The 288,358-nt window shown below is 40.3% G+C and overlaps 4 protein-coding genes and 1 long non-coding RNA gene across 14 annotated transcripts; 3 read left to right on the top strand and 2 right to left on the bottom strand.

Moving 5' to 3' along the window:
* The first annotated feature begins 94,948 nt into the window (after positions 1-94,948).
* ZFYVE9 (zinc finger FYVE-type containing 9) lies at positions 94,949-205,334 on the top strand. 4 transcript variants are annotated; one of them, XM_025288761.3, is made up of 18 exons: positions 94,949-95,053; positions 112,014-112,119; positions 116,831-118,926; positions 144,679-144,778; positions 147,192-147,368; positions 149,090-149,151; positions 154,152-154,272; positions 157,766-157,888; positions 159,331-159,486; positions 166,579-166,803; positions 167,856-167,938; positions 177,743-177,847; positions 191,621-191,771; positions 193,873-193,953; positions 196,569-196,731; positions 199,621-199,726; positions 203,383-203,559; positions 205,065-205,334. In XM_025288761.3, exons 2-18 carry the CDS (start codon positions 112,050-112,052, stop codon positions 205,224-205,226), a joined length of 4,158 nt encoding a protein of 1,385 aa, XP_025144546.3. In that variant the 5' UTR covers positions 94,949-95,053; positions 112,014-112,049; the 3' UTR covers positions 205,227-205,334. The 4 variants fall into 4 exon arrangements, with proteins under 4 accessions (XP_025144546.3, XP_025144545.3, XP_025144548.3 ...); XM_025288760.3 differs by having other exon boundaries at positions 148,982-149,151; XM_025288763.3 differs by lacking the exon at positions 112,014-112,119 and having other exon boundaries at positions 148,982-149,151.
* A 6,460-nt stretch (positions 205,335-211,794) lies between these two features.
* On the bottom strand, positions 211,795-224,892 carry CC2D1B (coiled-coil and C2 domain containing 1B). 2 transcript variants are annotated; one of them, XM_025288756.3, is made up of 24 exons: positions 224,755-224,892; positions 223,107-223,193; positions 221,264-221,408; positions 220,113-220,216; positions 219,611-219,769; positions 219,055-219,180; positions 218,700-218,859; positions 218,337-218,518; positions 218,105-218,180; positions 217,897-218,007; positions 217,688-217,818; positions 217,403-217,475; positions 217,067-217,203; positions 216,528-216,645; positions 216,273-216,445; positions 215,758-215,883; positions 215,165-215,223; positions 214,961-215,077; positions 214,513-214,586; positions 214,316-214,374; positions 214,072-214,123; positions 213,532-213,631; positions 213,284-213,374; positions 211,795-212,161 (listed from the first exon to the last, which is right to left on the bottom strand). In XM_025288756.3, exons 2-24 carry the CDS (start codon positions 223,170-223,172, stop codon positions 212,033-212,035), a joined length of 2,568 nt encoding a protein of 855 aa, XP_025144541.2. In that variant the 5' UTR covers positions 223,173-223,193; positions 224,755-224,892; the 3' UTR covers positions 211,795-212,032. The 2 variants fall into 2 exon arrangements, with proteins under 2 accessions (XP_025144541.2, XP_025144543.1); XM_025288758.3 differs by having other exon boundaries at positions 216,528-216,579.
* Positions 224,861-238,883, top strand: LOC112585672. 4 transcript variants are annotated; one of them, XR_003110201.3, is made up of 6 exons: positions 224,861-224,998; positions 230,215-230,409; positions 231,777-232,074; positions 235,651-235,844; positions 236,490-237,433; positions 238,824-238,883. It is a non-coding gene; the product is annotated as an uncharacterized LOC112585672 (long non-coding RNA). The 4 variants fall into 4 exon arrangements; XR_006551915.2 differs by lacking the exon at positions 238,824-238,883 and having other exon boundaries at positions 235,679-235,844; positions 236,490-236,629; XR_006551916.2 differs by lacking the exons at positions 231,777-232,074; positions 238,824-238,883 and having other exon boundaries at positions 235,679-235,844; positions 236,490-236,629.
* On the bottom strand, positions 228,064-265,518 carry ORC1 (origin recognition complex subunit 1). 3 transcript variants are annotated; one of them, XM_025288752.3, is made up of 19 exons: positions 265,386-265,518; positions 265,104-265,251; positions 260,317-260,391; positions 259,515-259,614; positions 258,599-258,726; positions 256,826-257,004; positions 255,353-255,671; positions 249,759-250,128; positions 248,515-248,616; positions 246,212-246,407; positions 240,892-240,989; positions 239,877-239,978; positions 237,773-237,944; positions 236,983-237,090; positions 236,567-236,716; positions 235,761-235,880; positions 231,237-231,406; positions 230,191-230,278; positions 228,064-228,401 (listed from the first exon to the last, which is right to left on the bottom strand). In XM_025288752.3, the coding sequence occupies exons 4-19, from the start codon at positions 259,607-259,609 to the stop codon at positions 228,207-228,209; spliced, it is 2,592 nt and encodes an 863-aa protein (XP_025144537.3). In that variant the 5' UTR covers positions 259,610-259,614; positions 260,317-260,391; positions 265,104-265,251; positions 265,386-265,518; the 3' UTR covers positions 228,064-228,206. The 3 variants fall into 3 exon arrangements, with proteins under 3 accessions (XP_025144537.3, XP_025144538.3, XP_025144536.3); XM_025288753.3 differs by lacking the exon at positions 265,386-265,518 and having other exon boundaries at positions 259,515-259,628; positions 265,104-265,352; XM_025288751.3 differs by lacking the exon at positions 265,386-265,518 and having other exon boundaries at positions 265,104-265,351.
* Positions 265,413-283,901, top strand: PRPF38A (pre-mRNA processing factor 38A). The gene is made up of 10 exons (XM_006042220.3): positions 265,413-265,725; positions 267,239-267,398; positions 268,908-269,029; positions 271,006-271,091; positions 278,954-279,064; positions 281,227-281,339; positions 281,921-281,947; positions 282,059-282,156; positions 282,565-282,613; positions 283,490-283,901. Exons 1-10 carry the CDS (start codon positions 265,596-265,598, stop codon positions 283,530-283,532), a joined length of 939 nt encoding a protein of 312 aa, XP_006042282.1. The 5' UTR covers positions 265,413-265,595; the 3' UTR covers positions 283,533-283,901.
* Positions 283,902-288,358: the final 4,457 nt, after the last annotated feature.

The raw sequence follows: 288,358 nt of genomic DNA, 5'->3' as shown, positions 1-288,358 counted from the left end.
CTCCTGGCTACCACTCTAACATTAAGCCCCACCCTTCTCCAGGTGGTTAAGGACTGCCACCTCAGTCAGTTCAGTTCAGTCGCTCAGTTGTGTCCAACTCTGCAACCCCATGGACTGCAGCACACCAGGCTTCCCTGTCCACCAACTCCCAGAGCTGACTGAAACTCATGTCCATTGAGTTGGTGATGCCATCCAATCATGGTTCTCTGCTAATCTGCATTCTTATCCTCGTTGCTATTAGGGAGCCCATCTCCTACCATCAGTCCTTACTTAAAGACCACATCTGCAACAAGATTCTCAGTGGTGCTGGCATTTTCCCTATCTAGTACATTCCTTGTGGTACCTGATAAACAGAGTGTCCTCCAGGCCTTTCCAAGAAGCATGATCTACTGGTGGTCTTTCTCAATGTTAAATAATAGACCCATTATTGCAGACCCACTTTACTGAGTCTTTTGATTTCTTTCACCACAGTTTACCATGGCAATTCTGGCATCTCTATTTATTTAATGTGGATGTAGCTATCACTTTTTTCAAGTTGGAAAGAGCCATCCCAGCAGTGTATATAACCATCTCTTAGGGGCCCTTGCTGTGTTAAATCCTGTGTCACAGCAGAGTGTCCTGATACTGACCAACTCTCCTTTCAGTTCAGTTCAGTAGCTCAATCGTGTCTAACTCTTTGGGACCCCAGGGACTGCAGCATGCCTGGACTCCCTGTCCATCAGCAACTCCCGGAGTTTACCCAAACTCATGTCCATTGAGTCGGTGATGCCATCCAACCATCTTATCCTCTGTTGTCCCCTTCTCCTCCTGCCCTCAATCTTTCCCAGCATCAGAGTCTTTTCAAATGAATCAGCTCTTCGCATCAGGTGGCCAAAGTATTGGAGTTTCAGCTTCAGCATCAGTCCTTCCAATGAATATTCAGGACTGATTTCCTTTAGGATGGACTGGTTGGATCTCCTTGAAGTCCATAGGACTCTCAAGAGTCTACTCCAACACCACTGTTCAAAAGCATCAATTCACTGGCACTCAGCTTTCTTTTTAGTCCAACTGTCACATCTATACATGACTACTGGAAAAACCATAGCCTTGACTAGACAGACCTTTGTTGGCAAAGTAATGTCTCTGCTTTCGAATATGCTATCTAGGTTGGTCATAACTTTCCTTCCAAGGAGTAAGCGTCTTTTAATTTCATGGCTGCAGTCACCATCTGCAGTGATTTTGGAGCCCAGAAAAATAAAGTCAGCCATTGTTTCCACTGTTTCCCCATCTATTTCCCATGAAGTGATGGGACCGGATGCCATGATCTTCGTTTTCTGAATGTTGAGCTTTAAGCCAACTTTTTCACTCTCCTCTTTCACTTTCATTAAGAGGCTTTTTAGTTCCTCTTCACTTTCTGCCATAGGGTGGTGTCATCTGCATATCTGAGGTTATTGATATTTCTCCCGACAATCTTGATTCCAGCTTGTGCTTCCTCCAGCCCAGTGTTTCTCATGATGTACTCTGCATATAAGTTAAATAAACAGGGTGACTATGTACAGCCTTGACATACTCCTTTTCCTATTTGGAACCAGTCTGTTGTTCCATGTCCAGTTCTAACTGTTGCTTCCTGACCTGCATACAGGTTTCTCAAGTGGCAGGTCAGGTGGTCTGGTATTCCCATCTCTTTCAGAATTTTCCAGTTTATTGTGATCCACACAGTCAAAGGCTTTGGCATAGTCAATAAAGCAGAAATAGATGTTTTTCTGGAATTCTCTTGCTTTTTTGATGATCCAGCAGATGTTGGCAATTTGATCTCTGGTTCCTCTGCCTTTTCTAAAACCAGATTAAATATCTGAAAGTTAATGGTTCATGTATTGCTGAAGCCTGGCTTGGAGAATTTTGAGCATTACTTTACTAGAGTATGAGATGAGTACAATTGTGTGGGAGTTTGAGCATTTTTTTGGCATTGCCTTTCTTTGGGATTAGAATGAAGACTGACCTTTTCCAGTCCCGTGGCCACTGCTGAGTTTTCCAAATTTACTGGCATATTGAGTGCAGCACTTTCACAGCATCATCAACTGGAATTCCATCACCTCCACTAGCTTTGTTCATAGTGATGCTTCCTAAGGCCCACTTGACTTCACATTCCAGGATATCTGGCTCTAGGTGAGTGATCACACCATCATGATTATCTGGGTCATGAAGATCTTTTTTGTACAGTTCTTCTGTGTATTCTTGCCACCTCTTCTTAATATCTTCTGCTTCTGTTAGGTCCATACCATTTCTGTCCTTTATTGAGCCCATCTTTGCATGAAATGTTCCCTTGGTATCTCTAATTTTTTTTGAAGAGGTCTCTAGTCTTTCGCATTCTATTATTTTCCTCTATTTCTTTGCATTGATCACTGAGGAAGGCTTTCTTATCTCTCCTTGCTATTCTTTGGAACTCTGCATTCAAATGGGTATATCTTTCCTTTTCTCCTTTGCTTTTCACTTCTCTTCTTTTCACAGCTATTTGTAAGGCCTCCTCAGACAGCCGTTTTGCTTTTTTGCATTTCTTTTTCTTGGGGATGGTCTTGATCCCTGTCTCCTGTACAATGTCACAAACCTCCATCCATAGTTCATCCAGTGCTCTGTCTATCAGGTCTAGGCCCTTAAATCTATTTCTCACTTCCACTGTATAATCATATGGGATTTGATTTAGGTCATACCTGAATGGTCTAGTGGTTTTCCCCACTTTCTTCAATATAAGTTTGAATTTGGCAATAAGGAGTTCATGATCTGAGCCACAGTCAGCTCCTGGTCTTGTTTTTGCTGACTGTATAGAGCTTCTCCGTCTTTATCCAGCCTTAAATTCCACCGCATATATCCAGTCCTCAGGCATACTTTCCTGGTAATTGCCATACATGTAAGTCAGGTCCTGTAGCTATCTGGGGATATAATCTTGCCTACTTGGGCTATTTGATCCTAGTTATGAGTCTGGGGTTGAGGAGAAATCAGAGTAGGTCCTAAGGAGTACTTACATTGTCTTCTAAGGTACCTACAAAGTTGGGAGACATGGGCCTTTATCTTCCTACCTAGGCCAGAGGATTCAGAGGAATCTGGGGATTCAGTCATCCCAGATGAATCTACCTAGATATCTTCACTCCAGATCTTAAGGTCCTACTTCTTTTCCATCAAAACTCAAGTCTTACATGGAGACTTTCTTACACTGAGAATATGGCCTTCTAAAATTCTCTTTCTTAAAATTCTCCCTGATAATTAACTCTGATCACTGACTGCAAGAGATGAGGGTCTCTTTAAAAGCTAACAGTGAGGTCCTTTGCTTTAAATTGTTGGTTAATAGATCTTAGGTCATTTTCTTTTATCAGTCTTTCATCAGACTCTTAGCAACAGTCACCCACTTCCACAATCCTTATAGTTGCTATTTCTCATATATTTGTTAAATGTCTTAGACATTGCTCCACTTAGACTGAGCAGCCCCTTCCTTCCACTTGTGCATGCTGTTGCTTCAGTTGTGTCCAACTCTTTGCAACCCCAAGGACTGTAGCCCGGCAGGCTCCTCTGTCCATGGGATTCTCTAGGCCAGAATACTGGAGTGGGTTGCCATGCCCTTCTCCTGCCATGCTCTCCTTGACCCAGGGGTGGAACCCGTGGCTCTTCCATCTCCTGCATTGGCAGGTGGGTTCTTTACCATTAGTGCCACCTGGGAAGCCCTCCTTCCTCCTATATTCCATCCCAATTGACTACAGATAAAAATCTTTGCTGGGAAAGATTGAAGACTGGAGAAGAAGGGAACGACAGAGGATGAGATGGTTGGATGTCATCAGTGACTTGATGGACATGAGTTTGAGTAAGCTCTGGGAACTGGTGATGGACAGGGAAGCCTGGCCTGCTGCAGTCCATGGGGTCACAAAGAGTCGGACACGACCAAGCGACTGAACGGAACTGATGCCAGGAAATCTGTACTCCGTCTACCACATTGCCGTCCAGTGCTTGTGTCATCCAACTTCAGAGTCAACGTCCATCCCTAGAATCTGCTTTCTAGGACTACTCTTGGCTCCAAATGTCTTAGGTTAGGCTCTGTAGAAGCAGAACATGAGGGATTTGCTTTTAGGAAAAGAGAGATAGAGCAGCCTAGGAGAGGGAAGAAAAACTAAAGAAGGATGTGGATTCAAAGACTAGTATTGTTCTAATTCCACAGAGAAACTCTGAAATAAGAACTGTGCCCCATTAGTCTTTTGAGGCAAAGGATTATGTCAGTCATTGACAGTTCTTCTCCCCACTTCCTTTACTGCCAAAAGAGATGGCTCCTCCTTGCTTGAGAACAAGTTCCAGAAAGGGGACAACCATGAGTTATTATCAGCTACCACTGGCAGGAGCTGGAGGATGGCTGCATCAACTGGTGAAAAAGGATTTGAGTTGGTACTAACAGCATCCCTCATAAAAAATATGTATTTTTCTTAAGCTATGGAGACCTGTATATATGTAGCACTCATATTATCTTCAAATAATAATAATACATCTTTACAATTCCTTATCTACAAGTCCAAAACCCCAACTAAATTCAAGACAGCTTGAGAGAAAAGTATATTTTTAATAAACTTGGTGCAAATGCTGCAGAAATATAAAACTGTTGGATTATAGGGTACTGCCTCAGATTCAGCTGGAGTGTTACTTGTAAGACATATGTCCTATATTACATTTCTTTATCCCAAAATACTAATTCTGAAAAAAAAATCTGGCTCTGAGCACTTTACATATGAAATTATGGACCTGTAGCTACCATTTGTCAAGGTATTAGCATTACATCTGTCAAAAGTAATCCTTAACAACCCTGAAATGGAAATTTCCCCATTTTTCAGATGAGGGATCAGAGGCACAGAAAGGTTAACTCACTCATTCAAGGTCACAAGCTAGCAAATGGAAAAGTCAGATCTGTGAGACTTTAAAGTCTGCTCCTTCCCAGTACACCATGGCAACTGCTAGTGACATCATTTCTAGCTTATGTAATATTAGCTGTCAGTAATCTGTGACTTTTGCAAAGAGCACTGTGAGTTCTAGCAATTCTACTACCTGAACATATTCTCTAGATTTGATGATTTTCTCCCCCCAGGGGCTCTGAGTGAATCCATGCACACTGCCATAGGTGGATTTCTATCATTGCTGTTTAACATTTATGGAGAGTTTTGTGCTTTAGCTTTGCACCAAAATGATAGTTTTCTATTTTACTTACTAGCATTTATTCCTCTGACAGAATAATTTGCACAGGATTAGACAAGGACTGCTTATAAATACATCATTGTTGTCATTGTTCAGTCGCTCAGTCATGTCCAATGACCCTTTGCGACCCCATGGACTGCAGGACGCCAGGCTTCCCTGTCCTTCACCATTTCCCAGAGCTTGCTCAAACTCATGTCCATTGAGTCAGTGATTCCAGCCAACCGTCTCATCCTCTGTCATCCTCTTCTCCTCCTGCCCTCAATCTTTCCCAACATCAGGGTCTTTACTAATGTGTTGGCTCTTGGCATCAGGTGGCCAAAGTATTGGAGCTTCAGCTTCAGAATCAGTCCTTCCAATGAATATTCAGGACTGATCTCCTTTAGGATGGACTGGTTTGATCTCTTTGCAGTCCAAGGGACTCTCAACAGTCTCAACACCACAGTTCAAAAGCATCAATTCTGCACTCAGCCTTCTTTATGGTACATCATGGTCAGGTGAAAGGAAAACTGGTTTGGGAGTCAGATATAAATTCAAATCTAGTTTTTGCTACTTCATTCATTCACTCGAGCTTCAGGCTTCTATTTTGACTGTCAGGCTTCTATTATGACTGAATACTATAAGGTGGATTTTTTTGCAAAATATGTACCAAGCAATATAAGAAATAAAAGTTCCTTTATGTAGATAACAAAAAATGTTTGTGAAAATGTAATTTTTTTTCTTTCACAAAATGAGTATAAGAACATTCATATCTTGTATATCCTTTGTGGACTGATCACCAAGTTCAGGTTATCTTGATGGTGACTGTATCCAGGGAGCCAGAATCTAGGCCAATGGTTAATTTCCCAATGCTCATTTTATATAATTAACTCTTACATTGATATTGGGCTATCTTTCCCACACACAGCTCCTGGAGCAAGTGGGACAGCAAATAGGACACAGAGATGGCTCTGTGTTGCATGGCTTCCTTAGTAAGGCTCTGTGCTATCTGCCGGAGGCAATTTTTTCCTACACCAGAGGCCACCCAGCCCTGACATTCATAAAGGGTACAAGAGTATTTTTACCTTGCCCCCTGTATTATTTTATCTTTTTTTTTTACATTCTTGGAGGATTGTTTATTTTTTTAATCTATGTATTTTTAACTAAAGGATAATTACCTTACAATGAATGTTGCATTGGTTTCTGCCATACATCAACATGAATCTGTCATAGTATTTTACTTTTTATCTTACTTTTTTTCCCCCCTCAGAGGCTTGAGGTATATTTTGGAAAATAATGAAAAATAATGAAACTCATTTGACAATTGGCTTGAGATTCATTTCCTTAACCTTATTGCCTGGGTGGTGCTAGTGGTAAAGAACCTGCCTGCCAATGCAGGAGACAGAAGAGACCCAGGCTCCATCCCTGAGTTGGGAAGATCCCCTTGGGAGTGCATGGCAGCCCACTCCAGTATTCTTGCCTGGAAAATCCCATAGACAGAGGAGCCTGGCAGGCCACAGTCCATAGGGTCACAAAGAGCCAGACACGACTAAAGTGACTTAGCACCCACACACAATAAAATACATAGGACCAAAACCCAAGGCAGGGACTTGTGGTTCAGTGATTAAGATTACATGCTCCTAATGCAGGGGGCCAGGGTTTGATTCCTGGTCATGAAATTAGATCCCACATGTTGCTCCTAAAAGACCCTGCATGCTACTAGGACTTTCCAGATGGTCTTAGTGGTAAAGAACCTGCCTGCCAATGAAGGAGACATAAGAGACTCGGGTTCGATTCCTGGGTCAGGAAGATCCCCTGGAGGAGGGCATGGAAATCTGCTCCAGTATTCTTGCCTGGAGAATCTAATGGACAGAGGAGCCTGGCGGGTTGCAGTCCATAGGGTCGCAAAGAGTTGGACACAACTGAAGCGACTTAGCACTCATGCACCCTGCTACTAAAGACCCCTTATGCCATAACTAAGACCCAGCACAGCCAAATAAATTCAAACAAAACACCCCTAAGGCATAAGAATGTAAAGTTTTCCACAGCTTTGGTTGTGTTCTGTTCCCCAAGACATCATCCAATCATGGTCTCTGATTTATTAAACTACATAATCACTTTTTATATCACAGATGAGCTTGTTCAATGAATTAGAAGAACTTAATTTTGGCTAATTTCAACTCAAGTTTGCATATACTGGTCTCTAAGTGTAGTGGGAATTCCTAATAATGTACTTTCACAGCCTTGAGCAATTTCACAAAAATAGCACTTGGAAAAACAGTATAAGTTAAGAAACTATGTTATGATTATTCTTCATGTTTTTCTTAGAATAATAACCTTGTTACAAACCCCAAGGCCAGACCCCATAAGGGATTATGATTGGGATCATGAATGCATGGACTTTGGAACACCAGGTCAGCGTCAGGTATGAACACTGCCTTTGCACTTGCTGATGGTTCCCGAGACTTTCCCAGAAGGGAATGGCCTGGGGTAAAAACAAGGAGAGCTGGACCATGTCAGTGTAGTGTCTTGGGAAAGAAAGATCAAAGAAAGTTTTGTAGTCTGCAATTAGAAATAAAAGCTGGACTCAGAGTGGACTCTGAACCACAGTCCAATAGAGACTGCGGGTACCCTGACCATTGCACCAGATTTTGTGTTCTGTTTTCATACTTGTCACTCACTCCTTTAGGGCAACATCCAAGTACTGTTTTAGAGGCAAAATGGTAAGTGGCACTAATACCTCATCTGCACACACACCCTCATCCACCCTGACTCGTTTTTCTCCTTCGTTCTATATAGAACACTTTTTAAGAGCTAGGCATTCTCCCCTTTTGGATGGCTGTGTTGGTTGGAGTCCTCCTGGAAGCAAGACCTAGATAAAATGTAATGAATCTATTGGGGGTAACATCTGTGGAAGATAAGCAGAGGAGCAGGAGTAGAAAGTGACTGAGGGGCAGACCTTTTACAATGTTTCTTTCCTCTCTGAGTCATTTTCCTTCCAAAATAAAATTCAGCCAATATCTGGATTTTAAATATACTAATCATGAACTCCAGCACTAAAGAGGCACATACTCACTATGTTTAAGTGAGTAAATCCCCTTTTCCAAGGCGGTTATTAGTGTGGGTCCTCAAAGAATCCAAGATGGGATTATCATACACAAGTTTTATTAGGGGAGATTCCTCTGTAAAAGAGAACAGGCAGAGAACTGGGACAGGCTGGGATTGCTGTCAGACTACCATATACATCTGACCCTAAGTGAAAGAGAGAAGAAAAGACACCCCCCAGACTTCCCTACAGTTAGAGGAAGGTTTGGCAAAGCTATATGGAATCCCCAAGCCAAAATCAGTGATCAGAGGAGTCCTACGTCTTCCAGATACAGATCTGCCTTAGTATTCTGCCATACTCAGTAATTAGGTCAGCCCTTGGAAGGCATAGACTCAGTACAAATGTGGCAATGGATTTCACAATTCAGCAACTGGAGTCTTGGTCAATTACCCTCCCTGGTTGAAATTCTCCAAGTCACATTCTCATGGCTACCACCTGAATAGGATCATTAAAATATTTTGTAATGCGTATATACAAGGGTAGCCATCGGCTTTACTTTTTAAAAATCATCATCTAGGGTGAAATTGGATAGCTTTACACCAATCATTCTATTTAATTCCAACAACAACTTTGAGATGGATACTAATATTATCTTTGTTTTATCAATGAGGAAAATATGGGTCAGCAAGATTGGAGAACTTGTCCAAGATCACACAATTTGTAAGTATCCCGGCTGGAATTTAAACACAAATAGATTTGTCTAACTCTAAAGCCAGTGTGACAGGCATTGTGTTTGGGTGTGAGTTAGTGAACAAGATAAAAGTCAACCTTCAGAGAGTTTACAGTGCCGATAATCCTTCTCTGCTCCTAGTCTTCATAGCTATAATTTATTGATTATTTCTCTGTGCTAGTCACTATGCTCAGTGCCCTACAGACATTAGCTTCCTTAGTCCTAACACACTTCCTATTGAATGAGGTTTAGAAAAATCATAGCTATAAACTATAGCTAATATTTATTGAGCTCTCACAATAACCTTACATAGTAGGTGCTCTTTTTATTTTCATTTTACAGATGAGAAAACTGAATTAAAGCACCATTGGTTTAACAGCTTTCCCAAGGTGGAGTGGTGGAGTCAAACCCAGGTACTCTGGTCTCAGAGCTTGTTTACTTAACTACTATGCTAAACAGCTCAATGACAGGAGAGCTGGATTTGCGTCTCTAGTCTGTTTGACTGACTCCAAATTATTTTCTGCCCAAATGATATATTGCTCTGCTACTTAATTGTTCCTCATTCAGTTATACTTTTTTTTTTTCTTTTGGATCATGCACTTTCTCAACACACTCACTGAGTACCTACTCATATGCTACATGCTGCGGCTGCTGCCTGTGTGCTCAGTTGTGTTGGACCCTTTGCAACCCCATGGACGGCCCCCCGCCAGGCTCCTCTGTCTATGGGATTCTCTAGGCAAGAATACTGGAGTGGGTTGCCATGTACTCCTCCAGGGGATCTTCCTGACCCAAGGATTGAACTCGAGTCTCCTGCATTGGCAGGAGGATTCTTTACCACTGAGCCACCAAGCCACCTGGGAAGCCCCCATAAGCTACATATATGTACTATATGTGACATACCCAAACAAAGAAGGATTATGGATCCATAAAAGAAAAAAGTAAGGAAGGGACTTCCCTAGTGATTCAGTGGCTAAGACTCCACACTCCAAATCCAGAGGTCCCGAGTTTGATCCCTGGTCAAGGAACTAGATCAGATCCTACATGCCACAACTAAGGATCCTGCATGATGCAGTGAAGATCCTATATGCTGCAACTGAGACCCAGCATAGCCAAGTAAATTAAACAAATAAATAAAATTTTGTTTTAAAAAAGAACAGAAGAGCTTATTATGATACAGCATAATCTCTGGGATATATTGTTAAGTGAAAAAAAAGCAAAGTACAGAAGAGTACTGTTGGCCCTCCCTAATCTTATAAGAAGGAAGGGAACTATGAAACAAATGGTCTGAACTCTCAAAAAATGTCACTGTGATGAGCGACCAAAAAAAAAAAAAATTAAGAGGTAAATATGAAAAGACAATAAAGAGACTTGACAAACAAATGCAACTTGTCATTCCCCAATAGGTTCCTGGATCTGGGGAGAGAAGAGTTATAAAGTGTTAAGTCCTGAACTATAAAGGGTCTGAGGTATTTCCCCACTTTCAGTTTTACACACACACACACACACACACACACACACACACAGAGGAACATGATACCTCTGGATCTGGATCAGAAATAGAACTGTTTTTACTGACATAACAATCTTAGCACCAGTTTTCTATGTCCAATTTTCCCATGGGGTGACAGAAAGAGAGCCTGATGTAATCTGTACATACAGTGCAGTTTGTACTATGTAAGAGAGACTCCAAATTTATGAATCCTAGAGCTTATCTAGCATGGCCTTCACAGCTGCCCATCCTTCCCTCCAGAAGTGAAGAGAGATCTTTGCTCTGGAGTGCAATAAATTCTATTTAGGGAGAGGTTGGAATGATCACTACCTTTCTGGACAGAAGGGGAGAGAGAAAACTTTAATTCTCCAGAAGTCTCTATCTCCAGGGTTGCTATTCAGTCATCCTTTAACCCAGGTTGCCAGAATTTGTTTTCTCAGCCCTAACCATGCAGAAATGTGAAAATATTTGTGGCGAGGTTGTTTCTTGACCTAAGGGACTTAGTGGGACAAGGAGTGAAATCTGCATTTGAACTATATATTAGACAAAAATTTGGAATGAATGTCAAATTTCCTGAAATTGATAATTGTATTATGATCTATTTTAAAATTTCCTTTTTCTTAGGAGTAAAGGGTCATGGTATGTGCAACTTCCACACAGTTAAAATATTTATTCAAAGCAATAAGTTAAAATGTTGATTATTAAACCTAGGAAGTTGAGTTCATGGATATTTATTTAAACTTTCTGTATGTATGAGTTTTTCCACAAAAAGGAGTTTGGGGGCAAAGACATAATTTCTATTCTCAAGGAGCTCACAGATTAAAGGACAGAATCAGTAAATGTAGGTAAATTTGATGGGTGAAAACCCAACCTTTCTTTCTATGCTTATGTTGCTATTTATCTTTCTTCCCAGCTGAATTTTTGTAAGGTATATGTAAGCAGAGACATCTTTCCTACACTAGTCTAATTAGTATTCAGTTAGGCTCTGAGCCTGTTCAATGTATTTCTGTGAATCTTTCCTATTAACAACACTTCAGTGCTTCACCATAACCTTATAGAGGCAATTAGCCTGGCATTACAAATCCTTTATGCAGCCTCATCAACGACTAAGTATTTCAAAATATTGTTCTCTCTCATGCTTCCATACTTTTATAATTCTTGCTTCCTCTTCTGAAATGCTCTTTCCCTTCTCTGATTGTCAGATGCATCCTACTATTATTCAGGACTTAGCTGAAATGCCACTTACTCTGTGTTTTCATAACACTTTGTATGTGACTCTCAGCGTATCATCACTATCATCATCATCATTATAGCATCCCCCATGCCTCTTTACACACACACACACAATTATGGATATTCTGAATCCTTAAACAACCCCCGAGGAAGGTATCATTATCCTCTTTGTATAGAAGAAGAGACTAGTTCAAAGATATAAAGGGGTTTGCTTAGTTGCATAGGTAGTAAGTTAATGAGCCTGCTTTCCAAACCTAGGTGTGTCTAATGCCAAAGCTATTACAATTGTTTTTTCCACATAATTTCCTCAGAGGAAACTACTTGTGATTTCTTTTTATTTCCCCAGGGCTTACAATGTAACTGGTGAGTAGCAGACACTCCATAATAGATCTTTGTGGAAAATTGTTGGTGCACACCATGTCAGATCCTACTTCCATAAGCTCTTAGTATTTTCCCACCTAAATACCCTACCTCCCTTCTACCTATTTAAATTCTATCCTTTGAAATGCCTACTCTGTGGATCCTCCAATTGTTGCAGCCTGCACGTAGCTCTTTCCCCTGTTTCAATAATGCCAGCCTACACATTTTTGCCCTGGATTACATTCTACGCTGCACTGGGCCTGTATTGTCTTATTCATGGCTAGCTTCTCAGGACAAGGACAGAATCTTCTCTTTGGAATGCCTCAGAGCACATAACACAGGTCTGATCACTAAGCTCTTTGCTTAGAAGGCTTCTTTCATCTACAGCCAAATAGCCTTTAGTAACATTGGGAGGTTACATTCAGTTCTACACATATTTGAAAGTGGCAGCTGAACTCCTACTCTCTGAATAAGATCCTTCCCTCATTAGACAGGAAACTGATTTTTGTGAAGGCACAATCTTATTATTAACATAGGATAAGGATTGAAAACTGAATTGAAAACTAACTATATCGGATTCACCATCATAAGTTCAAGTTCTACTTTAAGTTCCAGAACCCTTCAATTGCACTCTAGATTGTTCCACTGAAATCCCCAAGTTCTATTTTGTGAACTCCAAATTCTAACACTGGATGTCTAGGCCTACTCTGAGCATATCTGATTCTACTAATGCAAACCATACTCTACTGCTAAGTCGTTTCAGTCGTGTCCGACTCTGTGCGACCCCATAGACGGCAGCCCACCAGGCTCCCCCGTCCCTGGGATTCTCCAGGCAAGAGCACTGGAGTGGGTTGCCATACTCTATTATTATCCCATAAAATTAATCTATCGAATTATAGATTCTACTCTGGGAACCCAGTTTATATTTAGAATTCCTGGTTGTATTCTGTGAGTCCTATGTTCTCCCCCTGGGCAAACAGATTCCAGTATTAAATAAAGCCTAAGATTTTGCTTTTGGAATTATAGCATCTATTTTGGCAATACTAGATTCTATTCCCTAGATTCTAGATTAAAATATTCCAGTAACCCCAGAGTCTCTTGTCAAGGCCCAAGATTCTAACATTAGAATTCCATGTTCTATTCTTTGAATCACATATCCTACTTTTGGAATGTGATATTGTACTCTCTGAACTCAAGATCCTTTTAAAAATAGATTTATTTATGTATTTTTATTTTTTAGCTGTGGTGGGTCATCATTTGCTGCATGCAGGCTTTGTCTAGTTGCAGAGAGCAAGGGCTACTCTCTAGTTGCCGTGCATGGGCTTCTCATTGTGGTGGCTTCTCTTGTTGCAAAGCACAGGCTCTAGGTGCACGGGCTTCAGTAGTGTCCACACATGGCTCAGCAGGTGTGGTGTACGGGCTTATTTGTGCTATGACATGTGGAATCTTCCCAGACCAGGGATCCAACCTGTGTCCCTTGCATTACAAGGCAGATCTTTAACCTATGGACCACCAGGGAAGCCCTGAACTCAAGATCTTAATATTGGACTTTACATTCTACTACTTCAATTGAAGATTTCATTATTTGAATCTCAATTTCGAATCTTGGAACTCAAGGATCCACTAATTCTGGATTCTGCCTTTAAAACCCTAGGTCTTTGTCTCCCCAGAAAAATTCAAATGTTAAAACTCAAGGTTCTACTCTCAGAAACTAAAATTATACTACATAAACTTTACTTGCAGAATAGATTACATTATCAGGATTAAACCTGAAGGTTCAGAGCTGAGTCTGAAATTCTGGTTGTAAAATTTTGAACTCCAATTATTGAGATGAAATTGAGGTCTTCATTTGGAGCTCTAAATTCAGGATGAAATCATTTATGTTTTATTCAGTTTTTATTGCATGAGTCCCTTAGTCTACCATTGGACATAAAAATCACTCAAGATGTTGCTATTGGCATAGTTTCTATTAGTTAAACCTCAGGTTTTACTAATAGAATTTAAAGTTCTTCTAAACTCTAGAATCTAGAGGTACTTCTCATAGTACTTAAAAGCACGAGCTCTGGAGGCATACTTGCTTATGGTCAGATACCATCTATCTCTGTGCTTCCCAGGTGTGACCTTTGGAAAATTATTTAACCTCTCTATGCCTCAGTTTCCTCATTTGTAAAATAGGGAGGATAATAATAGTACTCACCTGACAGGTTTTTTGTGAGCATTTACATGTAATAATAACAACAGCAACAACAATTATAATACAGGTAAAGCACTTAGAACAATGCTTGGCACGTGTGTCTGTGTGCTGCTCAGTCGTGTCTGACTCTTTGAGACCCGATGACTGTAGCTCCCTAGGCTCCGCCGTCCATGGGACTTTCCAGGCAAGAATACTGGAGTGGGTTGCCATTTCCTCCTCCAGGGGATCTTCCCGACCCAGGGATGGAACCCACACCTCTTGTGTCTCCTGCATTGGCAGGCAGATTCTCTACCAACTGCACTACCCAGGAAGCCCAATAACGACAATGACAATGATCATACAGATAAAGGACTTAGAACAATGCTTGGCACATAGTAAGCACTTAATTAGCGTTAGCGATTAGCATTGTTACTATTGAAGTCTGATTCTAATACTAATCTAATATGCTAGATTTCAATTTTGGAATTTCATAATTCAATACTATACCTTAGGTTCCACCGTGACAACTCAAGATTCTCTATTGGAATGCAACATGTGCTCTCTGAACCCCGTATTCTGTGCTTGGATTTCAGGCTAAGCATTCAAACTTCAATACTGTATTATTGGAACTTAAAGTTCCAATCTCAAAGCCCAAGATTCTAATAATATTGTAAATTCCATATTCTATTCTTGTAACCCCACATTCAAGTTAGGAACCACTGGTTTCTTTCTCTGAAATTGAAATTTCGCTATTGGACCTCTAGATTTTACTCTCATAACTGGAGTTTTATTTTTTTCCAGAGATTTTACTATTAGAACTCCAGGCTCCAGATTCAAAGTCTGAGACTCGAGTACTGAATTCCTGTACCTACTATTGAAACTTCAGGTTCTATTCTCTGAACCTGGGCATTCTACAGTTAGAACTCAGCTGCTACTTGGAACCCCAAAATTCTACTACTGGAAGAATAGGGTTTATTCTCTGAACTTGAATCCTACAATTAGATTCCAAAATCACAATCAGAAATTCTACTTCTGGGGAATTCCCTGGTGGTCCAGTGGTTAGGACTCAACACATTCACATTTATGTCCTGGGTTCAACCCCTGGTCAGGGAACTAAAATTCTGCAAGCTGTGTGCAGTGCAGCTGGAAAGAAAAAGAGAAATTCTACTCTGGAATCTCAATAATAGCAACCTAGGATTCTATGCTGGAACACAGGTTCTAACTTGCAAATTTTATACTTTATTTTGGACCTTTCAGTTCTATCAAAGTCAGAGATTCTAATATTGAATTCCAGGTACCAAATCTGGAATTTCAGATTTTACTATTTTACTCCAGATTTCATTCTTATGACCCCAGATTTGACTCTTGGTTTTCTAGCTTCTCTCTAGAGGATGCCATGAAATGTTTCTTGAGAATTTTCTAGGCATTCTTACTTGACTCTACACTGTCCTGAACTGTAGTGTCAAATTAGAATTCCTGGGATAACAAGTCCCCTGATGAATAGAGTCCTCTGGCAATGGCTACCACAACAGAGAACCAGGTTAGCCTATGGCAAAATTAAGTTTAATGACACTTCCTATAGTTCATCTTCCTTCCCCTATCTGCCATCTCATCTTTGTGGCTCTTCTTCAGGTCCCCTGGCTTAAAACTCAACGTTCAAAAAACTAACATCACGGCATCCGGTCTCATCACTTCATGGCAAATAGATGGGGAAACAATGGAAACAGTGACAGACTATTTTCTTGGGCTCTAAAATCACTGCAGAGGGTGACTGCAGCCATAAAATTAAAAGATGCTTGCTCCTTGGAAGAAAGCTATGACAAACCTAGACAGCATATTAAAAAGCAGAGACATTGCCGACAAAGGTCCATCTCGTCAAAGCTATGGTTTTTCTGGTAGTCATGTATGGATGTGAGAATTTTACCATAAATAGAGCTGAGTGCTGAAAAATTGATGCTTTTGAACTTTTGTGTTGGAGAAGACTCTTGAGAGTCCCTTGGACTGCAAGGAGATCAAACCAGTCAATCCTAAAGGAAATCAACCCTGAATATTCATTGGAAGGACTGATTCTGAAGCTTAAGCTCCAATACTTTGGCCACCTGATGTGAAGAGCTGACTTATTAGAAAAGACCCTGATGCTGGGAAAGATTGAAAGCAGGAGGAGAAGGGGACCTCAGAGGATGAGATGGTTGGATGGCATCACTGACTTGATGGACATAAGTTTGAGCAAGCTCTGGGACTTGTTGATGGTCAGGAAAGACTGGCATGCTGCAGTCCATGGGGTCTCAAAGAGTCATCAGACACAACTGAGTAACTGACCTGAACTTCAGGTCCCCATTGCCCTGTGCACACTCACTTCATCCATCCAATCCACTTAGGTCAAGTGGTTTTGTAATACATTTGTATTTTAAACTTTTTACACTGAAGTGCAAATGAATTATTTAATACATTCCCCCAACCCTACCCTCCATTTAAATATTTAAAGTTTAAAATCTCAACCAAAGAGATGAAGCTCCTAAAGTAACACTACACACATTTTCAAAAAAGGAGGGAGGTAATTTGGAAGGAAAATCAGAGTCTCTGGTGGACCCTTGAAATCAACTTACCTAATTGATTGATTGGTCTTTTCAGGTGGTGCTAGAGGTAAAGAATCCTCCTGCCAATGTAGGAGACAAGTGGCAGCCCACTCCAGTATTCTTACCTGGAAAATTCCATGGACAGAGAAGCCTGGCGGGCTGCAGTCCATGGGGCCGCAAAGAGTCAGACACAGCTTAGCGACTGAACAATTGATTGATAATGAAAAGATTCTGGGATTTGCGAAAGCTCCCTTATTTCTCATTCAATTGTAAAGTGGGAATTAAAAAGTCATGTAGATAGTATACATTAAAAAAGTGCTTTATGAACATTACCCAAGTATTAGTTGCTGTTGTCCCTTTTGTAAACACTTCCTTGACTGCTTTGATCGTGACTACCGTGCCACCTGTTGGACATAGCTTGAATTACACCCCTGTTTTTCTAAGTGTCACTCTCGATTTTCTTCGGTACACTTGAAGATCCTTAAGATTAAAAAATATATATATTCCCTTGATTGGTTTCACTGAATTTATAATAAATGATTTAAGATTGATGAGTTAAAAAAAAAGATTAATGAGTTCCACAAATATCTACTGAACTTTTATCAAGTAGATAGGGCCAAGGACACAAAGAAGGAGAAGTCTTAATGCCTACCACCAAGGGAATGAGAGATATGCCAGTGTGTTAGGGAAGACATCACAAAGTAGGTGATCTCCTACCTACTCTGTGCCAGGGAACTGAACCATGGGAACTGAGAAGTGCTGATCCCATAAGAGCAGAACTAGCAAGCCCCTCAGAAGTTATGTCCAGTATCCTCACTGTGCAGATAAGGAAGCGGGCCCAGAGAGAAGCAGTGATTTGCCCAAGGGTCACAGTGTATTAAAAAGCAGAGACATCACTTTGCTGACAGTATAGTCCATATAGTCAAAGGTCCATCTAGTCAAAGCTATGGTTTTTCCAGTAGTTATATACGGATGTGAGAGTTGGACCATAAAGAAGGCTGAGCGCTGAAGAACCGATACTTTCAAACTGTGGTGTTGGGGAAGACTCTTGAGAGTCCCTTGACCACAAGAGATCAGATTAGTCAATCCTAAAGGGAAAAGACTCTGATGCTGGGAGGGATTGAGAGCAGGAGGAGAAGAGGACGACAGAAGATGAGATGGCTGGATGGCATCACTGACTCGATGGATGTGAGTCTGGGTGAACTCCAGGAGCTGGTGATGGACAGGGAGGCCTGGCATGCTGCGATTCATGGGGTCGCAAAGAGTCAGACACGACTGAGTGACTGAACTGAACTGAAAGGAAATCAACCTTGAATACTCATTGGAAGGACTGATGCTGAAGTTCCAATTCTTTGGCCACCTGATGCAAAGAGCTGACTCACTGAAAAAGACCCTGATGCTGGGTAATACTGAGGGCAAGAGGAGAAGGAGATGACAGAGGATGAGGTGGTTGGGTGGCATCATTGCCTTGATGGACATGAGTTTGAGCAAACTCAGGGAGATAATGAAGGACAGGGAAGTCTGGCACGCTGCAGTTCATGGAATTGCAAAGAGCTGGACAAGACTTAGCAACTGAACAACAACACATGGCAGTGAGGCAGACTTTAGGGACCCTGACTAACTGGGATTTGCTTCTCTTTAACTCATGACAGAATATCCTTTCCTAAAAGCACGCATTTAAGAGTAAAGATCACCTGGAGAAGTGAGGCAGATTTTAGGGACCCTGACTAACTGGGATTTGCTTCTCTTTAATTCATGACAGAATATCCTTTCCTAAAAGCATGCATTTAAGAGTACAGATCACCTGGAGAAGAAAGGGGACAGAGCGGGAGGAATAGGAGCCTTGACTCCTGGGGACAATCTGACCCTCTCTCCAGCTTTTCTAGGAGCTGGCTTTGTTCAGGGACTTAAGAGGTTGTTAGTGGGAAGACAATTGTTTCTGACAGGGAACTCCTAGGAGCAGAAATGAGATTTGCCCCCCTTCCCCTACTCAAAATTCCTTTACTCACATGGAATTCATTTGATATGGCATATTCCAGTATCATTGGGCCCATCAAAGAAATAGCAGAGTCCAGTTCTGTGGGAGCTATAGGCTGGGAGTCAGATGACCTGGTTCTACCTCAACTCTGACACTATCATTCTGGGTGGTGATACTTGCAAGCTCCTCCCTTTATCTGAATTTTAATTTTTAGTTTTCTCATCTGTGCAGTGGGATATTTGTACCCAACCACCTGTAAGGAGTCTTTCAATCTGCAATTATAGTTTTTTTTTAGTTGCTAAACATTTAATTTATTCATTTATTTTTATTGGAGTATAATTGCTTCACAATGTTGTGTTAGTTTCTGCTGTACAACAAAGCGAGTGGGCTATATGTATACATATATCCCCTCCATCTTGAGAACGACACCTTTCTAGGGCTTCAATTTTTCATGTTGCCCAATAGGAAGCTCCCTACTAACTGGCATCAAGGGGTTCTGATGGCCTGGTCTTGTGCTGAGTCAAACACAGTTTTCTACTTGACATAACTTCCTCTAACCATTGGAGAAGGCGATGGCACCCTACTCCAGTACTCTTGCCTGGAAAATCCCATAGACAGAGGAGTCTGGTAGGCTGCAGTCCATGGGGTCGCGAAGAGTCGGACACAACTGAGCACCTTCATTTTCACTTTTCACTTTCATGCATTGGAGAAGGAAATGGCAACCCACTCCAGTGTTCTTGCCTGGAGAATCCCAGGGACAGGGGAGCCTGGTGGGCTGCCGTCTATGGGGTCGCACAGAGTCGGACACGACTGAAGTGACTTAGCAGCAGCAGCCTCTAACCATAGCAGTTCCATGCTAGACTGATCTCTTTCATCTGGAAAAAGAAAAAGCCTTTTAGACAGGAGCTTTATCGTGCTAATCACCCTGCCACCAACTCTGGTTTCCTTACTGGGCATATTGAAAGTGAAAGTTGCTCAGTTGAGTCTGTCTCTCTGCGACCCCACAGACTACACAGTCCATGGAATTCTCCAGGCCGGAATACTGGAATGGGTAGCCTTTCTCTTCTCCAGGGGATCTTTCCAACCCAGGGATCGAACCTAGGTTTCCTGCATTGCAGGCGGATTCTTTACCAACCAAGTGAATATGAGATGATCATTATTATGCAGAGGGAAGGATGATATGGAAGCTGAATCTCTCTGAATCTCAGCTTCTTCATCTATAAAATTTTTAAAATATCTGTAAAACACCGACATCACGCGGTTTGTCGTGAGGCCTAAATAAGAGACTGTATTTGACAGTAACAGGCATATATTTCAAATGCATCCATCTTGTTTGGATTTCCGAGACTTCTGTTCCCAGTTTCAAATATTGTTTCTACAATTCCAGTGCCTCTCAGCAGCCAGTGATCTTTTAGACATAAGTTGGGTCATATCCCTCCCCTGGTTGAAAACCCTTCAAGGCTTCCCACTGTCTGTAAGATAAAATCCCAACTCCTTACCATGAGCTACACATCCTTTGTGATCTGACGTCTGCCTCTTTCTGGTCTCGCCCCTTGCCACTCACTCCTTACTCTGGCCACTCCAACCACACTGGCTAACTCAGGTTCCCAGGTCATCGTGCACGTGGCTTCCTGATGCTCCTTGGCCTGCAGGTCCCAACTTACATGCCACTTCCTCGGTAACAAGTTTCCTGGACCCTCCTGAATAATGGCTTCTCAAAGATCTTTTTGCCCAGGTTCTTCTCTCTCCTAACAATCTATTTTTTATTACAAATGACTAACTAGTAACAATCCTCTGAATACTTCTAGGCCTGTGCTGTGGTACTTTTGCACCATGGAAGACATCTCAATTGTGTGTCAGTATATTTGGGTTCCAGTCCTAAAATTTGTTTCATGAACATGAGCACCCTGTCTCTTTGAGCCTCATTTCCTCATCTATAAAATAGCTTTACTAATCCCCTACCCTACTCACCAATACAGGGCTATTAAGGGGCTCAAACAGGATGGTGCATGTACAAAGGCCTTGCAAATTGTAAAGGGCTGTATTTAAAAGTAAAGGTCTATTATTATTAATAATCCTCTCAAGAGAGACTCTGGGTAAATAAGATAATACTGAAGTAATATTCCAAGTGATTGAGGCCAAGGAGAGAGCTTTGGCCTGGAGGCCAAGTTTGAACCTGATCCTCTCCCATGGGGCCAGGTCTCTTGTTTAATCCCTTATTGAAGAGAGAAGCCTGAATATCTCCCCGGTCTCTTTAATGCCTCAGGGTGTAAGCAGAGAAAAGTCCAAAAATAAGACATGGCTGGTTTGCCTGCCCTGTTGCTGTCTGCCAGGATAGGGAGAAGCACCTGGCACGTCTCTTCTTGTGTCCTGATTCTTCTCGTGCCTCTTTCCCCTAGGGGAGGTACACAGCATTATTAGGACTCTGGAGAAAAAGGGCTTTTTTATTAGCTAAACTGATAGCCACTGTTTTATACACTGTTGCTGCCCATGGTCACTCTGGCATGTCATGGAAAATATATTTTCCTGGATACCCAGGGAGGTGGTGTCAAAGTGTAAAAGAACAGAACATGATTCAAAGGTTGACCATCCATTCATTCACTTGTCTGTAACCTTGGGCAGGTCCTGGGTCTCATACCCCTAACATGTAAAATGATAATAGATTATAGGATCATTGATGTCCTTTCTAGCCTGTGGTGTGCTGGATGAAGTCCAATTTATCTATTTTTTTCCTTTGACTGCTTGTACTTTTGGTGTTATATTTACGAAGTGTTAGTGACTCAGTTGTAGATGTAAATCTTTGTGATGAATCGGGGTGATGTCTTAAATATTCAAGGTCACAAAGATTTACATCTATGTTTGCTTCTAAGAGTTTTATAGTTTTAGGTTTTACATATGGGTCTTTATTCCATTTTGAGTTCATTTTGTATATGATGTGAGGTAGGGTCTGACTTCATTCCTTTGCATGTGGATATCCAGTTGTCTGAACACTATATGTTCAAAGGCTATTCTTTCCTTGTTGAGTGGTATAGCACAGTATAATTTAAAACATTCAAAACATTGAGAATTGTGTTTTGTTTCTTTGTAAAAAATTATTAAGAGTAATTTAAACAGTGCTTGCCTTCCTGCTTTATATCTTAAAATATGAGTGAGTAACTTTTCTATAAGTAGAACGTGGTCCTACTTCTAAGTTTGGATCCACTTTCAACATTGCATTCTTTGTACTTCCAACATTGTAAAGTATCTCTAAACTTTTTAAAGTGAAGTGTTTTGCCAGGGTTACTTTCTCTAAGACACCTTCTGTCTTTCCCTCACAACCACTTTCCTCTATGATCAATAAGCTTGCCTTCACTAAGTTTCTCTGGGGACACACACATCTAGTGCCTTGCAAATGAAAGATGTATCAGTATTTCCATGCTCAACTATTTCTTCTATAATTCTATGTTCAATTAAAGCTTTACTTTCAGTCTTATCATTTTTTGTTAACTTGCTTCATTTTTTTTTTGGTTAATTCCCTTTTTTGATTATTAATTTGTTTTTTTGATTATTGATTTCTGTAAATGTCATGTGGGTTTTGTCATTAGTAAAAGAAGAGGCAACCCAATACATACTTTATTGTCTGTGTAAGAACTGAATAACAATGGCTGTACAGTGATCAATTCCTGACACTTTGAAAGAAGTGATGTGATTGATCACAAGTCATAAAGTGCATCTGTTATTTATATAGTGATTTGTGAACCAAAGAGACAGCAGCCAAGTTTGTACTTAGTGCAATTACTTGCAGTTAATATACTGTGATAAATGAAATGTGAACTGTCTTGTTGGACTGATGTTATTTAACTAAACTGTGGGAACTAAAATTTGTACATTTCAGAACTTTGCAAAGCAAGTTGCCTGTATGGATTACTCTAACATAATGTTTATATAACTTTTCAAAATGGCCGCATTTAACAACTAACTCACAAAGTTTCTTAAAATTTAACAATTGGCTCTCATGAGCCAATAAAGCTGGATCCACCCTATCACTGTTTTCAGCTTATATATTCCTCAGCTCTATGAATCTAATCCTTCCTTTCCTCAGCCAAAACACATATTAACACATACATATGGTGTGGTATGGTTTAGTTGCTCAGTTTCTGACTTGTTGCAACCCCATGGACTGTAGCCTGCCAGGCTCCTCTGTCCATGGAATTCTCCAGGCAAGAATAATGCAGTGGGTTGCCATTTCCTTCTCCAGGGGATCTTCCCAATGCAGGGATGGAACCTGGTTCTCCTATACTGCAGGCAGATTCTTTACTGACCGAGCCACCAGGGAAGCCCAACACACGCATATAAATACACTTAAAACTAAGCAAAATGTCCTTTTTTTCCACCTCTGTATCCCTATAGTGTCTGGATCATAGTTAAAAATCAGTGTTTGTAGGACTGAGCTGAATTCATATGAGAACACACACACATGTTATTTGCTCATATGCACAACTGGGGTGTAGCTTGTGAGTAGCTACAAGCTACTTTTATCACACAATAAACCTTGTGAGTCATCAGGCTATAATGGATACTGACTATTTGGCTGGTGTACTCTGCTCCAAAATATTTTTTGTTTATTTGATTTTCTGACAGTGAGAGGATACATGTACATTGGAAAGAATAGGAAGGCGTATAAAGAAACTATTAATTCTCTTCTGGAGCTGACAGAGATGGGAAACAGTGTTTGAGGTTCCAAAGATGAGAAAAGACAAGGGAAGATAATTTACCTTGAGTGTTTACCATGTACTTGGCACTTTCTTGATGATGCTTTCAACAACATACCATACAAATGAGTAAAGCAAGACTCAGAATAAGTGGCTACCTTCAGTCAAATAGCCTGAAGTCAGTGGAACTGTGATTTAAACTCAGATTTGCCAACCCCAAAGTGCAGGTTCTTCCCACTATACTATACTATCTCTGTACATGGCCAGTAGTATGGAATAGGCTGGTGTGCTGAAGCAGCCCTGATTGAACTGGACACCCTGAGGTAAGGCCAGAGATTCAAAGGCCTAAATAACAATTTTCTTCTTCAGTCCAGTCCATGTTTACGTCATTAGAACCCAGGTATCCAGTCTCTAACCCAGGATCTTTTCATTGTACATACCTGCCATGTTGCCTCATATGTAACCTTATGAAAAAACCCATAATAAACATTCCCCAGTCTCAAATGTATCTCCATACTTTCTTTCTAGGACCAGAGAATGGCAGTGTGAGTCATCACAGGCAGAGGGTTAATAATTATGCGTATGGAAACACCCTCTTGTGTTGTTATTCAGTCAAATTTGACTCACAGGAAGATATTTCACTCACATTATAAATGCTTCCAGTGGTTTTCCCCTCCCTGGTGGCTGGTGCACATTCCCACTCTGTGTGTGGGAGGAGGTGTGGTGGTGCTGAAGCAACAGGAACATCGTAGTCAGATGGACCAGACTTGGAATCTTAGCTCTGCCACTTACAGTCACCTGGAACAAGTAACCTTTATTTTACTTTGTCAACATGTTGAAGCAGCAGTCATTATTTTTTTCTCTCAAGCCCGCTATTTCCCCACGGTTGTGGCCCAGTCTGATAGCCATAGACCGACCACCCAGTTGCCTAAGCCAGAAATCTGAGTCACCATTGACTTCTCCCTCTTTTTCACATGCCAATTCGATCATGAATTTGACCATTTTGCCTTGTGAGATCTCCGTTCTCCCTACTCTACCTTAATTCAGGTCACCATCGCTTTTGCCTAGATTATTGCAATAGACACTTATAAATGGCTTCTATGTCTCCAAATTTGTGTCCTCTACTCTACTTTCTTATTATTTACTTTAATATTTATTTTGGGGGTGTGCTGGGTCTTCATTGCTGCCCACAGGCTTTCTCCAGTTGCAGCAAGCAGGGGCTCCTCTCCAGTTGCAGCAAGCAGGGGCTACTCTCTAGTTGCGGGACAGGGGCTTCTCACTGCAGTGGCTTCTCTTGTTGCAGAGCATGGGCTCTAGGGTGTTCAAGCTCAGCAGCTGTGGTGCAGGCCCTTAGCTGCCCTGTGGCATGTGTCAACTTCCTGGACCAGGGATCAAGCCCGTCTCCTGCATTGGCCGGTGGATTCTTAACCACTGGACCACCAGGGAAGTCTCTAATCTATTTTCTATACAGTGGATAGAGTGATCTTCTTTAAAATCAGACCTACTAATCCCACTGACCAGCTTAAAAGCTCTAATGGCTTTCCCTCACCCATAAAGTTAAATGCAGAGTCTTTGATACTGATTATAAAGCCTTTCCTGACTTGACTTCTGCCCTGGCTGTCATTCCTTCCCAACCCTATCTACTCTGCCTCAGACAAAACTGTCTCCTAGTTCTTCGGACACATATTTTCTCTTGCCCCTAGCTTGTCGCACATTCCATTCCTGCTGCCTGGAGCACACTTTCCCTAACTACCCATTTCGTGCCCCTCCACCCAATTTACCTAGCTAAGTTCTAGCCATTTTTCATGTCTCCATTTAGGTACCATTTCTCCTAAAAAAATATTGCCCAACCCCTAAGTTTAATTAAGATGCCCTGATTTTTGCTCCTATATAACACACTGGGCTTACCGCCTAAAATTCTAATTGCCTATTTTCTCATCTGCCTCCACCAATAGTCTAAACTTAAGGGCAGAGATAATATCTTGTTTACCATAGAACATAGTATCTCATACATAGAAGTGTTCAATAAATATCTGATCAACTGAATGAATTAATGAATTGTTCTATGCTCTCACTGCCTAGACTCCTGGCTCTGTACCCTAGATTTTAGGATCTGTTTCTAGCCCTCTTTTCTGATTTAGGTGCCCTATTCTCTTCTTGTCCCCAGGTCACTCTTAAGACTTTCAATCCTGAATATTCTTGTCAACACCCTCTGCAGTTCCATTTAGGATATTCCAGGGGATTGGAATATCCAAGGAATTAGGATATTCCAAGGAATCCAGGGTAACTGGGCTGGTCAACCCTGACCACAACTCAACACTTGCCCAGAGAGACTCAGATAATAACAACAGTTACCATAAATGAGTGCCAACTATATGCCAATCCTTGCAAATATAGCAGACATTAGCCTCACTTTATTGATGAAAAAAATGGTCCTCTGTTCATTGTTGTTGTTGTTCAGTCACTAAGTTGTGTCTGACTCTTTTCCACCCGTGGACTGCAGCACGCCAGGCTTCCCTGTCCTTCACTATCTCCCAGAGTTTGCTCAAACTCATGTCCATTGAGTCAGTGATGCTAACTAACCATCTCATTCTCTGCCACCTCTTCTCCTTTTGCCTTCAATCTTTCCCAGCATCAGGGTCTTTTCCAATGAGTTGGCTTTTCACATTAGGTGGCCAAAGTATTGGACAGTCAGCTTCAACATCAATCTTTCCAATGAATATTCAGGGTTGATTTCCTTTAAGATTACTGGTTTGACTTCCTTGCAATCCAAGGGACTCTCAAGAGTCTTCTCCAGCACCACAATTCAAAAGCATCAATTCTTTGGTGCTCAGCCTTCTTTTGGTCCAACTCTCCAATCTGTACATGAATACAGAAAAAGCTTTGACTATATGGACCTTTGTTGGCAAAGTAATGTCTCTGTTTTTTAATATGCTCTCCAGGTTTGTCATAGCTTTCCTTTCAAGGAGCAAGTGTCTTTTAATTTTATGGCTGCAGTCACCATCCTCAGTGATTTTGGAGCCCAAGAAAATAAAACCTGTTACTGCTTCCACTTCTTCCCCATTTACTCAGGATTTGAACCCAGATCTGTCTTGTTCCAAAGCTTTTTGTACAACAGATCATTTAAACTGTTATTCTTTTATTGTAATCTCTTACTGTATCAGATTTGACAGAAAAATACATGTGTTGGTGGGCTTCCCTAGTGGCTCAGTGGTTAAGAATCTGCCTGCCAATGCAAGAGATGTGGGTTTGATCTCCGGGTTGGGAAGATCCCCTGGAGAAGGGAATGGCAACCCACTCCAGTATTCTTGCCTGGAGAATCCCATGGACAGAGGAGCCTGGCGGGCTACAGTCCATGGAGTTGCAAAGGGATGGACATGACTGAGTACAAATGCACATTGGGAGGAGAGACAGGCACCTGTAGTACTGAGGCACAACCCCTTGGTAGGGTAGTTTGGTGCTATCTTTTTTGCAAATTATTTTCTATTGATGTATAGTTGCTTTATATTGTTGTGATAGTTTCTGCTGGACAACAATGTGAATCAGCTAAATGTACACATACATCCTCTTTTTTGGATTCCCTTCCCATTTAGGTCACCACAGAGGATTGAGTTCCCTGTGTTATACAATAGACTCTCATTAATTTTCTATTTTATACACATTAGTGTATATATGTCAGCTACAATCTCCCAATTCATCCCACTTTCCCACCCCATCCCTGTACCCATATGTCCTTTCTCTTTTTTTCTGCTTTGTAAATAAGTTCACGTGTAACATTTGTCTAGATTCCACATGTAAGCAATATTATACAATATTTGTTTTTCTTTTTCTGATGTACTTCACTTTGTATGACAGTTTCCAGGTCCATCCACATCTCTGTAAATTGCACTTCACTTTGTATGACAGTTTCCAGGTCCATCCACATCTCTGTAAATTGTACAGTTTTCATGGTTGAGTAATAGGCACTATCTAATAAAACTACATGTGCATTTATCTCTTGAGCCAGAAATATCAATTCTTCTAAGAATTTCCCCTGAAGATACATTTACAACATTATAAAAACACAGATGAACAAAATTATTTGTTGTTACATTGTTTGTAATGCAAAATACTGGAAACAACATAAATACCTACATGTAGGAGAAAGTGTAGACTAAACTATGGAAGAATAAACTATAGACAGGGTTCTCAAACATTTTGGTAACAGGCCCCCTTTACTCCCTTATAAACTATGGAAGACTGCAGAAATCTTTTGTCTGTGTGGATACCTGTTAATATTTATCATCTTAGAAATTAAAACTGAGAAAATAATGTAAAGAATTACTCATTTATTTAAAATAACAGTGAACTCATTATATGTTAACATAAGCAACTTATTTTAATGAAAAAATAATTGTATTTTTCACAACAAAAATATATTATGAAAACTGGCATTATTTAAATTTTTGTAAATTCCACCCCTGCCCCCAACCAGAGTACCCATCCCCCCTGCAGTGGAAGCTCAGAGTCCTAACCACTAGACTGCCAGGGAATTCCCTTTAAATCTGTTTAAAGTCAGTCAATTAGAAGACAGCAGGATTATCATATCTACTTCTGCACTCAATCTCTTGGGATATGTTTAGTTGCTGTATGTGAAGAAAATCTGTCCTTAAAGGATACATAGTTAGAAAAGTGAGGAGTACATTAACATTCATTTCAGATAATAGTGGATATTTTCTTTGACACTACTTTAAAACTTGACAAGTGGTAATTTCTTTTATATAATATATTATATATATATATACACATACATATATATGTATGAAAAGTGAAAGTGTTAGTCGCTCAGTTGTGTCTGATTCTTTGGGAGCCCATGGACTGTAGCCTGCCAGGCTCCTCTGTCCCTGGAATTCTCCAGGCAAGAATACTAGAGTGGGTAGCCATTCCCTTCTCCAGGGGATCCTCCCAACCCAGCGATTGAACCTGAGTCCCCTGCATTGCAGGGAGATTTTTTATCATCTAGTCACCAGGGAAGCCCATTCATGTGAAGAAAAAATATTTATATATACATATATATTTTTTTTATTTGGTTGCATCAGGTCTTAGTTGTGGCATGCAGGATCTTATAGTTGTAGCATGTGGGATCTAGTTCCCTGACCAGGGATCAAACCTGGGCCCTCTGCATTGGGAGCCTGAAGTCTTAGCCACTGGACCACCAGCAAAGTCCTGACACTACAATATAGAATCTGAAACCATATCAATTAATTTTTTGCATGTGTTTCCATTAAAATCTTTTGGTCTATATTACACTTTAAAGGGATATTTTACCCACATATGTATTTGTAAAATCATGCATTGGTCATCTGAAAAAAAATACTAGTACGCTGAGTTATGTAGACCTTCCAAATGTTGACATATTTCACTACACAATTAAAACAAAAAACTCCACAACACTTGTTAATAATCACCCATCTCTTCAGAAAAGTTTGGGAAGCTGTCAAGTTTATGTCAGTAGAAAGCTTGAATTCTATCCTTGGCAACAAATACTGCTAGTTCCTTTCCTTGAAGTGACAAGCTGACTTCAGCCATTTTCTAGAAAATGACTGCCAAATTCCCAAGTCTGAATACCAGAGTTAATCTGTTCTTTAAAATAAAAATGAGGTTCAAGTAAAAGTGGAGTGTGTGTGTTTGTGAATTCTCTAGCTCTACTTATTGAGAGAGCCTAGAAGCAATGGCATCATAGTGGCAGTGAGCATACCTACCACCTAGATCTTAATTTCTAAATACCTTCCTTCACTAAATAGAACTAAGGCTTTTAGAGGAAATGGGTGTTTCCAGGGCTGGGACTAGGAAAGCACAAGGCCAGCCTGGGATATAGTGCCAGAAAGTAAAGTAAATGCTTAGAAGACGATGGAAAGATGATAAATGAACACAGAAGCCAACCAAATCTGAAACAATTTTTCCATCAAAAGAAATAATGAAGGTAATGACTATAAAATTCATAGAATAAAATAAAAATTGATGAGTTTATTCTGATATAAATCAACAAGTTGATTGATAAATGGGGGAAAAGCAAAAAGCTCGCCCATAGCGTAGGGAGGCAAAAAAAAAAGGCAAAAAAAAAAATGTATTGGGAATGATAATGATGGAATTAGAAATTTGGCAACAATAAAATCAATAACTATTTCAAGCAAAAGTTATCAACACATGTTAAAATTTGTAATCTCTCTAAAAGATATTAATTACAAAGAGCAAAATAGTTACTGACACTGGATAAACCTGACAGAAACCATCTTAATCAATCAAGTGATCATCATTAGTCATCAGTTCAGTTGCTCAGTTGTGTCTGATGACTCTTTGAGACCCCATGGACTGCAACACGCCAGGCTTCCCTGTCCATCACCAACTCCCAAGCTTGCTCAAACTCATGGCCATCAAGTTGGTGATGCCATCCAACCATCTCACCCTCTGAGGTTCCCTTCTCCTCCTGCCTTCAATCTTTCCCAGCATCAGGGTCTTTCCAGTGACTCAGTTCTTCGCATCAGGTGGCCAAAGTATTGGAGCTTCAGCTTCAACATCAGTCCTTCCAATGAATATTCAGGATTGATTTCCTTTAGGATTGACTGGTTTGATCTCCTTGCTCTCCAAGGGACTCTCAAGAGTCTTCTCCAACACCACAGTTCAAAAGCATCAATTCTTTGGCACTCAGCTTTCTTTATGGTCCAACTCTCACATCCATACATGACTACTGGAAAAACCATATCTTTAACTAAATGGACCTTTGTCAGCAAAGTAATGTCTGCTTTTTAATATGCTCTCTAGTTTGGTCATAGCTTTTCTTCCAAGGAGCAAGCGTCTTTTAATTTCATGGCTGCATCACTCTCTGCAGTGATTCTGGAGCCCAAGAAAATAAAGTCTGTCACTGCTTCCATTGTTTCCCCATCTATTTGCCATGAAGTGATGGGACCAGATGCCATGATCTTTGTTTTCTGGATGTTGAGCTTTAAGTCAGCGTTTTCACTCTTTCACTTTCATCAAGAGGCTCTTCAGTTCCTCTTCACTTTCTGCCATAAGGGTGGTGTCAGCTGCATATCTGAGGTTATTGATATTTCTCCCTGCAATCTTGATTCCAATTTGTGCTTCATCTACCCTAGCATTTCCCATGATGTACTCTGCATATAAGTTAAACAAGCGGGGTGACGATATAGTCTTGATGTACTCTTTTCCCAGTTTTGAACCAGTCTCTTGTTCCATGTCTGGTTCTCACTGTTGCTTCTTCACCTGCATATAGATTTCTTAGGAGGGTAAGGTAGTAAGTGAACAAAACTGCTATTACTACCAGTGATGGGATGTACAGTTAGCATATGACTTCTGATATGATGCATTGAGAAGGACACAACATCAATTCTGTAGTACTCCTGCCAAAAATGTATACTCTGAATCTAATCAAGAAGAAATAGCAAGCTAAAATTGAGGGATATTTTACAAAATAAATGGCATATATTCTGTAAAAATGTCAAGATCATAAAAAACAAAGACTGATAAATAGTTCCAGATGAAAGAATATTAAAAAAAAATGGACACTAATTATAATGTGTTATCCTGCACTGAATCCTGGGCCAGAAAAAAATATTTTATTTTTCTGTAAAGAATACTAGTGGGACAACTGGCAAAATTTGAATAGAGTCATAGATTAAGTTACAGTGCTGTATCAATATTTTCTGATTTTGATAATTGTATTGTGATATCTGTACTATTTTGGGGAAATACACTTTAAATATTTAGGAATAAATGGATCAGAAAATACTTATAATACTTTCTTTAAATATATTTATATCCATCTCTCTGTAGAGACAGAAGAAAGAGTGAAAAAGGAGCATGCATGCACAGAAGAAAGGTAGAATAAAGCAAATGTGGTTAGATACGGGAGTCCTGGATTGAGAGGATCCCCTGGAGGAAGGTATAGCAACCCACTCCAGTATTCTTGCCTGGACAATCCCATGCACAGAGAAGCCTGGCAGGCCACAGTTCATAGGGTTGCAAGAGTCAGACATGACTAAAGCAACTTAGCACCCACCCACAATAAAATGTATAGAACCAAAACCCAAGGTAGGGACCTGTGGTTCAGTGGTTAAGATTTCATGCTCCTAATGCATGGAGCCAGGGTTCGATTCCTGGTCAGGAAATTAGATCCCACATGCTGCCCCTAAAAGACCCCATATTCTACTAGGGCTTCCCAGGTGGCCTTAGTGGTAAAGAACCCACCTGCTAATGCAGGAGACATAAGAGACCCAGGTTCGATTCCTGGGTCGGGAAGACTCCCTGAAGGAGGGCATGGGAACCCACTCGAGTAATCTTGCCTGGAGTATCCCCATGGACAGAGGAGCCTGGCAGGGTACAGCCCATGGGGTCGCAAAGAGTCGGACAAGACTGAGCAACAAAGCACAGCACAGCACAAGGGTGAAAGATATACGGGTTGTTTTTTTTTTTGGTAGTATTTTTGCAACTTTTCTTTAAATATGAAATTATTTCAAAACAGAAAGTTAAAAAAAACTCACAAAAATACATTTTGTATTACTTCTTCTAAATATTATATGTTTCAGAAATATATAGAAAAATGATTGGCATCATCAATGGTCTTTTTTACTTAACACTTCACTTGATATTGAATCACAAGCAGTATTAAATGTCTTTTAAAACTCTTCAAAAATGCAATTAGTAGATGCACAATATTTGTATTGAGATTCTGTAATTCATTTAAGGTTTTCCTTACATTTTTGTGTCATAAACCTACAGTAAAATCTATAATAAACATCTTTTTGCATCTATCTTTCTTCACATATTTGATTACTTCCTTAATGTAGTTATTCGGAAAGTGGGAACTGCTTTCTTCCTTTTGAAATGACTCAAGTGACCTAACCAACTCCCAAATGTTCCCAATTTTTCTTTTTGTGTTGCTTTACTGACCTGACTTCTGGTTTCTTCTAGGGCTCTCCTGTTTGGTAACAAGTAAATTTGGTTTGAATAACAAGTGAATTTTGGTTTGAACCCTGGCTGTGATTGGTCAGAGGGGTTGGGGAGACCATAGGTAGCAACAGCCTGGGCTGCAGGGCAATCACCTGTTGAAGGAGAGTCTTACTCTTTAGTGGACCCTGGAAGTTAACAGGAAAGGCCTAAAAAGTAATTGAGTGGGTAGGCTGCATTAGTCTTGTGCACATCAGGCTAAACCACTGTTTAGTTCAGCTTAACATCCCCTAATGTACAAGCTGGATTTTAAAAAGACAGAGGAACCCGAGATTAAATTGCCAACATCCTTTGGATCATAGACAAAGCAAGGGAATTCCAGAAAAATATCTAGTTCTGCTTCATTGACTATGCTAAAGCCTGTGTTGGATCACAGCAAACTGGAAAATTCTGAAAGAGATGGGAATACCAGACCACCTTATCTGTCTTCTGAGAAATCTGTATACAGGACAAGAAGCAACAGTTAGAACCGGACATGGAACAATGGACTGGTTCAAAATTGGGAAAGGAGTATGTCAAGGCTGTATATTGTCACCCTGCTTATTTAACTTAAATGCAGAGTACATCATGCAAAATGCCAGGCTGGATGACTCACAAGCTGGAATCCAGATTGCCGGGAGAAATATCAACAACTTCAGATATGCAGATGATACCACTGTAATGGCAGAAAGTGAAGAGGAACTAAAGAGCCTCTTGATGGTGAGGAGAGTGAAAAAGCTGGCTTAAAACTCAACTTTAAAAAAACTAAGATTATGGCATCTGGTCCCATCACTTAATGGCAAATAGAAGGGCAAAAAGTAGAAACAGTAACAGATTTTATTTTCTTGGGCTCCAAAATCACTGCAGACAGTGACTGCAGCCATGAAATTAAAAGACGCTTGCTCGTTGGAAGAAAAAGTATGACAAACCTAGACAGCATATTAAAAAGCAGAGACATCACTTTGCAGTCCATATAGTCAAAGTTATGGTTTTTCCAGTAGTCATGTATGGATGTGAGAGTTAGCTGAAAGTGTCCAATTCTTTGGGACCCCATGGACTGTAGCCTGCCAGGCTCCTCTGCCCATGGAATTCTCCAGGCAAGAACACTGGAGTGGGTTGCCATTCCCTTCTCCAGGGGATCTTCCCAACCCAGGGACTGAACCTGGTCTCCTCCATTGCAGGCAGATTCTTTACCATATGAGCCACCAGGGAAGCTGGTGCCAAAGAATTGCTGCTTTTCAACTGTGGTAATGGAGAAGACGATTGAGAGTCCCTTGGACTGCAAGGAAATCCAACCAGTCCATTCTAAAGGATATCAGGCCTGGGTGTTCATTGGAAGGACTGATACTAAAGCTGAAACTCCAATACTTTGGCTACCTCATGCGAAGAGTTGACTCATTGGAAAAGACTCTGATGCTGGGAGGGATTGGAGGCAGGAGGAGAAGGGGACGACAGAGGATGAGATGGCTGGATGGCATCACCGACTCGATGGACAGGAGTTTGAGTAAACTCTGGGAGTTGGTGATGGACAGGGAGGCCTGGTGTGCTGCGATTCATGGGGTCACAAAGAGTCGGACATGACTGAATGTCTGAACTGAACTGATACAGTAATATTCCTGTACACAAATATAATACTAATTCCTCCTTCTTCCTTCCCTTCTTTCTTTGTATTCAGTGCATCTACAGAAGTGGAATTGGAGAGAAGGAGAGAAAATCAATGATTATGTAACAGATAGAGGGACTTCCCCAGTGTTTGAGTGGTTATGACTCCACGCTTCCAGTGCAGAGGGTGTGGGTTTGATCCTTGCTCAGGGAATGAAGATTCCTCATGCCACATGGTGAAAAAATTAAAGTTAAAAAAAAAAGAAGTATAATTTATCAGGCATAATGACCAGTTGTCCAGGATAGAGACACAAAAGTTAATGATGATTCCTATGCCATTCACCAAGCCAGAAAATGAATACCTTTGCTCTGAATTTTCTTTTCTCAGCCTATAATTGACAAATAAAAGGACTGAATTTTAAAGAACAAATTTTAAGGAGCAAGGAAAATTTTTTTGGGGGTGCTATACTTTAAACTCACTTGAAGAAACCATTCTTAGAAATATGCGCTTTCTATAGGATGAGTGAGTGAAGTCGCTCAGTCGTGTCCGACTCTTTGCGACCCCATGGACTATAGCCTACCAGGCTCCTCTGTCCATGGGATTTTCCAGGCAATAGTACTGGAGTGGACTGCCATTTCTTTCTCCAGTGGATCTTCCCGACCCAGGGATCGAACCCAGGTCTCCCACATTGTAGACAGACGCTTTACCGTCTGAGCCACCAGGGAAGTCCTTCTATAGGATATACGTGGTCTAAAAGTGAAAGTGTGTTTACCAGGCTGGGAATAAGGAGGTATATTACTGTCACTGGATAGGAGTGGAAATCAATAGAAAAATTGAGGGTAGGGTAACCAAATCAATTGACAGCAGGTCAATGTGGATTAAAATGAAAGAGATTTACAGTGGAGGATAACAGATGAAAGACATTTCAGAAGCAGAGAGCAGATTGGGTAGGAAGTATTGAAACCATGGAATAAAAGCGTAGATGAAAGGATCTAAAATGGACTACTATAATCAGAGAAATGGTAGTGATGATCAAGGCAGCCTCTTTGAGCAACATAATTTGAATATAAGGGGAGAAAGTGTGAAGCAAGAGGAAATTGGTCCTGGGAACAAATGAATCATCTTCACGTAGTAGCTACACCCTGTGCAGCATGATTATTCATAAACAAATGCAGATTTCCTGCTGGTGGTAGTGAACTAGGCTTGAAAAGCACAGTGCTAATGTTAGGTTGCCAAACTAATCTTAATTAAAGAGCCCATTTCTCTAGATTGAAAAGTTTTAGCAACTGTTGTAGCCTTACAGCATTTTCAGACTATTTAAGAAAGGACTGTTAGAGCATCAGCTGATACTTGAAGCAGGAATTTCAGGGTCTAATTCCAACTTTTCCTTACACTGGATGTATTTCACATGTAAAATGGTGATAGTGTAGTACTTAATTCATAGAACTGTTGTGAGAATGAATCATATTTTCCTTCTAAGCCCCAGTTTCTCTTGTTATAAAAAGGGGATAGTGACTTTTTTTGCAATGTGACTCAGAAGTAGGTGGCAAAGGCACATGCTGGAACAGCTTTCATTGATTGGAAGAGAGCTGTTAGGTTGTATTTTCTCTGAGGTGGCTGCTCAATTATTATTTGAAAGTTCCCAGAGACCTTATATAATTTTCTAATTAAGATTTATTATTATTAGGACATAACCTAAGGTAAGGTGAGATTGCCTTGTAATTCTTTTTTCATACAGAACAATATATTGGTTCTATGCTGATATCTGCCATGCAACAGAATGTCATAGGATCCAGTATACTGGCTCTATCAGCCTTCCGTGGACGGATGTTATATAAATTCAACAGTGAAATTTAGGGAGATTTTACCCAGTCCAAGAATGTTGCACCTTTTTTTCATACACCCAAGAAAGACTGCAAGGGTGTTTTGGAACCAACCATAGTAGGAACTAACATTTATTGAGTATCTTTCATGGGCCAGTTCCTTTACATAAATTCTGTCTAATCTTCACAACAACCAGCAAGATAGGCATCAGAAAACTAAGGTTCTGAAACATTATATAATTCGCCCAGGGTCATAAAGTTACCCATGACAGAACTGCAATGGGCTGTATCAGGACCTGTCTGCTATCAAAGTCCCTACTTGTTCCACTATACCACTTTATGACAAAATGATCTATTTGGAAAAATTGGGGACCAGAGGATTTAAAGAATTTCTCAGTTTCCCTATTTTCCCTCTGACAGTCTTTTCGTTGGTTTTGTTTTTGGTTCTGATGTTTGAACTCTAGAGTTTTGAGTGGGCTCGAATGTGGGGTGTCTGTAAACAGAACAATTCCACAGCCCCTCCACAATCCCGGCTATGTAACAATTTCCTTCCTGCAAAACCTCACCTGGGATTTGGCAGGGGTTGCGGGAGGAAGAGTAGAGATGGAGGCAGGGGAGTAGGTGAGTTAGAACAAATGGACAGTTCTTCTCTTACCTTTAAGTTACTTATGAATTTCCGGACAACTCATTGGTTAACTCTTCTCTTGCTCGGGATATTATTACTATTTTCTATTTTGGGGGAGGTTGGGGGTTATGGGTTTGGAATCTGAAGGAAATTCCTCAAATGATCTGCCACTAGACCCAAAATAAGTTAAGGTCAAAGACAATTCCTTCGTCTGTTTTGGGAGAGGACTGGGTGGGGGGTGGGGTGGTGGGAGGGAGGTTGATTCTGGGTCACTTCTTATATCCAGACACACTGAAGGGATTAGGAGAGATGCCCCTTGAATCACGAGAGATGAAAACAAGAAGACCGCCTCACATTCCCGCTCTCAGGTGAAGGTCCGAGTGCCAGGATTGTTCACGTACCTTCTGGAGAGAAGGAAAAGGTGCAAAGATGCTCAGGGCCTGAAGATTGGGAAGTGGGGAGGGGACCCATCAAGCTCGGTGGGGACCGAGGGGCTTCCGGCTCCCGGGAGGCGTCGTCGGGGCCGGGCAGGGGACCCGAGGGCGGCGCAGGGAGCACTCAGCCCCCGCCAACCCCAGGCCGCGCTCCCTCGCGTTCCCTACCGCTCGTGCCCTGGCGGCCGCCGCAGTCCCGGCGCCGTAGCCGGGCGTGGGGTCCAGGGGGCGCTGTGGCCCAGCGGCGCCGGCGGCAGGAGCGGCCACGGCGACGCTGGAGGCTTCGCGGAGGATCCCCGCCTGCAGCACCTCGGTCGTCCCGCCGCAGCCTTGCGCCCCCGGCCCGGCTCAGCGGCGCTCCTGCGGGATCCGCGTGGCTGCGGCGGCCCGGGAGCCCGATGCGGTCTGGCGGGCGCCGGGCCTCAGCAACAGCGGCGACCTCAGCCCCTGCAGGAGTGGGAGGCTTCGCGGCGGCGCCTGGGGCCGGGCCGGTGCCCTCCGGAGGACGCTGTCGGCTCAGGGACGACCCCCTCGGCCATGCTGAGGCGGCAGCGGCCGCTGCTCGAGGTGAGTGTGGCGCGGCGCGATCCGGAGCTCGTTGGCCTTCGGCCGCCCAGGAGGGCCCTGGCGGCAAGTCCTCGGGCCGGGCGGACGGGGCGTCCTGCCGCGGCGGCCGCCTCCCCACCCCGCACCTGGGGCGGGGGGTGGGGAGTGGCTCAGACCTTCCTCCTCGCGTCCCCCGAGAAGCTGGAAGCGCGTGGGGGGCGACTAGGCCCCGCGACGCCGGGAAGCCCTCACTCCGGCCTGGGCAGCGGGGCGGCCGGGTGTGTGAAGCCGGGGGCTGGCAGGGTCGCTGGCCACCTTTGGATTGGCCGCGGGTCTGGGAAAGCGTAGCCTCTTCAGGGCCCCGCACGTACATCCCGGAGGGAGGCAGAGGACGCCTGTTTGCGAACAGCCTGGGCTTTTCCGCGCCCGGTGCTGAGTCCCGCAGAGTCCCGGGGGGAGGGGGGGAGGGCAGGGTGAGAGAACCGGCGCCGAAAGTGCGGGGCCCCGAAAGCCCTTGGAACTCCTGGAGTGTCATTCCCCCACCTGACTGGGCTGAAAACAACCGCTTGCGTCTTATTTGAGGTGAAATTTCATGGGAGCTAATCTCTGCCTTCTTCTGTTGCATTTTGCTCCTAAGCGTGGTCTGCCTTGGAGAAAGCCCTATTCCAGCTTTGAGATGTTAAGTTTCCTAGATAAATACTCACAATTAGAAAAACATCGTGTGTATTTTTTTTTTAAACAAAGGTCTGGTCCCCCATCCCCACCCCTGCCATAAGAGAATGTAAATATTTTAATGCCTCAGTCCTGGTTACAAAATTGTCTCCCTAAATAGATCCATAGGATGAATGACAAGAGGATTTTAAAGTCATGCTAGCTATCTTAATAACATACCTGATAGAAATAGGACATATTCTAAATTTTAGTAGGTAAATGATTTGTCCTAGTATTAATGTAAAAAGAAAAGTTAGTGATCATGATTTGATACCTTAGTCAGATATTTGAGTATTTATAGTTAATGATAAACGTGGTTCGGATTATTCTTGTTTTCTATTATGCATGTGAAGGTTGTAGAATTAATTGCTTATAAAACTTATAATCCTGAAAAAAATATGCTTATTGTAGAAAATTCAGAAAGTACACAGAGGTGCGTGCCAACCCTCAGTAAATATTTAATAATGGGGGAAAATTCAGCCATAATCTGACAGAACATTTTGATGGTCATTTAAAGTTTAAAAATGGGCTTGTATTACTGGTGATTTTTAAGTGATAATTTCTGTGTTAGGTTCAGAGTTAACTGTTCCATTTTACTGTTGAACAGCCAGTCATTTGTATTAGACCTATAAAAATGTTTTACTAAATTACATTGCAGTCATAGTCGATTTCCTCAATTAAAACAGAATTTAACATAGGTAACTACCTAAAAGACCCCTAATTTACCTCCTGTGCAGTGTGTGAAGCTCCAGGTGGTAGGAGGTTTTGTGTGTGAAATGCTTTTGGGGGACCTATCCTATTAGATGCCATAGTCTAGTACTGTTTTTGAAAGATTTTTGCTTAAATATAACTGTAAAAAAATGGCCTTCATTAAAACATTTTGGGGAGTTAGATTAAGTTTAAACAAATCTAATTCAGTTCTTAATGTGTCTCTAAAGACTGCCAACATTAGAATCAGCTAAGAGTGCTTATTAAAATATGCAGATTGCTGGCCCCTTGAATCAGAATTTTTAGAGATGGTGATGATCCAAGAGCTTCATTTTTATCAAGCTAGTCAGTTCTTAGTCCTTCTAAAGTTTAAGTATCACTGGTAAAATTAATTAACCTTGTCAAGCTGAATGAAGGTATCTGTTTTCTAGCAAATCTATAAGTCTTAAGTGGCTGTACAGTCATTTCTCATAGCAACAGATCATTTATTATCTCATACATGATGTGGTATTATACTCTTAGAAAAATAATATTTTGAGGGACAGCTGATTCAATCAAACACATTTTTGAGAGCCTTTCTGGTAGCTGTGGCATTACAGTAGGATACCTGCCTACTCAAGAGGCGGGACGACCTCTTGGCTCTTAATCTTGGATTTCAATGTCATTGTCTGTAAAATACAGATAGTTATTATACTTATGCAAGGCTTTTAGGGTAAATACATTTGGAAAAGTTTTGTAATCTGTAAAGATCTTTATAAAATTTTAGCTACCAATATTAAGTGTGAGGTCCTGTCTTTGGTGTTCTAAGAACCAGGAAATGACCAAGGTCTCTGCGAGCAACTAGGTAATTGTGGAAGCAGGACATGTTTAATTAAATGTTGTAAGGCAGAACCAGACAAGTGTAATCGAGGGGAACATGCTGGATCTCTCATTAAAGCTTCTATGTTTAATCCAGTAGCTTGCCCTTTACAGATAGTAATAATTTTTATATATGTTCATTCCTTCTTCTGTTTCCTGATTCAGTGTTTTATTTTTTAAGGAAAAAATCGTATATGTTACTTGTGAGGAATAATTTTACATTAGCTCCTTTAGAAAGATGGTATGTGTGTGGGGGAGGCTCAAGAGGCAGGGAATATATATTACGTGATTCTTTGGTGTGTTTATGAGTGAGTGAGTGATAGTCGCTCAGTGGTGTCTGACTCTTTGCAACCCCATGGACTGTAGGCTGCCAGGCTCCTTTGCCCATGGAGTTCTCCAGGCAACAATATTCAAGTGGGTTGCCATTTCCTTCTTCAAAAAAAAAAAAGAAGATGTGAGTGGAGTTGATCCCATTTCTTCCTCTGTTACATTCCATTCAATAAACTTTTATTTGGCACTTTTTTTGTACTGGCCACAGACTAGTAGCACAGGCAGTGCTGCTGCTGCTGCTAAGTCGCTTCAGTCGTGTCCGACTCTGGACCCCATAGACAGCAGCCCACCAGGCTCTCCCGTCCCTGGGATTCTCCAGGCAAGATTATTTAAAAGATAACTGCTTGAATTTTAACTTAAATTCTCATGTTCCTAAATGGTGTGTTTTCTGGTTGTTAATTGCATGATGTGGTACAGAGCATGGAGTCAGATGTGAGTACGAATCCTTTCTGCAGTGTTACCTACACCCTAGAGCAATGTGACTTTTAGATCCTGAGTTTTTTCTTAGCTGCTGTTGGAGTAATAGTACCCCTTAGTAGTCAGGCATTCCATGAGATAAAAGTAATCAAAAGCAGTTAGTTCAGTGTCTGTCACATAGAAGGTGCTCAATAAATATTTAATTCCATTCCTTCTTTTGGGGAAAACAAGAACAAAACCAGGCATTGGAATTTCTGTGTGACTTAAAACTTGGTAGCTTTAATTTTTTAGAGAATGAGTTTACTTTTGGACTTTAAAAACACAGTTTTTTTTGATGGAAAACTATTTTGATCTTAACTATTACACGTATTTTCCATTTCATTTTTAGCTAACAAATTAACTATTCCCTGTGTTTAGCTAAAAATTAGCCATTCTCTGTGAAAATATATACATGTTACATTTTCAGAATTTTGTTGATTTTCAGTTATTCATTTTCAGAGTTTTGCATGATCTTTGGTTTTACTTGCATTATATAGAACAATATTCTTGGTATATAATAATCAGTGAGAGGTACATAGTTGCAGTTATTGAGTAGAAATAGTTCTTATACTTAGTTTTCAAAAAGCAGTGTCAGTTTATTGACGAATCTTCAAAACATAGACTTTTCCTTACATACTGCTGTAGATTAGAACTAGATTTTTATAACATGTCAGATATGGGGTCCAGTCTTTTCTTATAACCCATTAACCCTGGACAAGTTTCTTACCCCTTATAAGCCTCAATTTATTCTCCTATAAAATGAAGCTGATAATGCCCACCTTATAGGATTATAGCAAGGATTAAATGATGTAATGTGTAAGTCAGATCTGTAATTCAACCCCATGAATCCTGGTAAATCAGTGTTACCCTGGAAGTGGGAAATATACTTCTTGTTTACTTCTATTTGAAAGAGCTTAAAAGGTGATTATTTATAGAGTTAACTATAAGGAAATAAAATCAGTATAATCAATATGTAACTATTAGATATTGCTAAATTAGGGAGAAGCTAAAGTATCAGAGTTAGTATTTTAATTGTGTAGTTAGTGGAATGTCTTACACTTTATAATACTCTGTCTTATTTAATAAAATAATTTAAATGTGTGCGTGCATGTGTGTGTGTGCTCAGTCACTAAGTCGTGTCCATGTTTGTCACTAAGTTTGTGACCCCATGGACTGTAGCCCACCAAGCTCTTCTGTCCATGGGATATCCCAGGCAAGAATAATAGAGTGGGTTGCCATTTCCTTCTTCAGAGGATCTTCCTGACCCAAGGATTGAACCCGTGTCTCCTGCTTGGGCGGGTGGATTCTGAGCCACATTGTTGTTGCTGAGTTGTTTCCGACTCTGCTGTCCCATAAACTTCAGCATGCCAGGCTTCCCTGTCCATCACTGTTTCCTGGGGTTTGCTCAAACTCCTGTCCATTGAGTCAGTGATGCAATCCAGCCATCTCATGCTCTGTCATCCCCCTTTTCTCTTGCCCTCAATTTTTCCCAGCATCAGGGTCTTTTCCAGTGAGTCAGCTCTTGGCATCAGGTGGCCAGAGTATTGGAGCTTCAGCTTTAGCATCAGTCCTTCCAATGAATATTCAAAGTTGATTTCCTTTAGGATTGACTGGTTTGATCTCCTTGCTGTCCAAGGGACTTGCAGGAGTCTTCTCCAGCACTGCAGTTAGAAAGCATCAATTCTTTGGCGCTCAGTCTTCTTTATGGTCCAACTCTCACATCCATACATGACTACTGGAATACCATAGTTTTGACTATCTGGACCTTTGTCAGCAAAGTGATGTCTCTGCTTTTTAATATGATATCTAGGTTTGTGATAGCTTTTCTTCCAAGGAGCAAGTGTCTTTTAATTTCGTGGCTGTAGTCACTGTCTGCAGTCACTGTCTGCAGTGATTTTGAAGCCCAAGAAAATAAAATCTGTCACTGTTTGCATTTTCCCCTCTTCTATTTGCCATTAGAGTGGTATCATCTGCATATCTGAAGTTGTTGATATTTCTCCTGGCATTTTTGATTCCAGCTTGTGATTCATCCAATTCAGCATTTCACATGATGTACTCTGCATATGAGTTAAATAAACAGGATGACAATATACAGCCTTAATGTACTCTTTTCCCAGTTTTGAAACTGTCTGTTGTTCCATGTAAGGTTCTAATTCTATCACTGTTTCCATTGGAAGAAAAGCCATGACAAACCTAGACAGCATATTAAAAAGCAGAGACATTACTTCACTGACAAAGGTCCATCTAGTCAAAGCTATGGTTTTTCCAATAGTCATATATGGATGTGAGAGTTGGACCATAAAGAAAGCTGAATGCTGAAGAATTGATGCTTTTGAACTGTGGTGTTGGAGAAGACTCTTGAGAGTCCCTTGGACAGCAAGGAGATCCAACCAGTCCATCCTAAAGGAAATCAGTCCTGAATATTCATTGGAAGGACTGATGCTGAAGCTGAAGCTCCGATTCTTTGGCCACCTGATGCAAAGAACTGACTCATTGGAAAAGACCCTGATGTTGGGAAAGATTGAAGGCAGGAGGAGAAGGGGACAACAGAGGATGAGATGGTTGGATAGCATCACTGACTTGATGGACATGAGTTTGAGCAAGCTCCGGTAGTTGGTGATGGACAGGGAAGCCTGCCGTGCTGCAGTCCATGGGGTTGCAAAGAATCGGACATGACTGAGTGACTGAACTGAACTGAAGGTTCTAATTGTTGCTTCTTGACATGAAGACGGGTTTCTCAGGAGACAGGTCAAGTGGTCTGGTATTTGCATTGCTCCAAGAATATTCCACAGTTTGTTGTGATCCACACAGTGAAGGATCCACACTATGCTAAAGTCATAATCAATGAAGCAGAACTAGATGTCTTTCTGGAACTTCCTTGCTTTCTTTAGCAAGGAATTTGATCTCTGGTTAGCAATTTGATCTCTGGTTCCTCTGCCTTTTTTAAACCCAGCTTGTATATCTGGAAGCTCTCGGTTGACGTACTGATGAAGCTTAGCTTGAAGGATTTTGAGCGTAATTTTACTGGTATGTGAAATGAACACAATTATTCTGTAGTTTGAACATTCTTTGGCATTACCCTTCTTTGGGATTGGAATGAAACTGACCTTTTCCAGTCCTGTGAGTTTTCCAAATTTACTGCCATATTGAGTGCAGCATTTTAACAGCATCATCTTTTAGGATTTGAAATAGCTGGAATTCCATCACCTCCCCTAGCTTTGTTTGTAGTAGTTTTTCCTAAGGCCTACTTGACTTCGCATTCCAGGATGTCTGGCTCTAGGTGAGTGACCACACCCATCGTGGTTATACTGGTCATTAAGACTTTTTTGTATAGTTCTTCTATATATTCTTGCCACATCTTAATATCTTCTTCTTCTATTAGGTCCTTGCCACTTCTGTCCTTTATTGTGTCCTTCCTTGCATGAACTATTCCCATGATATTTCAAATTTTCTTGAAGAGATCTCTAGTCTTTCCCATTCTATTATTTTCCTCTATTTCTTTGCATTGTTCAGTTAAGACCTTCTTATCTCTCCTTATTATCCTCTGGAACTCTGCATTCAATTGGGTATGTCTTTCCCTTTCTCCCTTTCTTTTCACTTCTCTTCTTTACTCAGCATATTTGTAAAGCCTCTTCAGGCAATCACTTTGCCTTCTTGCATTTTTTTTTCCTTTGGGATTTTCGTGGTCATTGCCTCTTGTACAGTGTTACGAACTTCTGTCCATAGTTCTTCAGGTACTCTGTCTGCCAGATCTAATCCCTTGAATCTATTAGCCACCTTCACTGTATGTTCATAAGGGATTTGATTTAGGTATACCCGAGTGACCTTGTGGTTTTCCCTACTTTATTCAATTTAAACCTGAATTTTGCAATAAGGACTCATGATCTGAGCCACAATCAGCTCCAGGTTGTTTTTGCTGACCGTGTAGAGCTTCACCATCTTCGGCTGCAGAGGATATAATCAATCTGATTTCGGTATTGACTATGTAATGATGTCCATGTGTAGAGTTGTTTCTTGCATTCCCTATGACCAATGTGTTTTCTTGGCAAAACTCTGTTAGCCTTTGCCCTGCTTCATTTTGTACTCTAAGGCCAAATTTGCCTTGGTATCTCTTGACTTCCTGCTTTTGCATTCCAATCCCCTATGATGAAAAGGACACCTTTTTTTTTTTTTTTTTGGTGTTATTTCTAGAAGGTCTTGTAGGTCTTTGTAGAAGTTGTCAACTTCATCTTCTTCGGCATCAGTGTTTAGGACATGGACTTGGGTTACTGGAATGTTGAATGATCTGCCTTGGAAACAAACTGAGATCCTTCTGTTGTTTTGAGATTGCACCCAAGTACTGCCATTTCTGACTCTTTTGTTGACTATCAAGTCTACTCCATTTCTTCTAAGAAATTCTTGCCACAGCAGTAGACATAATGGTCATCTGAATTAAATTTTCCCATTCCCGTTCATTTTAGTTCACTGATTCCTAAGATGTCAGTGTTTACTCTTGCCATCTCCTGCTTGGTCACATCCAATTTACCTTGATTCATGGACCTAACATTCCAGGTTCCTATGCAGTATTGTTACTTACAGCATTGAACTTTACTTTCACCACCAGACACATCCACAACTGTGCGTTGTTTCTTCTTTGGCCCAGCCTCTTCTTTCTTTCTGGAGCTCATAGTAGTTGCTCTCTGCTCTTCCCAAGTAGCATATTGGACACCTTCCAACCTGGGGGAGCTCCTCTTCTGGTGTCATATCTTTTTGCCTTTTTATATTGTTTATGGGGTTCTTGGGGCAAGAATACTGGAGTGGTTTGCCATTTCCTTCTCCAGTGGACCATGTTTTGTCAGAACTCTTCTCTGTAACTCATCTGTCTTGAGTGGCTCTGCAAGGCATGGCTCATAGCTTCATTGAGTTACACAAGCCACTTCGCCACAATAAGGCTATGATCCATGCAGGGGTTTATGGATAATACCAGTTTAATTTATCCATTCGATTTGGGTTGTTTCAACTTTTTCACTATCATGAATTATGTTGCTTTGGATATTTCATGTGGTTTCATTTCTCTTGGGCATATACTTAGGAGTGAAATTGCCAGGGTCAAATGGTAACTGTTTAAACCTTTTTGAGGAACTGCACCATTTTACATTACCACAGGTTCTTCACATCCTCAAAACACTTGTTATCTGTCTTCTAAATTACTGTATAGCCATCCTAGTGGGTGTGAAGTGATAAGGCTTTTATTTGAGATTTGTAACTTTTATTTTCAGTCATTAGGTAAGTTGTTGAAGCTTTTACTTGCAGATAAATTGCCCGATTCTTCGATGAGAAGGGGTTTTTGGCTTGAGGATGAATGCCGTGAACTTTTTAGTTTCATGTTTAGTCAACAGTGAGCTGGTTAACCACATTGGGTGGTGATGAAGATAGTGGTATGGGGACTTCAACTAAAAGATTGAATTCTAAGAATTTTTGTCAATAAAATGCAGTTGTAAACCTTAGGTTTAGTTTTCTGTTAACTGCTAAAATATTTCTTAAAAGTTAAGAATACAGTTGCAAATTTACCTATTAACGTTTCTAAGCACTCAGTTCTGACAGGTTTTAAGGATTGTCATTACCTCCCCATGAGATGTAATTCTGTATAAATACAGATTAGTCAAAAATACAAATTATTTACAGCAAAGTTCTTTATACTTGTGTGTAGGATGGTCTCCTATTGTTTGTTCCCATTCAGGTTATTAAAACCTTTTCTGTGAGGTTTTGTTTGACACAGTTCAAAGTCAGCAGTAATGACTTGCTTATGTTTCTAAAGTTTTTTCAAACTAGTTAGGAAATTCTCCAGGGAACCATTGTTTGAGTAAACAGAATGCGTTTTGGGGCTTCATTCTACATACAGTGGATCACCTTCAGTATTTTCCCGTTTGATTATGATCACTGTTAGATCTTTTAATGCTAACTTTGAACTGAGTGAGCTGAAAGTTATACAAGATTGTATAATTGGTTTTTTCACAGTCTTATAGTTGTTTTGGATGCCATAATTTCTATATAGTTATAAAAAAAAAAAAACCAGTTCTGGAGTCTTTTGCTGGGATTAATGGAAAGGTAAACATTTCTGTTTGTAATATAGTTCTTTAACCTCTCATGGCAAGGTTTAGGAGCTTATCTGCTGGGATTCATTTTATTTAAATGAAGAAAGATAAATGATAAATGTTTTCATTATCATTTTAAACCTCAGCAGAGCCTATCTCAGAATTCCCTTTATTAAAATAAAGAGCAAGCAGTATCAAAATTTTGTGAAAATATTCCCTCAAGGTTTATGTAAATGTTAGTCTCCATTTCTCATTTTAAATTGAGAGAAACAATCTCTAAAAACACTGCCACTTTGAGAAAAAATTTTTAAACTTCAGAATTTCATCATTTAGACCTTCTTGTGATTCTGGTGATGTAATAGCTGTCCATAGTTTTTTTGTTTGTTTGTTTGTTTTTAAATTAGTAGCTAAAGTAAATTATTTTTGAAATTATTGTGAGGTCACTCAGAAATTTTTGCTGAGAGGTTAAAAAGAAAGATTGAAATTCTTTATTCTGGCACAGCCCTTCATGGTCTGCTTCCAGCCTGATCATTCCTCACTCTTATTTCTGCTTACCCCATTATCCAGTGCTCCCAGGTTAACAGAATTTTTCTTGATCTTTTTTGCCTTTTATTACTTATTTGTGTAATGTACAAAAGTTTTGTCAACAGTGTGCCATCTTTCTAATAGGTGTTTCATGTCTGTTATTTACAATTCTTTTTTTTTTTTTAGAATTCTTAAAATGATCCTGTAATATCCATGGTGTCATGGATGTTGTACAACTGAAGAAACTCAGGCTTAGAGAGTTTTATTGACTTTCCTAAGCCCACATCCATGATTCACACCATGTAACTGACTGCAAAGTCCAGTCTTTTTCATCAAGTGAACTTACCCATGTGTTCTGCATTTGTTTTATCCTAAGATTTTCCATACTGCTTTAGGAAGTATTCAAATTAGGAGAGCACAACTTTAGTTGATTGATTTTGGTGGATATTTGCCTTTGAAGTTGGCATTACTTTGCCAACAAAGGTCCGGCTAGTCAAGGCTATGGTTTTTCCTGTGGTCATGTATGGATGTGAGAGTTGGACTGTGAAGAAGGCTGAGCACCAAAGAATTGATGCTTTTGAACTGTGGTGTTGGAGAAGACTCTTGAGAGTCCCTTGGACTGCAAGGAGATCCAACCAGCCCATTCTGAAGGAGATCAGCCCTGGGATTTCTTTGGAGGGAATGATGCTGAAGCTGAAACTCCAGTACTTTGGCCACCTCATGTGAAGAGTTGACTCATTGGAAAAGACTCTGATGCTGGGAGGGATTGGGGGCAGGAGGAGAAGGGGCTGACAGAGGATGAGATGGCTGGATGGCATAATGGACTCGATGGACATGAGTCTGGGTGAACTCCAGGAGTTGGTGATGGACAGGGAGGCCTGGCGTGCTGCAATTCATGGGGTCGTTGCAAAGAGTCGGACACAACTGAGTGACTGAACTGAACTGGCACGTAGCTATTTGTATTCGTTTTTTAAAATGTATATATGCATGTATTTTGGGAATTTCAGCTTTCATACACTTATTTTTGAAGTAGATAAAGTGCCTGCCTGCATTGTGATTAGTAAATAAGTATAATAACTGACCTGTGGACCTCATTTTTCTGATCTGAAATTGAGTGCTGGCTAGATGTTAAGGCTCTTTCCACACTTAATAGTCTGTTCAATATTTCTAAAGAAGAGCTCAATGAAAAGATAGTTGGTATGTGAACAACTCTAGGCAATGGTGACTAGATGTCATTAATGAAGTAACAGAATGGGTGGCAGTGGTCTATTGGTAGTGGCTGAGGAAGATAGGAGAATCAAGATCAAGGGATTGTGATTTACAGAAATGTATTCCCTGAATGATTAAAGAGAATGTTCTGAATAAAAACACAGAAACTCTGGAAATTAGCTGGATGAATAGTTTATGGCTAAGGTCTCTTCCCTCTCTACCTATTATTCCCCTTCTTTTGCCCTTTTTTTTTTTGTTGTTGTTGTTTATTCTTTTTTGGCTGTGCCCTGCAGCTTGTGGGATCTTCGTTCCCCAACTAGGGATCAAACCCACACCCTTGGCAGTGAAAGCACTGAGTCTTAACCACAGGACTGCCAGGGAATTTCCTCTTCTGCCCTTTCTTGTGTGTTTATATTTGTGGAAAATGCATGTAAAACTGTTACGTGAAAATAACCAGGTCACCACTAGCACACTTGAAATAATTAAAGCTTTCATATTGCTCATAGAGTGGGAATTCAGTCATTAAAATGTGGACCCATTATTATGGATCTTAAGAGAATTTGTTTATAAAGTCAAGTGTTTTGCCTTCAAAAAGGATGAAATGCATTTTAGTGATAACTTTTATATAGCCTACCCACCCCGAAAGTATTAGATATGCTAATATTAACATGTAGGTGATGTTTTGGCTGGCTGGAGAATTGTTACCCAGCTAGAAAATGATCATGCTTTTCCTTGTTAGCTTCTGGAGTCTTTGAATCAGTGACTCTTGACTTAGCAAAGAAATAATCCTTGACCAGGAGCAAGGAAGTGTTCTTTAGTCAAATAAATTTGTTTTTGTTTTTTTCCCAGCATACTAGATCCCTCAGAGATTCGTAACTGCACATTAGTATTTTAAAAACTGAAGAGTAAAAGTAAAGAATTTGTTTCACTTTATTTAGCGGTCTCAGGCAATGGCACCCCACTTCAGTACTCTTGCCTGGAAAATCCCATGGATGGAGGAGCCTGGTAGGCTGCCTTCTGTGGGGTCACACAGAGTCGGACACGACCGAAGCGACTTAGCAGCAGTAGCAGTACCCAGACTAATTGACTGTGGAACCATTTTTTCCACATGATACTTAGTAGTACATCTTTTACTGATCTAGATCAACTTTTATCTGTTTTATAAAGCCTCACTCTTCACAATATCCATGGCGATTTCAACCCTCTGGTGATTCGCCCTGATTATTTCTGAAGGACTTCATTCTGTTGTTGGTTACTGCTGATTATTAGAAAATTTCTTTTATAATTAAGATCTGCTTTTCTTTAGTATCTATCCTTTTGTTGTTTTACCTCTGAAATTATACAGAATAAACATTTGCTCTCATTTTAATATCTGAAGATGACAAAATAATTTCTTGTCTTCCCTGGTATAGTGACTCAAAGCTCACACTGTCTAGGTTCATATTTTAGTTTCACTGCTTTTGCCTTGTGATCTTGCACAAGTCATCACCTCTGTTTCCTCATCCATAAAGAGGGAATAACAGTAATACTTTAGTAGGCTAAATGGGATGGTCCATATAAAGAGCTAATTACATAGTGTGTTGGTGTGGTCCCCTGGGAATCACTGAGATGGATGCCCATGAAGGGAAAGGGAGAGGAAACGGAACTGACCAAGGAGAGCCTCACTCTATGATGCAGATCTGGGGCAGTGGGGAGGGGGGCGGAATCTCAGTCAACTCAATAAGAAACTCAAAAGCAAAAACTTGTCATTAGAAGAAATGGCTAGGTTCTAGAACACCCACCACGTTTAGTCACTGGCTAGGAACTACCCAGCCTTCCCTGGTGGCTTAGTGGTAAAGAATCTGCTTGCCAATGCAGGAAATGTGAGTTCGATCCCTGGGTGGGGAAGATCCCCTGCAAAAGGAAATGGCAACCTACTCCAGTGCTCTTGCCTGGGAAATCCCATGGACTGGGAAGCCTAGCAGGATACAGTCCATGGGGTTGCAAAGAATCGGACTAAACAACGAAGAACTGCCCAAGAAGAGTTTGGCCTCCACTGGAAAGCTGAGATGAATTCTGATACGCTGCAGCTGGAGGCTCTTAGCTAATTGTACCCTTTGCATGTGAATGCAAGTTCTTTTTTGAAGGGAGAGGCAAGTGAATGCTATAGTCCTTTTTTTATGCTGTATGGATCTATGTCTCTAAACATTTTCTGAGAGCAACTCCTCCCTTTTCCATGGCCTTCTCTTTCTGATGGGAAAGTTAGAAGAAGTAGGCTTCCAACAGTGAGACAGGCTTCAGCCTTCATTTCTGTAGCTAGTCTTAGGGTCACAGTGGTTCTCATTGTCTCCTCCACTATCCAGTCTGAATTCTTGCCATCAGCTATCATTTCTGAAGGTCTTGGTGGTTTATTTAGTGATACGACCCAAACCTTTTTGAGGGGTCTGAAAACCATACTCTTGTAAGGGTGAAGTGGTTGTGTTTTTCCATTCACAGTCACAATTGGGCAGGGGAGTATCAAGTGGTACCCAGTAGATCATCTGAATTCCACACATACTCTCTGATCCCATTATGTAACAACAGCCCTACTTCTCCTGAGGATGAGGTTTAATTAGCTCTGCCATGGTAGTGATTCTTCTTGTCTCCTGGTCCCTGGACACACAGAGTCTCAAATGCTCAGGTATGATCCTTGATATATCTCCTGGCAAGTGTGCCCAGGACCTCTAATTCTGTAGAGCCCAGTGTTTGGGAATCCACTGGAGACTTCCAGTGGATCACTGGGTATGATGGTAAGTAGGGGATCATTTCAGCTTTTACCTTTTGGTTCTTGAACCCATGGGTTCTTAGACCCAGTTGGAAACATAGCTTTGAATCAGTACATATACTGCATCCCAGAGGATAGCACACCATTCTTGCCTCTGAGCTGGTACATTGGCTGTGTCCTTAGTAGGTCATTTCAATAATCTGTAAGCCTGGCTGCCTTTTTGTGGTGCTGTTATGTGATAAGACCACTTGATCCCATGGATATAGGCCCACTGCCATATTTCCTTCATGATGAAGAGGTTCCCTTGGTTGGATGCTCCCTTATGTGGGATTTCATGTTTGTGGGTCAAGTATTCTCTAAGCCCTTTTTTAGTCATGTGGCTGGAGCTGTATTGGCAGGAAACACAAACCCATACCTGGAATAAGTATCTTTTGAATACTCGTGAGGATCAGTTACTGGCCCTTTCAAGAGGAAGTAACGCAAGTGGTCAGCTTGTCATCTAGAGCCAGTTGGTCAGCTTGAGGTATAGTGCTGTACTGGGGGCTCATTGTTGGTCTCTGTTGCTCATAGGGTGAATATTCAGAGTTGGCAGTAGCCTGATTAAGCCTTGGTGAGTGGGAGTCCATGCCTCCTTCTTTGTGTCCATCTTCACTTCTGTTAGAGTGGCTTCTCTGTTCATGTCTCCATATGCCAGTTCTGGGGTGGCTAATGTCAGCTGTCTGAGTCATTTTGTCTACTTATTTGCTTCTTCTGCATTGGATGCTTTCTGGTGGACATTAACACCTGGAAAAGATTTTCCAGTGAACATGAAGTGTTCACTCCTGTATGTTAATTCATTTGTCTCCACTCACATCTTTTTGCATCTATTGTACCATCTTTTTCCTTAAAGACCCCTAACTAGGTACTCAATCCATTTGCATTGCCCATAAGTCTCTATATTCTCGTCTCAGGCCACTTTTCTTTCTGCACAAAGTGTATCAAAGCTCCATCTTAGGGAGACTTTCCCTTTCCACTGTCAAGGTCACCCCTAAGTGTAGCTGTAATGAAGCTGTTGGGTTTTTGTTTTTAAATTTTTATTTATTTATTTGGCTGCACGGGGTCTTATTTGTGGCATGTGATCTTTAGCTGTGGCATGTGGGATCTAACTGCCTGACCAGGAATCAAACCTGGGCCCCCTGCATTGGGAGCGTGAAGTCTTAGCCACTGGACCACCAGGGAAGTCCCTGAAGCCTTTTTTTTTTTCCCCCAGTGTGCATTCACATACTGACCTGACTTGTTGTAAGCTAAACTTTGGTTATGTCCTCCTTAAGTTGATTTCATGCTGCTGCTGCTTAGTCACTTCAGTCATGTCTGACTCTGTGCAACCCTCTGGACTGTAGCCCACCAGGCTTCTCTGTCCATGGAATTCTCCAGGTAAGAGTACTGGAGTGGGTTGCCATTCCCTCTTCCAGGGGATCTTCCTAACCCATGGATCGAACCGGGGTCTCCTGCATTGCAGTTAGATTCTTTACCACTGAGCCACCAGGGAAGCCCCAAGTTGGTTTCATAGGATCCCCAAACAGTTATAGATGTGAGCTGAGGAAGGGTGCTGGCACAGCTGTGGTAGATGTCAGGGAAGTCTTGCCCGCTTACTTATAGAGCTTACTTGTGCCCTGTGGTTCTATTTGGGTTTGAGTTTTGTTATACTATTTCTGTCTCGTAATGGATTGGTGCTGAGCTCACTTGACTTTATGACTTGGAGAGCTTCCTGTTGAACCCTGCTTATGGGCAGTTCTGGACATACGGTGCCCAACAGTCAAGTGTTCTATCTCTTCCAGAGCCCAGTAGCACACCAGGAACTGTTTTACTAATAGCATGACTTTTCTGCAGAACTCCAGGGGCCTGCATTGTAACTCTCCTACTGGGGCTTGCTATAAATGCTGTACTGCAACTTTTCCCACCATTTATACCTCCAGTGGCATAGGAACTGCTTGCTGTACAACCTGGATCTACTGCAGAGTTGTTTATGCCACTCAAAGCTGACAGCCTTTCATACTACTCAGTACATGGGCCAGAGCAGTGTATAGAATGTGTTATATCTAGAATCTGAAGAAATCTACCAGACCTTGTGCTTCTCTTTTTTTTTTTTTTTAAAGTAGTGGAGATACAAGGTGCAGCTGTTTGTCTTTTGCTTTGGGGAAGGAGGTGTTGGCATAACCTTAACCACTGGATTCCCAAAACTTCATTGAAATGGCAGACCCCTGAATATTTGTAGTTTTTCTCTCATCCCTTTGGATATATATCCTTTGACATGCTAGCCATCTCTTGTTCATTTTGCATGAACAACATCATGTCATTGATTTAAAAGGTTAGTGTTCTGAGTTCAGGTCTCTTCAGACTGTATTATGACAAGGTGTGACAGTTAATGAAGCCCTGAGGCAAAACTGAGTGTATACTGTTGTTCACTCCACATGAAAGGAACTGTTTCTAATTGGGATAGAAAAGAGTTCATTAGCCACATCAGTGGCTGCACGCCATGTTGTTGTTTGGTCACTAAGTTGTATCCAACTCTTTTGTGACCCCATGGGCTATTGTCTGCCAGGTTCCTCTGTCCATGGGCTTTCCCAGGTAAGAATACTGGAGTGGGTTGACATTTCCTTCTCCAGGGGATTTTCCCAACCCAGGGATGGAACCTCCGTCTCCTGCATTGGCAGGTGGATTCTTTACCACTGAACCATGAGGGAAGCCCATGTGCCATGTACCTGAGGCTTATATCTGCTGTAGCAAACATATTACCTCCAGCATGGTGGCTATGGGCTTCCCCAGTGGCTCAGTGGTACAGAATCCACCTGTAATGCAGGAGATGCAGGAGACCCAGGTTCGATCCCTGGGTCGGGAAGATTCCTTGGAGTAGGATGGCAACCCACTCCAGTATTCTTGCCTGGAAAATCCCATGGACAGAGGAACCTGGGGTGCTACAGTCCATGGGGTTGCAGAGAGCTGGACACAGCTGAGCACAGCAACATGATAGCCATGGCCATGAATACTACTTGGCTGAATGTGTGTTAGTCTCTAATTCTCTAGGATCCAGCTAGTTTCTACACAGAACAGACTGGTGAATTAAACGTATGGAACGGACCACTACCCCTGTGTCTTTGAGACCCTTAAGGGTGGCATTAATATCTGCCATTCCTCTTACCTCCACCCCAACACAATATTTTTTTGATTTACTCTTTTGGCCAAGAAGTGGGGAGACATTTTTAAGTCTCATTTGACTTTAAACTGCTAAGTATGGCAATCCCATTTATATATTCAGGGCCTGGGAAAATAATTGCTGGGTGGGTCAGTGGACAGTGGACCCACTGTAAAATAGACTTTGGCCAGGATTCTATTTATTACTTAGTTCCTAAATTCCTTCCCCTGTAGTAGAGCCATAATGATGTTCCAGGTTTCCAGATATCAACACTAACTTAGATTCTGTGGCATGTAGTTCTTCAAATGCCTAGGTATTTTCCTTTCCCCACCATACCTATATCAGTTCAGTTCAGTTCAGTTCAGTCGCTCAGTTGTGTCTGACTCTTTGCGACCCCATGAACCGCAGCACGCCAGGCCTCCCTGTCCATCACCAACTCCTGGAGTCCACCTAAACCCATGTCCATCGAGTCGGTGATGCCATCCAACCATCTCATCCTCTGTCGTCCCCTTCTCCTCTTGCCCTCAATCTTTCCCAGCATCAGGGTCTTTTTAAATGAGTCAGCTCTTCACATCAAGTGGCCAAAATATTGGCGTTTCAGCCTCAACATCAGTCCTTCCAATGAATACCCAGGACTGATCTCCTTTGGGATGGACTGGTTGGATCTCCTTGCAGTCCAAGCAACTCTCAAGAGTCTTACACCACAGTTCAAAAACATCAATCCTTCGGCGCTCAGCATTCTTTATAGTCCAACTCTCACATCCATACATGACCACTGGAAAAACCATAGCCTTGACTAGACGGATCTTTGTTGACAAAGTAATGTCTCTGCTTTTGAATATGCTGTCTAGGTTGGTCATAACTTTCCTTCCAAGGAGTAAGCGTCTTTTAATTTCATGGCTGCAGTCACCATCTGCAGTGATTTTGGAGCCCAGAAAAATAAAATCATTCATTGTTTCCACTGTTTCCCCATCTATTTCCCATGAAGTGATGGGACCAGATGCCATAATCTTAGTTTTCTGAATGTTGAGCTTTAAGCCAACTTTTTCACTCTCCACTTTCACTTTCATCAAGAGGCTCTTTAGTCCTTCTTACCTTTCTGCCATAAGGGTGGTATCATCTCCATATCTGAGGTTATTGATATTTTCCTGGCAATCGTGATTCCAGCTTGTGCTTCCTCCAGCCTAGCATTTCTCATGATGTACTCTGCATATAAATTAAATAAGCAGGGTGACAGTATACAGCCTTGACGTACTCCTTTTCCTATTTGGAACCAGTCTGTTGTTCCATGTCCAGTTCTAACTGTTGCTTCCTGACCTGCATATAGGTTTCTTAAGAGGCAGGTCAGGTGGTCTGGTATTCCCATCTCTTTTCAGACTTTTCCACAGTTTATTGTGATCCACACAGTCAAAGGCTTTGGCATAGTCAATAAAGCAGAAATAGATGTTTTTCTGGAACTCTCTTGCTTTTTCGATGTTCCAGCAGATGTTGGCAATTTGATCTCTGGTTCCTCTGCCTTTTCTAATTGAACATCTGGAAATTCACAATTCACATATTGCTGAAGCTCACCTGAATAAATAGTCCTAGATCCCTTTGGGGAAATATATATATATAATATTTGCTTCAGGGTCTTATTCCTGGGGACCCAGCCATCTTTTTAAATCCATGGGTCTGGATCAGAAAACTGACTCAGGTCCAGGAATTAGGCGAGGAATAGTAGCTATTTATTTAGGCAGGCACTCTCAGTTTTGTTCTTACCTGTTCTTGCTTGCTTTGATTGCGAATGTAGTAATAAGCAGAACTGTTGTTGATTGCCTATTTTGCTTTTATGACACCAAGTTCTTTAACTATCTCCACAGCTCCCTGTGGGTCAGGCTTTATTGGCTATCTCCTACCTTGCAAGTTATGATGATAGTGTGGTCCACTGACTTCTGGTTTTTAGTGCCACCACCTGGCTGCTGTTGCTTCCAAGCCCCATCATTGCCTTCATCAATGAACCAATTTCTATGACAGCCTCTGCTGTAGAGGAGAGCCCCTTCTTAGTTATGCTAATGCCTGTCTCACTGTGTATTCTAGTGGCCTTGGTGAGTGGTGTGTCTAATGGACCGTCTTATGTAACATAACTGTCTGGTGATTCTTCTGACCTCACATAATATATCCACTCCAGCATTTCCCCCTTTCTGGAGCCTTTTAACCCCATCATCCATTCTCTGCCATGTTAATTCAGGCATCTGAACTTTATTTGGTGTGGGCTATTTTTTCCAGGCTTTTAGGAGTCACTCTGGCAGTGAGTTGCTGCTGCTGCTGCTGCTAAGTCGCTTCAGTCTTGTCCGACTCTGTGCAACCCCATAGATGGCAGCCCACCAGGCTCCCCCGTCCCTGGGATTCTCCAGGCAAGAACTCTGGAGTGGGTTGCCATTTCCTTGTCCAATGCATGAAAGTGAAAAGTGAAAGTGAAGTTGCTCAGACGTGTCTGACTCTTAGCGACCCCATGGATTGCAGCCTACCAGGCTCCTCTGCCCATGGGATTTTCCAGCAAGAGTACTGGAGTGGGTTGCCATTGCCTTGAGTTACCACATGCTAAATCCTTGTTGCAGTGGTAATCCCCATATTCTGCGACAGTGGCCCTCCTCCTAACCAGACTTTATCTTATTCAGTCATGTTTGACCGCCTTGATTAAACACTCAAAATCCATCACCGTGGGTATCCCCATTGATCCACCTGGTATATGTTGGCTAATTCTTGGAGCACCTTTGGGGTGTTGTCTCTTTTCTCTCTTATCAAGCCCAAGATGTCCTTAACAGGATTCACATTAATTATTATCATGGCAACCAGGAATGGAGGTTGGCGGCAGATTTTCAGGGGAGCTCTGGTTGCCTTGCAGGAGAGAGACCTCTGAAGTGTGTTCCTGTAGAGGGGGAAGTGCCAAAGTTTGGAGGCAACCATCTTGTTTATCCCTTCACCATCTATCAGGCCTCCATGTTTTCCAAACCAGGACCCTGACCTTAAGCATAGCAGACTTGCCCTGACTGAGGATTCAGTCATCTTTGAAGGCTTGCAGCCTTTAATTATCTCTTTCTGCTCTTTCACTATAAATGATAAGGACTTCTTTGTGAGCTACCAGAGAGCCACACTTAATTTCCAATAGTCAGTTGCCCCTGCTAGCGAGTCAGTGCCACGTAACAGCCAGCCAGTTCCGTTGTTCTTATTTGTACTGTGCCCCTTACACTTTTCAGTCATCACAGTTATTACACCAGATGGAATATTCCTCTTTGGAAACATTTTCCCAAGAAAGTTTTATCATTAGTCGTTCCTTCAACAAATATGCCAGGCTTTGGAGATGCAGCTGTGGCCCAGTCAGGCATGATGCTTGCTCTTATGAATTGTCTGGTGGAATTCTTTCAGTGTAGTCTTTGAGTCCTATTTCATATAGCAGTGACCCTGGTGGCTCAGACGGTAAAGCGTCTGTCTACAATGCGGGAGACCTGGGTTCAATCCCTGGGTTAGGAAGATCCCTTGGAGAAGGAAATAGCAATCCACTCCAGTACTCTTGCCTGGAAAATCCCATGGACAGAGGAGCCTGGTAGGCTATACTCCACGGGGTCGCAAAGAGTCGGACACGACTGAGCGACTTCACGTTATGTTCTCGTTGAGTCCTATTTCATATAGTAGTGACAGAGTTGTAGAATACTTTATAAAATATCTCTGCATTTTAATCTAATTTTATAACTCTTATTGCAGTCTTGTGACCCAGGTGGGTTAGATATAGTATTGCTGTTATTCCCATTTGAAAACTTAAGGAAACTGAGACTTAGGGATATTTAGGTGATGTAGTAAATGGCTGAGTTAATATGCAGACCCAGATCGTCTGGCTCCAAGGATCCTGCACTTCTTCCATTATGCCACATTGTCTCACTGTTTCACATGAAACTGCAAGCCTAGATCACCAAGAGTGATATTCCGGAAAATAATCAGCCTAATAGCATTTAGCAAAGCAGAGAGCTCTGTCAGGCAGGGCGTGTGGGACGAGGAAAATCAGGAGACCCAAAAAGCTGTGTCTAGGGCACTGGACTGGACTTATTTCTAAATAACACATTGAGAAAGAATAATTTGGAGAGAGACTAAAACTTGAGAAACATTACACAGACATGGTCTCAGCAGCACCTACATGGACTCACAGCATAGTAACTGCCAGGGGCATTTTTTTTTTTTTTCTAGAACAAAGACTTGAACCAGACCGTGAATTCAAGAAGTTACCTAAACAACACCAGAGTCCTAAACAACAGCTCCATACAGAGCTATGTACAGCTGCAAATCAGAGTATAATCTTTATATGAGGAAGGGATTGTTTGTTTTTCATTGATTACCTCAGCTGCTTTCACACAGGTTCAGAGATAGCAGTCTCTTCAGTAAAGCCCAGAAATAAATCCACGCACATATGGACACCTTATCTTTGACAAAGGAGGCAAGAATATACAATGGATTAAAGACAATCTCTTTAACAAGTGGTGCTGGGAAATCTGGTCAACCACTTGTAAAAGAATGAAACTAGAACACTTTCTAACACCATACACAAAAATAAACTCAAAATGGATTAAAGACCTAAACGTAAGACCAGAAACTATAAAACTCCTAGAGGAGAATATAGGCAAAACACTCTCTGACATACATCACAGCAGGATCCTCTATGACCCAACTCCCAGAATATTGGAAATAAAAGCAAAAATAAACAAATGGGACCTAATTAACCTTAAAAGCTTCTGCACATCAAAGGAAACTATTAGCAAGGTGCAAAGACAGCCTTCAGAATGGGAGAGAATAATAGCAAATGAAGCAACTGACAAACAACTAATCTCGAGAATATACAAGCAACTCCTACAGCTCAACTCTAGAAAAATAAATGACCCAATCAAAAAATGGGCTAAAGAACTAAATAGACATTTCTCCAAAGAAGACATACAGATGGCTAACAAACACATGAAAAGATGCTCAACATCACTCATTATCAGAGAAATGCAAATCAAAACCACTATGAGGTACCATTTCACACCAGTCAGAATGGCTGCGATCCAAAAGTCTACAAGCAATAAATGCTGGAGAGGGTGTGGAGAAAAGGGAACCCTCTTACACTGTTGGTGGGAATGCAAACTAGTACAGACACTATGGAGAACAGTGTGGAGATTCCTTAAAAAACTGGAAATAGAACTGCCTTATGATCCAGCAATCCCACTGCTGGGCATACACACTGAGGAAACCAGAAGGGAAAGAGACACGTGTACCCAAGTGTTCATCGCAGCACTGTTTATAATAGCCGGGACATGGAAGCAACCTAGATGTCCATCAGCAGACGAATGGATAAGAAAGCTGTGGTACATATACATAATGGAGTATTACTCAGCCATTAAAAAGAATACATTTGAATCAGTTCTAATGAGGTGGATGAAACTGGAGCCTATTATACAGAGTGAAGTAAGCCAGAAAGAAAAACACCAATACAGTATACTAACGCATATATATGGAATTTAGAAAGATGGTAACAATAACCCTGTGTACGAGACAGCAAAAGAGACACTGATGTATAGAACAGTCTTATGGACTCTGTGGGAGAGGGAGAGGGTGGGAAGATTTGGGAGAATGGCATTGAAACATGTAAAATATCATGTATGAAACGAGTTGCCAGTCCAGGTTCGATGCACGATACTGGATGCTTGGGGCTGGTGCACTGGGACGACCCAGAGGGATGGAATGGGGAGGGAGGAGGGAGGAGGGCTCAGGATGGGGAACACATGTATACCTGTGGCGGATTCATTTTGATATTTGGCAAAACTAATACAATTATGTAAAGTTTAAAAAAAAACAAAAAACAAACAAAAAAAACATTTGAGTACTTCCTCTGTGTAAAAACGCTATTAGGCATTGTGGGAGTGATACCAACATAGGTATGATGCCATCCTTGCCCACAAGGAGCTTGTAACCTAGTAAGGAGATTTTGCATTCATTCAAACAATATGTGTTTATCCAGAGTTCATTATGTGTCAGGCCCTGTACCACATGTTAAGGAAACAAGAGTAGATAAGATAGAAACCATCCCTTTGGCTTTAGCTTTTACTTTCCATTGCCTGAAGAGTATTCCTTACCTCCTTCCCCTGAATCTAAGCACTCAGACATCTTTTTAAAGTAGAGAGCAGAACACGAAATTCTCTTAGCAGAATAGTAGTCAGCACTGCTATTCTTGTAACTTGGCCACAAATAGAGCCCGATAGCTTATGGGTCAGAGCTTAGGTGTCATGCTATGAAATATTTGCATCACATTTAGTGTCACATTAAGAAAAGTACAAAACATCCTGATAGAAAAAATGGATAAGAGATTTGAACAATCACAGAATAGAAAGTAAAAAAGATAAAACATATGTCAATCTTATCAGTAATCAGAGAAATGGTGATTAAATAGTAAAATAATATTTTTGCCTCTCTCATTGGCAAAAAAGTAAAAGTTGGTTAGAGCAAATTTAAATAATAATTACAAGAGAACTTTATTGAATAATTTCTCTGTGGCAGGCACAACAGTCTTTACAATAATCCTAGTGAGGTGGGTACTATTATTATTATTGTTTTATTGTTAAGGTACTTGAGGCACAAGGATAGAGAAACTTGTCCAAGGTCAGACATTCAGTACTTACTAAGCCCAAATTTGAATTAACTCCAGTGTTCTTGCCTGGAGAATCCTAGGGACGGCGGAGCCTGGCGGGCTGCCGTCTATGGGGTCGCACAGAGTCGGACACAACTGAAGTGACTTAGCGGCGGCAGCAGCAACTTATATCTAGAGCCTGTACTCTTTTTTTAAAATTTATTTTAATTGGAGGATAATTGTTTTACAATGTTGTATTGGCTTCTGCTGTACAACAGTGTGAATCAGCCATAAATATACATTTGAGCCCCTCCCTCTTTCTAGAGCCTGAATTCTTAATCACCAAAGTGGTGCCTTTGTCTGAATTGGTTACCATTATGCTGTATGCTCAGCCTCCAGAAGTGTCTGCCACATAAAAAAGCTCTTAACTATTTGTTGAATGAATTCTTAAAATGAAAATGTATTAGGCATATCATTTTGGAGGGTAGTTTATGAATAGCAAAGACACATGCTAATAACTCAATAATCCTATTTCTTAATGTATATCTTAAAAAAACATGTGTATAAGGAGGCACATACATGGTAGCATTCTTGATACTTGTTGAAAAAAGGAGAAAATGTAAATGCTCATCAGTGCTATAAATAACTAATAACATAACTAATGTATAGCTCTATATAATTATTAAACGTTTAAATAAGCTATGATATAGGAATATTTTAAAATTCTATATGCATAGATAAATAAATGAAGTATGATGTGGTAAGTTATCTAGGATATATTATGGAATGAGAAAAGCAAGTTACAGAACTTTTACTGCCAAAATAGATTCTAGACAATGAAAGAGTGAAACAAAAATAGCCATGAAAATAGCAGGGAAAACATATGTTAACATTTTTATAATATTGGAATGAGAAAGGCTTTTCTAAGCATGATGTGAAATGTAAAAACCATAAAGGAAACTGATGAATTTGATTACAAAAAAATGGATGACTTCCAAGTAGAAAAAAAAGAATAAGCATTAAACTGGAATAGAGATCCTAATAAAGTGGATGAACAAGAGCTTATTATACAGAGTGAAGTTAGTTAGAAAAAAACCAAATATCATATGTTAATGCATCTAGAAATATGGTACTGAGGAACCTATCTGCAGGGCAATATTGGAGATGCAAACAGAGAACAGACTTGTGAGTAAGCGAAGAAGAGGTGGGGATGAATTGACAGAATAGCATTGAAATATACACATTACCATGTGTAAAACTAGAGAGCCAGTAGAAATTTGCTGTGTGACATAGGAAGCTCAAATCTGGTGCTCTGTGACAACCTCTAGGGGTGAGATGGGGTAGGAGGTGTGAGGGAGGTTCAAGAAGGAGAGGACATATGTATACTTACGGCTGATTCGTGTTGCGATATAGCAGAAACCAACACAATGTTGTAAAGCAATTATCCTCCAATTGAAGATAAATTTAAATAAGAAAAACTCCAAACATTGTGTGTATCTGTGTATATAAATTGAAGAAGGCAGTGGCACCCCACTCCAGTACTCTTGCCTGGAAAATCCCAAGGATGGAGAAGCCTGGTGGCTTAATATATATATATTATATATATATATGTGTGTGTTTATATATAGGTTTCCCTGGTGGCTCAGATGGTAAGGAATCTACCAGTAATGTGGGAGACCCAGGTTTGGTCCCTGGGTCAGGAAGATCTGGAAGAGGAAATGCCTACCCACTCCAATATTCTTGCCTGGAGAATCCCATGGATAGAGGAGCCTGGAGGGCTATAGTCCATGGGGTTGCGAAAAGTCGGACATGACTGAGTGACTAACCCTATATATATATATATATATATATATATGCCTATATATAGACAAAAAGGCCAATAAGCATATGATAGATAAATAGATGTTCAGCTTTTACTCGTAATTAAAAATACAAATTAGAAGGATGTCCCTGGTAGTCCAGTTGTTGAGAGTCTGCTTTCTCTGATCTGGGAAAATTTCACATGCCACAGGGCAACTGAGCCTATAAGCTGCAACTGCTGAAACCCACATCCCTCGAGCCTGTGCTCTGCAACAAGAAAAGCCATCACAGTGAGAAGCCCATACTCGCACAACTAGAGAAAGCCCACAGGTAGCAAAAAAGACTCAGTGCAGCCAGAAATAAAAAATTAATAAAAAATACTAAGTGAACTATCAGGTCCCATTGCTTCTACCAATTGGTAAAGATGGATAATAATAATGATGAACTTATATAAAGAATTTTACATAGAAATAGAAATAAGCACAGCATGTTTGGTAATTTTGGCAACATTTATTAAAATTTAGTATGTGTAATACTTTTGTCTAAAATTCCACTTGTAGGGATTTATTGTATATTAAAGTGTAAATGTATGTGTACAAAGATATTCATTATATTGTATATAGTTATAAAAATATGGAGACAATCTAGATGTATGTTGAAAGGGATGAGAGTTAAATTTTAATACATGTAATGGAGTGTTGTTCAGCTATTTTAAGACTGTGGCAAACCTAAGTGTATACACATGCCCCATTTTACACCGCTTTGTGTAGTGCTGATTGATTATAATGCTACATTAAATAACCTTTGTGTGAATATACTCTAACAGTAGGCATGTGTATATTTTAAAAGTCCATTATAGTAACCCATTGATGTATATCTCTTTTTACTTGCTCTGCTCTCAGTACTCTTACGTGTAGTGGGAGCATTAAGTAATTCAGACATACTGTGGTCTAGTATTTAGATGTTATTAAACTAGAGTTTCTCTTTCTTTTATTAGCAAAAAGAATAAGGACAACTTATAGCTCATGAGAGCATTTTTATACTGCAAGTACTTCTAAATGCCAAAAAACAGAAGTGAAGGAGGAATGTTGTTTCCAAATATATTCATAACTAGTGGCTAAGACTCTGAGATATGAAACCAGGATGCCTGGGTTCAAATCCTGGCTTTGTTACTGTGTATGACTTTGTGCAAGTTATTTAGCTTCTTTTTGCCTCCATTTCCTCATTATTCATCCAACAGATATTTGAGTGCTTTCCATATGCCATACACTATTCTGGATGCCAATGATAAAGCAAGGAGGATTAAGACAAATTCTCTACCTTCTTGTGGTATATGTACATTCTGAAGGACTTACTTCTATACCTTACTATTTAGTGTTCATAAGAGGATTAAGGGTTTAATACCTCTAAATCACTTGCAATAATGTCTGGTACATAGTAAGTGGACAATAAATAATATTACTATTGTTCTTCCCTCCCAAATAAATAGGTACATGGAATGTAATTTATTAACTATTTAATGAAAATTTTTGTTAAATAAAATGACATTCAAGGATATATAAAACACTATTTCAGTATATCCTTAAATTTTCCACATGCTAGTTGCTCACATACATTTTTAGTCACTGAACTCTAGCCTGAGAGATCGTGCTGTCCACTACCAGCCACTGAACTTTACCATATACCATATACCATGTTGCAAAAGCTCTTAGCCCAAGAGTGTTCTCCTACTCTATTTTGAGTGTACTCAATGTTGAAGTACAAAATTTTCAGTAGTTCTTTTAAGGAATCTTGATGGAAATGCTACAAAATCAAGAGAGTAAAGATCAAAAAGCTATTAACATTGGTAAATTGAAGGTCATCATAAATATCAATGAAGCCTGGGATGATTGACTAATAATTGTATAGCATCTACTAGGAGAAATTATAGGCTATATTTATTGTGAATATACAAAATTTCAGCATATAATCTTTTTGTTGTTGTTCAGTGGCTCAGTTGTGTCCGACTTTGTGACCTCATGGACTACAGCATGCCAGGCTTCCCTGTCCTTCCCTATCTCCCGGATCTTGCTCAAACTCATGTCCTTTGAGTTGGTGATGCCATCCAGCCATCTCATCCTCTATCCTTCCCTTCTCTTCCTACCCTTCAGTCTTTCACAGCATCAGGGTCTTTTCTAATGAGTCAGCTCTTGGCATCAGGTGGCCAAAGTATTGGAGCTTCAGCTTCAGCATGAGTCCTTCCAGTGAGTATTCAGGGTTGATTTCCTTTAGGATTAACTGGTTTGATCTCCTTGCAGTCTAAGGGACTCTTAAGAGTCTTCTCAACACTACAGTTCAAGAGCATTGATTCTTCGGTGCTCAGCCTTCTTTATGATACAATTCTCACATCCATACAAGAGTACTGGAAAAACCGTAGGTTTGACTATATGGACCTTTGTCGGCAAAGTAATGCCTCTGCATTTTAATATGCTGTCTAGGTTTGTCATTGCTTTTCTTCCAAGAGCAAGCATCTTTTAATTTCATGGCTGCAGTCACCATTTGCAGTGATTTTGGAGCCCAAGAAAATAAAGTCTCTCACTGTTCCCATTGTTTCCCCATCTGTTTGCTGTGAAGTGATGGGACTTAATGCCATGATCTTAGTTTTTTCAGTATTGAGTTTTAAGCCAGCTTTTTCACTCTCCTCTTTCACCTTCATCAAGAGGCTCTTTAGTTCCTCTTTGCTTTCTGCCATAAGGGTGGTGTCATGTGCATATCTGAGGTTATTGATATTTCTCCTGGCAGTCTTGATTCCAGCTCATGCTTTATCCAGCCCAGCATTTTGCATGATGTACTCTGCATATAAGAGGCTTCCCTGGTGGCTCAGATGGTAAAGTGTCTGCCTACAATGCAGGAGACCTGGGTTTGATCCTTGGGTTGGGAAGATCCTCTGGAGAAGGAAATGGCAACCCACTCCAGTATTCTTGCCTGGAAAATCCCACGGATGGAGGAGTGTGGTAGGCTACAGTACATGGGGTTGCAGAGAGTCGGACACAACTGAGCAACTTCAGTTTCAGTTTCACTCTGCATATAAGTTAAATAAGCAGGGTGACAATATACAGCCTTGACGTACTCCTTTCCTGATTTTGAACCAGCCGTCATTCCTAGTGTGGTTCTAACTGTTGCTTCTTGACCTGCATACAGGTTTCTCAGGAGACAAGTAAGGTAGTCTGGTATTCCCATCTCTTTAAGAATTTTCCACAGTTTGTTGTGATCCACACAAAGGCTTCAACATAGTCAATGAAGCAGAAGTAGATGTTTTTCTGAAACTCACTTGCTGTTCCTATGATCCAACTGATGTTGACAATTTGATCTCTGGTTCTTCTGCCTTTTCTAAATCCAGCTTGACCATCTGGAAGTTCTCAGTTCACATACTGTTGAAGCCTAGCTTGGAGAATTTTGAGCATTACTTTGCTGACATGTGAGATGAGTACAATTTTGTGGTAGTTTGAACATTCTTTGGCATTGCCTTTCTTTGGGATTGGAATGAACACTGACCTTTTCCAGTCCTGTGGCTGCTGCTGAGTTTTCCAGATTTGCTGGCATATTGAATGCTGCACTTTCACAGCATCATCTTTTAGAATTTGGCATAGCTCAGCTGGAATTCCATCACCTCCACTATCTTTGTTCGTAGTGATGCTTCCTAAGGCCCACTTGAGTTCACTCTCCAAGATGTCTGGCTCTAGGTGAGTGATCACACCGTCATGGTTATCCAGATCATTAAGATCTTTTTTGTATAGTTCTGTGTATTCTTGCCACCTCTTCTTAACATCTTCTGCTTCTGTTAGGTCCATACTGTTTCTGTCCTTTATTGTGCCCATCTTTGCATGAAATGTTCCCTTGGTATCTCTAATTTTCTTGAAGAAATCTCTAGTCTTTCCTATTCTATTGTTTTCCTTTATTTCTTTGCATTGCTTACTTAGGAAGGCTTTCTTATGTCTCCTTGCTATTCTTTGGAACTCTACATTCAGATGGGTATATCTTTCCTTTTCTCCTTTGCCTTTTGCATCTCGTCTTTTCTCAGCTATTTGTAAGGCCTCCTCAGACAACCATTTTGCCTTTTTGCATTTCTTTTTCTTGGGATGGTTTTGATCACCACCTCCTGTACATTTTTACAAACCCCGTCCATAGTTCTTCATGTACTCTATCAGATCTAATCCCTTGAATCTATTTGTCACTTCCACTGTATAATTGTAAGGGATTTGATTTAGGTCATACCTGAATGGCCTGGTGAATCATACTTGGATCATAGAACAAATATTTATTTATTTATTGCCTTCTCTCTATTATGTTAAATCCTATCAGTTCTGTAGTGAACTACATAGTCATGGACCCTACCTTCATATAGCTGATATTTCACATTGTTACAGAAATAATTATAGGGTTATGAGAGAATAATGCAGGAGACTTAGTCTGAGGAGTCAAAGAAGATCTTCCTTGTGGAACTGAGATTTAATCAGAGACCTCAAGGTTAAGTGAGTTTTTATTAGCCAGGAGAGAGTTATAAGAAATGAGTGGGAAACAGTAATGCAAGGAGAAGGGATAACATCAAAAAGAACCAGAGGTGAAAAGGGCATAATACTCTTAAAGAATAGGAAGATGTCAATGTGGATGGAGAGAAGTAAATGGAAGGGGATGTGGCAAAAGAATAAGCTGCAGAGTTAGGCAAGGATTAAATTATGCCCACCTTATAAAGTCAGAGTAAGGAGTTTTGATATTATTGTAAGTGCAACAAGAAACAGTTGAAGAATTTCAAGTTGAAGAATCAACTTGATTAAATTTTAAATTGAGGTATAATTAATGTATAACTTTTTTAGTTTTAGTATACAGTATAGTGATTGGATATTTGTATGTAGTAGTGTGAAATGGGAGAAGGCAATGGCACCCCACTCCAGTACTCTTGCCTGGAAAATCCCGTGGACAGAGGAGCCTGGTAGGCTGCAGTCCATGGGGTCGCTAATAGTCGGAAACGACTGAGCGACTTCACTTTCACTTTTCACTTTCATGCATTGGACAAGGAAATGGCAACCCACTCCAGTGTTCTTGCCTGGAGAATCCCAGGGACAGGGGAGCCTGGTGGGCTGCCGTCTATGGGGTCGCACAGAGTCGCACATGAATGAAGCGGCTTAGCAGCAGCAGCAGCAGTGTGAAATGATCACCACAATAAGCCAAGTTAACATGTAACTGAAAAAAAATTTTTCTTTGGATTAAGCACTTTTAAGATCTGCTGTCTTAACAGCTTTCAAATATGCAGTATAGTAATATTAACTACAGTCACTACGGTGTACATTATGTCCCATGACATTTATTTTATAACTGGAAGTTTGTACCTTTTGATCCCTTCACCCATTTCACCACTCTCCATCCCCTCACCTCTGGCAACCACCAATTTTCTATGAGTTTGATGTTTTGTTTTTTTAAATTCTGCATATAAGTGAGATCATATAGTGTTTATCTTTCTCTGACTTATTTCACTTAGCAAAATGCTCTCAAGGTCCATCCATATTTTATGTCTGAATAATATGCCATTGTCTATACTACATTTTTAAAATCTGTTTATTCATTGGACACTTGGATTATTTCCCAGTAGTTCTATTTTTAATTTTTTGAGCAACCTCCATACTGTTTTCTGTGGTGGCTGCACCAATTTATGTCACCACCGGCGGTGCGCAGGGTTCACTTTTCTGCAAGTCCTTGCCAACAGTTATTATCTCTTGTCTTTTTGATAGTAGCCATTCTTACAGGTGTGAGGTGCTATCATTGTGGTTTTGATTTGTATTTCTTTGATAATTTGTCATGTTAAGCACCTTTCCACGTACTTGTTGGCTGTAAATATGTCATCTTTGGGAAAATGTCTATTCAGACCTCTGTCCATTTTTAAATCAGATTTTTAGTTTTTTGCTATTGAGTTGTATGAATTCTTTATTTATTTTGGATATTAAACCCCTATTAGATATATAGTTTATAGGTATTTTCTCCATTTTTTACAAGCATTTTCATTTTTTTATGATTCCCTTTGCTATGCAGAAACTTTGTGGTTTGATTTAGTCCCAATTGTTTATTTTTGGCTTCGTTCCACTGTTTTGGAGTCAGATCCAAAAAATCATCATCAAGGCAAATGTCAAGGAGTCTGCTATTTATGTTTTCTTGTAGGAATTTTATGATTTCAGGTTTTACTATTTAAGTCTTTAATCCATTTTGAGTTAATTTTAGTATATACTGTAAGAATAGTTATATTCTTTTGCATATAGCTGTCCAACTTTCCCTGTATTATTTATAAGAGAGATTATCCTTTCCCTGTTGTATATTCTTGCATCCTTTGTTATATTAATTGACTATATATTATATGCATTTATATATATATATGGATTTATTTCTGGGCACTATTTCTGTTCCATTGACCTATGTGTGTTTTTGTGCCAGTACCATACTGCTTTGATTACTATCAGATCAGATCAGTCGCTCAGTCGTGTCCGACTCTTTGCGACCCCATGAATCGTAGCACGCCAGGCCTTCCTGTGCATCACCGACTCCCGGAGTTCACCCAGACTCACGTCCATCGAGTCAGTGATGCCATCCAGCCATCTCATCCTCTGTCGTCCCCTTCTCCTCCTGCCCCCAATCCCTCCCAGCATCAGAGTCTTTTCCAATGAGTCAACTCTTCACATGAGGTGACCAAAGTACTGGAGTTTCAGCTTTAGCATCATTCCTTCCAAATAAATTCCAGGGCTGATCTCCTTCAGAATGGACTGGTTGGATCTCCTTGCAGTCCAAGGGACTCTCATGAGTCTTCTCCAACACCACAGTTCAAAAGCATCAATTCTTCCGAGCTCAGCCTTCTTCGCAGTCCAAATCTCACATCCATGCATGACCACAGGAAAAACCATAGCCTTGACTAGACAGACCTTTGTTGGCAAAGTAACGTCTCTGCTTTTGAATATGCTATCTAGGTTGGTCATAACTTTCCTTCCAAGGAGTAAACGTCTTTTAATTTCATGGTTGCAGTCACCATCTGTAGTGATTTTGGAGCCCAGAAAAATAAAGTCTGACACTGTTTCCACTGTTTCCCCATCTATTTCCCATGAAGTGGTGGGACCTGATGCCATGATCTTCGTTTTCTGAATGTTGAGCTTTAAGCCAACTTTTTCACTCTCCACTTTCACTTTCATCAAGAGGCTTTTGAGTTCCTCTTCACTTTCTGCCATAAGGGTGGTGTCCTCTGCATATCTGAGGTTATTGATATTTCTCCCAGCAATCTTGATTCCAGCTTGTGTTTCTTCCAGTCCAGCGTTTCTCATGATGTACTCTGCATATAAGTTAAATAAACAGGATGACAATATACAGCCTTGACGAACTCCTTTTCCTTTTTGGAACCAGTCTGTTGTTCCATGTCCAGTTCTAACTGTTGCTTCCTGACCTGCATACACATTTCTCAAGAGGCAGATCAGGTGTTCTGGTATTCCCATCTCTTTCAGAATTTCCCACAGTTTATTGTGATCCACACAGTCAAAGGCTTTGGCATAGTCAATAAAGCAGAAATAGATGTTTTTCTGGAACTCTCTTGCTTTTTCCATGATCCAGCGGATGTTGGCAATTTGATCTCTGGTTCCTCTGCCTTTTCTAAAACCAGCTTGAACATCTGGAAGTTCACGGTTCACATATTGCTGAAGCCTGGCTTGGAGAATTTTGAGCATTACTTTACTAGCGTGTGAGATGAGTGCAATTGTGCAGTAGTTTGAGCATTCTTTGGCATTGCCTTTCTTTGGGATTGGAATGAAAACTGACCTTTTCCAGTCCTGTGGCCACTGCTGAGTTTTCTAAATTTGCTGGCATCTTGAGTGCAGCACTTTCACAGCATCATCTTTCAGGATTTGAAATAGCTCAACTGGAATTCCATCACCTCCACTAGCTTTGTTCGTAGTGATGTTTTCTAAGGCCTACTTGACTTCACATTCCAGGATGTCTGGCTCTAGGTCAGTGATCACACCATCGTGATTATCTGGATCGTGAAGATCTTTTTTGTACAGTTCTTCTGTGTATTCTTGCCATCTCTCCTTAATATCTTCTGCTTCTGTCAGGTCCATACTATTTCTGTCCTTTATCGAGCCCATCTTTGCATGAAATGTTCCTTTGGTATCTCTGATTTTCTTGAAGAGATCCCTAGTCTTTCCCATTCTGTTGTTTTCCTCTATTTCTTTGCATTGATTGCTGAAGAAGGCTTTCTTATCTCATCTTGCTATTCTTTCGAACTCTGCATTCAGATGCTTGTATCTTTCCTTTTCTCTTTTGCTTTTCGCTTCTCTTCCTTTCACAGCTATTTGTAAGGCCTCCCCAGACAGCCATTTTGCTTTTTTGCCATTTCTTTTCTATGGGAATGGTCTTGATCCCTGTCTCCTGTACAATGTCACGAACCTCATTCCATAGTTCATCAGGCACTCTATCTATCAAATCTAGGCCCTTAAATCTATTTCTCACTTCTACTGTATAATCATAAGGGATTTGATTACTGTAGCTTTGTAATATAATTTGAGTGTGTTGCCTCCAGCTTGTTTATTCTTTATCACAATTACTTTGGCTATTTGGGATCTTTTGAGGTTTCATCCAGATTTTAGGGTTGTTTGTTCTATTTCTGTGAAAAATGTTGTTGGAATTTTGGTACTGATTGCTTTGGATCTGTAGAATGCTTTGAGTAGTATGTAAATTTAAACAATATTAATTCTTGTAATCCATGAACACAGAGTATCTTTCTGCTTGTTTATGTCTTCCTTAACTTCTTTAACCAGTGTCTCAGAGTTCTCAGTTACAAATTTTTCACCTCCTTGGTTAAACTTATTCCTAGGTATTTTATCTTTTTGATGCAATTGCGAGTGGAATTGTGTTCTTAATTTCTCTTTCTGATAGTTTATTAGTGTATAGAAATGCAACAAATCTTTGTATATTGATTTTGTATTTTTCAACTTTACTGAATTTATTAGTTCTAAGTTTTTTGGTGAAGTCTTTAGGATTTTCTACACTGTATATAATATAATGTCATCTGCAAATAGTGGCAGTTTTACTTTTTCCTTTCCAATTTTGATGCTTTTTATTTCTTTTTATTGCCTGATTGTTCTGGCTAGGCTTTCCAATACTATGTTGAATAAAAGTGGTGAAAGTTAACATCTTTTTTTTTTTTATAATTTTTTATTTTTTTTTAATTTTATTTTATTTTTAAACTTTACAAAATTGTATTAGTTTTGCCAAATATCAAAATGAATCCGCCACAGGTATACATGTGTTCCCCATCCTGAGCCCTCCTCCCTCCTCCCTCCCCATTCCATCCCTCTGGGTCATCCCAGTGCACCAGCCCCAAGCATCCAGTATCGTGCATCGAACCTGGACTGGCAACTCGTTTCATACATGATATTTTACATGTTTCAATGCCATTCTCCCAAATCTTCCCACCCTCTCCCTCTCTCACAGAGTCCATAAGACTGTTCTATACATCAGTGTCTCTTTTGCTGTCTCGTACACAGGGTTATTGTTACCATCTTTCTAAATTCCATATATATGCGTTAGTATACTGTATTGGTGTTTTTCTTTCTGGCTTACTTCACTCTGTATAATAGGCTCCAGTTTCATCCACCTCATTAGAACTGATTCAAATGTATTCTTTTTAATGGCTGAGTAATACTCCATTATGTATATGTACCACAGCTTTCTTATCCATTCGTCTGCTGATGGACATCTAGGTTGCTTCCATGTCCCGGCTATTATAAACAGTGCTGCGATGAACACTGGGGTACACATGTCTCTTTCCCTTCTGGTTTCCTCAGTGTGTATGCCCAGCAGTGGGATTGCTGGATCATAAGGCAGTTCTATTTCCAGTTTTTTAAGGAATCTCCACACTGTTCTCCATAGTGGCTGTACTAGTTTGCATTCCCGAAAGTTAACATCTTTTCCTGTTTATGATCTTAAAGGAAAACTCTGTTTTTCACCACTAAGTATGATATTAGCTATGCACTTGTTATGTATGGCCTTTAATTATGTTGAGGTACATTCCCTCTATTCCCACTTATTTGAGATTTTTTATTATGAATAGGTATTGAATTTTGTCAGATGATTTTCTGCATCTGTTGAGATGATCATATGATTTTTATCCTTCATTTTGCTAGCATGGTATATATCACCTTGATTTGCACGTATTGAACCATCCTTGCATCCCTGGAATAAATCCCACTTAATTGTAGTGTATGATCCTTTTAATATCTCATTGAATTGGTTTGCTGATATTTTGTTGAGGATTTTTGCATCTGTGTTTATCAGGGATATTTGTCTGTAATTTTCTTTGCTTCTGATGTGTGGTCTGGTTTTGGTATCAGGGTAATTCTGGCCTTGTAAAAGACATTCCCTCCTTTTCTGTTTTTTCAAAGAGCTTGAGAAGGTTTGGTATTAATTGGTATTATTAATTAATTGGTGTTAATTCTTCTTTAAATATGGCTGACATTGGACTTTGTTGTTGGGAGTATTGTTATTACTGATTTAATCTTCTTACTAGTAATCGCTGCATTTGGATTTTGTATTTCTTCATGATTTAGTCTCATAAAGTTGTATGATTCTAGTAATTTGTTCATTTTTTCCTAGGTTGTTTAATTTGCTGGTGTATAATTGTTTATAGTTGGCTCTTTTGATTCTTTTTATTTTTGTGATACGTTGTTATGTGTCTTCTTTCATTTCTGATTTTATTTATTTGAGTCCACTTTTTTTCTTGGTGAGTCTAGCTTAAAGTTTATGTTTTCAAAAACCTGGCTTTAGTTTCATTGATATTTTCTATTGTCTTGTAGTGTCTATTTCATTTATTTTCACTCTAATCTTTCTTATTTCCTTCCTTTTACTAACTGTGGGCTATTTCTGTTCTGCTTTTCCTAGTTTCCTAGGAAAGTGTAAAGTTAGGTTGTTTATTTGAGATTTTTCTTAGTTTTAGGTAGGTGTTTATGGTTATAAATTTCCCTCTTTGAAATGTTTTTTCTGCATCCTGTTAATTTTGGCATATTGTATTTCCATTTTCATTTGTCTTAAGGTATTTTTAAAAGATATTTTTAAAGCTCTCTTTTGATCTTCTTGTTGGCCCCTAATTAGACCTTTTTAAAAGATTACTTTAGCTGCTGAGTGAAGGATGGATTGGGGGAAGTGACAAAGGTACTATGAGATGATCATTGAAGAGATTGTTTCTGTAATCCAGATATGCTATAATAGTGGCTTGGACCAAAGTAGTGGTTGTTGACAGAGAGAGTGTATTTTTATCAATTTTAGAACATGACTGAATGTTGATGATGACCATCATAGAGAGGGAGAGATGGAGAATGACTATGTCCTGAGCATCTCGGTAATTGATAATATAGGGAACAGAGAAGAAAAAGCATTGATTATTATGAGAGTAGGTGTGCATATTAAGTTTCAGATGTCTGTGATACACAAAGACTTAAATAGGCACTTGTATGTATAGATTTAGGACCCAGAAAAGAAGTCTGAAGTAGAGAAAAGGAAATTAGGACTTGTTAACAGATAGTGTCTGAGGCAATTGTAGTAGAATTCTCTTAGAAAAGAATATAAATCAAGAAAGAAGAGGGCTAAGTATAGAACTTTGTGGAATTTCAGCATTTTGTTGTTATTTAGTTGCTAAGTCATGTCTGGCTCTTTTGTGGCCCCATGGACTGTAGCTTGCCAGGCTCCTCTATCCTTGGGGTTTTCCAGTCAAGAATACTGGAATGGGTTGCTATTTCCTTCTCCAGGGGATCTTCCTGACCTAAAAATCGAACCTGCCTCTCCTGCATTGGCAGGCAGATTCTTTACCACTGAGACACCAGGGAAAGCCCCATTTCAGGATTTAAGATTGAGTAAAGGTGAAGGTGGCAAGAATACATAGAAGAACTGTACAAAAAAGATCTTCACGACCAGGATAATCACGATGGTATGATCACTCACCTAGAGCCAGACATCCTGGAATGTGAAGTCAAGTGGGCCTTAGAAAGCATCACTACTAACAAAGCTAGTGGAGGTGATGGAATTCCAGTTTTGCTATTTCAAATCCTGAAAGATGATGCTGTGAAAGTGCTGCACTCAATATGCCAGCAAATCTGGAAAACTCAGCAGTGGCCACAGGACTGGAAAAGGTCAGTTTTCATTCCAATCCCAAAGAAAGGCAATGCCAAAGAGTGTTCAAACTACCGCACAATTGCACTCATCTCACATGCTAGTAAAGTAATGCTCAAAATTCTCCAAGCCAGGCTTCAGCAATATGTGAACCGTGAACTTCCAGATGTTCAAGCTGGTTTTAGAAAAGGCAGAGGAACCAGAGATCAAATTGCCAACATCCGCTGGATCATGGAAAAGCAAGAGAGTTCCAGAAAAACATCTATTTCTGCTTTATTGACTATGCCAAAGCCTTTGACTGTGTGCATCACAATAAACTGGAAAATTCTGAAAGAGATGGGAATACCAGACCACCTGAACTGCCTCTTGAGAAACCTATATGCAGGTCAAGAAGCAACAGTTAGAACAACAGACTGATTCCAAATAGGAAAAGGAGTATGTCAAGGCTGTATATTGTCATCCTGTTTATTTAACTTATATGCAGAGTACATCATGAGAAATGCTGGACTGGAAGAAGCACAAGCTGGAATCAAGATTGCTGGGAGAAATATCAATAACCTCAGATACACACATGACACCACCCTTATGGCAGAAAGTAAAGAGGAACTAAAAAGCCTCTTGATAAGAGTGAAAGAGGAGAGTGAAAAAGTTGGCTTAAAGCTTAACATTCAGAAAACCAAGTTCATTGCATCCAGTCCTATCACTTCGTGGGAAATAGATGGGGAAACAGTGGAAACAGTGTCAGACTTCATTTTTCTGGGCTCCAAAATCACTGCAGATGGTGACTGCAGCCACGAAATTAAAAGATGCTTACTCCTTGGAAGAAAAGTTATGACCAACCTAGATAGCATAGTCAAATGCAGAGGCATTACTTTGCCAACAAAGGTCCGTCTAGTCAAGGCTATGGTTTTTCCAATGGTCATGTATGGATGCGAGAGTTGGACTGTGAAAAAAGCTGAGCGCCAAAGAATTGATGCTTTTGAACCGTGGTGTTGGAGAAGACTCTTGAGAGTCCCTTGGACTGCAAGGAGATCCAACCAGTCCATTCAAAAGGAGATCAGTCCTGAGTGTTCATTGGAAGGACTGATGCTAAAGCTGAAACTCCAGTACTTTGGTCACCTCATGTGAAGAGTTGACTCATTGGAAAAGACTCTGATGCTGGGAGGGATTGGGGGCAGGAGGGGAAGGGGACGACAGAGGATGAGATGGCTGGGTGGCATCACTGACTCGATGGACGTGGGTTTGAGTGAACTCTGGGAGATGGTGATGGACAGGGTGGCCTGGCGTGCTGCGATTCATGGGGTCGCAAAGAGTCGGACATGACTGAGGGACTGAACTGAACTGAACTGAAAGGTGAAGGAATCAGGGATGAAAGTGTGAGGGAGATATCAAAGAAGTAGGAGAAAATAAAAAATTTTAGTGTCACATAAGTCATGGAAGAATGGTTTCATAAAGAAGGAGGATGTGATCTACTACAGTAGAGGGTTGCTATATTGTCACCCTGCTTATTTAATTTATATGCAGAGTACATCATGAGAAACGCTGGACTGGAAGAAACACAAGCTGGAATGAAGATTGCTGGGAGAAAGATCAATAACCTCAGATATGCAGATGACACCACCCTTATGGCAGAAAGTGAAGAGGATCTCAAAAGCCTCTTGATGAAAGTGAAAGTGGAGAGTGAAAAAGTTGGCTTAAAGCTCAACATTCAGAAAACGAAGATCATGGCATCTGGTCCCATCACTTCATGGGAAATAGATGGGGAAACAGTGGAAACAGTGTCAGACTTTATTTTTCTGGGCTCCAAAATCACTGCAGATGGTGATTGCAGCCATGAAATTAAAAGATGCTTGCTCCTTGGAAGGAAAGTTATGACCAACCTAGACAGCATATTAAAAAGCAGAGACATTACTTTGCCAACAAAGGTCCTTCTAGTCAAGGCTATGGTTTTTCTAATGGTCATGTATGGATATGAGAGTTGGACTGTGAAGAAAGGTGAGCACCAAAGAATTGATGCTTTGAACTGTGGTGCTGGAGAAGACTCATGAGAGTCCCTTGGACTGCAAGGAGATCCAACCAGTCCATTCGAAAGGAGACCAGTCCTGGGTGTTCATTGGAAGGACTGATGCTGAGGTTTAAACTCCAATACTTTGGCCACCTCATGCGAACAGCTGACTCATTGGAAAAGACCCTGATGCTGGGAGGGATTGGGGGCAGGAGGAGAAGGGGGACGACAGAGGATGAGATGGCTGGATGGCATCACAGACTCGATGGACGTGAGTCTGAGTGAACTCTGGGAGTTGGTGATGGACAGGGAGGCCTGGCGTGCTGCAGTTCATGGGGTCGCAAAGAGTCGGACAGTACTGAGTGATTGAACTGAACTGAACTGAAGATGGAAAAAGAAGCCGGAAAAGAGTGAGGCATGCATGCCAGGTGAAGGGGAGACATTGAAAGTAGACAAATATTTGAGAAAATAGCTCTCCTGGGACTTCCTTTGCAGTCCAATGGTTAAGATTCTGTGCTCCCAATGAGGGGACATGGGTTTCATCCCTGGTCAGGGAACTAAGATCCTGTATGCCACATGGCAAGACCAAAAAAAAAAAAAAATGATAAAAAGAAAATAGTCCTTTTGAATGTGAAGCGCTAAGTATTTGAAATTCGAGGTATAGTGAAATATCTAAATGGAGAAGGATTGTATGTCGGGTAGATGAAGCAGCTGTGGCCCTGGAATTCGAGTGAGAGGTGTGGGTTAGAGAAATCGGGAGAGTCATTGACATGGGGATGGTAGTTGAAGGCTTTAGAAGAAAAGGGGGCCAAAGATAAAACTGGGAGGTCATCTGTAGTTAGAGATTTTCTTTGGATTGTTATTAAATAACGTTGTAGTGTTCCTAGTACAAGTAATTTGAGCATGGGCTTGTTTTTTCCAACTCAGTTATCCAAAGCTTTGGCTGATACAATTAGATTTTGCTCTTCTCAAATTTGACATTGTTAAAAGTAAGATACAGTGCTCTAAATTGCTACCCTTCAAGGTTGTCAAGACAGGTACAGCATAGGATCTCATTTTGCTGCAGATGTTAGGATAAAAATTTTATGAACCTACCTGTTTGGCTAGGTTTTTAATAGTTGGTAGTTTGTACATAAAATATATAACTTGTGACTAGATTAATGGTGAGTCATAACCGTTTTTTACACAAACTTTTGTTATTACTTTTGGTACATACAATTTGTGCTGTACAAATTATATCTCCCTGTCAATCTTCTGCCTGAAGTGCTCTAAAAAAATAAGACCCTTCCCCAGTGAATTTATCTCTTATTATCTACTGTACCTCATAGAATTTCTAAGCTAGTGTCTGATCTTTGAAATTTTAAGTATGTGATTAAGGTTGAAACTCTGATTTTTTAAAGAATTTTTTCTTTTGATGTGGACCATTTAAAAAAGTCTTTTTTGAATTTGTTACAACTTTGCTTCTGTTTTATGTTTTGACTGTGAGGCATGTGGGATTTTAGCTCCCTGGCCAGGGATCAGTCTGTACCCCTTGGATTGGGAGGTGAAGTCTTAACCACTGGGAAGTTTCAAAACTCTGATTTTTATGTCATTTGTCTCAATTTATATCATTCTGTGCAGATGTATTTGTTAAGATACTTGTTGTAAGTTAAAGCTTACTTAAGGAAAAGGAGAATTTTATAAGGGTACTAGCATTATCTCACAGAAAGGCAGGGATTGCAGTTGTCTCTTAGGAATAGCGCAGGACAGTCTGTAATTCGTTAGTTTAGTCCAAGAGCCCACACCAGATTAATAAACTGGTTAAATTGATTAGGTTTCCCAGAATATGGCTTTTTATCTTGCAATAAAAATTTATGTGTGTATATGGAATGAGAGGCAGGCAATCCTAGAGTTCTGTTGACAAAGATAATACAATAGATACCTACCACCTATTTAAAAATTAAAGATATGGACTTGAACCACTGTAGTGTTCATTAGTGCTTCCAGTCATGGACCATCTGTTCGCTACTTAAAGGATGTTGTATATCTGAATAATATACTCTATATACACAAATTTGTTTTTATGTCTTGAGTCTTATTACTCTAGACTTGAGAATTATGCCTGTTACTTGTTTCAGTGCCAGTCTCAGATCGGTTTTTGTTCTAGAGGTTTCAGTGGGTGTGTATATTTGATACATCTGTTACCATGTTTTCCAATATTTGTTCACTCTGCTTTTTTTTTTTCCCCAGTGTGTACTAGATGAAAGCAACTACCTGGTCCTAATAGCTCTTGACTGAGAATTCAATGTTTGTGAAAGATGCCAGGTTGATAACCTGGAAATTGAAACCCTGTGTGAATGTGATATAGCAATAATGTCAACTTCCCACATCTTCCTCTCTTAATGTACTTTGGTCTTGATCTTGCTGGAATAAAGCTCTTCTCAAAGATTATCTCATTCCTTTTTCTGCCACTGTGAGTGAGATTGTTTGTATTTAAAGCATGTTTTTATAGGATCAGATATACTTAGCCTCTTCAGAAAGTCGAATAGTCAAGTTACTTTTTGTTCCTGTGTTTCTTTTCATTGTTCAAACTTGAATCGATCACGTAAGACCACTGGCTCTGATGGATTACTAATTGTATAGACAGACTAGTCCACTGTTGGCGTTATGGTTCAGATCACATTCTGGTTTTCTGTTGTACATCTTTCACACAGATTGTATTTTGATGATGAATAGTAATAGCAACCACTCATTGAACACTTAACATATGAGACCTAAGGAAGGCACTTTATATATAAATACTTTCTTCATTATTAAAACTGCCCTGGCAAGGTTAGTGTTCATACAAAATAAAAGAAACTAAGACTCAGAAGGTTTAGGTAACAGATGCTGCTGCTGCTGCTGCTAAATCACTTCAGTGGTGTCCGACTCTGTGTGACCCCATAGACGGCAGCCTACCAGGCTCCTCTGTCCCTGGGATTCTCCAGGCAAGAATACTGGAGTGGGTTGCCATTTCCTTCTCCAATGCATGCATACATGCATGCTAAGACGCTTCAGTTGTGTCCGACTCTATGCAACCCCATGAACAGCAGCCCACCAGGCTCCTCCATTCACAGGATTCTCCAGGCAAGAATACTGGAGTGGATTGCCATTTCCTTCTCCTTGTTAGATGCTAGAGCATGAATTCAGACTTGAATTTGCCAGAGTCTTGTGCTAGTGTTCTTTCACCAAACTCCACTAATGCTCATAAAAATGTTCATTTGATTAAACATCAGAAAAGCAAGTCTATTACTTATTGGTAATCATTGATTTGAAATTCCAGCCCCAGTTTTCTAGATATTCCATTGCTGTGTTTATGGATACCCTTGCATCACACCTTTTTCTTTTTTCTTTAAAGGTGAGTCATCAAACTAATAGAAGCTGCTTGAAGTTGTGACTAGGATAGAAAGCCCTGATGAAACATAGTTTAAGTTTGAACTCCATTATGCAAACTAATAATTTTATGTTGGCGTTAGTGAACTTTAAAATGGTAATTACATTAGAGCCTTACCAGTCTTAGCACAACTCTTGGGATCCTTTGTGGGTGGAAGTACTTTCAAAGTTTGCTTTTTGGTTATTTTACTTTGGATCACTAGTAAGTTAGTGAGCACTTATTCTGTGCCAAACACTGTCTCACACACACACACACACACACACACACACACACACGTGGAATATAGTGATCAATGAGTCAGAAGCAGTCTCTTTTCTGGAAAACCTCTGTAGCCTGGAAAGAGGAGTTAACAGTTATGAGATTGGATTGGATTGAAGAGTGTCAAATTACTAACCTACTATTGTTTATATAAGTGGTGTTCATATATAAATGTTCATATAAGTGGTGTGATAGAGGAAATGAAGATATATGGAAAGAAGGAGCTCTTGTCCTAGACCTAGATCAGAAGGGCTTCATGGAAGATAGGATGTTTAGGGTAGGAAAAGGAGGATAAGCAAGAATTAGTTGAGTAATAATGGTGGGTGCAGAGTATTCCATGCCTAAATAATAATATGTGAAGACCTGTTTTTTTCCTCAATAGTTTTGAGATACAATTCACATATCATAAAATTCTGTCTTTTAAAGTTCACATTCAGTGGTTTTCAGTTATATTCACAGAGTTTTCCAACCATCACCACCTAATTCCAGAACATTTTCATCACCCCCAAAGAAACATCATACCCATTAACATTCACTCCCTATTCCCTCTTCTCCCTGGCCCCTGGCAACTACTAATCTACTTTCTGTCTCTAAAGAGTTGCCTGTTCTTGACATTTCGTATAAATAGAACCATACAGTATGTGGTCTTTTGTGACTGGTTTCACTTAGCATAAGATTTTCAAGGTTCATCCATATTGTAGCATGTATCAGTATGAAGGCCTGTTTTGAGAAATGGAGATGAGCAGTATCTAGAATCTAAAGTTCAGTTGATCAGGATGATCAGTGTATAGAGCAAGGATTTGAGACTACAGAGAATGTTTCATACTAGAGAGGTAAGCAGAAACCAAATCAACAAAGGTGTGTTACAGAGGTATGGGCTTTATCCTCAGGGCAACAGGATACCATTGAATGGTGTTAAGTATGAAAATAATACCATCAAATTGTGTTTTTTATTTGCATAGAGGATAGGCTAGATGGACGCAAAATGGGGGCCAGGGAGATAGATTTCTTGCAGAAATCTGAGCAGCAGAAAGATGTTGATGGTGTGGGATATGGCCTGGGAATGGAGAGCAGTGGATAGATATGAGAGGTTTAAAAGGCAGGATTGGCAATACTTGGTGTTAGAGTGAATGTAAAGGCGAGGGAGAAGGAGAGGTGGAATCTAGAATGGCACTGAAGTTTTAGGGTTGGTGGGCCAGGTGGATTATGATGCATAGATTAATTAAGGAACTGGCTAGGTAGATGAATTCCCATGGTGCCAATCTATAAGGAGTACTAAAGTAACACTGGAAAGTTAAAGAGATGAAAAAATGCATTTACGAGAACTCTTGTAGAGGAAAACTTTGGTAAGCTTCTAGAGAAGGAGATAAGACCCCCTTCTCTCACCTACCTTCTTGTATGAGTAATGAATATGTTTTCTAAACTACTCTGAGAAGCCCAAAGGCTTTTTTATTGAGTGGCATATGTAAATTTGGAACTAGAGCTAAAAATAAGCCAGTACTGGAGGGGCTGCCATTAGAGGTCTTCTTTTTTGCCTGTTCTTCTTATGGTTCTTACTCTTTTTTCATGGAATTTTCACATGAGATTGGATTGAAGAGTGTCAAATTACTAACCTACTATTGTTTATATCTATTGGTATATAATAACTTGCACAAAAACATAATATCTCACCACAATAATATAATTCTCTCTTGTGATTCTAGGGATTGATTGAACTAGCTAAGTGGTTCTCTTTTAAGGGTCTTCATGAAATTGTAGCCAGACAGTGTCTGGGGCTAGGGTCATCTTGAGGTTTGCTCATTCACATTTGGGAAGGTTCATGGGCCAAATCACCTACATGTAGCCTTTCCCTGTGGTCTCTCTGGCAGGATAACTGGATTCAAAGACTGAGTGTCCCAAGAACAGGCAGGAACTCTATTACTTTTTTTTTTTTCCCCAGTTCTGATTTATTTAAAGGAATAGCAATTTTTAAAACTTTTTGGAGTATAGCCAGTTAACAACTTTGTAACAGTTTTAGGTGGAGAGCAAAGGGACTCAGCTGTATCTATTATATTTTATGACCTAGGTTTAGAAGTTGTCTCCCTCCTGTTTTACTCTGTTAGTTGAAGTAGTCATGAAGCTTTGCCTATGTTTAGAGGAAGGGGATATAGATTTTACTGTTCTTGAAAGAAGATTATGTGGGATGGAATGGCTACTGCAGCAGCCATCTTGGTAATTTTTGTTTTTTGAGCTGTACTGTGGGACTTGTAGGATCTTAGTTCCTGATCCGGGGATTGAACCGGGCCCTCAGTAGTGAAAGCATGGAATTCTAACACTGGACTGCCAGGGAATTCCCCATCTTTGGAAATATAATATGTCATACCTACGATGTGGACCTAACAGAAGCAGAAGATATTAAGAAAAGGTGACAAGAATACACAGAAGAACTATACAAAAAAGATATAGTGACCTGGATAACCATAATGGTGTGATCACTCACCTAGAGCTGGACATCCTGGAATGTGAAGTCAGTTGGGTGGGCCTTAGGAAGCATCACTATGAACATAGCTAGTGGAGGTGATAGAATTCCAGCTGAGCTATGTCAAACCCTAAAAGATGATGCTGTGAAAGTGCTGCACCCAATATGTCAGCAAATTTGGAAAACTCAGCAGTGGCCACAGACTGGAAAAGGCCAGTTTTCACTCCAATCCCAAAGAAGGGAAATGCGAAAGAATGTTCAAACTACTGTACAATTGCACTCATTTCACATGCAAGAAAGTAATGTTCAAAATCCGTCAAGCTAGGCTTCAGCAGTACGTGAACTGAGAATTTCCAGATGTTCAAGCTGGATTTAGAAAAGGCAGACGAACCAGAGATCAAATTGCCAACATGCGTTGGATCATAGAAAAAGCAAGAGAATTCCAGAAAAGCACCTACTTCAGCTTTATTGACTACGCCAAAGCCTTTGACTGTGTGGATCACAACAAACTGTGGAAAATTCTTAAAGAGGTGGGAATACCAGACCAGCTTACCTGCCTCCGGAGAAACCTGTATGCAGGTCAAGAAGCATCAGTTAGAACCGGACATGGCACAACAGACTGGTTCAAAACTGGGAAAGGAGTACATCGGGGCTGAATATTGTCACCCTGCTTCCTTGGTGGCTCAGACAGTAAAGTGTCTGTCTACAATGCGGGAGACCTGGGTTCAATCCCTGGTTTGGGAGGATCCTCTGGAGAAGGAAATGGCAATCCACTCCAGTACTATTGCCTGGAAAAACCCATGGACAGAGGAGCCTGGTAGGCTACAGTCTATGGAGTCACAAAGAGTCAGACAAGACTGAGCGACTTCGCTTTCACTGACTTCACTTTCGTTTAACTTATATGCAGATTACATCATGTGAAATGCTGGGCTGGATGAAGCACATGCTGAAATCAAGATTGTGGGGGAGAAATATCAATAACCTCAGATATGCAGATGACACCACCCTTATGGCAGAAAGCAAAGAGGAATTAAAGAGTCTCTTGATGAAGGTGGAAGAGGAGACTAAAAAAATTGGCTTAAAACTCAACATTCAAAAAACTAAGATCATGGCATTTGGTCCCTTCATGGCAAATAGATTGGAAACAATAGAAACAGTGAATGACTTTGTTTTCTTGGGCTCCAAAATCTCTGTGGACGGTGACTGCAGCCATGAAATTAAAAGACGCTTACTCCTTGGAAGAAAAGCAATGACAAACCTAGACAGCATATTAAAAAGCAGAGGCATCACTTTGCCTACAAAGGTCCATATAGTCAAAGCTATGGTTTTTCCAGTAGTCATGTATGGAAGAGCTGGACAGTATAAAAGGCTGAACGCCAAAGAAATGATGCCTTTGAACTGTGGTGCTGGAGAAGACACTTGAGAGTCCCTTGGACAGCACTGAGATCAAACTAGCCAGTTCGCTCAGTCGTGTCCAACTCTTTGTGATCCCATGGACCATACAGTCCATGGAATTCTCTAGGCCAGAATACTGGAGTGGGTAGACTTTCCCTTCTCCAGAGGAATCTTCCGAACCCAGGGATTGAACCCAGGTCTCTCACATTGCAGGCGCATTCTTTACCAGCTGAGCCACAAGGGAAGCCCCCTAAAGGAGATGAACCCTGAATATTCATTGGAAGGACTAATGCTGAAGCTGAAGCTCCAATACTTTGGCCACCTGATGTGAAGAGCCCATTCATTGGAAAAGACCCTAATGCTGGAAAAGATTGAAGGCAGGAAGAGAAGGGGAAGACAGAGGATAAGATGTTTGGATGCCATCACTGATTCAATGGATAGGAGTTTGAGCAAACTCTGGGACATAATGAAGGACAGGGAAGCCTGGCATGCAACAGTTCATGGGGTCACAGAGTCGGACACAACTGAGCAATTGAACACCACCACCACCTACCTTGACATCCCTGCCCAGACTGAGATAGGAAAACAAGAATGAGGACTTTGGGATGGTAAATGTAATTTTGTATATATTGAGTTAGACTGTTTGTCAGACTTCTTGGTGGAAATACTATTAAGAAGTTTGGATGTTAAGCAGATACTGAATTTGTTCTTAGGTGAATAGTATTAACCAGAGACAAGACAGGAAACAATATTTAACTGAGAATATCTTCTAATTTATTCTTTTTCTTTTTTTAAATGTGCAGCCAGGATTTTGGAAATTACTACCTTAATCTCTTATGTTGTAAACAATCCCACATCATAGTGTCCTGTAAGTTGCTTGTATTTTATATTTTAAACATCATCTTTATTCTTGTCATTTTTCCTTATAGGTTTTTTTTTTTAATCTTGGTTTCTTAATTTTAGATGATTCTTCTTTCACTTCCCCTGTATTATAATTAAAATTTTAATCACCTGTTGTACATCCCAGGGAGATAATCTTTTAAAATACTTGTCTTTCCTGCTTCCTTCCTTTTTCAGTTTTCATATTTGAAAGTAAAAATTGAAGTACTTTGGTTTTTATTCATTGAAATTCATGGATGCTCCATTCTCTTTCCTTTTATTAATAAATAGTACATATTTATCCTAAGAAAAATTTGGGCTATAGATAAGTTTGAAGAAAATGTTAATCACCCAGACACTATTGAGACTATTATATTTTAGTGTATATAGTTTTAAAGGCTTTTATGTTTTTCCCCAAATGTGGAGTCTTACCATTTGTACCATTTTGTAAATTGATACTTCCATTTGACATTTAGATTTTTCTCACTATACACCGTGTTAAAACATCAATCTCACAGTTAACGTGTTTTGCATCCTTTCTATTTTTTTCCTTAAGATAAATGTCTAGAAGGGTAATTGTTATGTCAAAGGGCCTATGTTTGTATACTAACAATAACATTTCCCAATTATTTAAATCCTTGACACTTTTTCTCTCTCTTACTAGAAAATTTCTTTTTTTTTTTTGTTTCTCGCTTGTATTTGCTTACTGGCCCTCTCTCTTCCAACACACACATATTCATAAATATTTATTTCTTAGGAAGAAATCCTCATCATGAAGTTGATTGCTTAAGTATGAACATTATTAGTTTCATTTGATTTACTTCTTCATGAGTCATTTATTGAACACTATGGGCTTCTCAAGTCACTCAGTGGTAAAGAATCTGCCTGCTAGTGCAAGAGATGCAGGTTCGATCCCTGGGTCTGGAAGATGTCCTGGAGAAGGAAATGGCAACCCACTCCAGTATTCTTGCCTGGGAAATCTCATGAACAGAGGTGGGCTGCAGTCCTTGAGGTCACAAAGAGCCAGACAGGACTGAGCAACAGAGCATGCGTGCATGCATATGTCCATGCCCTGGCTTAAAGAGAATGAAGACATAGTTGTTTTCTCAGTGAATTCACAGTCCAATGGGGAAGACAGACAGGATTACTCACAATGTAAATTAATTTGGTCTGTGCTGCCATTAGTAAAGAGATGCATGAAAAGAACATAGGGTAACTCTTCTAAAACAGGTTGTAGAGAATGGAGGAAGGCTTCCCAGGTTGAGCTGAAGTGAACTGAACCTTGGTAATGCAAGTTAGGCAAATCAAAAGTAGTTCAACGTAGGTATAGAACATGCAATGATAGAGAAGCTTGGTAGAGCGTCTCACAAGAAATATTGGTAGTTTGGTATGATTGGAGCTTTGGAAAGTAGTGAAAGACCAAGTTCTGAAGGGATCTCTATGCCATGCTTAAAAAACTACACTTCATTCTTGGGGGAAAGGAGGAAGAGGATCCATTCAGTTAGCTAGGAAAGTACAGTCAATCAGGCTAGTATATATGGTAGCAAATGAAGACCCATCATTGTGACATCCAGAGATATGTCCATTAAATAGGTGAGGTGGAGAGCTATCTAAATATTTTTAAGCAGAAAAATAACGTGACCTGATTTTCTTTTAAAAAATTACTTTGGTAAGACTATGAAAGGATATATTTTCTAGACAAAAGGAGATAGTGACATTAGTTTGGAAACTATACTGAACCAATCTGGATGAGAACTAATGAGGGCCTAAACTAAGGCAGTTGTAGTAGAAATAGAAGGAGGGGATACAGTTAGGAGCCATTGATTTGGAATCCTTGCCATGCTATACTTAATTAATTATGCCATGTATTTTTAATACCTACTTTATGACAAGCACTGTGCTGAAGTATTGGTATAAAGAGATGAATAAAAAGGGCTTCCTTTCTTGAGTGGCTTATTGTTCAGTGGGGTGTAACAGGTTTATAAAGAGAGAAATTACCATGTAATGTGAAAAGTGTTATTGATATAAATGTATTTTGAGAATGTAGAGAATTAAGTGACTGTTAATGTCACATTGGGAGGTGACATTGAACAGAATATTGAAGGATACTTTTTTTATCCAGAATAAAAAAGATACTTTTTTCTGTGTATATTAAACTGTGTTTAAGGCACTTTATACTGTATTTTGGAGAAGGCAATGGCACCCCACTCCAGTACTCTTGCCTGGAAAATCCCATGGATGGAGGAGCCTGGTAGGCTCTAGTCCATGGGGTTGCTAAGAGTCGGACATGACTGAGCGACTTCCCTTTCACTTTTCACTTTCGTGCATTGGAGAAGGAAATGGCAACCCACTCCAGTGTTCTTGCCTGGAGAATCCCAGGGACAGGGGAGCCTGGTGGGCTTCCGTCTATGGGGTCGCACGGAGTCGGACATGACTGAAGCGACTTAGTAGCAGCAGCAGCATACTGTATTTTATAGTGTATGTCTGTGCATTTACTGAATTTCTTTTGTTCCTTCCAGAAAGCCATTCTGTGATGCCATAAGTCAGTGCACTAATATTTGCATTACAGGGGTCCTAGAAGGAGAACAGAGAGAGAAAGGGCCTGAAAGATAGTAGCTGAAAACTTCCCAAACTTGGGAAAGAAAACAGTCACATAAGTATATATAGAATCTCATATTCGGTGAATCCAAAGAGGAACACACCAAGACATATTGTATTAAAATAACAAAAAATAAAGATAAAGAGAGAATATTAAAAGCAGCAAGGGAAAAGCAAAAGGTAACATACAAGGAAACTCCTAATAAGGCTATCAGTTTCAGCAGAAACTGTAGGCTAGAAGGGAGTGGCAGGATATATTCAAAGTGATGAAAGGGAAAAGCTTAAAATCAATAATAATACCTTACTGGCAGAGATCAAAAGCTTTATGGACAAGAAAAAGTTAAAAGAGTTCAGGACCACCAAACCAGCTTTGCAACAAATGTTAAAACAACTTCTCTAGGCGAAAAAGAAAAGGCCACAACTAGAAACAAGAGAGTTATGAAATGAAAAGACTCACCATCAAAGGCAGACATGCAGTAAAAGTAGTGTATCATCCACACACGAAACTAGTAGGGAGGTTAAACGACAAACGTGGTAAAATCATCTGTATCCACAATAAGCCGTTGTGGATATCAAATACAGTAATTGTGAAGGGAAGAGAATACAAATGCATGGTATTTTTTTTCCCACAATAATAAAGATGTTTATCAGTTTTCACAGTCAATAGCCAGACAAGAAATAGAAGATAATTACAGTTGCAAGCCATAATGGGAACATGATTAACCTAACAGTATAAAATAATTACATACAATTTGGGAGGAGGGTCAAGCAGAGTGATGTGATAAGTAGAAGTGCATACATGCACATGTTTTCATCTGCCCAGCCAGTCTGTGTCTTTAGGTTGGTGCATTTAATCCATTTACATTTAAGCTAATTATTGATATGTATAATCAAATAAGCAACCTAACCATATATCTAAATAAACTAGAGAAAGAACAAACCAAACCAAAGTTAGTAAAGGGAAAGAAAGAATAAAGTTCAGAGCAGAAGTAAATGAAATAGAAATGAAGAAAACAGAAAAGATCAAGGAAAGTAAAAGTTGGTTCTTTGAAAAGATAAACAAAATTGATAAAGTTTTAGCTAGACTCATCAAGAAAAAAAGGGAAAGGGCTCAAATCAATAAAATTAGAAATTAAAAAGGAGAAGCCACAGCAGACACACAAAAAAATACAAAGGATCGTAAGAGACTATTATAAGCATCTATATGCCAATAAAATGGGCAACCTGAAAGAAATGGACAAATTCGTAGGAAGATACCATCTCCCAATACTGAACCAAAAAGAACTAGAAAATATGAACAGACCAGTCACAAGTCCTGAAATTGGAACTGTGATTTAAAAACTCCCAACAAACGAAAGTACAAGACAAGATGGCTTTACAGATGAATTCTATCAAACATTTAGAGAAAAGCTAATACCTGTCCTTCTGAAATTGTTCCAGAAAATTGCAGAGGAAAATTGCAAACTCATTCTATAAGGCCACCATCACCCTAGTACCAAAACCAGACAAGGATATCATAAAAAAGGACAATTACAGACCAATACCACTATGGTGAACATAACTGCAAAAATCCTCAACAAAATACTGGCAAACTAAAATCCAATAATGTATTAGAATGATAATATACCATGGTCAAGTGGGATTTATCCCAATGACGTAGGGATTTTTCCATATTTGCAGATCAGTCAGTGTAATACACCACATTAAACTGAAGAGTAAAAAGCTTATGCTCATCTCAATAGATGCAGAAAAAGCTTCAGATGAAATTCAGCATTCATTTATGTTAAAAAAAAAAAAAAAACAACTCTCTAGAAACAGGCATTAAGGAACATATCTCAACATGAATCAGGCCATATCTGACAAATCCACAGTTAACATTATATTTAATGGTAAAAAGCTGAAACCATTTCCTTTAAGATCAGGAACATCTGAAACTGAGGATGCCCAGTCTCACCATTCTTATCCGACATAGTTTGGAAGTCCTACCCATAGCAGTCAGAAGAAAAAGAAAAGGAATAGAAAGTGGAAAGGAAGAAGTGAAACTGTCACTGTTTTCAAATGACACGATACTATACACAGAATATCCTAAAAAACACCACCAGAAAATTACTAGAGCTTATCAACGAATTCAGTAAAGTTGTAAGATATAAAATTAATACATAGAAATCTGTTGCATTTCTGTACACTAACAACGAAATAGCAGAAAGAAAAATTCAGGAAATGATCCTATACCCACTCCAGTATTCTTGGGCCTCCCTTGTAACTCAGCTGGTTAAGAGTCTGCCTGCAATGCGGGAGACATGGGTTCAATCCCTGGGTTGGGGAGATCCCCTGGAGAAGGAAAACACTACCCACTCCAGTATTCTGGCCTGGAGAATTCCATGGACTGTATAGTCCATGGAGTTGCAAAGAGTCAGACATGACTCAGCGACTTTCACTTTCAGCATTGTATCAAAGAGAATAAAATACCTAGGTATAAACCTCCTTGAGGAGGCAGAAGACCTGCACTTGGAAAACTGTGAGATATTGGTGAAAGAAATTGAAGACAACATAAAGAGATGGAAACATATATTGTATTCTGGAATTGGAATGATAGATATTGTTAAAATGATCATACCACCCAAGGCAATCTGTAGTTACAATGTAATCCGTATCAAAATACTGATGGCATTTTTCACAGAACTAAAACAAATAATTTTAAAAATTGTATGGAAACACAAAAGAACCTAACTAGCCAAGACAATCTTGAGAAAGACGAATGGAGCCGGTGGAATCAGTTTCCCTGACTTCAGACTCTACTACAAAGCTATGGTAACCAAAATAATAGGAACTGGCACAAAAACAGACTTATAGGTCAATGAAACAAGATGGAAAGCCCAAAAATAAACCCATGCACATATGGTCAAAGGAGGCAAGAATATACAGTGGAGAAGACAGTCTCTTCAGTAAATGATGCTGGGAATATTGGACAGCTACATGTAGAAGAATGAAATTAGAACATTCTTTAATATCATATACAAAAATAAACTTAAAATAGATTAATGACTTAAATGCAAGACTGGATATTATTAAATTCCTAGAGGAAAGCATAGGCAGAGCATTCTTTGACATAAATTGCAACAATATTTTTTTGGATTCATCTCCTAAAGTAAAGGAAACAAAAGTAAGTAAATAGGATCTAATTAAGATTAAAAGCTTTTGCACAGCAAGGGAAACCATCAACAAAATGAAAAGACAACCTACTGAATGGGCGAAAGTATAAACAGCTCATAAAATTCAACATCATAAAAGCAACCTGTTTTAAAAATGGGCAGAAGAATTAAATAGCCATAGTGGACATACAGATGGCCAACAGCACATGAAAAGATGCTCAACATCATTAATCATCAGGAAATGCAAATAAAAACCATAATGTGATATCATGACACATTCTGAGTATGTGTGTCTTTTTAACCTGTGATGCAAGTCCAATGATATTATGTAACTCTCAAAAATCATAGGTTTGTCAGAATGACTGTTATTGAAAAGACACAAATAATATGTGTTAGGGAGGGTGTGGAGGAGAAGGAACCCTTCTACACTGTTGGTGGGAATGTTAATTGGTACAGCCACTGTGAAAACAGTATGGAGTCTTCTCAAAGAACTAAAGATAGAATTTCCATATGACTCAGCAGTTCCACTCTTAAGTTATATATATGAAAAAGACAAAAACACTATTTCAAAAAGATACATGCACCCCAATGTTCATAGCAGTGTTATTTACAATTACTAAGATGTAAAACAACCTAAGTGTACATCAGTAGATAAATGCATAAAGAACATGTGGTATACATGTACATTGGAATACTGCTGCTGCTAAGTCGCTTCAGTCGTGTGCAACCCCATGGACTGCAGCCTACCAGGCTCCTCCGTCCATGGGATTTTCCAGGCAAGAGTACTGGAGTGGGTTGCCATTGCCTTCTCAGCCATAAAAAAGAATGAAATATTGCCATTTACAGCAACATGGATGGACTTGGAGGATGTTATGCTAAATGAAATAAGTCGGAGAAAGATACTATAGGTTACCACTTATATGTAGAATCTAAGAAATATAGCAAATTAGCAAATATAACAAAAAAAGAAACAGAATAAACTTGTGGTTCCCAGGGGGGAGAGACAGGGGCAATGTAGAGGTCAGGAAGTAGAAGGTATTAATACATACTATTGAGTGTAAGATAGGCTCAAGGATGTATTGTACAACATGGAGAATATAGCTGATATTTTGTAATAACTATAAATAGAAAGGCTTTTAAAATTATCTAAATTAAAAAATAAAATAAATGTAAAAATAAGCTATAAAAAAGAAAAAGTAAAGAAAGGATTTAAAACAAAGACTATAAATTACCTGCAGAGGGAGCTGTGATGAGAAGCAAGTGAGTACCACCATAGATGTGGAGGCTTTAGGGATCTCTAAAGGCTTAGGTGAGGTGTGGTGTTGAAAACAGGATTGGTTGGAAGTCTGTGCTACGAGTGGTTAATTTTGCAGGTATTCCACCTTATCTTTTGTAGTCAAGTAACTTTCCTTCTTGTCCTGCAGGAGACTAGAGGTTTATCTTCTGGTAGAACCGAATTGTGAAAGCTTTCAACTGAAGGATTTGGGGCATATCAGAAAGGTGAAGATGAGATATAGGGTTGAAAGTAGACTAACTAAGGAAAATGTAGTGTGAAGTCATAAATGTGAAGTTGAGAGGTGTCACCATCTCGTGTGGGTTTTCCTTTAGCCTTGTTTAAACTGCTTAGGAGAATGTATGGAGTAGGTGGATGGGTGAATTTAACCAGGCTTGAGATTTTACCAGCTGAGGCTAGAAGATCAGAGGGATCCGGAAGGAAGACCTATGATATTTGAGACAGTTACATCATATTATTGGACTTGCCTCATACGTTAAAATAGACACACATACTCAGAATTTGACTTTGAATTTAGATATATGTATATATATATTTTTTTAAATTTTAGCTAGTTATTAAAAGTATTACTTTGGCTTCATTCTCATTTTGACTTTGGAACTTCTATCCTGTACAGCCCTTACGTACTTCTGGTATGATTTTATCCCTTATTTGATAGATGGAAGTTGTTTCTTAGCATCAGTAGCTCTTCTCATTTAGAGTATATAGCATGTATATATTTTTCCAAGTTCTCAAGACAGGAAAATCTTTCATCAGTGATTTTCATTCCACTTTTTAAAATTTTTCTCTGGAACCTTGAATTCCTGGCCTTTTAGAATCAGTTCAGTTCAGTCGCTCAGTCATGTCCGACTCTTTGCAACCCCACGAATCGCAGCACGCCAGGCTTCCCTGTCTATCACCAACTCCTGGAGCTTACTTAAACTCATGTCCATTGAGTAGGTGGTGCTATTGAACCATCTCATCCTCCGTCATCCCCTTTTCCTTCCTCCTTCAATCTTTCCCAGCATCAGGGTCTTTTCCAATGAGTCAAGTCTTTGCATTAGGTGGCCAAAGTATTGGAGTTGCAGCTTCAGCATCATTCCTTCCATGAATATTTAGAACTGGTTTCCTTTAGGATGAACTGGTTGGATCTCCTTGCAGTCCAAGGGACTCTTCCAAGAGTCTTCTCCAATACCACAATTCAAAAGCATCAATTCTTCAGTGCTCAGCTTTCTTAGTAGTCCAACTCTCACATCCATACATGACTATTGGAAAAACCATAGCCCTGACTAGACTTTGTTGGCTAGGATCTTTGTTGGCAAAGTGATGGTCTCTGCTTTTTAATATGCTGTCCAGGTTGGACATAGCTTTCCTTCCAAGGAGCAAGCGTCTTTTAATTTCATGGCTGCAGTCACCATCTACAGTGATTTTGGAGCCCAAAAAAGTAAAATCTCTCACTGTTTCCATGTTTTCCCATCTATTTGCCATGGAGTGATCAGACCGGATGCCATGATCTTAGTTTTCTGAAAGTTGAGTTTTAAGCCAACCTTTTCACTCTCCTCTTTCACTTCCATCAAGAGGCTCTTTAGTTCTTCATTTTCTGCCTTTAGGGTGGTGTTGTCATCTGCATATCTGAGGTTATTGATATTTCTCCCAGCAATCTTGATTCCAGCTTATGCTTCATCCAGTCCAACATTTCTCATGATGTACTCTGCATATAAGTTAAATAAGCAGGGTGACAATATACAGCCTTTATGTACTCCTTTCCCAATTTGGAACCAGTCTGTTCTAACTGTTGCTTCTTGACCTGAATATAGATTTCTCAGGAAGCAGGTCAGGTGGTCTGGTATTCCCATCTCTTTAAGAATTTTCCACAGTTTGTTGTGATCCACAAAGTCAAAGGCTTATGCTTTGGCCTTTTAGAATACTTATTATTTTAGTAAGCACATCATTTTCACATCAGATAGTAGAATTACATTTGAAATAATGTCAGAAAAATTTCTTTTATTGCCAGATAACTTTAAAATTAAGTGATGTTTACTAGATCATGTCTAGGATACTCTTCTATTTTGAAACTGTTTTGATCATAGGTTAGATATTTTATACAGATAATATGAGATACTTAGTTTTATTCTGATTAGTTTCAACTGCTAATCCGTTGCTTCTAAGCAGTGGAGAGAGGCTGAAATCATAAGGGACTCCATTTGGAGGAGAAACAGTTGTTTGGCATTAAAAAATCTTAACAGAAATCTTTTGATCTCAGTTTAAAAATTCTGTATATACAGGAAAAAAATCACTAACAGAGGACTTTCTTGTGAAGCAGCAGTTTTGTTAGCTTTGGATTTGTGGAAGGCCTGTTGAAATATAAATAAATAGTGTTTTTATGAATTACCATAGTCATTGGATAGAAAGTACCTGCCTTTGATCTTTCACTTTGTATTACTCATTGAAAATAAGAAGCGTGTGGAAATTCTTAACTATTCATTGAAACATTTAACTTTGGGCCTTTTTAGACAATATAATGTGTCTGCTGCTGCATTCCATGCTGGCCAGGTCTTTGAATCTGAAGACATAATTGGAATAGCTTTTATTTGTCTAGCTATGATAGATTGATATGAAGAAAAATGGGGCTTACTGCTTTAGCAGGTATAATGAGCAATGTGTTCTTTCTTTAGGATCAGACAGAGCACACTGAAGCAGCAGGACCGGCTGGTAGTGCAGCAAGCACCATGAGTAAACACACACAAGTCCGTTCCTTACCACGTGTGTAAAGGAAAAAGGTAAGAAATCCAGTGATCTTATTTCTCTTGAGAGCTTGAACTTGAGAAAACAAATAGCTTTATAGAAACTAATGCTCATGAATATATATTCTAATTGCTTCATTTATGACACTGTCTCTTATTAAATCAGGAATATTGCTTTTTTTTACAAAAAAGATTTGGCTTAAGTCCAGGGAAAAAGGATGTTTTAAAATTCCCATTGAATTACATCAAAATGCTAATTTCTCTACCAGTGCTTGGCTTCTTCCTTTCAGAGTCAACTTCTACCTTGGGCATAGACAGGTAATTTCAGCATGACAAAGAGCATGGACTTGAGCAATATTATTAAGAGAAAATCTACCCAATTAATTGGTATATCTACCCGATTAATGTTATGAATATTTCTTAGTCAATCGCACAAGTGTTAAATAGTTAAATCTTACTTTAGGATAAGGAATCAGAAATACAGATTTAATTACACTTTTTTATTTTGTATGTTTAGACTAGTTCTGAAGAGCAGTCATTTCCAGCAGAAAATTGGAAGTATTTTATTAATTCTGATAGAGCAAGACTTCTTAATCATTGACATTTTTCTGACTGGGAATCTTCTTTGTTTTCTTTCAAGTCTTATGATTATATAATGCATAGAACATGGTGGTGGGAAGGGAAGGTATGTGGGTGAGATTGGTTTCAGAGACTGATTATGCCATTCACTGTTGGAGTGTTGTGTGCTCTGGCTGAGTGCTCTGATTTTCCAGGTAAGCTTCAAGGATAGAGGCATGGGTCTGGCAGACTGAGTTCTTAAGGCACCTAGCAGTAGTACTTTGCTCACCAAAACTTCTGGACTTGGAGTTGGCTAGGTATTTCTTGTCCCCTAGCTTTCTCACATGAGTGTGAGTGAAGAGTGCTTCTGCCTGCCTTCATCTGGCAAAATCTTATTTTTCAGGCATCTCCTCTTTAGGAAGTTTTCAACCCACTGCAAAGACCATCAATAATAATAAATAATAATTAGTCAGCAATAATAAATTATTGGAGTATTTCTTACAGTAGTCCATCCTACCCCAAATAATATACCCCTGCTCTAGTCTGATTCGGATTCCCATCTTCTTTGGCTCCATAGTACCCAGTGCATATATTAATATCAATTAGTGTATATCACAGTATTTCATATGTTAAGTCTACTTATCCATCTTCTATGAAACATTGGGTACTGTTAGGTCAAGAACATTGTCTTACTGTCATTGTAACCTAATGATTAAAACAATGTCTGATACATAGTAGATGCTCAGGAATATTTTATGCATGAATGCACACATGTTCATTGTAATTAGTATATGGCATAGAGGAAGTAACAGTGAAGGAGACACCCGAGGAGCAGTCAGATAAGTGCTGTAAAAGTTAGACCCTTAAGACTGAGATTCAAGACAGTGTCTAAAAGGTCTCTGGTCAATAGAATAAAAAAGAAGAGATCCTCAAGAAGAAACTGTACTGAATTAAATAATCATATTCATCTTTGAGATGTACCGTGACCCTTAAACAACATGTGGGTGAGGGGTGCTGACTCTCCGTGCATTGGAAAGTCTGCATATAACCTATAATCAACTCTATATACATTCAGTTCAGTTCAGTTCAGTCGCTCAGTTGTGTCCAACTCTTTGCAACCCCATGAATTGCAGCACGCCAGGCCTCCCTGTCCATCACCATCTCCCAGAGTTCACTCAAACTCATATCCAAGGAATCTGTGATGCCATCCAGCCATCTCATTCCCTGTAGTCCCCTTCTCCTCCTGCCCCTAATCCCTCCTAGCATCAGAGTCTTTTCCAATGAGTCAACTCTTCGCATGAGGTGGCCAAAGTACTGGAGTTTCAGCTTTAGCATGAGTCCTTCCAAAGAACACCCAGGACTGATCTCCTTTAGAATGGACTGGTTGGATCTCCTTGCAGTCCAAGCAACTCTCAAGAGTCTTCTCCAACACCACAGTTCAAGAGCATCAATTCTTCAGCACTCAGCTTTCTTCACAGTCCAACTCTCACATCCATACATGACCACTGGAAAAACCATAGCCTTGACTAGACGGACCTTTGTTGGCAAAGTAATGTCTCTGCTTTTGAATATGCTATCTAGGTTGGTCATAACTTTCCTTCCAAGGAGTAAGTGTCTTAATTTCATGGCTGCAGTCACCATCTGCAGTGATTTTGGAGCCCCCCAAAATAAAGTCTGACACTGTTTCCACTATTTCCCCATCTATTTGCCAGGAAGTGATGGGACCAGATGCCATGATCTTAGTTTTCTGAATGTTGAGCTTTAAGCCAACTTCTTCACTCTCCTCTTTCACTTTCATCAAGAGGCTCTTTAGTTCCTCTTCACTTTCTGCCATAAGGGTGGTGTCCTCTGCATATCTGAGGTTATTGATATTTCTCCCAGCAATCTTGATTCCAGCTCGTGCTTCTTCCAGCCCAGCATTTCTCATGATGTACTCTGCATATAAGTTAAATAAGCAGGGTGACAATATACAGCCTTGACGTACTCCTTTTCCTATTTGAAACCAGTCTGTTGTTCCATGTTCAGTTCTAACTGTTGCTTCCTGACCTGGCTGTAGGTTTCTCAAGAGGCATGTCAGGTGGTCTGGTATTCCCATCTCTTTCAGAACTTTCCACAGTTTATTGTGATCCACACAGTCAAAGCCTTTGGCATAGTCAATAAAGCAGAAATAGATGTTTTTCTGGAACTCTCTTGCTTTTTCCATGATCCAGCGGATGTTGGCAATTTGATTTCTGGTTCCTCTGCCTTTTCTAAAACCAGCTTGAACATCTGGAAGTTCACCGTTCACGTATTGCTGAAGTCTGGCTTGGAGAATTTTGAGCATTACTTTACTAGCGTGTGAGATGAGTGCAATTGTGCAGTAGTTTGAGCATTCTTTGGCATTGCCTTTCTTTGGGATTGGAATGAAAACTGACCTTTTCCAGTCCTGTGGCCACTGCTGAGTTTTCCAAATTTGCTGGCATCTTGAGTGCAGCACTTTCACAGCATCATCTTTCAGGATTTGGAAGAGCTCAACTGGAAATCCATCGCCTCCCCTAGCTTTGTTCGTAGTGATGCTTTCTAAGGCCCACTTGACTTCACATTCCAGGATGTCTGGCTCTAGGTCAGTGATCACACCATTGTGATTATCTTGGTCGTGAAGATCTTTTTTGTACAGTTCTTCTGTGTATTCTTGCCACCTCTTCATAATATCTTCTGTTAGGTCCATATGATTTCTGTCCTTTATCGAGCCCGTCTTTGCATGAAATGTTCCCTTGGTATCTCTAATTTTCTTGAAGAGATCTCTAGTCTTTCCCATTCTGTTGTTTTCCTCTATTTGCATTGATCACTGAGGAAGGCTTTCTTCTCTCTCCTTGCTATTCTTTGGAACTTTGCATTCAGATGCTTATATCTTTCCTTTTCTCCTTTGCTTTTTGCTTCTCTTCTTTTCACAGCTATTTGTAAGGCCTCCCCAGACAGCCATTTTTCTTTTTTGCATTTCTTTTCCATGGAGATGGTCTTGATCCCTGTCTCCTGTACAATGTCGCAAACCTCCGTCCATAGTTCATCAGGCACTCTGTCTATCAGCTCTAGGCCCTTAAATCTATTTCTCACTTCCACTGTATAATCATAAGGGATTTGATTTAGGTCATACTGAATGGTCTAGTGGTTTTCCCTACTTTCTTCAATTTCAGTCTGAATTTGGCAATAAGGAGTTCATGATCTGAGCCACAGTCAGCTCCCAGTCTTGTTTTTGCTGACTGTATAGAGCTTCTCCATCTTTGGCTGCAAAGAATATAATCAATCTGATTTTGGTGTTGACCATCTGGTGATGTTCATGTGTAGAGTCTTCTCTTGTGTTGTTGGAAGAGGGTGTTGGCTATGACCATTGTATTTTCCTGGCAAAACTCTTTTAGCCTTTGCCCTGCTTCATTCCATATTCCATGGCTAAATGTGCCTGTTACTCCAGGTGTTTCTTGACTTCCCACTTTTGCATTCCAGTCCCCTATAATGAAAAGGATATCTTTTTTGGGTGTTAGTTCTAAAAGGTCTTAGAGGTCTTCATAGAACCGTTCAGCTTCAGCTTCTTCAGCGTTACTGGTTGGGGCATAGACTTGGATTACTGTGATATTGAATGGTTTGTCTTGGAAACGAACAGAGATCATTCTGTCGTTTTTGAGATTGCATCCAAGTACTGTATTTCTAACCCTTTTGTTGACCATGATGGCTACTCCATTTCTTCTAAGGGATTCCTGCCCACAGTAGTAGGTATAATGGTCATCTGAGTTATATTCACCCATTCCAGTCCATTTTAGTGCACTGATTCCTAGAATGTCGATGTTCACTCTTGCCATCTCCTGTTTGACTACTTCCAATTTGCCTTGATTCATGGACCTAACATTCCAGGTTCGTATGCAATATTGCTGTTACAGCATTGGACCTTGCTTCTATCACCAGTCACATCCACAGCTGGGTATTGTTTTTGCTTTGGCTCCATCCCTTCATTCTTTCTGGAGTTATTTCTCCACTGATCTCCAGTAACATATTGGGCACCTGCCGACCTGGGGAGTTCCTCTTTCAGTATTCTATCATTTTGCCTTTTCATACTGTTCTTGGAGTTCTCAAGGCAAGAATACTGAAGTGATTTGCCATTCCCTTCTCCAGTGGACCACATTCTGTCAGACCTTTCCACCATGACCCACCTGTCTTGGGTGGCCCCACAGGGCATGGCTTAGTTTCATTGAGTTAAGACAAGGCTGTGGTCCGTGTGATTAGATTGACTAGTTTTCTGTGATTATGGTTTCAGTGTGTCTGCCCTCTGATGGCCTCTTGCAGCACCTACCATCTTACTTGGGTTTCTCTTACCTTGGACATGGGGTATCTCTTCAGGGCTGCTCCAGCAAAGCATGGCCGCTGCTCCTTACCTTAGAGGAGGGGTGTCTCCTCACAGCCACCCCTCCTGACTTTGAACGTGGAGTAGCTCCTCTCGGCCTTCCTGCGCCCACACAGCCACTGCTCCTTGCTGCTGCTGCTGCTGCTAAGTCACTTCAGTTGTGTCCGACTCTGTGTGACCCCATAGACGGCAGCCCACCAGGCTCCCCCATCCCTGGGACTCTCCAGGCAAGAACACTGGAGTGGGTTGCCATTTCCTTCTCCAATGCAGGAAAGTGAAAAGTGAAAGTGAATTCGCTCAGTCGTGTCTGACTCTTCGAGACCCCATGGACTGCAGCCTACCAGGCTCCTCCATCCATGGGATTTTCCAGGCAAGAGTACTGGAGTGGGGTGCCATTGCCTTCTCCATGGACCCCTCTAAATCCTGGTGAACAGACAGTTTGGAGAATACCAAGTGGAAACTTGGAGAATTGTTATCTGAGGCAATTCAGGTTCTCCAGAGAAGACTATGACCCAAAAGCAGTTAGAAATGGCTCCGGCTGGAGTCTAACCAGACAGCAGAAGCCAGGGTGGGTAGCCTGGCCCATACCGCCCTCCCTCCTATATACGTAATTCTTCCACATCTGAGATTCCGCATCCGTGGATTCAACCAACAGTGGATCATGTGTTACTATAATATTTACTATTGAAAGAATCCATATATAGATAGACCCGCATGGTTCAAACCCATGTTGTTCAACAATTATTTGTGCATATATGATATTTAGTGACTTTCATTTTGAATAAGAGGTGGACATAAAGGGAGATAAGATTTGAACTCTCTGAGAGGTCCATCTTATACAATGCAAGACTGCTCCAAGACTGCAGGTTTTCCTTGGAAAATGAAACTAAAGAGGGTTAAGACTTGGGGACATGAGACATAAGAGAGACCAAAGGATGAAGCTCCAAAGTAAAAGCAGGAGGATAAAGGGAAATCCTATATATTAAAGAGAGACCCTTCCCATCTTCTCTTCTTCTTTCAGACAGTGACTACCTGGTATTGCATCTTTACACCCCCTTATAGGAGATTATATGACTCTTCTCAGGAGTCCAAAGAAAAGACCTAGATATACTGACATTTGGAGGTCTCCCAATAAAATAGCTTTGTTCCCCCCCAATCACCATGCAGTGGAAGCCTTCCAGCTGAGAAGCCACCCATGCAGAGCTTCCAATTGGCTTTTGGTACTTCATTTGTTCAATGTGAGGCATTTTAAGGAAAGCATCCAATGTGAAAGACAGAGATCAAAACACAAAACAGGAACTTTGAGGAAATAGTATTGGAAACAGAAGGTTTAGGAAAAAGAAAAAAGGTCAGACCAAATTGTAGGTAATTATATTAAAGAAGTAAGAAAAGAATTATATCCATGACGTAAGATCAAGATGTCATAAAAAGGATCAGAAAAAGAAAGTACCCTGGAAATTTAAAATATAATTGTTTTAGGGCATTTAAATTAAAAAAAAAAAAAAACTATCTCAGGTTTATAGAAAATTTGCAAGTATAGTACAAAGAATTTTTTTCTTTGAACCATTTGAGAGTAAGTTGCTAGCTGCATCCCCTACCATGTTTGAAACTGTTCCTTTCAAAAAAGTATTTTGTACATAACTACAACACAGCCATCAAATTAGGGAATGAACTTTGATGCATTACCACCATCCAGTTGTCAGACCTTTCTCGTTTTGCCAGATGTGCAAATAATGTCCTTTTTGGTCAAGAGTACTGAGTTTGGGATCACATGTTTCATTTAGTTGGGAAGCCAGCCAGTGTTTCATGCAGTTTCAGTCTGACCTCCCCACCCTGTTTTGGGAGTAAACAAGGGTGTGTGTGCTCCCCGTGTGCTTCCCATAGCCCTTCTGTTAGTACCACCAGCCCTTCCACCAGCCAAGGGGACTTGTCTTCCTGGCATCGAACCCCTGGGCTGTGGCTCCCAGTATGTGCCTTCAGTGGCTCACTCCCCAGGGAGGTTCTCCACCCGTGAAATCCTCTTCCTCTTCTGAGTCCCCTCCCAAGCACACAGGCCCCCGACCTGATCACTTTTCTTCCTTTCCTACCTGATTCCACGTGGATGTTTCCTATAGCCTTGGTTGTAGAAGAGTCTTTCTGCCAGTCCCCAGTTAGTGTTCAATGAGGTGATTCCACATGGAGATGTATTTTTGGTGTGTTTTTGGAGGGAGGTGAATTCCACTGTTCTCCTGCTTCACTACCTTGATCTCTCTTCAGTAAACTTTATTCTTTTTAGAGCAGTTTTAGGTTCAGAGAAAAATTGAGCAAAGTACAGGGAGTTCCCGTATACCTCATGTCGCCCTACCGCACCCCCAAATCCTCTCCCAACCTCCCCTAGTGAGGACATTGCTGTGCCCTTTTTATTGCGATCTGTCAGGGAGCATGAAGTTTGTTTGTCCCATTACTGATGATGTTCATTCACTCTGATCACTCATGAAAGGTGACATCTGCCAAGATTTGCCTCAGAAGTGACTCCTTTTTTTTTGTAATTAGTATTTTTGTGAAGAGGAATTTTGAAACTATATAAATACCCCATTCCTCATTACACTTGGAATTCATTCATTTATGTTGTAAAGACTCATGGCTTTCTTTTTTTTATCCAATGGTTGTAATCTGTTGCTACTGTTGTTTACATTGATGTTTAGAATGTCTCTGGTTAGGTCAGTGGAATCTCCTTCAAGCTGATTTCTGTGTCCTTTGATATGTCCCCATCATTTTTGGACACTTCTTTTTTCTTTTTTGTTTAATTGAAATGTAATTCACTAAAATTAAAAAAAATAATAATAATAAATAAAGTAAAAAAAAAAAAAAGAAATGTAATTCACATACCATACCATAAAATTCACCCTTTTAAAATATATAGTTCAGTGGTTTCTATATATTTGCAGAGTCTTGGAGTCATCACCACTATCTAATTCCAGAACATTTTCATCACTCCAAAAAGAAATCTTGTATCTGTTAGCAGTTACTCCCATTTCCCTCCAATTCCTCCCAGCTGCTGGCAACCCACTAATTTACTTTTTGTTTCTGTGCCTATTTTGGACATTTCATATAAATGAAATCATGTAATCTGTAGGTTTTTGTATCTGCTTCTTTCAGTTACCATGATATTTTCAAGTTTCATCTATGTTATAGCATATAGCAATACTTTATCCATTTAAATTATCATACACTATTATATTCTGTTAATATATAATACCATGTTTTATTTATCCATTTATCAATTAATAGATCTTTGGATCATATTCAACTCTTGGTGTTATGAATAATGTTGTTCTGAGCATTCACAGATAAGTTTTTGTGTGAATGCATGCCAAAGCCTTTGACTGTGTGGATCACAATAAACTGTGGAAAGTTCTGAAAGAGATGGGAATACCAGACCACCTGACCTGCCTCTTGAGAAATCTGTATGCAGGTCAGGAAGCAACAGTTAGAACTGCACATGGAACAACAGACTGGTTCCAAATAGGAAAGGGAGTATGTCAAGGCTGTATATTGTCACCCTGCTTATTTAACATATATGCAGAGTACATCATGAGAAACACTGGACTGGAAGAAGCACAAGCTGGAATCAAGATTGCCGGGAGAAATATCAATAACCTCAGATATGCAGATGACACCACCCCTATGGCAGAAAGTGAAGAAGAACTAAAGAGCCTCTTGATGAAAGTGAAAGAGGAGAGTGAAGAAGTTGGCTTAAAGCTCAACATTCAGAAAACTAAGATCATGCCATCTGGTCCCATCACTTCATGGGAAATAGATGGGGAAACAGCGGAAACAGTGTCAGACTTTATTTTTTTGGGCTCCAAAATCACTGCAGATGGTGATTGCAGCCATAAACTTAAAAGACGCTTGCTCCTTGGAAGGAAAGTTATGACCAACCTAGATAGCATATTCAAAAGCAGAGACGTTACTTTGCCAACAAAGGTCCGTCTAGTCAAGGCTATGGTTTTTCCAGTGGTCATGTATGGATGTGAGAGTTGGACTGTGAAGAAAACTGAGTGCCAAAGAATTGATGCTTTTGAACTGTGGTGTTGGAGAAGACTCTTGAGAGTCCAACCAGTCCATTCTAAAGGAGATCAGTCCTGAGTGTTCGTTGGAAGGACTGATGCTAAAGCTGGAACTCCAGTACTTTGGCCACCTCATGTGAAGAGTTGACTCATTGGAAAAGACTCTGATGCTGGGAGGGATTGGGGGCAGGAGGAGAAGGGGACAACAGAGGATGAGATGGCTGGATGGCATCACCGACTCGATGGACATGAGTTTGAGTGAACTCCGGGAGTTGGTGATGGACAGGGAGGCCTGGGGTGCTGCGATTCGTGGGGTCGCAAAGAATTGGACGTGACTGAGCGACTGAACTGAACTGATGTTTTCATTTCTCTTGGAAATAAGCCTGGGGTGGAATAGCTATGCCATGTGGTTAATTCCTTTTTACTTTTTGAGGAACTGCCAAACTGTTTTCCAAAGTTGCCACACCATTTTACTTTCTTCCCAGCTGTGTGTGAGGGTTTATGTTTCTCTCCATCCTCATCAAAGTTCTTATATTTTTTCTACTTCAGCTTTAGAATCAGACGTTTTCCCATGGAGCCCTTGCTCCTTTTAGTGAATAACAATATTTATAAATCAAACCTGGTGCTAGGTATGCTCATTGCTACATGGAGTGGAGGTGGGGATCTGCTGCTCCAAGGTTCTTTGAATATATGTGTACACACACACACACACTTTTTATTGCCAGAAATATGTCTATTGAATACAAAAACTGTGTTTACTTACTACTTATAAGTATGCTTATTGAAATCCATGAGCTCAAACTGACAACTCGGATTCCAAACCAACACTGCAGGGTTCTTTGTATTTTCCTCTTTTTCCACATGTACATTGCAGTGTTCTTTCTAGTTCTCAGTTTTCCCCCGTTTTAACCCCTTCTCCACCAGTGAGAAACCTTCTTCCTATTACCCTTTGTGTCATCGCTTATCTGATGCATCCCTCTGCATGTAATCTGTGCCCTATCACTGTCTTCTCCCTTTGGTCCTTCCAGTTCTGCTCAGGCAGTGACCTGCCACCCTGGACTGCCCTCTTATATCTCCTCCTCACCCTTCCTGCATGTGAAGCCATCTTACCCACTGTGCTGTCTCTCTGCCAGACCATCCCCTTCATGTGGACGCCTTCCTCACCTCTCTGGGACTCTTAACAACCCACGCTGGGCTGTGCTGCACAGGCAGTTTCCTTCCTTCTTGGGGCTGTGACACATTATGCTGGGCTACCCCTATGTAAGGACATCTGCTTGCCACACTTGGGCTCTGACTCCCCCCATACACAGATGCCCTCTTCATCTGCTCCCTATTTATTGAACTGTTAATAATTTTTCCCCTTTATTTTTATTTTTTCAACCTTTTAAAGTAACTGTAAATTCACAGGACATTGCAAAAATAGTATAGTTTTTGTGTATCCTTCATGTACAGTTTTTTTTTCATTTGTTACATCTTATGCAACTAGAGAAAATATAAAATCCAGGAGATTAGTATTTTATTTGTCCATTCATCGGTTGATAGATATTTTGGTTGTTTCTACCCTTTTGCTCTTATGAATAATGCTGCTGTGTGCATATTCATGAGTGTATATAGTTCTGTCCCGTTTATCACAGGCAGATTTGTGTAACCACCATGGCAATTTAAGATACAGCACGATTCTGTCACCACAGATATCTCCCTTGTGCTTCTCCTTTATAGTCATGTGAATTCTTCTCTCTCCATTATCACATATTTAATGACTTCTTAAAATTAAAAACATTATTACAAGTCACAGGAAGAGAAGAGCTGAGCAAGGATAGAGATAAACCATGTTATGTTCATGAATGGGAAAACTTAATATCATTATCAATCCTGAAGAAGGGGCAGGCTACGAATTCTAATTTCTGAAGGTTGATTTTATTGGCACTTTCTTCCATCGGGCACCATTGCTGAGTCTTGGGGCCCTTGGGGCAGTTTTTCCTTCAGCTCCTGGCTTTATGCAGAGAGCCCAGTCTGGCCCTCTGTAATGCAGAAACCTCTAGAAGTTTACAGCCCGTGGTTCCCATCGTACTTTCTAGCTTTCAGATCCTGGGTCCGAAGGTTGCTGTCTAGTTTTGTAACCTCTGTGACTGCTGCCCTTCAGTTCTCACTCATTGCTGTGGCTTGATCGCTTATTTGTTAATGGCATATTTCTCTTTCTTGGTTTTGAATTTCACTGTATGAACTCTTTAAAAATAATGTGTTTTATCTAGAATTTCTGTACTCAAAGTAGAAAGGAATGTTTTCCACCACAAGCTCAGTACAGTTTTTTTCCTTTTCTTTTGAAAAATTTCAAGCCTGTAGAAAAGTTGAAAGAATAGTATAATGAAGAATGTACAGTGAAAGAATAGTACAGAAATATCCATCACCAGGTTCATCAATTTCTACCGTTTTGCCTTTTTCTTGAGCACTTTTCTCCTCTCCCCCTCACCCTTGCCAGTCACTCACACTGACATTCACATATTTTTTTTCCTGAATTATTTGAAAGTTAGTTGCAAATAACGTAACTTCTTCCCCAAATAGATACAGTAGGTGTCTCCTAAGAGTAAAGACATTCTCCTACAAAATTTAAATACTTATCACATCCAGGAAAATGATTATTTATTCATTGTATCACTAATGTATAGTCCAAATTCTCCTGATTATCCCTTAAATGTCATTTTTTTGCTGTGTATTTTATATGTATACTTCCTTGATCCAGTTAGTATTCATGCATAACATTTGGTTATTTCTTTAGTCTGTCTCAACTCAGAATTGAATACACTGAATTTTTTGAAGAATTCAGGACAGTTTTCTTAGAATGCGTCACATTCTACATTTGTCTAATTTTTCATGATTGAATTCATATTGAACAATTTGAGAAAGAATACCTTGTAGGTAAATGTTTTAAATTTATCGTATCACATCAGGAGATGCATATTGTCAGCTTGTTAAACTATTGGTGATGCTAAACTTTTTCATTTGGTTAAGGGAGCGATTACTGCATCTTTTCACTGTAAATGTCCATTTTGTCCCTTGGGACTAATAAATCATCTATAGAATGATATTTTGAGGCATTGTGAAAATTTTCTTCCCCATTGTTTACCTAAAGGTTTTGGGTATCCATTTTTGATGCTTGCCTGAATCAGTAGTTATAATTGGAGTTCAGTACAATTTCTTGAATGGCTGTTTATACTGTTTGTTTATTTCACAGGTGTTTATGAAATAGGTGCCACATTAGGTTCTGTGACAGTTACATGGTGAACACTGTCTAGCGGGTGTCTTGGGATTATAGCTCAGGGATGGAGCATTTGACTGCAGTTTAGTGGGTGCCTTGTGGTGTCTATGGTGTGGTGGGAGAGACTGACATTAATCAAATAATCACACCAATGTATATTTATAATAAGACTGTGATAATTATTACAAAGGGAAAGGTAAGGGTGCTTTGAGAGATTATAAGGAGATATCACCTTTTCTAGGGATTCAGGGAAGACTTCTTGTGAAAGTAGTATTTGAGTTAAGAACTAAAGATGTAGAGTTGGCCAAAAAGTTCCTTCAGGTTTTAAGTAAAAATAGAAGACACATTTTACATTTTCACCAGGAAATTTATTGAGTAACATATTCACTGTTTAGTTCTACTACCCTTTGCCATTTTTTCTGGCAACTTGATAATTCCAGCTTCTCAAAACTTTATCTCTTTGAGTAAAGAACTGTTCCAGGTGCCTTTTACAGTCTTCTGGGGAATTAAAATTTTTTCCATTAAGAAAGTTTTGTAAAGACTGAAATAAATAGAAATTCAAAAGTGCACTATCTGGTGAATACGGCAGGTGAATCAGGACTTCCCAGCCAAGCTGTAACAGTTTTTGCCTTGTTGTTCAGTTGCTCAGCTGTGTCCAACTCTTTGTGACCCCATGGACTGCAGCATGCCAGGGTTCCCTGTCCTTCACCATCTCCCAGAGCTTGCTCAAACTCCTGCCCATTGGGTTGATGATGCCATCCAACCATCTCATCCTCTGTCATCCCCTTCTCCTCCTGCCTTCATTCTTTCCCAGCATCAGGTTCTTTTCTAATGAGTCGGCTCTTCACATCAGGTGGCCAAAGTATTGGAGCTTTAGCTTCAGCATCAATCCTTCCAGTAAATATTCAGGATTGGTTTTCTTTAGGATTGACTGGATTGACTGGTTTGCAGTCCAAGGGACTTTCAAGAGTCTTCTCCAACACCACACTTCAAAAGCATCAATTCTTCAGCGTTCAGCCTTCTTTATGGTTCAACTTTCACATCCATACGTGACTACTGGAAAAACCATGACTCGGACTATACAGACCTTTGTTGGCAAAGTGAGGTCTCTGCTTTTTAATAATGGCTTTCTAGGTTTGTCATAGCTTTTCTCCCAAGGAACAAGTGTCCTTGCTCCTAGTTTTTGCCTAGTCATCAAAGAAACATTCACTCTTATGTTGTCCTGATGGAAGATTATGTGCTTTCTGTTGACTAATTCTGGATGTTTTTCATTGAGTACCACTTTCATTTGGTCCAAATGGGAATAGTACTTGTTGGTTCATTGTTTGGTTTTCCGGAAGGAGTAGAAGATTACCTTCCAATCCTACTATATACATGATATCACTTTCTATGGATGAAAACCATCTTTGGTGTGGTTAGTGGTCCATTTCTCTTGCCCCACGATCTCTTCCATTCCATATTATTGTACAGTATTCACTTTTCATCACCCATCACGATTTGTTTTAAAACCATAACGTTTTATGTTTTAAGTAGAGAATCACACACAGAAGTACAGTCAGGAAAGTTTTCATTTACCTTATGTGGAACCCAAACATTAAAGTGATTAACATTACCAAGCTGGTACAAATGATTTTCAAGGCTTTATTTGGATATTTTGAATATGCTGGTTTATCTCCTGTGTGGTATTAACATTTATTGTTCTCAGTTAATGCCTCATTTTGATTGACATCAACTTCAACTGATCTACCCAACCATGGAGCACCATCCAGCGAGAAAGCTCCAGCCCGGAACTTCACCGACCACTTCTGATATGATTGATCAGTCATAGAGCCTTCTCCGTATACTGCACAAATCTTTTTTTGCATTTCAGTTGTGTTTTTATCTTTCTTGAAATAATAAAGCGTAGTATGCCAAAAATGTTACTTTTTTCCTTCCATCTTCAATTTTATAATGTTTTCCCCAAAATTCACCAATTTTGATTTTTTTTTTTTAAGTGCACTTTGATATGACAGCTGTCACAATACAATTTAACAAAATTGTTTCAAATGAAGTTTACTGGAGTGGGTTGCCATTTCCTTCTCCACAGGATCTTCCCAACTCAGGGATCGAACCCAGGTCTCCCACATTAGAGGCAGATTCTTTAACCTCTGAGCCACCAGGGAAGCTAAATGAAGTTAAAGACAACTAAGTACTACTAGAGCCATCTTAGGGAAAAAACTGATAAAACTTTTTGGCCCACTATTTTGGCAAGGAGTGTGTGTATTGGAGACAGATAAAAGGTCTCAAAGAGAAAAGGAGCATGAGACATTGAAGAAGTGTATATTCAAGTAGGGTTCCAGCACAAAGCATAGTGTCTGCATATAATAGGTGCTCAGTAAATATTAGTGGAATGGAGGATAGGACTGAAAATTAGCCTGTGTAATCACTGTTGCTAGATTATTTATTTTATAATAAAAGGATCAACTCCAAGGCTTAAAAACTTTAATAATTACTGATGAAGCATTTATCATGCATGAAACAGTATTTTAAATGTGTTATCTATGTTAATTTATTTAATCTTTAGGTATGTACTGTTATTACTCAGTTTTGCAGATGAAAATTAAGTCACAGATAATTTGAATACTAGACTTCCCAGGTGGCTCAGTGGTAAAGAATTGGCCTGCTGCTGCAGGAGACACAAGAGATGTGGTTTCAATCCTTGGGTCGGACAGATCCCTTGGAGAAGGAAATGGCAACCCACTCCAGTATTCTTGCCTTAGAAATTCCATGAATAGTGGAGACTGGCAGGCTACAGTCTACAGGATCAAAAAGAGTCGGACACAACTGAACAACTGAGCATGCACGCAGGCACAAATTGAATAAGTTCCCTAAGGTCAAGTAGTTAGTAAGTGAATCAGAAACTAGGATTAGAAGTTGGATGGTCTAGTCCTAGAGTTTATGTTCTTGTCCATTATGCTGTAATTCTTACTATTGCTTAAAGTATAAACAATACCTTTCTCAAATTTACATTCCAGGGCTTCCATAATATAATGCCTGTCACTACAGCTGTGTCCTGCTGTTACCCATGTAAATAAATCCTTGTTCCAATTTCACTGATTCCTCAATAATTGCCCATTCCTAGTATGTCTCTCCCTGTTTGAAATTTCACTTGTGCATCTTCCCATGTAGAAGACTATTACAATTTTATCCATCCTTCCAGACCCAGCTCAGATCCATAAATAATGCCTTCCTTGACCATCCAGACTGATGAGCTGGTCCATTTCTTGAACTTTTATAGTACTTTCTCTGTAATACTGACCTGTTAATTTTGACAGATTAATCATTTAGTTTCTTGCGCTGTGTTGTTATGAAAATCATTTTGATTACTATTTAAATTTTCTCATTTAGCATTGTTTATCATTAAGTAAATGATAAGATTCTTGATGTTAGGGATCGTATCTGAGACTTCAGTTGATCCCGGTGCCCTGCATACAGTAGATGCACTGCCAGTATGTTGATCTGATTGTTTCTGTGGCTCAGCTATTGTAAATAATGCTGCAGTGAACATGGAGGTGCAGACGCTCTTCCAGCTAGCAATTTTATTTTCTTTGGATGTATACCCAGCAATGAAATTACTGGATTATATGGTGGTTATACTTTTAATTTCTTAAGGAGCTTCCATACTTTCTGTAGTGTCTGTATCAGTTTGCATTTCCACCAATAGTACACAAGGATTCTCTCTTCTCCACATTCTCACATTCTCACCAACATTTATTATTTGTTTTCTTTTTTGATGATAGCCATTCTGACAGGTGTGATGATATCTTTGTGGTTTTGATTTGCATTTCCATGATGATTGGTGATGTTGAGCATTTTTTCATGTACCTGTTGGCCATCTTATGTCTTCTTTGGAAAAATATCTTTTCAGATCCTCTACCCACTTTTAAATGTGGTTGTTTATTTTTTTGATGTTGAGCTATATGAGTTCTTTGTATATTTTGGATATTTACCCCTTGGTGGATATATCATTTGCAAGATCTTCTCCCAGTAGGCAGCCTTTTTGTTTTGTTGATAGTTTCTTTTGCTGGGCAGTCTTTTTAGTTTGATGTAGTTCCATTTGTTTATTTTCACTTTTGTTTCTCTTGGCTAAAGAGCCATATCCAAAGGAATATTGTTAAGGCTGATGTCAAAGAGTATATTACCTATGTTTTCTTTTAGTTTTATGGCTTCAGATCTTATGTTCAAGTATTTTTATCTATTTTGAGTTTTTGTATATGGTGTGAGAAAGTAGTCCAGTTTGATTCTTTTGCATGTAGCTGTCCAGTTTTCCCAACACCATTTATTGGAGAGCTGTCTTTTCCCCATTCCCTTTGCTATAGGTTAATTGTCCATACAAGTGTGGGTTTTTTTCTGAGTTCTGTGTTCTGTTCCATTGATCTATGTGTCTGTTTTTGTATGAGTGCTATACTGTTATAATTACAGTAGCTTTGTAGTATAGTTTGGCATCACAGAGTATATTATGGGGTAGTTTTTAAATAGTGACCTAATCAATCACCTTATTAGTAATCAGTTTTTTCATATTTTCTATTTTTTATGATTTAGTGTTGGTAGGATGTATGTGGCTAGAACTTTATTCATTTATTCTGAGTTGTCCAATTTATTAGAATATACTTATTCATAGTAGTCTGTTATGCTCCTTTGTATTTCTGTTTTATCAGTTGTAATATCTATAAATTATATTTTAATAATTGGGAGTATAATAAAGTTTGATCTTTTTTCTAGATTTAAATAAGTCTCTTGAGTGGTGTTTTCTCACCGATGGAGAATTACTTCCAAGCAGAAGCTTACAACCTGGACAAGGTGTTAGATGAATTTGAACAAAACGAAGGTGAGGATTTAGTTTGGTGACACTATTTGAATGTATTTATGATACAGAAAATGTGGGATTATAAGAGGATGCAGTACTAAAACAGAGAAAGTTGGGTCCAATGCCTTATTTATGATAGTATTATATATTAACATTCAGAGGAAGAACTAACATTTTTTTAGCCCTATGTGCCAGATACTATGGAGAAGGCAATGGCACCCCACTCCAGTATTCTTGCCTGGAAAGTCCCATGGATGGAGAAGCCTGGTAGGCTGCAGTCCATGGGGTCACTCAAGTCGGACACGACTGAGTGACTTCACTTTCGCTTTTCACTTTCATGCATTGGAGAAGGAAATGGCAACCCACTCCAGTGTTCTTGCCTGGAGAATTCCAGGGACGGGGGAGCCTGGTGGGCTGCCGTCTATGGGGTTGCACAGAGTCGGACACTACTGAAGCGACTTAGCACAAGCCAGATACTAAGCTAACCCATAACCCTAGGCTAACTCCTGATTCATGTAAATTTGAAACCTATTATTTTGGGATTTTATTAGATGTATGTAGTTGGGCTTTATAAATATGAAGTGAAAAGTGTATTGTCCTTTCAGTTTGGATCATTTATACAAGTATCTTCTCACTCTCTTCTCTGGTTTCTTCCCTGCTTGTATCACAGTTTTTTGTCATCTACACAAATGTTACACTTAATCATGTGAATACTGTCTCTAGAATACCACTGACTCTCATTAATAAAATTATAGTTCTTTACCTCGGTCTCTTTGCAACTTTTGTAGGTTCTAGTAGAATATTTTCTATATAGTTGATTTGCAAAATATTCCTGTTGAGTCAGTAAAAATTGTTGCTTTAGTTGAAATATAGTGTTTGCTTACCAAAAATAACTCCTTTAAAAGGAGAATGATTTCAGAAGCCACATTTTTTGCAACTGTGCTGATCATTTGTTTTGAACTTTTTCTTTTTTTTAATTTGTGGTTGCTCTGGGTATTCATTGCTGTGTGTGGGCCTTCTTTAGTTGTGGCGAACAGAAGCTGCTCTTCACTGCAGTGGCTTCTCTTGTTGAGGAGCACAGGCTCTATGCATGTGAGCTTCAGTAGTTTCAGCATGCAGGCTCTGTACGTACGGCTCATGGGCCCAGTCTCTCTGCAGCACGTGGAATGCTCCTGGACCAGGAATTGAATTCATGCTCCCTACATTGGCAAGCAGACTCCCATCTACTGTACCACGAGGGAAGTCCTGTTTTGAACTGTTTTTTAAAAATCTCTGTTGTTGCTGTTTAGTCATTCAGTCGTGTCTGACTCTTTGTGACCCCATGGACTGTAGCATGCCTGGCTTCACTTGTCTCCTGGAGTTTCCTCAAATTCATGTCCATTATGTTGGTGATGCCATCCAACCATCTCATCCTCTGTCACCCCATTCTCCACTTGCCCTCAGTCTTTCCCAGCATCAGGGTCTTTTCCAATGAGTTGTCTCTTTGCATCAGGTAGCCAAAGTATTGGAGCTTCAGCTTTGGTGTCAGTGAATATTCAAGGTTGATTTCCTTTAGGATTGACTGGTTTTATTTATCTCCTTGCTGTCCAAGGGACTTTCAAGAGTCTTCTCCATCATCACAATTCAAAAGCATCAATTCTTCAGTGATCAGCCTTCTTTATGGTCTAACTTTCACATCCATACATGACTACTGGAAAAACCATAGCTCTGACTATCTGTACCTTTGTTGGCAAAGTTATATCTCTGCTTTTTAGGTTTTAAATGCTGTCTAGGTTTGTCATAGCTTTTCTCCCAAGGAACAAGTGTCTTTTTCGTGGCTGCACTGCACCATGGCTGCAGTGATTTTAGAACCCAAGAAAAGAAAATCTGCCCCATTTCTATTTTTTCCTCATCTATTTGCCATAAAATAATGGGACTAGATGCCATGATCTTAGTTTTTTGAGTGTTGAGTTTTAAGGCAGCTTTTTCAGTCTTCTCTTTCACCCTTATCGAGAGGCTCTTTAGTTCCTCTTAACTTTCTTGTCATTAGAGTGATATCGTCTGCATATCTGAGGTTATTGATATTTCTCCTAGGAATCTTGATTCCAGCTTGTGATTCATTCAGCCTGGCATTTTGCATGATGTGCTCTGCATAGACGTTAAATAAGCAGGGTGATAATGTACAGACTTGACGTACTCCTTTCCCGATTTTGAACCAGTCCATTGTTCTGTATCTGAATTAACTGCTGCTTCTTGACCCGCATCCAGGTATCTCAGGAGGCAGGTAAGGTGGTCTGGTATTCTCATCTCTTTAAGAATTTTCTACAGTTTGTTGTAATCCACACAGTCAAAGACTTATGTGTAGTCAATGAAGCAGAAGTAGATGTTTCTTTGGAATACCCTTGCTTTCTCTGTGATCCAGTGGATGTTGGCAATTTAAACTCTGGTACAGCTGTGTATCTGGAATTTCTTGATTCACGTACTGCTGAAGCCTACCTTAAAGGATTTTGAGCATTATCTTTCTATTTCTAGTATGTGAAATGAGTGCAATTGTATGGTAGTTTGAACATTCTTTGGAATTGCTGTTCTTTGGGATTGGAATGAAAACTCTTTTCCAGTCCTGTGACCACTGCTGAGTTTTCCAGGCAGTTTGCTAACATATTGAGTGCAGCACTTTCATAGCGCCATCTTTTAGGATTTTAAATAGCTCTGTTGAATTCCATCACCTCACTAGCTTTGCTCATAGTTAGACTTCCTAAGACCCATTTGACTTCACACTCCATGATGTCTGGCTCTAGATGAGTGACCCCCACCATCATGATTATTCTGATCATTATGATCTTTTTTGTATAGTTCTTCTGTGTATTCTTGCCATCTCTTAATCTCTTAAAGGAAGTACATGTTACCAAATCTCAAGTCTCTGCTAGCCCAAATTTGGGGAACTCAGGATTTAACATTTAGCAGTCAGAGTATATTAATCCCATTCTCCAGGCAATCTGAATTTTTTTTATGGCTTTTGCAATCTGACCTTTCTAGCTTCTTTTCACTGCATTCTTACAGTAATTCTTTTTTCACCTCAAGCTGATTTACTTAATTGCTCTTTCAGATTCTTATGCTTGGGGCTGTACTTTTCCTTTTTTCTCTTTTATATATGTCCTGTTTCCGAGTTTATGTAAAATTGTCTTTGAAGCCCAGCACATATCCTCCTGCTTCCATGAATTCAAGTTTGCTGCATCAGCCTGTGAAATATCTTTGTACTAAATTTATTTTCTACTACTACATAGTAGTTTTCAAATACTTAATCTATCATATACTGCTAGTTAGATATTCATGTTTGCTGTATCTATTTCTTATTTTTCCAGCTAGATTATGTACTTTTTGGAAGCCAGAGCTATCATTTAATCTCATATGCCTCAACCTCAATGCTTTTACTGTGGTATCACTTAGCATGTTTTTATTGTGTACCTACTGCATATTTATCAGCATGTTTTTATTGTGTACCTATTACATATCAAGTGCTCTGCAAAGCTAGGACTAACACTGATGGGAAGAAATGGTTTCTACCTGAAAATGTTAGGTAAATCATTGCAGTTCAGTGTTATAAGTGCTTTGATAGAGATACGAACAAAGTGCTAAGGAAACCTTAAAGATTAAAGTTGCTACTACAGGAAGGGGCTTCCCTGAGAGCAAATCGTATCTATGTAATTTCAGGGCTGTGATTATCAGATTTACTCTAGGAAGAAAGCAGGAAAGGCAATAGTTGCAAAGTGCTTTGTTTCTTACTTCTCTAATTAGACATACACATAGCACTATAACTTGGGAAAGTAGCTATCATAGTTATGATCTATTAAAAAATAAACTTTAAATGAAATTTTGATTATTGATAGAGTATAAAAACGTTGATTTAATATGGCAAATGCAGAATTTCTGCCAAATTTCCTCAGTATAATTATGAACCTAAGAAATAATGTAACATGGTTATAAGCAGAATTTCACATACTGTAGGAAACTTTTAAACTTGTTATAGACAAATTTCAAATATATACAAAAGTAAATAGAATAATAGAATAGTATAATAAATTCCTATGTACTCATTACACAACTTCAGTAGTAATTGACATGCTGCCATTTTTCATTTATATATCTTCATTTATTCCTTTCTCCCTGCTTCATTTTTTTTTTTTTACAGATTTTTAAAGGTAAAATTTATACATTAATTGTATAGATCTTAAATGTACAGTTTTGGCCAAGAGATATATCCATATAACCCACATCTTAGTCATAATGTAGATTATAGAACTTTCTGTCTCCACAGAAAATTCCTTTGTTTCTTTTCCACTCTATTACTATATCCTCATCACTGTTTGATTTGTTTTTCACTTTAGATTAGCTCCTACCCCATACTGTGCTTAGCCTATGCAAGGCCTACCCGATTACTGTACTCCCCTGCTCAGCTCAAAGGACAGCCTGCCAATCACTTTAATTATGTTAACTAGATTTAAGTAGAATTCTTTCGTTGTTTGAAATGTTCTGAGATATTACCATTTGGTGATATATAATTCAGAGAACTGTCTTAAATGTTTTCTTTTATCCTTAGCTAAAAATCAGAACCTTCATATCCTAGGAATATTCTGTTTTCACATATCCTAGGTAGATTTTACTTTCAGAGAATATTTGCAAGTGTATTTCAATAGCTTAGTCCTAGCCTTATCAGTGTTACCAACAAACTTACTGTAATTATTTATTTTTTCAGATGAAACCGTTTCTCCTATTTTATTGGATACAAAGTGGAATAAGATTCTAGATCCCTCTTCTCGTCAGCTGTCATTTAACTCTGCATTGACCAGTGTGAATGAACCTACAGTTTCTGAGTCACAGCCACAACTGAAAGTCTTCTCTCTGGCTCATTCAGCTCCTCCTAACTCAGACGGAGAGGACCACTGTGCTAATGGACAAGACTGTAGTCTGAATCCAGAGATCAACACAATGTGGATTGATGAAAATGCGGTTACAGAAGACCAGTTAATTAAAAGGAACTGTAATCGAGATGATCAATGCAGTACTGTCGAAGTGGGAGAGAGGAAATGTGGAAACCTAGCTTGTCTGCCAGATGAGAAGAACGTTCTTGTTGTAGCTGTCATGCATAACTGTGATAAAAGGACATTACAAAGCGATTTGCAGGATTGTAATAATTATAATAGTCAGTCCTTCAAGAATGCTTTTAGCTGTTCACTGGATAATGAAAACAGACAAACTGATCAGTTTAGTTTTAGTATAAATGGGTCCACTGAAAAAGATATGAACTCAGAGAAACAAATGGATCCATTGACTAGACCAAATGCAGAGGGGGATTCTGATAAGTATATATGTACTACTTCTGATAATCTAGCCAGTGTTTGTTCCCCTTCACAGTTACAGGATGATGAAAATATAGATAGAGACCCCTCCATGTCTGTGATTACAAGCTTAACACTAGATTCAGTAATCTCATCCCAGCGAACAGAGGAAGGTCCTGATGTAAAGCAAGAGGACTCTACCCCAGATGAGGTTCTCACTGGCAAAACCAGCTCTCCTAGGACAGACCTGGGGAGTCCAAACTCCTTTTCTCACTTGAGTGAGGAGATTTTGATGAAAAAAGAGCCATCAGAGGAGAGGACAACTGAAGAATCCACCCAGTCTGCTTTACCTTTACTTCTCAAAACTGACATGCCTAGTGGGTCTGTCAGGGATGATAACTCTGAACAGGTTTCAGATTGTCTTGTGCCCAGTGAGGGTAAAGCTGATGACAAGGAAGGTTGTAAACATGAAGAAATTCTTGGCACTAAAGAACTTCTTAATATGACAGAGCATTTCTCTGAATCTCAGGAGATGACTAACTGGAAATTGACTAAACCAAACAAGATGAATGACAGCCAAGTAAAAAAAGATAATGAGAAGTTCCTGCAGATGAATCAGCCTGAAGACACCTGTGATGATAGTGGAGAGTGTGATAGAATGGCAGAAGCAGGTCTAGATTTAAAAGGAACTTGCATGAATGAAAGTGAAGGATGTGATTTCTCCACTGTTATGGATACACCAGCAGCAAATTCACTATCTAATTGTTGTGATTCCTATGGAATGCAGAGCCCAGTTGTTTGTTTTGTTCCAAAGACTTTACCCTCCAAAGAAGATTCAGTAACAGAAGAAAAGGAAATAGAGGAGAGCAAGTCGGAATGCTACTCAAATATTTATGAACAGAGAGGAAATGAAGCCACAGAAGGGAGTGGACTACTTTTAAACAGCACTGGTGACCTAACGAAGAAAAACTATTTACACGATTTCTGTAGCCAGGTTCCATCAGTGCTTGGGCAATCTTCCCCCAAGATAGTAGCAAACCTGCAATCTATCAGTGTTCCTTTTGGTGGTGCAAGACCCAAGCAACCTTCTAATCTTAAACTTCAAATTCCAAAGCCATTATCAGACCATTTACAAAATGACCTTCCTGCGAACAGTGGAAATACCGCTAAAAACAAAAATGATGTTCTTGGGAAAGCAAAATTAGGGGAAAACTCAGCAACCAATGTATGCAATGCCTCTTCGGGAAACATCTCTATTGCTGATACAAATGGGGACCATTTAGAAAGTTATGAATCTGGGATATCCAGTAGACCGTGCCTTGCATTAGCTCCAGAAAGCCCAGATAATGATCTCAGAGCTGGTCAGTTTGGAATTTCTGCTAGAAAGCCATTTACCACTCTGGGTGAAGTGGCTCCAGTGTGGGTACCAGATTCTCAGGCTCCAAACTGCATGAAATGTGAAGCCAGGTTTACATTCACCAAAAGGAGGCATCATTGCAGAGCATGTGGGAAGGTAAGTTGTGTGTGTCAGGAATCTGGCACGTGCATTTTACAACGCTCAATTAAAACTTAATAAAGGTAATATAAGGGAGCATGCTTAAGGCTGAGGTGAGATTACAAATAGCTTTTGAATATACAGTTCTAGTAAATTTCCAAATGAAAAATGGCCTCGCTGATTCTTAGTGTTTATATAATTTTCTTGTTGTTGTGAAGATTTAAGCCAAATCAGTTTTCATGAAGAGATGAGAACTGCAGAAGTGGTAACTTTGATTTCTATATTGATACTTGCTTAATGGAATAGCTTGAAATGAGGAAGTTATTCTTTTGAATAAGATTTTAAGAAATTTAAGAAATGTTTATAATTGACTTTGTATTTTTTAATTCTTGAGTAAATTGAATGTTATACTTGGAATCCATCCCAGTTTTTACTATAGAATTTTTGCCATTGTACTAGACATTCTGGAACTCTCTGTACACATATTTTTGTCTTTTCCCCCCATATAACTTTGACTCAAAAGACTTGAAAGCTGTAGATCCTTGTGACAATGTAATGAGGATAATGATATTCCTTAGTTCTCCCAAAATTCTGTTAGCTAGTGACACATCACTATACTAGTATTTCTTTAAGCAAGAACTATAAACAAGGAGGAAATAGGATTTTGTATTTTTTAAAGGAATGTAAGGTTTGGTGTCAGGTCTGGATTTGAACTTCAGCTTTATTACTATTAACTATATAACTTTATTAAGCTTTGTGTGCATGCTAAGCTACTTCTGTTGTGTCTGACTCTGTACAACCCTGTGGACTGTAGCCTGCCAGTCTCCTCTATCCATGGGATTCTCCAGGCAAGAATACTGGAGTGTGTTGCCATTTCCTTCTCCAGGGGATCTTCCCAACCCATGGATCAAACCCATGTCTCTTACATCTCCTGTATTGGCAGCAGGTTCTTTACCGCTAGTGCCATGTGCCAAGTTTGTCATAAGAAAACAAACCAAAAGATAACTTTCACTGGGCTGCTCTGAAGATTAAATGAAATTACATGTAGTAGTAAGTGCTCAGTAAATGACCTCTGTTTCTCTTCTTGCCTGATTTACTGGTCTGTCTGAATTAATTAGATTGCCGTCAACTTCAAGGGACAGACTATCTGGCTATCAGTGACTCAAAGAAAAATAACATTTATTTCGCATAACAAGAAGCCTGATAATAGAGACTCTGCTGTGTCTGGGTGTAGAGTCAGGGTTACTGAAGTTCTCTTGGTCTTCCCTTCATGGTCTGAATATAATGTGGCACAGCTTTAAGCATCAAGTCCAACCTGACGATTTCCTAAGTACAGAGAAGCTGGTCAGTGGCAAAAAAGCCTATTTCTCTTGCTGCCCTCTCATCAGAAAGGAAAGAAACCCCAGCAACTTCTTTCAATTTATTGGCCACTTCTAAACCACAGGCCCAATTTAGACCAATGACTGACAACAGGGAACAGAATTGCCAGGATTGGCAAAGATCAATCGTGATTCACCCCCTGGGGCTGAGCCAGTATGGCAGCATTAGCTCCAGAAAGCTCAGATAATGAAAAGAATATTAAAAAATACAAAATCCTATTTCCTCCTTGTTTATAGTTCTCACTTAAAAAAACCTAGTATATTGATGTGTTACTAGCTAACAGAATTTTGAGAGAACTAAGGAATATCAATTATCCTTATAACGTCACAAGGATCAATAGCCTTCAACTCTTTTTTGAGTCATAGTTACATGGGAGGGGGGGGAGACAAAAATATGTGTACAGAAAGTTCCAGAATATCTAGTACAATGGCAAAGGAAAAGGGGAAGAATGGTTCTTGGGTGGACATTCAACAAGGGCTACTATAAAGTCATAGAACAAATGAACCAAATAATGGGGAGAAGAAAGTTGTTAAAATTGTGACTGGTCTGTTAGTCTCTGATTATTAAAATTTGAAGAAAATAATGTGTCTAATTCCTAAATATTTCGCAATCTGAAGTAAACCTGTGGTCAGTAGCCTGAACAGTTAGTTTTCTGTTAGGGGATTAGAGGCATCATTTTTTTTTGTTTCTGTTCTGTGTTTTGCTTACTGTGTGTAAAACTTTGTGAAAATTTTGCTTTCTTAAGCAAATAATAAAAATGCTTTTGTTCCAGGCTAGCATATTCAGATGTAATGACTTAATAGGTAACTTAGGTGGATTCAGAAAGAAAATGGTGGCATAAAAATGCACATAAGCTGAAAAATTACATGGAATTTTTGCTGAGTGGAATTTGTAGAATTTATAAATTTATCATTCACATGGATTATGGATTCATATTCCATCTTTTTTTCTTTCCATCTTCATTTTCCTCAGGGATATTCTGAGGATTGTTGAGATAATGTCTGTAAAAATCCTTGAGCGAATCAGAAGAAAGGGGCTTATAAATGTGGGTATAGTTTTTCTAGACAGTAAATTAATCAAATGATACTTGGAAGATAGCTGGAAAAATACCCTAAGCAATGTGATTTTGTAAAATAGTGTTTGCTGTCAAAAAAAGAAGTTTAGTTTGTACCATTCTAATATTTCTACTATCCAGTAATTTCCAATACTTTTTTAACTTAATATCTATAGGCAATAAGTTTTCCTTACTGTAACAAGCATATATTAAGCATCTACTGTATGAAAGTTTCTGGGCTAAGTGCTGGAGATTCGGAGATAGAATGTATGACCCCATAGAGTTTATAATCAGAAGGATTGATTTCAGTGAGTGAGGAGTATCTGGATTTCCTGTAGTTTTGCAAAAATCCTAAAAAAAAATAGTGAACTGCTGATCTGAGTAGAAAATTGGACCATCACATACAATTTATAATACAGTATTTTAAGAGGCAGTTATGTGTGTTTTATATTCGTTCTCGTCTTGTAAAATGGGTGGTTAATTTTTTCCTACTTAACAGATCAAGAATTAGAGGCTCAGAGAGGTCAAGGAATATATCCAAGGTCACACAGCTTGAAAGTGGGAGAGCCACCTTTGGAGGAAAAGCTAGGACTCTTTCCTTCCATCATAACTGCTTCTCCTAGCATGTCTCCTCATTTATAATAGCAGTATGAACAAAATGCTTTAGAAACAGTAAGATAAAAAAAAAAAAAAAAAGAAACAGTAAGATAGGGGAGCTTAATTTTTCCAAGAATGGAAGAAGGAGTCAGGAAAATTGTAATACAAAAAGCAACCATTTGGGCCTTCTCTGGTGGTCCAGTGGTTAAGACTCCTCTGTGTTTCTGCTGCAGGGGTCTTAGGCTCCGCCCCTGGTGGAGGAACTAAGATCCCTCGTGCTAATCCCGCATGCTGCCCTGTGAGCATACCGTACCCCCCCCTTCTGCCCCCTGCTAAAAGATAAAATGACTATTTGGAGAAGGAGATAAGAAAGTGGATATAATTTATGGATCAGAATTCTAAAGTATGTGAAGAGAATGGGATCACAGCAGAGCACAGGTGGAGAATTAGCAATAGGAAAAGGGAAATCATTTTACAGACGAATAGGCTGTGATAAAAATACACTTGAATATAGGAGTTAATAGAAAATTGTGGGAAATTGTTTAGCAAAGCTTAGGGCATATATTCAGCTCTTGATGAGTAGTATTACAGATATTGTTACATTTATCTTGATATATTGTCATTAAGAAGAATATAATTATATTGAATTTAGGAAGGTATTAAAATATTGCAGTTTATTTCTATATTGTTAGAGTGGACATCAAAACACCTGGATTCCATTCTTGTCTTCATTGTTAATTGGAAAACTATGTCATGCTCTAAAATGCTTAGCAAATGGGTTTTGTTTTATGATTTCTTGCAATATTAATTCATATAATTGTTCCATATAGCAGCATAATCTTTACTTCTCCTGTATGATAAGTGATAAATTACAGAATAGAAAGTATACAGAAGAGAGTTTCTTGCTGGTCCAGTGGTTAGGATTTGGGGCTTTCACTGCTGTGGCCCCAGGTTCAATCTCTGGTTGGGAAACTAAGATCCTGCGAGCTGTGCAGCGAGACCAAAAAAAAAAAAAAAAAAAAAGAGTACAGAGAATTTCTTCCTTGAAAAGTTCTAATGATCATTTTAATCTAATGAACTTAGCCCTTTAAGTTCAAATGATCATTGTTATTATATACCTATGTTTATTTCCTGTGGAAAACACTGAATCTAGTAGATCATGGTTATTCATCCTCTGTCATGTTCCATTTGCCATAAATATTTTGACCCCTTTTATTTGATTATTTGACTTGAAAGGCCTAAAGGAAGCTACTGAGTTTAAGAGTACAGGAAAGAGTTTTTTGAAAGTGGAAAAGAATTTCTAAAAGAAAAAAAAGTTTTTTCTTTTATTTGGTCATTCACAAGGTTTTATCACACTTTATCCATTACCATCAGTGATGTGGCTGGTTGTTATTTATGAGATTCTAGCTGCCTGGAAAATCCCATGGATGGAGGAGCCTGGTAAGCTGCAGTCCATGGGGTCTCTAGGAGTCGGACACGACTGAGTGACTTCATTTTCACTTTTCACTTTCATGCATTGGAGAAGGAAATGGCCATCCAGTCCAGTATTCTTGCCTGGAGAATCCCAGGGACGGGGGAGCCTGGTGGGCTGCCATCTATGGGGTCACACAGAGTCAGACACTACTGAAGCGATGCAGCAGCAGCAGCAGCTGGTTAATGACTGTTCTGTCTACTAAAATAGACATGAAAATAGCCTTTAAAAGTTCTTGAACTGATACAATGTAGATACTGTGTATTTGTTTAGAACAGTATGCAAGTTGAGAATAGCATTTTTTTTTTAAACACTTCTACTATATACTAGGCTTATCTGGTCTAAACTAAGCATAGTTCTCTGAGATACAGTTAAAGAGGAGAAAAGTGCCTCAGAAAGTAGAGTTTATAAGCAAGAGTGTATGGATTTCAACACAAATTTATTCAGTTCCAAAGCCCCTTGCTCTTTTTACCACACTGGACATAGTAGCAAAATTTATCAGTATTTGGATTGCTTACTAGAAATCTAAGTGATTGTCCTTGGGTGAACATCAGTTTTGGATAGTGGTAAAGGACTGGTGGAAACAGTGTCAGACTTTATTTTTTTGGGCTCCAAAATCACTTCAGATGGTGACTGCAGCCATGAAATTAAAAGACACTTACTCCTTGGAAGGAAAGTTATGACCAAACTAGATAGCATATTCAAAAGCACAGACATTACTTTGCCAACAAAGGTCCGTCTAGTCAAGGCTATGGTTTTTTCCTGTGGTCATGTATGGATGTGAGAGTTGGACTGTGAAGAAGGCTGAGTGCCGAAGAATTGATGCTTTTGAACTGTGGTGTTGGAGAAGACTCTTGAGAGTCCCTTGGACTGCAAGGAGATCCAACTAGTCCATTCTGAAGGAGATCAGCCCTGGGATTTCTTTGGAAGGAATGATGCTAAAGCTGAAGCTCCAGTACTTTGGCCACCTCATGCGAAGAGTTGACTCATTGGAAAAGACTCTGATGCTGGGAGGGATTGGGGGCAGGAGGAGAAGGGGCTGACAGAGGATGAGATGGCTGGATGGCATCACTGACTCGATGGACGTGAGTCTGGGTGAACTCCGGGAGTTGGTGATGGACAGGGAGGCCTGGCGTGCTGGGATTCATGGGGTCGCAAAGAGTCGGACACGACTGAGCGACTGAACTGAACTGAAAGGACTGGGAATTTGAAAGGAAGACAAAAATGCTAAGTGATTGGTGCTATCAGTGGATAGGAGAGTATAGCAAAGATAGCAGGATTTTAGGTTTTACTTCACTATTAGGTCTTGGACTACAAATCAAGAAAAGAATAATGTGGGTGCCAGGTCATAGAATGAGGAGAGATATACCACTCCAGTTTACTCACTATTTTTTCCACATTAATTGACTTTAACAGTATAACTCAAAATTGATGGATTTTTACTATGTTTGGATAGATAGTGATTTGAATAGACAGACCACAGAAGAGGAATGTAGGAGAGGCAGAATGGAAAGAACACTGGAATGGGTATGGAACAGCTCTAGGCTTCAGTTTCCTCTGCTGTAAAAGGAAGGGATTGCATAGATTTTATTTCCTTGCAGCTCTGAAATCTTGTGTGAACTTCTGTGTTTAAAAAAGAAAGAAAAGGAAATGATAAGGTTTGTGCTAGCACTGATTTATCTCTGTAAAGTTATTATTAAGCATACTTGATTAGCCAAGGTCACTTTGTGGGAAAAATATGCCATTAAGCATTTTGTAATGTGCTGTGCTGGAAGTGTGTTTTCTGGAAGTCATCTTAGTTTGACTGGAATGCTGCTTATTACAGTACCACTTAATGGGCTATACTAGGGATTGTATTTTGCAATTACTGTTCCTTTTTATTCATTTTCAATAGTACTAATACCTTGACACGCAAATGATCATCACATATAGTTTAAAGCAGATAGGTTGATGACATATATAACATCAAAATGGCATATTGAAAACTGATCTAGATTATTTTTAATATAGTTCTAGAAAGGTACCTCCCTCTACACAGTGGGGATTATAGGTATTTAATGTATACAGAACATTTCTAAATGTAATTACAAAATTTTATGTTTTACATAAATTTATATTTATGAAAGTGATCCATGTATAATGAACATTTCTAAATGTAATTACAAAATTTTATGTTTTACATAAATTTATATTTATGAAAGTGATCCATGTATAATGAACATTTCTAAATGTAATCACAAAATTTTGTTTTATATAAATTTATATTTATATAACATAAATATAAGTTTATATAATTTATATGTTTATGTATAAAATGGCAAACTACAGTTAGTATTTAACACCATACTTTTAATTTGAATTACTGTTCCACAGTAGTTATGAGTAATTTTGTCTATAAAGATATATAAAAGAACTATATAATAATATTTTGATATCTTTGTCTTTATAGCATATTTTTAAGTGAAAAATATTTTAAAGAATTAAAATAATTTTTCAAATTTGAAATTGAAAATAAAACACATTTTTAGTTGAGAAGAAGAGGCTTGGTACTATTTTTGTTTTAAACAGAGTAATATTTATATGTTTAAAGATGGCAATCTTCTACCTACTTTTACAAATCCCGAGTCCCTAATTCAGCTCCCTGGATATACCCACTTTATGCCAGCAAATTTGGAAAACTCAGCAGTGGCCACAGGACTGGAAAAGGTCAGTTTTCATTCCAATCCCAAAGAAAGGCAATGCCAAAGAATGCTCAGACTATCGCACAATTGCACTCATCTCACACTAGTAAAGTAATGCTCAAAATTTTCCAAGCCAGGCTTCAGCAATATGTGAACCGTGAACTTCCTGATGTTCAAGCTGGTTTTAGAAAAGGCAGAGGAACCACAGATCAAATTGCCAACATCCGCTGGATCATAGAAAAAGCAAGAGAGTTCCAGAAAAACATCTATTTCTGCTTTATTGACTATGCCAAAGGCTTTGACTGTGTGGATCCCAATAAACTGTGGAAAATTCTGAAAGAGATGGGAATACCAGACCACCTGATCTGCCTCTTGAGAAATTTGTATGCAGGTCAGGAAGCAACAGTTAGAACCGGACATGGAACAACAGACTGGTTCCAAATAGGAAAAGGAGTTCGTCAAGGCTGTATATTGTCACCCTGTGTATTTAACTTATATGCAGAGTATATACCATGAGAAACGCTGGACTGGAAGAAACACAAGCTGGAATCAAGATTGCTGGGAGAAATCTCAATAACCTCAGATATGCAGATGACACCACCCTTATGGCAGAAAGTGAAGAGGAACTCAAAAGCCTCTTGATGAAAGTGAAAGTGGAGAGTGAAAAAGTTGGCTTAAAGCTCAACATTCAGAAAACGAAGATCATGGCATCCAGTCCCATGAATTCATGGGAAATAGATGGGGAAACAGTGGAAACAGTGTCAGACTTTATTTTTCTGGGCTCCAAAATCACTACAGATGGTGACTGCAGCCATGAAATTAAAAGACGTTTACTCCTTGGAAGGAAAGTTATGACCAACCTAGATAGCACATTCAAAAGCACAGATATTACTTTGCCAACAGAGGTTCATCTAGTCAAGGCTATGGTTTTTCCTGTGGTCATGTATGGATGTGAGAGCTGGACTGTGAAGAAGGCTGAGCACCGAAGAATTGATGCTTTTGAACTGTGGTGTTGGAGAAGACTCTTGAGAGTCCCTTGGACTGCAAGGAGATCCAACCAGTCCATTCTGAAGGAGATCAGCCCTGGGATTTCTTTGGAAGGACTGATGCTAAAGCTGAAACTCTAGTACTTTGGCCACCTCATGCGAAGAGTTGACTCATTGGAAAAGACTCTGATGCTGGGAGGGATTGGGGGCAGGAGGAGAAGGGGCTGACAGAGGATGAGATGGCTGGATGGCATCGCTGACTCGATGGATGTGAGTCTGGGTGAACTCCGGGAGTTGGTGATGGACAGGGAGGCCTGGCGTGCTGGGGTTCATGGGGTCGCAAAGAGTCAGACACAACTGAGCGACTGATCTGATAGTTGGTTTACAATATTACATTAGTTTCAAATGTATAACATAGTGATTCAGTGTTGTAATAGATTATACTCTTTTTTGTTTTCTGACTGTGGGATGTTAGTTCTCGAACATGGATTGAAACCACACCGGTGACAGTGAAAGTGTAGAGTCCTAACCACTGGACTGCTGGGGAATTCCCTATATTCTATTTAAAATTATTAAAATAATGACTGTGTTTCTCTGTAGTGTATACTGCATCCTTGTACCTTATTTATTTTATGCATAGTGGTTTGTATTGCTGCCTCTCAATCCTCTATTTCTATCTTGCCCCCCACTTCCCTCTCCTCAGTGCTAACCACTAATTTGTTCTCCTTATCTGTGAGTCTGTTTGTTTTGTTATTTTAATTTGTTTTATATTTTAGATTTCATATATAGAGTTTTGTCTTTCTCTAACTCTTTTCACTAAGCATAATACTCTCTAAGGTCCATCCATGTTGTTGTAAATGGCAGAATTTCATTCTTTTTAGTGGTTGAGTGATATTCCAGTGTGTGTGTGTGTGTGTGCACGTCACATGTGTCCAACCATGCATGCACGTGCCCTACATATTCTTTGTCCATTCTTCTGTTGATGAACATTTAGGTTGTTTCCATATCTTGGCTCTTGTAAATGATGTCATGATGAACACAGAAGTCCATATCTTTTTCAGTTAACTGTTTTCATATTCTTTGGCTGAATAACCAGAATTGGGATAGCTGGATAATATGTTAGTTCTGTGCTTAATTTTTGGAGAGATTTCCATACTGTTTTCCACAATGGCTATACCAGCTTACATTCCCACCAGTAGTTTATGAGGGTTTCCTTCCATGTCCTTGCTGACATTATTTGTAGACTTCTTGATGATAGCCATCATGAAAGGTGTGAAGGTGATATCATATGATTTTGCTTTGCATTTTCCTGATGATCAGTGATGTTGAGCATCTTTTCACGTGGCTCTTGGCCATCTGTGTATCTTCTTTAGAAGGATGTTCATGTGTTCTGCCCATTTTTAAATTCGGTTGTTTTTTTTGATACTGAATTGTTTGAGCTCTTTATATATTTTGAATATTAATCCCTTACTGATCATATAATTTGCAAATGTTTTCTCCCATTTTGTAGGTTGTTTTTTTTGCTTTGTTGATGGTTTTCTTTGCTGTACAAAATCTTTTAAATTTAATTATATGCCATTTATATATTTTTGATTTTTTTTTCTTTGGCTTAGAAGACAAATCCAAAAAAATATTGATACAGTTTGTGTTAAAGAGTGTTCTCTATGTTTTCTTGAAGTCTTATACTTTCCAGTTTAACATTTAGGTCTTTAATCCATTTTCTTTTTGTAAGTAGTATGAAAAAATATTCTAATTTTATTTTGTAAAATAAATGTAGCTGTCCAGTTATCCAGCACCACTTATTGAAGAGACTATCTTTTCTCCTTTGTGTATTCTTACTTCCTTTGTCATAGGTTAATTGATATAAGTGTATGGGTTTATTTCTGGGTTCTCTATTCTGTGTTGATCTGTGTGTCTTTTTTTGTGCCAGTACTATGCTATTTTTTTTTAAACTTTTAATTTTGTATTGGGGTATACCAGTTAACAATGTTGTAATAGTTTCAGGTGAACAGCAAAGGGATTCAGCCATACATATACATGTATCCATTCTCCCGTAAACTTCCCTTCCATCCAGGATGCCACATAACATTGAGCAGAGTTCCATGTGCTGTGCAGTAGGTCCTTGTTGGCTATCCATTTTAAATACAGCAGTGTAGTACTATGCTGTTTTTATGACTGTAACTTTGTAGTATAGTGTGAAGCTAGCACCCCAACTTTGTTCATTTTTCTTAAGATTGATTTGGCAAGTCAGTTTTTTGTGGTTCCATATAAGTTTTAGGGTTGTTCTAATTTGGTGAAAAATATCATGGTTATTTTGATAGGGATGGCATTAAATCTATAGATTGCTTTGGGTAGTATAGTATTCATCAATATTACTTCTTCTGATTCATTTCTTCAGTTTCTTCAATTCATTTCTTCAATATCATCTTCAATTTCCTTCATCACTGTTTCATTTTTAGAGTCTTTTACCTCCTTGGTAAGTTAATCCTAGATATTTATTGTTTTTGATGCCGTTTTAAACAAGATTGTTTTATTGCTTTTTCTCTCTGGTAGTTCATTATTAGTTTATAGAAAAGCAACAGATTTCTGTACATTAACCTCGTATCTTCTAACTTTACTAAACTCATTTATTCTAATAACTTTTTAGTGGCGACTTTAGGGTTTTTCTATATGTAGAGTCATGTCATCTCAGAGAAGGCAATGGCACCCCACTCCAGTACCCTTGCCTGGAAAATCCCATGGATGGAGGATCCTGGTAGGCTGCAGTCCATGAGGTCGCTAAGAGTCAGACATGGCTGAACACCTTCACTTTCACTTTTCACTTTCATGCATTAGAGAAGGAAATGGCAACTCACTCCAGTGTTCTTGCCTGGAGAATCCCAGGGACGGGGGAGCCTGGTGGGCTGCCATCTATGGGGTCGCACAGAGTCGGACACGACTGAAGTGATTTAGCAGCAGCAGCAGCAGCAGCAGCAGAGTCATGTCATCTACTAATAATGACAGTTTTGTTTCTTCCTTTTCAATGTGGATGCATCTTATTTCTTTTTCTTGTCTGAATGCTGTGGCTAGGACTTCCAACACTATGTTAAATAGAAGTGATTGAGAATGGGCATCCTTTGTCTTGTTCCTGATTTTAGAAGAAAAGCTTTTAGCTTTTCACCACTGAATATGATGTTAGTTATGATCATGGGCTTCCCTGGTGGCTCAGTGGTAAAGGATCCACCTTTAGTGCAGGATACTTTGGGATTTGTTTGTTCTTCTTTTTCTAGTTGTTTTAGATTATAGTTTGTTTGAGGTTTTTCTTACTTCTTGAGGTAGGCCTGTATCACCATAAACTTGCTTCCTAGAACTGCTGTTGCTGCATCTCAAAGATTTTGGAATGTTGTGTTTCCACTTCATTTGTCTAGGGTATTTTATAATTTTCTCTGTGATTTCTTCATTGATTCATTGGTTTTTATAGTAATGTGCTGTTTACTCTCTACATGTTTATGTTTTTCCCATTTTTCTTTCTGTAGCTGATTTCTAGTTTCATACCATTATGATTGGAAAAATGCTTGAAGTAATTTCTATCTTACATTTGTTGAGACTTGTTTTGTGACCTGGAATATAATCTGTCCTGGAGAACCTTCCATATACACTTGAAAATAATGTGTTTCTGCTTTTATGGATTGGATGTCCTGTAGATGTTTGTTAAGTTCAAGTAGTCTAATGCATCCTTTAAGACTGATGCTTGCTTGTTGAATAGACTTTTCTTTTTTATAGCAGAAAAATTGGGCAGAAAGCACACCTCCCCTCAAGTGGACCTCATTATTGTTATCTTGTACCAGAGTAGTACATTTGTTGCAATTAATGAACCAATATTGATACATTATTTTATTAACAATAATCATATAAAAGAAATACATACTACAGTTCTTGTTAGTGTTTGAATTTTACAGTTCTATTGGTTTGATAAATGCAAGTTATCTACCTTATTATTATCATATAGAATGGTTATACCACCCTGAAAGTCCCTTGTGCCCCACTTATGTATCCCTCCCTTACTTTATTTGAACCCTGGCAACTACTGATCTTGGCCCTGTAGTTTTTGCTTTTCCAGAATGTCTTTTATCAATAGTTGCTGCTGCTGCTGCTAAGTCGCTTCAGTCTTGTCCAACTCTGTGCGACCCCATAGATGGCAGCCCATCCGGCTCCCCCATTCCTGGGATTCTCCAGGCAAGAACACTGGAGTGGGTTGCCATTCGTATATTATGTTGGCTTTCAAACTGGCATCTTTGACTTAGAAATATACATTTAAGATTCTTCCCTAACTTTTTAAAAAACTGAGTATAATTGACATATAAGGAGGATGTATTACTTTCAGGTATACAATATAATGATTAGGTATTTGTATGTATTGTGAAATGATCACCATAATAAGTCCAGTTAACATCTGTACCATACATAGTTACAAAATTTTCTTATGAGAACTTTTAAGATTACACTCATAGCAACTTTCAAATTTGCAATATAGTATTATTAACAATAGATAGGATGACAGGCACTACACCCTATGATTAATGTAGTTTATAACTTCAAATTTGTTTCTTTTGAGCATCTTCATCTCTTTCACATATATTGCCACCTTGGCAACTACCACCAGACTATTCTCGGATTTAATGAGCTCATTATTTGTTGTTTTGTTTTGATAGTTTTTAGATTCCACATATAAGTAAGCTCATCCAGTATTTGTGTATCTCTGACTTATTTCACTAGCATAATTCCCTCAAGTTGCGTCCATTTTGTTGCAAATGTAAAGATTTTATTCTTTTTTGTGCTGAGTAATAGTCCATCGTGTGTGTGTGTGTACACATATACATAGAAAAATACATACCGAAATTTCTTTATTCATTTATTAATGGACACCTAGGTTGTTTCCATATATTGACTATTGGAAATAATGTTGCAGTGAGCATGGTGGTGCAGGCATCTATTTGAGTTATTGATGTTGTTTTCTTTGGATAAATACTTACATGTGGAATTGCTGGGTCATACGATAGTTGTATTTTTAATTTTTTGAGCATCCTCTATACTGTTTTCTGTAGTGGCTGCACCAATTTTCATTCCCACCAACAGTGCACAGGGCTCTCTTCACATCCTTCCCAGTGTTTGTTATCTTTTTGATAATAACCATTCTGACAGGTATGAGTTGATATCTCATTGTGGTTTGATTTGCATTTTCCTGATAATTAGGGGGCATCTTTTCACATACATGTTGGCCCTTCTTATGTCTTCTTTGGAGAAATGTCTGTTCATGTCTTTTACCTATTTTTAATTGGATTGTGTATTTTCCTCCTGTTGAACTATATGAGTTCTTTGTACATTTGCAATATTAACCCCTTATCAGATACATGACTTGAAAATATTTTCTCATTTTCCATATTGTCTTTTCATTTTGTTGATGGTTTCCTTTACTGTGTAGAAGCTTTCTAGCTTGATGTAGTCCCACTTGTTTATTTTTACTTTTTTGGTCATTGCAACGACCAGAGTCAAGGAACCTCTATGTCTTTTTCTGACATGATAACTCATTTCTTTTTATTGCTGTGTAGTAGTCTGTTGTATGGGTACACCACAAGTTTGTTTATTCATTCAGCTGTTGAAAGACATCTTGGTTGATCTAATTTTTGGCAATTATAAGTACAGATATTATAAATATTTGTGTGCAGGTTTTGACTAGATGTAAGTTTTTCATTTGTATAAATATATAGGAGCATGATTACTGGAGGGTATGGTAAGCCTATGTTTCTCTTCATGAGTGTTAGTAGCTCAGACATGTTTGACTCTTTGCGACCTCATGGACTGTAGCCCACCAGGCTCCTCTGTCCATGGAATTCTTCAGGCAAGAATACTGGAGTGGTTAGCCATTCCCTTTTCCAGGGGATGTTTCTGACCCAGGAGTCAAACCCAGATCTCCGACATTGCAGGCAGATTCCTTACTGTCTGAGCCACCAGAGAAGCGCTTCTCTTCATAATAAACTGCCAAATTGTCTTCCAAAGTGGCTGTACCATTTTTGCATTCCCGTCAGCAGTGAATGAAAATTCTTGTTGCTCCACATCCTCACCAGCATTTGGTCTCGTCAGTTTTGGATTTTTAGACATTTTAATTAATTAATTTATTTGGCCATGATGTGTGGCTTGTGGGATGTTAGTTCCCCAACCAGGGATTGAATCTGGGCACTTGGCAATGAGAGCTTGGAGTCCTAACTGCCAGACAGGCAGGGAAATCCCAAATTTTAGATGTTTTAATAGGTGTAGTATCTCATTTTTGTTTTAATTTGCAACTCTAATGACATGATACTGAACATCTTTTCTTACACCTATTTCCCATCTGTGTATCTTCTTTGGTAAAGTGTCTATTTAAATCTTTTGCCTACCTTTTAATTGGGTTGTTTGTTTTCTTTCTAAAAATAATTTTATTTATTTATTTTTCACTCTGCTAAGTCTTTGTTGCTATGAGAGCTTCTTCCTAGTTGTAGTGAGTGGGGGCTACTCTTTAGTTGTGATGCATGGGCTTCTCCTTGTGGTGGCTTCTCTTATTGCAGAGCCCGGGCTCTAGGCACATGGACTTTAGCAGTTGTGGCACGTGGGCTCAGTAGTTAGAGCTCCTGGGCACTGGAGCACAGACTTAGTAGTTGTGGCACACGGGTTTAGTTGCTCTGCAGCACGTGGCATCTTCCTGGACCAGGGATCAAACCTGTGTCCCTTCATTGGCAGGCAGATCCTTTACCACTGAGCCATCAGGGCAATCCCATTTTCTATTTGCTTATGTTAATGGGAAACAATAGATATAAGAGTAAGAAATAGATGCTTTAAATAGAATATTGCATAGTAAGTTAGTTTCCCTCATAATCTGCCTGAAAACCTGCCTGTCCTATCTTTTCACTGACATTATGAGTTTAACCATTCTGGCATGGTAAAATAGGATCAAGCATGCTGGTTTCATCTTGAGTTCTAATGAAGCTAGGAAATGTTTTCCATTGAAAAGACTGAGGGCTAAAAATCAGCCTCACCCATGTCATAGCACTTATCATACAGTATTATCTTTGTCCTTCCCCCTCATTGGTCTGTAAGGATCTTGTGATTATGATTCTTTTTATATCCCCAGCATTTGGTGCAGTACCTGCTACCTACAAAGCACTCAGTGAATGTTTGTAAATGAATAAATGAATCCCAGACAATTACTTTATTCAATAAACACTGAGTGTCTCACTGTGCTGGGTGCTGGTTTATACTAAGATCTGTATTCTCATGTAAAGATTAGTGGGAATAACCAAAAGCAAACAAACAGAATTGCAAATTGTGATGAGGCCTATTTAGGAAATTAACAAGGAGGGATACTGTATAAGAGGGACAGGGGGAGGAAGGTCTGGGTAGTCCTCTGAGAAGTGGCATTTTAGGTGATATATGAAATTTGTGGAGTCAGTCATCAAAACAGGGAGCAGCATGCTTTAAGAAGAGTGAACATCATAGACACAGTCTCTAAGACAGGAAAGCACCTCTTCAAGAAACTGAAAGGAATACAGTGTGGTTAAAGTACAACAAGTAAAAGAAACCACATAAAAAGAGCTTAGAGAGGGACTCAGGGAATAGATCATTGGGCTTTGCAGATTATGTAGGGAATTCAGTGAGCAGCCATGGCGATGCATGAGCTCACCTAGGGAAGAGTGGACAGACGGAAGAGAAAGGGCCCAGGCCTGAGCCACTGAGGTCAAATGGAGAAAAAAAACTCGGTATAAGTGACTAAGAAAGAGTGGCCAGAGAGCCAGGTAGAAAACAAAGAAAATGTGTTGTCTTGGAAGTCAAAAGAAGAATGTAGTTTGTCAAAGGATGGGGACTATCACCTGTATAAAATGCTGATCAAGGTCAATAAGATGTGGACAGGGAAAGGACCATTATACTTGACTACAGTAGGGTCACTTATAAAAGCTGTCTTGATAGAGAATGCTTTTTTCTATTCTATGAATACAGAAGCAGGATGGCTTAAAAATGGGGAATTGGTTGAAAATGGAATAAGAAGTGAAGGGACTGAGAGATCCTTTTCAGATTTTACTGTTAAGGGAGAACAGAAAAAATTGGAGCAATTATTAAAATTTGGAAAACTCAACAGTGGCCACAGGACTGGAAAAGGTCAGTTTTCATTCCAATCCCAAAGAAAGGCAATGCCAAAGAATGCTCAAACTACCACACAATTGCACTCATCTCACACGCTAGTAAAGTAATGCTCAAAATTCTCCAAGCCAGGCTTCAGCAATATGTGAACCGTGAACTTCCTGATGTTCAAGCTGGTTTTAGAAAAGGCAGAGGAACCACAGATCAAATTGCCAACATCCGCTGGATCATAGAAAAAGCAAGAGAGTTCCAGAAAAACATCTATTTCTGCTTTATTGACTATGCCAAAGGCTTTGACTGTGTGGATCCCAATAAACTGTGGAAAATTCTGAAAGAGATGGGAATACCAGACCACCTGATCTGCCTCTTGAGAAATTTGTATGCAGGTCAGGAAGCAACAGTTAGAACCGGACATGGAACAACAGACTGGTTCCAAATAGGAAAAGGAGTTCGTCAAGGCTGTATATTGTCACCCTGTGTATTTAACTTATATGCAGAGTATATACCATGAGAAACGCTGGACTGGAAGAAACACAAGCTGGAATCAAGATTGCTGGGAGAAATATCAATAACCTCAGATACGCACATGACACCACCCTTATGGCAGAAAGTGAAGAGGAACTCAAAAGCCTCTTGATGAAAGTGAAAGTGGAGAGTGAAAAAGTTGGCTTAAAGCTCAACATTCAGAAAACGAAGATCATGGCATCCGGTCCCATGAATTCATGGGAAATAGATGGGGAAACAGTGTCAGACTTTATTTTTCTGGGCTCCAAAATCACTACAGATGGTGACTGCAGCCATGAAATTAAAAGATGCTTACTCCTTGGAAGGAAAGTTATGACCAAACTAGATAGCATATTCAAAAGCACAGACATTACTTTGCCAACAAAGGTCCGTCTAGTCAAGGCTATGATTTTTCCTGTGGTCATGCATGGATGTGAGAGTTGGACTGCGAAGAAGGCTGAGCGCCAAAGAATTGATGCTTTTGAACTGTGGTGTTGGAGAAGACTCTTGAGAGTCCCTTGGACTGCAAGGAGATCCAACTAGTCCATTCTGAAGGAGATCAGCCCTGGGATGTCTTTGGAAGGACTGATGCTAAAGCTGAAACTCCAGTACTTTGGCCACCTCATGCGAAGAGCTGACTCATTGGAAAAGACTCTGATGCTGGGAGGGATTGGGGGCAGGAGGAGAAGGGGACGACGGAGGATGAGATGTCTGGATGGCATCACTGACTCGATGGACGTGAGTCTGAGTGAACTCCGGGAGTTGGTGATAGACAGGGAAGCCTGGCGTGCTGCAATTCATGGGGTTGCAAAGAGTCGGACACGACTGAGCGACTGATCTGATCTGATCTGATTAAATGAAGGTGGTGATTATGGGTGAATTTTTTTAAGGATGGAAGATACTACTGTATTTATATAACTTCATGAATGATCTTCTAGACAAGTTGTTTTAGACGAAAAAGGAGATTAATCAAAGGAAGAGAAAAAATTTTGAGAAGGCCAAAAAGATGACATTTGTGCATTTATTGAATGTTAGGTTTTCAACAAGGGTAAGAAAGAGTAGGTAGGGAATTTTTTTTGTATTTAGGTAAATTTTTGTATTTAGTGGTGAAAGCATTAAGAAATTTCTAAATCCTTGGCTCATATTTCATATTGAAAATATAAATATTGAGAGAAGGTGAAATAGGAATAGATGATGAAGGTTTCAGAAAATTGTTAGTTATTTTGGAGTGGGAAAGTAAATCCTAGTAGAAAATTGAAATTTTCATAGCCCTATAAAACTTTGTATTAAACTTTCAGCCAAATTGTACTAGTCCAATCCATTCTTGGGATAGGGTCAGTATTTGTCTTTGGAGACATTTTTAACTTGTTACATTGTCTTTGCAATAAAAGCACTTTCTATTGGAAAAGCAAGGAAAGTCCTAAAGGGCCCATCTATGTTGCCATCTGTTCATCTATTTCCATTTATTTGTTGACTCATTGATTCATTCAGTGAGCATTATTTATTGCTTACTGTTCTGTTTTTAATTAAAGAGAGGCAAAAACAGTATAAGAATGGTCACTGTATGAAAACATACTGCTCATATTTCTGTAGATGACAAAGCTTTAGTATATGAAATATAATAAGTAACAAAACAATTACAAAGTTGCAGATGCTTTGCAGTTGGAGGCAGATTGATGATGGTGGTAGTGATGGCGAGGAGAATGAGATAATGTTTTCATTTAATATTTATTCAATGTTTACCACGTGCCAGACACTTCTAAATGCTGATTATATTATCTTATTTAGTATATGTTAACTCTTTAGGAGATAGCTAGTGTTATAATCCATATTTTGCAATAGGTTTAAAATGATTAAGTAACTTGTTCAAAATCACACAGCAAATAACTGTTTGAGTTAGGATTCTAACTCAGACTCTTTGACTTGCAGAGTCTACACTCCAAAGCAATTTGCAATGGTTTTAGGAAAAAACAGAATAAGAGAATGGTGAAATTGAAGTCCTTAGTACTAGGGCCACTTCTCTAGCAACACCTGGACTATGACCACACAGTTCCTGGGCAGCCAGCTAAGAGGGAATCAGAAAGGAGCTAACATTTATTTAGTACATGCTCAGTATTTTGTTTATTATCTAATTTAATCTTTCTAGTAAACCTGTGTAAATGGTGATATTATCCCTACTTTACAGTTGAAGAAACTAAGTGGAACTAGAAACCAACCAAGGCGTTTTTTGGCTGTATAACTCATGCTTTTCCCCCATAAATGTGATGGAGAGGGTACAAATTAAAAACCCAATAGGTTTATTGCATAGACATCACCTGTACCTTTGAGCATTTAAAGGTAATAATTTTTGTCCATTGTTGTTCCTTTTTTCTCTGTTTTTCCCTGCAGAGTTGAGTGACAGTAGTTTCAATACAAAAATAAAATACTTCCCCTCAAAAAAAAAAAAAACCAAACAAACCTATTAAACTTAATGTTATACTTTTATACACTTTTATACCTAATTCAAAAAGAAAGATGAAGAAACCCTGATTTGTATTTTGCTAGATGGCAATTTGTTATTTTAAATAAAATTATACATTAAGTTGCAAATTACTTTTGAATAACTTGACTTACAGTCAGTTTTGTTTACCACTGAGGATTTTGGTGGTGAATACGGCATAACCTTTATAAGACCCTGAATTAAAAGAACTTTAAAATAATCTGTTGGCTTACAATCTCAGAGATCAATTTCTGAAGTTTTTTTGTCCTCTGATCTTAAAACATAGCCACTTGGTTATGCTTCTTGGGAAGCTTCTTGGGAAAATTTCAATTTTCTACTTGGCAGCTGCTGTTGCTGCTGCTAAGTTCTTTAGTCGTGTCCAGCTCTCTGCGACCCCATAGACGGCAGCCCACCAGGCTCCCCCGTCCCTGGGATTCTCCAGGCAAGAACACTGGAGTGGGTTGCCATTTCCTTCTCCAATGCATGAAAGTGAAAAGTGAAAGTGAAGTCGCTCAGTCGTGTCCTACTCTTTGCGACCCCATGGATTGCAGCCTACCAGGCTCCTCTGTCCATGGGATTTTCCAGGCAAGAGTACTGGAGTGGGGTGCCATTACCTTCTCAGTAGTTAATTTCTCAAACTATAGTTGTGTTGAATTGTGGTGTTAAGAGCATTGTAATGAGCTGTTGTTTTTCAGTCATTAAGTAGTGTCTGACTTTGCGACCCCATGGATTGCAGCACGTCAGGTTTCCCCATCCTTCACCATCTCCGGGGGCTTGCTCAAACTCACGTCCATTGAATCAGTGATGCCATCCAACCGTCTCATCCTCTGTCACCCGCTTCTCCACCTGCCCTTAGTCTTTCCCAGCATCAGGGTCTTTTCCAGTGAGTCAGCTCTCTGCATCAGCTGGCCAAAGTATTAGAGCTTTAGCATCAGTTCTTCCAATGGATATTCAGGATTAATTTCCTTTAGGATTGACTGGTTTGATCTCCTTGCGGTCCAAGGGACTCTCAAGAGTCTTCTTCATCGCCACAATTCAAAAGCATTGATTCTTCGGTGCTCAGTCTTCTTTATGGTCCAACTCTCACATCTCCACATGACTACTGGAAAAATCATAGCTTTGACTATACGGACAGCAAAGTGATGTCTCCACTTTTTAATACGCTGTCTAGGTTTGTCATAGCTTTTCTTCCAAAGAGCAAGCGTCTTTTAATTTGTAGCCGCAGTCACGATCCACAGTGGTTTTGGAGCCCAAGAAAATAAAATCTGTCACTGTTTCTATTTTTTCCCCATCTATTTGCCATAAAGTGATGGGACCGGATACCATGATCTTAGTTATTTGAACTTTGAGTTTTAAGCTAGCTTTTTCACTCTCCACTATTCACCCTCATCAAGAGATTCTTTAGTTCCTCTTTGCTTTCTGCTATTAAAGTGGTATCATCTGCATATCTGAGGTTGTTGATATTTCTTCTGGCAGTCTTGATTGTCTGGCTAGTGATTCATCCAGCCTGGCCTTTCCTATGATGTACTCTGCATAAAGAAGTTAAATAAGCAGGTTGACAACAGGCAGCCTTTATGTACTCCTTTCCCAATTTTGAACCAGTCTGTTGTTCCGTGCCCAGTTCTAACTGTTGCTTCTTGACCCGCATACAGGTTTCTCGGGAGACAGGTTAAGCCATCTGGTTTTCTGTTTAAGAATTTTTCACAGTTGGTTCTGATCCTCAGAGTCAGAGGCTTTAGCTTACTTAGTCAATGAAGCAGAAGGTGTTTTTCTGGAATTCTCTTGCTTTGTCTATGATCCAAAAGATGTTGGCAATTTGTACTCTGATTCCTTTGCCTTTTCTAAATCCAGCTTGTACATCTGGAAGTTCTTGGTTCACGTACTGTTGAAGCCGGAGCTTAAAGGATTTTGAACATTACCTTGCTAGCCTGTGAAATGAGTGCAATTGTACAGTACTTTGAACATTCTTTGGCATTGCCTTTCTTTTGGATTGGAATGAAAACTGACCTTTTCCAGTGCTGTGGCCACTGCCGAGTTTTCCAATTTTGCTGGCATATTGAGTGCAGCACCTTAAAAGCATCATCTTTTAGGATTTTAAATAGCTCTGCTGGAATTCCAGCACCTCCACTAGCTTTGTTTGTAGTAATGCTTCCTAAGGCCTATTTGACTTCACACTCCATGTCTGGCTATGGAATAGTAACCACATCATTGTGGTTATCTGGGTCATTAAGACCTTTTTGTATAGTTTTTTTGTTTATCCGTGCCACCTCTTTTTAATCTCTTCTGCTTCTGTTAGGTCCTTGCCATCTGTTTTCTTTATTGTGCCCATCTTTGCATGAATTATTCCCTTGGTATCTCCAAGTTTCTTGAAGAAATCTCTTGTCTTTCCCCTTCTGTTGTTTTCCTCTGTTTCTTTACATTGCTCACTTAAGAAGACTTTCTTATCTCTCCTTGCTGTTCTCTGGAACTCTTCATTAAGTTGGGTATATCTTTCCCTTTCTTCTTTGTCTTTCACATCTCTTCTTTTCTCAGCTATTTGTAAGGCCTCCTCAGAGAACCACTTTGAGTTCTTGCATTTCTTTCTCTTTGGGATGGTTTTGGTAACTGCCTCCAATACAATGTTTCGAACCTATTATGTAGCTTACTAGCTATATGACAAGAGTAGTTTTACTTCACATTTATTTAACTCGGTTAATTATGAATGAATGCTTTCATAGAATTTATGAGTTTAGATGAGATAATACATGTATGTTAAGTGCCTAGTATTCATATAGTTTCCTGTGAACTTGAGCAAGTCATTTAACAATCCAAATTCAATTTCCTCTGATAGAAAATAAGGTAATATAGCCCCAGTTCTCCCTATACCACAGAGTTATTTTGATAATGGGAAGCCTCTGAAAATGTAAATTGGTAATCATGGTAACTAGGTAGATTAATTATACCTAGTAGAAGGAGAGGTGATTGCTCTCACTTTATCTTTAACAGGACCTCATCTCTTGTTTCAGTTATGTAAGATACAGGATACTTATTGGCCATAAAAACTGGATTAGTAAAATTTGCACTGCTGGGAACACCTTTCTACCTGTATGAAGTTCTCTCTGATAGGGATTAATGAGTTCTCAAAAAAATAAATCTTGACAGGGAACTAAGGAGATTCTTGTTGCCTGGTATGAAAGGGAAAATAAAGTAAGATTGTCGGGAACCAACCCTGGAAAGTGGAAATAAGGTGCTGGAAATTGGCATGGCCAATTTTTGGTGGCCTAGTTTGATTCCCTGGAGCTGGGGCTGTGCTTACTTTTATGGTTAAACTGTGTATTTTGATCTTTCCTGGCTTGCATAGCAAACCAATGAAAGCAGCTGGTATGATTATTATTCCACACATAAGGGTAGTAAAAAAACAGAAGTGAAAGCCCAGAATTCCCAGTCTTTGTTTATTTCACCTGCTATATTGCCTCTTCAAACAGAAATAGCAGATGTTACTAATCTAAACACCAATGTTATGTGTTTGTGGATAGGAATTTTGCCTAAGAACAGCCTAGGTTTTTTTTTTTTTTTTCCCTCCTATATATTTGCTTCCCTGGTGGCTCAGCAGTAAAGAATCTGCCTGCAGTGCAGGAGATGGACATGTGGGTTTGATCCCTGGGTCAGGAAGATCCTCTGGAGGAGGGTATGGCAACCCACTCCAGTATTTTTGCCAGGAAAATCCCATGGACAGAGGAGCCTGGCCGGCTACAGTCCATGGAGTCACACAGAGAGAATGCACTGGTCATAGTAAACACCCTTTTTCAACAATACAAGAGATGACTTTACACATGGATATCACCAAATGGTCAGTACTGAAATCAGATTGATTACATTCTTTGTAGCTAAAGATGGAAAAACTATATATAGTCAGCAAAAACAAGACCTGAAGCTGACTTTTGGCTCAAATCATCAGCTCCTTATAGCAAAATTCAGGTTTAAAATGAAAAAATTAGGGAAAACCACTAGGCCATTCATGTATGACCTAAATCAAATCTCTGATGATAATATGGTAGAGATGATGAATAGATTCAAGGGATTAGATCTGGTAGACAGAGTGCCTGAAGAACTATAGACAGAGGTTCATAACACTGTACAGGAGGTGGTGACCAAAACCATCCCAAAGAAAAAGAAATGCAAGAAGGCAAAATGGTTGTCTAAGGAGGCTTTACAAATAGCTGAGGAAAGAAAAGATGTGAAAAGCAAGAGAGAAAGGGAAATGTATAACCAACTGAATGCAGAGTTCCAGATAATAGCAAGAAGAGACAAGAAGGCCTTCTTCAATGAACAATGCAAAGAAATAGAGGAAGACAACAGAAGGGGAAAGACTAGAAATCTCTTCAGGAAAATTGGAAATATCAAAGGAATATTTCATCCAAAGATGGGCACAATCAAGGACTGAAATGAGAGAAGCAGAAGAGATTAAGACGAGATGGCAAGAATACACAAAGAACTATACCAAAAAAATATTTTAATGACCTGGATAATCACGATGGTATGGTCACTCACCCAGAGCTAGACATTCTGGAGTGTGAAGTCAAGTGGGCCTTAGGAAGCACTGCTGCCAATAAAGCTAGTGGCAGTGCTGGAATTCCAGCAAAGCTATTTAAAATCCTAAAAGATGATGCTATTAAAGTGCTACACTCATTATGCCAGCAAATTTGGAAAACTCAGCAGTGGCCACAAGACTGGAAAAGATCAATCTTCAATACTAAACAATGTTCAGACTACCAGCCAATTGCACTCATTTCCCATGCTAGTAAGGTTATGCTCAAAATCCTTTAAGTTAGGCTTCAGTAGTACGTGAACCAAGAACTACCAGATATTCAAGCTAGACTTAGAAGAAGACAGAGGAACTAGAGATGAAATTGCCAACGTTTGCTGGATCATAGAGAAAGCAAGAGAATTGCAGAAAAGTATCTACCTCTGTTTCATTGACTATGCTAAAGCCTTCAGCTGTGGATCATAACAAGCTGTGGAAAACTCTTCATGAGATGGAAATACCAGACCATCTTACCTGTCTCCTGAGAAACATGTATGTGAGTCAAGAAGCAACAGTTAGAACATTATGTGGAAGACTGACGTTTCAAAATTAAGAAAGGAGTATGATAAGGCTGTTTATTGTCACCCCATTTATTTAACTTGTTTGCATAGCTCATTATGTGAAGTGCCGGGTTGGATGAGTTATAAGCTGGAATCAAGATTGCCTGAAAAAATAGCAATAATTTCAGATATGCAGGTAATATGACTTTAATGGCTGAAAGAGAAGAGGAACTAAAGAGTCTCTTGATGAGGGTGAAAGAGGAGAGTGAAAAAGCCAGCTTAAAACTCAGTATTAAAAAAGCTAAGATCATGGCACCTGGTCCAGTTACTTCTTGGCAAATAGAAGGGGAAAAGGTGGAGTAATGACAGATTTCCTCTTCTTGGGCTCTAAAATCACTACAGATGGTGACTGCAGCCATGAAGTTAGAAGACGATTGCTTCTTGGCAGGAAAGCTAAGGGCTTCCCAGGTGGCACTAGTGGTAAAGAACCTGTCTCCCATTGCCGGAGACTAAGAGACTTGGGTTCGATCCCTGGGTTGGGAAGATCCTCTGGAGAAGGGCATGGCAACCCACTCCAGTACCCTGGAGAAGGGTATGGCAATGCACTCCAGTATTCTTGCCTGAGAATACTATGGACAAAAGGAGCCTGGAAGGCTACAGTCCATGGGGTCGCAAAGAGTCAGACACCAGTTGGTGACTGAACAACAACAATATTGACTCTTTAAACAGAAATAGCAGATGTTACTGGTCTAAACACCCATGTTGTATGATATTTTGAACAGAAATTTTGCCTAAAGACAGCTTAGATTTTTTTTCCCCTGCTATGTATTTGCTTCCCCAGTGTCTTAGCAGTAAAGAATCCTCCTGCAGTGCAGGAAACATGGGACATGTGGGTTCTCTCCCTGGGTCAGACATGACTAAAGAGACTGGGCATGTATATATTTGCTATATAGTCTTGGCTAAAAATGTTTGTTCTCAGTCAGCAATTTAACTTTCCTTATTTTTGACAGACATGTTCATCTCTTTCTTGCTTTTGAATGGGGTCTCCACACCCAGCTTTCTCAATTGCATTTTCCTTTGAAGTTTTTAGGACTTCCCTGGTGGCTCAGACGGTAAAGTGTCTGCCTACAACGCGCGAGACCCAGGTTCAGTCCCTGGGTTGGAAAGATCCTCTGGAGAAGGAAGTGGTAACCCACTCCAGTACCCTTGCCTGGAAAATCCCATGGATGGAGGAACCTCGTAGACTACACCATGGGGTCACAAAGAGTCGGACACAACTGAGTGACTTCACTTTGAAGTTTTTAGTGTTGTATTAATATGGTTTCCTGACCACAGTGTTGGTCACTATTGGTTTACTTCCTTTATACTGTGATCCTAAGTAATTTAGTATGTTCTTTTTCCTGCAGGTTTTTTGTGCTTCCTGCTGTAGCCTGAAATGTAAACTGTTATACATGGATAGAAAGGAAGCTAGAGTATGTGTAATCTGCCATTCAGTGCTAATGAATGGTAAGTATTAAAACAGGTTGAATTCACAGTTACTGAGACAGAACAAGAGAATGCCAGTGAAAAAACTCCTGATTTGTCCTGCCTTGCTCTTCAAGTCGCTCACCTTCTCAAATGTTGTAACTTTAACAGAAAAATTTGAAAATATCTTAGTATTTCAGAATTCCTGTGCCTAGTTTAATGAATAATTGCTAAATTCAGGTAAGTTTTGCAGGAAGAATGGAAATTTTTGTGGAAATCTGGTGCTACATGGCTATTAATGTTCCTGTGAAGTAACTGGAATGGGAGTGGGGAGGGGGCTCTTGACCACTAAATTGATGAAATATTGAAACTGGGCTGAGGTTTTCCTTTCGAGGGAAGAATTCTCTTTCTAGGGAATACCTTAATGACTGAATGTATTCTTATTAACACCATGGGTCACTCATCTTGTGAAAAATAAATATTTTTAGCATCTAGGATCAAAGAAAATTGCATTTTTCTATCATTTATCACCTTAGTACCACTTAGATTTGTTATGAGGATAATGATTTTGAATTTACTTATATGGTCAAAGAATGTGGCCAGGAAAAGGTAAATATAGCTTATCCTGTGTTCACCTTTTGCAGGACTGGAAATAAATCCAAGGGCATTTTAGTTAAAACCGAACAAACCAACCAACCCCAGAGTATTCTTGTAAAAAGATAAAATTGATCAGACTATTTGGTGTTTTCTGTTTGAGTGCATCTTTGTACAGTTGCCAGAACAGTTACTAATAGACATGAAATGTTGGCATTAGATACCAGTGCTGCTTACGCCAGGATAGTGTGTCTCCTGGAGGCTGAAACTTATCTGCTCAAAGCCCCTCCTGCTCTTTGTGTCTGCATTGCTCATAGTGATGTTTTCCTGTTGCTGGCTTATTAACCTATTGCATGTTATTTAATCTGATCTTTTCTGATTTCCTATGATCCACCCAGTTTCCTCCCATTTCTGAATTCTTATAATTTTGATCAAATATGAATTCATTCTCTTTACTCTTAAGGGTCATTTTTCAGATGGTGGTTATTTCACTCAGTGATCATTTCATTTTCAGATATTTATTCACAGATAATAGCATGCTGCTTAATTACAGTACCCAATACCTCTTTTATTTGATGAGGTCTTCCAACTTGATAGCTTGTTTTTTTAACTTGGCATAGCTAAAGATGAAGGAAATGGCAGAGGATTCATATGGAATACTTACTTTTTTTATTAAGCCAAGGATGCCCTTAACAGGGGATCCTAAATTCTTCTCTTCCTGGTTTTTCCAGCATCTTTCCTCTCGCATGGCTTAGCCTGGTCTTTTACTGAATATTTAATTTGATGCTTTTCAGTGTTCCCTGTCCCTTTTTCCCTTTCTCCTTTTCTCTTCCTTCCCTCTTCCTGCCAGTGCTTTCAAAAGAACATAATTGTTGTTTCTAGCTTTGTCCTGCAGTTTGGAGGCAACAAGTATTCAAAATCTTATGGATCATTCTTTGATGCAGAATGAGATTTTTTTTTAAATGCTCCAAAAATTGGGTGATTTTATTCCTGAGCGTGTGATATTACCTGAACCTAGATAATAAAATTTATATATTTCATTTCTGTAGCATCTTTCATCCTATTTACTTTGAAGACAGTAGTTGATATGTCAGTAATTAGTTAGTAAAATTATGGAGTATATAGAACCTTAACACATTTGTGATCATTCATACTGGTTGATGGCACTTATATGATATTGGCACATTTTCATTTTCAAATGGGTCCTGTGCTTTTGAGACACACCAGAGATGTGAAATGGTTGTTCTTGCTGTATACTTTTACACAGGGTAATGATTGTACAAAAGCAAAATTCACAGAAATGTTAAGATGTTTTCTTCTGAGCTTTAGGCTTCAGAATTTTTCAAATGAGATTTTACTTCAGCTGAGAAGAGCCTAAAAATCTAGAAATGAAACAAAAAATATCGTACAACAGAGTTTTGCTCTTTTGGCCCCTGAGTTTTTTTTTGTTTTTTTTTTAATGCATTAAATATTAAACCTGCCCCGCCACCAGAAATGTCTAAATGCTATCCCAACTGTAAATCTTTAATAAGTTTAAAATTATTTTACTCCCTCTTAAGAGAATGTGTGGTCCTCTGTAAAGGAGCCAGGAGCCTATCATTAACCTCAAGACTAGTCTGCTATCAGTCTGTATCAGAAGTATCATGTAATTCCTATTTGTTGCTTCCGAATAGTTTAATTAACTACATGGTCTCCTTTACTGAATAAAATCACCTATCTCCTTAATACCTTTATTAGCTGGAAGAAAGACATACAATGAGTGTTAATGAGGAGGAACTACATTATTTATCCAATATTGTGGAGGTCTTGATGTCCATATTTTGCAATCCATTCACATTGATTGTGTCTGTATTTGCTTTAGCTCAAGCCTGGGAGAACATGATGAGTGCCTCAAGCCAGAGCCCTAACCCTAACAATCCTGCTGAATACTGTTCTACTATCCCTCCCTTGCAGCAAGCTCAGGCCTCAGGAGCCCTGAGCTCTCCACCTCCCACTGTGATGGTACCTGTGGGAGTTTTAAAGCACCCTGGAGCAGAAGGTAGGGGATCATGTGCTATTCTTTCTCTTTTTCCTCACCAAGTTCCCCTGAAAAGGTGCTGATGTGATTTTACATCACAAGTCTTTAACACACTGCAGATAAGTCCCTTGGGTGGTTATTAAAGTGGAAGAACAGGTGAGAAATGTCTTGAGACTATTTCTGGGCAAATAAGGAATAATATTGTATTGCCTGATATTTTGGAGGCACCTCTAAAAATATGCCAATACCCTCTTCCCACTTAAGAATGGAGTAATTACTTTGTTTTTACTTGAAAAGAGTTGAAGAATTTGAAGTCAGCCTGAAAAATTCTTTGTAGGACTTTAAGAAGTGATAAAAATGAGAATTCTTTTTTCTGAATAGCCCATTCTAGTATTGATTTTTGGAATATATATTGCCATTGAAAAAAATCTATCCATATAAAAATATGAAAATACTGTGTTAGGTGCACAGATCTTTTAAAAATCAAACTTTAATTCTGATGATATCGTATGATAGATGGAAAATTATAGACTCAACTTAGTTTATTATATCTTTATGATAATAGTATTATTAGATGAAAGGCACTTTGTTAAGTTCAGGGGATTATGAATAGCAAAAATAGCAATTATTTATTTCTTTAAAATGATCCTGTCAGTAAGTCTCCCTTGATAATTAAACTCTGTCTTCTTTCACTAATTTTATAACTTTTTTGTCTAGCAATATTCCCTTCCCCTTGCTAAATAGCCCTCCTCCCCTTTTGAAGATCAAAAACTTCTATTGACATTATCATTCTTTTCCCCATTTCCTCCTCTTTTCAGATCATCCCTTAGTCATTCTCGTGTTTTTATGAGCTCAGGTTTTCTTTCTTAAAATCTTTATCCTCTTTACATCTTTTGTTGTTTTTGTTGTTCTTCCCTAGTCTCTCTTTGTTTTCACTGTTTGAATTGATTTTCAAAACTGGATTTGAAGAGATCATTTTTCCGGACTCAGTTTTCCAGCTTTTCCCCATCCTTTTACTAAAATGCAGACTTCTTTCACACTGCCAGATCAGTCTTTTTCTTTCTCAGCTACACTTCAGCCAAAGATCTGGTCAGTTTGCTTCCCAGTTCTTTCATATCTGTGCCAGCTCTTCTTTTATTAGTTAATGATTCTTCAACATTCTTCAGGGCATCTTTTGCCCTTTCAAAATGCTGTATCACTTTTCCAGATAGATACTTTATTCCTACAGAAACTTCATACTTTCTGGAGATGTGGACGTCTATTTCTAGATATTTTTTCCCTGATGTTTATTTCCTATGCACTTCAAACATTTTCCTTAGTTTATCTGTTTGTGTTAACAGGACACAGTATGTGACAATCATAGGCGTATTTAATATTTTAAAGCAAAGTGTTTTAAATCTTTAAAACTATCTTCAAAGATTATAGATTTAAGGGATTATAGAAGTAAGGAATATATTTAAATGTGTATTTTATTAACTGATAACCACTTTTATGCAGTCACAATTATGTTTATAATTATAAAATGCTAAATAGTGGCTTCTTTGTACATCTGAAATTGGTGACCTTCTCTTCTTGGTGTTAGAAACCCTACCAATGTCACAGTGATGCCTGTTTTATTTTTCTGGCTCCTCAAGTGGCTCAGCCCAGAGAGCAGAGGCGAGTTTGGTTTGCTGATGGGATCTTGCCTAATGGAGAAGTTGCTGATGCAGCCAAATTAACCATGAATGGAACTTCCTCTGCAGGAACCCTGGCTGTGGCACACGACCCAGTCAAGCCAGCAGCTACCAGTCCTCTACCAGCAGAGGTAAGAAAATAAAACAACAACTAAAAGTGAGTACTTTCTTTTCTCAGCATTGTGCTGCCTCTGTCTTGCCTATTTCTGGATTGAGTGACCTTTCTGTGGAACCCTGTAGACTTTTGATACAGTTTCATGTGTGTGTGCGTGTGTGTGCCTGCTTGTGTGTGCATTTAGGGGTAAAATAAATGTGGCAAAATCAGTTGTTCTTGTTGCTCTATATTTGGAAATTTTTTCAGGAGAAAGATTCTTAGAAAGGTTGTTCTTGGGTGAGCTCAGCCTACCACTGTAGCTAGAGGTTGTGCTGAAGGGAATCTTGGTCCCTTGGTACATATATACATGTGTGTTCAGTAGCTCAGCCATGTCTGACACTGTGACCCCATGGACTGGAGCCTGCCAGGGTCCTCTGTCCATGGAATTCTCCAGGTAAGAATACTGGAGGTGGTTGCCATGCCCTCCTCCAGGGGATCTTCTCTATCCAGGGATTGAACCTACATCTCCTGCATCTCTTGCATTGCAGGCAGATTCTTTTGCTGTCAAGGCACCAGGGAAACCCTGGTCCTGTGATACACAAGCTTTTTAAAAGCATATTCCCCAGGTTCTGTGATAGCCTCCAAGAAGTTGCCGTGGTGAGGAAGGGCCAGGAAATAGGAAGATGGCTGAGGAGTTAATCTCTCCCTTTGTCTTCAGTCTGAGTATCTCTACTTTTTTCTGGTCTGCCTGTAGTGTTTCCATGTAAGAGTTTTAAAAAGGGATTCTAAAGCTTAAAAATAAGTTGAAAATCCACTGACTTAATGGGTGAAAGATTAGTTTATCTGAGGAGACGAGCTCATACTGTGTGGTCACATTTACTTTGTCTCTATAGGATACACTGGTCACATTTGGAGGTTTATTTTCAGAAGGGGACAAATATTATCTTCATTTTTTTTTTGAGTCCATGAAAGAATAGAGCCACCTAGGACCGTAATTAGAAAGTATACCTATAGGATTGTTTATACAGTGGGTCCCGATCTTATTTCTATTTTCCCATTTAATATGGTGGTCAAGATTATAATAAGGTGATTAATTCCAGCTATGTGTGTTTGTCTTTTTTTTTTTTTTAGGTAAAGTAAGAGGATCAGAATTTGGATAATGTTGCTACTTTTCAAGTTTTTATGGTTACTATTTATATTTATGTTCAGTAATATTTTTCTAGAAATTTACATGATTTTTGGATTTGGTTGTAGTTGAAATTACATGTTATTAAGATTAAATTTATTGACATACAGAGCTAAATTTCCTTTTTGGTGAAAGTACAGTAAACCATGTCACTGTCTTCAAGTATTTCTAAGTCTATTTGGGGGGATTTTTCTATGGCTGTAGAGGACAATAGCAAGAATTATGACTGTTTCTTCTTTGTATCTATACAATGACTTTGTCAAGAAAATTTATTTTTTCTACAGTTGTTTATGTGGAAAAACTTCAAACCCACAGAAGAGCTGCAAGAATAGTACAGTGGACGCTTATATACTCTTCATCCATATTCACCCGTTGTTGCCATTTTGCCACATTTACTTTACTCCTACACACACATACTTTTTTTTTTGAGGAACCATTTGAGGATTAGTTGCAGTTTGTCACTTTAATACTTCAGCTTATGTTTCCTGAGAACAAGTCATTTTTTTTTTTAACTTAAGTACAATTACATGAGAAACAAATTTAACATATAATTCTATTATCAAGCGTATCGTTCATATTCAGATTTCTCCAGTTGTTCCATGATGTTCTTATTCTTTCATTTACACATATGTATGTGTATATATTTTATATATATAATTTTGTATTAAAATATTTTTAAAAAATTAGGATTCCATCAAGGATCACAGTTCTATTTAGTTCTTATGTTTCTTTGATTTTCTTTCATTGAGAACAGTTCTTCCGCTTTTTTTTTTGTCTTTCACATCATTAATATTTTTGAAGCTTTTAGGCCATATTTGGTATAAAATCCTTAATTTGTGTTTGTTTTTGCCCTCATAAATGGTTTCAGATTAAATATTTTCAGCAAGAATGATACTATCATAAGTGATGGTCATTTTTTACTGGAACACATCGAGAAGTATCAATTTATAATTGGTTAAATTGATGTCTCTTGTGTATGACCACTGCAAAAGTAGCTTTTCCTCTTTGCAATTAAAAAGTAAAATGAGGGTGATACTTTGAGACTCTTGGTGTCCTGTTCTATAGTCTTTCAGCCAATGATCTTACTGCCCTTTGAGACAATCTTACCTGAATCAGTGATAACTATAGTGATTATACAGTAAAGATTGTAGTGTTTTTCTTTCTGTGAAACTTATATGATAGGTTCTTAAAACATAAATTTTTTGAATGAATGAGCTAGCTCTAGTGAATGACTGTTTTAGTGAAACAAAGTTTAGGTCATTAAGAGAAACTAAAACAAGTTAGCTTTTCTGTGCTCTCACATGGTTCAATACTCTATTTTAATGTTTGTCTGATAAAATGAAGGGAAACAAATACTTTAAGGCCAGAGTTGAATAAATTTTTTTCATTTTTATGATCTAGTAGAGTGCCTAGCACTTATTTAAAAGATGCTCAGTAAATGAAACAAATTTCTTTTCATAGATATTTAAGTAGAGGCCAGATAACTACTTCTTATAATATTGAAAGGTGGATTTATCCATCATTAAATAACAAGTTGAATTAGGTTACTTTATTTCTTGTATTAGCCCTTTAGATCAATAATGTTTAGCCAATAAAATTTTTCAAATTTCATTATAGGGTGGTGTACTGAGAACACTGCAAAATTTTTAGCAAAAACCCACTAAAAACTTATAGTCCTAAAGTATAGTTAATATAGACAAAAATATGTTAACACCTGGGTGTTTTTTTTAATAATTTTAATCTTTATTCAAGTATTTTATATATATATATATATAGTGAAGTACTTAAGGAGCATTAATCTTTAGGATAACATTGATGAACATACATATATGTGTGTGTCTCTCTCTATATACATATGAACACACACACACATGTAACCACCACCCAGGTAAAGATACACATATTTCTGTCACCATAGAAGTTTCCTTCATGCCCTTTTTCTGTCAATACCTTCCCCCTTCCCCGCCCCCCCACCCTGGAAAATAAACATTATTCTGACTTGTATCACCACAGATTTGTTTTGTCTGTTTTTGAATTTCATATAAATGGAAAAATATAGTATATAATGTTTTGTGTCTAGCTTCTTAAACTGTAATTAATGAGATTTATCCATGGTGTGTGCATCAAGAGTAAATATTTTTTTTATTGCTGAGTAATGTTCCATCATATGGCTATGCCACAATTTATCTGTTTTCCTATTAATAGGCATTTGGATTGTTTCCATATTTGGGCTATTTGAGTAAAGCTGGTATAAACATTTTTAAACATGTTAAACAGTTTTTATGTGCTTTTCCTTTAACTCTTCTAAAGCTTTCTTTTTTAACAGTTGAAGTATTAGTGATTCACAGTGTTGTATTATATATAGCAAAGTGTACAACAAAGTGATTCATTTATGCATATTATATATTTATATATTCTTTTTCATATTCTTTTCCATTATAGATTATTACAAGATACTGACTATACAGTAGGAACTTGCTGTTTGTCTATCTTATATAAACTAGTGTGTATATGTTAATCCCAAACTCCTAATTTATCACCTCCCCCTTTCCCCTTTAGGGAAAGTTTGTTTTCTAAGTCTGTGACTCTATTTCTGGTTTATAAATAAGTTTATTTGTATTACTGTTTTTAGATTCCATATATAAATACGTGACATTTGTCTTTCTCACTTACTTCGTTTAGTATGATAATGTCTAGGTCTATCCAAGTTGCTACAAATGGCATTATTTCATCCTTTTTTTATGGCTGAGTAATATTCCTGTGTGTGTGTGTGTGTGTGTGTACGTACACAGGTGCGCATGTGTGCATGATTCTTTGATACCCCATGGACTATGGCCCACCAGACTCCTCTGTCCATGGGATTTTCCAGGCAAGAATACTGAAGTGGGTTGCCATTTCCTCCTCCAGGGATCTCCCTGACCCAGGGATCGAACCCATGTCTCTTATGTCTCCTGCATTGGCAGACGGGTTCTTTACCACTAGCACCAGTGGGAAGCCCTATGTGTGTGTGTATGTGTGTGTATATATGTACCTTCTTTATCCATTCATCTGTTAGTGGATGCTTAGGTTGCTTCTGTGTCATGTCTTGGCTACTGTAAATAGTGCTTAAAGCTTCTGTCTCTTGCTTAAGTTGTGAAGAATATAGAGAGTAGAGCATCATTTTAATAGCTCTCTGAGCATATTCTATTAAATTGTTAATTAAGTGGATTTAAACCCACTCAAGATGTATTCTGCAATATTATACTTTATTAAGTTTAGTTAATGTGATCTTCATGTTGATGCAAAGAAAAAGAACTTGAAGTTTAATTTCATTACAAAGTAAATGAAAACTAGGTTATTAAAGTTAATTTTTTAAATTATAGTATAATATATATAACATAAAATTTGCCTTTTTAACCATTTTAAATTACATTTACATTGTTGTATAACCATCACCCCAATTCTCAAAGTTACTTTGAAAAAGCCTATCACTAAGACTTTAAGTATTAAGATCCAAATGTGTAAATGTTCAGAAAGTATGAGATAATATTGAAATTTTGTTTCTGTTGCCACTGCTGGTTTAAAAAATATTTTTCTTTTATGGTAAAAAAAACCTTGGTAAAGGAACCTTTCTTTCATTACTATGATTTGATGATGCCAAAAGGAGAAACTACAACTGTAAACATTTGCACATTTTCATTCATAGTTTAAACCCAGCCCTTGAGACTCACAGGTTAATGAGTATCTTATGCTGTGTTTCAAAAAGTATGAATTTGAAGTTTTCACTTAAATTCCCATTTGTAGTCTTGACTATATCCTGCCAAATTCTTGAACCCTCTGTAATACTGTCTGTGCCAATTTACTTTTCCTAGACGAATATTTCTCTATTCTCTGGAAGTATAACTCAGGTCGGAAGTCCTGTTGGCAGTGCAATGAACCTTATTCCTGAAGATGGCCTTCCTCCCATTCTCATCTCCACTGGGGTAAAAGGAGGTATGTAGACTTAGATGTTTAAACAGGGATAGTTATACATGCAAAATGTTGCCTTCCAATTGAGGGAATGAGAGCGAATTCAAGTAATAACCTCCTTTCTCTTTTCTAGCAACAAAAAAGTGATTATTTAGTGCCAGGGAAAGCACTGTTGCTGTTAGTGATTGTTTTAGAGAATATATTTATGTTTTTATGTTATAATTTCATTTGTTGAAAGGCTATATTATTTTTAATTGTAATATAAATGTAGCTTATTGGCAGTTCTTTCTTTATATTCCAAAGCATATAATACTCTGTGAAGAGTTGCTCATAGTTCTAGGATTGACCCATGTTATACAGTCAGTATATTCATTTAACTTTTTGTTTTGAGTAGAATACACATTCAGAAATGTATATATAATAAGTGGAGAGCACAGAACATAAGTACCAATTTTCTGTTAAAAAATATTTTTAGTGAGCCCTGGTAAGACGCTAAGTTACTACTCAGTCAAAAGAATGCTTATCTTTATGTGAAATTTTCTTGTTGATAGATCCAGATCAGCATCCAGTCAGTACCTTTTCAGGAGTTGGTTTTTTCCAATAGTCTTTCCTCACTTTTATCCTAAGCTTTTACCTTGTCTCCTTGCCTTCAGTTTTTCTCACCTTTATTTAATCTTGCACATTGGTGCCAGTTATCTTTTATTTTTTTTAAGTACAGTTGATTTACAATGTGTTAATTTCTGGTGTACAGCAAAGTAATTCAGTTATACATGTGTTTGTGTGTATATATATGTATGTGTGTGTGAGCGTGTATATGTATATATATACTTTCTGATGTATTTTCCATTATGATTTGTAACAGGACATTGAATATAGTACCCTGTGCTGTACAGTAGGACCTTGTGTTTTTATCCATTCCATATATAATAGTTTGCATCTGCTAGTCCCAAACTCCCAATCCAGCCCTCCCCCACACTCCCATTTCCCTCGGCAATGACAAATCTATTTTCTATGTCGGTGAGTCTGTTTCTGTTTTGTAGAGAATCTACATATAAGTGATATCAATTCTCTTTCTGACTTGCTTCGCTTAGTATAGTAATCTCTAGGTCCATTCATGTAACTGCAAATGGCATTATTTCGCTTTTTTTTTAATAACTTAGTAATATTTCATTGTGTGTATATACACCATATCTTCTTTATCTGTTCCTTTGTCACTGGACATTTAGGTTGTTTCCATGTCTTGGCTATTTTAAATGTTGCTACTCTGAACATAGGGAGGGGTGCGTGCATTTTTTCAAATTATAGTTTTGTCCCGGTATATGCCCAGAAGTTGAATTGCTGGATTATATGGCAAATCTATTTTTAGTTTTTTGAGGAATCCCCGTAGTGTTCTACATAATAGCTTCACCAATTTACATTCCCACCAGCAGTGTAGGAGGGTTCCCTTTTCCCCACAGCCTCTCCAGGATGTTATAGGTAGACTTTTTAGTGATAGCAATTCTGACTGGTATGAGGTGGTACTTCACTGTAGTTTTGATTTGCATTTTTCTATGAGTGATGTTGAGCATCTTTTCTTTCATGTGCCTGTTGGCCATCTGTATGTCTTCTTTGGAGAAATGTCTCTTTAGGTTTTCTGCTCATTTTTGATTGGATTATTTTTTGTTACTGAGATGTGTGAGCTGTTTGTATATTTTAGAAATTAAGCTCTTGTTGGTTGCATCATTTGCAAATATTTTCTCCCAGTCTGTAGATTTTCTTTTCATTTTGTTTATGATTTTCTTTGTGATGCAAAAGCTTATAATCTTGCTTAGGTCCAGTTATCTTTTTAAACATAGATATTATCATATACTGTTCTTGCTTAGAAAATTCAATGGGTTCCCAGTGCCTTCAGGATAAATTACTTCCTTTGACATATAGTATTCCTGGTAACTTTATTTCAATTTATTTAATTTTATTTTTAGCCACCACCCTAGTACTTTACAGGCATACTACAGATTATTTGCTGTTTTCTGAATGTTCACATTTCATACTTCCATGCTTTTTCTTATGGTGTGGAATAGTGGGAAGAACATGGGCTTAATTAAGAGCTGGAAAAGCCTGAGTTTTAATTCCAGTACCAGTCCATTCTAGCTCTATGATCCAGTGAAAGACGCTCAGACCTGTCTTACTCTTTGCAACCCCATGAACTATACAGTCCATGGCATTCTCCAGACCGGAATTCTTCAGGCCAGAATACTGGAGTGGGTAACCATTCCCTTCTCCAGGGGGATCTTCCCAACCCAGCGATCAAACCCAGGTCTCCTGCTTTGCAGGCTGATTCTTTACCAACTGAGCCACCAGGGAAGCCCAAGAATACTGGAGTGGGTAGCCTATCCCTTCTCCAGCAGATCTTCCTGACCCAGGAATCGAATCAGGTCTCCTACATTGCGGGTGGATTGTTTATCAGCTGAACTACCAGGGAAGCCCTTATGATCCAATGGGCAAGTCATTTATCTCTTTGAATCCTTTCCCTATTTTTTTGTTTTCTTTTAAATTATGTAACTATACCTACTTAAGTATCATTATGAATATTAAATTAAATTTCATACCTGAAAATACATAATAAGAAAATTGGTACAAAGCAGGCATGTAATAAATATTTTTATTATTTTCCTTTCTTCTCTCTAGAATAGAATACCCTGCTATATGTCAGTCTCCTTGAATAACTCCTCAATCTTTCAAAATCCATATTAATGGAAAACTTCTCTGAATCCTACCTTGGATGTCTTTGTAGTAGTGTTTTACATCCTCATCTCTGTTTAAAGAGAAATTCTTATAGACTATTACTACATTAACACATTTTTCACTGTAATTTACATACTGTATAGGTCTGATTCTTTCACCTAAACCATGAATTCCTTCAGTCTAAATTCAGAACAGAAGTTGTGTCTTCTGTTCCTGTCATGGTGCTGGGCTGAATGTATCATACTGTCAAGTCCAGCTTGTGTCTCAGGTGCTTCAACAATGAACTTTCACATAAAGTTAAGCATTCTTTTGATTGGATAATACTTTTTTACTAGAACCGTCTAAAAATATTCTTTTGTAATAAGTAAATTTGCCACTTAGGTTTCAAATTTGGGTTATTTTAATAAATCTTAAATTAATAAGAAATTAACTTGGCCTCTATTGTTAAATTTAAGATTGTGTTTTCATTTCACATGTTATATGTGAAATTCTTATTATGATAGTTGGAGGATTTTTGTTAAATCAAAGTGTTGTTTTTAGACTGTGATATAAACCATTGTGTGGAGAAGTCTAAGCATAGGATAACTGTGTTACCATCCAAACTGGACTGGATCACTTTTGAGAATGAAAGGGGCACTATTAACATGACACTAGGGTAGCAGATATAAACCTGTATTTGCCTATCTGTAAATCAGTTGCTTTTTCCTATGAATAATGAGGCCATTCCTCTATCAGATTTCTTTCTTGATTTGTCTCTTTAACCAGTCTCTTACATTGTTTTCTCCCTTTACAGACTATGCTGTGGAAGAGAAACCATCACAGATTTCAGTAATGCAGCAGTTGGAGGATGGTGGCCCTGACCCACTTGTATTTGTTTTAAATGCAAATTTGTTGTCAATGGTTAAAATTGTAAATTGTAAGTTGAAAAAAAAATTTTTTTTAATTAAAATGAGGTACTGAGTCATAGATAATAAAGCTTTTAGATTCATTACACACAAGTATTTTTAATGAAATAAATCCTTAATGAAAACTGGTTGCTGAAGAAGTACATCTTAATGAAAACTGGGTACCGAAGAAATTGGTTTGTATAAAATTATATATCCTTGAGGACAACTGTGGGACTGAGACTCTTGTTTTTAGTCAAAGGAGTGAGATAAGTGAATTCTCCATGGAGGAAAGCCAAACGGAACTTCTGAGTTAAGTTCTTCCTGAGATGAGTATGCCAAGTCACAACTCAGCACTTGGATAACTAGAGGTGGATAAATTACCCAGGGGGATCAATGTATAAATGCTAGGTTTAAATCTCAGAAACATTTAATCATGGTGCAAAACCTAATTTGGGAGTAGTGTTAACTAACATATAGTAAAACTTCAGTGTATCACAAGTTAGAACTCAGAAGAAACTTCTCAATTCTTGGTGCTAGCTTCTTAGGCAACAGAATGAGAGAGAGGACAGTAACTTCAAATCTTGGTTCCAGTATCATACTGGAAAATGGAGAATGCATTTATCCTGAATGAATGTTAATAGGCAGAGTTTTGGAGAGACGAAGAAAGCATTGGGGAATAGTCCTCCAGTCTGACTGTGTATTTGCTTGCCCCCTTTCCTTCTAGGATCAAATTTTTAAATAATTTGCTTGCAATTTCAATTTATCATATCTAGTTTATATACTTAGAAAATAGCTAGTCTAGATTTCCTTAAGTGTGTACCATCTTAATATAGTTGGATTGGGCACCTTTTGCTTGGTATATAAAGAAACAATTCCCAGAGGGAAAGAAAGATCTTGTATTAGTGTTGATTTATATCATGTATTCGTAATTTTATTTGAACCCTCTTTCAATTCCATTGAGAATCTTGTGTTGAAGTACAAATAATAAAAGTATCATGGACTGACATTGTTTTGAACTACATATAGCTTGTGTTGTTGTGGCTCTGCGTAGCCTTAAAGTGAAGAAGTAGAAGTTATTAGTCCAGAAAAGCCATGCATTTCACCACTTTTTACAGGATGAAGCCAGTTCAAGTTCTCTTGCTGGCTATCTGGAACTTTCTACCAGGAAAGACTATAAATAGCTAGACTCTTTCAATCACAGTTTAAATTTAGTAAGTGTACATCAAAATATATTTTCTGTAGGCCACAGCCTGAATCCAATCTAAGTGTTTGCTCGGAGCCAGAGGCATTGGTATGTTTTATTTTCTGCAGTAGTCCTTTGGCTCAGTAGTGACAGTTCACAATTGAATTATACAAAGCCAGTGGGATCTATTTTATTCTTCAGTGTGTTAAAACAGAGAGTTCTGTGCATTTCTTAAGGGTAAGGATTGAGAAGAAGGTCCTCATTCATATATTTTTATTTCATCTGTAGATGTGAACAGGAAGTGCTGGTGTTTCACAACAAAGGGAATGCATGCAGTTGGCCAGTCTGAGATAGTCATTCTTCTGCAATGTCTACCAGATGAAAAGTGTTTGCCAAAGGATATCTTCAATCATTTTGTTCAGCTTTATCGGGATGCTCTGGCAGGTGGGGATACTTTATGAGTTTGTCTGCACCCTTTATAGTTGATAAAAAATTTTGGACTCAAATGGAAAATAATAGTCTTTAATTTGGAAGCCTGGCATTGGACTTTGGAATTATTGGCAAGTTAGAACTTGGCATGGTTTGAGGAAGTTATAAATTTTAATACTTTATCTAGTATAGTTGTTATTATTTTACAAAGACTGTAATCAGAGTTGTAAAATAATCCACTGACCACAATGTAAGAATCTTTTCTTTTGATTGGTTTAGGACATGGTATTATTATCTGGTAGAAGGAAGGATAATGATAACTTGCTAACTTGTTTAATAATATTCATATAATCATAATGTAGATATTCATTTAATTTTCAAGTTTCAAAAACCACTAGCATGGGTGACTTTATTATGATTTCAAAGTAAATTATAAATATTATTAACTGTAACAATATGAAAGTAAATGCATAGCTATTAGAAGTTCAAAAGACTAAATATATAATATAAAGACATACTATTAAAAATTGAGAGTGAGGGAATATATTTAAGTGTATATTAATAGTATAGAAGTTTTTTAAAAAATGTGCATAATACTTTATGTGTTATGTCTATGTCTATTTTATTATGAATCCCATATTTAGATAATCAAGGTAGAAGCTTAGTATATTACTTCACTGTGATTTTTTTTTAAATAAATGGACACATTATAAGTGTTCTAAGATGATCCCGATTCATTATTTTTCTTCTCTTATGGTACATTGTATGGAATTGGCAAGTTATATGTTAAATTTCCCTTCAGTGTAAAAACCTTAAACACTCTATCCCTAGCTTAGTGGTTTCTCTGCTATATGTCACTCAAAAGACTGCAGAAGCCCTTATATGAACTGTCTTTATAATTCTTTTATGAATTTTTAATCTAAACTACATGTATTAATAATAATGTATATATGTGTTTATATATGTTCCTTTTTTAGCATATATAAAATTTTTGGTCACATCACCGTTTATCCTTTCCACAGTAAGGGGGAAAATGGTGGTTTGTGAGAAGTGACATTCTGAGAGTTTCAGGATGCCTACTGGTTATTGCAGGGCATGGGAAAGTTATTTCTCCCCATTTCCCCTCTCTTCCTCCATGTCTTATACTTAGGTTTTGCAAACAGACACTCAGAACATGAATTTGAATGAAACAGGAATTGTATGTACCAGATTATTTTTTCTGGAGTTAGTCTTCAGTTATTTCCCTCTTTTACTTAAAAACCTTTCTTGGCTTCATGTTACCTTTAGAATAAACTGTGTACTCGGACATTCAGTGCTGTACATATCTGATCCTCTATTTTCAATCTCATTTCCCACTAGTAATCTCCTCATAGTACCATTGAAGCCAAACTAAACATTTTTTGGTTTGTTACACATTGGGTTGGCCAAAAAATTTTTTTGGGTTTTACAGAAAACTGGCTTAAAACTCAGCATTCAAAAAACTAAGATCATGACATCTGGTCCCATCACTTCATGGAATTAGATAGGGGAAAAAGTGGAAACAGTAACAGATTTTATTTTCTTAGGCTCTAAAATCACTGTGGACAGTGACTGTAGCCACGAAATTAAAAGATGCTTTTTCCTAGGGAAAAAATCTATGACAAACCTAGACAGCGTATCAAAAAGCAGAGATATCAGTGTTGGACAATGTCGTCTGTATGGTCAAAGCTGTGGTTTTTCCAGTAGTCATGTTCAGATGTGAAAGTTGGACCATAATGAAGACTGAGCACTGAAGAATTGATGCTTTTGAAGTGTGGTGCTGGAGAAGACTTTTGAGAGTCCCTTCGACAGCAAGGACATCCAACTAGTCAGTCCTAAAGGAAATCAACCCTGAATATTCATTGGAAGGACTGATGCTGAAGCTGAAGCTGCAATACTTTGGTGAAGAGCTGACTCAATGGAAAAGACCCTGATGCTGGGAAAGATTGAGGGCAGGTGGAGATGGGGGTGACAGAGGATGAGATGGTTGGATGGCACACCGACTCAATGGACATGAGTTTGAACAATGGAAGATGGTGAAGGACAGGGAAGCCTGGCGTACTGCAATTCATGGGGTTGCAAAGAGTCAGACACAACTTAGCAACTGTACAACAGCAACCAGTATTCTTGCTGTGAAATCCCATGGACTGAGGAACCTGGCAGGCTATAGTCCATGGGGTTGCAAAAGAGTCAGACACAACTTAGTGACTAAACAACAACAATGCTTAGAAGAAGAATTGCTTTTTTATAGGATATGGATATCTTCAACGTTATTCCTTCCTTAGTCACTCAGTCGTGTCTGACTCTTTGCAACCCCATGGACTGTAGCCCACCAGGCTCCTCTGTCCATGAGTATTCTCAAGGCCAGAATACTGGGGTGGGTTGCCATGCATGCTGCTGCCGCTGCTGCTAAGTTGCTTCAGTCGTGTCTGACTCTGTGCGACCCCATAGACAGCAGCCCACCAGGCTCCCCCGTCCCTGGGATTCTCCAGGCAAGAACACTGGAGTGGGTTGCCATTTCCTTCTCCAATGCATGAAAGTGAAATGTGAAAGTGAAGTCGCTCAGTCGTGTCTGACCCTCAGCGACTGCATGGACTGCAGCCTTCCAGGCTCCTCCTTCCATGGGATTTTCCAGGCAAGAGTACTGGAGTGGGTTAAACTGTTTCCCAGAGAGGTTTACCAGTTTATATCTATCTGTGCCCATCTCCAGTGTATAAAAGTTGTCAACACTTGATATTATCAGAGTTTTAATTTTTGCCATACTGTTGGATATAAAATGATATCTCACTCTGAATTGCATTTTACTGACTATTAATGAGACTGAGCATATTTTCATGTATTTATTGGCCATGTATAGTTTTTTTTCTGTGATGGATGCATCCTGTTTATGTCTTTCACCCCTGTTTCTATTGCATTAGCATTTTCTTTGTGATTCCTTTAATTTTTTCAACATATGTGTTAACTATGACCATTTTCTGACAGAGTTAAATTCAGTATGTATTAGTTTTTTGTTACTGTATTCCTAAGCCACAAACTTACTGGCTTAAAGCAACACACATTTATTCTCTCAGTTTCCATAGGTTAGGAGTCCAGGCACAGCTTAGGTGAATCTTCATCACAGGGTCCCTTAAGGTGTTAGCTATGCTGGGCTTCTCATTTGGAGCGCAAGGTCCTCAGGTTGTTGGCAGAATTCACTTTCTTACAAATACCCATTTTCTTATTACTACTGATTGGGACGTACTCTTGGCTCCTAGAGGCTGCCTGCAGTTCTTGCCTCATAGATAGTTTACCACGTGGGTGTTTTCCTTTCCTTCAGGTCAGCGGGACTGTGTCTCCGCTTTGAATCTCTGACCTCTAGACCTAGATTTAAAGAGGTTATGTCAGGCCAACTCTGATAATCTCCCTGTTGATTAACTCAAAGTTTATTGATTAGTAACCTAATCATGGGAGTGACACCCAATATATTAATAGGTGTTTGCGCCACAGAAAGGTAGGGAATTAAACAAGGTGTGAACAAGAGGAAGCTGACAGTTCTGCCTCAGAGCATTTCAGTCCTTCCAAACATGACACAGACCTCAGCATGCTTCACTCATTTAATATCCTTGCCATTCTTACATTTGTTGTGATTTGTTTTACCTTTTGTAATAGAAAAAAATATTAATTATATTCAATTATATTCAGTTTTTAATTCCAGTATTAAAAATCAATACTGATTTTCAGTTCAAGCAAAATTATTAAATTTACCACTATATTTTCTTGTTATCTGCTATTTTAGTATCCCATGTTTCCATTAGGACTTGCTTTTCTTGCTGAAATACATCTTTTAATTAGTTCTCTTGATGAGGTTGTATGGTTATTAAACTCCATTAGTCTTTGTATGTCTGAAATGTTTTTATTTTTCTGTCATTCTTGAGTAACTAGTTGGCTACAGAATTCTAGGTTAACAGATTTTTTTCCCTCTCTTTCTTCCTTCTTTTGTTGATTGCTTCATTTCACCTTCCCTTAGCAAGTACTTTGAAGGTATTACTTCATTGTCTTTTGGCATTTTCTGCAATCTGAAAGAAAGTGAAAATGTTAGTCTCTCAGTCTTCTCCTACTCTTTTCAACCCCCTGGACGAGAGCCTGCCAGGCTCCTCTGTTACTGGAATTCTCCAGGTGAGACTACTGGAGTGGGATGCCATTTCCTACTCTAGAGGATCTTCCTGACCCAGAGATTGAATCTGGGTCTACTGCATTGCAGGCAGATTTTTTGCATCTGAACTACCAGGGAAGCCCTGCAATCTAGCTGCTTTTTTTGAGCTGCATATGTTATGGATTCTTAGTTCCCTACCAGGAACCAAGCCCGTGTAAGGGCAGCATCCTAATCAGTGGACTGCCAAAGAATCCCCCTTTTTTCCTTTTTTAATAGTTATTTGTCTTTCCTCTTTGGCTTTTAGAACTGTCTGTTTCTCTTTGATTTTCTGTAAGTTCACTACTAAAGTGCTTTTAGAACTGTCTCTTTCTCTTTGATTTTCTGTAAGTTCACTACTAAAGTTCTCTGAGTTTTTTTAGTCTAGTATATGAGGTATAATTTATATACAGTAATGTACCTTTTTAGACATATATTACTATATATAAATACACATACATTCAGTTCAGTGAATCTAGACAAACCAATAAAGTCCAGTAACAGTGTCAAATATATAATATTTTCATTATCTTTAAACCCTACCTCATGTCCCTTTGTATTTAATCCCCTCACTTTACCCTCTGCTCCTGGCAACTAGTAATTTGATTTCTGTCCCTGTAGTTTTGCATTTTTGAGAAAGTTATATAAATGGAATCTCACTGTTGTATTTGACTAATTTTTTTAGTGCAGTGCTTTTGAGATTTGTCTGTATGGTTGAATGGATGTTGTTGTTCAGTGGTTCAGTCATGTTCAACTCTTTGCGACTCCATGGACTGCAGCACAACAGGCTTCCCTATCCTTTATCATCTCTCAGAGCTTGTTCAAACTCATGTTCATTGAGTCGGTGATGCCATCCAACCATCTTGTCCTTTGTCATCCCCTTTTCTTCCTGCCTTCAATCTTTGCCAGCATCAGGGTCTTTTTTTAATGAGTCAGCTCTTCATATCAGGTGGCCAAAGTATTGGAGCTTCAGCTTCAGCATCAGTCCCTCTAGTGAATATTCAGGATTGATTTCCTTTAGGATTGACTGGTTTGATCTTGCAGTCCAAGGGACTCTCAAGAGTCTTCCAGCACCACAGTTCAAAAGCATCAATTCTTCAGCACTCAGCCTTCTTTATGGTCCAACTCACATCCATACATGATTCCTGGAAAAACCATAGCTTTGATTATATAGACCTTTGTAGGCAAAGACATGTCTCCGCTTTTTGATATTGTGTCTAGGTTTGTCATTGCTTTTCTTTCAAGGAGCAGGCGTCTTTTAATTTCATGGCTGTAGTCATCATCCATAGTGATTTTGAAGCCCAAGAAAATAAAGTGTGTCACTCTTTCCCCATCTAGTTAACATTTTTTGAGAACACACTGTGTGCAAGATGCTATTTGGCATTTTACATATATATATTCTATAATTTATTCACATCAAGTCTGAAATTTAGTGTAAGCTTCCCTATTGTCACAGATGTTGAGGCTCACAGAAATTAAGTAACTTGTCCCCAATCTCTTAATAGTAAATGCTCTAACTAGTGTTCAAACCCATGTCTCTGTGATCTCAAATACTGTGATTTTTTTTTTTTCCAAAATAACATTTTCCTTCCTTGATATGGGGATTATTCTGTTCTTATAGATCTGGCCCAGCAGTTTAAATGTGCAGCCGGATTTGGTTAATTCTGGGGCAAAGATTGTTGTTGTTCAGTCGCTTACTTATGTCTGACTCTTTGTGACCCCATGGACTGCAGCATGCCAGGCTTCCCTGTCCTTCACCATCTCCTGGAATTTGCTCAAACTCATGTCCGTTGATTTGATGATGCCATCCAACCATCTCCTCTGTCGCCCTCTTCTCCTTCTGCCCTCAATCTTTCCCAGCTTCAGGGTCTTTTCCAATGAAGCAGAGGTACTACCCCGAAGGTATTTTTAAGATGATGATGCACAGTGAACGTGGCTTTCAGCCATAAAGCTTTTCTGGATTCTTTGGGGTGGTATTCTCTCCACTTGTGGTCCCTGCTGTTAGTATAGCTTCCACTTCTCTCAAGGGTTCTATGTTCCATCACTGAACTGTTCTGCAAATAGACTCTAGTTTCCAAGGAAAGTAAGCATTAACTTCTCTGATGGTGATTTCTCTACTTGCTATTATTTCAGAGGTATCAAAGGAAGTTTGCACATGTCTCGGAATAAATCTTCTGTTACATTATTGGACAGCTCTTATCAGGAAGTTCTTTTGTAATTCTAAACTGAGAAAACTGTCTCCTTAATGAAGGGTGATTTGTTACTATTTCATTCAAAAAATATTTGAATTAGAAAGTACTTGGTTAAGAGCATTTGCAAGTAAAAGAAAAAAACCTGCCTGATATGAGATTAAATAAGCCCTAGGTTGTTTCTGTTTCATATTTATCTCAACTATTAATAAAATTAGAATAAATCCAATCCGTGGCTCTACTTTCTCCATGAATTTTTTTCCCTTAAGTGTCTCTTATGTATCTGTACTTAATGTCTTCATTAATTATATTCGTGAATTGAATTTATTAACTCAGTGGGACTGTAAACTATGTGAGAGCAGGTACCTAATCCTAATATTTTTTCATGACCTTTGAGGTAATAATTCTGATCCTGAGACCTCTAAAGTAATTCATACAGTAAGTTGTATAATCTAAAGGTATCAATATTTTTTGATATCTTTTAGCCAGACAAACTAGAGTGTGCTAATAATGCAAGGTATTTTATGCTCACCAGAAGCCCTCATCAAATTGGAAAACAAATTTTCATTTAATAAATGCCATTTATTTAAAAAACAACTTTATAAATGTGTGTCTTTCATAGTGAACGGTTGGGAATTAATGTTTGGTAATGTCTGGCCCAGTGCTGATAATAATGATTATTAAAAATATGATTGTTTTATTGATAGTAATTAATGTACTTTTTTGTTTTAGGGAATGTTGTAGGCAACTTGGGACATTCCTTCTTCAGTCAAAGTTTCCTTGGCAGTAAAGAACATGGTGGATTCTTATATGTGACATCTACCTACCAGTCACTGCAAGACCTAGTACTCCCAACCCCACCTTACTTGTTTGGGATTCTCATTCAGAAATGGGAAACTCCTTGGGCTAAAGTGTTTCCCATCCGACTAATGTTGAGACTTGGAGCTGAATATCGACGTAAGTAAAAAATACCCTCTTCTAAACCATATGACCAAGACCAAGACATAAAAACTAAGCAAAGACTTGAGATATTCAGAGCCTCATGGTGATACAATTAAACAGAAGTAGTCTTTTAAAATAACTAAGCTAAATTAGGTCAGTATCTCTACTTTCTCTTTGCGGCCTCCTCCAGGGATCTTCTGGACCCATGTCTCTTGCATTGCTTTGGCTGTAATGGGAAGGACTCAAAATAACAAGTGAGGATGTTAGTGATTATTGCCTTATAACTTACTGGTTTTATAGGTTAATTTATAGGTTTTGTACATGACCATCTTCAGAAAAAATGAATATCAGCTTAACAAGTAACTGTATTTTTTATAGTATCCATATATGGTGAGCATATTTTCTGTTATGACAAATATATTTTATGTAATGTAACAGACTGGAAGCTAGTGGTATAGAGGTAACTCTCAGCTGGTAAAGTAAGCAATAAAAGAGCCTCTGTGCCCATGGTTGTAGCAGTGCAACTAAGCTGTGATTGTTTTTAAAGACATTAAGGCCTGAATGCAGGCCTTATTTTAAACTTCATATCAAAGTTGCCCTGGTCTAGGAATCAGACCACTGGAATAGGTTTTTAACTTTGCCACTTACTAGCTCTGTTACTTTGAGTGAAGTCATATAAGTTGCTGACTATCAGTTTCTTTGCCTTTTCTGTTGCATGGTATTATTAAGAGGATGGTATTATGAATCAGCAAAATAAAGTAAGGAAAGGAAAGGATTAAATTTAGAGGAAACAACATTTGTATCTCCCTGGCTTGCACAGGCAGTTGAAACCATAAAGTTCAAGGAGCCAGCTAGGATCACCTGGTGTTTGGCTTATTATCTAAGGAGTGTCCTGATTCAGACATGTATAAGAGTGAACTCTTTTAAAAAAGACTTCCTAACCACAGAGGAAGGAATTCAGTGATGAGTAATTACAGTTATATTTTGGCAACTTTATAAAGCTTGATATCTCTTTTACCAAAATTATAAGCTGCCGAACTTAGTGTGTTCATTTCTCATTTGCATAGTTTATCCATGCCCATTGTTCAGCGTCAGATTTCGGAAGCCATTGTTTGGAGAGACTGGGCATACCATCATGAATCTTCTTGCAGTAAGTTGAGAATTATTATTTTCTTGTTCCTTACTGGGAATTGTATGGGAGAAGGAAGCAGATTTTATTATTTTGTTCATACCTTGCTGCTTCAGGGAAGTGAAGATTTATGCTAAAAGAAAAGAATAGAACATGTATATTCTTTGGAAAGTACTTGGAGCTTTGGAATGAAATAGTACTGGATTCTGGCTCTTCGTTGTACACTTACTAAGTGACTTTGCAGGAGGTCACTTAGTGAGGAGTAGTGCATACTTAAAGTGCCCAGCATTATGTCTTGTTTTAATTTTAAGCCTGGCATCCTAGTGATTTCCCCTGTGTCCATGTAGCTTATAGTTTAGCCAAAGATTGATCAGAGATTGTATTCACATACCTCAAGGCAATAAGGCATCTATACTTTCTTGATGTGTGGACTGGGATTCAAATGTTATTCCTTTATTTTCCACTGGACTTGCTCATGTCTCCTTGGCACATGCATAGGCTCTGACCCTGTTGACCAAGGATTAGTTGGCTTGGGCCCACAAAGGTCTCTGCTGCACATGTGCATAGACTAAGGTCAGTCCTGGGTGTGTATGTGAAGAATTTATGAAATTCTCTGTGGCTGTCTCATTCCCAGAACTCCTTGTTAAATTTCTGGCCAGTCTGCCTGCTTATTACTTGCTCCAGATAGACTAGCAGCCTCTGGGTAACGGGGCCACTGGTCTTCTTTCACTAGTCACTAAGATTACCACTTTGACTGAGACACTCCAAATCAAGCAAGATTCTATAAGAAGCAAAACTTACTGTTTTCACAAACTACTACCTTGCCTTGGTTGAACTACCAGACAAACTTAAGGGCAGCTCCAGGCAAGAAGATCACAGACTCAACTCTATTCTTCTTACTTGAAATTCAGTAATTTTCCTGAATGAGCACATCTCAGTGTATTGTGTGCTTTTAGCCTGAGTCAAGGGCACTGAAATGGTTAGGTTTTTGTTTTCTTTTTTAAATAAATTATCTAACTTTATTGCTTTTGGGGGACTTGATTTATTACTCTGTCATGGAATTATAGTTATAGTTCCAGTTATCTTTTAAAGAGATTTAAACAATGAGAAAGGTTCTTATAGGTCTACTCATGTAGCTGCCATTTGCAGTGCTCTCCATTCCTTTGTGGAAATCTGTATTTCCATCTGGTGTCCTCCTACCTGAAAGATTTCCTCTAATGTTTCTTATAGTGTGGGTTGACTGGTAATGAATTCTTTTAGCATCTGTGTTTCTTACAAAGTCCGTTGTATTTGAAAGAAGACACTTTTGCCGGATGTAGAATTCTAGACTGACAGTTCTATTCTTTGAGAATTTTAAAGATTTACTCTATTGCCTTCTGGTTTGCATTTTTTTCTGATGAGAAATATATTTTCCATCTTGCCTTTCTTTGTTCCTCTCTACAGCAATTTGTATGATATCTGGAATGAGAATGTAAGAAGCATTTTTCCCCCCCACAAATTGAGTAGAAATATTGAGAAACAAGAGCAGATATTGACATCAATAGACAAATACTTTAAACGTACAGCCATTTTTCTAATATACTATATAATTATGCTCAGATACTTTCTGTCCTTCAGCCATGACAAAGAAACTTTTAATCTATCACCAGTAGGACACTTAGCTGTTATTTCACAATTTATGATGAAATTTTTATGATTCTTTGTAACTCAAAATGCTTTATATTATTTTGCCACCACAGTAGTTCTCTACAAGTTAGTAGGGATGCATATTATTTACATTTTAAAGATTCAGCAACCTAAGCTTAGAAATTGTATAGCAAATTGTAAAGCCAGGGTTTGCATCTTCCTACTCCATCCTCCTTGCTCTTTCTGCTGCATACTCCTTGTATTCTCAGTCAGTGCTCTTAGATGCAAGCACTTGTGAGAACAAGCTTCTAGATTTAAAGCAAACTTGCTTTATAGAATTTATTGAATTTAGGGTAGATCGGATCATTACATTTTTCTCAATATTCTAGCCAAATAAAGCATTAATTATCATATGTTGAAAGTAGTACTATTAAATTTGTTTTGAAATGTAGTTATTAGCTTCTCTAAAACTTCAACAAAGTAGTCTATCAATTCAGTTTTGAATTATGTTAAAATTAACTGACTCAGAGTACACAAAAACCAGTTGTAATGCAAATTACCTATTCAAACTGTAGGGTTGAGAATAAAATAGTGGAAGATATATGGTGGCTATCATAAGTGGAAGAGGGCTTCCCTGGTGGCTCAGTAGTGAAGGGGCCTCTTACCAGTGCAAGAGACACAGGTTCAAACCTGGGTCAGGAAGATCCCCTGGACAAGAAAACGACAACCTACTCCAGTGTTCTTGCCTGGGAAATCGCATGGACGAGGAACCTAGTGGGCTACAGTCCATCAGGTCTCAAGAGTCAGACATTACTTAGTGACTGAAACAATAACCACAGTGATTTTTAGTGACTTTGAACATTGCTTGGAATTAAGCTAAACTTCACAGATTAAGGACACAGTCTTTCGTTAAGACTGCCATTACTTCAGATGCTAGCTGTAAGTTCAAGGGTCCCCAGACCTCCTATAGTTGGCACTAACTAGATACAAATGTTGGAGATGCCACTAACCTGTCAGGTTTGGTGATTCACTAGAATGATTCACAGAACTCAGCAAAGTAGTATGCAGTTGACCCTTGAACAACATGGGCTTGAACTGCTGAGATCTACTTAGGTGGATTTTTTTTCCAGTAAATTTGTACTACACAGTCCATGGTTACTAGAATCTGCAGATTGCAGAACTGCAGTTCAGAGAGCTGAGTTTACACTCATGTTATACATGGATTTTTGATTGTGCAGGGATTGACTCCCCTAACTCCCATGTTATTCAAGAGCCAACTGTACTTAAGATACAGTTTTATTATAACAGTGGAGATATAAATCAGGAGCAGCCAATAGAAGAGACACAGAGTGCAGGGTCTGGGAGGGTTCCAAACAAGTAACTTTTGTGTCTTGAGTTTTTATTGGAGATTCCTTCTTATTCCTGATTGATTGAATCATTAGCTATGTGATTGAACTCAATCTTCAGCCCCACTTCAGCATTCCCCAAAAGTCAGGCTGGTATCGTGCACCTCAAAGCCCCAAACTCTCATCATGTGGTTGATGTTTCTGAAATGGCCAGCTACCACCCTGAGTCATCTTGTTAGCCTGAATATCATCAAGTTGACACAGATTGTCAAATGACGTAGACATAGGGCCCACCAGGAATAACAAGGGTACTCATATCACTCAGGAAATTCCAAGGGTTTAGAAGCTATGTCCCAGGAACCAGGGGCAAAGGTCAGCCAAATTCTTTATTATACAGTAAGATCTACTCAATGCCCATGAATGCCCCAAGAGGTCTTTCTATCTGGATTTTGGGAATAGGCATTATTCCCAGACCTGTGTATCAGATAATGCTCCCAATAATCACTTCAGGCATTTCTTTCACTGGCCTCAGGTTTCCTCACACTTATTAGCTAATGAGAGCACTGCTAAACACTGGATGTGACCTTCTGCAAACCTTTGGAATCCTGTCTGCAGTTTTCTCCTCTCTGTCCTGTCAACTCTAACTACCTTCATTTTTCTCATTTTTCAGTTCTCTTCTCAGGAAATCTGCCAGCCTCTGCCGGGGTTCCCCTTTCCTGCATCTGAGCTTGGAAGCTCTCCTGGAGCATAACCTGGGCAGTCACAGAGCTCATCTTGTTTGTTTCCAGTCTCTCAAGGATCACTGTCCTTGTTACCTGAAATTCACTCTCTTGAAAATCATTGTTCCATGTGTTTTGTGCGGTCTTTGGTTGTTTAAGACATGAGGCTAATCTAGTCTCCTTTCCTCCACCTTGGGCAGAAATGAAAATTTCTAAGTTATATTTTAATATATAATATCTCTCTATATTCTTCTACTCCAGCCCCCACCCCTTTGTCCTTCCTTGGTAATTTTAGTTTTTAGTCTCATTTTTCTGCAAGACAATTTTTCTTTCAGGTTGTAATCTATTTTGGAATGAAAAGGAGATATTTGTCCTGTAATCTAGCAACAGCAGCCTAAGGTTTCTATGGTCTCTATCATTTCATTTATACAAACATTTGTTGAATTATCTCCTGAAGCATCTCACTCTACATTATCACTTTCTCTGTAGATTATCAGGATCCTGCAGTCTCCTGATTTCAAGAAACCTTTTCACTGTTTCTCACTCCTGTTGCTTTTCTGTTTTTGTATATTTTGATTCCATAGTTTCATCATTAAATCACTTTTTTACATAATTCTAGTTCCTTTTTCTCTTTTACTAAGTGTTTTGTGGTAGCCTGGAAAAATGTAAACCCTGCTTAAATCTACCTCTTTCTTTAAAACTTAAAACAATTTTTTGTATGGTAAAAGCCACCTTTTTTTGAGTACATTTCCAAGAGTTTTCACACATGTAACAGTTACATTACAACCACTCTTACAATTGAAATACAGAACAGTTCTGTCACTCCAGAATATTTGCTGGTGCACTTCTAATGTCTGGTAATCATTGATTCTTTGTCCCTGTAGTTTTAGTTTTTTTGGACTGTCCTGTAAGGGAAATTATACAGAACGTAGCCTTCTCAGTCTGGCTTCTTTTACTTATCCTAATGCGTTTGAGATTAATCTATGTTATATATATTGTTGGGAAGGAAATAAAATCATTCTCTTCCACTCATCTCAGGTTCTTTGGCTGAGGTCCTCTAAATTAGACTGGCCAAAGACTGATTAACAAGAGGCATATTTAGCTGTGGCATACTCTGGTAACCTTCAATTATCAATAGATGATTGATTTTTATTGCTGAGTAGGGTTGTGTTGTATGTGTGAACTACAGTTTATTCATTCACCTGTTGATGGATATCTAGGTTTCTAGTTTCTTGCAACTGAATATAACTGCTATAAATATAAATATTCATGTATTAAATTCTGTGTGAATGTTTAGTTTTGATTTATCTAGGAGTGGGAGAGTTGAGCCATATTGTATGTTTAACATTATGAAAGTGAAAGTCGGTCAGTCATGTTCGACTCTTTGCGACTCCATGGACAGTCCATGGAATTTTCCAGGCCAGAATACTGGAGTGGGTAGCCTTTCCCTCCTCCAGGGAATCTTCCCAACCCAGGGATTGAACCCAGGTCTCCTGCATTGCAGGCGGATTCTTTACCAGCTGAGCCACAAGAGAAACACAAGAATACTGGAGTGGGTAGCCTATCCCTTCTCCAGGGTTCTTCCTGACCCCGAGATCGAACCAGGGTCTCCTGCATTTCAGGTGGATTCTTTACCAACTGAGCTATCAGGATTTAACATTATAAGGAACCGTAAAATTGTTTTCCAAAATGCCTGCAAGTTTTGCATTCATCAGGTATAAGAGTCTTTTTTTTTTGGTCAACACTTGTTCCTCCTTTAGTTTTTAATTTTTGCCATTCTAATAGAAGTCTAATTGTTTTAATTTTGTGATTTTAATTTTTATGTTTCCAATGATGAGTGATTTAGAGCATCTTTTTATTTGCTTATTTTATCTTCTTTATGTCTCTAATAAATGTTCAAATTTTTGCTATATAAAAGATATGGTTTTTGTTTTCTTATTGTTGAATTTTGAGAGTATTTCATGCATTCTGAATGTAAGTCCTTTGGTAGATTTGTATCAATTTAAAATGTTTTCTCTCAAGTCTGTAGATCATCTTTTCATTTTTAAAAATAATGTCATTAATAGAACCAAATTTTTAAATTTTGTTGAAGTCCAGTTTGTTAATTTTTTATGGGGCATTCTGTTTATATCATATCTAAGAACTTATTGACTAAAACTTAAATCACAAGCATTTTCCCCTATGCTTTCTTCAAAAGTTTATGGTTTTATGTTTTAGATATAGGTTTGTGATCCATTTTTAGTTAATTTTTGTTTGTGAGGCATTCCTTGAAGTTCTTTTTTTCCCCATTTGCATGTCCAGTAATTTCAGTATCACTTGTCATTTACTTGCTTTAGCGCCTTTCAGTCAGTTCAGTCGCTCAGTCGTGTCCAACTCTTTGTGACCCCATGGACTGCAGCACGCCAGGCTTCCCTGTCCATCACCAACTCCTGGAGCTTGCTCAAACTCATGTCCATAGAGTTGGTGATACCATCCAACCATCTCATCCTCTGTCATCCCCTTCTTCTCCTGCCTTAAGTCTTTCCCAGCATCAGGGTCTTTCCCAATGAGTCAGTTCTTTACATCAGATGGCCTGAGTATTAGAGTTTCAGCTTCAGCATCAGTCCTTCCAATGAATATTCAGGACTGATTTCCTTTAGGATTGACTGGTTGGATCTCCTTGTAGTCCAAGGGACTCTCAAGAGTCTTCTCCAACACCACAGTTCAAAGGCATCAATGCTTCAGTGTTGAGCTTTCTTTATGGTCCAGCTCTCACATCCGTAATGACTACTGGAAAAAAACCATAATTTGACTAGATGGACATTTGTCAGCAAAGTAATGTCTCTGCTTTTTAATATGCTGTCTAGGTTGGTCATAGGTTTTCTTCCAAGGAGCAAGCATCTTTTAATGTCATGGCTGGAGTCACCATCTGAGTGATTCTGGAGCCCAAAAAAATAGTCTGTCACTGTTTGCATTGTTTCCCCATCTACTTACCATGAAGTGATGGGACCGGATGACATGATCTTAGTTTTCTGAATGTTGAGTTTTAAGCCAACTTTTTCACTCTCATCTTTCACTTTCATCAAGAGGCTCTTTAGTTCTTCTTTGCTTTCTGCCATGAAGGTGGTGTCACCTGCATTTCTGAGGTTATTGATATTTCTTCCTGCAGTCTTGATTCTTGCTTTTGCTTCATCCAGCCTGGCATTTCACCTGATGTACTCTACGTATAAGTTAAATATAAGCAAGGTGACAATATACAGCCTTGATGTACTCCTTTCCTGATTTGGAATCAGTCTGTTGTTCCACATTCAGTTCTAACTGTTGCTTCTTGACCTGCATACAGATTTCTCAGGAGGCAGGTCAGGTGGTCTGGTATTCCCTTCTCTTTCAGAATTTTCCACAGTTTGTTGTGATCCACACAGTCATACAGTCCACACAGTCAATACTTTGGTGTAATCAATAAAGCAGAAGTAAATGTTTTTCTGGAATTCTCTTGCTTTTTCGACAATCCAGCGGATGTTGGCAATTTGATCTCTGGTTCCTCTGCCTTTTCTAAATCCAGCCTGAACATCTGGAAGTTCACGGTTCATGTACTGTTGAAGCCTGGCTTGGAGAATTTTGAGCATTACTTTGCTAGCGTGTGAGATGAGTGCAATTGTTCGGTGAGCATTCTTTGGCATTGCCTTTCTTTGGGATTGGAATGAAAACTGACCTTTCCAGTCCTATGGCCACTGCTGAGTTTTCCAAATTTGCTGGCATATTGAGTGCAACACTTTCACAGCATCATCTTTTAGGGCTTGAAATAGCTCACCTGGAATTCCATCACCTCCACTAGCTTTGTTCATAGTGATGCTTCCTTCCTAAGGTCCACTTGACTTCACACTCCAGGATGTCTGGCTCTAGGTGTGATCACACACCATCATGGTTGTCTGGGTCATGAAGATCTTTTTTGTATAGTTCTTCTGTGTATTCTTGTCACCTCTTCTTAATATATTCTGCTTCTGTTCAGTCCATACTGTTTCTGCCCTTTATTGTGCCCATCTGTGCATGAAAAGTTCCCTTGGTATCTCTAATTTTCTTTTTTTTTTTCCATTTTATTTTATTTTTTAAACTTTACAATATTGTATTGGTTCTGCCAAACATCAAAATGAATCCACCACAGGTATACATGTGTTCCCCATCCTGAACCCTCCTCCCTCCTCCCTCCCCATACCATCCCTCTGGGTCGTCCCAGTGCACCAGCCCCAAGCATCCAGTATCATGCATCGAACCTGGACTGGCGACTCGTTCTATATATGATATTATACATATTTCAATGCCATTCTCCCAAATCATCCCACCCTCTCCCTCTCCCACGGAGTCCAAAAGACTGTTGTATACATCAGTGTCTCTTTTGCTGTCTCGTATACAGGGTTATTGTTACCATCTTTCTAATTTTCTTAAAGAGATCTCTAGTCTTTCCCATTCTATTATTTTCCTCTTTTTTTTTTTTTTTGCTTTGGTCACTGAGGAAGGCTTTCTTATCTCTCCTTGCTATTCTTTGGAACTCTGATTTCAGATGGTTATATCTTTCCTTTTCTCTGTTCCCTTTAGCATCTCTTCTTTTCTCAGCTATTTGTAAGGGCTCCTCAAACAACCCTTTTGCCTTTTTGCATTTCTTTTTCTTGGGGATGGTCTTGGTCACTGCCTCCTGTGCAATGTCATGAACCTCCGTCCATAGTTCTTCAGGCACTCTGTCTATCAAATTTAATCCCTTGAATCTATTTGTCACTTCCATTCTATAATCGTAAGGGATTTGCTTTAGGTCATACCTGAAAAGTCAATTGATTTTACCAGTGCAGATCTGACTCTTTCTTCGTTCTTAACTTCCATCCACGTTAAATATGAGTGAAGACAGAAAGAGCAGCATACCCATGGGTCTCATTTTAGATTCATGACCAGTACCATTAAGGAAGCTCTTGAACCTACCCAGCAGTCCTTCCTGGTCCTTAATACATTCCTAACTCCCCATATGACTTTTTGCATGTGATTTCTTCTCAAATTTCCTGTGCTGCCTCTCCTTTCCTCAGTTTCAGCTGATGACATAACCCCAATTTCCCTGAATGAATAGAAGCAATCAGAAGATAGTTTTCACACAGTTCCATCCAACAACTTACTAGCATCTACGCATTTTCTACTCTTAGTTTCCAGGACACTATTCTTTCTCATTTCTTTTCCTGCAGTCTTCTGACCTGCCACCTTCCCCTTCTCATCATATTCTGTATCTCAGTTGGTGGCAGTTCCTGTTCCTGTCTTCTACTTGCCCAAGCCATACAGTTCAGAATCATCAACTCTTTTTTTTTTTTTTTCCACATTCCACATCCAACTTAAGGGCAAATATTGTCTGTTTTCCCTTTAAATATATCTAGAATCTGATAACTTCTGACTGCCTTTTGAACTGTTAAAATCTTGGTTCAAGTTATCACTGTCTCTTGCCCAGATTATTTTTATTGTGTTTAGCTGATCTCCTTTCTTCTGTTCTTGCTCCTTTTCCATCTGTTCTTTACAGAGGAGAGAGTTAAAGAGATCCTTCTTTAAAGCCTTCTCAAAGTAAAGGTCAAGGTCCTTGTGACCTACAGGACCCCGTGAGATCTAGCTGTGCGCTGTCACTGTGACCTGAACTCCTGCTGCTTCTTGCTCACTTTGCTTCAGCCACACTGGATGTGGTATATGTGTGTGTTTTAGTGTATAAGTGTTCACTGAGTTCCCAGCATGTTCCAGGGATTTTGGATATAACAAGAACAAAACAAGCGATCATCTCTGCTGTCTTGGAGCTTACCTCATAGGGAAGAGACAGTTAACAAATAAATACAGAAAATGTCAGGTGCTGAGAAAGCAAGATAAACATTCAAATATTTGTTTAATATTGTATATAATGGTATATAAAACTTCTTAATCTGCTTCCTTGTGAGAGTTTACAGACTAACTGGAGAGCTAGAATACACACAGTGGGGCTTTCATCATGCATTTTCTTATTATTTAAATGAATGAATTCATTTATTTAATTCAAAAGTATTTAATTTTGGCATTCTTTTCCTTTGTGCTAATTTTATTGCTGTTAATCAGATCCTGTCATTGATGAATTCTTTATTCCACTTCAATCTGCTTTTGCCCAGGACTTTAGAAATTACCAGTATACATTGCCAGTAGTTCAAGGTTTGGTGGTTGATATGGAAGTTCGGAAAACCAGCATCAAAATTCCCAGCAACAGATACAATGAGGTAAGATTTACTGTGTTTTTTTTCATAATTGAACATTATCAATGATGATGAAAATTCATGATTGCATGTAAAATTTTAATTTAGTGACAGTGAAATCAGTTCATAATATTATATGAATTAGATCAGTGATAGAGAATTTCATAACAGAAAGGAAGATGTTAAATTTGTCTTACTTAGTTTTTGGTTGTGTCATTTCTTGTTTTTTGACCTTTTGGTGCTGATGATCAGTAGCAGATTTGCATTTTGTTTGAGGTATAAAATTAACTTTATAATATTAGTGATGGGATCTTTTGATTTTTCCCTCTTTTGGTAAGTATATATTATTAACTACCCATAATGTTTAAGCATAGCTCACCTGTGTAAGTCCAAAAATGATTTTTAAGTAAAATTTTGAAATGATTACATCTTTTGAATTAAGCTGTATTTTGTAACTAAAATGAAATTATGCATACTACACATATATTAACAGAATTATGTAAGCACTGTTCTTGCCTATTTGCCAAGTGAAGTACTACTTGAATTTTAAAATTTCTTAAAATCAATTCTGAAGTGTAGAATAGTAATCACTGTGATTTAAAAGAGGAATTTTAAAACTTGATATGTTAAAATTTGTTATTTTATTAGGCAGGGTAGTAACTCCCCAATTACTTCTTGTACTATTTTGAGTATAAAATAATTCCTTCCTTCCTTCTCTTACTTTCCCTTCTTCCTTTCTTTTTTCCTTTCCCATTCTGCCATTTATTCACTTGGTCATTTGTACATTCAGTAAACATTATTTTTGTACTTGATATATACTTAAAATCACAGAAATGTCTTACTGGACTTATAAGCTCAGGGCTCAGTGTTATTATGTGGGAAAGACATATTTGAAGAAAACTTTTACCCCCTGCTTTCTGTCTGATGGCTTTTTTCAGGACACTAGAAAATAGTAGTGCAAAAGAGTGCTTAATTTTTTCTGGGTACAATTAGCTGTTGGATAGTCCTACCTTGAAACTATACCAAACTACGTAGAGTCAAATTTTTAAAGAGAACTATTTGTATGTAATTTGTACCCTAAATAGTTTTTTAAACTATGCTTCGAAAACTTGTTTTATTTCTCATAGAAGTGTTATTATCTATTTCATAGATATCTATTAAATATATTCTGTGATATGAAATACAAAGATGAATTAGACATTATGAATGCTTCTGGGAGTTTATCATCCGGAAATGAGATGATAACACACGTTGCTATCCCTGATGTTTGCACGATGATGCTTTGTGTTTGGTAATTGGAACATTTATACAAGTATATCTGTAAAAGCCATGTTGTTGTTGTTTAGCTGCTCAGTCGTGTCCGACTCTTTGCAACTTCATGGACTGTAGCCTGCCGGGCTCCTCTGTCCATGGGATTTCCCAGGCAGGAATACTAAAGTGGGTTGCCATTTCCTTCTCCAGAGGATCTTCCCGACCCAGGGATTGAACCTGCATCTCCTGCATTGACAGGAGGATTCTTGACCACTGAGCAAACCAAGAAGCCCGTAAAAGCTATGAGGCCCCCATAATTATTTCAGTACTTGACTAAGGACATTCATGACAACTTCCATTCATATTATCTGTCTTTATTTGAATCCCACCTCCTAACTTTATGGTTGTGAAGTTTCAAAAATTTTTGTTCAAAAGCAGTAACTGTATTGCTTGTAATTTATTATATTTAATTTTCAGTAAAGTTTACCAATTGTATATCACTTATTTTCCTTGATTTAGCAGACTCATTTCTCTTCTAATTCAATTTTTGTTTTAACTCAGTGTAATTTTATTTCTTATGATCTTGGACAGTTGTGTCTATTAGTTGGAAAAGTAATTTCATACACAATATTTCATTGTATGTTGTTGTTTAGCCGTAAGTTGTATCCGACTCTTTTGTGACCCCATGGACTATGGCCCACCAGGCTCCTGTGTTCAGCTTTTTCACTCTCCTCTTTCACCCTCAAGAAGACTCTTTAGTTCCTTTTTCACTTTCTGCCATTAAAGTAGTATCATCTGCATATGTAAGGTTGTTGATATTTCTCCCAGCAGTCTTGATTCCAGCTGTGAGTCATCTATCCGGCATTTCCCATGGTGTACTCTGCATAGAAGTTAAATAAGCAGGGTGACAATATACAACCTTTCTCAATTTTGAAGCAGTCTGTTGTTCCATGTCCAGTTCTAACTGTTGCTTCTTGACCTGCATACAGGTTTCTTGGGAGGCAGGTAAGGTAGTCTGGTATTCCCATCTCTTTAAGAATTTTCCACATGTTGTCATCCACACAGTCAAAGGCTTTCTTCTAGTCAGTGAAGCAGAAGTAGATGTTTTTTTGGCATTCCCTTGCTTTTTCTATAATATAATGGATGTTGGCAATTTGATTTCTGGTTCCTCTGCCTTTTCTAAATCTAGCTTGTATATCTGAAATTTCTTGGTTCACGTACTGCTGAAGCCTAGCTTGAAGGATTTGGAGCATTATCTTGCTAGCATGTGAAGTGAGTACAATCGTATGGTAGTTTGAACATCCTTTGGCATTGCCCTTCTTTGGGATTGGAGTGAAAACTGACCTTTTCCAGTCTTGTGGCCACTGGTGAGTTTTCCAACTTTACTGACATACTGAGTATAGCACTTTCACAGCATCATCTTTTATGATTTGAAATAGCTCAGCTGAAATTCCATCACCTCCACTAGCATTGTTCGTAATAATGTTTCCTAAGGCCCACTTGACTTCACACTCCAGGATGTATGGCTCTAGGTGAGTGACCACACCAATATGATTATCTCATCATGAAGACCTTTTTTTATATAGTTCTTCTGTGTATTCTTCGGAGAAGACAATGGCACCCCACTCCAGTACTCTTGCCTAGAAAATCCCATGGACAAGGAGCCTGGAAGGCTGCAGTCCATGGGGTGGCTGAGGGTCGGACACGACTGAGCGACTTCACTTTCACTTTTCACTTTCATGCATTGGAGAAGGAAATGGCAACCCACTCCAGTGTTCTTGCCTGGAGAATCCCAGGGACGGGGGAGCCTGGTGGGCTGCCGTCTATGGGGTCTCACAGAGTCGGACACAACTAAAGTGACTTAGCAGCAGCAGTGTATTCTTGCCACCTCTTCTTAATCTCTTCTGCTCTCTTAGGTCCTTAATGTTTCTGTCCTTTATGGTGCCCATCCTAGGATGAAATATTCCCTTGATATCTCCAGTTTTCTTGGGGAGATCTCTAGACTTTCCCATTCTATTGTTTTTCTCTGTTTTTTTGCATTGTTTACTTAAGCCCCCCTTTTTTTTAATCCTAGCTATTCTCTGACATTCTGTATTCAGTTGGATATATTTTTCCCTTTCTACCTTGCCTTTTGCTTCTAATATGATAATTTGTAAAAGAGACTTTATAGGTTTTAAAACAAAAACATGTCTTAACCAAAGTAAAGTTCTAGAAAACTGAGTTTTGGCAGCTTATATGTAAATTATGGAGAGAGGGGGACTTCTAAGCGTCAACTGACAAAAACAAACACAACATAAAAGTTGAGAATTATGTTTTATTAAGTGGCCTTATTGAGAATGCAGCCCAGGAGACAGCCTCTCAAATACCTCTGAGGGATTGTTCCAAAGAGGTAAGGGAGGAGGAGCCAGAACATGTAGGAATTTTTGCTGGAAAAAATACATGTAGTTGAACATCAAAAGATTACTGTAAAGTACGAAAAAGTGTAAAATATCCAGACATCTCAGGTTAATGATTTTAGTTCTTTCTAAGTATGGGAAGATGCAAGAGTCAGAGTTCACTGAAATTATTCCTTAGATATGCATCTGAGCCATCTAGGGCCAGTGTCCTGTCTTTCTCCATCCTGATATCCCCTTATCATGGACTGTTGATGGTGGCTATAGTGGTGATGAATTGATGGCAGGCAACATTCATTGTTTACCAGAATGACAGGCAGCATGCTTTGTTTACTGAAATGTCAGACATTTTTTTCCATATAAGGAAAGACTTTAAGCTTAGAAAGTTAGAAGGTAGGATTTCTGAAGTGGTAATTTTAATAAATGAAGTAGTCACTGAATATAAATTTTCTAATCTCCTTCATCAAGGCTATTCAAGAACTCTGTTGGTTTAGGTAAAGTTACTCATGTTCTTATGAGACATTATTTTGATCATTGTGTTAAGTAATATCTATTGAGGATATATTATGTATCAGGTATTATTCTAAACATATATGTATCTTCACGCTATCTCTATGAAATGAGTAGGGTAAGTCCCTGGTTACAGGTAAGGGAATTAAGGCACAGAGCTAGCAAGTGTTGGAAAGTGAAGGTGAAGTCGCTCAGTCATGTCCGACTCTTTGCAACCCCATGGACTGTAGCCTACCAGGCTCCTCTGTCCATGGGATTTTCCAGGCAAGAGTACTGAAGTGGGTTGCCATTTCCTTCTCCAGGGATCTTCCTGACCCAGGGATCGAACTCAGGTCTCCCACATTGTAGGCAGACACTTTACCCTCTGAGCCACCAGGGAAGCAGCAAGTGTTGGAGCTAGAATCAAACCCATGCACTCTAATTTCAGTATCCCTGTTCTTAAACACTATCCTAAACTGATTTTCATAAACATCAGTTTAATTATTATGTCTGATTGTAGGGCTGGTTTTAGGATCTTTACAGAGGTAAAGCCCTAATCCAGTATGACCTGTGTGTTTAGTCACTCAGTCATGTCTGACTCTTTGCGACCCCATGAACTGTAGCCTGCTAGGCTCCTCTGTCCATGGGGATTCTCCAGGCAAGAATACTGGAGTGGGTTGCCATGTCCTCCTCTAGGGGATCTTCCCAACCCAAGGATCGAACCCAGGTCTCCCGCACTGCAGGTGGATTCTTTACCGTCTAAGAAGGGGAAATTTGGACCTAGACACGTATAAAGAGAAGACAACAGGAAGAGGCATAAGGAGAAGATGACTATCTACAAGTCAGGAGAGAGTTCTGAAACAAATTCTTCCTTTTGCAACCCTCAAATGGAACCAATGCTATTGACATCTTGATTTGGGATTTCTAGCCTCCAGTATTGTGAGACAATAAATTTCTATTGTTTAAGCCACCACCTAAAGCCATCACCACTTGTTTAAGCTGCTGTTTTTTTATTGCAGCACTTGCACACACTAACATACCAGTCTACCTTAAATAGCTAAACATCATGACAAAATATGTGAGGGGAAAAAAGCAAAAACCTAAGAACAATGGGATAGAAAAGATGAGCCCTATGGTTACCCCACCTTACTGTCTGGAGTTAGTTTCCAGGCCATAGTGCAGTTAGAGGGAACTTAACCCGATCCTAGAGGTCTAGAGGCTCCCTGAGTTGAAGAGAATGTAGGGAGGTCATGATGGCTAGAATTTACAAGACAGATTATGGAAATAAAAGAACTCTGGACATCTGTAAGAGGTTCCTATTGGGTCTTCAGCTGACTACTAATCAATGCATGTATATGAGAAAAACACTGAAGAGGAACAGCTAGAACACTTCTCAAAGGTCCAGGAATAATTTATATTCTTACTGTCTAGAGTAAGAAAGGGACAGATTATTTCTAGTGATCAAAGTTGTCCATAAATTTAGTCTGCTCTGATCCTACCTAACAAGCTTAAAATAAAACTTCAACAAGAGGAGGGCCTGTACATTTTAAGGCGAGACATGGAAAATATAAAAAACCCAAATCAAACTTTAAGAAACAAAAATGACAATGAGATGAAAAATACACTGGATGAGATTAATGGCAGATCAGACACTGCTGGAAAAAATTAATAAACTTAAAAACAGAACCATCCAAGATGAAACACAAAGATAAAAGGCTGGAAATTGAAATGAATGGAGTATCATTGAGATGTGAGAAATGTTGGATGGCTTAACTCTGTAACTGAAGTCCCCAAAAGAGTGGAGAAGTGGGTTGACAGAAAAGATATTTGAAGAATCAGTGATGAAAAATTTTGTAAATCACCAACTCGATGGACATGAGTTTGGGTAGACTCCAGGAGTTGGTAATGGACAGGGAGGCCTGGCGTGCTGTGATTCATGGGGTCGCAGAGTCAGACATGACTGAGCGACTGAACTGAACTGAGAATCATATAGATTCAAGAAGTTCAATGAACTCCAGCTGCAGGATGAAAAGTATTACATTAAGGAACGTTATAATCATCATCATCAAATTGCTTAACACCAGAGGTAAAGAGAAGAATCTTAAAGGCAACTAGAGAAAAAAATATCCACTTTATATACTGAGCAATGGGTATAAGAATGACTGTAGACTTCTCATTCAAACAGTTCAGTTCCCAAGACAGTGCACAAAATCCTTAAGGTACTAAAAAAAAGATAACCTATCAACCTATAGATTAAAACACCTAAAATAAAATACCCAGGAATAAATTTAACCAAGGATTTAAAGATCAGTACTCTTAAAATCATAAAACATTGATGATGAAAATTGAAGACTGACACCAAGGAATAGAAAGATATTCCAGATTTATGAATTAGCAGAATTAATACTGTTAAAATCCATACTACCAAAAGCAATCTACAGATCTAATGCAATTCTTATCAAAATACTCATGACATTTTTCACAGAACTAGAAGAAATAATCCTAAATGTTATATGGAATCACAAAAGACCTTGAGATGTCATCCAATCTTGAGGGGAAAAAAAGGACAAAGCTAGAGGTATAATACTTTTTGACTTCAGACTATAGTACAAAGCTGCAGTCATCAAAATAGAATGGTACTGGCACAGAAAGAGATAAAGATCAATGGAATCAAATAGATAGCTCAGAAATAAACCCACATACTTATGTTCAATTAACCTACAATGAAGGAGGCATGATATTCACCAGAGGAAAGAGAGTTTCTTCAATAAATAGTGCTCGGAAAACTGGACAGCTCCTTGTAAAAGAATGAAATTAGAACATTGTCTCACACCATATATAAAAATAAACTCAAAATGGATTAAAGACCTAAATGTAAGACCTGAGACCATAAAACTCCTGAACGAAAACATAGGCTGAACACTAATTTACAGAAAGTGTAGCAATATTTTCTTAGATCTATCTCCTAAGGCAAAAGAAGTAAAACCAAAAATAAATAAATAGGACCTAGTTAAATGTAAGAGGTTTTTTAATAGAGAAAAAAATGAAAAAACAACCCCCTGAATAGGAAAAAATATTTGCTAATGATATGACTGATAAGGGGTTAGTATCCAAAATAGATACATGGCTCACAGAACTCAATATTAGAAACACAACTTGGGGGACTTCCCTGGTGGTCCAGTGTCTTAAGACTCCATGCTCCCAATGCAGGGGATCTGGGTTCGATCCCTGGTCAGAGAATTAGGTCCCACATGCCACAACTGAAGGATCCCACATGCTACAACTAAGACCTAGTACAGCCAAATGAATAAAGTAATTAAAGAACAATAACAAACAACTTGATTGAAAAATGGTCAGAAGAGAATGCTCTGGAAGTCCAGTGGTTAGGACTCAGCACTCTCACTGCCTAGGCCTGGGTTTGATCCCTGGCCAGGGAACTAAGATCCTGCAAACTGCATGATGTAGCAAAAAAAAAAAAAAAAGGAAGAAGATATGAATAGATGTTCCAGAGAAAGTATACAAATGGCCAACAGGCACATGAAAAGTTTCTCAGCATTTCTAATCATCACAGAAATGCAAATCAAAACCTCAGTGAAGAACCACCTCACACTTGTCAGAATGACTATTATCAAAATGTCTATAAATAACAAATGTGGCAAAGCTGTGGAGAAAGGAGGATCCTAATACAGAGGGGATTCCTGTTAGGGGGCATGTAAATTGGCACAGCTACTATGGAAAATACTATGGAGGTTCCTCAAAAAACTAAATATAGAACTATCATATGATTCAGCAGTTCCGCTCTTAGGTATATATTTGAAAAAAAAAACAGTAATTTGAAAATGTACATGGACCCAAATGTTGATAGAAGCATAATTACAATAGCCAAAATACAGAAGCAGCCTAAGTGTCCATCAACAGATGAATGGTATATGTGTATGTATGTATACACACACACGCTTGCACGTGCAATGGAGTGTTACTCAACCATAAAAAAGAATGAGATTCTGCCATTTACAACAAAATGAATGGACCTAGAGGATTTGAAGCTTACTAAAATAAGTCAGACAAAGACAAATACTGTAATGTTAGCACTTACTTGTGGAATCTAAAAGAATAAAACAAGTGAACATAATGAAATAGACTCACAGATGTAGAAAATAAATCAGGGGTTACCAGTGGGGAGAGGGGAATGAAGAGCAGCAAGATATGCATAGGGGAATAAGGAGGTACAAACTACTGTCTATAAAATAAATAAGCTAGAAGGGTATATTATACAGCCCAGGGAAGTATAGTTGTTATTTTATAAACTTTAAATGCAGTATAATCTATAAAAATATTGAATCACTGTGTTGTACATCTGAAATTAGTATTGTAAATCACCCATATTTCACTTAAAAATAGTGAAAACACAAGGTCCCATTATGAGATATGAGAGAAGGGGCTATCATTACAGGCTCTATAAATAGTAAAAAAAAACAATAGAGCATAGTATGAATGCATTTATACTAATACATGTCCAACTTGGACAAAATGGACAAATTCTTTAAATGTTGACTTTCATACCTCTGTCAAGAAAAAATAGGTAACTTGAATAGCCCTGCATACATTTAAAGAATTGAATTTATTATTGTAAACCTTTTCGCAAAGAAAAGCCCAGGTCTAGATATGTTCACTTGTGATTGTTACAAAAGGAAGGACAAAATAACACCAGTTCTATACAAACTCTTAGAAAATAGATGAGGAGGCTTTAATTCCACTAGTATCAAAATCAGAAAAAAATTTTAAGAAATGAAAACCTATATCCTTCATAGTTGGTTGCATAAATACATAAGCTTTTAGTATATCCAATTTAATAATACAGAAAAAATAAGATACTTCATAACTAAATGGGATTTATTCTAAGAATGCTAAATTGGTTTAACATTAAAAAATCAATCTGTAACTCAGCATATTAATAGGATAGAAAGGAAAAGCATATTAAAAGAAAAAAACTACAGAAATCTCATCTCTCTCTATATATACATATATACGTGTGTGTGTGTGTATATATATATATCAGCAGTTTAAAATAGAAGTTTTACAATCAAATAAAGAGAATTTATGAAAGACCTAAAATTAATATATCCAATGGTGACTGATTGATTGGTTCTTTAAAATGAGGAACAAGGAGATGATGTCTATTCTTGTTTTTATTAAACATTTCAGTGGATCTTCTAGCCAATATAATAAGAGGGGAAAAAAACAAAATTAGAGGAATACAGTTGGGAAAAAAATGTCTTTATTCATGGATAACATGATTATCTATGTAGGAAATCCTGGAGTAGTGTGTGCATGCTCAGTCATGTTCAACTCGTTGCAGACCCATGGACTGTAGCCCCCCAGGCTCCTCTGTTCATGGGATTTCCCAGGCAAGGATACCAGAGTGGATTGCCATTTCCTACTACAAGGGATCTTCCTGACCAAGGATCGAACCCCAGTCTCCTGTGTCTTCTGCATTGGCAGGTGGATTCTTTACCACTTCTTCACCTAAGGAGTTTACAAAATAGTACTAGATCTAATCAATCAGTTTATCAGAGTTATAAGATTATTGTGTAAAAATCAATTGTATTTCTGTATACTAACAATCAGAAGTTGGAATTTAAAAACAATACAATAGCATCATAAATATGACGTATTTAGGGGTGAATTTAACAGATTATCAGCAGTCCCTCTATGCTGAAAATTACAAAACATTGTTAAGAGAAACTGAAGTATACTATGAGGTATACTACATTTTTGAATCAGAAGACGCAATATTGTTAAGATGTCATTTGTTCCCAGATTGATTCATAGCTTCAGTACAATCCCAGTCAACATACCAGCAAGCTATTTTAAAATACAAATCGAGACACTGATTCTAAAATGTATATGGAGATTCAAGAGACCCAGAATAGCTGAGACAACTTTGAAAAAGAACGTAAGTCAAAGACTTACACTACCTGATGGTTAAGGCTTATTTTAAAGATACGTTAATCAGGACAGTATTATTTTAGTGTAATATGTATGTCTAGATGGGTAGAACAGAGTTGAGTGATTTCAAGTGCTGTTTATAAGGGTATATACACATACCAAAATTTGTCAGATTACATACCTTAAATGTGTACATGTTGTCATTTATTTTAAATACAGCTAAAAAATATCACAAAATCTTTCAGGAAATGTAGTGGACATTCAAACTTTCATCACATCACTGGGGGAATAGAACCAAAGAGGTAGCCTCATGTCAGAGTTTCAAGCAAAAAGGAACAAAATTGTGTTGATTCTTTACTAAAAACCAGAGAGAAATAATGTTGGTTGTATAATACAAGAATCTATAAAACTGTATATCTATGCAGTCCCCAACTTGTATAATTTAGGCTGAATGGCCTCTTGAGATTCTTTTTCCCTGAACAGTTCTAAAATAGGAATTTCTGTTTATTTTAGTTCAAAGCTATATATATCCTTCAGAGAATTGTGAAGTTACAAAAGCATAATTTTAAAGGTTCATTGTAGCACAAGCACGAACAGATGGTCCTAAAATCTGCTGGAGGAATGTTTTATTTTTTGGCCTTCAAGGAATACATTTCTTTTCTCTTAGGGAGGAGGAACTGATAATCTTTTCAAAAGAATGAAGGGAGTTGGTGAAAGGTGCTCTGGAAAATGGGGCAGAGGAAAGAGGTGCTGTTCCATTGACTGTTAGCATAGCTGTTCCTCATGTTATACATGGAAGACAGTGTTTAACTGCAGGTTGAATGAAAATATAAGGATCCCCCAGGAGCCCTGGCTGTTACCTCTGCAGTGACTGCAGCAGGAGCTGAACACTGCATGTTCACAGTAAGATTGTCTTTACCCCTCCTCTCTCATGGCCCTGTGTGTCCATTGATAGGGGTGAGTAGTGGCTTCAGAATGCTGCTGCTGCTGCTGCTGCTAAGTCACTTCAGTCGTGTCCGCCTCTGTGCGATCCCATAGACAGCAGCCCACCAGGCTCCCCCGTCCCTGGGATTCTTCAGGCAAGAGTACTGGAGTGGGTTGCCATTTCCTTCTCCAATGCATGAAAGTGAAAAGTGAAAATGAAGTTGCTCAGTCGTGTCTGACTCTTCGAGACCCCATGGACTGCAGCCTACCAGGCTCCTCTGTCCATGGGATTTTACAGGCAAGAGTACTGGAGTGGGGTGCCATTGCCTTTTAGCTAAACCCCTAGCTTTCCCTATCTCCTAGCTCTCACAAGCTTGCTGCTACTTTTAGCGTTGAGGCCACCAGCTGTAATCTCATTGTGTTCAAGTACCATAAGAAACCCTAGTCTCCCTCCCTATCCCTCATCTCCCCAAATTTAATTTCTATCTCTGTACATCCACCTTTCTGACCCCACTTTTCACTCATCTTGAAAAACTCAAAGGCTCAGTCCCTGTAAGTTTTATTTGTCTCTGTCCACTTCTTTGTTGATCTAGCCAGTCCCTTAAATACAGTCTCCTGATGTCTTCCAGATATCTTCCTTCAACCTGACTCTTCCTTGTTTTATAGACTTGAGTGTCTTTTTAAAAAATTAATTAGTTTATTTATTGATTTTGTTTGCCATGCCATATGGCTTGCAGGAGGATTTCAGTTCCCTGACCAGGGATTGAACCCATGAAAGCGTGGAAGGCAATGAAAGCGTGGAATCCTAACTACCAGGCCGCCAGAGAAGCCCTCAACTTGAGTTTCTTGTTCCTTACTTGACATCTCCAGTTTTTTTAGGCATCTTAAGCTTAGCATGTTCAATTCTGAACTCCTGATCTTCCCTCAGAATTTCCTCTTGCAGTCTTCCCTAAATTAATGGCAGTGCCATCCTTCCATTTACTAGGCCCAAAACTTTGGAGTTGTCTTTAAGTCTTCTTTCATATCCTGAGTCGAACCTGTTGTTCTGTGTTCTGCTGGCTCTACCTATCTAGACCCCAGCCACCTCTCAACCCTTGGGCCAGTCTTGGTCTGAAGTAATCTTGGATTTTTGTGGTAGTCTCCTAACTGGTCTTTGTTGGCAGTCTTTCCCCCATCCATTTATTCTCAAAACAGCAGCCCAAGTGATCCTGTTAAAACTAAGTAAAATCATGTCACTCTTCTGCTCAAAATTCTCCAAAGATCTTTCATCCCAATCAGAACGATACCGGAAGTCTTCTGTACCCTGTGTTCTCCTTAATCCACTCCCTGTTTAACCTTTCTTCTTACACCTCTCCCTTTTCAGCCACACTGTCCTTAATTAATGTTCCTTGAAATTGTCTGGCTTGTTAACATGCTGCAACTACACAGCCATTGAACCAGCTGTTCTAAGTGCCTGTAGAGCTCTAGGCTCTTCCCTGGATAGTCCCATGGCTTTTCCCTCTCTTTTCAGTAAGAACTGAAAAGTAAGAACTCACCCAAGTATCCAGTATTAAGTGGCACTTGCCAGTACTCCTAGTCATCCTGTGTGCCTTATTTTTCTATATAGCACTTATCAGTGTCTAACATTTAATGTATTTTACTTTTTCCCCTCCCCCTCTGCACACAAGAATATGAGTTCTGTGGGGGAAGATTGTTCAGTACTGAATAAACCGAGTACTAACACAAAGCCTGGTACACATTAGATGCTCATTGCTACATGAATGAGTGAAGGTTCATGGTTCATGATTTGTAGACCCATAGGCCTGGAAGGTGGATGCTAGCTTCTCCACACAAGGGAACCGCAGCTAATTAGAAGGACAAATATTTGTATCTTCCCTGCAGCCATGAAATTAAAAGATACCCTCTCCTTGGAGGAAAGTTATGACCAACCTAGATAGCATATTGAAAAGCAGAGGCATTACTTTGCCAACTAAGGTTCGTCTAGTCAAGGCTATGGTTTTTCCAGTGGTCATGTATAGATGTGAGAGTTGGACTATAAAGAAAGCTGAGCGCCGAAGAATTGATGCTTTTGAACTGTGGTGTTGGAGAAGACTCTTGAGAGTCCCTTGGACTGCAAGGAGATCCAACCAGTCAATTCTGAAGGAGATCGGCCCTGGGATTTCTTTGGAGGGAATGATGCTAAAGCTGAAACTCCAGTACTTTGGCCACCTCATGTGAAGAGTTGACTCATTGGAAAAGACTCTGATGCTGGGAGGGATTGGGGGCAGGAGGAGAAGGGGACGACAGAGGATGAGATGTCTGGATGGCATCACTGACTCGATGGACGTGAGTCTGGGTGAACTCTGGGAGTTGGTGATGGACAGGGAGGCCTGGCGTGCTGCGGTTCATGGGGTCGCAAAGAGTCAGACACGACTGAGCGACTGATCTGATCTGATACTCTCAGAGAATGCATTGGATGGAAGAAACTACTGTAATTAGATAAACTAATTTTAGTTACTTGAGTTCAGTGCAGCAGTAAAAAAGACAAAAATGAATGCAAAATGTGTCATATGCTTGGGTTATAACACAAATCACCTGTAAATTATAGAGAAAATTTTTGTGGATGTTGAACTTTTACTAATGGTGACTGATTTTTGACTTTGTCTTCATTCTTTAGTAGCTCCTTTGTTCCTTTAATAAATAATATTCTCTTTTGTCTTTGAGAAGGTGAAGGAGCTGTGCTGTGTCACGCACACCAAAAAGTGCCCATTCTTGGCAGAATAAGAAAGATAGCCCTCTTTTTTGATTGCAGATGATAAAAGCCATGAACAAGTCCAATGAGCACGTCCTGGCAGGAGGTGCCTGTTTCAATGAGAAGGCAGACTCCCATCTCGTGTGTGTACAGAATGATGATGGCAACTATCAGACCCAGGCTATCAGTATTCATAATCAGCCCAGAAAGGGTGAGTGTTTGAGCTGATTGAGGTCATGGAATGGAAGATTGTACTGTAACTGGAGAGTGGATATCTCAACCCCATAAACACTCACTGTCAGAATAGGTGAAAACAATTGATTATATTAACCTTTCGAAGCTTGTTGTGCAAGAGTTTGTTGACTACTCAGACTTAGAGTTGCAAATGGAATCTCTGTTATTGAGGGGAGCATCTTGAAAATACTGCCTCAGGACACTGGCCAGGCCAGCATAGTTATTTGATGCATTGCCCCCATGGTGAGAATATGTTTAGGTAGATTTAGCGCTTTTTGAATGATCATACCCAAAGAGTGTTAATTAACAGATAGACAGGATTCTGAAGGAAGCCTTCCAGGTTCAGTGGTACTCAGAATGTGGTCTCATCACTTAGGAGATTGTTAGACATGAAGATTGTGTCCCAGATCTGCTAAATCAGAGTTTGCATTTTAACACAATTGCTTTGTGATTCAAATACATGTTAGAATTTAAGAAGTGCTGCTCAACATTAGAATTTAAGGTGCTGCTTAACATGCCATTTCCTAAAATGTCTTACCAGTGTCTGTGGTTTTTAAAATATTCACATAAATAAATAAAATTTTTGCTTATTATTTTAGACTGAGAAGCCTTGTATTAGAAAAGTTTAAGCAGATTTCTTTGCTGCAGGACTTTTCGGAGCCTTTAGCATTTTTATTTTTATTTTTTTTTTTAAAGGAGGATAGTGCCTAGACCTTCTCAAATTTATTTGACCATAAATCTTTTTCCTCTCAGAATATCTCCTAAAACTAGCTTTCTTTAGTATGCTTCATTAAGCACTTCTCTAGTAGACATACGACTTCTGTCTTCAAGGTATATTTTTAAAATCAGTTGTTTAGTAAAGGCATGAAAGGTACTGAGCACATGTATATTCAAATATAATATCTAAAACAGGTAGGTGACAAGTCTACTATGCTCCCTATTAGTCAAATCATATCTATAATATTTTAATAAGTTCTGGGTATCATTAATGTAGTTGGTGATATCCACTGATAAAACTAGAAGGTCTTCAAAGGATGATTCAAGGCCTGTGAGAAGTTTGAAAACTAGGTCACAGGAAGATCTCTTGAATAAAATATAAATGTTTAACCTAAAAAAGTATAGATTGAAAGAGGGTGAAAAATAGGTATCTCTATTTTTAAGATTCTCTATTATGTGGAAATAATATTCAACTTACTCTCTATAGCTACAAAAGACCAAAACCAGCACCAGTGGGTGAAGGCTACAAGGATCTAGATTTGGGCTCTGTTTGAGAGCACACTCTGTAACACTGAGAGCTATCCAGAAATAGAAATTGTTGCCTTGTGCTATTGTGGGCTTCCTGTCAGTAGGAGTCTTTGACAAAGGCTGGATGACCTACCCATTAGAGATGCTCTAGGGCCAGTGGGTAGGAAGTTGGAATATCTTAGTCCAATGTAAGATGTGGAGAAATAAAACAGTGTAGTGCGGTTTTATAAAGCAAAATGTAATTAAATGCCCTTTCTTTTATGACGAGGTATTCATATTTTAAATAGGTGTTTGTTTTCTAAAAGCTCCACTTTGTAAATAAAATAGTTGGAATCATATCTCCATATTCAAAATATATTTGCTCTTAAAGCAATGAATCAGATCCGGGGTCAGCAAACTTCTTCTGTGAATGGCTATATGATAAATATTTTAGGCTTTGCAAACCTGTGGTCTTTGTTGCCAACACTTTGGCATCACACTTCAAAAACTGCCATAGACAATATATAAGTGAATGAATATGGCTGTGTTCCAATTAAATTTTATTTACAAAAACAAGCTGCAGACCAAACCTTAGTCTTGACTAGTAAGATTTCCTTGCTTCTTGACTGAAGGAAGCTCAAAACAAAATGGAAGCGTGTATCTTAAAACCTCATTCTCTAAGCTCTCATTAGCATCTGAGTTATTGGTTACTTGTATATGGTAGTGTATAGAGTAAGTGTTTTTTATTTTCTGTATGATGGTTTGAGTTCCCAACTACCAACTATTTCATTATTATTTTCAGTCTCTCCGTCTCAAAGTCTTTCTTCACTAACGCATTTCTATTGCTATTTTAGTGACTGGTGCCAGTTTCTTTGTGTTCAGTGGCGCTCTGAAATCCTCTTCAGGATATCTTGCCAAGTCCAGTATTGTGGAAGGTAAAGAATGGGTTATTTACTGCATGAACATAGTTCAGTCTTAATTATACAACTGAAAAACAGGGAACATTAAAGGAAAACTTGACACTTTTGCCATAGACTTCAGACTCCACAGAAGTTATTTATTCAATAGCATCTCAATGTACAGCTAATAAAGACTGTCATAAGGGTGCTTAACTCTCCAAAGAAGGGAGTAAGTGGTAGAGATGCCATGGGACACTGACATAAAGTTAAGAGATGGCTTTTCAGAGCTCTGGAATAAGGTATCCAAGGGGACGTAGACTGAGTTCAGATACATCACGGGGTGCAAATCTATAAATAAGTAGATGAAGTTCACGTATAAGTGAACTTGTAAGTTTATTTTATTGAAGTATAGTTGATTTATTATGTTATGTTAATTTCTACTGTATAGCAATGTAATTCAGTTTTATATATATATATACACACACACATATATATATATACATATATATATACACATACATAAGAGAAAGCAATGGCCACCCACTGCAGTACTCTTGCCTGGAAAATCCCATGGACGGAGGAGCCTGGAAGGCTGCATCCATGGGGTTGCTGAGGGTCGGACACGACTGAGCAACTTCACTTTCACTTTTCACTTTCATGCATTAGAGAAGGAAATAGCAACTCACTCCAGTGTTCTTGCCTGGAGAATCCCAGGGATGGCAGAGCCTGGTGGGCTGCCATCTATGGGGTCGCACAGAGTCAGACACAACTGAAGTGACTTAGCAGCAGCATATATATATACACACACACACACACACACACACATTCTTTTTCATATTCTTTTCCATTATGGTTTATCACTGGATATTTTCTTCCTCAACTATTCTCACTGTATTTTGATCTAGTTACTCTTGTTGTGTAACAAGTTAACCAGAATTTAATGGCTTAAAGCAGCTATTTTATCACCCTCACTGATTGCCCTTCACAGGGCAATGCAGGAATGGCTTGATCTTGCTCAGTGATGTCTGGGGCCTCAGTTGGGATGACTTGAAGGTTGGTGGTTACTTGATGGCCAGGAGCTAGAATTAGCTGAAAGTTTGTTGGCTCACATGTCTGGGGCCAGTCTTGGGATGATTTAAAGACTAGGAAAGATGACTGGAGTCCTTAACAATGGACTGTTTAGCATGTGGCGTTGGGCTAGTTGGACTTCTTATATGGTGGCTTAGAACTCCAACCACAAGTGTTCCAGCACAAGGCCAAAGCCGCGTTGGTTTTATGTGGCTTGAAAATCACACAGTCGCATCCATCATCCTCTGGTGGTGGAAGTGGTCATAAGTCTGCTGGGGGAGAGGAGTTAGACTCCATTTCTTAAGGGGGAAAAGGAAAGGCAGCATTGTAGAAAAGCATGTGAGACAGGAGATGCAATGATTATCTTTGGAAAGTACAGTCTGCGTACAGAATGACAAATTTTCATTTCCACTCCAGTGCCCTAAGAGCAGTTCTTCCTGAGGGTGGATTCCTTTGTGTTAATTGAAATACATAGATAAACTTAACGTGTGTTAACAGAGATTGACTTTGATCTCCTTTATTGCCAAACTCAATAAAACAGCAAGTGAAGAGCAAAGTATGCTAATATTTCGCAGCTTAATTTCACAACTCAAAGCAGAAATATTCTATTAAGAAATTAAGAAATCTAGGAGTTAGTCATTCTACTTCCTCATCAAGAAATCTAGGCGTTAAATGACTGATTAATGCCTTTGAAGTCAAATACTGACTACCTTTAAAATGTGTCTTTACAAGATGCTTAAAAAGTACCCCTTAAATGTCAGAATGATAAACTGAACTGAAAGAAATCCTTACAAATGAGAAGCAGTGTATTTAGCAAGTTACATTTATGCCTTTGGCTGGGAATTTCTCAGGCCTTACGTTTGCCACGTGTGTCAGTAGAGCAGTTAGCTACCTAGTTATGAAAATGTTACTGATGCTCTGTAGAAATTATTTCAGTTGACAAAATTATGTGTCAGAGAAGCAGGATAATTGCTCAGCATGTGATAGCTTACTCCCTCAATTTCAGTATTTTCCTTTAACTTAGGTGGTAGCCCCCAAATAGTTATCATCTGTTGGCTCATGGTAGCCCATGTAAAACATACATGGTAGATATTGCCAGTCAATAAATGGAATTACTCCCCAGTTCACTCCTGTTGTTTATTCAGTGATTTATTTAACAAGCACTGGCACTCACTGTATGCAGTCATAGTAAGGTGAGTGATACGAACAAATGAATATGATTAGAGCATGATGCAACAGTGGAAACACAAACAAAATGCTGTGTGTGTCCAAAAGAGGGATGTGACCATGTGTAAGTTTTCCTTTTGAGCAGTCTCAGGACAAACTTAGTTGTGCCTGAAGTGAAATCAACAGGCAGGTGTTTTAAGCAGAATCCATCTTGGCATTTGCTCCTCGTAACACTTTCAGTAAGTAAGAGGTTGAGCTCAAAGGACAAAACCTCTTTGTATCTGTCCGCTTTAGAGCACAGAAGTTTCACGTTTAATCCTAGAGGGATTTGCTAGATGTCAGGTACAGAGTTTCATCTGCCCCTCTCCCTGGCTTTGCATTGTTTCCATCTGTGTTGTCTTGGTGCTGATTCTCAGATGGCGTTATGGTCCAGATCACTGCCGAGAACATGGATGCCCTGAGGCAGGCGCTGCGGGAGATGAAGGACTTCACCATCACCTGTGGCAAGGCAGAGGCCGAGGACCCGCAGGAGCAAATCCACATCCAGTGGGTGGATGACGACAAGGACGTCAACAAGGGGTGAATGCAGCAAACGTTCCCTCAGTGGCGTTTCGTTATGGGCTGGCCTCTGGGTTTTGTCTAGACTGGCATTTTATTACTCTCCTGAAACCCCTGCCTAAGAGAAAGGACTGCTTTGTATTATAACATGGACTTTTAAATTTCTGGTTTCTTGGCTTAATTTCTGAAGGAGTTTCTATGCATATTTTTGAAGGGAAGGGGAAGAAAGGAGCTGATGAAACACAGCAGTCCCTCTAAAGTTATTGAGATAATAGTAAAACCTAAGCCTTTTTGGTTTACAAAACACTTTTGCTAATATTGTTTCATTTGATATAACAACTACAGATGAGCAAATAAACACCAAAAGGATAAATGACTCCACAGAGCTTGGAAGTGGCTGGGCTAGGACTTAAAGCCACCTCCTTGGGCTTCAAATCCTATGTTCATCTCTAGAATATGGCACCTATGTTCTGATGGTTCAAGCCAAAACCTTGGAGTCCTCTTTGATACTTTGCCTCACACCCTACACCTTAATCCAGCAGTAGAGCCTGTTAGCTTTCTTTTTAAACATGTCCAGAATTGTACTACTGCTCCCTGCTTCTCCTGCCATTGTTTGTTCTGCATTATTGCAGTAGGCTTCAGATTTGTTTTCTTGTTTCTAGTCTTGGCCTCCTCCCTCCTCCTAGCCTAGTCAGTTTCCAGTACAGCAGCCAGAGCAATGTCACTTCTTGCTCAAAACTCACCACTGACTTTCAGGGTCATTCAGGGTAAAAGCCAAAGTCTGTTACAACTTACAAGCCTTACACAATCCCCTGCCCACTCTCTTATTTCTCAGAAACAGTATCGGTTTCTTGTGTGAATATATCAGCCTTCTTCTGCCCTCAGACCTTTGTACCTTCGCTTTCTCAACAAAGGCTTCCCTGGCCAGCCTACTACATTGTAAGCCTCTCATGCACATTTCTTCCCTCCTCCACCAAACACTTCATACCCCCCTTCCCTGCATTATATTTAAGGGTACCTATAACTCACTAACATATATTTTTGCTTACTTATTTTAGTACATTGGCCCTGGAATGTAAGATCCATGAGGGCAGGAAGTTTTGCTGGTTTGTTCACTGCTGTGTCATCAGCACCTAAAACACTGTATGGCACCTAGTAGGGTCTTTAAAAAACTGATTAATTGAATAAATATGTCAGACTTCATTGTATTAAGCCTTCTCCCATTCATCCTTCAGGCAATAATTCTATACGTGGGCTTCGGAAAAGACAAAAATGAATTTATGGTCCTTGGTGACAGGTGACTCAGTCTAGTTTTGAAGATAGTTATAATAAGGGCACCAAAGTATGGAAGATGCTCATAGAAAACTCTATAGGAGACAGTAAAGATAAAAGAGAAATGAGGAACTCAGTAGAGGTGGTAGGGCAGGATTCAGGAATGACTTCCTAGAGGAATGGCTGCCTCTGGAGCTAAGATGGTAGACATTTGCCACCCAGCTGTGGCAGAGTGGGCCTGCCAGTATGAGGGAACGGCAGGAGCAAAGGCAGATAGAAGGCCCTTCCAGCATGGCATACCAGATTTTTTTAAAAGAATGTTTTAAAACTTTTGTTATTGAACAAACAGAAGCAATATCTAAATCAATGAGTATGTTTGTCTACTTTATAAATAACACTTCATCTTCCCATACTTCCTGGAAAATTTAATTTCAAAATCAATTTGTGTTTAATTCTCTTATTATAGTCGGTTGTTAGGTTGATGGTGTGAACTGATATGAGCAAGCATCTATATTATCACAACAAATTCTATGGTTATTAGGACAAAAAATTGGTAATCTGACAATCTGATGCCATATGGTATTGGTAGCTAACAATAAGTAGGTTGTGCCTTCCTACAACAGTGGCAGCATCTTCGAAAAAAGAACAAGAACTCATCAGGGAAAACTCTCAAACCCAGGAGTTTATTGTATAGTGTGTAGACAGAATGTTTTCTAGCTTGTCCCACAATGTCAGGGTATCCTTTCTCAAGAGCATTCTTATCAACTAAGGCTGCTGTAGTTTTTATACTGTCTGATGAGTTAGAAATTAAACTTAACAGTGTTTAAATAATTTTAATTCAGTCAAATGTAGCATGTCCCTGATAGTCAATTTTAGGCTAAATTTGATCTTTTATACATAGAGATTCAAAAACAAAAACAGGTTTGAAAGTTGTTAGGAAAACTTCACAACAATTACTTTGACTCCTCCTCAGAATGAGTGTGTTCATCCACATATTTATACTTGCTATATTTTGGAGGACACGACCATAAAATGTGGCCTTTCAATTCAGGAACCTAGGAGTGCTATGCAGCACTGAAGGCAACTTGTTTCAATAGATAATGTAGATGCACGTTCATCAGTTCATACCAGCACTGCCATAATTAACATACTTGGTCAAATAATTCCTTTAGTCTGTAAACACTAAACTCCTACGTTGTGTGTCAGACCGTGAATGTAGCACATGGAAATGAGTATATCATGTACCTGCCCCTTCGGAAGTTTGTGAGGCAGGTACACAAACATATGGAGAGTATGATGTGATGGGTGTGGTGGTGGAGCAGGGGCGAGCGGGGCTGGGTGCGGGTCTGTGCAGTCACTGGAGGAACACGAGAGGAAGAGAGCAGACTTAGAAACAGTTTCTTTACATTAAATAACCAGCTTCTGCCATCAGGACTCCTTTTCCGTACGTGTGTCCTCGGAATTATTTCAGTGCACAGGCCCCTCCCTGAGAGCTTGGTTCATGTACATTGTGGGGCAGTGGCTGCTGCTTTTGTGATGTTTTGCTTAGGTGTTTTCAGCAAGGCACCCAGTGTATGATAAGAGAGAAGTAGTTCTTCTAAGAGCTGCTTCCATCTCTTTCCTTTGTTTCTGTTTTAGTGTCCTAAGTCCCATAGATGGGAAGTCCATGGAGTCTATAACAAGTGTGAAGATATTCCACGGATCAGAGTATAAAGCAAATGGAAAGGTCATCAGATGGACCGAGGTAAGGAAATGGGAACTTGGCATCCTTGATCCCCACTTTGAAGACAACTTTTTACTTGGCCCAGAGACATTCTGGACTGATTCTGGGGGATAAAGGGGGAAAATCTCTGTTACCTTCTATGCTCCAGTTCCCTCTGGTCTGTCTAAGCTCACTGGGAGGAAGTGCACCCAGTGTAGCCTGCAGCAGTCTGACAGCTCCGCCCCATGAACTAGCTTTTAGAGATTTGTTCACACTGGACCTCAGGAAGGGTGCATCTCTCAAGGGTACACACTGTCTTTGCTGGATTCTTCAGAAAGCTAGGCTGGTTATGTTGCACTCAGTTATAACTTAGATAACACTGTCTTTTAAAAATAGACTTATCTCACAAATAAGAAAACGAAAGCTCAGAAACTAACTTGTCCAGGATTACGTGGCAAATAAGCACTAAAGTCCAGATTCAAAGCCAGATGTGGCCGACTCCGGTTTTCTACTATATTGTTTCTTAGAGCTGTGTTAGAGGCTTACCCGGGGATGAGAGGAGCCAGGCAGGGACCTTGTATATGTGTATGTGCATGTGTGCTAATTCGCTTCAGTTGTGTCTGATTCTTTGCAACCCTCTGGACTGTAGCCCACCAGGCCCCTCTGTTCGTGAGATTCTCCAAGAATACTGGAGTGGGTTGCCATGCCCTCCTCTAGGGTATCTTCCTGACCCAAGGATCGAACCTTTGTCTCCTCTGTCTCCTGCATGGGCAGACAGGTTCTTTACCACTAGTGCCACCTGGGAAGCGCATCAAACAAATCAGGAAGTTTATTTTTTGAGAATAAACAGGTAGGTCCTGGACCTCTTGATTTCTTTTGAAATTCATTTATCAGTTCAGTTCAGTTCAGTTCAGTTCAGTCACTCAGTCGTGTCCAACTCTTTGCGACCCCATGAATCGCAGCACGCCAGACCTCCCTGTCCATCACCAACTCCCGAAGTTAGCTCAGACTCACGTCCATCAAGTTAGTGATGCCATCCAGCCGTCTCATCCTCTGTCGTCCCCTTCTCCTCCTGCCCCCTATCCCTCCTAGCATCAGAGTCTTTTCCAATGAGTCAACTCTGCATGAGGTGGCCAAAGTACTGGAGTTTCAGCTTTAGCATCATTCCGTCACCCAGGACTGATCTCCTTTAGAATGGATTGGTTGGATCTCCTTGCAGTCCAAGAGACTCTCAAGAGCCTTCTCCAACACCACAGTTCAAAACCATCAATTCTTCAGCGCTCAGCTTTCTTCACAGTCCAACTCTCACATCCATACATGACCACTGGAAAAACCATAGCCTTGACTAGACAGACCTTTGTTGGCAAAATAATGTCTGTGCTTTTCAATATGCTATCTAGGTTGGTCATAACTTTCCTTCCAAGGAGTAAGCATCTTTTAATTTCATGGCTGCAGTCACCATCTGCAGTGATTTTGGAGCCCCCCAAAATAAAATCATCCATTGTTTCCACTGTTTCTCCATCTATTTGCCATGAAGTGATGGGACCAGATGCCATGATCTTAGTTTTCTGGATGTTGAGCTTTAAGCCAACTTTTTCACTCTCCTCTTTCACTTTCATCAAGACGCTCTTTAGTCCTTCTTACCTTTCTGCCATAAGGGTGGTTATCATCTCCATATCTGAGGTTATTGATATTTCTCCTGGCAATTATGATTCCAGCTTGTGCTTCCTCCAGCCCAGCGTTTCTCATGTACTCTGCATAGAAGTTAAGTAAGCAGGGTGACAATATACAGCCTTGACGTACTCCTTTTCCTATTTGGAACCAGTCTGTTGTTCCATGTCCAGTTCTAACTATTGCTTCCTGACCTGTGTATAGGTTTCTCAAGAGGCAGGTCAGGTGGTCTGGTATTCCCATCTCTTGAAGAATTTTCTACAGTTTATTGTGATCCACACAGTCAAAGGCTTTGGCATAGTCAATAAAGCAGAAATAGATGTTTTTCTGGAACTCTCTTGCTTTTTCCATGATCCAGTGGATGTTGGCAATTTGGTCTCTGGTTCCTCTGCCTTTTCTAAAACCAGCTTGAATATCTGGAAGTTCACGGTTCACGTATTGCTGAAGCCTGGCTTGAAGAATTTTGAGCATTACTTTACTAGTGTTAAATGTCTTAATTTTTTTTAAGAAGTTCTGTGACTTCTGCCTTTTCCATTTTACATACAAGGTAACTGAGCCAAGGGAGGATAAGTGCCTAGTAACCAGGGATGGGGGAGCCTGGTGGGCTGCCGTCTGTGGGGTCGCAGAGTCGGATACGACTGAAGCGACTTCGCAGCAGCAGCAGCAACCCAAGTTTACTAGCTGGTTCCTGGCAACACAGAGGCTAGAAGTTCTTCAGCTGTTGTTCCAAGTGACATCTTTCATACCAGACTTGGTAATTTTATATGCAGCTGAGTGGTTTTATCTGCTTGCTTTGTAATAACCATCTGTTTGACATATCTTGAGTAGTTGAGGGTCTGAACATGTGAATGTCTTTATTGCTTACAGAGTAGTTTGACCTCTGTTCCCTCTTTTTTGCTCCCCACTAATGCCCTGAGATAGGGAGATGAGAAATGAGAAATTACATAATGAGAAAACAGTCTCAGAGAGGCCAGGTGACTCTGTGACTTGTCTAATGCTGGTTGCTGGCAGAGCAGGGACCAGAGGTCTCCTGACTCCCACTTGAGAGTTCCGTCTATCACTTCACACTGCCATTTTCACTAATGCATCAGGCACCAGGCTTCAGAGCTACCCTTTTGCAGATTCTTAATATAAACCGCTGCTTATATTAAGCCATAAGCCAAGTATTGGTATAGAGAAGCATTGTATATTTACCTGTCTATATCTTTTATGTTGTGCTTTTTTAAAATTTTTAAATGTATTTTTTATTTGAAGAATAATTGCTTTACAGAATTGTGTTGGTTTCTGCCAAACATCAACATGAATCAGCCTATGTTTTGCTTTTATATCATTTACACGATAACCAGAGAAGGTAGGTGCTTCCCATTTTACAGAGGCAAATCGGCATTAAGAAGCCAGAGGACTTGCTCATGAGCCTCCTCTGTGTGATAGGACTCAGGTCTCAGTTCCAGATCTGCTGTGCTTCCGCCTGTGCCAGCGCGGTGTTCAGTTCACAGACAGTGACACAGCTCTGACCTCAGCAGTCGCAGAGCCATGTGGTAGGAAGAGCTCTGTGATGAGAAGCAAAAGACGCAGATTCTCACCTGTGCCCTGAGAAGTGCCCACCCTCCTATGAGTGAGCAGTAATATGCAGGTGTTGGGTGATGTGATCTGTAAGGACTGTTCTCTTAGATTCTAAGATCATTTCCTTTAGAAAGTTGTCCACATATTAGGGAGTCCTTTTAGAAGTACACAGGGTAAAATGTAAGCCTCTCCTGGTTCTGAACAGAATGTACCATTACGACTGCGGCCGTGGCTTTTAGGGAGATCAGTAGGTGGTAGCTACCATCCTGTGGATGCAGAGACTGAGAGGCAGAGGCTGTTTCTTCCGTGTGAGATGTCAGTGCTCTGCTTTTCTTGGTGTCCATGTGTCTGGTCTTCCCGCACGTCTCAGGGGGTCAGGGTATGCATACCCATGAGCTGGTGCACTCATTTCTTCCCACATCCCCTGGACACAAGCTTAAAAGTCTCTTTGGTTTGGGGAACAGGTGTTTTTCCTAGAAAATGATGACCAGCACAATTGCCTGAGTGATCCTGCAGATCACAGCCGACTAACGGAGCATGTTGCCAAGGCCTTTTGTCTTGCTCTGTGTCCCCACCTGAAGCTTCTGAAGGAAGATGGAATGACAAAACTGGGACTTCGTGTGACACTTGACTCAGATCAGGTAAGAATCTCAGCCTTTGAAGCAGGTCTTGGGCAGTGTCTGTTTTCTGACACATGAGTTTTCTTCCTGCAACCCAGAGTACAAGTCTCTGCACCTTGGGCCTGACCGGATGTAGTCTTTGGCCTTCCCTCTGTTGGTAATACAGCTGGATGTGCTGCTTGGTCTGTCTCTGAACCGTGTGAACTCTGGCTTCCTCACCTGAATGTCTTGCAGGGACCTTTCTTTTTGGTGTGGGGAAAGAAGTGTCAGGACCTGCCGCCCCTGTGTGAATGATGTAGGGGCCACCCTGCCTCCTTTAGAGAGCAGGTCCCAGGCTGTCCCGTCTCCTGTTGTTTTCTTGGTCCAACTACAGCAGGCTTCCGCTGGTCTCTGCAGTTCCACTTCTTGTGTTTTTCTTACTGCCGACATTGCCATGCTAGTTCTGGATATGACTTGAACCATTTCCCCAGTAGTTTTCCTGTCGGTGCGGCTCTCCTGTGGCCGGACTTCCCTCCCTGTCTTACTTATTAACCTTTTTGTGCGCTCTGTAGTCACAGTCCAGTCTGAGTGCAGCCTGCCCTCACTTCCTTGTCCCAGTGCCTCTTTCATATGGCTGAGCACTCTCATCTCTCTACATTTCTTTTGGATTTTATTTTTTATTGTTTTGGGGTGGCATGTGGGATCTTAGTTCCCTGGCCAGGAATCGACCTGGGGTTCTCTGCATTTGGAGTGCAGATCTGTAGCCACTGGACAGCCAGGGAAGTCGCTCTTTTGGATTTTAGATCCCTGTGACATGCCCCAGTGCTCCTGCTTTGATGCAGTTGTGTTATTATCAGGGAAAATGTGAACAGTCGTATGTTTAGCTCCATTTCTTGACTAGTCATCAATCAACAGATAGTTATTTTCTACTTATGGTCTTGCCCAATGCTTTACTAAGCATGTCAGGGTAATACAAATGAGTATTACAGTCCTTTCCCAAATGGTACTGATAATCTGACTGGAGAATTACTTCACATAAAATAAGACTAGCACTTTTTTCCTACTAAATATCTGGGGCCCTTGAGGGCAGGAGCCCTGTTTACATTCATGCTTGAATTCTTGTGTTTGTAGGTGTTTAAAAAATGGTATATGGAGAAATGGACGGAAGGACAGGTGTTCAGTTCCTGCTGTGTTAGGGAGTTTACCCAGTATATTTCTCATTTTAACTTCCACACCCAAAGGTTTATGTACTGTTGCTGACATTCCACACCTCTCTGTGCCCCAGCCTCCCTTCCTGGGAAACTGAGACCACAGCAGGTTAACGGTCTTGCCCAACACCTCACAGCTACCAGGTGCCAGGGGCAGGACGAACATACGATAGGACGATACGTGACAGTTCTAAGGAAGAGACGTTTGTGTTTACTGCCAGCGTCTAGCCCTTGGCCAGAAAGGACATCTCCTTTCCTGCTCAGCCTCCTTGGCCCTCAGCCCTCTGGAGAGATCTTCTCTGTCCAGTAACCTGTCATCCCCTTCTTTCCATGGTGTAGGTTGGCTATCAAGCAGGGAGCAATGGCCAGCCCCTTCCCTCGCAGTACATGAACGATCTGGACAGCGCTCTGGTGCCGGTGATCCATGGAGGGGCCTGCCAGCTCAGTGAGGGCCCCATCGTCATGGAACTCATCTTTTATATTCTGGAAAACATCGCGTAGACAGAGAGGACTTCATTGTTTTCTGTTCAGACCTGTTGCAACAGCAGTCATACCCAAATCATTTGCACTTTAGAACTGGAAAATTAAGCTTTTGTTAACACTATTAATGGGGGGTGGGGTGGGAGTGGGGGTTTGGGGGACAGGGGTGGGAAGGGGTGGTGGAGGGACAGATGTTCCATAATTCTAAGTCTTCTATGCATTGTCCACCAAGAAGATCTGGGCAGCTTCTGTTACTGCACAACAGTTATGCTATCCTTGCAGCTAATCCCCTTCTGTTACTGTTTAGACAAGAATTCTGCTCCTCTGTTTTAAGACTTACTTTTGGTCTTGTGCTCAGAAATGCTCAAATGGGTACAGCCATCACCAAGGGTGGGTGGGAGGGCAGAAGGGAAATAAAAAAATGAAGCATCAGTCTTGAACTCTTTATACAGAATTGATGTAAAAAGGACAGTTTCACACTGATCTTGTCCCAGATACATTACAGCAACCTCATGAAGTCACATTTAGGTATTTTCCCCCCTAGATTATTCATGAAGTGAATCAAAGACCCAAAGGAGTCTCTCTCTTCTATCCAAAGAAGGGCGACTCGGTATAAATGAGGTCATTTGAATAGTAAAGCCAAGTTCAGGTTCTCTCAAGACCTGCCAGACTGAACGACAGGCACCGAACTGGACCTTCCTGTGAAGGCTGACAGATTATACCCAAGACGCTTCCAGTTACAGTCCACACTAGGGGCGTTTTACTTGTTTTTGGCGTCACCACATGGCTCACAGGGTCTTAGTCTCCTGACCAGGGATTGGATCCTGTGGCCTTGGCAGTGCAAGTGCCAGGTCCTTCCTAACCGCTGGGCCACCGGGGGCTCTCCACATTGGAGGTACTTTTAAAAATACTTTATTGAGAAATAATTTAAACTTCCAGGAAAGTGGCAAGTTACAAAAAAAAAAAACAAACCTATGTATGCTTTACCCAGATTCACCTGTTATTTACAGATTAACTTGTTGGCTTTATCAGTGTTCCTTTCTCTCTCCATAAAAAACTGAGGCACTTGAGAAGTACATTGCACACATCAAAGTCCTTCATCCTTAAGTATGTTAATGCTGACTTCCTACAAATAAGGGGTATCCTCATCAAACAGGACAGGCTCCACTTCAGGTTGACACTTTAACCCAGCATCTGTCCAGTAACGTCCTTCACAGCGTCCTTCCCGTCCAGTGAAGCTTCCAGCCTAGATCAGACATGGTAAGTTTCTGTCATGACTCACCTTTATTTTTTATGTTATTGATATTTTTGGTGAATATAGCTTCCTCCAACTCATTTAACATAAAATGCCCCATTTTTAATTTGGTTGGTATTTCCTCAGAATTAGATGAATTATGCATTCTTGGCCAGAATCCTACCCAAGTGATGTTGTGTTCTTCTTGGGACATCACATCATGGGTCACTGAGGTATATGTCCTTCTGCCCCTCATTGATGATAAATTTTTACCTGGTCAAGGTGTTGTCTGGTTTCTCCACTGGATATTTCCCCTCTTGGAACAAATAACTGGTTTGTGTAGAGATACTCTGATCATGTGGAGATCTTACTCATTGAAATGTCCCCTTAGATTTAGCATTCTGATGTTTCTTGCCTGAATAGATCTTTTACTATGATGGCTACAAGACTTTTCAGTTCCAGCACTTCTTGTTTATCAATTGCACTTGATTTACCTGTAAGCAAACACTCTTCTTTATATATATATGTATATATATGAAAGTTTAATGGTGGTAAAGAATCCTCCTGCAATGCGGGAGACCTGGGTTTGATCCCTGGGTTGGGAAGATCCCCTGGAGAAGGGAAAAGCTACCCACTCCAGTATTCTGGCCTGGAGAATTCCATGCACTGTACAGTCCATGGGGTTGCAAAGAGTCGGACATGACTGAGCGACTCTCACTTCACTTTCACTTTAATGCCCCTATCTAATTTGTGTGTGTGTGGGTGTGGCTGGGGGAGAGGGGTGTGGCCAGGGGAGTGCTGCACTGCACAGCATGTGGGATCTTAGTTCCGCAACCAGGGATTGAAATCGTATCTCCTGCATTGGAAGTATGGAGTCTTAACCCCTGGACTGCCAAGAAAGTTCCCAAAGCCCTTCTTTCTTATTAATTAACTTTCATTATGGACTTGAGATTACTCTCTGAATGGTTCTAATTCATTACTTAGGTAAGCTCCCACATCCTTGTGACATGCTCCTGTTTCTTAACACTTCCTTTTCTGGCCTAACAAGATGCCCCAGCGCCATCTTGTGCTTACCCTGTCCCAGCCTTGGAATCAGCTGGGTGGTTTTTTTTTGTGGAAGTGGTATTAGAAGCCAAGATTTGGTTTTACCTATGACATATGTGATGCATTCTGATCATTTTCTCCTTAATTAAAAATTTATTTTAGTCAGACCAAATAGATTTCACAACCCACAGTTTGAAAAACACTGCTGTAGGGCAGCTCACTTCCTTGTCACTGGCATCGTCTAAAACCCCAGGCCAAGCGGGAGGCTGGTCCGTCTGCAGTGAAAGCACAGCTCCAAGAATCCCCGAGAAGGTACTGCAGGCCTGAGGCAGTGACAGGCTGCTCCCCAGTGGCTGGAGCCAGGCCTAGTACTTGGCAGTTACAGGCTGTGAACTCCCTTTAGGTTAGCAGCTGTTTTCTGAGGCCCAAAAGTGTCTGTTGTTTTTATTTAGTCGCTCAGTTCTGTCCGACTCTCGTGACCCCATGGACTATAGCCCGCCAGACTCCTCTATCCATGGGATTCTCCAGGCAGGAATACTGGAGGAGTGCCATGCCCTCCTCCAGGGGATCTTCCTGATCCAGGGGTTGAACCTGCTTTGGACTCTCTACTGCTGAGCCACTGGGGAAGCCCAAGGTTCATCCCTTTTCTGTTGGGGCAGAGGGGAAAATCCACACTCTACATCTGCCTCTTCATAGGCTTCACTGATAGTGGCTGCAGAGGGCTGGGATTGTAACCTTTCCCATAGACGGGGAGCTTCCAAAGGAAGAACGGGTGCCCATTGAACACCAGCTTGTGAGGACCAAGCCCTGGACTGTCACCCCCTAAAGCTGACAGGCACAGGATGCACTTGTTAACAGGCGTAGTAGGAACTTGGGGTCCAACATTCAGCTTGGTCTAAACTGGAGCTTCTACAGGAGCTGGCTCTCTTGGTTCTGTCCTATAGGCGTTACCTTTCTTCCTTCTCAGCTAAACAGACCTTGCAGTTGTACACGTTTCTTCCAGATCAGTGCAAACCTTTATATTCTAAGAACAGACTCTGGCCTTGCAGAGTTGGGTCCATTCTCAATTGCATAAAATGTCCTTTATATTTAATGAAGTCATCTTGTGGATTGGACATAAGATAGCCAAGGCTAGTGTACTGTTTTCCCTTGTTTCACTTTTGTTTTTTATACACTGTATGCTGTATAGAATTGGAAACATCATGTTTCTAAATAAGGCAGATTCTTCTATAATGTAAACTCAGACTGAGATATAGAGATACTATAATGAGGAACAGAACTGCCATTCTGCTAATACTGCATTTTTAAAAAATTACCAAATTCTCACCAAATGCTAGGCAATGTAGTTTCTCCAGTTTTTTTAAATCATCATGTATCTGAGCACCTACTGGACTCTTGGTCAGTCAGTCAGTCATGTCTGACTCTGCAAGGCCATGAACTGCAGCATGCCAAGCTCCCCTGTCCTCTAGTATCTCCTGGAATTTGCTCAAATTCATGTCCATTGAGTCAGTGACACTCTTTAACTATCTACTCCTCTGTCATCACCTTCTCCTCCTGCCCTCAATCTTTCCCAGCATTGGGGTCTTTTTCCAATGAATCATCTCTTCACATCAGGTGGCCAAAGTATTGGATCTTCAGCATCAGTACTTCCAGTAAATATTCAAAGTTTATTTCCTTTACAGTTGGTCTCTAGGGCTATAGATAAACTGAACTTTGCCCTGTGTAAGCTCCCATCTAGTGTCTTCCCTCATCTACACTGGTTCCTGAATGCTGGGGAGCTCAGAATTTCCAACTAAATTTTCTTCTATCATAACTAGTCATTTAGGGAATAATTTATGCATTTAATGCACTTCAGACAGTAAGAAATCTGCTGAACACTGTTTCTAGAAAAAGTCTGTGATAGTTGTTTTAATAATAATGCTGAAATAATTTTAATAATGACGGTAATGGGACTTGGAGGACTATAATGTAGCCAGAAGAGAAAAGGAGCATAAGAAGAATGAGAATGTCCATTTTAGAGTTTGGGAAGCTGAGGCTCAGAGAAGGGAAGACTCCATCTGTGATGGAACTGAACCAGGTGCGAGCTTCCTGGCGCTGCCTTCTGCCAGTCTCAGCCCCAGAGTTTCATCTTCAAAGCAGCTGCCTCAAGGGGTAAAAGAGTGTTTAAAAACTGCCCACAAATATTTGGAAAACAAGCACTCAAAAACTGGGAAGCAACAATGTAGGTTTCAGAATAGAACCGTGAGAAAGGAAAGTAATAAAATGCAAACTAGTTTGCCCTTTAACTGTGAGCAAGACTTCCTGATTCTAAGATAAATTCCTTCCATATTGTATTCAGAAGAAAGTATGTCCTATACAATTGAAAAGAAATTTAAAAATGATTTGGGTCGTGGCTGGTTCCCAACTGCCCACAAGTCACTAATCTGCACTGCTGAATTGCTGAATTTGGATAAATCTTAGCACAAGATGAGGCTGGGCAGGCTCCTCCCATGCCAGTGACCCCTGCATGCCTGGGCTACAACAAAGGCCTTTTAAGAACCTCAGTCTCTAAGTCCAGTGGGCGGCTCTGCCTTGCCTCTCTCAGCCTGGAGGTTCTGGTTTCCAAAAAGCAAAAGGCAGTGAAGCAGAATGAAACTGAACAGGCTATGATGGGAAATCTTTGAACCACAGAGAAAAACTTGTTATCCAATTTCTAACAGATGACTGAGTTTAGACATTCCTGGTACTGGTCGGAAACTTCAAGCCTTCTTAGCACTTACAAACCCTGAGAGGAAGACTAGGTTGAGTCAGGAACCCGCTTCAGCTTCCCTCTCTGCTCTAGGCCACCTTATGAGGGCTGACAGCCCTCCTTTTCATTCTAGATGGCTGCTCGTATGACACACAGATACGACCGCATTTAAGCGTCAAGTCTCACATCTGTGGAGTTTTTAGTAAGTTAAGATCAGCCTTAAGATTAACTAGATGCTTTCTAGTGCTCAGAAGTTACCTGCTGTCCCTGTTGTTACACTATAAGCTCTGCTCTTAAGGGCAGGGAAGTGTGGTCCAGCTGCATCCCAGAACGAGGCACACACAAAAGCTCAATCCCAAACTTGTATGTTTGCAGGACTACAATCATCAGTAAGTTGAATGTAGCTGCTTCATGTAGAGCCTTAAAATACTATCTTCAGGAATGCTTTGTTAATGTTTCAAAGGGGGGGAGGAAGATGGGGTGTTAAAGTTTATTTCTAAGAGATGTATAGACTACTGCAGTTTTGAACATTAAATCTACTGCAAGTATTGATATAAATCCCTCTATGATCTCCATCTGTTCACAAAAATAAATCCAAAGAATTTCTTGGGAAGAAATTTAGGGATTTCCCTAGGTGATTAGATGAAGAGGCAAGGCTTCTCCTGCCCTGTCTCTGAAGAGGAAGCCATAGCTGCAGTTTCTGTCAGTTAACAAATGTTACTGCCACTCTGGCTTTTAAAAAGTGACAGGGGTGGGGGCAGGGGGCGGGCCGTGACATGGAGGAGCAGGGCTTTTGTTTAAGACTTTGATGGTTATTTTGTGAGAACGTAAATCCCCTACAATGAATTAGACCTAGTTTCTTAAATAAAATCAGTTACATTTTACTTATTTATATATATAAATTTTTTTCCTTTCTTCCTCAGTTAACAGTCTTTCAGCCTCAGGTACATGGACCTAACTCAAGATAATCTTACTCTCACTTCCCACCACACAGTCCTGAACAAAATTCCACCAAGAGCCCTGGGAAGCAGGGAGGCTGCGGCAGCAGCTGTCAGGAGACGAGGCACAGGCAGGGCTGGGGTCAAGTGAGCCGTGTGGGCCAGGCGGCTGCTGACCAACTGCAGTCACGGAACCGCCCCGGCCGCTGGGGAGGGGGTCCAGACCACACTCGAGCCTTCCTATCCCTTACAGTTTTAGCTTTTAAAGGCACGTCTAGAAATGGTGCAACTGGGGGCTGGGGCAAGTTGCAAACAGTTGATTCACAGGGGTTAAGGGGTTGGTTACAAGGCTCCATGGCAGAGCAGTGAGGCTGTCCTTGCCCTGCTCAGAGAGGGAGGGGGAAATCCTGGAATCCAGCCGGCTTTGGTAGAGGCCTGGGGAGAGGCCAGCAACAGGAAAGACCAGAGCTGTGGTCAATAATGCACATGCCTACCCGGTCTTTGGTTCTTGTGTAGCAGCATCTCCTTTATGTACACAGACTTCTGTAGCCAGCAAAGCCCAGGGGAAAAAGTTGGAGAAGAGTCGCTGGCCTGACTCCACTCCACCGTTGACCCTCTGTTGCACAAAGCACAGAAAGTCTAAACTGCAGTGAGTGTACAAGTAGATTTTTGGAAGGGATTCCTGACAACAGACCTGGGGGGGTTAACTTCCTTCCCCAGTTCTACTGAAGATCGTGAACCAGCCTGAGCCCAACCCAACAGTTTTGCCTCTTGGTCTTCCTCACAGATGAGAAATTCCTGGGTTTTGTCCTTAGATATGAGTACCGGAAGGGTTCTCATGGGGCCCAGGCAGAGGTTCTAAGGGCCCAGAGAGCTGTCCACCTCACAGGCCCCTGGGCTCCAGGACCAGCCAGTTCTCGGTGACCATCTGCACATCTTGGCCACTCAGAGGCTCCCGCAGCCTCACCTTCACCTCCAGCTTGCCCCCAGTGGGCTTCCTTCCATCCAGCACCTGTGAGGACCGTGGAGAGGGAGATGGTAACTGAGAGGCGGGGTGGGGGCAGGCAGCTCCCTGGGCTCACAAGGTGAGAGAGGAGCTCAAGTATCCTGCATGTCAACAGAAGAGTCTCCATTGCAGGACAACCCCAGCCTCCTGCTGTTTGGGTTCTGTGGTTTTAGGTAAGTCTCAGAAAATACATCAGTCCAAATAAGCACCAGTGCTCTGAAGTGGAGGTGAGAAATCTAGAGCTGTGCTTACTCAGTTTGCCCCACGGTCCCCTGGCAACTCCTACATGGCAACTCCCAAAAGAAATGCGCTGGCTTTAAGGCACAGCCTGAGAGCCACTGAGCCCAAACCCTCGGTTCACAGATGGCATGAGGGCTACAGTCACATGGTCCACTGTGCAGCAAGGTCAGGACATGCCTGCCTTTTCACCCACCGTGCTGCTTCCTCCTGTGCAGAAGAGGCAGCTGGAGAAAGCAGTGCCTCAGGCTCTGAAGTCTGACCAACCTCACTGGGGCTGATACAAAGCAGGCCCCACATAAGAACAACTCTCCAAGCAGGCAGAGGCAATGCAGCAGGAAAAGCCTCAGCCTATGAAGGCACCAGCCAAGGTCTGGGCCCAGCTCTGCCAGAGACCCTTCCTGTGGATCTTAGTTGCTATCGTCAGGGGCACATCCCTGTGAAATTCAGTGAGTTCAGGGCAGCTTAAGGAGCTGTCTGGGGGTGATTCCTAAGTAGACTAGCTGTGTTCTGGTAGGTCCCTCCTTGGAAATACCTTATCAACTTTATGTCCAGAGTTCTTTCTGCTTCATCATGTTGCCACAACTGACTCAACCAAAACCTGCTCCCAGATACCTAGGAATCTGTGTGTGCCACACTGACAGCATGCCCAGGCCCCTCAAGGGAACATGAATAGCTCGGAGTGTTACGGGAAGAATACAGCTACTTCCTTTCTGACACAATGAAGTTTTCTCAGACCCTCTGTACTTCCTCATTTGTGAAATGGGAATAGCACATACTCTACAGCACACTTAGGGATATTTTTACAGGCATCAAAAACCTACAACAGGGACTGATACTCAGAGAATGTTGGCCCTTTGCTGGCCAAGTCCTCCAGTTTGCCCACCTTACCTCCACAATCTCTCTGATCTCACACTCATTCTCCAGCCGCTCCAGTTTCAGGTGGGCTGTGCCAACCAGCTTGTCACTTCTGAAGAAGGATCTGGAAAGCCAAGAGTCAGCAGAGGACTGGACTGGGCAAGGACAGCAGAAATGAGCTGGCTAAAACCAGCACAAGAAAACTGAAGCAGGGGCAGTGGCACCAACAGAAGCCAATCCTTCCTCCCGGCCCCTTGGCAGTGTGAGCAATGGGCCCTCACCCTTTGTGGAAGATTTCAAACTTGATTCCTTTGTTTTGAATCACTCTCCTGAAGCCCCGGTGGTTTCGGTTGATATTTAGTTTGAAGAGTTGATCAAATTCTGCAAGAGGGAGAGAAGGAGGGACTTGGCTCGCAGGGATCTCCTGACCACGTGGAAACTGGCCCACTTGTCTCCACTACGTCGTTCTGCCTGCAATTCAGAGCCACTGCCACCAGAGGGAGGTAGAGCATCCAAATCCTGGCTTTGAGGTTCACCTGGACCGTTGTTAGACGCAGATCATATCAAAATGGGAGTCAGGATTCCTGGCCTCAAGTCCCATTTCCACCCATTTTGCTTTAAGGCCCTAGGCAAATCCCTTTACCTCTCTGAGCTTCAGCTTCCCCAACTACATTCGAGAAGTAGTAGTAATACCGGCCTTCATCTCCCAAGGTAAGCAGACCAAGTAAGAAAATAGATCTGAAAGTACTCTGGACACAAGTGCTGCACACAGGTATCAGAGGGGGAGGGGAGGAAGAAGCAGCCCTCGTGTAGGTCCTCACCTGGAGAGTTTGTGTTTTTCACCACAGCTGTTTTGTTTTTTTGAGCCTGGTCCTAAAGCAGTGAGAAGACAGAAGTCAGGACAGCTTGAAAAAAACAGATACAGGCCCAGGAGCTCTGGTTTACATCAGTGCTGAGGGAAGGGACCCCTAAAGGGGATGAGACCAAGGGATGGGAAGAAAAAGAGCACAGGGCCATGGAAGGGAAGATGGAGCTCACAGGACCCTACTGCTACTGGAACCTCACCGAATTAGGGTAGTGGAACTCAAACCGCACAAAAGCATCCAAGTCGTCAGGGGTCACCCCTAGGAAGGAGGAGGACGAGTCAGGCATACAGGGAGTAGCCAGGAGCCCCAGCACTTGATGCAGAGGGAGAGCCAGTGCCTCCTACTGGCCAGGGCTGGAGTGTCTGGACAAGAGAGTAGGGGTGGCCCCAGGGCTACCTGGAGGGGCTGGGAGGTTCATTCCCCGGACAACAATCAGATGCATTTCTGTGCTGTTGAGTTCTGCAAAGATCCTACAGCCGGAAAGCAAGGAAAGCAAAGTGAAGGAGAGCAGTGGGAAAAGGTTCCCTCTTCCAATGCCTGCCTATCCAGCTGGGTGGCGGCCAAGAGGAGAGTGGGCCCAGGGAGGCAAAACCTGAGTCTGAGCAGCAGAGCTGGAGTGAAGGCCTCGGTCTGTGACCCTAGTACAGGGCTCTTGCCCCAGCGACCACACAGCTCCGAGCCCCTCCTCACAGGCAGGCACCACGTCCTGCCCCTCTCCAGCCCCAGGGCCTATGTCAGGGCCAAGCCCGAGCAGCCTCACTTAAGGGGCCTAAGTCTCCACCCCTGGCTCCCAGCCTCTTGCCCAGTCCTGCATGGAGCTACGGTCTCCCTCAGGCTTTGGCACCTCACAGTCTGGAAAGTCTTCAGCTCAAAGTGGTGGCTGGGAGGGTCCAGGCCTTGAGCCTGGGCCAGCTGCAGGATCTCAAGCTGCTGCTTGCGGTCTTGAGCAAGCTTCTCAAACCTGACAGGAAAAGGTGTGCATGTCAGCACGGCTGTGCTCATTTCCTGCTTCCTACCCCACAGGCTCTGTCCCCAGCCCTGCACTTACCGTGTGGTCTCAGCCACGTTGCCCTGGTGCATGAACTGCTTGGAGAACAGCAGACACTTCTGAAAACAGGAGTTCAGAGTGACTCCGTGGACCAGAACAGGACCCAGCTAAGTTGGCCTTCAAGGCCTGATTTCTAAAAGCTCCAACCTTCTGTAGCCTCCCCCTCGCCTTCTCCAACATAATAACCCAAGGTCACTGTTCCCAAGTCCCACTGCACTAAGTTTTTGCTGTTTGCTCGACTGGGGACAGCCATTCCCCCAAATGCCCTTAGCAAATTCCTCTTCTTCCTCATCACTTTAGCAACCAGACTTGCAGGCAGCCATTCAGATAGATACACCGAAATATACAAATACTCCTCAAACATGTCTTTCTCCCATCTTCAAGGTAATTCCCCCTCCACTCTGTTGTTTGAAATTCATAGCCCTGCAAGAGGGGTATTAATCATCCTATTTTACAGATAAGGAAAATGTGGTTTAGAGAAGAGAAATTCCTTACCCAAGATCTCACAGCCAGTAAGGTGAAGAGCTAGAATCTGAACCCTATCTTGCCTTTCGCCAAGAGGAGGCTATGGACACTGCAAGGGGAGGACTCACCTCATGTTGCTCCAGAAGCATTTTTTGTAGCTGGGCATACACCTCCTCAGCCTTCTGAGAGAGTCGCAGGTCCTCATGGTGGATCAGGATGAAGTCACCCTCCTCATCCGTTAAGGGTGAAGGTACCTGTCCAGGTCACAAGGCCCCTCAGGGGCCCTCAAGAGTCAAATTACTCCTCTACTGAGCCAAACAGACCAGAAATCTAAACTAAATGTTTCTCCAGCTTCCAGCAGCCTCAAGTGATGGGAACTCATTGCCTGCCATCCTATCCCAGTGCAATGCTCTGTTTCTCACTGGCCTTGCCCGGCCTGGTCACCTCTCACCACAGGCAGGCCCCCAGGGCTCTCTTGGGGTCATGGGACAGGGAGACATATAAGCAAAAGAGTTCTCAGCTGTCACCACATCCTATTCAAGTCCCCCCTCCTCCAAGCAACCTTGTTCACAGTCCTGCTCATCAAGACTGCCACCCACCTCTCTGCCCGACAAGTCCTGCTGCTTAACCAGGCGACACTCACCTTGGAGAGGTCCACAGGGCGGCCAGCTCGCACCTGGGTGATCTGAGCCTCAAGGGATTTGGCCACCCGCAGATGGGCTTTGGCCTGCTCCAGGTCCCGGCCACGTTTGGCCTGCAGGGCTGCCCGCTGGTACTGCAGTTTCCGTGCCTCCAGCAGGGCCAGCTGCTCTCGTGCTGGAGGGAGGGGACACAGGTGAGAGCCACACCGCCTCTCACTACAGCCTTCCCTCCTCCATCCCTCTTCTCCCCAACTCACCAGATGGACTGAGCACCTCCTTAGAACTCGAGGTCTTGGGCTCGGGCAGGGACCGCGATGAAGGGACGAGAGGCTGTGCTGGCTTCTTGGCCACTGGGGCCGGGGCTGGGGGCTCATCCTGCAGGTGCCCAGGAGGCTGTCACAGGGGTTCTGTTCCCCAGCCTGGCCATGGCAGCTCCCTGACTCAGGCTCTCTTCGTAACACTGTGCTACTCACTGTGTGACCTGAGATGAATGGCTTTCCCTCATGGACCCTGGAGAATCTCAGAACCAGAAGTCTTACAAGTTCTCTGCGCTAACCTCCCAATGTGAGAGAGTAGGGGAAAGGGGACCAAACTGGGCTCTGAAGTCAGAAAGACCTTGGTCTGAATCCAGCTCTGTTAATTCCTAGCTGGGTGCCCTGGCCCAAGTTTTTTTCTCTATAAAATAAAAGCAAAAATATCTACCTTGCTGGGCTTGTTAGTACGGACACCAATGTCTGGGTTTACCCCTCATCGGCTGTTTCCCCCCAACCCTGGAGTCGTGGGCCCTCAGCCAAACCTTGTTGTCACCCTCCTCTTCCTCTGCTGGGGCTGTCTCTTCTGCGGAGGCCAGTTTCTGGGCAGCTGCTAACGTAGCTGCCATCATATCCTCCTCGGTAGCCACGGTGGGCTCCAGGCCAGGTATAGGGGGGAATCCTGCAGGAGAGAGACACTGGGAGAGGGTTCAGGGAGCCTTGAGGATACATCAGGCTGCTGTGGGTCCTACTGGGGTCTTCCTGGGCATGGCTGGGATGGGTAGTTTCCCCAGGTGGAGGCTGATGTGTGAGGAATCATTTCCCCCTCCCCTCCATCCTGCTCAGAGACCTCATGAGCCCCCAGGCCAAACCCCACTCACCTGGAGGAACAGGTAACTCGGCAAAGTCAACTTTCCGTCCCGCCCGGTGGGCTCGAATGGCATCTTGATATTGCTGCAAGAGAAGAGAGGGAGGGACCTATGGTGGGCAGCGGTCACAGGCTCCACTCAGGCAAGAGGCAGGAAGAGGAAGACGAAGACAGCAGCCCCAGGAGGAAGGAGAGCCCTGAGACAGCAAGAGCTCCAGAGACGCACAGACGAGATGAAGACTCAAAGACCAGGGAGCAGACGGACAGCAGCTGGTCAAGGAGGCAGGCTGTAGCCCACCTTGGCAATGCGCTCGTGCATCCGGGCCTTGCGCTCATCCCCACTGCCCCGCGCTTGGGTGCCTGCCTCGCGGTACTTGTTCAGCCTCTGCTGCAGGGCATCCAGCACTGTCTGTGGCTCAGCAGGGGCCACTTGAAAGGAGAAAGGAGACAGTGTTAGCTCTGCCTGCCTCCCCCCAGGTCCCCACTCCACAGTGTCCCCAGGCCTACCCGGGGCTGCTGGGATGTCAGAGGCCATCACTGGGTGCATTCGCTCCACTGCCGGGGGTGCATCTGAGGGCGCTGTGGGGGCTTGGGAAGCCTGTGGAAGGGGCTTCAGGTCTGGGGAATCCAGAGCACAGGTGTAGGTATGGGTAGGCATGCTTGGCCAGCCCCAGCCCTAGCCTGGGCAGGCTGCCCCCACCACCCCGATACTGACCCTCTGGTGATGGGGGCATGGCACTGAGGTCCACAGGCTGCCCCTTCTCCAGGGCCTCCAGGACAGCAGCAAATCTCTGCGGTAGGAACAAGGCAGGAACATAAGCCAGGGAACCCCAAGGATCTGGGCTGAAAAGCCCCCACAGACCAGTCTCACTGAAGCTTGGCCAGGTCACCGCTCACAGCTATGAAATGAGGGGCTGGACACAGGGCCTCCGAACCAGATGCCATACCTTCCCAACCCTCATGAGCTCTCGGGCACGGTCTAGGTCTCCAGCCCGCTTGGCATTCAGAGCAGCCACTTTGTACTCTCTCTGTCGAGCCAACAGCAGGGCCCGTGGGTCTGGGTCTGAGTCGGGTGGGGCAGAAATACCAGGGCTGCCCAAGAGGCTTGTCTCAGGCTGGGAGGGGTTATCTATGGAGAAACAAAAGAAAATATCAAGGTCAAAGAAGGTCTCCAGTGCCTCCAGGTCTGGCTAGCCCGAGAACGTCTTAGGGAAGTTGTGACTGATGGCCACGGACAACGGCAGGATGGGGAGGCAGGCCACGGGCCCTGACCTTGGGAACTAGGCCAGGACCTGACTGTCTCCAGATACCTGGCTCCACGGAGGGGGCAGCTGGGGGTTCTGCTTCAGGGCTCCTGTTGGCTGTTTCCTGGGGGGCCAGGGGCCTCCTGCCCAAGGCCACTGGAGGCGGGATCTCATCCTCACTGATCTTTTTGCCTTTCCTCACAGCAGCCAGCTGGGACTCCAGTGTCTGAGAGAGAAAAGAACCAGAAGCCTAGCCAGCCACCACGGACTGCAGCCTGCTCAGACAGGCCAGGGGTCCTTCACCTCCACATTCTGGTGGAGCGGCTTCCCCTCCGCTGGACCAAGCTCCTCTGGTGCTTCACCCTTCACTGCCCTCAGCCTCACTCCTCCCAGCGCTAGTGCCCAGCCGAGCCCAACGCACCTTCAGGCCGCGCTCACAGCGCCTGGCTTTGGCCGCTTCACCTGCCTCCTTAGCACTGGCCGCGGCCTCCTGGTAGTTGCGGATCCGATCCTCCAGCAGGGCCTGCAGCCCCCGGGGCCCTCCAGCCTGTGAATACTTCAGTTCAGGGCCTGGCCACTCCAGGGCTAGGCCCCTGCCACTCCCTCCTTGCAAGGAAGCTGCCCCAGAACACGAAGCACCTGGATTCAAGGAGAAGGAGGGCCTAAAAGCTGGGAGACAAGACTCAATGGAGAGGCCAGAGGCCATGTCAGAGGCAGACACAGAGGTCCAGACAATCTGTGGAGGCCGGGAAATGGCTGTGGGGGGTGGTATGGGAGAACAGAGAGGCCTTTCAGGCCGGCAGCCACCAAGGAGTTTCTCGTGCTCAGTCTCGGCTTGGGGCAGCTGCTGGAGGAGGGCGCTGGAAAGGGTTATTACTGCAGTGTTCCTAGACAAGCTGTGCTCCACATGTGTTCTACATGGGTATGTAGGCACAGAGGACACAGCCAAAGGCACACTGGAGACCTCCAGAACCTACCTGAGCTGCTGGGACTGGAGATGTCAAGATAGCTGCTTGCCCCGGAGGTTCCACATTTTCCTGTTCCTTCTCCTCCTCAGGGCCACCCAGGCTGGCTGTCTCATCACCATCCAGTGCCCCAGCCTCCTCATCTGTACCCAGGACCTCCTGCAGCTCCGTCTGAGGAGACACAGATCCCAAGAGTTGGGAGCCTCATGATCATACCCATGATACGACCTGAGAATAAAGGACACTCTCCTCCAGCTGTATTTCCCAGCATCACTCACTGCGCCTGCAAGTCCCCTTTAACAGAACACTCCTACACCCTTCCAATCTGATCAGGGACAGCCCCCAAAACAGTGAAGCCTCTGGATCTGAGAATCCCCAAGTACAGAGCTCAGATGTCAGGACAAGGGCCCAGGAAAGGCAAGGCACTGGCTCAACATCAGCACACAGAGGGACAAACCCAGGCCTCCTCCACAGCTTGACCACAGAGCCCCCGACACCAGCCTGGCAGACGCACCAGCAAGTCTGCATCCTCCTCCAGCCCTTCCTCCTCTTCCTCTTCTTCCACATCCCGCATGCAGTCCGCTGCCAACTTCTCAATGTGGGCCATAGGCAGGGGGGCTGGGGGAAGAGGGTCACAGAGGGTCAGAGCAACACAAAAGGTTCCCGAGGAGTAGAGGATGGTCTTCAGTCCACTGCACTGGCAGATACATCCAGGTAGCTTCCTTTCACAACCAGAGTCCCCACTCTGCAGGGAAACTTTTCCAGGCCCTCCAACAGGCATCAGGCTACTGCCTTCTCAGCCCTTTTACTGTGGCAGTTATTCACAGACATAGCCATCCGTTCCCCCTAGCCACCTTTCATATATGAAGATTTTTAACATCTGAGCTTCCCAATGATTCCACAAAATAGGTAATACTAGGAATTCCCTGGCAGTCCAGTGGTTAGAACTCTGCACTTTCACGTCTGAGGATCCAGCCAGGGAACTAAGATCAGATAAGCTGCGCAGCACAGGTACCACTCCCCCCGCCCCAAAAGTAATATTATCCCCATTTTACATATGAGTAAACTGAGAACTTTATTAATTTTCCTAACATTGCAATCTTGGTAAACAGCAGAGCCAAGATTCAAACCCAGGCTCATCAAACCCAAAGCAGGTCTGCACTGAGAGAGAAGTGATGGCATGGTTCTCCCAGACCAGTCAGTCCCTTCACGGTCTTCTCCTTGCCCTCGGCTCAGGGACACGTGGGATGGGAGATGGCTTTCTCTGAGGGCTCCTGGTTCCCTCTGGCCTCCCTCACAAGGCTTCAGGTCTCTGTCCTCTTCAAGCTGGGCAGGAAGATACCACTTATTCGTTCATTTGACATAATTTCTGCGCACTCATTGTGTGACCGATTCAGTCTGTGCTGAGTCCCTAGCCTGTACCAGGCCCAGAGACTCTGACTGTCCAAAGGGAGAGGGTACAACGCAGGAAGGAGTGAGCTCCCCACACACAACACACAGGCAAGTGAGCAGAGCAAGATGGCCTCTCAGAGGGAATGCTGCAGAAGGCACAGGAATACCAGAAGGACCAGATGATCTGGGCGGCTCCCCGTAGCTGTGAAGAAAGGCCCGTCCAACCACCTGCCTGAGCCCACCTGGTCCCAGCACCAACTGTGGCAAACTCACCCTGCCCCTTGGGTGCTGGTTTCCTGCCTGTGGTCCCTACTTCCCCAGTGAGGGCCAGCAACTCTGCCTCCAGGTCCCCGTCGTCTTCAGCCTCCTCCACCCCCAGCAGCACGTCCTCGGGGCTGAACTCCACAAAGAGCCCGAGCTGAGAGCAGAGAAGATTTCTAAGAACCATACAATGAGGAGAGGGTGGAGCCCAACCCGGGAGTCAATCCACAGGAGCTAAGCGGCTCCCTGTGGGGCCTAAAGTGCAGAAAAGGAAACTAAAGCCTTCCCTGGGACACTCATCTCCCTGGTGACTCTACAAAGGACCCAGTAAGATCACACTGCCATTACTACTACTAACAATAAGAGAACCAGCTGCCAGGCAGGGTACCTGGCAGCCTACGTGCCTATCTTAGTTAATCTTCAAAATCCTGAGGTAGATCCTATTTCCTTTTAAATTGTGGTAAAACACATGTAACATGAAAATTACCATCTTAACCATTTTTAAGTGTAGAGTTCAGTGGCATTAAATACATTCACACTGCTGCTGCTGCTGCGAAGTCGCTTCAGTCCTGTCCGACTCTGTGCGACCCCAGAGACGGCAGCCCACCAGGCTCCCCCATCCCTGGGATTCTCCAGGCAAGAACACTGGAGTGGGTTGCCATTTCCTTCTCCAACGATTGAAAGTGAAAAGTGAAAGCGAAGCCGTTCAGTCGTTTCCGACTCTTTGCGACCCCATGGACTGCAGCCTACCAGGCTCCTCCATCCATGGGATTTTCCAGGCACACTGTTGCATAAATATTATCACCATCTTGCAAAACTGAAACTCTACACCCATTAAACAATTCCCCATTTCTCCCCTTCCCACCCCCAGGGTAAACACTACTCTACTCTCTGTCTTTATGAGTTTGACTTGGAGAAGGCAATGGCAACCCACTCCAGTACTCTTGCCTGGAAAATCCCATGGACAGAGGAGCCTGGTGGGCTGCAGTCCATGGGGTCGCTAAGAGTCGGGCACGACCGAGCGACTTCACTTTCACTTTTCACTTTCATGCATTGGAGAAGGAAATGGCAACCCACTCCAGTGTTCTTGCCTGGAGAGTCCCAGGGATGGGGGAGCCTGGTGGGCTGCCGTCTATGGGGTCACACAGAGTTGGACACGACTGAAGTGACTTAGCAGCAGCATACTACCTAAAGTGGGTCCTATTTTTCTCTCCATGTTCAGATGAAACTGAGACAGCCCTGTAAGTGTGGCAGGGCTAGAATTTAAAAATAAGGTCTTAGGGGATTTCCCTGGCCATTCAATGATTAAGACTCCATGCTTCTACTTCAAGGGGAGTAGGTGTGATCCCTGGTCAGGAAACTATAATAAGATCTCACATGCCACAAGGTGCAGCCAAAAAATTTTAAAAATAAATAAATGACGTCTTGTGACTTGAGTCTATGCCCTTTATCCTACCACCACCCTTACCTGCCTCTTTTAAGACAGTAACAATAGGCTAAGAAGTCTCAAATTGGGACCCGGAAGAAATAAAGGGAGAAAGGGAGCAGGCAGATCCAATCGGAACACCCTAAATTTTGGTGGTTCCTGAACTCTCTGGGTCGTTCACATGGAGGTGGCCATTGCAGGAGGAAGCCTGGGTTGAAACACAAGAGAGTTCAGGCCTTAGCTTCCACATGTGTGTGGCAGGGGCTGGTCCAGAGGGTCTCCATGGGTTCTGCCAGCTTCAGGAGGCATGGCTCAAAGTCACTAGACTTAACAAGGAAACCACACAGGTGACCCAGTTTCCCCAAATTGTCAGAGACCCTTACCCTCAGACTGACTCAGAAGTGAAGGTGAAGGAGACTATATCCATACCTGCTTGGCAGCTGCCACACCCTGGCCACTGGCCTGAGGGCCCTTCCGAGGTCTTGGCCCTGGCATCTTGGCAGCCTGGATACCTGTCTAGTGGGGAGTGGAAGAAACTCAGACTGGAGCAGCTTACAAACCCCGCCCCCAACAGGTGTGGTTAGTAAACTTCCAACTCAGAGAAAGAAGGCAATGCTTAATACGCTTAACATCCAAGGCTGAAATACCTAAGCTGGAAGTAGGGCACTGAAGCAAGGAACAGAAGATGGAAGGGAGGGGACCACCTATTAATACCATTAAGAGGGGAGAGTGGACACAATCAAAAGTCACTGAACTGATTTAATCTGGATTAAACCCAAGAGGTTGAGTGGTGAGTGGCCTACGAAGGCAGATCAGGGACGTTAACTCCAGGTACAGGGAGGGTGTAAGGCTTGGCAGGATTCAGAAAGGCTCTAAAACTGTGCTGTTAAGCATGGTTGCCCTATGTGGCTGCTGCTATTTAAATTTAATCAAGTTAAAGTTTCTGTCCCTCAGTTAGTGGCTACCATGGGCCAGCACAAATAATGAACATTTTCATCACTGCACCAAGTTCTATTGGACAGTTCTGCTCTAGAGAATCTGGACTCGGTATTCTGGTTCTGAGATCTCACAACCATTCACTGGACCTACAATATGAGACCTTGTGCTAGGCACCCGGAGGGCAGGAGTGGATGTGACAGGCCCTCAGCTCTCAACGAACATTCACAAGGTGGAGAGCCCCTCACCACTGGACAAAACCCAAACAGGGATGTGCCAGGCGCCACGGCTGCCCAGGGCCGGCCCTTATACAGCAGAGAGAGAAAAGGTGATGCCTGTGCTGAGTCACGAACATGTTGAGAGGGGTGAAGGGGAATAGGATTCCAAACATAGGGAACAACCTGATAATGGTTCTGAGGTGACAACAGCTTGACTTGCACAGGGAAACTAAGCTGGGATTAGTGCGGCATGCAGTGTGAGACAAGCGAAGCTGAAAATGTTAGCAAGGGGCAAATGAGAAAAACTCTGAAGCCTAAAGCAGTTTGAGCACGGTTCTGAAGGCAAAGGACGTGAGGGGATGAGGTCGGTGATTCAGAAACATGCGCCCTGGCTGCAGAAAGGACGGAAGGACGGAAGGAGGGAGAACGCAGGCTGGAAGCCGTCTCGACACCGAGCATCGTGAATCGGTCCCGGCGAAAAGGGGAGAGGCTGAGGGACCGTGGGGATGGTGTTGGGGAGGGAGAGAAGTGGACCGATTCCAGAGTTAGAGGGGTACCACCAGCAGGACTCGGAGATTAACTGGCTGTGCGCGCTCTGGAGGAGGCGCTCAGAGTGACTCCAAGGCGTCAGATTTCAGTGACTTGGGTGTACGGCGGGTGGTCAACTGAGCAGGGGACACGAAGTGAGTGGGTCGGCGAGACCCGCCAAGTCTGCGGCTTCGGGGGCACCCGACTGGGAGCAGCGGTGCTGGACCCAGACGCAGGCACTGGAGAGAGGAGGGCAGGGAGTGCGCAGGGGAGGCGAAGCCGGGGACCCCACTCCCGTGGCAGGACGCGCCGCCCTGCCCAGCCCTGCCCGGCCGCCTCCATCTCCCCCGCCGTCCCCTCCTCTTCCCTCGCCAGAGGGCGGGTTCGCGGCATACCTCGCGGCGGATCCGAAACCGATCCGGGCCTTCTCCCGCCCGGTACCGCCCAGGCCTCCCGCGGCCCCCTGACCGCCGAGGCAGCCGTGACAGGAAGCGCCCCGGCGGGAGACGCCTCGCGCTCTAACACGTGACTCCACGGCCGGTGCGGCGCGTATCACGCATGCGCAAGGCGAAGCGGGCGTGGCGCTCCAACAGGTGACTCCAAGGGTGGAGTTCTCAGCGCGCAGGCGCCTTCGGGCAGGTAACGCGAAGTTCTCTGGGAGGGTCTTTGGGCCGTTCCACGTTGTTCCGCATCTGGAGCAAATGCAGCAGCCTCTCCGTCTGTACTAGCCCATTTACAGGTTTCCCGCCAACCTTCCTCCGTCACTCCCATTCCGAGGTTGCTTGGGTGCACGCTCACCTATCTAGCTTTAAGTCCTCATCTCGCTCCTGTCGGCGGGGAGGGGAGGATGGCTGCGGCCGCCGCCCTATAGGAGTGATTTCTCTGCCTTACCATCTCTTTCGGTGTACTTTATAATTTGAGTCTCTAGGAAAAGAAGCTCACAGATTCCTCTTAATCTTGCAGCATCTAAAGGTACCTTTTCTAATCAGAAGGCGGGTTTAATCTTTAACATATGAGAGGCAGTACTCATCGCACCTCTTTATAAAGTCAATTCAGACAGTTTAATACCAAGTTCTGACTCTCCTACCCTGCAAGCCAATGCAATGTAAGGGTGGGTGGGGGGAGAGAAGCTACCTACCACCTGGAACCTTGCAAATCGTTTCCTCCTGCCTGTTTCCTAAACTTCTGAATTATCTTCCAGTTTCCTTGGACAAAGAGCTTTTCTACCTCCTTACTTCTTTTTGGTGATTTCTCCGAGGAAGAGACAGTCTTTACTATTTTATATTTTAAAAAACCCAGCTTTTCTTGGCATACCGTTTGGCATGCAGGATCTTAAGTTTCTTGATCAGGGATCCATCCAGTACCGCGGCAATGGAAGTGCAGTCTTAGGCACTGAACCGGCAGGGAATTCCACATCTTTATTGTTTTAAAATGGAAATTTCAGGGAATCCCCCCTGGCAGTTCAGAGGTTAAGACCGGGTTCTCACTGCGGAGGGCCCAGGTTTGGCGCGGCAACCAAAATCCCACAAGCCACACAGGGTAGCCAAGAAAAAAAGTGTTAGAAGTAAATAAAGTGGAAATTTCACTCCCATATTTCTTTTCATTTGAAAATATTTTACAATGAAATATTTAAGACATTAAAAAATGGACAATATTTAACATTCTCTAGAATGCAAGCTACTTAAAAGAAGTTTTTGTGTTTTAAGTTATATCTAGAGCAGTGCATGGTACATAGTAGGTACTCAACGGTTTCTATTTCTTGTGTGAGTTAAATACATGGGCACTTAAATTTGAGAAATATAGTTGAAGCCACCCGTCCACCTCTCATGTTGCAACCCTTTCCCAAACAGATATCCACTCTCCTAATTTTGGAGTTTATTATTCCTGAGCATTACTATTGCTAGTAGACATATTGTAATATGTTTTGCTATTTAACATTGTATCCTTATCACTGCCTGCACATATTTTTCCTTAACTCCTTTTTATACTCAACCTTGGTTTTAAGCTTCATCCATTGATCTTACTTTTCATTTCTGTATGGTATCTCATAGTATGAAAATAATTCACTTTTCTAACGGCTTGCCATTCCAGTGCTATGGGTGTTCTTATTCATTCCTTGTGTATATGTATGCTTCTCTAGGGTGTATTTCTAGCAGTGGAACTGCTGGCTAATAGGATTTTACAGACTAAATATTACCAAACCATCCCCAGTGCAGTTGTCCTACTTTACACTTACATCAAAGAGGCATTTGGGTTCTAACTGTTCCGTATCACCATGGAAAGATGTTTTAATAGATACGGAAGTGTTTTCACTTGCAGGCATCTTTTACTATGTTTCTAATTTGTTGGCCATTCATATTTCTTATTCTGTGGATGCCTTATTTACCCATTTTCCCTTTTTCTTATTGTAAAATACTTTATTCTGATACTGACCCTTAGTCCATTACATGCAGTTTTAAATATATGCATGTGTATTAGTGGCAGATGTTATAATTCACTCAGTGCCTTATCATGATTCTCCTAATGAGGACATTCTTCTACACAACCACAATAATTTGTCACACTCATAAAACTTGACATTTACATAATCCTATTACCTAATATGAATATAATCCCTAATAATGCTTATAACTGTATTAATGTCTTAAATCCATGACCCAAAGTCCTTACATTTACTTAGCTATTTAACTCTTTTTATTAGGTAAGTTTTGATTTACCTGATAATTCTTTTTAGCAGTAGGTTCACAGCAAACATTTCTGGCAGGACTACGATGCAGATGCTGTGTTCTCAGGACCTGCCATGAGGCTTTTAGGTGTCAGTTTGTTCAGTTGTTGGTTCATCAGAGTTCACTTGCAAAGTTATACAAAAACCCTACCAAGATTTTAATTGGCATTTATTTAGATTTAATTATTTAATTGAGATTGAGATTAATTATCTCTATTATTAATAGATTTATTCCTAGGTTCCTTAATTTTTTATGCCATCTAAATAATTTTTAAAGATTTTTTTTATGATAGATGGTACCTTTTTAAAAATTCCATTTTCTACTTATTTGTTGCTAGAGATTATTTAGGGAGAAGGCAATGGCACCCCACTCCAGTACTCTTGCCTGGAAAATCCCATGGGCGGAGGAGCCTGGTAGGCTGCAGTCCATGGGGTCGCTAAGAGTTGGACACGACTGAGCGACTTCACTTTCACTTTTCACTTTCATGCATTGGAGAAGGAAATGGCAACCCACTCCAGTGTTATTGCCTGGAGAATCCCACGGACGGAGAAGCCTGGTGGGCTGCAGTCCATGGGGTCGCACAGAGTCGGACACGACTGAAGCAACTTATCAGCAGCAGCAGCAGGGATTATTTATTACTGATATTATTTCCAACAGTTCTTTTTTATACATTAAGTATGTTACGCTCACATTGTTCAAAAGTTAAAAGAAACATAATGACATACAGTGAAAGTCTTCCTCTAACCCTGAAGGTAGCCATCTCAGAGGCAACCAATATAGCTAATTCCTTACTCTCCTGGAACTATTTTATATAGATATAGTAATTGTGTGCATGTATTTATATACATGGTATGTTACCATTAAATAAATGGCAGGGCTACCAACAGAAATAAAAGCCAGAGAGAGGGCCTACTGTAGGAAGGACGGTGTGTGGTTTTATAATTTGATATTTATGATGACTATAAAATTTCCCAAACACCCCAGAAAAAATAAATGATTTAATGGAAAATCCCAAAATACATGACAGTCATTTCCACACTTTGCTACAATGATTCCATGTGCTTAGAAAAAGGAAATAGGGCTCCTTAAAAACAGATCACAGTCCTTCCTTGTGAAGCCCTTCACTCCTCTTTCAGAGCATACAGCACATCATCCTGGCTGACATTGAGCCGCACCCGACGGAGCACGTCATTCCTGCTAGGCTCCACGAGGAGGAGACGGCAGGCGCCCAGGCGAGAGCACACCGCCATCGTCTCCGACATGGTGGGGTACGGGAGGCCCTCCATCCTGCACAGCGCCACGTGCTGAATGTACACCTAGAAACAAAAAGCAAACCTGAGGTCAGCTAGTCATACGGGTAGTCCTGTATCCAATCATTATTTCTTTTCGGAAACTGAGACACTTCTTTTCCAGGATACTCAGGACCCCAGAAGGGAACCAAGGGGTGCCCCACTGGGATGAAAAGACAGGGACAGAATGTAGTACTGGCCTCAGGATCAGAAAATAGCAGGTCTGAACCCTGGTTCTACCAATTACCTAAATAAGCAAACGGGGCCAGTTATTTCACTTTTTAAGCTTCAGTTTTATCTATTAAATATATGATATTCCTCATGAGTTAATAGATATGAAATGCCTAGTAACTGTTACAGCTGTACAAACAGTCCTCATCTCCAGGGGCTGATGGTTCCAATTGAGAGTGTCATAATTCAAGTCAAATTTTGCTATACGGGCATTTTTTCTTGGCAGAAACAGTGAGCAGATGCCCAGGTATGACCCTTGGAAAAGTCAAAAGTCCAGAGAGAATACAGGACACTCTGCAGAAGAGCTGTCTCAGGCTTTAGAAAACCAGTAACAGGCAAAACATGATTAGCAACTAAATATTTAAAAACAGAATTCAGGACTTCCCTGGTGGTCCAGGGAAGAGCCCACCTGCCAACGCAGGGGACACGGGTTCGATCCCTGGTTCAGAAAGATTCCCCATGCCTCAGGGCAGCTAAGCCCAGGCACCACACTACTGAGCCTGCAGACCGAGAGCCTGTGCTCTGCAACAGAAGAAGCTGCCACAATGAGGAGCCCGAGCCCCGCAACAAAGAGTAGCCCCTGCTCGCCGCAAGAGAAAACCCAAGAGTAGCAACGAAGACCCAGAGCAGCCAAACATAAATAAATGAAGAAAAGCTGGAAGGAAATGTTCTCCTGACTTCTCTATTTATCTAAAACATACTCATACACACAGACATACAAACTGCTGGGTATACACTCAAACATCTTTGGTAATTCATCTTCAAAGGCAGCCCAGTACCTATGCACACCAGTTTCAAACAAACCTCGCCTCTGCCAGTGCCCAGCAGCCAACTTAGAACTGGTGCAGACCAGGGGAATCGACTGTTTAATTAAAACAAAGCATAGCGAAGGCCTGAGGCAGGCGTTGACGTGATGTGATTTCTGCCCAGTGCTCTGAATGTCAAAGTGAAGAAATTCAATGAAGCACCGGTAAATGGCAGGAGTGACTAGGACTCTCTTAAGATAGCCAAAATGCCTTGTCATCTAATTAGTGACTCACATGAATGGATGAAAGAGATTCCCACTGTCTCTACCTACTATCCATCGAAACCACAGCCAAGGGAATGGGCTTGGCAGAATCAGCGGGGTAAGAAGACCCTACTGAACTTGACTCTAGTGGGGCCAGGTGCAGAGACATGACAGGTGTAGCACAGTGAGCGGCCCCGGCTCACTAAGGCACGAGCCCTGATGATTCCTTTACTTGAGATAATTGAAATTATGCTCAGGGCATTTGGACTGGTCTTTGTGATTTGTTTTTAAACAAGGCTTGTTCTAAGAGCCATGCCTCCCACTATACCATAAACTGTATCAGGGCAGTTTTGTTCATCTGTGAATCTCCCACTTGCATAAAAGTATCTGGCACATAGTAAAGCTTCAATCTCATGTGCAGAAATCATTTGCTGTAGGTCTCTTCTCAGGCAATTCAACATGGTTTTATTTTATTTTCAATATACCAGCTCAATAAAAATGAGCTGGTTTGATATTCCCATGTATTTTAAAGGCACTAGACCAAAATCTAGGGTTTTTGAAAAACAGATCAATCACCTGTTGAAATGTTGCTTCCTCCAGTCCTGATCGACGGAACTCTGCAAGGATGGCTCTCAGGAAGCTCTGTTCCAGAATGGAGGAATTTCTTAAAGAAAATGAGGAAATGTGAATTCTCCGAAGTAGCTGCACAGTAAGTCCCCTACATGTGAACCTTCAAAGATACGAACGTGCATCTGGTTCCAGCAAGGAACCAGAACCTGTGCCGTCAACCTCAAGGTGAGTGAAGTGGCAGCGTGCCCTCCATCTCCTATTGCTGATGATCCCAGCTCTACCGTCTCCCACCGCCTCTCCCCGCTCAGTCAGTAAGTCTTCCTGCCTGTTCCCTGGTTGCCAGCTCCTGTATGCCACGTGTTGGACTGTACTGTATACTCTTGTAAGATGAAAAAATGTTTTCCTTATTTTGTCTTGTTTTTTATGTATTATTTACGTGAAAATATTATAAACCTATTACAGTACAGTACTATATAGGCAATTGTGTTAGTTGGGTACCTAAGCTAACTTCGTTGGACTTATGAACGCACTCTCAGAACGGAACTCATTTGTATGTGGGGACTTCCTATACCACCAACCTGGAGAAAAGTCAAATAAAGATATTCTGTGTCTTAGAGAAAAGACAGGAAAAAACTTGGAACTGTCTCCTCCTATGTTCCTATATTATTTGGCAAGGATTTCCCTTCCCCCACCAAGTCTCATAATGATATGAAAAATACCACTTTGGAAGTGTGGGAACACAGCAAGTATATCTGGACATGTACCAGCACTCCCATTACATGGCTGAGTACATCATTCAAAGTCAGAGAATAGCTACTTCGATCTTATTTCCACAGCACTTTACTTCATAAACACCTATAGTGTAACTCAATATATCATACTAGGATTACATTTCTGTCTCTCTGACTAGACTATGCCCCTTAAGAAAAAGAACAGCATTGTCAGTAAATGTAGGTTGAATGAGTAAAAGCTTTGAAAGGAAAACATGCTTCCATGGCCCTCTTCAGTGGTCCTCCAAGGGAGGTTGAGAGTCGGGAGGCAGAGGGTCTTACTTGATGGCAGTGATATATGATGATGAAAACATCTCATCTATGGCTTCTAGTAAATGGGCTGTAGTAACCAGGCCAGGGGAGTCGGGCTTCTGGCAGGAGAACTCACAGATCTCTGTCGCACGCCTACAAATGTCCAGGCAGCGTCGTGCATCTCCAGAGAGGGCTGCGACCTACAAGAGGCAATATTTTATTCCTTGAGATCCCCTTGTCCTCTCGGTCCATGAGAAAAACCAACTGATTCTGTGTTCAGCTAAAAAGGAAGGTAGGGGGACTTTCCTGGTGGTTCAGTGGTTACAACTTCACCTTCCGATGCATGGGGTGAGTGTTTGATCCCTGGTCAGGGAGTTAAGATCCCACATACCTCTTGGGCATGGAACAGAAGCAACACTGCAACAAATTCAATAAAGACAAATGGACTTAAGCCTGAAATTAAGTACTTAGCCCTTGCTGGGAACGTGGTAGGAGCCCAGGTACACTGTAAATTATCATACTGTGTCTGGAACTCTTCCCTGAGTCCACACCTTTGTCTTGGCTTTACAGATAATTCCAGAATGGAAAAGGCAGAAATTCTCAGCTGTGTTTAATAATAGAGACATGAAGAAGTCTACAAGAAGAGACCCTTGGCCCAAGATTATTATTGAACCATCTGGGAAAAGAAGGGTCTCTTCCTTGCATAAAGAGAAAAAGCCAAGAGACTGAAGTGGAGCCTATTTTGCCACAGTCTGAGGCTCGTAGCACGTGGTCAGTTTTGGAAACCACCTGGCCAATGGCTAAATGAACCAGAATCAAGAGGGAATGAAGCCATGAAACTGGAGGACCCAGAGGAATCCGTGATTAGGTGAATCAGACCAGTCCCCCGTGCCAGCAGCTGTACTTTTGTGCCTGCCCTTCCATGTGCACCGGGGCTGAGGGGCTCCTGGGCTCCCTCACGGGGAAGCCTTGCACTTTAAATTGCACTGAGGGAACTCCTGGACTCAGCACTGTCTGCAGGGACCTCTGTTTCTGTATCCCAAGTGCTTGCCAGCAATGCCGTCATTTGCCTAACAACCACTGCAGGCGATGACGCCTGTCTGATGGTATCCCCAAAAAACTATTTTCTTCCAAAATTTATACAACATCAGGTTTCAAAAAGCAAACTGTAGGGATTTCTCTGGTGGTCCAGTGGCTAAAACTCTGTGGTCCCAATGCAGGGAGCCCGGGGTTCCACCTCTGGTTGCGGAACTAGATCCCACATGCCACAGCTAAGTGTTCACATGTTGCAAGTAAAGGTCCTGTGTGCTACGACTAAGAGGCAGCACAACCAAATAAACAAATAAATATTGAAACAAATCAAAAACAAAGCGATAAGATTAAAAAACAGAATCGCAAATTATATAGGTATACACACACACACCAAACTAGGACATTAAAAAGAGTTATTTCTGGGAAGTGGGATTATAGGAGTTTTTTTAATATGTTTTCTATTTCTGTTTTAAAAATTCAACTATAAGACATTCAAAATACTTTTGGGTCACTTTTCCAGTGACCCAAGACAGAAATATGAACAGCAGTGTATATTATTCCCTCCTTCTACTATCCCATATTCAGCTGGTGAGGATGTCCTGGGGGTGTTTCCTATCTTTCCTCCTTCCCTCATGTGAAGCAGCTCCATACAGTGGATAATAGGGACTCAAGGGCTGCTGCAGAGGCCTAGAATCAGAGTGGGCAGGGGACCCTGGGAAGCAAGAAAACACCCAAAGCAGTTCCCCCTCCAAGGGCATGAGTCTTGGTGACCATAAGCACTCTTTTTGACTGCTGCTGGTGTGAGGGAGTCAAAAGAAAAAGCTGGGGCCACCAAACATGGAATCTGAGAAGACCTTGCATAAACTTGGGGTCCAGACACCACACCCCCAGTATGAGGGTGAGTGACTCTTCATGCAGAAGGGATGGCAAGAAAAATGGCCTGTGTGACTTTGGTATTAGCGGGGAGTGTAAGGGGGAAAAAACCCTCTGAGTCTTTGCAACTACAAGCCCTCATGTGGATCTGCAGCCCAAATTTATGTTGTGTCTCCTAAAAACCCTCAGTGAAGAATTTTGTTTAAAAATGGTCCCAGTTGGCAGTGCCCCTTGGTAACTGACAGAAGCACAAAACGAACTAAATGAATTCAAGTTCAACCCAGGCCTCAGTCAACTTCCAGATAAAGCTCTAAGGAGCAAAACACAAAAAAACAAGGAAACAAGGCCATACAGACATGGCCTTGTTTATAGAAGTAATAGAAGTAAACTCACAAAGACGTAAGATATCATAACTACAAGATAAACAATATAGGTATGTTTCTTTTTATGTTAAGGAACAAAAGAGAGGTTTGAAATTACAAGCAAGAGTTTTGGGTAAAAACAGCAGCCAAATTTGAAGCCTTCTGAAACAGTATTTAAAGACCAAGAACCCTAAATAAGCAAGCAACTGGAGAGCAGTAAACAATGTAATTCTGAAAGTTAGAAAGAGGTGGCAGGGTAGTAGTGGTTGACTTAGCTGACTGTAGAAAGCCCAGTCCTAAATCAGTAGTGAGGAATCCAAGAACAAACCTAAAGCTACACTAAAAATCTTCAAAACACTGAAACTGTTAGTGGTACTGGAACTGGGGGTAAAGGGGGAACTTTGTCTAAAATGAGGAGGACTGGTTGAAAGTTAAGAAACTGATGCCCTAGATTAGGAGTCAAACTATGGCCTGCCACATGTTTTTGTAAATAAAGTTTTATTGGAACACAGCTTTGCACATTTGTTTACGTGGCTGCTTTCACAATATAAGGGCAGGACTGATTAGTGGTAACAGACCATTATGGCCCACAAAACCTAAAACATTTACTACTGGCCATTCACAAAAGAAGTCTGCTGACCCTTGCCTAGGCCTCCCCCCATTTCATGCTGTTGGGTGAACATTAGAGCAACTGAGGGCTCTGTGAGAAAATGTTATGCCTTGGTAGTTTGTGCTGTTTCCATAAAACTCTCTGCCCTGGAGATTATCCCACTTATACCACAGCAGGAAACCAGAAATTTATTCTCAAGGAAAGAAAGTTTATCGACCTGGAACACTAGCAATTGTTGCCAAGGAGGGGATGTCCTTTACTAAATATAGACAGTTACTCTTTGCATACTGAATTTGAAGACCTCCACCCTCCCTGACTCCAGCCCACCTGCCCTGGTCAAAGGAAGAAAACCTCAAATAAGTAGGATGGTATATAAAAGGCCCATTCAGAGGGGGGAAAAGAACTTTTAGAAATTGTATGACTGCAGGGGTAGAATTGATGCTTTTGAACTGCAGTGTTGGAGAAGACTCTTCAGAGTCCCTTAGACAGCAAGGAGATCAAACCAGTCAATCCTAAAAGAAATCAGTCCTGAATATTCATTGGAAGGACTGATGAAGTTCCAATATTTTGGCTACCTCATGCAAAGAACTGACTCATTGGAAAAGACCCTGATGCTGGGAAAGACTGAAGGCAGGAGGAGAAGGGAACCACCGAGGATGAGATGGTTGGATGGCATCACCAATGCTATGGACGTGAGTTTGAGCAAGCTCTGGGAATTGGTGATGGACAGGGAAGCTTGCCGTGCTGCAGTCCTTGGGTTCACAAAGAGTAGGACACGACTGAGCAATTGAATTTAGTAACTGAGGGGTGGAGAAACTCTACCCAATAGAGGGGGTAGAGTAACTTTGAGGTTCTCTCTCCTGGAAAGCATAGCTTGGAGATAAACACCATATCTGGCTCTCTGCTGACCCTAATACTTAACAGAGTGTGCAGCTCTGAGCACGTGTTATAGACGTGTTGCTGCTATAGCCATTCAGAATTCACATTGTTTCTGGCAAGAAACTAGACAGAAGTTTACAATTCTTTTAGGTGCTGAAATACTGTGGCTGTGTGGTTTCTTTTGTTTAGTCCCAGGTAGACGTTTAACCTGCTTTGTTCCTCAGCAGCCTCGGAGAACTCTTAGTGGAATCTCAACTGGCATTCTCCCAGTGCGCCTCAAGTGGGAGAATGCCACACGTCATACCCACCACAGAGCATGCACCCTGCTAGGCACATTACAGACATGGTCTCATTTAATTCCCACAATGACCCTATGACATAGCTATTATCATTCCCATTTTTCAGAAGAAAACTGGAGCCCAGAAGTTTTAAACTAACTTTTCTATAACTTGCTACATACCTATTAGTGTTCAAACCAGGTTTGTCTACCTCATTGACTATGTTGCTCTTCTAATCATACAAAACACTCTGAATCAATTAATCTTCGTGTGTATATATATATATAATTATATATATATATATATAAAAGCCCATCATACTCAGAGCCTTTTAATAATTAATCATACAATAAGAAGCTTAAGGAATTTTTCAGAATTTCATTTCTATTTTCTGGAATTTGTTTTTACAGGACTTCCTAATTTTTTCTTCACCTCCAGAGCACCCAGCCTAGGGCCTGACATGGGCAGGTAGTCAGCAAACACTGTCAGTGTGGCCAGAGGCACCCCAAAGGCAACTCACCTTCCTGGCTACCAGCTGGATGGCATCATCCTCAAAAGCCTTTACGTGTCTGAGTCGGGACAGTAGGATCTGCCGCAGCTGGCTGTGAGTATAAGGCTGGAAGCACATCCTGGTTAGACCCTGGGGAGCCAAGGCGGCAGAGGAAGAAGTTCATGGATTTCCCACTCGGGACAGTCCTGGTGGAAAGCCACTTGCAAATCCCCCAAACCAAGTCTCAGATAACAATTTACACATTTCATCCCAGGACTACCACTGCTTCCTGCTCCTTTTGTTACTGACAATGGCCTGTGGCACCCTGTAGGGCAGTAGTTCTCAACAATTTTTTCATTTAGTTTAAAAGAAACTTTTATTCTACCGGAATCATTTACTAGTAGATCTGAGCAGAGGTGCTCTCATTAGAGCTAGAGGGAGGATCTTTAGCTCTGTAACATCGGCTGAGCTTCTGGTTTCACTTCTGCTGAACCACAAGGTCCACAAGGCCAGAGACCAGGTCTGCCCTGTTCACTGCCACATTCCGTGCATCTAACACTGCCTGCCAAGGGGTAAGCACTTAATTTTTTTTTAAAATAATTAAACCTTTAGTGCTCTGTGCAGTTTGAGTGCAGAGGTAGTAGAACCCCAAGAAGATACATTTGCAGAAAACCATGCAACGGCGACATATTTAATTCTAATGTAGAGATTACCAGAATTTCAGAAATAACATTTCTTCCTTTTCCCCATCTATTTTAGATTCCTATGTATTCATTTTTGCAGAACTCCTTGGCCCAGCTTCTGGGACTATAAGAACAGCTCGAGAATGGCCCTACCAGTCGGCTGGACACCCGGTTCATCATGATGCGCTCTGGCAGATCCATGGTGTTAGCAATGGTCAGGACCACAAGGCGGGCCTCCTTGTGAGTGGGCCAGTCAAAGAGATTGTACATTACGTCTTGCTTCTGGGTCCACAGAAGGTCAAGCTGCCAAGAAACGGAGAGAGACACAGGGTCAACCACAGAGAACGAGCCAGGCCCCCAGGGAGAAGCCGGTTACCGCTGCTTCAGCAGCATGTGCCCTCAGGTCACACCACCTGAGCAGCAAGGATGTCGATGGACACATGCCCCTCCCCCAACCAGAGAATGTGCCCAAGTGAAGGAGAAGGGAGCCAGGACTTCCCTCCTGCCTTGTATCTGCTCCCAAACATCAGTCCAGAGCCACTGCGGTCCTCCCGTGGGCGCCTTCTCACCTCATCCACAAGCAGCACGGTGGTCTCCTGAGAGGACCCTTGAGAGCGGAATCGCTTAGCCAGCAGCGCTGCTGCATGGTTGGCTGTTGCCCTTCTACCTGTCAGCTTCTGCAGTGAGGGGAAAAGAATGGGAGTGGTACACTCTAAGGATGTGACTCCCCTTTTAAGAGTTTCAAGTTAAGTCTGCCTATAGAGGAAGCTATTTAGCCTGAGGACTTCAGTATCCTACCCTCTGCCTTCCACCAGGAGGAGAAGAGAAGGCCACAAGAGACATAAATTGTGTCTGAAATGCACATGAGCCACAGTTCAATCCCAGAAGCCTCTCCAGAATCATCAATGCATGACTGGACGTTACTTGTTCTGGGACAGCAGCTCGTGAGTCGAAAGTCCAGCCTACCCTTTTCCAGTGTACTGCCATGCCTGCTGTATACTAATGGTTTTCACCCTCCTGGTAAGTACTAGCTCCCAGACTTCAAGGTCCTTGAGGGCATGAATTCTGCCTTCTTTGCCCTTTCTACTGCTACACATACAGCAAGTTGAAAACATATTATATGCATGAAACTAAGTATACCTTTCCCTTTTCATGTGCCACCCAGAAACGATATTTTCCAGAAAGCCCCAATCGGAATTCCCTGGCAATCCAGTGGCTGAGACTCTCTGCACTTTCACTGCTGAGGGCCTGGGTTGAATCCCTGGTTAGGGAACTAGGATCCTGCAAGCTGCTTGACCAAAAAAAAACACCCCAAACCAAAACAAAATAAACCAAGAAAGCCTAACAAGCTCTGCTCACCTGCAAGATTTGCACGTAGACTTGGTGGGGTTCTGTCAGCTTCATGCCATTGACCTCAATGTATTGAAAGGGAGGAACTTCATTGGCTTGGGCTGCCTGCTGCAGGCAACATATCACCTCGTGCACAGTGGCAGTCTTCCCTGTCCCAGGGACCCCGGAGATGTACATGCACCTGGGGCGAGAGAAGACCCCGGGCTAGGCCTGTGTAGCTGCGTCACACTATCATCAGTTATGAGTATGAGAATATATGCTGAAGGAAGGACCCCTGAAATATGGAGGTGGGAGGAGTAAGGGTCATTTTGGGAAGCTGATTAGAGCAGGACCTGTTTATATACAGTCATTCATTCCATAAGCAATGCTGTATGCAAAATGGCTCCCCAAAAAGGCCAGAGTTATTTTCTGTGTAAGACAAAATTTCTATAGAAATACTGTGATAACAAAAGCTGCTTCAGCAGTGAGCTTGCCTGTTTTTCCAACACTAGGGAAAGGCTGCTTGGTTGAACTGCACCTGAGAGGGTAACAGGCAGGAAGGCCAGGGGGGATCCAAAGGGAGGAAATAGCCTGCAAGTGTCAGACATTTTTCTCTCTCTTAAGCGGCAGGAGGAAACAAACTAGCGATATTTTTCCTTCTCTATACAACTTTAAAAGGAGGTTTCTCTTAAAATACTGTGCAGCCATAATGACACCTGGTTTCACCTGAAGTTAACTATTCTCAAACCTAGAGATAACCAATGCCTTTTTCTTATGGAAATGTCTGTCTTAAGCTATGCTAATGTACTATGCATTTACCCCAAACTCTGTCTTCAAGTCGGTTCCTCCTCTTGGCTCAGAACCTACTTGACAAACCAGTATGTTATTCTCAGATATTGTTCCCCTAATCTATGTAAATGAAACTATTTGTATGGTTGTCTGCCCTTCTTCAAGATTCAAGTTAATCATTTTATGGCCCAGGATAAACCATGTGGTGCCAAGATTATCCCAAAATGCATCTTATGGGTGAGGGGCCTGGTGCCATTCTGAGTTTTAAGACATTCCTTTCTTTCATTAACAGACTGCTAGTGACTATATAGAAAGTGAAGAGGAACTAAAAAGCCTCTTGATGAAAGTGGAGAGTGAAAAAGTTGGCTTAAAGCTCAACATTCAGAAAATGAAGATCATGGCATCTGGTCCCATCACTTCATGGGAAATAGATGGGGAAACAGTGGAAACAGTGTCAGACTTTATTTTTTTGGGCTCCAAAATCACTGCAGATGGTGACTGCAGCCATGAAATTAAAAGATGCTTACTGCTTGGAAGGAAAGTTATGACCAACCTAGATAGCATATTCAAAAGCAGAGACATTACTTGGCCAACAAAGGTTCCTCTAGTCAAGGCTATGGTTTTTCCTGTGGTCATGTATTGATGTGAGAGTTGGACTGTGAAGAAGGCTGAGCGCCAAAGAATTGATGACTTTGAACTGTGGTGTTGGAGAAGACTCTTGAGAGTCCCTTGGACTGCAAGGAGATCCAACCAGTCTATTCTGAAGGAGATCAGCCCTGGGATTTCTTTGGAAGGAATGATGTTAAAGCTGAAACTCCAGTACTTTGGCCACCTCATGTGAAGAGTTGACTCACTGGAAAAGACTCTGATGCTGGGAGGGATTGGGGGCAGGAGGAGAAGGGGACGACAGAGGATGAGATGGCTGGATGGCATCACTGACTCAATGGACGTGAGTCTGGGTGAACTCCGGGAGTTGGTGATGGACAGGGAGGCCTGGCGTGCTGTGATTCATGGGGTCGCAAAGAGTCGGACACGACTGAGCGACTGAACTGAACTGAACTGAACTGAGTGACTAACATCCAGCTGAAGACTAGCAGGGGTACTCTTTCTGCCCACTTCTGATGCCTATATCAGAAGCTTTCTCTATCTCCTTTATACTTTAATAAAACTATTACACCAAAGCTCTGAGCGATCAAGCCTCGTCTCTGGCCCCGGATTGAATTCTTCTCCTCCGGGGGCCAAGAATCCCGGTGTCTTTGCATGATTCAACAACAACCTTTCACACCTATGGTGGTGCACTTAGCAGGGGCCTCCTGACCATTCTGCCTCCCTCAACACAACTCACCCTCCAGTGTGGTCAAGGAGTTTGCTTTCCACAAAGTTGTAAATGTCCTGGAATTCCTGTTCCCGACAGGGAAGAGACTCCGGTACAGCAGAAACATGCAGCCTACAGTGGTGGTAAATGAGGGAAAAGGAGGACATTAGAAACAATTTACTGTCAACCCCATAATAATGGAAAAGACTTATCTATAGTTTCTACTGGAAACCTTAATCACAAATCCACGGGAATGCCTTCATTCTTAAACCTCTTCATTTGGCCCTTCTCCACCCATACAAATTAAACAGCTCAGTGGTTCTAATCAAGAGTACATATTACTTGGGTGCTTTCCCCAGATCACGTGGGTGGACCTCATCTCACATAAGATTATGATTCAGCTGATTTCTGGCAGGATCTAGGCTTACCTATTTTTAAAAAGTCCCCACAAAGTTCTAAAACGTACTGCAACTGAGAAGCAGTGTCGTGACCTTCCATCCCTGAGAAAGGGGTAGCACTGCACTGCAGACTCCTCCCAGAACTTGCCCACAGTAGTTCACTCAGACACTGCTTGAGAGGTTTCTCCTTTCTAAACATGCACCTTCATTTTACCCTCTACCTTTATTATATACTGGGCTTCCCTGATAGCTCAGCTGGTAAAGAATCTGCCTGCAGAGCAGGAGACCCCGGTTGGATTCCTGGGTCAGGAAGATCCACTGGAGAAGGGATAGGCTACCCATTCCAGTATTCTTGGGCTTCCCTTGTGGCTCAGCTGGTAAAGAATCCACCTGCAGTGCGGGAGACCTGGGTTTGATCCCTGGTTTGGGAAGATCCCCTGGAGAAGGGAAAGGCTACCCACTCCAGTATTCTGGCTGAGAGAATTCCATGGACTGTATAGTCCATGGGGTCGCAAAGAGTCAGACACAACTGAGCGACTTTCACTTTGTTAGTATATACAGAATGACTAGGAAGTACTGCCAGTTCACATGAATAAAAGCAGAGGTCTGCTTCGGCCTATCTGAAAGGGGCCCCAGAGCGGCGTCACCTTAGCCGGGCCTCCTCCAGCATGTTGGTGGGCCCCTGGGCAGCCAGGTTTCGGCTGCGGATCCGGGGAGTGGCATCACGTGGTGTTCTGGGCTCAGGCTGTGTTCAAAAGAAGGAAATTTAGATAATCAACAAGGACCTACTGTACAGCACAGAGAACTCTACTCAATATTCTGTAATAACCTAAATGGGAAAAGAATCTGAAAAATCGTGGATCTATATATATGTATAAAACTGAATCACTTTGCTGTACACCTGAAACTAACACAGCATTGCAAATCACCAATACTCCAAAACAAAATAAAGATTTTTAAAAGAGAGAGAACATATTTTAGAAGGGAAAAACAAAGCAAACTCCATCCACGATGCATCAGCAAATCTGATTTCTGATGATCTGATAAAAGGAAGAGAGGTAGTGAGTCAATTCCTCTAAGTTTTTTCCTGTATAAAGTACCAAGATTCTCCCTTTCTCCCCTCACATTACACATACATTTTGTTCACAGTCCAAACAATTTCTTATTTCTAATTTACATATAGTATGAGGATCTGAAAACACTGTCAGTCTGACTCAATGAAACTATGAGCCATGCCATGTAGGGCCACACAAGACAGGCAGGCATGGTGGAGAATTCTGACAAAATGTGGTCCACTGGAGAAGGGAATGGCAAACCACTTCAGTATTCTTGCCTTGAGAACCCCATGAACAGTATGAAAAGGCAAAAAGATAGGATACTGAAAGGTGAACTTCCCATGTCGGTAGATGCCCAATATGCTCCTGGAGCTCAGTGGAGAAATAACTCCAGAAAGAATGAAGAGACGGAGCCAAAGCAAAAACAACACCCAGTTGTGGATATAACTGGTGATGGAAGTAAAGTCCAATGCTGCAAAGAACAATACTGCACAGAAACCTGGAATGTCAGGTCCGTGAATCAAGGCAAATTGGAAGTGGTCAAACAGAAGATGGCAAGAGTGAACGTTGACATTTTAGGAATCAGCGAACTAAAATGGACTGGAATGCATGAATTTAACTCAGATGACCATTATATCTACTACTGTGGGCAGGAATCCCTTAGAAGAAATGAAGTAGCTATCATGGTCAACAAAAGAGTCTGAAATGCAGTACTTGGATGAAATCTCAAAAATGACAGAATGATCTCTTCGTTTCCAAGGTGAACCATTCAATATCACAGTAATCCAAGCCTATGCCCTGACCAGTAATGCTGAAGTTGAACAGTTCTATGAACCCACAAGACCTTCTAGAACTAACACCCAAAAAAGTTGTCCTTTTCATTATAGGGGACTGGTATGCAAAAGTAGGAAGTCAAGAAATACCTGGAGTAACAGGCAAATTTGGCCTTGGAGTACAGAATGAAGCAGGGCAAAGGCTAATAGAGTTTTGCCAAGAGAATGCACTGGTCATAGCAAACACTCCCTTCCAACAGCACAAGAGAAGACTCTACACATGGACATCATCAGATGGCCAATACTGAAATCAGATTGAATATATTCTTTGCAGCCAAAAATGGAGAAGTTCTATACAGTCAGCAAAAACAAGACCAGGAGCTGACTGTGGCTCACATCATGAACTCCTTATTGCCAAATTAAAACTTAAATTGAAGAAAGTAGGAAAACCACTGGACCACTCAGGTATGACCTAAATCAAATTCTTTACAATTATACAGTAGAAGTGAGAAATAGATTCAAGGGATTAGATCTGATAGACAGAGTGCCAGAAGAACTATGGACAGAGGTTCGTGGCATTGTACAGGAGGCAGGGATCAAGACCATCCCCATTCACGAAAAAGAAATGCAAAGAGGCAAAACGGTTGTCTGAGGAGGCTTACAAATAGCTGTGAAAAGAAGAGAAGCGAAAGGCTAAGGACAAAAGGAAAGATATACCCATTTGAATGCAGAGTTCCAAAGAATAGCAAGGAGAGATAAGAAAGCCTTCCTCAGTAATCAATGCAAAGAAATAGAGGAAAACAATAGAATGGGAAAGACTAAGAGATTTCTTCAAGAAAAGTAGAGATATCACGGAAACATTTCATGAAAAGATGGGCACAATAATGGAAAGAAATGGTATGGACCTAACAGAAGCAGAAGATATTAAGAAGAAGTGGCAAGAATACACAGAAGAGCTGTACAAAAAAGATCTTCATGACCCAGATAATCACAATGGTATGATCACTCACTGAGAGCCAGACATCCTGGAATGCAAAGTCAAGTGGGTGTTAGGAAGCATCACTACAAACAAAGCTAGTGAAGGTGATGAAATTCCAGTTGAGCTCTTTCAAATCCTGAAAGATGATGCTGTGAAAGTGCTGCACTCAATATGTCAGCACATTTGGAAAACTCAGCAGTGGCCACAGGACTGGAAAAGGTCAGTTTTCATTCCACTCCCAAAGAAAGGCGATGCCAAAGAATGCTCAAACTACCACACAATTGCACTCATCTCACACGCTAGTAAAGTAATGCTCAAAATTCTCCAAGCCAGGCTTCAGCAGTACGTGAACCGTGAACTTCCAGATTTTCGAGCTGGATTTAGAAAAGGCAGAGGAACCAGAGATCAAGTAGCCAACATTCACTGGGTCATTGAAAAAGCAAGAGAGTTCCAGAGAAACATCTGCTTTATTGACTATCCCAAAGCCTTTGACTGTGTGGATCACAACAAACTGGAAAATTCTTCAAGAGATGGGAATACCAGACCATCTTACCTGTCTCTTGAAAAATCTGTATGCAGGTCATTAAGCAACTGGACATGGAAAAACAGACTGGTTCCAAATCGGGAAAGGAATACGTCAAGGCTGTATATTGTCACCCTGCTTATTTAACTTATATGCAGAGTACATCATGACAAAGTGGGATGGATGAAGCACAAGCTGGAACAAGATTGCTGGGAGAAATATCAATAACCTCAGATATGCAGATGACACCACCCTCATGGCAGAAAGTGAAGAACTAAAGAGCCTCTTGATGAAAGTGAAAGTGAAAAAGCTGGCTTAAAACTCAACATTCAGAAAACTAAGATCATGGCATCTAGTCCCATTACTTCATGGCAAATAATGTGGAAACAGTGGAAATAGTGACAGAGTTTATTTTTGGAGGCTCCAAAATCACTCCAGATGGTGACTGCAGCCATGAAATTAAAAGATACTTGCTCTTTGGAAGAAAAGTTATGACCAAAAGAGACAGCATATTAAAAAGTAGAGACATTATTACTTTGCCAGCAAAGGTCCATCTAGTCAAGGCTATGGTTTTTCCAGTAGTCATGTATGGATGTGAGAGTTGGACTATAAAGAAAGCTGAGCGCCAAAGAATTGATGCTTTTAAACTGTGGTGTTGGAGAAGACTCTTGAAGGAGATCCAACCAGTCCATCCTAAAGAAAATCAGTCCTGAATCTTCATTGGAAGGACTTATGCTGAAACTGAAGCTCTAATACTTTGGCCACCTGACACGAAGAACTGAGTCATTTGAAAAGACCCTGATGCTGGGAAAGATTGAAGGTGGGAGGAAAAGGGGATGTCAGAGGATGAGATGGTTTGATGGCATCACCAACTCAATGGACATGTGCTTGAGTAGACTCCAGGAGTTGGTGATGGACAGGAAGGCCTGGTGTGCTGCAGTTCATGGGGTCACAAAAAGTCAGACACGACTGAGTGACTGAACTGAACTGAACTGACGAAGGAATGAATAAAAGTACGAATTATATACTTTTTCAAATAAACTTATCTTAAAAGAAAGACAAATATTAAGAAATCCTAAATACTCTGCCCCAATATAGGGTAGAGTAGAAGGCATAAACTAGGTTTGATTCATAAGATCCTCCTCTATTCCACCCCCGTGAGTTGCATTTACTGATTAAAATTTAAAAAATCATCCCTAAAAAAAAGATTCTCCTTTAGACTTTTTGAAAATATGGCCAAACTTTAGTTCAGAATTTCCAAAATTCACTACATAGTACCCAGAGAAACCTCCCCAGACTTTTCCACTCTAGACCTCAGGGTCACTGTTCAGCTTAGGCCAACAGCCCTATTTTACTATTCTGTTCCTTGCCTCTGGCTCACTGGAGCAGGCCTGCTACCCAGCAGTATCCACAGGGTTTTCACAAAGCACTCCCTTTTGTGGGGGCGTTTCACCTACCAACCCTCTGCTTCCAGCCAAGATATAAAGTGACAATCTCTGCACCTTTTCTCAAAAGCAGAGAAGCACTTAAGACTCAAATCAGCTTTATATCTATTAACTTGGAGAAAACAGGAAAATAGTAACAAAACCTTGCGAAGAAGTTATTTTTTTTAAAAAGGCTGTCCTCTAACCTTTTTTATTATGCTAAAAAGGGCCCCCCACACCCTAAATCCATTCTTCTGGGCGGGACTCAGAAAATGGAATCAAACCAGAGCTATTCCCTTATATAAGATTGCCTGGTCTCCAAAGGTGATCTATTGGAGAGGCCCCCAACCTCCTCACGACTGGAGGTGGAGCTTACATAATAATAGAAATAAAGTGCACAATGAATGTGATGTGCCTGAATCATCCCTAAATCTACACACGCCACCTCCCTCAACCCAGTCCATGGAAAAACTGTCTTCTAGGAAACCAGTCCATGGTGCCAAAAAGGTTCAGGGGTGCTGAACTGGATTTCTTTCCCTAAAAGTCTTTTGTTGACTTCAACCCAAGCTCAATTACATTTTTCTTGATATGGAGAAACAGAGATCGGCTTTAGAAAAAGTCTCCTAATTAGGCATTTCTAAATTGCTCTAAGGAACAAGATGCTTCATGAAGAAAAGTTTCCTAATATACTAATAGTCTCCTGGAAGGTCACAATAACATAAGTTAAAGGCCCCGAGAAGTCATGTGACAGTGAAACCAATTTAACTTTGTTTAATCCAAACATTTTTCAAACATATCTGAACACGGTAGGACCATCTTTTCTCAATAGCTTTCAATGTTATTCTGCTCAGTTTCACAAAAAGCAGACAGACGTCCCCATTTTCAGTCCTAGGGTTCACTTAGAACTTTCCTCCATGAATACACAAGGCACACTACTCAATATTCTGTAATAACCTATATGGGAAAAGAATCTGAAAAAGAACTGATATATGTATAGCTGAATCAACTGGCTATACACCTGCAACACACTGTAAATCCACTACTCTCCCCTCCAAAAAAGAAGCTTTCCTCTATGAATATTCCAAGCAGCATAGCTTTGAATTTGAGAGACATGTGCTCAAAATCCAGCTGTTACTAGTTGTGTGACTTCAGTCATCACAATTTCTAAATTAAGAGAGGAGCTTCACTGGGAATAAACCTAAAAGAACCTTACAGTTCTCTTTGGTGTCTTGGAGGGAGTCTGTAAGGAAGACTTCATGGAAGAGCGTAGGTTCCTGGACACACTGTTGGGTGTTCTCCTTGGAAGCGGGGTTGTGGAAGCCTCTTCCTCCTCACTGTCACAGTCTGAAATCTCGGCTGCTGGCAGAAACTCTTCATCATTTTGGTCACTTTTACTGTTACCTAAAAACCTAAATTGCAGGACACGTTATCTTCTGATATTCAGTGTGTGAAGTCTAAATAAGAAGCTCCTATCAGGTCAGTGTGGATGCGAGTATTGCAGTCTCTCCTGCAACTGAGCAATATCAGATGTGCTCCAGTTCTTGGGCCCTTGCTACTGAGAAGCTCTGCTAAGGGCTTTATTCATATTATTTCATTAAACCTATCAACAACTTTGTGACTTGTATATTACTTTTCCCAGTTTACAGATGAGGAATCCACAGCTTAGAAAGGTTAAGTAATCTTCCCAAGGTTACACAGATAGTACTAGGTTGGTGCAAAAGTAACTTCAGTTTTGCGTTGGTGAACTTTGCTGTTTGATATTGTAATACATTCTTAAATACATGTGGCTATGCTATACATCATCTTAATGCGTATTTGTTGCTTCATGTTTTTTTGCTAATGACATTACTTGCTGTTAATTTTATATTTATTTTAGACTAGGGAAATGATGTTAGGCAAAAGGCAAATTCAAGCAATTTTCTTATTCGAGTTCAAAATGAGTTGTAAAGCAGCAGAGACAACTCACAGTATCAGCAACGCATTTGGCCCAGGAACTGCTAACCAACATACAGTGCAGTGCTGCTTCAAGAAGTTTTGCAAAGGAACAAAAGTCTTGAAGATGAGGAGTGCAGTGACTGGTCATCAGAAGTTGAGAATGACCAATTGAGAGGATCATCAAGGCTGAAAAGTGTTACTTGCTGAGTTGTGTCTGATTCTTTGTGGACCCCGTGGACTATAGCCTACCGGGCTCCTCTGTCCATGGAATTCTCCAAACAAGAATACTGGAGTGGGTAGCCATTCCTTTCTCTAGGGGATCTTCCCAACCCAGGGATGAAACCTGAGTGTCCTGCATTGCAGGCAGATCCTTTACCATCTGAATCACCAGGGAAGCCCCTCATCGAAGCTGATCCTCTTACAACTACACAAGAAGTTGCTGAAGAACTTAACACCGGCCTTTCCACATTCTACACTTGGCATTTGAAGCAAATTGGAAAGGTGAAAAAGCTTGATACCTGGGTGCCTCATGAGCTGACCACAAATAAAAAAAATTGTCATTTTGAAGTGTCGTCTCTTATTCTACACAACAATGAACCATTTCTCAATCGGATTGTGAGATACAATGAAAAGTGGATTTTATATGACAACTGGTGACAGCCAGCTCAGAGGCTGGACCAAGAAGAAGCTCTAAGCACTTCCCAAAACCAAACTTGCACCAAAAAGAGGTCATGGTCACTGCTTGATGGTCTGCTGACAGTCTGACCCACTACAGCTTTCTGAATCCCAGCAAAACCATTACATCTGAGACATATGTTCAGCAAATCAATGAGATGCACTGAAAACTGCAAAGGCTGCAGCCAGCATTGGTTGATAGAAGGGCCCAATTCTCCACAACAGCAGCTGACTGCACGATGCACAGCCCGCGCTTCAAAAGTTGAACGAATCAGGCTATCAAGTTTTGCCTCATCCGTTATATTCACCTGACCTCTTACCAAACAACTACCACTTCCTCAAGCATCTCAACAACTTTTTGCAGGGAAAACACTTCCATAACCAGCAGGAAGCAGAAATGCTTTCAAAGAGTTCCTCGAATCCCAAAGCACAAATTTTTATGCTATAGTAATAAATAAACAAACTTATTTCTCGCTGGCAAAAATAATTTGATTGTACTGGTTCCTGTTTTGATTAGAAAAGGTGTGTTTGAGCCTAGTTATAATGATTTAAAATTCACAGTCCAAAACTGCAATTATGTTTGCACCAACCTAATAAATGACAAAGCCTAGGTTCAAATCCAAGTCTATGAGAATCAAAGTTCATGGTCTTAGTCACCCTACTAATAGTCTTGCTGGGTGTGATGATTATGGGGCCCTGGGAGCCACCTAAGCCAAGAGCAGTGTTTCTTGTCCCTTTCAAACTATGATGTTTATGTGAAATTAACAAAATTCCAGACATACTAGGTAAAGGTAAATTTCAATGGATTAGCAAATAAACAAGAAATGCTAAGAGGATTTAAGAACTAGGATTATAGATTTCACAGATGGCAGTGATGTTTTTCTGCCTGCCAAGGAGCAGTCTTACCTAAGCTGCTGCCTAATCCGATTCAAAGTCAAGAGAGAACTCTTCCTGCGGATACGGGAAGCAGAGGGAGCTTCATCCTGAACTTCTGGCTCTTTACCTTCCCTGCAAGATATCACAGCAAGATTACGGAAAGCGGTTTTGGGTGCCAGTTATCAGCAGCAGGACTGGAAGTGAGTCAGGTAGTCTAACAGGCTCCTATTCTTTCGGCAGCTACTTTGGAAGGAGCTAAGCAAAATTTGCCCAAAAGTTTATAATGGAAGTTTGACTCAAACCCAGAGATTAAAGTTTGCCAAAAGCTTATCATTTAAAGTAGACTCATCACCTCCACAACTAGAAATCAGAATATATTAATACTAATTCTACACAGAGTTTCTTATTCTTTTTAAATTTTTGAAGTATCTATAATTTACTATCCACTCAAGGTTAGTAGCAATGCAGGTATACTCTCAATGCAAAGCATTTATCAAGAAATCTAGGTAAAGGACTTTACTGGAAGTCCAGTGGTTAAGACTTTGCCTTTCAATGCAAGGAGTGCAGGATTGATCAAACAAGGTTTGATCCCGGGTTGGTGAACTAAGATTCCATATACCTTGGGGCTAAAAATCCAAAACTTAAACAGAAGCAATATTGTAACAAATTCAACAAAGACATTAAAAATTATACACATTAAAAAAAAATCTAAAAAAAAAAAAAAAAAAAAGAAACCAAATAAAATCAGAAAAGCCAGGTGCTAGAGTTTCTGAACAGCAATCACAGAAATTTCAGGACTGTAATATTTGTACAGCCCATTATGTACAGACAAGGCCCAGTGTCAAACTTCAGAGTTGTTCTAAATGCATTATCTTATTGTATTTTATGTATTTGAAAATGGTTTCTAGTTTAAAAAAAAAAGAAAGAAATTGATTAAGAAAATTACTGTTAAAATGTGGTAAAGAGCCAAGCAAGTAATGAAATCCAAGACTGTGAAGCAATTCAGGTCTGGGAATCATCTTCTGGAGCAGCAATCCCCAAAGGAAAGCTGGGTATATCAGAATCATCCTAAGAGTGTCTCAAAAATACAGATTCCTGGGCCCAACACCTGGAGACTGATTCACTACATCTGGGGAGAGGCTCAGAAATCTGGATTTTAAAAAAGCTGGTGATTCTGTGACACAGACAGATTCACTGGCTGTGACCCACACATTTCCATCATGTGAAGGATCTTGATTTGCTCTGTGGGAGGCAGGGTAACATCCCCAAGTCACCTTCTTTTGATGTATTCTGGTTTCAGAATCACAGAAGGCACCACTGAGGACTTCCATCCCCCGACGGTAGGAGTAAGTGTTCTTTCTTCACTAATCTCTGTTGTTTTCAAAGCTGGGGCTCGAGCTCTCAGGATCATGCCATGATCAGGTGAGGTCTTCTTGGCATCTTTGGTACAGGAGTGTTGAATCTCTCCAGTTTTCTCTGGGGCTTTCAGAGCTGGAGATGAGGTCTGAGAACCATCAGGCAGAGACCTCTTTGAAGGTGATATGACCTCAGAGAAGGCCACTTTCCGTTTCATTCTTCCAGGAGAATCCAATGAGGCACACGAAGCTGCCTGGGAAATCCTTGTGTTAGGAGTCCTAGGGAAACCTAAGTTCAAGAGAAATCACCGTAGACAGTGTGTGAATTTTATAACAAGCACTGAACAGATTGCTAATCTCTTTAGAGATAAATTCTTTCACTGAGCGATACAAAGACATGAATTATCCATATTTGGAATTATTCTATACTTTCTTTTCCCAGGTCAGGTAGCTCTTAATATTTTTAGTCTCTCTCTTAAATTCTATGGGTAATTTTGCTAGCTGGAACAGTTAAATCAGCCTTCATAGATAAATGTTCAAACATCAGGTTTTCCGTGAAGTAATCTCCTAGAACAGTTGTTCTCAACCAGGGTGATACTGGCACATCCTAAAGCCCCATTCAACCCCATCTGAAATTTATTCCAATGGCTCTGTTGAGTAACACCAAGGCCTTACATTTTTTCTTAACCCAGACTATACCAGTGGAGAGATGGATCCTGCAGGCAATCAGCTGGGCTTTGAGAGTACACAGAACCACATTTGGATCTCCTCCAATTTCATCATGATCAAAGGCATCAAGAACCTGGACATTCATTCATAGACAAATAGCTCATCAATTGAGCTATTAAAATGGCAAGGTATATACCAGGTGCTAGGAGACAAAAGTTGAATGAGACTCAATCCTGGTTCCCATCCTAACATACTCTAGTCTAACAGGGCAGATGAGATGCATAAATGTCTATAATATCAAGTTTAATAATGATCCTAAAGCATCTAGTGCTAATAAATAGGGCTTCCCAGATGGCTCTAATGGTCAACAACCTGCCTGCCAATGCAGGAGACCATAAGAGATGCGGGTTCGGTCCATGGGTCAGGAAGATCCCCTGCAGGAGGGCATGGCAAGCCACTCCAGTATTCTTGCCTGGAGAATCCATTGGACAGAGAGGCCTGGCGGGCTACAGTCCATAGGGTCGCAGAGAGTCAGACACAAATAAAGCGACTTAGCTCACATGCACTAATAAATACAGCTCTTGAGACAGGCCTTGAAAGAAAGGCAAAATTTCAACCGAGTTGAAAGGGGAAGGAGGGGGATGAGCGAAGAGAATAACTGAGACTGGTGTGAGCTAAGGCAGCGAGGCAGGAAAGCACTGGACGGAGTTCACTTCAGCCACAGCACAGGGCGTGTGTGGAACTGCTGCTGCAGGCAAGGCAAGAAGTCAGCTAGCACCTGCGTGGCAAATACGAGGATAATGCATGTCTAGACTAATATAAAAATGTCCCAATATCCTAGTCTCCCTTATGCCTCATTTCTCCATCTTTCTGTCAAAAACAAGCCATAATATTTTCCTCATAACTGCCACATCTAATTATGTCACTGTGTCAAGTTTAAATTTCTTACCCTAACTTTCAAAGTCCTACAAAATCAACAGTGAAAAAAATACTGCAATTATTTCTAAATGGTGACTGTACAAATTATTTCTTTAGTAGTTGTCTGCATTTCCAGAAAGTTTCCTATGTTCATATTCAGCTCCTAAACATACAGAAACTGTGGGAAATTGTTAAAGAGATGGGAATACCAGACCACCTTACCTGCCTCCTGAGAAACCTGTATACAGGTCAAGAAACAACAGTTAGAACTGGACATGGAACAACAGACTGGTTCCAAATCAGGAAAAGGAGTACGTCAAGGCTGTCTATTGTCAACCTGCTTATTTAACTTCTATGCAGAGTACATCATGCGAAATGCCAGGCTGAATGAAGCACAAGCTGGAATCAACATTGCCAGGAGAAATATCAATAGCCTCAGATATGCAGATGACACCACCCTTATGGCAGAAAGAGAAGAACTAAAGACCCTCTTGATGAAAGTGAGAGATGACAGTGAAAAAGCTGGCTTAAAACAACATTCAGAAAACTAACATCATGGCATCCGGTCCCATCATTTCATGGCAAATAGACAGGGAAACAATGGAAACAGTGAGAGACTTTATTTTTTTTGGCTCCAAAATCACTGCAGATGGTGGCTGCAGCCATGAAATTAAAAGATGCTTGCTCCTTGGAAGAAAAGCTATGACCAACCTAGACAGCATGCTAAAAAGCAAAGACATTATTTTGCCAACAAAGGTCCGCCTAGTCAAAGTTACGGATTTTCCAGTAGTCATGTATGGATGTGAGAGTTGGACTATAAAGAAAGCTGAGTGCCAAAGAATTGATGCTTTTGAACTGTGGTGTTGAAGACTATTCAGAGTTTTTTGGACTGCAAGGAGATCCAACGAGTTCATCCTAAAGGAAATCAGTCCTGAATAGTCACTGAAAGGACTGACGCTGAAGCTGAAACTACCTGATGCGAAGAACTGAATCACTGGAAAAGACCCTGATTCTGGGAAAGATTGAAGGTGGAAGGAGAAGGGGACGTCAGAGGATGAGATGTTTGTATGGCATCATCAACACAATGAACATGAGTTTGAGTAGGCTCCAGGAGTTGGTGATGGACAGGGAAGCCTGGTGTGCTACAGTCCATGCGGTTGCAAAGAGTCAGACACGACTGAGTGACTGAACTGAATTGAACTGAAACATACGTTGTACTGAGAAGTTTCAAGAATACTCACTGGACTTGGCACAGAAACAAAAAAATTAAGGACACATAATGGGATGAAGATGAGCTCGTAGAATGGCCATGGAGCAGCTTTCAGACACATTATTAGTGAAAAAAGTTAAGAGGGAAAATAATATATTCAGTATAATGCTCTACTGGCTTAGAAATAATGGGAAATAAAATTAGGAGAAAAATAAACCGGAAACTAATAAAATTTATTACCTATAAAAGATAAGGTAGAAGTGGGGTGAGAGGATAAAAAAAGGAATGGGGCTTCTCTGAGGACACTTGTCTTAAATAGTTTTGACTCTGTGCTAATGTTTCACGTTTTAAAAGTCAAAGATGGGAAAAGCCCTAAAATTAAACATAAATGAAAGAACTTAACTGTATATCACCAATAAATAATGATTAGCAGAAGAAAATATTTAATCAAAGAAACATTACTCCCTCAGTGGAATATATTCTAAAAATATAAAGAAAAACAAATCAATTACGATTTGGAATTATGCAAGGTGGGAAGGACAGGAAGAACCCTGTGCTGTAGATTAAAAGTATCAGTATGAATTTAAGAGTTTTAACATTATAACAAATACATATATATAGTTCTTAGAGAAATCTGTATGCAGGTCAGGAAGCAACAGTTAGAACTGGACATGGAACAACAGACTGGTTCCAAATAGGAAAAGGAGTACATCAAGGCTGTATATTGTCACCCTGCTTATTTAACTTATATGCAGAGTACATCATGCGAAACGCTGGGCTGGAAGAAACACAAGCTGGAATAAAGATTGCTGGGAGAAATATCAATAACCTCAGATATGCAGATGACACCACCCTTATGGCAGAAAGTGAAGAGGAACTCAAAAGCCTCTTGATGAAAGTGAAAGTGGAGAGTGAAAAAGTTGGCTTAAAGCTCAACATTCAGAAAACGAAGATCATGGCATCCAGTCCCATCATTTCATGGGAAACAGATGGGGAAACAGTGGAAACAGTGTCAGACTTTATTTTGGGGGGCTCCAAAATCACTGCAGATGGTGACTGCAGCCATGAAATTAAAAGACGCTTACTCCTTGGAAGGAAAGTTATGACCAACCTAGATAGCATATTCAAAAGCAGAGACATTACTTTGCCAACATTACTAGATGGACAAAGGTCCATCTAGTCAAGGCTATAGTTTTTCCTGTGGTCATGTATGGATGTGAGAGCTGGACTGTGAAGAAGGCTGAGCGCTGAAGAATTGATGCTTTTGAACTGTGGTGTTGGAGAAGACTCTTGAGAGTCCCTTGGACTGCAAGGAGATCCAACCAGTCCATTCTGAAGGAGATCAGCCCTGGGATTTCTTTGGAGGGAATGATGCTGAAGCTTAAACTCCAGTACTTTGGCCACCTCATGCGAAGAGTTGACTCATTGGACAAGACTCTGATGCTGGGAGGGATTGGGGGCAGGAGGAGAAGGGGACGACAGAGGATGAGATGGCTGGATGGCATCACCGACTCGATGGACGTGAGTCTGAGTGAACTCCGGCAGTTGGTGATAGACAGGGAGGCCTGGCATGCTGCAATTCATGTGGTCGAAAAGCGTCGGACACGACTGAGTGACTGAAATGAACTGAGTTCTTAGTTCTTCCGCTAAGGATCTAAAAGCAATGTCATCTTAGTAGCTGAGCTCTTAAAGAATTAGCTGATTATAGGGCTTAACATCAGTAATTATTAAGAAAATGTTAATAATGACATACTACCTCACACCCATTAGGATAGCTAGAGTCAAAGCCACGGAAAATAACAATATAAAATAACAAGATCTAAATACTTAGTGAGGACGTGGGGAAATGGAACTCTAGTATTATTAATGAGAATGTAAAAAGAAAATTAATGCAGCTGTCATGGTTCCATTTCTGAGTACATACCCAAAGTGAAGGAAGGCATGGACTCGGTACGATATTCGTAAACTCAACTCCATAGCAGCGTTAGTCACAATAGCCAAAAGGTGGAAGCAACCCACACATCCACTGACAGTTGAATGAATAAAGAAAATGTGGTATATATGTACAATGGGCTATGATTCAGCCTTAAGAAAAAAGTAAATCTTACTCCAACAAGCCAAGCAATCTTGAGAAAGATGAACAAAGCTGGATGCATCATAGTTCCTGATTTGAAGCTATATTATTGGGCTGGCCAAAAGGGTCATCCAGGTTTTTCCATAAGATGGAATGGAGAAACCCAAATGAACCTTTTGCCCAACCCAATACGAAGCAATAAGTAATCCAAATAGTTTGGTTTTGGCGTTAAAAACAGACACACAGATCAACGGAACAGAATAGAAAGCCCAGAAGCAAACCCAAGTATATATGGTCAATGAATTTACAACAAAGGAGACAAGAATAAACTAAACATAGAAAGGTGGTTGCCAGAGGATGGGGCATGAGGGAAGGGGAAGTTATTGCTTAAAGGTTGGAAAGACTGTTTTAGAAGAAAATGAGGATGGTTACAAACAGTGTAAATGTACTTCATGCCACTCAACTGTACACTTTTTAAAATGATGAAAATGGTCAATCTTACATGACACATATTTCAAGATATGTCCAATCAGTACTTGGCCCACTGCTGCACCAACTCAATGCTGTACTGTAGCGTGAATTAATACTTTACCATTGTCTTTTAGCCTCGATACTGCCCACTGTCACCCATTTCCCACTTACTGCTGAGCTCCAGCCTCTTCCTTGCCCTTGGGGTGACAGGATGGGAAGCAGTGTGACGAGATTTGGATGTGGAATGCCTTGATTCGATCCTTTTGACTGCATGTTCTGTTGTGGTCCAAGAAGGGCTTTCTGCACTCTTAGTTTTGGCTTCCATGGACTTCTGGTATCTATGATTGTCTTCTTGAAGCTTATTCAACTGAGCAAATACTTCTGGAGGTAGTGGTTTGAATTTTTTCTCATTCCAAGATAGTTTCACAAAGAATGTCTTCTTATTTTTCAGATCTATAGGCATGACTTCATCTGGGCCTAAAGCTACTACCTGAATTTAGGAAGCAGAGATGACAGAAAGAAAGAAGAAGCAGAAGAGTCAAGGAATGCTCTATGAGTGCTATGATTAAAAAGCATGTAAGTCTGCATTATTACCGGGAACATTACTTTTCTAAACAAAAAAGGCATGAACATGATATAGCATATTTCCACAGACTCCTCCTTGCTGATATGAATACCTCATGTTGTTTTTTCAATCCATTTTATTCACCAAGGCCAGATTTCCCCACAAAAACTTATCTAAGCATAGTCTACAATGCTTCAATAACCTACAGTGGTTACCTACTCTAGCAAGATCGGATTACTTAAATTGATTTGCAGTGAGTTCTAAATCTGACCCCACTTTATCTCTTGAGTCCTCAGTACTCTTCAAAATGGCTTCCCACCACTAGTCGACTGTGGCTTGTCACAGTCCTGCTCATTCCCGCCTAAACGCCTTCTCTGCCTTTCCAAATCCACCCATCTTGCTGCTTCAACTTCTACATCTGCCTTTCACTTCTTCACTCATTTAACTCAAAGGTTATTTTGTGGCACACAATATGCTGAGCCCATAGATTGGAAAAATCTGATTATAATCCTGCCAAACCATGGTTTCCTTGCCCTACCAACCACCTAATCACCACATGATCACATCATGACCTAAACCCATTTTGGAGGCCTGAAGTAGCTTGAGAAATAACCCACACCCTAGTCTCCAGTGTCCCAGCTCAGCCTACACCTCATTAGAACCTGAGTTATCATAAAATCCCATAACACATATTTGCCTGTAGCAATTAGCACTCTTGGTACTGATTTACTCAAGGTGGTCCGCATTTCAGCGAGCATGTTCAGCCTCACAATGCTTTATGCCTGCCACAATCATAGCTAAATATAATTTCCAAACTGAGACACTTTTGCCAATTTATGCTCTTCCCTCAGGTCACAACCTAAATGTCACTTCCTCCAGAAGGGTCCTAACACATGGTAAGTGCTTTCAGTAAATATTTGTTTAAAGGAAATAGGCAGGCAAGCAGAGACAATGACAAACAGGAAAAATTCATTTCTTTGAGGTAAACTAGAGCTAGTAATATATTTGAAGCCATGCAGTTTAGGAGTCAAGTCATAAATAAGCTTCACAATAGAACTAAGGATCAAAGTACCACCTACCCGCACACAGCCAATGATGGTCTCAACACTAATGTTGCTGTTACAGGTCGGGTTGTCATACCAGAATATCTCTTGTGTGTCAGGCTTCCGGCCCAGTAAGTGCTGTTTACAGACAGGGACTTCACAGAATCGGATAAACCACTGTACTCGAGCACGTTTTTTGGAATAAGGTTCAGAAACTAGGAAGGACAGATGGAAAAGGTAAGGTTAAGAAAACACGATAACATTTCATTAAGCACTTCTTATGTGCCAGACACTGTGCTAAGTACTTGATAATACTTGATTAATACATTATCCTTAATCCTCACAATAATTGTACAAGGCAGACTCTAAGGCTGTCTCCCATTTACAGGTAAAGTAATCCCATTACAGGGACCTTAAGTAATGTGGCAAAGGTCACGGGACCAACCAGCTTGCTGACTCCACCCAGCACCCATGTTCTTCTCATTTTGCCCCATTCCCAATGGTGTCATCAGTCACCAAATAAATTATAAAAGGCATTTGAGAGGAGCAATTCTAATCACAGGCATTGAACAAATTTTGCAAATCTGTGTAAAACTCCCAGTAAGACTCAGAGCATAAGCTACTGAGATGACTTCTGGCAAATATATGCTTGCAGTCTTGAGCTTTATCATTGTAATGTACTGTTAACACCACTCCATACCAGTCTTAGCTCCAAGTGCAAGCACACACACTCACTAGTGCCACTATCACCACTGCCTCTTCTCTTCCTTATCTTGCTTCAGAGAAAGACTGGAGCCATTCGATGCAGCACAATACACCAATTCTAAAATCTACACAGAAAGGTTCGAACAGCATGTACAAAAGCCCACCCTGCTGACGTGCTCCCCCTAGTGGACGTTAGGTTGATGACGTTTTCCTCCATACTTGGTGAAGAATCTTCATCTCTCTGCAACGTAAAACATCTTCATCCACTCTATGAGTTCTTTTAGGCACACACACTGCCACAGGCTAGGACTAACTACTACATACTCTTCTCCTAGCTTTTGGAAGAAGCAGTTTTATATCATTTAAATTGTTATCCTTCATCTTCCTTTTGGAATTCTGCCCCATTTCCACTTTTCAGTGCTCTTCTCTACTCTGCAGAGGGTTAATAGCAGAGAAAATTAGCAGCCGCTTGAGTGTGGCCTTGCAGGTCCCATTTAACACTCCTTTCCCTTTGGCTTCTCCAGCTTTAAGGGCAGTAGTGGCTTTCTGCCCTTACTGATCTCTGGAAAGCACCAATGTTTGCTCTCCTACCTTCTCAACACTTGTAGACAAGTCCCTCTGCGTAAATAAAACACCTCGTGTTTTTGTTTTTCTGACGGAACGTCAATCAACTAATACACAATCCAACTTAAGAACTCCCCGGTAAAAGTAACTTTGCATTTGCAAAATTACTAACTTCCTGATGCCAAAATAAAGGACACATTTCTATTAGAGTGCAAATCACCTATTTTTTCCCTTCCGCCCTCTTCCTAAATCATCCTTTCCACTTCAACAATCCTGCCTTCACCGCCATTCTCACTGGCTCCTAAAAATTAAGGACAAGCTAAATTATTGAGATCCCAATCCCACTCTTTCCCAGTACTGCTCTAGTGAGTAGACGTTCCCTAGGTAGAAGAGGGTACAGCTGGTGCTTAAGTGACCCCATATGCACACCCGATACACTGCTCTGAGCAGAGGAATCAGTAACCACCCTTCTCCCCCATCATGGAGCACTTCCCAGTCATTCACAACAAGGAATGCTTTTCATTCCAGCCCCAAACTCACCGTCTTCAAACAACTCAACCAATTTAGCAACGTATGGATTTTCATCATCATCCCCCTCAATCAACACAAACTGTCCAACCTGGATGTGAATCTCAGTTGAATAACCTTCTCTTTTCATACTCATCTCTCTAGGAAATAACAGAGAAATAAGTTAGGAAATCTTGTAGGGTGGGCCAAGCTCTTCAGACCCCTTGGCACAGAAGAATACGCTCTTTAACTGGAAAATCTCCTGAATAGTTTTTCTCTGATGACCAATTATACTAGAAACCAATATACCAGTCATATGCAAGTGTAGATGAAATGAGTTAAGTGAATTGTTTTAGCATGGATGATTAATCTAGAGGCCTCCGTATGAAACCTAACTTTTCTCAATTATTCACAAAGAACAACAAAGGCTTTCTAAAACATGAAAGCTGCCCAAGAGCAACATCAAATTGTTCAGAGAAGTCTTGGTTGAACATATAGTAATATCTAATCCTACCCTGCTATCATGCAGAATTACACAGAACCTATCTGAAATAGGTAAGACATTATCATACATATCAAATTTTCTTAATTTGACATAATGTCTTCCTGTATCACTAGCTGCTCTGTTTATGCTACTATCTTCTTCCATTAAACAAACCTCTGCTGCCTTATTGTCAATTCATATTTACTGTCCCTCTGGGTCAGGAAGATCCCCTGGAGAAAGGAATGGCTACCCACTCCAGTATTCTTGTCTGGAGAATCGCATGAACAGAAGAGCCTGGTGGGCTACAGTCCATGGAGTTGCAGAGTCAGACTAACTGAGTAGTCATAAGCGTACACATACACACACTCCTCAACCTGTAATAACTAGGACACTTTGGATACAAGTTATTAACAGCTTAGCTTGGAGAAGCTATTAGTTTCAGTACTAAAGAATTCTATCACTCACTTGTAGGTTTGGTAGTGTAGTTTTTGATCCAACAATGGCCTGCCAACCCAGGAATAAGTTTGTCTGGTCCTCAGTCTTGCAGAACAGTACGCCATGGCTCCTGTGTAAAAGTCACTAACTCTGAGTTAACATGACAAGCTCTGATGATTTCTAGGGCACAGTTCCTGCCTTTAATGGGTTCAGCCTTTTTTTCTGCCCCTACCACACTCCCACACATTTTAGGCTTAGAAGAAAACTTTTTGAGGAAAAATTCAGGCTCTATGAAGATCAAACATAGGCAATTCAGTAAGATCTGGCACTATGCCTTATCTCTTCCTATCCAGGGAAACAGAAAGGTCAATATAAGAAACTACAGGTATTTAGAAGTACTTGGCAACAAGGCACAACGAGATAAGAAACATCTACCAACATGAAACTAAAAGCCAGTGATACAGTAGTTTTAAGTATCTTTATAACATTTATAATCTAGGCAGGGATAAAATAAAAATGCACGGAAGAACAACTAACAGTACAAAGAGCCAAGAGAAAGAGCCAGAAAGGCTAAGATAAAGGACCAGGTCTTTTGACTTCCGGGAGGAAGGGTTTCTTAGAGGGGTTTTCTAAACTGAATATTGAATAATGGATAGCTAATTGATAAGATGGATGAAATGAGGGTTTCCAAGGCATGGAAGGAAAAACATGCAAGAGGCATTTGGGGGAATGGCAATGGGTTTTATCAAATGTATCATTCCACTTACATTAAAAACAAAACAAAACAAAAATAAATAAAATAAAAACAAAACAAAATCCCAGTGTCACTAACCTGTACTGCTCTGGCAGCTGGAAGGAGTATTTTTCTTTGCAACTGATAGGTCCTAGATATAAGTACTGTGAATAGCTGAAAAGAAATGATTGTATTAAAGTACATGAAAAAAAAAAAAGACATTTTACTGACAATACTGAAACATGAATGAAAAATCCAAACATATTTAACAATCTTTACAATTTGGAAGCGGCAATCTACTAGTCCTAATAATAATGCCAATTCATCATCTTAAGTTTGCTATTAAGAAAATAATAACTTTCCTTTAAATTCAATGCTTTTCTTATAGAGCTAAAGTTTGCCAAAACTAGGTTTAAAAAAAATTTTTTTTAATCCAGTCTGACAGAATACTCTGACTTACTGAGAGAGGGACCAATAATTTCAGTCCATGTCGAAAACAACAGAATTAGAACAGTATATAGACATCCTGATTAAATGAGCTGATTTCCTAAAGTCCAGTAGCATTATGTCCTACATTCTACTTGGGAACATTTTGACCCATAAGATTGTCTGCTTTTAAAAAATGTATTTTTTAATACACTGTGAGGAAACTAATTAGCAAAAAGAAGATATCGAGTCAATAAACGCACAGCTTACAAATGAGGCCTCAATGGTTACTATTAAGAACATTTAGAGTGTAACTCACAACACAGTACTACTAAAATCAATCCAATTTTAACAAAATACATCATAGAAATGAACAAACAGCAGACCGAGGAGTTAACACAGGTTGGAGACTTGGGTTCAAGTAAAAAATGCATTTGCATTCATTATATCCAATAATCTTTTGATAAAATATTAATAAAAGTGTTTGGATCTCAATAAATGTCCAAGGGAATATATTAACTCTAACTTCCTTTCAATATATGTTCCTTTTAATGGAAGATGTAACATGGAACTATTAGAAGTTCCTTGGAACTTTTCACCTTTCCACAATGAAATCAGGCAAAATAGGCTACTGAGGTACAGACAAAAGATTCAAGTGAATAAGTTCAATCATTTTTGAAAAAAAAAAAAGAAAAAAACACAGAATACACTGAGAGTGATATTATAACAAATTGGAATCTCCCAACACATTTTCTTCCCTGGTGGCTCAGATGGTAAAGAATTCACCTGCAATGCGGGAGACCTGGGTTCAATCCCTGGGTTGGGGAGATCCCCTGGAGAAGGGAACGGCATCTACTCCAGTATTCTGGCCTGGAGAATTCCATGGACTGTGGAGTCACAAAGAGTCCCTGGGATCCATGGGGTCGCAAAGAGGCAGACACGACTGAGCAACTTTCACACAACACATTTTCTACAATTCTTGAATAACCTAAATGAAGAATAGATGCCCTGACCTGTCACATTATCTATGATATTTGGTTACACTGACACAGGGATCTCATTTTTTCAAACCAAAAACCGGCATACAGAAGGACTATCTCCATACTCCTCAGGTATTCATGTGTATCTAAGGGCATCAGATCCATGCTTTCAATGATTTTAAATAGAGACAATATTTTAGCTTACTAAAGTAGGCATCCTAGTTCAAAAACTAAACCAAGATAAAATTTAACACTCCTTTTCTAGATCATGAGCTCTATACACTGAGACCAGTGTAAGTATATCTGTATGCAAGGGTGGATGATTTACCAAAGGATGAGAAGGCAGGAGTATCAGAAGGCTCTCTGGACCTGGATTACATAACCTGCCTCGTCTTGGTCTATCCCTACGCTTCAGGACTGCTTTTCTGAATCTCAAGCAGACGAAGGTTGTTAGTCCCCTCAGACTTATACAGTTGCTGTTCTCTCTTCTTGCCTATCTTTGCAGGGATGGTTCAGGTCTCAGTGCCAGTAAAACTTCCTCAGATAGGCCTTCACTGATGCCCAATGGAAAGTTACTCCCCAGCCCTTTATACTGTCCTTCAGGGTCATGTTCTACTGCACCACTCTATTATCAAAGCGATAACCATTATATTACTTTCTTATTTTTTGCACTTTCTACATCAGAATGTTAAATTCCAAAAGAGCAGGGATCTTGGCACCTTGTTTGTCTGTTCATAACTGCATCCCCAGGGCCTAGGTTAAGACTTCACACATAATAGGTGAACGAATGAATGAGCGAATGAACAGGTTTTTAAAAATCATTTGGACAATACCAAGTGTGATAAGGATGTAGAGTAGCCAGAACTCTCATACACGGATGGAGAGTGTATAAATTACCAAGTGGAAAACTGACAGTATCTACTAAAATGGAACATGTGCATATCTTATGATCCAGTAGTTTCAACAAAATATATTCAACAGAAAAACAAACAAACCATCAAAGGACACGCACCAGAATGGTTGTAGCAGCACTATAAAGCAGTGAAATTAAACCAGTCACAACTACACATGTGAGGAAAATCTTACAAAATAACAATGAGCTAAGGGAATCAGACACCAGAAGAATACATGCTATATTGATTCCATTTATACAAAGCTCAAAAGCAGGTAAAAGTAACCTATGATGCTAGAAGTCAGACTAAAAGGAAACCTCAGTGACTGAAAGGAAGCACAGTGAGGGAATGGGGTGCTTCTAGGATGCAGGTTACACAGGTATGTTTTCTTCAAAACAACTCACTGCGCTGTATGCTTATGATGTGAATTTTCTATATGTAGGTTATTTTTCCATGAAAAGTTCAAAAAACTAATCAGGAGTCCTTCTGAAGAGGCAGCACTTTCCTACCCTTGACCCAGTATTGCATCTCATCATCAGAAAGAGGTTTCCCAACAGGAGTGATGAACAGAGTGGAAAGGCAGGCCAGATTTGGCCCAGCAAAGACTTTGGCTTCTAGGAGATGCACATTACAGGCTCTCAGTGTCGAAGATACCAGAAATCTTGAACATACACGCTATCCAGTCTAGGAGCCACACCCAAGAAAAACAGATACGAGTTGCAGAAAAAAAAAAAAAATAATGTCCGTGTTCAGTCACATCCGACTCTTTGCAACCCTATGAACTATAGCCCACCGGGCTCCTCTGTTCATGAGATTTTCTCCGCAAGAATACTGGAATAGGTTGCCATTTCCTCCTCCAGGGATCTTCCCGACCCAGGGATAGAGCCCATGTCTCTGGGTTCTTTACCACTAAGCCACAGGGAAGCCCTAAAAATAACGATAGCATATATTTATTGATCCACCAAGACAGAAGGTAGAACCAAAACTCGAGCACTTCAAGATAGTAAGTTGTCCCAATGTTACACAGAACGGCACAGCCCTAATTTAAACCTTGAGCAGCTGGATTCCGATGACAGTGCTCTTAAGCGCTTCACCTTAGAACACCTTGTGTGAAAGTGGGTAATGTTAATACATGTCTAAGGGGAGGAGGCAATAGCAAACCACTCCATTATTCTTGCCTGGAGAATCCCAGGACAGAGCAGCCAGGAGGGGCCACACTCTATAAGGTCACAAAGAGTCACACGCGACTGAAAATACAGGCACACAAGAGTTTGCTTCTGGTATGCTTATTACAATAAGCCAGGCTTCCTACCTGCTGTCTGAGCGGTCAAATGGGTCTCAATTTCCTTACCCACAAAATGCAAATAATAATAGAAACTTTCTTTTATTCAACCAATATTTATTTATTAGTCATCCATTCTGCGCTGGGGGCATTATTCTATGATCACTGAGGATGAAGTGAGAAAATGCAAAATGGTCGATTTATTTCCCCACTCTTTTTTAAAAAAAATTATTTATTTTTGGCCACAGCACGCAGGATCTTAGTTCACCAACCAGGGATCGAATCTGCGCTCCGTGCAGTAGAAGCACCAAGTCTCACCCACTGGACTGCCAGGAAAGTCCTTCCCCATTCCCTTAACCCCTTGCATTTATTTATAAGCGACAGTGGGGTTTTTTGGTTTTGTTTTTTAATACTTTGATGAATGTTATGAACAATTCACACAAAATTCTGCATTCAATTTCAAGGAATTCAGAAACCTTCTAAAGTTGCATATTGCCCTGTCATATTAAAAACTGTTGCAAAGGGACTTAAACATGATCTCGCACCAGAAACCTCCAGTGGGATTCACATGCACCCAAAACAGTAGGGAAGAGGATACCACTTTTACAGACAACCAAAATAGAAAACTACCATATCTAATCATTGCAATTTGACAGATAGCCCAAGATAAGAATCTTGCATCTCATTTCTCTAAGTCCAGTGCTTTTTCCAATTTGCCATAAGAGAAGGCCCTTCTATTTCGGGGTTAGACTAGAGAAAGTAAAAGAGGTGCCACTGCAGTTAAGAGCAGCTCGTCTAGGGGAAAAAAAAGATATGAGTAGGAGCTCAGGCCCCTTAGTCACGAAAAGGGACTTAAGACTAGTCTCTTTTTCCCTCTGGGAGCAATAGCGACATCCATATCGAGTAATAACTCAGCTGCTCCGCTTCCCTGTGGTGCTTGTTACACTACCCTGAAAGGAAGAAGGATGCGATTGCTTCCCACGGGCCATGTGGATATAAGGTTCATATGACTCAGGTCAATATTGATAGTTGCAAGGAGCTGAGGACAGGCGTGTTCCCTCTTCTCCGCTGTTGGCTTCCGGTTTCCCACTGCAAGATCGCAATCCCCGGCAGAAGCAGAAAGCTGTTAGAAATCGCCATGTGGAAAGTAAGACGCTCCTAAATGCACTTAGAACAGTGCCTGGCATTTACCAGGCGTTTAGTACATATGTGCTGAATGGATTTATGGCTGAATGAGTCCGCAGAGAACAAATTCCACAGTCCCGCGGCTCAGGTCCCTCTCCAGCCCGGGACGCCACAACTCACCGGGCGCCAAAGCTTGTTGGAGCTGGGCGCAAGCCTCCTTCCAGCGTCCCCGCTTCAGGAGCTCGTGGAACTGCAGCAAATCTACCTGCCCCAGGGGGACTCTTCTTACAGCTGCCAGGCGCGAACAAATGCCGAAACTGAAGCCTCGCTAGGAATGGAAAGAAGGTGGAGAAAAGGAAATTTCGCGCCAAACGCCGTAGCCCCGCCCCCAGGGTGTCTCCATATTCCGTCAGCAGCCAGCCCTTCCGCCCCGCCCATCTAAGGAGGGGACGCACGACGTACATCCGCCAACGTGCCGAGGCCATCATTGATTAGGTCTGCGAAGCCGTTCGCCGAAGAAAGGTCCTAACTCGAAAGCATTTCCGGGTTCAATATGGACGCTCGAACCGTTTAGTGAGACTTCCTCCAAACTTATCATTTCTCTCTAGTTTTTTTAACCTGGATGTGACGTCTTAAAGGATCCGACGGAAATAGAACGTCAGGCGTTCTAAAATGGCGAACCGTACGGTAAAAGATGCGCACAGCATCCACGGCACCAACCCTCAGTATCTGGTGGAGAAAATCATTCGGACGCGAATTTATGAGTCCAAATACTGGAAAGAGGAGTGCTTTGGACTTACAGGTGAGCAAGAGCGTGCTGAACACCCCCCTTCCCTGCCCCAACCCTCGTCGTCCCATGGCCCAGTTTTCCGGAGTAGTACAATAGGACTGGCCCACTGGGGGTGAGATTTAGGGAGAATTTTTCAGTCATTCAGAAGAATCTGGGCGCTTACTCTGTGCCTAGTGTTGTGTTGGGCTTTGGGAACACAGATAGATCTGATAGGACCTTATTCGGAAGGGTGTCACAGGTCGTTTCTTTGAGGCATTCCATATTTAATGAGAACTTACTGGGTTCCAGTGTTAACCCTGAAGGTCTTAAAGGAGCGTCAGTATTCCCGAAACCAAATTTATAATCTTACTACCCCCAAATCTGGATCATTTGAAATATTTTCACGTCCCAGTCCTAATATAAATATATGTTCTTAAGAGAAATCTTCCAGGTCGTCTTTGATACGTGTTTAATTCTGGCTGGTTTTGGTACCTGTGTTTCCCCCGTGAACCATGAGTTGATCTACTGTAAAACGAGCGCAGTAATACCCACATCAAAGGTCTACGGATTAAATGATTTAACCCAAGAAATGTAAGGATTAAAGGAAATAGTGTGTAAGAAGTGTTTGGTATATAGTTACAGCTTGTTGTTCATTCGCTAAGTAGTGTCAGACTCTTGTGACCCCCTGGGCCGTAGCCTGCCGGGCTACTCTCTCCTCCACTGTCTGCCAGTTTGCTCAAATTCATGTCCATTGAGTCGGTGATGCTGTGTATATTTAGCTACAGCTATATATTAATAAAAGTACTCAGTAATCAGGGGTGGTAGTGGTGCTAGTTGTTACCACTGTTAATTACTCCTGTGCTGTTACTGCTCTGCCATCACCCTAGCTATGTGTCCACGGAGGCGTCATACTGTTTTTCTGAGTCGCCATTAAATTTTGGAGTCATGTAAGATTTACTTTGGGGGCCTTTTCTCATTCCAGAGGTGAAATGACTTGCCCTAGTTTACAAAACTGGTGTCTGATTTTGATGACAACATCGAAAAGTTATTATCCCCATTGTCTAGATAAACTTTAGTTAGAGTTACCTAGTTATTGAGGAATGGTTTGTTACAGTTTTTGTCCTTCTAACTCTTATTTAATCTGGCAGTTTTTCCTGTAACATGATGGTGACAAGCACAGACTCTGAAGTTAGACTTCTTGAACTAAAATCCAGGCCCTGCCACTTTCTGGCTGTGAATCTTGAGCACATCACTTAACCTTTCTTAGCCTTCATTTTCCTTAGCTGAAAACAAGGGCAATGCTAGAACTTAACCTCATGACTTGTGAAGATTAAATGAGATAATATGAAATGCTTAGCAGAGTACTTGGCATATAATAATCTTTCAGTGTATATTGGCTGCTGTTATTATTTATTACACACTTCTCCTAATATTAAGCTGTTAATTCCGGAGCACCAAATTTTGAACTAACTTTAACTCTCTGCACTTCAAACCTGTAAAAGCTTAGTCTTAATATGCTGCATTGCCACTCTGTTTTGTTTTTTAGCTGAACTTGTAGTCGATAAAGCCATGGAGTTAAGATTTGTGGGTGGTGTCTACGGTGGCAATATAAAGCCAACTCCTTTTTTGTGTTTAACCTTGAAGATGCTTCAGATTCAACCCGAGAAGGATATCATTGTAGAGTTTATAAAAAATGAAGATTTCAAGTGAGTGAAATATTTACTGGCTAATATAAATATTTTAATTTCATGATTCAGAATTTGGCTTTGGTTGAAAGAAGTGAAAACAGTGTATCTCATTTCCAAAGTCCCACTCCGGTATTTTGTTCTTGAGCCCCTTGAGTTTTTGTTTTGTCTGTTTTGATTGTATTAACCTTCTTCTTTACTTTCTGAGCCTTGGTGACTTTTCTTCCAAAAAAGTATTTCACAAAACTCACTGACATATATTAAGCAGAAGTTAGTGCCAAATATGTTGGTAGCACTGAATACTTAAGGATGAAGAAAGCAACATAAAGTGTGGTAAAGAAGAAGGAAACATTTGTGTTAATTGTAGGTTCATGTCCAGACCCTATTACCTATGAACTGTGACCTTGGAGAAGTTACTTACTTTTCTAAATTTTACTTTCTTTACCTGTAAAATGGAAACAGTATTACCAACTCAGGATAGATGTGAGGATTAAGGAAGAAAGAGCTGTAAATCTCTATCCGTGCCTGTTGCATGGTATCTGGCCCCAGAAGATAAGCTGCTCAAGGAGCTCACAGATGAGAACAGGAGACAGATGTAATAATAGATTGTTATTGCCAATCTCTATTCTAAGAAATTTACATGCAATAATTTATTTAACCTCCACAACTACCCTGTAAAATTATTATCCCCATTATGTAGGGGATGAAACTTAGGCACAGAGAGATTGATTTCCCCAAGGTCAAATGCTGATAAGTGGCAAAGCTGGTTTCAGAGTCCATTTCTTTTGCCACTGTATTCTGTTTGTCATATAAGGAAATGAATTTCAAATGCCTACTGTTTATCAAAATGGAGATTTGAGTAGGTAGTTGGGGTATAGGAGAAAGGGAAAATAAAGGAATCTTACAAACATTAATAGCTAGAAAATAACTAACTTTTATTAGGTACTTACTCTGTGCTATATACCTCGCTTAGCATCTTAACATTCATTTTTTACTTAATATACCAAGCCATCAAATTAGGGACTATCAAGGATTGAGAAAGCAAAAGTAAATTGCCTAGTGTTACAGAGTTAGTAAATAATAGAATCAAAATTTGAACCCAGATGACTGACTTTTTTCCATAATCAGCATTCTGCTCTCCAGCAAGTAGCAATCTGTGTAAATTATATTGTTAATAAATAAATCTCTACTTTCTGTTGTTAAATTCAGTATCTCATTTGATTCTTAAAATAATCCCATGAGGTAAATAGGTTGTATCTTAGTTCTACAGATGATATAATAGTCTATGAAAGTTGAGCATTATATGCCAAGTCACTGCAGCCAGTAAGTGGTAGAATGAGAACTTGAACCCAGGTTTCCATATTTTAGCTATTTTTTCTGCTGCCCTATGCTGCCTCTAAAAATGGAGCTTTCTCATCTACCAAAGATAAAAAAGAACTTGTTTATCCACTGCTGTCATGAGAAAAGCTACTGGTAAAACTCAGGAACTTTGTGGAATGGCCTGTTGTTTCACTGTGGTCTATTTGTCAGGTATGTCCGCATGCTGGGAGCACTTTACATGAGGTTGACAGGCACTGCAATTGATTGCTACAAGTACTTGGAGCCTCTATACAATGACTATCGAAAAATCAAGAGTCAGAACCGAAATGGAGGTGAGTATGGTGCTAAGTATCTAGGCCTTCATCCCTGAGCCAGTTTTTATTTCACCAGTATCTCTGGCATCACATAATCCAGATTGTTAGCGTATTCAGTCAGGTCCTCCATCTCTCGTGGGGAGTAATAATACTGCATTAGACTACTAGCTTCCTGTCAACCTCACTCAGTCTGCCCCTGTCTGCCTATCTTTCCAGCTGCATCTTATGTTAATCCCTGCTTTGCATCATGTGCTACCTCCCATAAGATCTAGCTCCCGAATGACCTTTGTTTTCCATTTATTGGACCTTCACAGTTCTTTCTACTGGCCTCTGTTATATGATACTTCACCCTGTAATACATGGACTGAGGGTGCTCATACTTATGTAGGAATCTTCCTAAAACATAAGTATATCCAGGAGGGGCAGCTCCATACCTTTTACAAAGAGACACATTTTATGGTAAAATGGGATTCAAATAATGCAATCAGAACTTTTTCTCACTTAGTGTCATAACAAAAGATTAGTAACATTGGCCTTTACCCTCTAAATATTACATTAAGGAGTACAAGGTTAAGAATTTGGTATTATTCTTCAAACTTTTGTTAGCTTACTTGTTCACTTGAATAAATACATACTAAGTGACAATGTTGCGCCGGGTACTGTACTACATACTGGAAATAATGTGATGAACAAGATGGACATGGTCCTGGCCATCATGAGATTGTTTATGACTATATTATATTAGACTAAGATAGGGTTTTTAAATCTAGTGATCATTTGGGCCAGATATTTCTTTGTTGTGGGGAGCTGTCCAGTGCATTGTAGAATGTTTAACAGCATCCCTGGCTTCAACTCACTAAAGGCCGTTAGCACCCCATAGTTGGAGAGGCAACACCCCTCGTTGAGAACCACTAAACTAAGGTAATGTTTACCATAGAAATTCTAAAAAGCTGTTGCTCCACTTACCATGTAAGATACATGATTCTTAAAAATAGCAAATCACTATCACTTGGAACTAATATAATATCTTAAGTCAGGTTGCCACATGTGCTCGGTTGCTAAGTCATGTCCAACTATGTGTGACCCCGTGGACTGTAGCCAACCAGGCTCCTCTCTCCATGGAATTTTCCAGGCAAGAATACTGGAGCGTGTTGCCATTTCCTTCTCCAGCCTAGAGATAAAACTCACGTCTCCTTCATCAGCAGCCAGATTTTTTATCGCTGAGCCACCCAGGAAGCCCCAAGTCAGTTATACATTCATTTAATAAAGTTTGCTGACCCACATAGGGGAAAAGATACATATTTTATTTTTAGGAACTTAGGTTCACAGGAGATGCTGTACTTGAGTTGTAAATTTTATTCAAAAACATTACCCTTTTGTAATTCAGGACTCATTGTGCTTCTTTTTATGCTTGTCTTTCCTGCTAATTGGGACAGCTTCATTCATCCCATTATCCCCAGTTCCTAAAAGAAGCATGGCACGTAAATGGCCTCAATAAAGGGGAGTTGACTGGTTGAAGATTGGTGGTGGTGACAAGGCAGTGAAAGCCTGTGGGTTGAGCCCAGGTTTGACAGTAATCTATTCAGTGTTAATTGCCACACTGCAGTAGCTTTATTAGTGCATGTGTAGGCAAAGGGAAGGGGCTTCCCTGGTAGCTTAGATGGTAAAGAATCCACCTGCAATGTGGGAGACTTGGGTTCTATCCCTGAGTCAGGAAGATCCCCTGGAAAAGGAAATGACAACCCAGTCCAGTGTTCCTGCCTGAAGAATCCCATGGACAGAGGAACCTGGTGGACCACAGTCCATGGGGTCAAAAGAGTCAGACACGACTGAGTGACTAACACACACACACGGAGGGAAACTGCAGAGAGTTCACACTTTCTAATCCAAATACCCTGTTAGATGTCTTACATAAAGAGTCTTAAACTTTTTTTTAACTTTTTGGCTATTTAAACTTACTTCCAAGTTACTTGAGCTTATGGTTTTTCTTTCAGAGTTTGAGCTGATGCATGTAGATGAATTTATTGATGAACTACTGCACAGCGAGAGAGTCTGTGATATCATTCTGCCCCGGCTACAGGTAAGAGATAAAGGTCATACATACACAGTACACAATAACATGTGTGTAAAGATCCCTTTATACACATACATTATAAAACACTATGGATCTCAAAATCTTTTTTTAACTGAAGTGTAGTTGATGTATAATATTATATGTTATAGGTATACAGTATTGTGATTCACAATTTTTAAAGGTAGTATTCCATTTATAGTTATTATAAAACAGTGGCTCTGTACAATATATCATTGTAGCTTATTTTATTTCGAATACTTTGTTCCTCTTAATTCCCTCCCTCTTTCCCTCTCCTCACTGGTAATCATTAGTTTGTTCTCTATATCTGTGAGTCTGCTTCTTTGTTATATTTACTAGTTTGTTCCTTTTTTGAGACTCATATAAGTGATATCATACAGTATTTGTCGTTGTCTGATTTATTTCACTTAGAATAATATCCTCCAGTCCCTTGGACTGCAAGGAGATCCAGCCAGTCTTTTCTAAAGGAGATCAGCCCTGGGTGTTCTTTGGAAGGAATGATGCTAAAGATGAAACTCCAGTACTTTGGCCACCTCATGCGAAGAGTTGACTCATTGGAAAAGACCCTGATGCTGGGAGGGATTGGGGGCAGGAGGAGAAGGAGGAGAAGGGGACGGCAGAGGATGAGATGGCTGGATGGCATCACCGACTCAATGGACGTGAGTCTGAGTGAACTCCGGGAGTTGGTGATGGACAGGGAGGCCTGGTGTGCTGCGATTCATGGGGTCGCAAAGAGTCGGACACGACTGACGACTGAACTGACTGACTGACTGACTGACTGACTGAATATCCTCCAATACTGTATAGCACAGGGAACTCTGCTCCATACCCTGTAATAACCTAAATAGGAAAAGAATTAGAAAAAGAATATTTTAATCTTTCCTCACTTAACATAGTTATTTTGGAATATATCCATGTTTTTGCATATACTAATAGTTTTTTATTTCATTTGTTGCTCGATAGGAATAATATTCAGTTGCATGGGTATATATACCACAATTTGTTTACCCAGTCATCTATTTATGCAGAATTGTGGGGTGCAAGGTCAGTGTATAAAAGTCAGTTGTGTTTCTGTACATGAGCTAGGAACAATTAAATTTGAGATTTTGTATAAAAGATACTATTTATAACAGCATCAAAAATTATAAAATAATTATGGATAATTTTGTCAAAAATGTGTAAGACTTTAACCAATATAAAACATTGCATTACTGACAGAAGTTTAAGAAGACATAATTAATGGAGATATATCATGTTCATGGTATATCTGGCAATGACTTAACAATTGTTGTCATTTCTCCCAAATTAATCTATAGATTCAATTCAGTTCCAATCAAAATCCAAATAAAACTTGATAGAACTTGGCAAACTGATTCTAAAATGTATATGAATATGGAGAGGACCTAGAATATCCAAAACAGCTTTGAAAAAGAACAAGGAGGACACACGCTACCTAATGATAAGACAGTGTTGCTGTGGCATAAAGCTAGACAAGCAGATCAGCGGGACAAAGCGAAAGAGCCAGAAGTAAGTGTAAGGTACATGTTTATGGTCAGTTGGTTTTCTGCAGAGATGTTAGGGCAGTAACAATTGAAAAAGGATAATCTTTTCCACAAATGGTGCTAAAATGATTAAATACCCATATGAGACAAATGAATGTCTTCCCCTAACTCACATTATATGTAAAAATAAACTTGAAGGGGATAATAGACTCATAAAAGCCAAGAGTAGAAAACTTATGGAAAACATAGGTGAAAATCTTAGTGACCTTGTGTTTGACAAATTCCTGTAATAAAACGTGAATTATTTATTAAAAATTAATAAATTGACTTTATAAAAATTAAGAACTTGCCTTTCAAAAGATACTATTACAAAACTAAAAAGGCAAGCCACAGACTGGAAGAATACATTTGTACAACGTATACCCATAAAAGTTCTTGAATCTGTACTTTATAAACAACTCTTGAACTTACTAAAAAGAAGGCAACCCAGTGGGAAAATGAACAAAAAATTCTAACAGATCTTTTACCAAAGAAAATATATAGTTGACCAGTAGCACATAAAAAGGTGTTCTATATCATGAATCATTCAGTTCAGTTCAGTCGTTCAGTCATGTCCGACTCTTTGCAACCCCATGAATCGCAGCAGGCCAGGCCTCCCTGTCCATCACCAACTCCCAGAGTTTACCCAAACTCAAGTCCATCAAGTCGGTGATGCCATCCAGCCATCTCATTCTCTGTTGTCCCCTTCTCCTCCTGCCCCCAATCCCTCCCAGCATCAGGGTCTTTTCCAATGAGTCAACTCTTTGCATGAGGTGGCCAAAGTACTGGAGTTTCAGCTTCAGCATCAGCCCTTCCAATGAACACCCAGGACTGATGTCCTTTAGAATGGACTGGTTGGGTCTCCTTGCAGTCCAAGGGACTCTCAAGAGTCTTCTCCAATACCACAGTTCAAAAGCATCAATTCTTCAGCGCTCAGCTTTCTTCACAGTCCAACTCTCACATCCATACATGACCACTGGAAAAACCATAGACTTGACATAGCCTTGACTAGACATTAATCATTAGGGAAATGCAAATTAAAAGCATAGAAATATGTACTACATACCTAGTAAAATGTGTAAAATAAGACTGATTGTATCAAGTGTTAGTATGGATGTGGAGGAACTAGAAGTCTCCAAAGCCTATTGGTGACAATATAAACTGGAACAACCAAACTTGGAAAAGTTTGGCAGTTTCTAAACCATTCAATCCAGCTATTCCATTTCCAGGAATTTACTCAGGAAATGAAAGCATATGTCCACACAAAGACTTAAGCACAGATAATCTTAACAGTTTTGTTTGTAATGGCCAGAAACTGGAAGCAACCAAATGTCCATCAAGTGAATGATGTGGCCATACAGTGATACTGCTACTACTGCTAAGTCACTTCAGTCGTGTCCGACTCTGTGCGACCCCATAGACGGCAGCCCACCAGGCTCCCCCGTCCCTGGGATTCTCCAGGCAAGAACACTGGAGTGAGTTGCCATTTCCTTCTCCAACGCATGAAAGTGAAAAGTGACAGTGAAGTCGCTCAGTTGTATCTGACTCTACTCAGCAGCAAAAATGAACTGTTGATAAATAGCAGTAGCATGGATGAATCGTAAAATAATTGTGCTGAGTGAATAAAGACACAAAATTGTATGTACTGTGTAATTCCTTTCTAATGTAAACTATAGTGACAATAAAGAACAGTGGTTGCCTAGCTGTGGAGTAAGGGATTGGGGAGGAGAGGGAATGAGAAATCCGAAAGGAGCACAGGAAAACTATTGGGTGGGGCGGCTCTATCCGTTATACTGATGTATTGACTTACATTTGTATACAACACAATACTCATCAAATTGTATAACTATAAAAATTAGTTTATTGTGTATCACTTATACCTCAGTGAAGTTGTAAAATGTATTGCAAAAATCATTGGAATACCTGTAGACTAAGAGTCTTTGACTCTCAGATTCTGATATTCTGTGTAAAATTGGTAGCATTGATGAAAGGGTCCCACAGACAGTGTTTAAGATGGGGCATGGGAACAGATTCTTCAGAGTTTTAAGCAACCACAGAAACCCAAATTGGGAAGACCCAGAACTTAAGATCTCCTTTTTGATGCTGCTGTAGCTCAGTACTTCTGAAGCAGTTTGCTGTATCCCACCTTGCCTTGCTAGATAAAAGCCAAGAAGGAATAATTTAAAGATCAAAAGTCAACATAGTATTTTTGCTGTTCAGTTGCTAAGTAGTGTCCGAATCTGCAACCCCAAGAACTGCAGCATGCCAGGCTTCCCTGTCTTTCAGTATATCTCAGAGTTTGCTCAAACTCATGTCCATTGAGTCAGTGATGCTATCCAAGCATCTTATCCTGTGTTGCCCCCTTCTCCTCCTGTCCTCAGTCTTTCCCAGCATCGGTCTTTTTCAGTGAGTGGGATGTTTGTATCAGGTGGCCAAAGTATTAGAGCTTCAACTTCAGAGTCAGTCCTTCCACTGAATATTCAGGGTCAATTTCCTTTAGGATTAACTGGTTTGATCTCCTTGCAGTTCAAGGAACTCTTAAGAGTCTTCTCCAACACCCCTATTCAAAAGCCTCACTTCTTCGGAGATCAGCCTTCTTTATGGTCCAACTCTCATATCTGTACATGGCTACAGGAAAAACCATAGCTTTGACTACATGGACCTCTGTCAGCAAAGTGATATCTTTACTTTTTAATCCACTGTCTGGGTTTGTCATAGCTTTTCTTCCAAGGAGCAAGGATTTTTAATTTCATGGCTGCAGTCAACTATCTGCAGTGATTTTGGAGCCCAGGAAAATAAAATTTGCCACTGTTACCATTTTTTCCCTGTTAGCCTTGAAGTGATGGGACCAGATGCCATGATCTTTGTTTTTTGAATGTTGAGTTTTATGCCAGATTTTTCACTCCTTTTTTCACCCTCATCAAGAGACTCTCTAGTTCCTCTTCGCTTTCTGCCTTTATTTAGAGGGGTATCACCTGTATATCTGAGGTTTTTGATATTTCTCCTGGCAATTTTGATTCCAGCTTGTGATTCGTCCAGCCTAGCATTTTGGATGACGTACTCTGCATAGAAACTAAATAAGCAGGATGATGCTGTACAGCCTTGATGTACTCCTTTCCCAATTTTGAACCAGTCCATTGTTCCATGTCCAGTTCTAACTTGTTTCTTGACCTGAATACAGGTTTCTCAGGAGGCAGGTCAGGTGGTCTGGTATTCTCATTAAGAACTTTTCGACAGTTTGTTGTGATCCACATACTCAAAGGCTTTCACATAGTCAGTGAAGAAGTAGTAGTTGTTTTTCTGGAATTCCCTTGCTTTTTCTATGATCCAGTGTATGTTGGCAATTTGATCTCTGGTTCCTCTGCCTTTTCTAAATCCAGTTTGTGCATCTGAAATTTCTTGGTTCACATACTGTTGGACCTAATTTGAAGAATTTTGAGCATTACCATGCTAGCATGTGAGATGAGTGCAGTTGTGCAGTAATGTAAATTCTTTGGCATTGCCCTTCTTTGGGACCGAAATGAAAACTTGAGTCCTGTGGCTGTTGCTGAGTTTTCCAGATTTGCTGGCATAATGAGTGCAGCACTAATAGCATTATCTTTTAGGATTTGAAATGACTGAGCTGGAATTCCATCACCTCCCCTAGCTTTGTAGTAATGGTTCCTAAGGCCCACTTAACTTCAGACTCCAGAATGTCTGGCTCTAGATGAGTGACCACACCATTTTGGTTATCCAGGTCATTAGACCTTTTTTCTTTAGTTCTTCAGTGTGTTCTTGCCCCCTCTTCTTGATCTCTTCTGCTTGTGTTAGGTCATTGCCATTTCTGTTCTTCATCATGCCCATCTTTCCGTGAAATGTTCCCTTGGTATCTCCAGTTTCCTTGAAGAGATCTCTAGTCTTTCATTCTTCTGTTTTCCTCTGTTTCTTTGCCAAGCTTTTCTTACCTCACTATTCTGGAATTCTGCATTCAAATGGATGTATCTTTCTCTTTCTCCTTTGCCTTTTGCTTTTCTTTTCTCAGCTGTTTGTAAAGCCTCCTCAGACAACCATTTTGCCTTCTTGCATTTCTTTTTATCTGGGATGGTTTTGGTCATCACCTCCTATACAGTATTATGAACCTCTGTCCATAGTTCTTCAGGCACTCTGTCTACCAAATCGAATCCCTTGAATCTATTTGTCACTTCCACTGTATAAATGTAAGAGATTTGATTTAGGTCATACCTGAATGGTCTAGTGGTTTTTCCTACTTTCTTCAATCTGAGCCTGAATTTTGCAATAAGGAGCTCATGATCTGAGCCAGTCAGTTCCAGGTCTTGTTTTTGTCAGTCTGATTTCAGTATTGGCCATCTGGTGATGTCCACGTGTAGGGTCATGTCTTGTATTTTTGGAAGAAGGTGCTTGCTATGACCAGTGTTTTCTTGGCAAAATTCTTGTTAGCCTTTGCCCTGTTTCATTTTGTACTCCGAGGACAAATTGCCTGTTCAGACAAGGTAAATACATAAGAGACAAAGCAGAGATTAGTAGTTACCAGGGGATTCAGGGAAGGGAAATGAGGATTACTTAATAAGTATGGCATGTTTTTCTGGTGTAATGAGGAGGTTTTTAAACTAGGGAGAGGTGGTGATGGAAGAATTTTAGACTTTAAAATTGCTGATTGTGTACATTGTGAATTTCACCTCAATAAAAAACAGATCAAAGGGACCTGAAAAACATCAATGTGGAGTACAGAATGGATTGTAAATATGATAAATGGGTAAGGTAAACTTTCTTGAGGCAGCAAAGCAGATGGATGAAGATAGTTGGTAGTGCTCACAGATAAGTGCAATGAACCACTCTTCCTCCAGAGTGACTCAGTTACAGAAAATCATAGAAAATAATTCTGAAAATTATTTCTCCTATTCCATATTGATTATTATAGACTGTAGTGAAAAGGATGACATTTCAAATCTGAACAGGTCCAGTTCTCACACTTTTTATCCTTAGCTGTGATTATTAAGTTTAGAAATACTGTAAAAAATGATATACTCTGAACTACAGTCATGTTGTGACTAAGGGTTCTAAAGTCCAGTCATCTCTGAGCAAGGGTATTGATGCAAATGGGGTAGTCTGCTGGAGTCCAGAAGGAAAGACCGCAAAGCAGACCCCACTGAGGAGAGGAAAGTTGAAATATGACTGATACATGTTACCATATCACTGAGAGGTGTGTTCTGGTGTGGGCCTCTATGTGCTGGATGAAGAGACCCTTAAGACTACCTTTAGCTTTGATTTGTTTCTTTTAAGCAATCCATAGGGCATAGCTTCTCACGTGCCCTGGCATTGGCAGGGAGCTGCTCTGGAATGAATTCTAATTTTATCAAACACAAATACTGTAAGTTAATACATTGACGTTGATCACTTCCAAGTCTGGTGAGCTTCAGGGATTCTGGATGCCCTGTCTGATGCAGTCCTAGATCCCAGACTGTGGTGATCTTTTCCAAGGAACCCTCTTTCAAGGGATTCACGTCACTGAATGGCATCTTTATTTCATTTCTCCTAACCTTTATAGAATTTTGTTAGGGATGAATGAGAGCAAAATAAGAGTACAAATGGTACTATTTATTTTAGGGCTATCCAGTGATCTGTATGTCCTTGGCGTGCACACACACACAAACAAAAACAAAACCATAAGGGTCTTATGACCCAGCCAGTCCTTTTGTCTGTTTTGAACTCACCTTTGCCTTTCAGGTCCTTAGTCACTTAGGATTGCTAAGTCACATCTTAGAAGAAAATGAAACTAGGAGGTGGTTTGTTTATATCCTGAGCCTTGTTCAGAATGCATGACAGCTCCCCAAATCCTGGGTCTAATAGAGAATTGGTGCTACTCAAGAGCAGGAGGACCCAGACCCCCACAGTGGACGGAGTCTTAGTGAATCTCTTAGTGGATTCTGGTCTGAGCTGCTCCTGGCAAACTCCCAGCCAACATTGTCTTGAACTATTGACCCTTGTGTGTGAAGCCCATAATTTCTATTCAAGGCTACAGCTATACTGATTGATACTCTAGTGACCTTGGAGTATAAGGTCACAGGGAATAGAGGCAATAGAAAAGTGATATTCTCTTCATCTTTGTATTTATCTCTTTACAGGGAAACTTAAAAATATATATAGATCCTAGGTATGTGAAAGTCTCTAAGAATATCTGTGTCTAGGATGTCTTTGAAATGAAATTGCCTCGGCTATTGTGCCATAGGTTTTCTGTCACTTCCAGAAGCCCAGTATTGGAGCTTGAGGAGATAGAAGGGCCCTCTCTAACTTTCGTTGTTTTCTCTGTAGAAACGCTACGTGCTAGAGGAAGCTGAACAGCTGGAGCCTAGGGTTAGTGCTCTAGAAGAAGACATGGATGACGTGGAGTCCAGTGAAGAGGAGGAAGAAGAGGATGAGAAGGTCAGGCACCTGGGAGCTTAAGGGTTGAAGGAGGGAGAATTACAGGGAATGGGAATTTTTCTTTGTTTTCAAACTTTATTTAGTTTTAACCAAAAAAGAAAAGCCCCAAAATACAGTATTTCATCATTGAGAGTATGGGTCCTAGAGTTAAATGGACTTGATCCGTATCTCAGCTCTCCTGTTTACTAGTGGCCTTATGTTATGTAAATTATATAATCTCCATTTTCTCTTCTATAAAGCAAGGATTATGATACCTTTCTTTTAGGACTTTTATGAGTATTAAATGAAATTACATACATAAAGCCCTTAGCTTTGGGACATTATAATTGCATAATAAGTGGTAGCTATTAAACACTTGGGACAAAAATAATACTGTTCATAATTGAATGCATACTAAGAAGTAAACCTAGTTTAGGGAAATAAAAACCACCTACTGCATAGTCATGTTCTTCCACTATTTGTTAAAATGCTGAAAACTTGAAAACAAGCAAGTTGTCAGGGAGCAGTCAGGTAAACTATTGTTAACAATTCAACAGAGTATTAGGCCACCATTAGAAGTATTATGAAAAATAACAAGTGAACTTCCTTGGAGGTCCAGTGGGTAAGACTCCTGCTGTGGGGTGGGGTGGTGTGGAGAACTAAGTTCTAACTTAGTTCTCCCTGGTAGGAGAACTAAGATCCTGCATGCCACTTGGTGGAGCCAGAAAAAAATGTATGTGATAACATGGAAATGATTACAGTAAGCTTTTTTTTTTTTTAAGATCTGAAACATTTGTGATTAAAATTATATGTGTAGAAAAAGCTAGGGGGAAATATAAGAAATTCTGGCCTGTGGATACTAAGGTAGTACAGATGAAAGTGTAGCTCTGAGCTTAGTAGGCTCCATATAAGTGTTAAGGGAAGCACAGTCATTCATTAATGGAAAGCCAGGCACGGCTGAGGGGCTTTTCTGTGGTGAGTGAACCAAAAACATGCCTTCTTTTTTTTTTTTAATGGAAAATTTAATCACATACCAAAATGGAGAGAATAAACCTCCATTTACCCATCACCTAGCTTCAACAGTGATCAGCTCAGCTATTTTGTTTCCTCCACATCTACTCAGTTGTCCTCCACCAGTTATCTCAAAGCAGATCACGGCCATCATATATCTCGTATTTCATTTGTCTATTTTATTTTCTGTTAACTAGTTCTTGAGTCTTTAATTGGATTTGGGGTTTTTGGAGTGAAGCAACACTACGTCATAGGTATAGTGTACTTCCTCCAGGATGAATAGTCTGCTCTCTTTTTGTAATATTAGGATCCACTGAAGATCTCTGCATAGATCCATTAAGGTTGTAAAATAATATTTTTAAAAAAACCTCCCAAATCAACATTTAGTTTTTTTTATAAAGTTTATATAAGAAAAGTAAGATAAGTTATTTCCCTTTGTCATGTTTTAAAATCATGAGTTGATTTTATAGTATTCTCCTAAGAAGGTTTGCCCTTGGTAACATTTGAATTTATCAATTTAAATATATTTGGTGTCTGGACCATTATTGTCCTTGTTGGTGCTGGATTGCCCTCCATCTGGCCAGTGGGGGCCCCTCAACTTCACTGTTTGATGCAGTCATAGTAGTTTCAGCCCCTTGCTGTCTGATACAATGACATGTTCTCGTTATGTCTTGTTAGATTGTAGCCTGGACCTAAAAGTTGCCGTTTTTCCAAGAAGCTCTTAGTTCCATTAATTGAGATATGTTATTCAGAGACCACAGTCTGGGCTCATTGCTACATGGTGTTTCTAGGACTTTACAGTTGATAAAGCTAAAGGAAAAAGAAATTGTAAGCTTAAAATACAATATATTTAACCTCATCAGTCTTACATTTCTTCTTTCACATTGGAAATCCAACTTCTTAGGAGATAAGCATACTTACCTCTCTTACATAGTTCCAGAATAATGGTACCAGCACAAGAACAGTTAGCGGGATTATTAGATTTTGATTTTTTTATTTGGTAATGTGTTTTCTTGTCCTTAGTGTTATCCCATATATATTCAGATTACTGTGTTTTAAAGTCAGTTAGAGGTGGAATTTCGGATGGGATGGGGAGGAGGGTATAAGCCATGTTCCTAGTTGGCTCTCTGTAAGCCTGTGCTCATCACTGACCCAGGCCCTCTCTTTTCCAGTTGGAAAGAGTGCCATCACCTGATCATCGCCGGAGAAGCTACCGAGACTTGGACAAACCCCGTCGCTCTCCCACACTACGCTATCGGAGGAGTAGGAGTCGGTCTCCCAGAAGGTAAGGCCTTAGGCATTGGCATATTCCAGGGATACTTTAAGCACTGGAGTGTAGAAGTTTGGACTTCATGGAAGGAAAATGCTAGCCTATGGAGAATGTGTGCTCACCAATGTATTAATTGCTACAAAAACACCACCCACAAAACCTCAGTGGCAAACATTTATTTAATTCACAGGTCTGTGGCCAGTGATTTAATCGGGGCCTAGGCAGTTTTTTGAGTATAAGCTATGGTCACTCACTTGTTTTGCAATATTCTCTGTTGGCTAGTGTAGCTGGCCTTAGCTAGGATGACTGGAGCATTTCATCTCTGTGTGTGTCACATTCTAGGCTAGGTTAGGCCTGTTCCCATGGCAGTGGCAGAGTACAAGACTGAACAAGCCCAACCATGAAGTAATCTTTCTAGCATCTGCATCACATGTACAAACACCCCTTTGACCAAAGCAAGTCACATGGCCAATCTTAAAGTTAAATGACAAAGACATGGATAACAGAGTTGGGTTAAGAATTGGGGCAATTTTTGCAATTTTCAGTGTCCAGGGCACCTACTAAGGTTCTTTTTTCTCTTTTTTGTTTCCGTATAGGCGGAGTCGGTCTCCCAAAAGGAGGAGGTAAGCCTTTAGTGACTTGTGATGAAGGATAGAGATTTGGGGAGGGGGTATGTTGTTGTTGTGTTTATATTGTCAGGACAGATATGGGAGTCTGACCAGTCATTTCCACAGCCCCTCCCCTCGCAGAGAACGGCATCGGAGCAAGAGTCCAAGACGTCATCGCAGCAGGTCCCGAGATAGACGGCACAGATCCCGCTCCAAGTCCCCAGGTATAGCATTGGGGCCTTTTGCTTGCTGTTGGTTGTCTTAATAAAGAAATGTAATAGGAGCAGTTAGCCTCCTACAATACAGGAATATCTTACTCTATTACTGCCTAGAAAAGGAAGTGGACATAGAATATGAAAATTAGAGTTCACATTTTAACTGTCATTTATCAGCTTTGTTGATAGGATGGTGAGCTTCAGTTTTTGTCTGAAATTATAGGAGTAAGACATGACAAAGTGGTGGTAAATACCCAGTGTGGTGTTAGTTAAATTTAGCCATAAAGCCCTGTAAGTGGGTTCAGTTCTTCACTACCAACAAGGTGTCCCTATCACAAGCCAAAAATGAACTAGGGGAAATAGCAGAGAGTGTGAGGGTAGAAACTGGTACACTGAATAGCCTTTTTTCTTCTCCAGGTCATCACCGTAGTCACAGACACAGGAGCCACTCAAAATCTCCTGAAAGGTATGGATTAACTTCTATTTTGACTTAAGAATTTAAGTCTTTATTCACAAATTAAAGTCCCAGTTACAAGTCAATTGGACCTTGTGTTAATGGAAATATAATTTCCATCAATACAATTTAGGAATTCTCCTTAATTATAGGAAGAAGTGGTCTCTTGACCTGAAAATTACTAGAATTATATATATATGTAGTTATTTTTCCTGTAGAATTGCGGCTTTGGATAAAGGCATGAGCCTTAATCTCAGGAGCCCTGGGATTCTGTCCCAGCTTTTAAGATTTTTTAAAACATATTTACTTCTGGCCACACTGGGCTTCTTTGCTCCTGGGCCCTGTCTAGTTGTGGCGAGCGAGGCCACTCTCCAGCCACGGTGTGTAGGCCTCTCACTGCAGTGACCCCTCCTATTGCAGAGCACAGGCGCTAGGGCTCATGGGCTTAGAAGCTGCAGTACACAGGCATAGCTGCCCCACAGCATGTGGGATCCTCCTGGACCAAGATTGAACCTGTGTCCCCTGCAGTGGCAGGCAGATTCCTAACCACAGGACCACTAGGGAAGTCCCAGTCCCAATTTTTAATACTTAGCAGTTGAGTGACACTGGATAAGTCATTTTCATTTGGTAAGCTTCCATTAGATACCTCTAAAAACTGTACACTGTTGGAAGCACTCGATCTTTCAGAGGTCAATTCTTCAATGGTAAATTTTGGAGAGTAATGCCTAACTCAGTGTTGCTCTTACACATAAAAACACCAAGTACATTTAATGAATATTGACTCTTTGCCCCCATCAGTGTTAGTACGTATCAGTCTTTCTCAAAAATCCTTACTCAGCTCCTAAAACAGCTGGTAAATTTAATGATTTGTATGTGTCACCATTTCAGGTCTAAGAAAAGCCACAAGAAGAGCCGGAGAGGGAATGAGTAATGGACTCAGATTGGTTTTAATACAAGTGGCCTTCTGTGGAGATGAAGGCATCTGTCTACATAGAAGAAAGATCTACTCAGTCCCAGGCAGCTATGAGAGTATTTTAGATTTTTTTTAAACCAAGTTCTCACTTTTTTTTTTTTTTAACATGAAAGAGGTGCTGAGTTTTGTATCTCTTTATGAATTGTATGTAATCCACACATTTGAAAGATAATGCTTCCTGAACCGAGAGCTGCTTTTGGCCTCTTTGTACAATCAACCTTGTCTGTACTGAAATTTATGAGGGTAGAATGGAGTCAAATAGAGTGTATGAAACAAGGGGAGAATGTGGCCACATTGTTATTTTTGTTATTAAATTTGACACACCCATTTCCTGTTTTTCTCTGGTTTTAGTTTTGGTTTACACTGAGATTAGAACTGTTTGAAGAATTCTGAGATACTTGCTACTGCTTGCTGTTCCCTTAAAAAAACCAAGTTGGTAAAATATATTAGCTCCAGGTTTTACTTCCAGCAGCAGCAAATGGTAATAAACATGAAAACTGACCTGTTATCAGCAGCTTTATAAGAATGAATTCAGTTGTAAGGCTTTTTCTGGATTATTTAATCCAGTTGCATTAAACGTTCAACAAACAGTAAAACTTGACACCTATTACATAGCATTATTGTATAGTGTTTCTTCTTCCCTACAGCCTTGAATTCCAAATTAAGGTGCTCAGCACCTTTATGCTGTGAGCATCGATACTATCAAGACTAGGCAGTAGCAGTAGGGCAACCAGGGTGAAAACGTTCAATGGAGAGAAAAATACCTAATGCCACTCAGGGTTTTAACCTGAGTTACTAGACAACAGCCCCATTCACAAAACCAGAAAATACAGCAGGAAGAGACCAGGTTTTAGAGGGGCAGGTAGTGAGAATTGTGGTAGTAGGGAGCAAAGATTGCATTCAGCTTAACTTGAAGTTTACTTTGAGACAGCTATGGTATATCTAGATAAAGCCCAGACATTATAAATAAGAACCGGAGTTGAGCTAGTGATCTAACCCTGAATTGACAATGTTTAGGTAATTGTAGAAGGTGTAGAATTGAATGCAATGCCCAGGGAGCATACATTTGTAAGGAAAACCAGTAGTAGAATCATAAGCAACACTCACTCTGTTGAGGAAGAAGGGCAAACACTGACTGAAAATTGAATCATTTCAGAAAGGTAGAGGAAATGGGAGAGAGGGGTTAAGGACGCTAAGGACAAAGCAAAATAAGGATTAAATAGTGCCCGTGGGTATTGATAATCAAGAGGGTGTTGGATCTTTGCTAGAGGAGTTCTGTCTACCTGTACTACCTTTCCTCCTTTAAAATGGAAAAAAAAAATTGATTTCCTGCAGCTCTGTCCCTGGCAACAATTGTGAAGACCAACTGCCACACAGGATCCAGTTTCTTGGGAAGTCATATCTAGTCATAGGCTGAACATCCTATTGCTTGTTGACCTTAAGGACTTTAGTATCAATATTAGTTTGGGGATTGTATTTGAGATTTCATGTTCTTCAATAATTGCTCTCCTGATAATATTTGAGCTAATAAAATCATAAGAGTTATTATGGTTCATCATACAACTATATATAGGATTGTCTTTAAAAATTAAATGTAAGCGCCTCTATTTGAATCTGTTACATCGAGTCCTAGCAGTTATTTCTTTTATCAAAGTGCTCTAAATCGAAAAAAAAAAGTGTATTCTGGCTGAATGACCTATGGACCAACCAAGTTATCATCCAGTATATTAGTTTTAAAAGTATATTTTTAAAGTATAAACATGTAGAAACCCACCCTAAACCCCAGTAATATTTAATACCAAAAATAAACCTTCCCAAGCGTAAACTACACACTGAAAGCCTACTTGAGAGTGGGACATGTCAAACCTCTCTCTCTCGAGATCCCTTTGATAAACTACAGAATTGTAGAGCAGATGACTTTAGGACAAACCTTGCTGAGGGACCACTTCTGTCATCTGTGTGCTAGCCTACTGCATGAGTGAGGCCTTGGAACTAAAGGTTTACAACTTTCTTTGGCCTGTATTGAGACATATTTTACATCTTACCTCTATACTTATACATATTCTGCACTAAAACAGATTTCAAGAAAATATTCCTTATGCAAAATAGATTCTGATATTTCTATGCATTATCAGTTTTACCGTTGGGTATACAATCACTAAATTGTTTATACTCCCCACAATTTGAATTATACTGCTTTAAAAAGTTTGCCATTGGGCATGATGACCTTTTAATACTAAAGAATGAAGGGATATGTATTCTCAAGGGCAAAGGAAACAATGGATTTGGTGAGAGGCTTCCAATGTAACAACTTAAAGTTGATTCCTCTAGCCCCTTTCCATTACTTTTGGCAGATCTAAATTTAAATAAGCACTAATCAGAAAAAAATGCTCACATGCTGGTCATTCCTAGCCAAAAAAAGGAACAAGTTTCTACAGATTCAAAAAAGATAAAATGATCTGTTTTTTTTTTTAAATGCAAGAATACAAGTTCAAAGAGATTAAAAGATAAGAGGTGGAAAGTAAGCATGGCAGAGCTTGAAGAAATGAAGATTTGAAAAATGAAAGCCTTAGAAAATACAAAATAGACAAGGCACAGAGAAAACAGACGGGAGGAAATAAAAAATGGAAAAAGCTATAGAGATAATAAAAAGATATGGAAAGAAATCTTGCCCATGATTAACTGATATTTCTGATAAAGAGAATTGAGCAAATCAACTTAAAAAATTCAAATAGAAGAAAAATCACCTTGATTTAAAGAGAAAAAATATGGGCACCCAAGCAAAGAAATCAAGTCATGTATAGTGAGGGAAAGGATCAGGATGGCCTCAGGTCTCCATTAAGGCAGTGAAGCAAAAGGCTCCAAAGGTCTAAGGAAAACAGTGTGCCAGGAACTTTATACCCAGCCAGGGTTGTCCTTAAAATATAAAGGGAATAGACATTCTTAAGTTTTCAAGTGCTTTTAAGCATACAACCACTTGGGGGGAAAACTGCCTGATGTTACTGAATAAGAAATGAATCAAATTAAGGACTTAGGGAAAAAAAGGCAGCAGTAAAAGAAATGGTAGTAAACGCTTTAGAAATTTTACATAAAAATAATGGAAAATCGTTAAGACAAATGAAATATTTGAACACTGTACAGAAATAATGTAAGCAGGAAGTAGGAGAACTCGGTTTTTTATGACAGGAGTCATACGATCTCTAAAACATACATGAAGCTGGAAAAAAAAAACTCCAGCCTCTTTAATGTTTTCTATACTTGTCCTTAATTTTAGGAGTCTTTAGAGTCCTTAATTTTAGGAGTCTTTAGATTCTCTTGTAGAAAAAATTTTTTATAAGTTGAAAATTTTACATTTTTTTCTTCAGTTAAATTGAAGTAAAATTAATTTGCTATATGTACTAAATACAGCATATGAACCCACTTTTGTAAAACTTTTCTTATGTATGTGTAACTATATGTTATGTGTGTATTAAAGAGATGGTTTGAAAGAATGAAACTCACTGGATATTAATATTTCTGGCTTATGGAATTTTTAGTGATTTTCATACTGTTATTTAATGCTTTTTTTTAATAAACATTATCCTTTACAAGGAAAAACTGTGTTTGGCATTTAGGGCTTTTTTATAAGCTTACCAACACATTTTATATATTGTTTCTTGGAATTGCAAATTAGTAACCACTTTCTGGCAATACAGCAATTTTGTAGTATGTAGCTTCCCAGGTGGCGCTAGTGGTAAAGAACCTGCCCACCAGGAAATGTCAGTGTAAGAGACATGGATTAGATCCTTACATCCAGAAGATTCCCTGGAGCAGGAAAAGGCAACCCACTCCAGTAGTTCTTGCCTGGAAAATCCTATGGACAGGGGAGCCTTAAGGGCTACAGTCCATGTGGTGGCAATGAGTTGGACACAATGAAGCGACTTAGCACAGCACAGTAGGAACCTTTGAATGTTTATCCTGAAAGTGAAAGTGAAGTCGCTAAGTCATGTCTGACTCTTTGTGACCCCTGTGGACTAGCCCACCAGGCTCCTCCGTCCATGGGATTCTCTGGGCAAGAATACTGGAGTGGGTTGCATTTCCTTCTCCAGGGGATCTTCCCAACCCAGGGATCGAACCCAGGTCTCCCACATTGCAGGCAGATGCTTTAACCTCTGAGCCACCAGGGAAGCCATAACGTTTATCCTTTTTATCTAATAATCCCATTTATAGTAAAGTAATTAGCCTCCAATTAAATAAATTTATATTAAATAAAAATTCTGACTTAAAAAGTACAGTGATAATTGCCATTTAAGATTTGTTTCTGCCTAAAAGGTACATATCATTTCTATTATCACAAGATAATATTTCTATTATCATTTCTATTATCACAAGATCTATGTAGTTTGTGAATAAATGCTGTTTATCTCTGGGTTGTTATGCTTTTAATATTCAATTGAATATAATTTCCTAACATCTGTTTTGATTTCTTATGATTATTTAACAGTGAAATTTAAATTTACTCATTTAATACTGAAATGGAGAGGGTGGGAAGATTTGGGAGAATGGCATTGAAACATGTAAAATATCATGTATGAAACGAGTTGCCAGTCCAGGTTCGATGCACGATACTGGATGCTTGGGGCTGGTGCACTGGGACGACCCAGAGGGATGGAATGGGGAGGGAGGAGGGAGGAGGGTTCAGGATGGGGAACACATGTATACCTGTGGCGGATTCATTTTGATATTTGGCAAAACTAATACAGTTATGTAAAGTTTAAAAATAAAATAAAATTAAAAAAAAATAC

Source organism: Bubalus bubalis, chromosome 6, assembly GCF_019923935.1.
Source record: "Bubalus bubalis isolate 160015118507 breed Murrah chromosome 6, NDDB_SH_1, whole genome shotgun sequence".
In the NCBI taxonomy this organism is placed as follows: Eukaryota; Metazoa; Chordata; class Mammalia; order Artiodactyla; family Bovidae; genus Bubalus; species Bubalus bubalis.
This window is presented reverse-complemented; position numbering and strand designations above follow the sequence as displayed.

Coding starts and splice junctions, on each gene's coding strand:
- PRPF38A (XM_006042220.3), top strand. CDS start 265,596: ATGGCGAACCGTACGGTAAAAGATGCGCACAGCATCCACGGCACCAAC. Junction 265,726..267,238: donor GGAGTGCTTTGGACTTACAG/GTGAGCAAGAGC, acceptor TTTGTTTTTTAG/CTGAACTTGTAGTCGATAAA. Junction 282,614..283,489: donor CACTCAAAATCTCCTGAAAG/GTATGGATTAAC, acceptor TCACCATTTCAG/GTCTAAGAAAAGCCACAAGA.
- ORC1 (XM_025288752.3), bottom strand. CDS start 259,609: ATGGCGTACTGTTCTGCAAGACTGAGGACCAGACAAACTTATTCCTGG. Junction 255,672..256,825: donor CCATCATTGGCTGTGTGCGG/GTAGGTGGTACT, acceptor TCCTAAATTCAG/GTAGTAGCTTTAGGCCCAGA. Junction 237,945..239,876: donor CTCCTTGACCACACTGGAGG/GTGAGTTGTGTT, acceptor CTCTCGCCCCAG/GTGCATGTACATCTCCGGGG.
- CC2D1B (XM_025288756.3), bottom strand. CDS start 223,172: ATGCCAGGGCCAAGACCTCGGAAGGGCCCTCAGGCCAGTGGCCAGGGT. Junction 221,409..223,106: donor GTGTGGCAGCTGCCAAGCAG/GTATGGATATAG, acceptor CTCTGCTCTCAG/CTCGGGCTCTTTGTGGAGTT. Junction 213,632..214,071: donor GAAAAACACAAACTCTCCAG/GTGAGGACCTAC, acceptor TCCCTCTTGCAG/AATTTGATCAACTCTTCAAA.
- ZFYVE9 (XM_025288760.3), top strand. CDS start 112,050: ATGGAGAATTACTTCCAAGCAGAAGCTTACAACCTGGACAAGGTGTTA. Junction 157,889..159,330: donor AATGGTTAAAATTGTAAATT/GTAAGTTGAAAA, acceptor TTTCATCTGTAG/ATGTGAACAGGAAGTGCTGG. Junction 196,732..199,620: donor GACAAGGACGTCAACAAGGG/GTGAATGCAGCA, acceptor TTTCTGTTTTAG/TGTCCTAAGTCCCATAGATG.